This window comes from Pseudoliparis swirei, chromosome 23 (genome assembly GCF_029220125.1).
Source record: "Pseudoliparis swirei isolate HS2019 ecotype Mariana Trench chromosome 23, NWPU_hadal_v1, whole genome shotgun sequence".
Classification (NCBI taxonomy): domain Eukaryota; kingdom Metazoa; phylum Chordata; class Actinopteri; order Perciformes; family Liparidae; genus Pseudoliparis; species Pseudoliparis swirei.
This window is the reverse complement of record NC_079410.1, coordinates 10,329,737-10,618,094: the sequence shown is the minus strand read 5'-3', so window position 1 is coordinate 10,618,094 and position 288,358 is coordinate 10,329,737. Positions and strand designations below refer to the sequence as shown.

The window sequence follows — 288,358 nt, the reverse complement described above, 5'->3', positions numbered from 1 at the left end:
TATTGTTACAGCTGGCCGATTTATAAAGGCTCTGCCGGCGAGAGGTTGACTTCACGTTGCAGTTCTGGTATCGGGTGAGGTTTACGAGTACAGGGGCACAGTATCGGACCGGATGCTGGTATCGGTGTTGTGCATCCCTCGTACTGAGGCAACAGATTAAGCAAGAAGTAGGTTTCTTTTCTCATGTACAATCAAACTTATTTTTGCAACTAGAGGAGCCACCCTACTGGGCCTCTGATTGGCTATTCTTACATAGGCCAATAACACTTCAAACCCAACCAAAGCAGACAGATTAAGCAGAGAGATCCGAGACAGTCTGTGAGAATGGAGTTGCAGTTTGCAGCCTGATGGCATTTCGACAATAATGACCCAAAAAAAAAACTGAATCTGTATTTATATTGGCTGATGGTGCACATTCCCATCAATGTTAAACCAAAGGTGAGCGCTAACCTACAAGTTAACCAAAACAACAACAAATATGCTAGAACTCATCTGTTGCACAGGCTTCAATTGAAGTAAATGGGAGGCGGCCAGCTTGACCATGCGCAGAGTCTGCCGTAAATGGTCCAAATTTATTATTTTTTAGGAAACAAACTTCTGTTTTGGTCAGAAAATAATGGGCCACCTCTCCATGTTGGGGCCCCTGCATATTTTACCACCCTCATTGTGCTCGATTAGCCTCCAGTGAGCTTTGTGCTCACAGTGATCAAAATACTCCTCTCACCATGTCTCGGTCCAAATGAGAGGAAATGAGGACCGTGTCTGTCTGCACATCTTCAGCGTGATGACACTGTCTTTAGGGGGGGGGGGGGGTGCTGCTGTTTTAGAAGCCTCTGAACTGTAGTGGGCGGCATACAACAGCTGAGTCTTCTGCTGCTGCTGGAGGCTTGTACAGCACCCACTCGCATTGCAGAGCCACTGGAGCTCAGCTGATGTGTTCGGTCCAAACTTGCATAAAAAACAAGAGAGACAAACCTACGGGAATATTGTATCGTTTGAACCTCAGGGCTAAATGATTAATCTAGTGTAATTTGCAACCCTCAAGCAAAATGAGTAAGTGGGCAGCGATTGAAATGTTTCCACCCCAACAGACAATGGAAGTAATATCTGCTTCAATTATTTTAACAAGTGGGCCACTTGCAGGGAATGAGTTTTAGGCTCAGAATGAACACTCAAGTGCACATGTAATAATCACAATCTTCTAAACATGGTCATGTTTCCATGTGCAGTTCGGATGTTTTTGTCATCTCCCAATCGTAGCACACGGTGAACTGAACTGCCGACTCTGCAAATAGACAATATTGGCTGGGGCTGGTTTTAGGACACTGTGTGCCCTTGTACTTTGAAAAGAGATACCTAAAATAACACAATTTAATATTCTACAACTTTATCTATTCTAGACATCCGAACAATCTACAGTAGCATTGAGCACCAATCCAATTTACTTATGTCTTTTTTGTGCATTTTGTAAGTGTTATTGTTTCTGATATGCCGTCACAAATATCTAACTACAACCAGCTTAAAGAGTTTCTTTGAGTTTTGAGCTAAATTAATACTCTTGGACTGACACCACCAGTAATGTAGCTCTCTAATACTCAGTGGAAATATAAATGTTTGTTTATTATCAGAGAAGGGATAATGAAAAGCATTTAGGTTCATACACATATTCTGCTGTGAGGGGAAATGCATCTGGTGTGGCGAATATTCATAATCAATGACGAAAAATGGTAAAAATGCATTTCGGCATATTTTAAGAAACCGCTACCTTGAAAAGAGAAACGGTGTGGCATTTTTCTATCACAATGATCACCTTGTGAAGTTAAGCAACAGCAGGCACATTTTTTTTCTCTTCATTCGGCCGCTCACTGCATACATTAAAACCCATATCAAAGTAAAATCTGGCTGATGCTAAATTGGAATAGTACTCGTTAGTAGTTTATTCATAGTTTACTCTTAAAATGAACGTTAACTGGCCAATGACCTCGGAGGTAAAACGCAGCCTTGAGCTTTGACACTTTCTAGTAAACATACATCCTCTTAAAAAAACAGTGGCGGCGCGTCACATCCAAACCCAACGGTGTGTTTCCATGCACAAGTCTCACGGTCTGTTTACTTCTAAAAACAAAAAAGCTTTGATCGAACCAGCAGTCAGCTTTTATTGACGCTAACTGCCCGGGAGAACATGTCTGTTTCTCCACGCTCTGAGCACAAAGACGACTCTTTGGACTATTGAGGTCCAAAGAGGGCATGTTGAGAAGCACTGAGCCCCTGTGACAAGACAACAACACAGCTGGGTCAGCTGATCACCAGGGGCTCCTACTTCAGAACAAATTCAAGCAATTCACTAGTCAGTGTAACGGCTTGGACAAAACAGCAATCAGCTCATGATAAACAATTCAACTGAGATAAGTCACAAACACAGCTAGAAATGTCTCTCTTAATCCCATTTCGTGTCATGTCACCTGTGGCAGTGGACTTGCACAAAAGACTGTTTCACAGAGCCCCAAAGAGAAACTGTTAAATTATGTAATATGCCATCTTAAAAGATGTGACAGGCAAAAATAAGAACCACTGTTGCAAGAAATGTGAAATAATTAGGCAACATGCAGAGGGAATGAAAGCTAATCTTTCGCTGAATTTTGTAAACCTTTTTCAAAATATGTTTGTTGTTATGTCTACCCGTTTACCTATTGTGAACACACTGCATTGTGAGGCAATGTGTCAAGGCAAGCAATGTAAAGATACAAAATGGTGCAACGCTCAAAGAAAGAAGTTTAAACATATATTTCATGGCAGGCCACTGCAAAATAAACACAATTTAGAAAGAAGCCCTCATTTAACATTTATAAATCACTATATAATCATTAAATACTTGTTTATTTCCACTTGCAACATGTTTTAGCTTGTTTAATGTTCTATTATATTGTAATGACAAGATTAAATGTACTTTGAAAATTAGTTTATTTTGCCCGTTGGGTCAATAATTTTGATGCTAATTTGTTGCCAAAATGTGAAGTATAAATAAACTTGCCTCGACTTACATCTACATTATATTGAAATCATAAATAATTAATGTACTATTCATTTGATGATGTGGTTAAAGAAGTGGTACCACAAAAGCTAACCACAATTGTGTGTGACGGCACACTCACCCCATAAAGATATAAAGTCTTTAAACACTCAAAGTCTGTCACCAATAACTGAATTGCTAGTTATGTGCAGCAGTAAAGTGACAATCAGTTATTTTAAAACGTTGACTAGATAATCTAAATAGACTAATAAAACAAATGTGCTCCTCACGCAAAACCAATAACCTTAGGCCCAAGATGAAAATGTACACACACTTTCCTTTAAAAGCAAACTAACTGCCTCTCTAGACCAAATTAAATGACATAATATTGACTTGATTAAAAACCTGTATAACTATCAGAATATAATCCAAAACAGAGGCTGGTACATTCTTAGTTAAAATGATGAAAAAAGGGTGTGATCGAGTTGTAGTCCATTTCCTACGTGTCTCATAAAACCATAAAAGAGAAGTTAGATCACAATCATCAGAGGGCCATGAAAGAAATGTGGTCCCGCTGAGAGGAAGTGAGAATAGTGACAACGAGGTGGAAGTCGGTTTGAAACCCTCTACGACACCCACACCCAGCATTTTATATGGAGCTACTTTTTAAACGCAGGTAGTGAGAAATAACCCACGACACTTTGGCTGTAGAATACTAACTTTAGACGGGAACTCACCAATACAAGCAAATGAGATGGTGGCTGAATTGTATTTGTATCCTATTGTTACTACTTTTTTGTACAGATGGCGCACTCTGTAGAGCCAATACAGCCTGTTGGTGGATGATGGACCCTCCCTGACCCAGTTACTAAGCTGTCATCCTGCCGAGGGGACAAAGAGGAGCAGCTGTCTATCAATAGCCCCAAATGTGTTCTCGGGACTGACACAAATAAAGCGAGGACTGGAGCACGCGCTTCTGTCCAAAATCAGCAGGGAAGCCACAAATGAGCACCTGCCGTGGATCCTCAAGTGAGCGCTGATTGGATTGATCACATGGAGGTCACTTCAAATGTCAAGTCACCAGAGCGGAATAACTTTTAGTGCTCAAATGATAAGCTGCTGAATCAATTAGTCAGTTGATAGAAAGAAAGGCTGCAACTAATGATTAATCTGTTGCTTTTTTCCATGAATCAACTATTAGTCTATGACAGTCAAATCCCAACTCAAGGTTTTAAAACTCTAAATTGTTTGGCAACATGAAAGATAGAAAAACAGCTAATCCTCCATCGAAGCAGCTATTACAAGCAAGAGTTTGGCATTTTAGGCTTGATGAATTCATTAGTGATTCAATCACTTATCTGCAGTGAATTTCCTGATACTTGGATTAATCAAAATTTCAGCAAAAGGTCAAACCTTCTCTGGTTTCATCTGCTTTACCTTTTTTTAAACATCATTGCTAATGTAATATGTTTTGCTTACACTGGTGATTAAAATACAACACCAAGAAACCCTGATGGTCTTTTTCACTACTTTCTAACCTTTTTATGGACTAAAGATGGATTTATTTTAGCGAGAGCAAATAAGAATATGCTGCTGGCCTCAAAGCAACAGAGGCCAGTGGTGCTGATCAATCAGGTATGATATTGTACGTGTTGCTCTTATTTGTTTCGAGTATGCACAGAACAAACTGCTGTGGAGGACAAAAGATGCTGCTGCAGATGAAACACTCACAATGGAGCACATCTTTGTTGCGGAGACTATCTGATGGCCACTGGCAAAACAAACAAAAAAACCTTAAAACATGACAGTAGTTCTGAATCGTGGGCTGCTTAGTTTACCTGCTGATTCGCCAGTGTTGATCCAGTCTGGGTTTGCAATGCTGGCTATTGCAAAGATATCTGCAGCCAGAAACAGGCACCCTGAAATTATCGTGAGTTTATCCATCCCGCCGGCTGATGAAGCGGCGGCAGGATTTGGGGAAATGTGGCGGTCGTCGTCCAAAGTGTGACCCCGACCGTGGCAAAGACGCAGGGCGGGCTGGTATCAGTCGAACCTCGCCCCCTTCAACAGGAGCCCGTTGTTGTGGTTCTGCTGTGCATGTTGCAGCGACGTTAGCTCCTCCGCGTCAAGCAAGCGAGAGCCTCCAGCTCCAAACGACTCAAACACGAAGCGCAAAAGCATCGCATCTCAAACGCCCGCCGCCGCCCCTCCCCACCCCACCGCCCGCCACCCCCAGTCGTAGTCCGGCGAGGTAAACCAACAGCTCACTCGGCACCGGCGCCCCTGAACCGCTCGTGTCGTCTTTCGGGTCCGTGTTCAGCAGCAGCGGCATCGGGCACAGCTGCGGCTAGCGGACGGCTAGCCAGCTAGTTCCCAGATTCGGGCTCGGTGTGCCGAGCTGCGGCCCAGAGGCTGCTCGACGGCCGAGACCGCAACATGTCAGACGCCAATGTCACACAATGCGGGGGCGGAGGAGAGGAAGCCGAGCCAGCTCCCCCTCGCTTCGTGGTTTCCGTGCTTTCTAAGAGGAGGTCTAACGTGAGCCCATCACTGTTCTCCCTCTGCTAGAATAGCATCTGGTACTTTCTGTCCGTTAGCTTCACCTCGTCTTCGTCTGCTTCTTCTTCGGACGAACGTTATTTAAATCCCACAGAGACGTCACAAGTCCCGATGTCCGGGAGAGCCGTAACGTTATTGTTGTGCTTACACCCGTTAGCTCAGCCTCCCTTTCTGCCAAATGACATCAGGCGAACACCCCCACGCAGAGAGTCTCTCACACACACACACGTGCACACACACACTGAGCTCAGTATCTTCACGTTCAGGAAGGGGGCTCCCGTCCTCTTCTCGCGATATTATGCAAAAATAGGGGTTCACGTTGTCTCGAGTCGCCCTATTTCCTTGGGGGTCGCTGATAGCCGCAGACTGTGATAACGTAATCAGTGGTCCAGGAGAATTTGAACCCACAATATGACTTATATGACTTAAAATATGTCTTGTGTCGAAATATAATTAAAACATTTTTTTAGACGCGTGTGCTCATGAAACATTGTCTTATATAAAGCGGTTTAATCAGCCAGAGCTAAAATAGTTAGGGCATACAAACTATTTTAATAACCAGTTCAAGACATGTATCAAGCAAACTATCGCCAGTTCCAGCTATAAGAAAGTAAGTATACAACAAAGGAAAATAAAGGATCTTGAAATTAAACGAGCTCTCATTTTTGTATTAGCTTACTTTTAGGGTACACCTTAATCAAAAACTGTGTGTAAGTACAACCTGGGGTACGTGTTTTCCTTACATGTTATACTTATTTAAGTAACGCACTTCTATTTTGATTGTTTGAATACATTTAGCTCGTATTGCCTCTTTTACTTCAGTCAATTGTACTCCTTATTCACAACTGTTCTGCACCAGCAAAAACAGTAGAACATTCAACATTGGCCACTTTCAATCCTGCATGTTTGTTTTTAGGTCCCCCTACTGGTCATTGAGTAAAACAACATCTCTTGATTCCTAAAAATAGCTACTGCCTGAACAGCTCTTTAAACTCTGCAAACTCATGAGGGTATACAACATCCACGTTGTTTAATGAATAGTTAGGGCATACAATATGCCCTAAATAATAATCGATTTTCATCGATTCGTTGTTGCAGCCCTAACACAAATATGCAAAATAGGCTGTGTATATAGCCTATTTTGCATGTTTGTTTTTATTTTATTTATAATTTTTATTTTATCTTAAATTATTTATGTATAATTATTAAATAATAATAATTAAATAATAAATAATATTTATAAGTCAAAAATAGGCTGTATATTGTTCCTTAATATTTTTCATCTCTGTCCGACATGAACATCTTAAAAATGTTGCCTCTTGAATAAAGACTTTAAAACAGGAAGAGGACCAATGGCTGATCAGCTCAAAGAGGACCAATGGCTGAGCAGCTTAAGGAGGACCAATGGCTGAGCAGCTTGAAGAGGACCAATGGTTGAGCAGTTTAAGGAGGACCAATGGTTGATCAGATTAAGGAGGACCAATGGCTGATCAGCTTGAAGAGGAATGAATAAACTGAGCCATCAGCAGGAGGAATGAGTGAACTGTTGTGCAATATGCATGATACTTATTTTAGCTGAATAGTTCAAAAGCCACACAATACAAAAGAACAAGGTATTTAAAAAAAAGGATCAACTAATTTTAGGTTACAAGGCCAGAATATCCAGTAATATAGATGTGTATATATATAATACAAAAACAATATTAATCCCCCCCCCCTACCCCAAAACAAGAACTCTTCGGATATACACGATTCACGTGGTTGACCTATTTTTATATAAAAACGGCGAATTTCATGAAAGGTGACACGTCTGCAGGTATGTTTAAACCACTAGAAGACCCTCATACTCTTTATTCAGCGATGAATGATGAGTATATCTGGATTTATGCCTAATTACAAATCCAAGCAACAACGAGCAGTTATTATGGTCTTTAATTTACATAGATATACAGTTAAATTTACAAAAACAAAACAAAAGAGAAATTGCATTATGATCGCCTGGCTCTCCGTTGGTGCTTACAGGACAGACTACAAATGATTGGTGACATCAAATGAATAGTTGCAGGAAACTGGCTTTGCGGTATCTTTCCTCTGCAAGCAGCCAGGCACAGCATGACCAAGTTCAAAATCATCTGTTCTTCGACTTTATCTTCATACTTCATCCACAAATGGTGCATTCGCCAGTTGTCCACTAGCAGCCATGGTCTTCTTGCCATCAACAAATGATTTTGCAGCCTGTAAATAGAGAAGAGAGTTTTAAAATGTACTGCTTAGTTAGTTCTTATGTACAGTACATAACACAGTACACAACTCCATATACTGTCATTAAAAGTAGTATCTATATGTATGTTTGAACACACACATACATCTGCATTCTTACAATTAATAAACTTAACATTTTTGGAACTACATGTTTTTGTATTTATCTCGAGTTATTTCTGTATTCCACACAGTTACATTGGTCAAAAAGTTTAGCACAGTCTTTGGCTAAAAGTGAAATAAAAGATACATTATCACCATATAAAGGTGTTATCATGAACAGGTTAGCAACAGTTGCCTCTTTACTCATTCAGCAGATATGAAGCAACATTGACATGTCGACCCATGATTGAAAGCTGTGTCGGGGCTCCACCAACTCCTCAGAGAAATACCTGTTTCTTTAGCTGATTAATGCTCCACTATGTTCACCAGCTACTCGATTAATGCATCTATGTGATTTGGTCTAGGACAGGTAGCGTATAGGGCATGAAAAAAAGAAGAAGAAAGAAGACACTTACCATGATCACATCGTCATGGGTAACGGCATCTACAGCCTGGAGAACAGCTTCAGGGAGCTGGTACGCTGCGGTGTTCAGAGCCTGAGCTCCGATCTCCTCCAGCAGACTGTCAGAGCTTTCTAATGACATCAGGTACTCTGATTTCACCTGGTTCCTAGGCAGAAACACACACACGTTAATATGTTGGTACACAGCTGCTTCACCTCCATGTCCAGCGTTACCAAGTGAACTCACTTTGCTCTGGTGAGGTCCGCCTCCGATACATTTCCCTCAGCCACGCCTCTCACTTGAGCAACGGCAGCTTTGATCACCTACACAGACGACGGCAACAAGCAACACATTTTAGATGCAGTTACATTTGTTTTGTTTGTCTTCAAGAGAAGTGAAATTTAAAAAAATCACCTCTCCTGCGGAGCCAGCTTGTGCAATGGTGTAGACGCCGAACAAGCCGGAGTCAGAGTATGAGGCGTTGAAGGCTGTGGCCTGAAAGACATCCGACATTAGGAGACAAACTCTGCATCTATAACTAATGTAATACACTCTCCTTCAAAAAACCAACAATGCCTTACTACTTAATTTGTTTGTACTTACATCAAAGGGCTGTGTGGTAGCTTTGGCAATACCCTGGCTCAGTTTGCTGGTGCTGTTTGAGCCCCTCTTTACATGTGGCCCAGCTCCCAAGATCCTTTGCAGCACGCTGAAGACATTAGCCTCCGCGCTGCCAGTCACACCACCCTCACTGGTTATGAGTGCGTGCACCAGGTCGTCATTGTTTTGCACACGCAGCTCCCCTACACGCAAAGACAGATGCACAATAGCGTCAGGACGATAGATCTCAAAAGATGTGATGTCACTAAGTTCTGAAGTTAAAAATGTTACCTCCACGGTACACAGCCTTAGCTACAGGCCCTCCAGCCCCACTGCGGACACTCAGGAGCCCCTCCCCCAACTGCCTCAAGACGGAGTGCTTCACACCTGAATGCACAGATCAGACAAAACATACAACTGAAGTGGAACACAGAGCACCTTCGCGAACTCAAACACACCACACAAATAGAAACATCCAGAGGAGCATGAAGTGCACACCTGTCTGCTTACCGACAGAGTCGGCATTAGAACATGTTTAGAATCCCACATTATCACTGCTTGCCTCTGTAGATCCTACTAACTCTATGCCTGATGACATTTCAGAGGAGCGAGGACACACAGACACAGTTTACTTACATCAACATGATTTCAGAATGCCGACTAAACATTCATTGAAAAAAAAAAAAAAAAAAAAAAAAAAAAAGAGCAGTGAGAACCAAAACCTGATGAGTTTGGGAAGCAGCAGCGACAAATCGATGCAGTGCGACAAGACACTCACCAAGTCCCACAAGAGCCATTCTGCCACTGGTGAAATTGTCCTCCACAAATGAGTGCAGCTGCAAGAAGGCGACAAGGAGAGTTGTGTTAAGGTGTAAGAGCTGCATACACACCAACGAAGAACGAAAGGCTCCGTTATGAAAGATCCATACCTGTGTGGAGGAGACACGACCGACCATGTGGTCTGGGCAGTAAAGAGAGTTGGACAGGGCGTTTTTGTACGCTGCTTCATGCAATTTCTCAATTAAACCTGAGAAAGAAAATAGAAAAGGCCCCAAATTACACAAAGCAAGTCACCTGTAAAGTCACAGTAAACAACAGCTGGAGTGTCTTTAGTTTCAGCAACGAGACCTCTCTTCATCTCTCCATGGTTAGGGTTAAATTAATGAATTACACCTCCATTATTACACTTAAATAATTTTCGACCCATGTAACAAGAGAACAAACTATTTGAAGTCTGAACATTTGTTACTGTGTATTTAAGCATTATTGTTAGCATGATTATTAACAACCCACTAAGCACCATTTCTGTTCCCTCCGAAATTAAGAGGCCAAATTAGAAACTGCCAGTAAATAATGGACATGCGTTGGTCAGATCGCTACACATTTGATCCAATTGAACTTGACAAAGATGTGCTGATATGCTAGCAGGAAAAACCTCAATACAACAATATTTTGTTGAAGTTTGTTCGGAGCTGAACTGTTTACCGTTACTGACCTATCTGAGGACACTGCTGAGCCAGAGCCTTGTCGATCTTCACCCTGGACGTCAGGTCGTTCACCTCCCATGGCCGGAAGTCCTGAGCTGCAGTCACGTTGACCAAAAACTCAAATAATGAATCTCTGCGCACACATACAGATGAAGTAAAATTAACGCATACTGAGGCATCAACACAGGAGTAAAACAACATTATGGACTTGACATAAGGACTCACAGGTGATCTCTCAGGCAGTCTGCCGTGTAGACGGTGGTCTCCCTTGATGTTGTCACGCTGGAGATAAACAGATGACAACACAGTTGATTCAATGAGGTGGGCTACGTCACACTGGTATCTATTTATAGCAGGAAATGCATGGGCATTCAGTGTGTGCATGGTTCACTGACCTCAGGCTGCCCCCCAGTGCTTCTACACCGCGACAGATCTTGAAGGCAGACGCACCCCGAGTAGTCTACAAAACAACAAAAAGTTGTTGTGTAACCAGATCTAAAATCAGGTTGTGGGCTTGGGAAACTTGTCTTAGGATTTGCACTGCAAAAGTTAAATTAGAGCAAACTGTCCCCCACAATAAGCCGCGAAGAGAAGACAAAATTACCAGGTTTGCTGCCAGACGCAGCACATGAGAGACACCCTGATTTTCCACTGTCTCGTATCGGCTCCCGGCTTTTACGAACACGCCGACGCTGGACAGGGGAGAATTGTTCTCCAGCGATGCAACCACCAGACCCATTGGAAGCTTGGACACCTGAAGAAGCAAATAAGAACATGTTACTGAAAACTTGGAATCAAACTGTTAAGATAAATACACACATGTTCAGTTTGATACGCAACCGCTGCATAGTCGAGGGCGGCACCTACCTGGACATCTTGGGGAGAGAGAGGTGCCGATGATGTCGACGCGCGGCCTGCGAGGGGTTCAGTCAGAGCTTCGCTCCTCCTGGCTGCGGCATAGCAACGTTTCTGTGGGAAGGGGTGACACCTAATTCAAGTGGCGCCCAGTGCCCTCAACTCAACTCAGTGTTTCTGGGAGAAAGTGTTGCAGCGTCAATTATTGCAAAACATTTGGGTCCAGTTCAATAGCGGACTGGAAGAGGATTTACTTTCTTGCAAGCACTCCACTCGAGCGGGGTCACATTAGATCCCTAAAGAGTAACTGGACATCTAACGTTTCAGAGCAGCAGCTGTTGGCTACCTAACTCTGTTGTAAGGACACAAAGCGCTTGAGAGATTCCAGTGGTATCCTTTCCCCAACACCTCCTCCAAGGAATAATATTACACCTGAGGGGTCACCAGATAACCAACAGGAAATGAAAGCATTCAGTTGTTCAGTTTGCCAATACAATGTGTTTTTTTAAACATTATGTTCCTTTTATCTTTACGAATACTTGATAAATTCACCCCATGTTGCCTCTGAAGGTTATACAGATAAGATAAGGACCATAATAAATAAATCACTTTCCGATTGACCTGGTTATAACCAATGCTCAATATGTAACTATAGAAGGGAGAAAAGAGTCTATGAAACCGATTATGTTTGATAGTTTTACTATCAGATTCAGTTTAAACGCCTGCACACACACACACACACACACACACACACACACACACACACACACACACACACACACACACACACACACACACACACACACACACACACACACACACACACACACACACACACACACACACACACACACACACACACACACACACACACACACACTTGGCTGCGTCAGTGTAGTGCGACCCAACATGACCTGCGCAGCTTGAGACACTTTACACGAAGACGTGCACGTATGTGTGTCCTGTCAACAAAGCTGTCAGTTAAAATACCCGGATGTCACTAAACTAAAGAGGGTTGTTTACCTCGAAATTTCACGATCAAAACAAGTGATTCGTGAAGTTCAGAGATGACCTTCAGGTTGCATCCAGCTGAACCACAGAAGAAGCGACAGAGCTGAACAGAGCCAACAGACTACCGTACAGCACGCGCACCTCGCACTGAAACCCGTAACGTTGTCGCGGAACGAGTGTGGGATGTTTGACTCTACGCAAACCTGACGTTAGACAACTAGCTAGCTGGCTAGTTAGCTAGACAGCTCGGGAGCTAACTAGCCAGCAGGCTAACTGGAGCTAAACGCTCCTCGTGAGCAGGACGAGAGGAAAAAGCGGGCACCGGTCAGCCTCCAGAGGCCACACAACTCGGATGAAATGGAGGAAACTACGAAACTCACGGGGAGGATGTTAAGAGAGCGTATTCCTCTCATGGCTTCAGACTTTCTCCTTCAACCAGTACAGGAAAACAGATATGGCTGCTGACTGACGTATTACCCACAACCCACCGCTTCTCGCAGACAAGATGAACTCTCACGGCAAGTTGAGTTGGTAACACGCAATTTGACAAGCTATCGGATATGGAGGACAGAATGAATTAAGTATAACTAAATGCAAAAAAAGCATTTATATATTCCTGTATTTATTCATGCATTCATTTATACTTTATTCATTTTCGGTCCACCATAATCTGATTCTGTGTGAGCGCAGCTACCATACACTATTTAAAAACAGGTTTGCAAACAGTTTTACAGACAAAGTAATGATACTTTCATTTCGGTTAGATTTAGGTAGGCCCATTACTACCGAGAAAATAAAAACTATTACTTACAATTTGTTTTACTGCCCAAAATGAATGTCGGCGCGTGAGACATTGACTGTAGGGACTATGGAGTGTTTAAAAAAAACACCTAAAATATGTACATTTAATTTCAGGTATCTTCATCTACATGTTGAATGCAATGGCGATTTACAACCTGTATGTTTACAATTCATTTTTACTTCACGTCTTTGTTAGTTACATTACTACAATCGTAGCTCTTACATTTAGAACAGTGCAATAGTCTGAAACCATTAGTGTGGCTTTTTCCCCAGAGATGTCCACTGATTTTAAATATTCAGTGTTTAAAGAAACTAGTCTGTCCAGGTTAAAACAATTAAAATTAACAAAACAGGGCTCTTGGATTACAGTAAATGACACCAAACGGTTATTTGAAGAAAAAACTCACTATTAATTTAAAAGTCTTTATTAGAGTCCACATTTAAAGTTAGTAAAATATATGACGCACATGACATTACAAAAATACTCAATTACAAGAGGCAAGAAAATAATTCTTACAAAGTTTAATTACAAAAACACTGGTCACGTTTAAACAACTTTTTCACAGTTGACCTTTGAAAATATTCACAAGTAGATTCTTTGACAAATTTGGCATCTTTTGACAGCGCAAAATATTTACCGTTTTTAGGTCTTCGTCACAGGTAGTAAATAAATACGCCACAATATAATACAAAAATAAACTTTGTTGGCTGAGAAAGTGCTGACATTAAAACATTGAGCGAGTTCAGACTGCTTACAGAGTTGTCAATCAGTTACTTGAGCTCGACGACAATTCTTCCTTCTTCACCGTGCCAAAAGAGGGTTATTCCACAAGCAGTCGGAGTAAAAAAAAAAAAAGTTGTCACCATTGGTCCTTCCTCAGCTGGAGGGACACGCAGCTGAGCCAGCTGCGACTGGCGTGCAGCTCCCCGATGATCTCCCACGTGTCCGTCTCGTCACAGTACCTCTCGTTAGTCTCGAAATATCTGTGTGCAACAGGTGATTAGCATTAGAGAATATATATATTTTTTCTTTCTTTTTTTATGCACAGGAATTACATCAGCACCCTTTGCACTGCAATTAAACTGCACCAAGAAGATTAGATAAATTAGTCAGACTTCTAAACAGTTCTTTATATTTCTTGTTGTATAACTTTGATGTTTGAATGGATGCACAGAGGTAAAGTCAGTAAGTAAAATGGTTCTTGGGCTCTTGCACAAGTTCCTGCTGGCATTAGAGGAGCATTAGATTAACAAGCACTTTTTTTGTACATTTCCCAAATTGGCCCCTCACCTGTCCCAGCTTTGTGTTCCTCCCAGGACGTAGATCTTTCCATCTACCACGTCAGCAACAGGCCGGTAGCGTCGCTCCTTCATGGGGGCGCACATGGTCCACTGATCGGTCTTAGGACTGTAACACTCCACCTTATCGCTGTTCTCCGTCGAGGCGTGCCATCCACCTGGGAGAACCAGAGATTTACTTTGATTTCATGAAAGTTGTTGCTGCGTTATTGTTGTTGTTTAGCGGAATAAAGTGCATCACAGACCTATCGCGTAAATCTTTCCTTTGAGCATACATGCAACTGAACCAGAGCGAGCGATCTGCATGGGAGCAACCTCGGTCCATACAGAGGTTTTAGGGTTGTACACTTGGGTGAAGTCTGTGCCGTCACCATCCTCTAGAACCGCAACACCTAGCAGGACAGGAAAAACCAAATGTGTAAATCCTATGAATAAAAAGACAAACTCGAGAAAAATGTGCATGTGTGTCGACTGCGTTTCCTGCCAGTGACATAGAGAAGTCCATCCATGGCCACCACAGCGGGACTCGTGACGGCCATCTTGACAGACTTGGTGAACTGCCAGGAGTCGGTGTGAGGGTTGTAGCACTCCACCGAGTCCAGGCGAGAGCATCCCTCCCAGCCTCCCACTGCATACACAAAGCCGTCCAGCATCACCAGGCCTGAGCGTGAGGAACATTAAGGTCCAGTCACTGATAACACCATTTTACATAAAGGATCAGCGAATGCTCAGTTTCTTGGAATAGATTAGAGACTATTTACAGTTAATTTAAGACTGAAAATTATTTACATTAAACGAGTGGAAATAAGGTCGGAACTTGCAATTAATCATAAAAGGTCATTTTTGGCAAAGAAAGTTTGATGTGTAGTTCAGAAGTAGTGGCTGTCGTACGATGACTGCCTTACCCAACTCAGAACGAGCGACATTCATGGGAGCTATCTCCATCCAGGAGTCGACGCAGGAGTCGTAGCGCCACGCCTCGCGGCTGGCTGAGCCGTCAGGAAACTCTCCTCCCGCCAAATACAGGGTGGAGTCTCCAGAGACGCAGAGGACGGAAAGAAGAGCGTCATCGTCTGAGCTTCACTGATGCTCATTTCAGAGATCCCAATATGGATCTTTATTCACTCACTCATTAACATTTTCTTGAATTTAACTGAACCTCTCGTTTCCTCACCTGACACGGCGAGCCCGTGTCTGCTCACAGCGAAGGGCGGGCAGGACAGACTATTCCACCGATTAGTCACGAGATCAAAGCTCCCGACGCTGCGCAGCACCACCATGTCATCCTCCCGGTCAACTGTCAATATCACTTTAGCCTTCCCTGTCGTCATGGCAAGAGGAACAAAAAGGAGTGAGCCAAGGTATGCCGACTTTAGACATATAAATTGTCCCTCTGGGATACAAGACGCTTGTGTGTCGGGCGGCAACTAATGATTATTAATTTAGTCTTGTAGATTTTGTAAATGAAATAAAATTGTAAAAAACTTGTGTATTACTTTATATAGACAGGAAACAAAACAGGTCTAATTTATGTAGCCTAGATCTCATTTACACCAGACAATAAAATCCAGATCGTAGTTATTAAAACATTACATTTACACTCTGGAGGATCCATCCTAAATGCATTTTCTGTCTGGTCAAGCTCTATCAGATCGCAATAGTATCACCCAAAACACATTACAATGTAAGGTGCGAAGGGGGTCCAAGATCTGAAACTAGAAAGTACATATTTTTCAGGCTAAGCAAACATAAATGCATGATCTACAGATGGACAGAGATGCAGCCTCTACCCATAATGAAAACACATGGGATGAGCTTGTAAACACCTCTGGACCTGCGTAGCCTCACTCCAGGGAAGTAGAGCTCTCCACGGCGGTCCTTCAGCAGCATGTAGTCCTTCGCCTCAGAGATGAGCTTCTGGCACGCCTGGTTCTCCTTCACCACATCCAGAGACTCGATCACATCATGGAGGTAGTATGGGCTGATGAGCGGCAGCCGGATACATTCGAGCACCTTTGAGGAATGGGATAGAGATCTGATGACACCGACTGGTATCATTTCTAGTTGGAAAGTCACGGGGCTAAGTCAAAAGTATGTTGTCCATTATAAGGGATCCTCCTCTGTTGCTCTCCTGAAGGTTTCTTCCCTTTTTTTCCCCCTGAAGGGTTATTTGGGAGTTTTTCCTGGTCCGATGTGAGGTTTTGGGGCAGGGATGTCTATGTGTACAGATTGTAAAGCACTCCGAGACAAATTTGTAATTTGTGAAATTGGGCTATACAAATAAACTGAATTGAAACTGAATTGAATGAAATGGATGCACCCGAGCTGGTGTGAACTGACCTTTTCAAAGCTCTGTTTGCGAGTGGTACATGTATTCAACCACGACATGGCGGCCTCAAACACCATCTCCTCTTGAGGCACATTTAGAAAATCACTAGCAATGATTTCTGCGAGTTTGTCCACACAGAGAGACAGGAACTCGTCCTGGTGGAATAAAGGCACGAGAAGAAAATTATTATAATAATAATGCATTTCATTTTTTTCCGCACTCTTCCTTCAAAGAATCTCAGAGTGCCACACATATAGCAAAAACAAATAAAACCGATTAAAACATAGTTAAAGCAACCCATAAAAATAACAAAAATAAGAATGTAATAGCTGACAATTAATTAACTCAAGGTAAAAAATGCCTTCCTGAATAAAAAGGTTTTTAGGCCAGTCTTAAAAGAGTTCAGTGTCTGAGTTACCCTCAGGTGGTATAATTATAATGAATTGACAAACCAGTTAATTGACTAATCACTGAAATATATGTTCGTGTATACTTTTTTTCTTTTCTTTTTAAATCACCGGTCCAGAGAATGTAGAATTAATAATTAATACCGGCCAAGCTATAAGGAATTATCCATATCCCTCAGTCAGCATCTCACCTGCTGAGAAACAGCGCTGAAGTGCTCATGAATGTAGTCCATGCTTTGTTTCTCCAGAACCTTACAGGAATGGGCCTCAGCGAAGCAGTGGATGCCCACACAGTTAATCTCATCCATCTGACGCTCCATGAAACGACAGCAGGCTTCCTGCACGGCCATCACGTCCAGCAGGTTAGCCGCTGCCAGCAGCGCCTGGACCGAAAGAACACATCTTCTGCAAACACTCTTCAGGAACAGGGACAGTCACACAACAACAACAAAGGAGGATAAGGGCAGAGACTTTACCTGCACGTTTGCATTAGAAATGTAGACCTCTGACGTGTAGGCGTAGCTCACCAGCATGCCAAACATCTGAGGCTCAACTCCATTGATGGCAACACGCTCCTGCTTGGACTCAATCAGGTTAGTGGAAAACATGGCCTGGGGAGAAGAGAAAGACTCAATTTAGAGAGGTTTGTGTGTTGTAGTTTTATTTTAAACGAGTCAACATCCGGGGTTTACCTGGAAGTAGGAGCTGAAGGAGGCCAGCACGATGCGATGGCAGGGGAACTCCTGCCCCCCGCAGCACAGGGTCACGTCACAGAAGGCGTTGTTGAGCCGCAGGCTGTTCAGGCCCTGCAGCACCGTGTTGGGGTGACAGGCCTCCACGAATAGGTAGTCCTCGCTGCTCAGATGGAACAAGCCGGCGGCGGAGTCCTCCTCCTGCAACACCGTGGAGGGCGAGGGCGACCCGGCGCTGACGGCGATTATTTCAGACATGTCTCCCTTTGCGAGCCAAGCCTGCGAGCTGAGTGGAGGCAGACGAGACATGACAGTTACGGACGGCCACTTCAGGAGAAACCAACGGCTTGGATGTTAGTTGGCGAGGTAGTTAGTGCTCAGCAAGTTAGCGCTGTTTTAAGAGGGATGGACAGTCGCGAGAGAAGCAGAGAGAATATCCGAGATTGTTTATTTGCTCACGAATGAAGTTTAGCGGCGCACACGGGAGCCTCGTTACCTCTCAAGTTAAAGTAATCCGTCGGTTGAGCGAAACACACATCGGGTGCAGACAGGTGAGACCAGCTGTCACAGTGACGCGTATTATCTGTTGGGCATAATCGTGACCGCTACAGCGCGAGCACACTCTCCGTAGACTGTTGAGTGCGACCGGAACGACTAAGATTTAAAGTGTCTCGCCGGAAGTCCCTCCCACAGGTCAAGAGAACTTACCTCGGAGTACTTCCGGCTTTGCTTCAGCTCCTGCGCGTTCATTTAATTGAGACCTTTTATTGAGTGATAATTCGCAGTTCTGTTTCTTTCTCTGTTGAAGTTATTATTAAGGTTCCAAATCTGGTCACCACATGTATTTGTGCTGTGCATGTGATGTCAAATAGTGGAATTGTCTTTATTTATCTTGCAGTAAGGACCAGCATGTTCTCCCCAAATGGTCACAATGTGACTGTGTGACCAAACTGAAGTCCCCCTCAACGTAATGAAAACTATAGGACACAGACGCATCGTATTAACTGGGAGACAAAACCATTTTAATGTTTAATTTATTTGACATCATGTTGTCAACTGCAAACATGATCAGTAGGCCTACACATCTGCCACTGACACTGTTACCTCATTTATGATCAAAAACAGTCACACATTATGGACCAAAACATGTTTACAATGATAATGTGGCTTTAAGATCAAGTTGTTGGAGGTCATGCTGTTTGCAAATTGAATTTAACATGGATAATACTCAATTAACAGATTATTGCTAAAATAATATGGATTACAAGTTTTATACTTTTTGCAGTAGACATAGTTTTTAGAGGAACAGTTTGTTTTATACAGAAAATTAAACTCTTGGCTCTATTTACAACAAGTACAGATTCATTTTAGAATTCAAACTGGATTACAAATCACTGATAAAGTGTTTTAGATCACAGGGAGCTGTCCTTTATGATGCCAGGAGTCTCCAATGTGTTCTTTCTGCGGGAAACAGCTTCCAGGATCTTCTTCCTGGGTCCCAGCTGGATGCGAATGCCTTTCAGGTCTTCATCAGAGCAAAGCATCAGCGCCTCCAGGTCTAGGTGTTCTCTGCTGAATGCAAGAGCAAACTCTGGCAAGGAGATGGCAGACAAGAATACATCCAAAGGAGAGGTTTCCTCATCCTCCTCATCATCCAGTCCCAGATCTTCCTGATCCCAGGGCAGATCAGCATCCCCATTCCCCTCAAAGCCAGCGCCGTCTTCCTCTCCCTCTAACAACTCATTCTGAACAAGGTAGCCGAGGCTTTCGTTGTTCTCGCTCGTGATGTCCTCTGACTCCAGCCCTATTTTCTTCATGAAAATCAGACCTCCAAGACCGGGCCGATTGAAGATGGACTGTTTGACTTGGCCTGGCTCGTCGTTGTCATAGTCGTAGCTTGTCATTCCGTTTTCGTCTAACATGCTCTCATCCTGCTCATTAAAGACTTCCAGAAACTCTGGCTGCTCGGACGCTCCACTCTCCGGTTTGAGGAAAATAACGTTTCCATCCCCTCCCAACTGCTGCAGCGTGCCTTTATCTTTCTTCCCAAGCTTCTTCTGGAGGGTGCCCTTAACCCTGGCTGCAAGGGAGCCCGATTTGTCTGCAGCAATCATTTTGGAGAACTGCTCATTGACACTGGACATGGTACCACCGTCTGAGAATGCTGATGCCATGCTGGCCTCTGAGAGGGACCCAGTATCGCCCGCTCCACGTTGCATTTTATCCATCTTGCTCTGGTGTTTCTTCTTCACCTTCTCACACAGCTTTACACGCTTCTCCGCCTCCTTGATGGCCTCCTTCTTTAGATTGGCGACCTTCTTGGGGTTTTGGTTGGTCTGCTGTGAGGCGGCGGCGTCTAGAAAGCGCACGCAGTCCATGCGGTCACGAGACGCAGCAACGTCCATGGCCGTGTGGGATTCATTGTCCAGGGCAAAAAGGTTGGCACCAAAGTTGACCAGGAAGCTGAGGATGTGCATGTGGCCGTTCGCAGCAGCGTGGTGCAACGGGGTGTTTCCCCAGATGTCACTCCGGTTGGGGTCTCCTCTGTATGACAAAAAAGATATCTATTTTAAGTCAACAAAGGTAAATTTGTGCCACTCTCTATTGTATAAATATATATAATATATTAATGATTCCTCCTCTAGCCAGTTCATAAGCATCACAAAAACAAAATGTTTGATTTGATTTTTTTATATTTGATTTGATATACAAAATACACTTATTAAACACAATTATAAAGTGGGAATATGTATTCATAACATCCTGAAAGCTAAAGTACCTCAGATCAAGCTCAAGAATACACCCAAATACAACAAAATAGTTCAAATAAATGCATTTCCCAAAATGTCTAATTATTCCTTTAAATGTAAGGAAATCATTTTACATTAAGTATTTCATACACAAAATATACTCGCAACATAATAACTAAATCATATCAAACAGATAGCCTGATAAGTAAACTATTTCGATGTAAAGTCCTCCTGTGCCGTGCCTCAATGTCACAGCCATAAAAGTCCTGAGTTATGTTTTTGCAGCTTGTCATAAATCCCAGTGACCATAGCGGAAAAAGCTTCAGTCAATTTTGCCACGTAGGTTATGCGTGTGTTACACCCGACACACATCTTTTCTTAACCTAATTCTTCAGTAAGAATGTTGTTCAAGATGTAAGCCCGTCTTTTGTTGTTTTGAATGAAGGCAGGAGGTTGGCTGGGGTAGTGGGCAAAGATAAAGGGCTCTTTTGTTTCAGGTTTTCTTTGGCTGATTAAACATTTGGCTCAGCTCATTGGGGGGAAAGTGGAATTAAGTTTTAGCTCATTATTTTATGATGAAAAATGTGTTGAAAACCCCAGATGAAGTCATAAACAACTGTTTAGTGGTCATACAAATTTAAAAAGCATCAAACACGTCACTTTTTAGCCATTATATTCAATTGATTTTAGTTTAGTTTTGGAGCATCATACATACAATAGGAGAATTTGAAATAAAATGTATATATTTCTATGTCTTAGTGTAACAATACGGCCACAATTGCAAATATTTCAATTAGCATTAGAGAACTGAGGTGATAATCAAGGAGATACAGTTTATTTAGTTGTGAAATGAAGCCCAGGAAGTAAAGAGGAGTGTAACATGCTTACTCTCTGCTACATATGAGCTGAAGCGCATCGACATGTCCGTGGAAAGCAGCGAATAAGGTGGGAGTCATGCCATCTTCATCCGCAGTGTTCAGGTCCTTCCTCGTGGCCTCTTTTAAGAGGTCCAAGTATCCATCAATTGCTGCCTTATGGTACCGAGACATCTCTTCACAAAAGCAGAAAAAGTCCAAACAAATCTGTCAATTTCTTTCACTTTTTTCTCTCACACTCGAAACAGATTCACAGAATGACTCGACCGCAGATCTGCGAGCAAACAAAGTGGTCACTGGGCGTCAACGGATCAGCAGCTCAGAGCCATAAAACAAAAGCAAAGTCCAGTTCACTGCTGTCAGCTGCACAATAGATACATTCATATATATATATATATATATATATATATAAATATAAAAATGCACAACATATCCAAAGAATAGAATAGAATAATATTAAATTAACTAACAAAACAATAGTGCAAAGATGTAACCAAACAAACAAGTGCAACGGTGTTATAGTTGTGTGTGATTGATTTGGCCAGAGTTGATTTATTATAAAGTCGAATTGCAGTTGTGGAGGAATAATCTACATCTGTTATTGTGACACAAGCTAGATGAGTCTCTTGGAAACCAAAGTGCTCCGCTGTCCCTGCAATATAGGGGTGGACAGGGTGGTCCGGGTTAGCCAATATACTATTCGGAGAGTTGAACTACTTCCTATTAGTTATTTAAAGCTTAATTATTAAGTGTGGTCAGAGCAAGATTTCCAGGTGTTCTAGTACAATTCTGAGATACCTTTACAACATTTCTTTTGATTCTACTATATTTGTGTTACTACACATATATAGTTAGTATTTACTTCACAGATTAAGATACAATAATTTTATAAAATATGACACTTTATTAGATATTAAAGTGCAAAACAGTACACACATAGTAAGAGATACTTTCTCAACTGGGGTGATTTATAATATTAAATAGTTTGACTAGTTGAATAGTTAAATAGTTAGAAAAAGTAATATATACGTTTTATATGGAACTACAAATTCCTCCGTCACTGCACTAAACTTTTCTTTTTAATTAATAAATGAAAAAATAAACTATCCATTTATTTATTTTAAAATTATTATAGAATATTTGTGTTCTTTTTATTATTTATTTTTAATCCACGTCTACAGCTCCGTCGGCAGGTGGCTCTAATGAATGTTAACGGCATGCTAAACGCCATTAAAATACGAAGAAGAAGAAGAAGACGTGGGAGAACCGACGAAGAAGAAGCTGTCAACCCGGTCCGACCGTTCTCAGCCAATGTATGGGACTGAGAGGAAACATTGTTGACACTTTTCTTTCTAAATTGCGTTTTGTTTTAAGTCGCATTTCCGTTTTTAAAACACCATGGAGTTTGAGCTGTGACTGTTTCCGTAACTTCCGTGAACGCAGCGAGTTAAGAAACACACCGAGAACTAGCTTCCACTCTTCGGCTCGCTGCGCGGTTACTTCCCGGTGTTTGGCTCTGTGCGCGGTGGTCTGACCGGGAGAGACAGGCAGAGATGTCCGGCAGCGGGGGATTGGCTGACGGCCTTCTATCCTACGAGACGCTGGTTCACGCTGTGGCAGGTGCAATGGTGAGCAGGGAGACCAGTGCAGTACACACAGATGTATAAGAAGTGAAGAAAACAACCGTTTTTACTTGACTGAGACATTTATTTAGTTTGATTACAATGGGTTGTGTGTGTTTTCTAGGGGAGTGTGACGGCGATGACGGTCTTCTTTCCTCTGGACACAGCCAAAAGCAGACTGCAGGGTGAGCTGGAGGTGTTCATGAGTTTAGTGTGAAGTTCCTCTTCCTTATGGAGCAACTATACTGTGCTGCACTACTAGAACAAGATGACCTGACTTTTAGTGTAACTTTTATTTATTTATGATTGTGTATACAGCTTTACTTTTGATTATCTGTGTGACTTTATGCTCTTGAAAGGTGCTCTGTAAATATATATATTTACTTACTCGCCTGATGAACCCCTTTTGTTGACTTTTGGTTTGTTACTCTTAGTTTTTTTTTCTGTACATTTTGAAGTCTTACACTCGAGTCAAGATAACCCTGAAGGCATCGCCTGGGGTATTTACTTCTGAGAAAGGACTTAAAATGACTTAAGTATAAATGAATAAATAAATGAATGCATGAATAAATACAAGAATAAATAAATAAATGCTTAAATAAATGTATAAATAAATACAAGAATAAATGTATAAATACAGAAATAAATACAGGAATGACTAAATATAAGTTGTAACTCAACAGGACATCATTAAATAAATGTATTTCTACATGTCTGTATTTCTTCATTTATTTATAGCTCTATTTATGTGTCCACACGTATTTCTTCATTTATTTATGTGTGACATTTATGTGTCCGTATATTCAAATGAGCTGGGGCGCGCTGTGTGGCCGCCGAGAGCAGCCTGATCTCGACAGGACTTTTTGAAATGCTCCGCTGGCTCTGACGTCTCCGTAGCGGCTAAACATGAGATATAATTAGGTTTTGGAGGATCTAAAGAGCACAAAGAGTTTATTATTTATTAAAAGATAACGTTACGTCAATTTGACTGAGGGTTAGATTCATAACTTCATATTGTAGCGACCCTGGGTCAGGAAAGCTACGAGACGTTGTATAGTTATTACCGTTTATTCGTAGCCTACGCCAAACAACAGTGAACACCGCAACACATTCTACTCCACTGTAAAGTATTTTACAGTGAATAATTGGAGTCAATTCATGAGCAAGAACAGTTGATGTGGTGACGTCACAAGACCAGAAAGACCGTCCTGCGTCCTCGAGAGTCCGGACTCCCAAGACCAGACTCCAAAAGAACACGAGTCTGTACTCAGTGTACTTGGAATTGATAAACGGCTGAAGTAAAAAAGCTGTCTCGGCTAACTTCTGCTAACGGTGAGCTGAGCGAGTCAACTTCAGCTTCATGTGCGAGGCAGAAATAGTAGAGCATAACACAACACACCAGGTGCATCACACTCCTGTGACCAATCATGCTTTAGACAGAGGTTCGGACCGCCCCAGCTCATTTGAAAATACGGACACGTAAATGTCACACATGAATAAATGAAGAAATACGTGTGGACACGTAAATAGAGAAATAAATAAATGAAGAAATACAGAAATGTAGAGATATATTTATGTAATGATGTCCTGTTGATTTATAACGTATATTTATTAATTCCTATATTTATTTATTTATTTATACATATATTTAAGCATTTATTTATTTATATATACATTTATTTAAGCATTTATTTATTTATGCATTTATTTATTTATTCCTATATTTATTCATGCATTTATTTATTGATACTTAAGTCATTTTGAGTCCTCCATACTCCAAAGACACAGAAAATGTTCTCCAACCATTGAGGTTGAGTAGAACTCCTCGTGTCCCGTAATCCTGGTAGAGCTGCCTGTTGTCTGACTTATCCCACCATTGTGTTGTTTTTTTCAGTGGATGAGAAGAGAAAGTCTAGCTCCACCCACGTCATCCTGGCTGAGATAGCAAAAGAAGAAGGCCTGTGAGTAAAGTTCAGGGTTAAATTGATTTTGAATTCTGGCTGTTTTAATTGTCTTATCTAGAGTTGAAACAGTTGATCATTCAGTTAGTATTTAGTTGATCATCAAGTAGATTATTATTAATCATTGTTAATTATTGATCATTTTAAAAATAAGAAATGCCAAAATATTCTCTGGATTTCTTTTCTCCAGTGTGAATACGTGCCTAGTTTTCTAACTCTGACTCTCCATCTTTTCTCCCAGTCAGTCCCTGTACAGAGGCTGGTTACCGGTCATCTCCAGCCTCTGCTGCTCCAACTTTGTTTACTTCTACACCTTCAACACCCTGAAGAAGCTGGCGGCGTCGAATGCAGGGAAGTCCAGACCCGGCAAAGACTTGCTCATGGGGGTCGTATCAGGTCAGAACTAATAATTATTCAACACCTGACTCGAGGGTTTTGACTGAAGGACTTAAAGGAGCCGTGTGGCGTTTTGATTGACAATCAACACATCTTTTATAGAAATATAATTTATTTTCTGTTGATTGAATCATTTAAATCCATGTTTCCTAGCTGGCAGTCTCCCTCCCTACTTTAGTTGGTAATGCCACCTGTTGATCCGTGGAACACTGTGAACGTGTATCACTGCTGGAGGTCAACAACTCCACGCGGTACCTTTTTAGGAACGATTTGAGAAAGCTAACGATTAGTTGTTCCTTCAGGGATGGTGAATGTGATCCTGACCACTCCCATGTGGGTGGTCAACACTCGACTGAAGCTGCAGGGAGCAAAGTTCAGGGACGAAGACATCCAGCAAACCCAGTATAGGGGCATCTTTGGTGTGTGAGATATATCCGTCTTACTGTTCAGTTTTTTTTCTTCTTCTTCTTGCTGCACAGTTGTAAAACCCTGCTTGTCCACTCAGATGCTTTCTCCCAGATCATAGCCAATGAGGGTGTGGCAATGCTGTGGAACGGCACTTTGCCCTCTCTTATCCTCGTCCTCAACCCGGCCGTGCAGTTCATGTTTTATGAGGCCATGAAGAGGAAGGCTGGCGAGGGAGGGAAGAAGGTGAGAGGACGCGGACGTTGTTGTGTAGAATACTACGTTATCCAAGCTAATCTATGAGCTCCACCTCCTGTTTGAGGCGGTTGACTTTTGTTCAAATGTAGTCAAGGGAGTCAAAGAAAACAACATCAAACTCTAAAAAACAAGCATCCTGAGTTTGACCTCTTCGTGGACTGTCTGTATGAAATGTAACGGCAATCCATTGACAGACGGACATCTCTGAAGCCATCGTGTGGCTATAGGGTCCGTTTGTTTGGCTGTGACCCGTTTGCCATTTTATGTTTTGATCATACGATAGATCTAATAGTTCTATAAATGTTCAAGCAGCAACACTGGATATGATTGGATTCAATCTCTGTCTCCGACCACAGATTTCCTCAGCAGAGATCTTTCTCATCGGAGCCGTTGCCAAGGCCGTTGCTACCACGGCAACATATCCTCTTCAGACAGTTCAGGCCATCCTGAGGGTAAATATTAACCTATATTGACCGCAACCTTTTTGTTTACTTTTTCAAGATATCTCACACATTATGTGAGAGGATATTCTCTATATATTTTGTTCTTTTATCGATATTGTCACATGTGGTGGCAAGACAAGAATAAAGCAGCATTCAAACTTAATTAGAAAAAAAACCCCAGAAAGATATATAGAAAATCTATGTATAAAAGTTCAACATCTTTCTATGAGTTTGACAAGCTCTATTTAATGTTTCACAGCTACTGTATATAGCCATTCCTCTTGTATATACTTTAAGTCACTTTCAAAACTTCTTAGACCGTTGCACTGTTTGTTCTGTACTGCACTGTTTTGTTTTATTTGTTCTGTTTTGTATTGTGTTGTAATGTATATTTTGTGTAAGCACTGAGAGACACTTTACCAAGTCAAATTCCTTGTTTGTGCAAACTACTTGGCCAATAAAACTGATTCTGATTCTGATTCTGATTAAGCGCTTTGTAATCGCTTTATATGACGGGCCGTGCAGATTTGATTGGTGTAGATTATCTTTGAGATCTCCAGTCGCTCATCTAATTGAAAAAAATCAAGCTAACCTGCCGAACGCTCTTTCCTCAGTTCGGCCAGTACAAAGGTGATGGTAGGGGCGGCCTGATTGGAGGCCTCTCAAACATCTTCTCCCTGCTCATGGACCGAATCAAGTGAGTGCAGCCACGAACATAAACGCTTCCACTGACCCAGAGAGCCCACTGGTGAGGCTGCTGCCTTCAGCTCCTCCTTCAGACACGTCTTCCTCTCGCTCACAGGAGGTACGGTGTTCTTGGTTTGTACAAAGGCCTGGAGGCCAAGCTGCTGCAGACGGTACTGACGGCCGCCCTCATGTTCGTGGTCTACGAGAAGATCACTGCTGCTACCTTCAAAGTCATGCGCCTGAACCAGAAACTGAAGCGGTGAACAAACGCCTACTTGAATGCAGCAGTGCGTTGGTACATGTTTGTTTTTTTAACAATGCCTACCGATCATATGTTGAAGCCAGGAATTGATTCATTCATGTAAACGTTGCAACAAGAGGTGGGATTGGTGCCCAAAACAAAGACCATGAGCAGAGCCGGGGGCGATACTTCTAATACCCTCTTTTTTTAACCTCTAACTAGTTTCATGTGTGCAAACTGTTCTTGATTTGATCTCTGTTGAAATGGTGACCTTACCAGCTGAGATTTTTTATTTTCTCAGTATTTTCTCACAATACTACTTAAAGGGAAAGTGGAAATCATTTGGGGAAATCACTAAACCCCTATTTGCTTTCTTCCAGAGAGATTGAGAGAAGATGGACCAAACATTAAATAGGACTCCTGGGAATTTCTGATCCTGAACAAGTAATAGTTTGCCCCGTAAAATGGGGTTTTGAAGGTTTTAAACTACAACCGGTGAATAAGTGATCTTTAGGGGTGCTGGTTGGTTTTGTTAACCAGCTAGCTCAGCTGTCTTTGTGCTACGCTAAGTTATATAACTGCTGCAGCTTAACTTCAACCGCTTCAAACTCGAGAGTGGTAGCAATCTTTTCATCGACATCTCAAATTTATTGAAATAAAAGCTTATTTCCCCAAATGAAAAAATGTTCCTTAAACTTTAGGGACTTGCTACAAATGATGATAGCAATAAGATAAGCTCCCACTTCCAGTAGGTGTTGCCTTCATTCCTCACACTTGTCTTGTGTTTTAACTGTGAATTTAACTGAGTTTATAGAATCTTCATGGAATTCCTGCTAGATGGCTGTTTGTTTTTCTTCTTCTTTGCTTCTTTGTTATGATGTCATTATTGCACACAGATCAGCAGTATCCACAATATGCTTAAAAGGGAGAGAAGCTCCCATATGTATAAACTCCATGTGTAAAATCTGCTCTGAAAGGTCTGAATTTAAACAATTATAATATATTAAGTAAACATGAATGAGTACCTAACAATACAGTGTGAAACTTACATGTTTACAAATACTACAGTAGGGGCGAAGCGCCTCTAAATATATCTTAAACTGTGATGACTGTTGACGATTTACACAAATCCATGATGGACTCAACTGCTTACAGTCGACCCGATTGTATTGATCTGTATGAACTTTTAGTCTTATCTGTGTCCTTTATGCAGTGTTGGGTATTCAATATTTCAGTAAATGAAAGTATGTTTTGCCACGGTGCTTCTTCTCTGATTTGGGGAAATTCTGCTGCCTTTCACCTTGAAACCGTTTCACTGGTTGTTCAATTTGTTAACTTGAGTTTGAATCATTACAAGATCCGCTGCTCTCAATATTAGCTTAACATCACATTTAGTTCCAGTTGTGTCGCAGAGTAGCGCAGAGTAAGAATATGTCAATATACCAAAAAACAGGCGTCACAAACTATATACCTGCAACTAAATGAGTAATTTGTGTCCCCTTTTAAAATTCATATGATCAAAACATCCCATTTTATTTCAAGATTGAGAAAACAAAAATGATGCAGCTTTCATATAAAAGCGAGGCACGGTAGACCATTTTAATTCGCTCTAAACAAAGAAACTGTCACTAAGTCGGGAGGCAGAAGGACGACATTAGCTTTATTCGATAGTAAGAAGGAAGCCAAAGAATGTGAATGTGTCACTATTCATTATAAAACAACGGCAATGATTACAAGAATACACCATGCATATTAATTACGGTCTTCACAAATGAAATGTTTCTTCTGAACACTTAACATGAAAAAACCTTGTAACAGCAGATGCAATACTAACTTAATCCATTACTTTTTTTTCACAGTATTTTCTAATTTTGTTTCAATTAACATTGAACAATTAACCACTGTTCTGAAGATCGTCATAATAAAATCTGAGAACCCTCCATTGGAGGTCTGAATTTACATTAACAGTTGACCCCGTCAGGGCTGATGGTGCTCGTCTTAACGACCGGTCATCACCTCCACATACCAGTGTGGCAGGAAGGAGTACTGGGAGTCCCTGTGGACGGAGAACGTCACATCTCTGCGGGGCTCCCAGGAGAACAGGTACACCACGCTGGAAGGGAGATAATAAGGATTTTTATGAAAGCCTGAAACAAAAAGACGTCAACAACATAGTCTGTCATTGTAACTTACCTTGGATTGTCTTCAGTTGCGATTTGCTTCACAAAAGACAGGAAATCACAACAGAAGTTCATACAGACTGTTGGCTTCCAGCAGTTGTGTTCATTCTGTCCAGAAAAAAAATACAGAAGACAAACAAAGTAGAAATATTTTAGTTAATCGTTTATTAACTCGTGTCCAATAACATTTTATCGGGGGAAAAAAGATCTGAATAGATTTCTCAATGTTCAGATAAGCTTTATCGATGCAAGCGACTTCACTGTACCTTGATCAGCTGTGAAATCTTAGAGATGGGAAAAGTGTCCACAGTGACGACCACTCCTTCCTCATCCTTAAAACCTGCCACGACACGGGGGACTCCAGGGAGAAAAGACTGGGCCCACCACTTCAGCAGTTTGAACCTGAGGACCACCACAAGGATGCTTACGACAGCGTTGAGTGGGTAACAGCCAACAAACAGCATGACATGAAAAGGAGAATCATGTGATGCTTTACCGTTTCATCATCTACCTGTGAAAGTTGCTGCGCTGCTTCGGGGTGCAGATCTCCGCAGAGGTCTTTAGCTCGACGTAGCATGCAGGAGCAGCTGGAGCGTTGGGGTCTTTATCCCGGCAGTCAACCTCACCGGAGAACAGCAGTCTGTGGTCTGCCAGCCGAGTTTGCACCACAGTGCAGAATCCCTCGTTCGTGTTTACCACTCCGCTTGGGTCGGGTAAACTGTGGACGGTATCTACAGGGATGGACAAAGGTGAGGCGTTATCTTTTAAACGTGTGCTTAAAACACTATCGTCTTTAATAAATAGAGGATGTGTGAGTCAAATGTAATAAAATGAGATCGGAATGTATGGAAGTTACATCAAAAATAATTTGATATAAAGCTTTCATAATCATTTCTAAATCAGAGTACTTCGGTAAAAAATGTGAGACGGTCACAAATTACTTTAAAACTTTAAAAACTTTGACTTATGTCAATATTAAGTCAGTTTAGATTTTATAGTTTCATAGATATGGGATAATAAGTTGTAACCAAGTCCATCATCGTCTTTGATGTCAATTCAAACCAGATATCCTTTTAGTTTATTAGAGGGTATGATATACATATTGTTTTATATTTATTCTCATTATAAACCTGAGAGATTACTCTTTGCCAGTGGAATAAGTCATCAATTTGAGACAGTAAGTCAAACTGTTAAGATAAAACATCTTTTTTTGTTTATTATTTATACTAAGAGATGATAAAATGATGACTCAGTATCTTAGAATTCTGACATAACATTTAGTTAAATTATTTAAGATTATCATTATTTACTTGAATTGTGTCATTAAGAACATGTCGCTTACTATGACTAAATATGATGACTCAATATAAAAATAATAATTATGTGATGCACGTGAATATCACAGGTGAGCTAAGGCCGTGAATCAATCAAGGTTTCAAAGAAAACAAAGTAACCCGCATTTAATATCACACTGTATTGTATTAACCTACATACCTGCACAAGTGTATTGCTCAAACTTGTATCCCCAGTACATCATCTCCTCGTGTTTCTCTGTGCGGTTCTCTCGTTCCCGTTGGGCAACTTCTGTTTCCACTTCGCTGATGTAAAGCGTGCCTCTGAACCTGGTGACTGCCAGCAACCAGCCCTCCCGTGTCTCATAAGGAGTGGTCAGCAGCTTAGTCAGATGACCACGCCATGTCACAAAGTCGGAATCTAAAGCACTGGAAAGAGCAGAGGTAGAACCAATAAGACGTGCCCAACAGGAAAGTTGTGGTGAGAGTAGCAACAATAGATCCCAGGGGAGTATCTCTCTGGCCTGGAAACTTACCATGATGAGGCTGCGGTCGCCTTTGAGTTGAGCTTTGATTTATTGGCCAAGATCCATCGCAGGATGTGGTCCAGCTTCTCTTTCTTAGTTACATCTTTCTTTATGTAGCGGTCCTTGTATCCATCCTTCAGGTCAAAATTAGGATTTTTGCCAGGTTCCACATAGTATCTCATCTGCCTGCTGTCATTGACGAATCTACCGTCAGAGTCGAGGGAAAAACATCCTACTTCGACAGGCTGTTTGTACACTGGAAAGTCTCTTTCATACAACTCCCTTCTGGTGCTCAAATCCTGAGAGCTGTGTGGGTTTTGATCTGGTGTCGGCCCAGACTGATACTGGTTTGGTCTGAAGCGTTTATTCTCACAGGGATTTCTTTCACTGGTATCTTTATGTCGTCTGCATGCGGACTGGGGGTTCTGGTAGGTGGAGTTTGGATTGTGGGGTCTGTGCTGGTCCATTGCTACCTAGTGGGGAAAAGAGCAATGATTTATGAAACTTGTGTTGTCACTAAAAAGAAGTGTGAATCTTTTTTAATACTGCTGACACAAGACAACCCACTGTTTGTGTATCATGTACATCTAACTTTTTTATTTTTTATAATTTATATTGAACATAAACGATACTAGATACTAGTTTCTAAGAATATTTATCGATTCTATTATTGCATGGGAACCACAACGTTTATATCATGGAACTATATATGCACCCCCAATTGAGCACATCCCATCGTGATCTGTGGAGATAACGGTATATGCTGTCAGTATTATTTGCATGCACACATAATGTAAAGACGCAGATGTGTGTATTACATGTCGTTGCTTTGCATGCCTGTTGTATGTTAGGTTAATGAAGGTTTCAAAAATAGCTACTTTTTGTGTCTTGATTTCGCCATGTGCGTGACTACTCAACATAAAAACGACTTTATCACTACTACTAATTCCACGGTTATTAAATGAAAACCTAACGTACCCGTAGTCAGCATGCACAACAAAAGCAGCTAACGTTAAGCTAATGTTACCTTTCTGTCAATGCCACGTCAGACACAATAACTAGCAGGACTTTGTGGAAAAACGATTATCATATGTTGTAGCGTCTTTTCTAATTTAAAAAGTAAAGAAAGAAAACACAACGTGTTTTCGTCTCGCTGGCCGGGAAGCTAATAGCGCCACGAGCTAACAACAACTCTCTCCAAACTCAATGCTACTTCCGGATGCAGTTTCCCCTCCAATCCGCGTGGTGGCAGTCGCGTCACTTCCGGTAAAAATGCAGCATAAATACAACTTTTTGATAAATGTTTCTAATAAACCAGATAACATATCATTTGACATTTCCAGAAATTCATAATTGAGAGAGACAGACTGAAGAGGAAGCTTGAAGTAGAGTAAATACAATTAGAAGATGCACTTAGTTCCACATCCAATACGGTAGGTGGCGGTAATGCGCCTTTTGTGGGACGCCATGAAGCCTAAAAAGAAGAAGAAGAAGACTTTTTCAGCTGTCCGTTAGAGCTGTGGTGACAAATGTGTCCAAAGCGATGTGAATACCAAGTTAATGCTCTTAGTTGCGATTAGGTAAGTTGTAACTAACTTAGTTCAACAGGTCAAATGTTGGCTCATGTCTTCAGTGTACGCACAAAGTAATGTTAGCTCAGTGAGCTAGCGTTAGCTGCAGTCGTGGATGTATAAAGAGAATGGATGCAATTGCTTGGCTAATAGAGGCACACCTCAGAAAGTTAATGCAGTTTTCCTTTAGCAGAGATACACTGTACCATTTCTACTTCTACTTAAGTGCTCTGTTTCCTTTTTAAATGTAGTGGCGGAGGACTTCAGAGTGTTAACCGGTGGGTCGATTGATCTTGAGTAGCGTTATCTCGTTTGGGTTAACAACATAACCTAGTTAGCTGCCAGAGATATAACTGACGTTAACTAACTACTTTTTCTATGTCAATTGAACTGTTTCTTTCAGCCAACGCGCAGGGATGTCACTTGTAGTCGACTTTTTTTCTCTGATGCGTCAAATAATACATATATCTGTAGAGAGTGAAAAGCAGTTGTCTTGATAAACAGGTTTATTCTGCAAGTCACGGTTTGTCTGCCCATGTTTCCCTTCAGGTATGAACCGGAAACGGGCTTTGATTTCAGACACTTTCAAGGTGAAGAAAAGAAGAAATGAAACACAGAAGTTTGGTGCAGTCGATGATGGAGATGGTAGGTGGAGCTGCTAAAAAACAACTAATCACATATATGTGTAATCTTATTTAATATGAAAATGTATGGTTTGACTTTAAAGGACCGACTGACGTCAGATCCACCCTTGAGTATCTCATGACGCTGTTCCCCAGAAAGCTCTTCAACGACCGCTTGCCTCAGATTGTCATGAAGCACCAACTCTACAGCATCCACAGTGACAAGACGTTGGTGGACAAGGAGCTGGTAAGATGACTCCATGTCAGGAAGGTCATGCATGTGTGTATCTATCCAAATGGGGAAACCCACCGCCCTCCTTGTGGCCCACAGAATAAAATGAGGGAACGAGGAGAACTGCTGATGTTCCAGCTCGGGTTTGATGCGGATGCTTTCGGGCTGGTTTTTGCTTCCGATTACAAGACTAAAGTGCTGGCAGGGGAGGAAGGCAGGCCTACACGGGCGACAGTGGAGAGGTTCTTGGAGAAGTTGCTGTGTCCTTGCACAGAACTGAGCTTCAGCAAAGACAAGATGTTCAAGGAGTTTCTCTTCACGGACTCTGAGATAACGTATGAAAGACTCATTTACCACCTGACGTGGCTTTAATGTGGGTCTTCTCCTGTGTTTGGAACTTCTTTATCCATCTTCGGTGTGTGAAAATACATTTAGAAAGATCAACACATATATTTTCTCACCCTCTAGGCATCTGGTTAAGTCGGGGGTTCTGACTGTGAGGGATGCAGGCAGCTGGTGGCTTTCCATTCCCAACTCGGGAAAATTCACCAAGTACTTTTTACAAGGTGGGTGTTATTAAAAAAAACATGGTCTCAACACTACTTTGACGTTTCATGTACATTTCTAATTCAACAATGTTTTGACGGCGCCTTGCTAATTGGAGGACGATTTGTTTTCTAACCATCTTACCGCTCTTCCCGTTAGGTCGTAAAGCAGTGCTGGGAATGGTGAAGAAGTCCAAATATCGTGAAGTGTTGAAGGCAGAGCTGGAGGCGCGGCGAACCACTTCACATGTGAAATTCCACATGAAGTACCACGTCCATGACATTGTTGGTGCAGAGCTGGTAGAAAGGTGACAGTTGCTTGTCATCAAGTTGCATGCTATCGATTCTGAAAAAGGGTGATTTCTTTTTTTGGGGGTAGTTTTTGCAGTAGGTCAGTTTACCCATCTGTCATATGAAAAGGACAGGTACTTCAGGTGGTCACTCATTTAGGATCCTTGTGGTTCAGTAATAAAGGATTTTTTTGTTACTCGCTTGAACAACCCGTAGGTCATATAGTGGCTCTCGGGTGTTAAAACGTGTGGTTGTCAAACCTTCAAAAACCGTAGTTCGAAAATGTGATTGATTTAAAAAAAAAGATTAACTCAAGGCGGCTGTTTTTTTTATTCCATCCACCGATGACTCATTTTTATAACTCATCTTGGACTGTTTGTTTATTGATTCTTCATTTTATAAATCAAGACTGTTTTCTTCCTAGAATACCTACAACTTCAGGGGCATTGTTGAGATGCGTCGAGTCCTGAACCGCAGCAACACGATTATAAACCGGTGCTTGGTCGAAGCTGACGATTGGAAGATTAAGATTGTAGAAAGTCTTTGTATTATGACTGATGGTAAATTAACCAAGTTTGATTTTGTGCCAAAAGCATTATAAAAACCTTGTGGATTTATAAATTGTCAATTATGTTGATCATGTCAGGTTTTCATTTATCTTGGAATAAATGTTTTCTTTGCCTCAAACACTTGAGCCTCTTGATACTACCGTCTGATGTTTGAACTTCGACTTCTCAGAGATCTGTTTCTAGAACCGACTGACGACGAGGCTCAACATGTTAATCTGAGTCCCTGGCCGCTTTAGTATCAAATGCAACCCATGTGGCAAGATTACAATGCTAAATTGTTGGCGTTCAACAGTTTTTATTACTGGGGTCTGTTAGTGATGACGCACTGGATTATGTTGAAATGTTTAATATTCTTCCATCAAAAGTAGAACTGCTTTAATGTGGTCCACTGTTCCACACGGCAACCTCTGTCGAATTAATACCAGTTATTCAAATAGTTTAGCGTTTTGCAAACCTAGAATTTGTCAGAATTGTCATTTGTCAGTCAACAGATACATTTTACAGAATAAAATCAGTTTAGCTATACTTTATCAAGTGTTTGCATCAAGGAACATCGGTGGCTGCACTGCAAAGTGGGAGAAGTCGGTTTTACTTAAATTTATTGGCTTTTTCAAAAAGTGACAATAGCTTTTATCCATAAGACTAGTCACAACATTGGCTTGAATTAAAGCACAGCTTGATGTCTGAATACAATACAGATGAGCAACATGTACTTAACCCCTGATCTAGTAGTTCAAATACATTTTGTAAATAGGCAAAAAATATAACTGTTGCAATTCTAATCTTAGTTTTCAGTATATGTTGCACATACATGCCATCAGCATTAATTACAAAAAGCTAGGCGTGTAGGGAGATTAAGGTAGCGTTAACTGTAGAGGTAATAAACAAAAGGATATTCATAGTGTTAGTTAAACAATACAGTGAGTGAAGTGTAACCTCTGAAGAAAGATACAAAACAGTCAAATCACATGATTAGAACAAAAAGATGAGTACGCTGTACACTACACCATAACCGACAGCAGCTTTGTTCCCGCTCTTAGCCGGCATAAACGCTCTTAGTGACATTGCTTAGCCAGTAGTGATGCTATTAGGAATCAAATGTGCTGCACAACATGTTTCTGATAAATGCCCACAGAGCATTGAAGGCGCTCTTGTTCCCCGCCACCAAAACAGCTCTAATCCAATATCTAATAAGGTTTTCAGCTTTGCTCTCCTGGGCAGCTACACAGTTGAGACATCTAGGGAAATATTGCAAAGAGGATTGCAAGAAGAAAAAAAAGAAATACCATGAGTGACTGGTCCAATAGGAGCCAAACACATAAAATACTGGGTCATTTAGATTCGTCAGGGGTTGATAGCACGGTTGGCGTCAGAAGATCTGTTCCCGGTCGGAGTTTTCAGTACGTCTTCGGCATCATTCAATCCACGAGACTGAATGACCATGAACCATGCGCTCGGACTGAAAACCAACCGGTGAAGAGATTCACGGTGAACAAACGGCAACTTGAAGCAAGAACAACTTCCCAGACGGTTTGATTCAAGTTCCTTGTTGACTGTGCGATGACACGTGAACGCCCTCGCGAAAGGGAAATGAATAAAATGCCATCAATTATGGAGCTGAACAAACAGCAGCACTCAACAGCAAACCGCAAGCTGTATTTGGAAGGTTTAAAAGGTGTGAGACAAGAGAACAAAGGAGTTATTTTCTGTTAAAATACAGCACGTTTGCAGGATGTATTTGGCAATATCTCTTCCATTTAAAACAAACAACTAAGACTGTAAACCCCAAAAAAAGGTGGACAACCAGTGGAAAAGCAAATTGAAAACATTCCACGGTCCATTTTTACAAAACATCCAATCCACTTTAGAAGGCCTCAAGAATTTCATCGTGTTGTCTATACAGTATATGTTGTTGGGAAAGAGCTAGGGTCTATCGTCTTCCAAGCCCTTCTCATTAATCTCATGTCAAATTTGTCATGGAAACAGTTGGTAGATCTGCTGAAGCTACACTTATGGAAGGAAAGAATCTGAAGTACAATGTTTTTGTGTGTATACTGGTGTGTTTCTCCTGTGTCTCTCGCCACCCCTCACCACTCGCGGCCACGCTCCCCTGTAACCGCTCCAGTGGAGGAAGTCTTAGAGGAGAGAGCACTTCCTCCTCTTCTTCTTGACGGGTGGAGGGCAGAGGACGGCCCGGATGGCCTCGTCGAACACAGTTTTAAGGCCGCGTTGAGTCAAGGCTGAGCACTCCAGGTACTTGACGGAACCTGAGGACACCACACAAATGGGTTTTCTTTTAGTATTTCAGTCAAATCTGCAAACAAAGTCAGCGATAACTCCATAAAGAGGATGCGTGTCATTACCGATTTCTTTGGCCATCGCCAGTCCTTGGGGATATGTAATTGGAGAGAGTTTCTTCTCCTTCAGCTTCTCTATGGTGTCCTTGTCATCTCTCAGATCCAGCTTGGTCCCCACCAGGATGATGGGAGTGTTGGGACAATGGTGTCTCACCTCAGGGTACCACTGCACAGAGACCACGCCGTTGAGAAGTTAGGGGCATAACTTTCAAAACTGCTCTACGTTAACTTGAACATGCAATTTATAGAATGACTAAGGACTATATTCAAACCACAATCTGTTATTTGATGTGCCACCAAAAACAAGAATGAAGGGAGAATCACATACTATTAGTCATGTGATTCATTTACAGTATTAAAACTACCGGTTTGTGAAGTTGACAAGAATTGCACTTTTTTGTAATCCCAGCTATGCTGTAAATTCTCATGGAGACATTTGAAACACACAAGACAATATTAACAATAATATAATACAGTATATAATATATAGTTTGACAATACAAAATTGTTCTCAATCAAACTTGCATGTTGACAAAGAGTGGAGATTATTAAATATGGTCTACAATTACATGTCCTAGTCCGAAAGGAAAAAATTCAGTGCAATGAACCTGCGGCTGGGAAAACAATCAGTTTCTAGTGCGGTCAACCGTAAAGGTTTTCAACCTATTTAACCCAATGGTGTAACAATGGTTTCTTATAGCGTTTACATTGTTCTCATGAGGAGCTTTATTAACTCTGTCCATATTGTTCTGAATGAGGACATAAGATGGTATCTGGGTCAAAATATATCTTTACAAATCTATTAGTCATCCTGAAAAAAAAAACCCTGGTGCCTCTTATCATGCCATAAAACAAATCTATGACGACACCTTTACAGGCTTCAGTCTTTACAATACCGGCACAGCATCGACTTACCTTGGCACGGACGTTTTCAAAAGAGGCAGGACTCACAAGCGAGAAGCAGATGAGAAAAACATCCTGGTGAGAAAGAGCAAGCAATACAATCAGAGCCCATAAACATAATTTCCTGCTAAAAACAGTAAGTACTGCTGTTCCTGTGCTCATGCAGCACAGCAGTGTGCTGCTTTTCTTTCCCTCACTTCCTTATTCCTTCTTTATCCCCAAACGTTCCAAAAGTATTATGCAAGACAGCCACCGTCATAAAAAATAGACTTCCAAGGCAAACACCAGACACTTCAAAGAGAACAACAATAGGTCACATATAAAGAATTGTCGGACTGTTTTCTTTTTTATTATTACCGTTTGTGGATAGGAAAGTGGGCGGAGTCTGTCGTAATCTTCTTGCCCTGCTGTATCCCAGAGACCCAGGTTCACCGGCTTCCCATCAACCATAACATTGGCGGAATAGTTGTCGAACCTGACAGAATATGATACAAATTAGTTAAGCCATCAGGATGACTATAAACTGATGAATTATCAATTACATAAATAATGAAAGGAACAAAAATGTAACTTAAGCATTTAAATGGTAACAGGCTCTTAATTACTGTGTGTTGTCCTTTTACTGAGCCAGTCCATGCCACACTGACAGTGACGGAGAGCAACAACGTCTCCATAGCAGGTCTAGAATCAGACTTTCACCGTATAAACAAAGGCAACTCAAGAATGAGAAGCCTTAATTGTGCATTGTAAAGGACATAATAGGTGGCAACAATAGATGACTGCCAGTGTTGATCAACTTCTAGCCTTGCATTAAGTAAATAAACACGGTCTGTAGCCTCAGATACTCACACTGTGGGGATATACTCTCCAGGAAAGGCATTGGTGGTGTAGCTGATGAGCAGGCAGGTCTTACCCACCGCCCTGGAGAGAGGAACAGGAAAATTACTCGTTTTTCTTGATGTATCACCCCGCCCCCCCAACAAAAAAACCAGCATGAAAAATGCCATTTAGGGTATACATTTATGTGATTTCCTGCATTGTACTTACGATACATATTGTTGTGCGTGTCCGAGCTATGGTGCAAATCCTAAATATATTCAATCACACTTGAGAAGCTGCAACTCTATTTCTGCAGATGAATTGACCAACCATGTCATTGAACCCTGACTGTGGGAGAACAGACGTGGCGTAAAAAAGTGTATTTATTTAAAATATACGAGAGTACCATATGGGTCCATTCGCGAATATGAAAGCTCACAAGCATGAAACTTAGTGACGAATGAACCTTTTTACTGCGAGCTTCCCCCTTCGTCAAAAGCGAAAACAATAAAGTAGTCGCAGGGCCATCAATGACTCCGCTGCTGCGGTATCCACCACACCCTGAACAAGAAGTAGGAGGTGCACCTCACATATTGTTAACATATGGAAGTCGTCCACGGGCTCATTCATTAATCGGTCACCAATCTGTACTTGTTGCATACAGAGTCTACAAAATGTAAGTTACGTATGCGAAGCTGGGAAATACGCCGCTTGTGTGACACCTAACGACGCAACTAAAACCAACAAACATAGGTCACATCGCGGCTAACGCTTCACATTTCCCAATATATAAAGGAATTGTTGCCAAACTCCGACTCAGGTGAGGAGGGACGTGTGAACTGTGACGTGACTCACCCGGGAGTAATTTAAATCCAGGGATTAGCCAATCACTTACATACTAGTAATCATGTAACGTAAGTAGTAGTTAACTAGGTTAGTCGGCTATTTCAAAAACCCTCCTTATGAAGATAACTGCGAATAACTCATACATCGTAGGAGTATAGTTAACTTAGCTAGCTGATAAAACCCACGAAGCACGCACAGGTAGTTAAAGTTAGTTAGCTCCTAACTAACTTTCGCCGTCCAGAAATCGGATATAACGTTAGCTCGTCCGATGACAGCATCGTACACTTCGTTATTATGGTTAACCATCAAAACCAACTCACAGTCAGCTCGATTACGTTAACTTACCCGTCTCCAACAACGACACACTTTATGGCCTGCATCGCGCCGCAGCGGGAGGAATGCCGAGTGATCCCGGTGAGCTAACGTTAGCTCACACGTCTCTTTTCCTTTGTCCGGTGGAAAGTCCCGACGGCTCTTCGCTTACGGTTGTTCGATAGTGCAGCCGAGCTCCTGTGACGTGGAACAGCGCGTGGCGGGGAGAACTTTAAGTAACTTATCGGACACTTTTAACACAAGTTTCGATAGAAAATCCCTCGCAACATTCCCATGCTTTCGTGGGCTGATCTGGAAGCTATGAAGCAAAACAGCGGCCACCACCCCTTAGGAGGAGAAAAAAACCGAAGTTAGCCACAGATGGTGCTTCCGGTGTGAGCAGGAGATACGCCCACAGACATTTTAACGATCTGTAATTTCCTCAAAAAAAGCAGCTGACTAGCCACCGTTTTTAGTTTTTTTTATGAAATCAGAAAATATCATCAAAAAGTGTCGGGTGTTTGTCTTTTAAAAAAATAAAATTTGAACTAGTGTAGCGGTAAAGGTGATATCGCTACACTAAAACAACCGATGAATAAGACGGACGATTCAGAGTGTGACACGGATTGAGGAAGTTAATAATAGTGCTACTTCCCTGAACGATGCTTTCCAGGCACTTTCTCCAACAAACAATTGGGACCCAAACACATAAAAATAAAATGTCCTACGTGCCACTTACTGGAACGACCACATTTCCATATATACATGTTGTAAGTGTCAAGTTGCGTACAACCAGTTGCTACTATGGGAGTAACTTGACACAATAGCAACTGGTTGTGCGCAAATAATTCCCCTTTCATTGATTAATTGATTAGTTGAGTGAGAAAAAGTAAACAGTTTATTGTTATTTCTGATACAAAACCCGTACGCATTATTTGGTGCTCATGTGCAAAGATTTGTAGCTTTTCTCTATTTCCTTCATTGTAGGCTCTGGACTGTTGATGGGGTAAAACACACAATTTTAAGACATCACCCTGGATGCTGGGAAATAACGGTGGGTAAATTAACAATTATCTGTCATTGTACAGTCTATAAATAACTACTTGATTCATCAATAAAATAGACAATGAAAAGCTTGAGCGATAGGCAGCATTGATCAATGAAAGTACAAGCCCTAAAACACGTTTTAAATCTATTTCTCTGTATAGTTCTTCTTTTATTAATGAAGATAATTCACCATCAATAAAAAGAAATGACTGACTCCAGACTTATATCAACTTTTTGAGAATAACAATTTGAATATGGCAACACTATTCAATTAAAAAACTTTTTTTTAAAACGTACACCCGATACATTGTTTTTGTTTTAATTAATGTTGTTGTATTTCCTTAAAAGGAATATTCCTGGTATCAGGACGATGTGCCTTCAGACACAAATCAGGGCAAACAAATTCCAAATACACTTTCAACTTCCGTGTATGTGTCACATCGTTACGGGTCCTCCCGTTAACCATAATAGGAATAGATAGAGAAGCCGTTGGGGTGGAGCAGCTCTGCCAACACAAACCAATGCACACAACAAATGGAGCTCGGAGTCAGTCAGCGATAGAAACATGAACAGTCACTCATCACTCAGCACTGTGCTGCTCTCTAACTGACACAGTTACCCTCGCAGACGGCCTGTATGGCGGGTCTGTCCTATCTCGTGCTCCGGTTTTCGGGCTCCGCTGGTCGGACTTACGGAGTGTTTTCTAAAGGCTTGACGAGGACTTTGTTGATATTTTTTGATCTCGCATGGCGACTGCGAATCAGATTCCCTTATATCTACCTGGTCGCTTCGATGATGTTTAATGTCAGGTTACAGGTAATTATTTAACACGCACTCCCCCACAAGCGCAACGGATGTGAGATGAAGTTTAAACCGTTTGTCCTCTTCAGATTTATATTCGATTAATTTAAACTCAATTTAAAAGCAATTTCCTGTTTAGTAAGCAGCAAGTATTACTCTTTGAGTTAATTCAGGCCAGACATAATCCTGTGTTTAGAGAGATGTTACGGCCAGTTTGGTGGCTGCAGTATGTGGTGCTTCTATCTTTCCTGTAGTTCGGCATTTATAATATTGCGCTATTATTTTAGCGCATTTGGGGTTCAAGTATCTTGTGAATTAAAGGATTAATACTTTGTCTAAAACTGAATATCCATTGTAGGCAGCCACTCTGTATTTTTTAGGCAGATGCTGCAAGGATACTGATTTGAGAGTTTACTTTTCTTTTCTTTTTTTTACAAATTGTGACCAAGACACATAAGGGAGGACGATCACACCGTACTCCCAATTTAACATTTCCGGACTGCAATTTCCTATGACTGCAATAAAAGATAATCCAATTAGGCACATTTCAGATACACACAGACACTTCAAATGGGAACTGATATGTGATCAGCTGTCAATGCATACATACTGCTGACACTTCAACTATCTCATTGCTTCAGCTTCAGTTTAAATTTAATTTTCTAGTATTGTTTACACTGACACGTCAACTACTTTTAGAGCCTCCAACATTGTGGACCCCAGGAAGTTTAGCGGTCGCTAAGGCGTCAGCTAATGGGGATCCAATAAATAAACAATAAACATGAACCTAATAATTGATGAGCAGGCAGCTGATATTTCCATGCATGTCTGGATAGATAACTGTTGCCTGACAGTCTCCTCATCTCTTCACAGGTCCACATTGAAATCCACTGAATCTTCAATGCCCGTATTTGGACTTTAATCCATACATTGTGGTGCCATGTTTCTGCCCTCTGAAAGAAACTGTCTGGCACTGCACAGCGACGTAGAGGAGGAGGACGCTTAATTCTGTGAGACGATGCAACAAAGTGACACGGCTGGTTGTCGCCCAGTGCCTTCGCAGGGGAAGGACAACAGTGAAGACTGCAAACAATAAGCGAGAGTGAGCGGTGATGTGTGAGGGTGGAGGAGGAACCGAGGCCTCACCTAAACCCTCTTAGCTCGCCACCTGAGATCCAGGAGCCGCCCTCCCTGTCCGTGGAGATCGCGTCAGTTGAATCGTGGATTGTGACACTGCCTTTTTTCTCTGGATATTGAGGATTTTGGCGTGGACTTGTTACTGTTGATACCGATGATTGTTGCTGTGGTACTTTGTGGCCACTCTTTATTGTTTCACATGTTTAATATGTGCTCAGTGTCAACATCTCACTTTAATTTAAAACATAAATACCTACTTCGCATGACACAAACGAGCATGTTTTTTTTGTCATATTGACACTTCATATGGAGGTTTGCAGCAGAGCAGTACAGCTGCACCTACGGGAAACCTACAGTCTGTCATTAAGTGCAGTCTCAATGGGAGTCACTGCATGTCGTCTCACTCATTGTGTTGCTTTCTGCATATCCCTGGAAAGACGCTGGTGAAAAAAAAATTCCCCGCAAAGTTACTTTTTTTTGCTGCATTTGTTTTTATTTCTGTGAAAAGTTTGGGCGGGCAAGGGTGGGGGGGGCGGTTAATTCTTAGAACTGAGACTAAGGACAACTGATTTGGGGAGTAATAAATGAATGAAATCACAAGTTTCCGCCTTTCTGTCCTAATAACCAATCATTCATTTCTAGGTTTGCTGAAGTGCCTTTTAAAGTGTTAAACTATGTTTGGGCATGTATTTGTGGGTGTTTTGAAATACCTTGTTTCTTATTACTGTTTATAAATGCAGCCCAATATTCTGTTACATGTCTTCCACTTCCTTCTTTTTCTTTCTTATCTTCTGTCACAGATCATTTAATCTCAAATAGAACAACATGGCATACATTTACACAGAAGCAAAGAGAAGAGAATAATGATGAATCATTACATTTCATGCATGAGAGGTTGGTCGAATGGTTTTCCAAGTTTAAGCTTCAAACTGAATTACTTTTATTCTAATCCCATACAAACTCTATACACCAGAGCCTGTTTTCAACCAGAGATATTCTTTAAGGATCAAGGTGAGTTCATTTACATTGCTGGTAATCTACGTCAACATTCAAAGCATGAAACTAAAAAAAACACCTGCAAAAATATGTATTATTATTTATTATATATTAAGATCATAATACCAGTGTAACACACCCGGACCAACTTCCTTGAGATTCAGTACATCAGAACAAATATTGAAGCAGTTATACTGTAACACAAGCTCTCCTCCAAACTTCAGTCAACATGTCTTGTCACAAATCCAACTTCCAGGTTGCAAGCTGATGAAAAGAAAATGTGTTTAATGTTACTAAATGTACCCCCTTGACCTGGAGGGGCTTCTTGTCCCCTCCAATGCCAATAAGACATTTATTTTAGGATGTATAGAACGACTGCAGTACCATATCTGTCCACAAGGGGGAAGCATCCTGGAGAAGAGGAGAATAATTAAGCTGTAATAAAACATATATAATAAGAATACATCCGTCAGCACATCAGTGAAAGCTGATTTTGTTCCTGTTGTGCTGATGATGGTCATGATTCATAATATCTGTTTTATTGTTCCACAAAATACGTCATCCATGAGTCTACTTCTGGAGAAAACATGTGAACTCAGCTTCCATCTCATCTGATCTCCATCAATTACAAATACATCTGTAATCTCTCAATGTAAAGAAACCCACTTGTAATAAATGGATCTGAACCAGCGGACCCATTTGGCAACACCCTTAAAAACGCACTTCTTTTAAGTAGATTTATCCGACAGCTGACACCCTCGTCAAATATCCCCAGGAAACTTACTAACCAGTAACTCTGATACCAGGCTGCGGAGTAAAACCATCATGGGTTGCCAAGGCAACTGTATTCGTCCATGTGACAGACAACCCACCGAACCCCCGCCCCCTCCCCCACTCACTCTCTCTGAAAAAAAGAGGATTTATTTCTCAGGGATTTGCCAGAGGAACATATTTTAATAGGGTTATCATAGAGGAAAGAGAGGGAGAAATCTGTAGATGAAAGATAAGTCAGGTTATCTTTACTCTGTTTTTCCAAACCACCATTTGTACCCTTTAGAAAAAGAAGAACACAATGAGGTTGTGGAATAAAGATTAGAGAGTTTCAGCCTTTGTCATCTGCAGCTCATGTGTTTTATTTGATTGAGTGTAAAGAGTAATAATACTGCAACACGAAATGGCTGTGATTCAATTAAAGCTGCAATGCAGTATTATTTAAGTCCATACACATTATTCATGAACTTTAATTCATTTGTGTCTAAAGTTTCTATATGAAACGTAGCGTGTTAAGTTTATCCAAATTCGAACTCAAACTAGTTTTGCATGTGTTTTTAAAAAACTTTTTTAAGCAGATGTGTTCTTTACGTTTTAATCTTGTCCATGAGAGAGCCAAGAGAAGTTTCCTCTCTATTATTATAGATGTAAAAACTGAGTCTGGTAGTTGAGTCCCTTTCCCAAAGCCTCTCAGACTCTGGAGTCCAGTTTTTAAAGAATTGGACTGTGATCCACTTGTCTTTTTCAATAATTCAGGTATTTTTCTGCCAGTACTTGCTAACTGACTGAAATACAGCTTGCTTGGTTCTGGGTAAGAAAAATCTGCATTATAAAAAAATGACACTTTGGCTGTGATTAGTGAACTTTGGAGGCCTGGAGGTGGACTTTGTTATGACAGAGCGAGGTGAGCTCTTTTCACCTGTTGATGCTAAGCTGCATATTCTACAGACCTGAATGTGGTATTCTCATCATTCTCAAAATGTCCAAACCAGCCTCCGCTATCATCTCCATCAGGTGACACCCTGACGAGCAGCTTTAGTTTGAGTCCTGAACCAATCCTGACTTGATCCTCATGACGAAGAAACAAACAGTTTCTCAACAAACCCACTGTTTCATTCATTTATCTTAACAATAATCGTTTTAGTTAATTTTCCGATTCTCCCTGTGAAGTTGAACCAATCAGAAAGAATCTCTCCGGACCACATAGCTGAGTCTTTAGATCATGGCTCTGTTACACTTGTGTTAAACTCCAAAGTGTTTGTTTGCCTTCAACTTTTGCTTCACAACCAAACAGGAAATAAGGCCAACGTTTTACAAAGTCGGAGCCGCTTAATGTCACGCCTGCATTTTTCAAACAATACACCCAAATGAAGAATTAAACACCAATCAAACTCCACATCCTTGCAAAGTTACTTGTGAGTCAAATACCGATGTTTATTTGCTTCACAAACAACATTTATATTGTGATGTGATCCATCAGCCAGTTTATAAATAGCATACATTAACACACCATGCCCCTGCTTCGAGAATGGATTAATGGACTAATGCTGATTCCCCTCTCCCTCAGTTTGAGGTTGTGGCTCTACTTTGTGTCACGTCCTCTTTGCAGTCCACTTAAATAGAGCGTTTATTTGAATGCTGTGGACCGGAGGACAAGAGGCGTATGCAAAGCGTCTAAAAAGGAAGAGATCAGGTGCGGAGATGAGCTGCAAGCTGACCTCGAAACTGAATCAAAGGAGTGAGAGCGAGTGGGGGAGGAGACGAGGGGGAAGCCAAATAAAGAGAGGGAAATGTGGAGGAGGGAGACTTGTGTATGTGCTGCAGTCATTTTGTGGGAACGAAATGGGTCACAAAGTGCGTTCCAATACCCACTTACTTTTTTGAGGTGTTGATGTGACTCTTTTTGTTTGTTTGTTTTTCCAACGTTTGCCTTCTTGCACTATGTGTTGGAGTGCAGCTTCATAGTGTGCAGGCCATCAACAATCTGTACAAAACATCAACTTATTTGAATTATTCGTATGTATTTTAGTGAATGAAAACACTGAGAGGCTTTTTTGCTGGACAATCACAACAACTGCAGATATGACCCATATTCATGGTTTTCTTAGCAGCATCAATATCAATTCTGTGTAAACTGGCGGCTTCATGACAGCTTAATGAGGACCATGATTGTATCTCATGCTATTGTTAGATACAGCATGTTGCACAGCGTTGTGCTGCTATCCTGCCTCCTCATCACACACTCTCTCCAATGGTAATGGCTGAAATGTAACTTGTGTGTGTTTGTGCATGTGATAACGGAGTGTATCGCCTTTTGCAGAGCTCAGTAGGGAAAGACTTAGGAGTAATAACCTTTCCAGCGTGTTATGTAACCACTGCAGGTCCAGGAGGGATCGTACATTAAATGTAGCGATACACACACACACACACACTCACACACACATATACACACCTACAAGTTCTCGGGCATACAGTGCTGCCTTTGTGCCCAGCAGACAGACCCAAATAAAGACTCTACTCATATGTGTCCTCGGGTGCGCTGAATCAAGTCGACTTTGCCTTTCGATCAGTCGGTGGTCAAGATGCAGAGCGGGATATAAAAACCAAAGAGAAGGAAGGGAGGAAATCCTGCTGCCCTCTGCTTCCTGTGACCCCTCTGTCGAACATGCCGTCACCCAAATATGAACCCTTACACCTTCCACGACCGGAAGGAGGTGTGAAACCATGTCCCTGATTTCTGAAAGTCTGTATCCATTTGTTTTGGGGGATGAACGCCATGAGGAGGAAGATGCGTCACTAAACAACTCTAAACACCGGCTACACCTCACTGCTCCTGTTCACAGTGTATTTAGGGGGGAGATGATTAGATTATGATGGGAGTGATTTGGGGGGTTGGCGGTAGAGAAAAGCGGGCTGCGCGCGTGTCTGTGTGTGTGTGTGTATAATTATGGGTTGGGCCATGTTAAAGGGAGGAGGTGCACACCCTCTGGGCATCGCCGTGGTGACTGAAGCATATGAAGTTGTACGACTGCTCAATCAGGTCACGGGAAGTCGGTCAGGAGAACCACAGACGTCTCCCATGATGGTCGGCCTAATCTGCCAGACGTGCATCTCCCTGAGGGAATGTAATGTGACCTCAGTGGCACGAGACGCAGACCGCCGACAAGAAAACCTCCACACATGTTCACTTCAAGCTGCAGACTTCTACAGACTTACTGGGAGGACTTTGTGGCCTCCGTCTTGAGTTTGTCGAACACACATTTGAAAATGACTGAGCTGCAATTTTGTTGATTTTTAAAGCTTTAAATTCATCACCAAAGATATGCGGGCCACACCGAGAGGTTTCTCTCATGACTCATAAACACATTAGCATGGCGTTTATGTGGAGTAGAGCGCACTGAGTGTGTGTGTGTGTGTGTGTGCCAGAGAGACAGAATCAGCAATCTAATTGCTTTGAATGGAACTTACTACTTCACCGAAGATGCTCTGCTTGACCGGATCCAGCACGGACATAAAACAGACATTAACACCGTATTTGTTTAACCATTTCCCCAAAGCTAGCGCAGCGATTATGCACATGACCTATTTCCCACTTGTAGCACAGAAAACATTCAAATCAGGGCTTGCTGTGCGTGAAAGCTGCTTTGCATCAATCCACGAGTATGTAAAACCTCATAACTGAGAAAGTGAGAGATTTCCTTTTCTTAAACGCTTCCTTTTGCCCTGTTTTCCTTTGTCCCCCACCCCCCCCCACTCTACTAAGTGGTGCACATCCCAAGGAATTTGGTTTCCTTTAAAACACACAGCTTATTCTTCAGTGTGTTTAACATAGTGCAAACGGAGTGCAAAGAAAATGCCTAAGATATTCACAGCAACCCTTCTTCACCTTCTGTGTGAGCAGAGCGTTTATCTGCAGGTGTAAATTCAGGATCTCCAATTTCTCTTGCGCTTGTCATTTGGCACCAGACTGCACTCGACTGGCTTGTGCCGGATTGAGGGGGTTCAGTGGATTGTGTAATCTTGCTGATGGGAATTTTTAGAAAATGACTCATTTGAGCCTCTTTGTTTCTGCTGGTCCCCTATTACTATTACACTTTTTGGAAGATGGTGAAGCAACTTAGTTTGTTAATATGCTATCAGTAAATCACGCCATGAAAGTGATGATTTAATTCAGTTTTACAAATGTTCAGAATTTAAGTGAATATGAAAAGGGAGGTAAATGCTACTTCTTCTACTTTAACAAATATAATAAAGTTATAGCCTGATGCTCACGACTATCAGAGATGGAGAGACTGTTTGTGTTATGTCTGGAGAATGTCACTTTGTTTAGGACAGAGTGCTGAGAGCGAAACATTTGTCCAAAAGAGACACCTATGAATAAACAAATGAATGAATACGTTAAAACATCTGTTCATGCTTGACCATTGGAGTAATGCACACAGGAAGTGAGACCCCCTCCTTCTCTGCGGAGGCAGGAATGCTATAATTGAAACCACGTGTGTTGTAGAAACAAGCTCTCTCGCTCTCTTTTGCTGTGTGTGTGTGTGTGTGTGCGCGCGCGCGTGCATGTGTTTACCTCATCCCACTGTTTCTAACCTGATCGCTCTCCCTGCTTATGTAAGAGTCTCGTCCATAATTCCTCATGGTGATCTTAAATACATTTTGTGTATTGTTTTTGGTATTACTACATAGTAGATGCTATCTTATCGCATTGGAGAAGTTGTGTAGCTCTAGATTAATTTGCTATATTATTTTTTGACTTATGTTGGAGGGAGGCAGCTGTTGCACGCAGACCACAGACCTTTCAATCTTATACATGTGTTGCTTTGCAACACTCTCCCAGTGCTATACAGGCTTGCTGACCACAGGGCTGTTGCACCGATGAAACATTCAGAGAAAACATTGGATCAATGTTGAATAAATAGTCCTCTGTGTATGAAATTATGTTCATCTGCATCTTAATATAGTTGATAGTGGTATTTGCTTTCAGTCATCTGAATCGGGCGGGAAAAATAATTGTGCAAGCTAAACCTAAAATATTCTTGTAAAATATGCCAGTATTTACAATTGGCTGCACATTGATAATGTACAACATGAAGTAACAAGTAATATGACGTATCATTGAAAATATCTAAAAATAGTGTTTTTAAGTGATCTTTTAATCTATTCAGGTATATTTGAAATTGAATTGATCTTAATTATTGAGGGATATAACAAAATGCGACAGCATAATAAAACCGTGACATATAATCGATAACATGTTTTCTTTTTTGTAGGTCTATTTTGTTGGCTATAATCTCATTATTGCCTGGAGTCACGTGGGCGCTGATCGGTGCTGAACGATGACGCGCAGCACCGGGCTGTGTAGCGGAGCTGAGATGGATCAACAACCAGTGTCAAGTTACACAGAATATCACAAAGACTTTCTGTGTGTAGTTACAAAATAAAAATAAACTCGCCGTTAAAACCTCAGCTTGACTCTTACTTTGAAGGCATAATTGCTAGCACTTCCGGCATGCTTCCGGCGTCGTCTCGGCCAACTTGACGCAGCCGTGTCAACTACTCTCCCGATACTAGTGGAGTGAAGGCGTATGTGGAGGGGTAACGACAACGCGCTCCACCACTGTGGCAAAAAGACACCTTTGCTGCCGGTGCCACCGGAACTAGACACTCGCCGCGCGCTGACCGGAGGGACTGCCTCGCCACCGTGAGGCGTAAATGGCCACAACATTCTGCTCAAAGAAAGACGCCAGAGAGACAACCTGTGTAGCGGAGAGCGTCCTGGAAATTAGGGCGCGTGTTTGCTGTAGCGGTTACCGGGAGCCCCCTTCCGCACAAGGGAAGTTTCTGTGAGCGAAGATATCTTTGATTTATAGGCTGCAAACATGGACGAGGACAACCAAGGTATGTTTTCATTCAATGCAATGCAGAATGATAAAGTGTAGCGGTGTCGGTACCAGCGGCGAGGAGACATGCGTCTCTGTAGCCTGCTTATATTCATAACATTAATCACATTATGGATACAAACGGTGGCCTATATTTTTAGTGATTGTCGTTTTTGTGACTTTGTTGCCATGCACACACATGCAGCAACATTGATCTCGTCTGTCTCATTACTGACTTGAAGTCGCCTCCTAAAAGAGCAACCCCCCTCCCTCACTCACGTTGTGTTGTGATGGTTTCAAGAGCATGCCTTATGTGCGAGATGTGGGAAGGTAGAAAGAATGACCTCATTTCTGGGGGATGCAAAAGAACTCCATCAGGCTCCAATGGGTCAGCATAATGACCGCTTCAGTGTCGTCTGGGTGCTGTGGCCAGGAGACTTGTGTTTATCTAAAGGCTTTGTCAGCCGAGGGCTGGTGCCACTCTGGCCCAACAGGTCCTCTTCCCAGTCAACCCAGTACAGCCATGAGACACACATTAACTTATTGACTCATGACTAAAGTGTTGGCACAGATGTGCAACAGGAGTCTGCATCCACTGCACTGTGGGCACAGTGAGAAACTTCAGAGGGAACACTGTGTTCAGCTCTGGTTATTTATGAGTAATGCTACATTAACAGTAGCATTATTTATTCAGTGAATAAATACATTTGTCGAATATGAGCTTGTATCAACTCTTAGCTGATATTTGTAACTCCGAACACAGCCATGGACAGATTATGATACAACAGGCCCCTGGACACAGATATTTAAAAAGGTCTCGAAGTAACACTCCCAGAATAAATCTCTGCGGTCGTTTAGCATCTGTTTTCGACTCTTTGTGGTTGATTTTTTGTTTAGTTTTTGTCTCTTTGTGGTCGTTTTGTGACTAATGGTGGTTGATTGACTTTATAACAAGACATGAGTGAGTGTCTCCTCATGCAGAGGCTCTGGTGGAGGGGTGACTGGTCCTCAGTAATCCATCCATAATACTAACAAGCCACCTACGTATCATCTTCTGACTCTAGGGGTTTGTGGGTGGAGTTGAGAGCAGCTTAGCCTGTAATCATGAACTGAATCTTGCAGGTGAGAAACCATCAGTCATGTTGTCTCACCTGTGTAAATCAGTGGTATTCAGTCCCACATGCTCGCTGCTCCAGCGTCGCCAGGCGGGCATAAAGCTGTCATTGTGCTGTTTGCGGCTGCCCCGGCCTCCAGTGGTGGCACACGTCAGACAGACATATGGTGCTGCTCGATGCCGACTAGGGATAGCTGATAGTAGCCGGGAGCATAAACACATCCACACACGCACATACACACACACACACACACACACACACACACACACACACACACACACATACACACACTCTCGCTATATTCATGGCTGCACCCTGACACACTGACGCTCGCACAAATTACATTTCTCTTTTTCCCTTCTGGCACTGTTTGGAGTGAAGATAGATTGATGGATCAATGATGTAGAATTATAAGTGTGTGTGTGTGTGTATTTATGCCACAGTTTGTCCTCTCATCTGGAATAAATAGTGTCCTGGATGCTGCAGGATGGAGAGGCTGCAGAGCTTCTGCTTTTTTTGTTCTGCTGTCTAGTTTTGTGTTCAACAGTTGAGAACAATATCCGCAAATTGTTGCTTTTTCTCTCTCAAACAACTCAACACCCACACATGAGCCCACAGCAGAGCGGGGCTCTCCGCGGGGTAGAGTGAGGGTTGCAAACTCAGCGTGAGGTGACGGGCAGGTGGCACGTTGGTTGACAACGTTCAAGTATGTCATTCCTCAAAAAGGAGACTCACAAGAGGAGGAGCTTGAGTTGGTGTGTGTGTGTGTGTGTATGTTTACCTTCGCATTGAAAATGCCGGAAGGTTATGTTTTGATCGCCGTGTATTTATTTATTTATTTGTATGCGTGTTATTCGCAAAACTCAAAAAGTATTGAACCGAATCGCATAAAATTTGGTGGGATGATTGTTTATTATCCGGGGACCAGTTGATTAGATTTTGGGATCGATCGGGTCAAAGGTCAAGGTCAAAGGTCATGAACAGGTCAAATCTTCTTGAATCACATGGAATTTGGTGGGATGATTGGTTATTATCCGGGGACCATTTGATTAGATTTTGGGATCAATCGGGTCAAAGGTCAAGGTCAAGGTCATGGAAAGGTCAACATCTTTTTTTTTACCATAGCACGATACATTTTTGTCCAATTGGCATGCAACTAATGCCAAAATGTTCATAATTCAATGCCCAATCTTGTGATATGCGAAGGTATGCGCTCTACCGAGTGCCCGTTCTAGTTGTTTGTGTGTGTAAGACTGCAACGGATTGTGTTGGTGGAGTAGGTAGATCTAACTGAATATTTCTCCAGGGTGTTACAGGAGTTTCTCTCAATGAAAGTTCTTCTTTTCTGTAATAATGAACTCTCTCACTCCTCCGTCAAAGCAGGTCATACCTATGATGGGGATTCAGTTTCAATTTCTTTTCCATCTTCTCTACGTTTTTCTTTCTGGTTTCATCTGCTTGAAGTCCTCTCTGTTGGAAGAAGAGTACCAATACTTTACAAATTAATTGTTTCACTATGATGGATGCTAATGTCGGTTGGTTGGTTGGCCCGCTGCTTTGTTTCAGAATGAAATATCTCAACAACTACTTTCGTCCTGCTGCAACATCAAATCAACATTTGACTTTGTCCATCACTTTGATGGATGACCTCATGTTGTTATTAACATGATATGTGTGAGTGTGTTAGCGTGTTGCCGCGAGCATTGAGCTCTCAGCGTTGCCGTCCTTGAGTGCAGCTTCACAGAGCTGGGAGCATTGTTTCTTCCCTTTTCTCCTCTTTACATCTTTATTTCCCTGCATCTGTTGTTATATTTTCCTCATAACAGTTACTTTTCTGCAACCGCAGTCGGGGCCGTACTGCACAACAAGGCCGAGGGGAAACGGCTCCATACTAATCCATGCGATGCGCATGGCATTCAACAATACAATGCCTTCTGCAGCTGCTCAATGGACAATGGGCCGACAAGAGCCCACAAAGCGTTGCTACTGTGAAGCCCGTCTGACTGAGCGTAGCCTACTGGAACACATTCTGGTTCTGCATGGCTGACTTTGAGAGACCGTCAAACGTACACCGACAGCGCCTCTGCCTCCTGGGCTTTGGTGTGAGCGTTGTGCGCCTCATCGATGGAGGCTTCGTGACTGATGTCCACACGGCGTGAATCAGAGCCGTTACCTGAGGCTGTGGCCAGTTGGGCTGCAGACCTCTCTATTTACACTCTGTGAGAACCAGCGGTTTAATATCGGCAGTTCAGTGCGTCAGTGTGTGGTCCGTGGGGTTACGGCACGCTGCAGCCCAACTCGGGCGGGGAGAGACACACACGACGAGCCGGGCTTTGATCAATTCATCGGTCGGCCTCGGGACGGTACCGTCGGCCTCCTGCTACGTTCAGGGTCTGTGGTTTAGTCTTTCGAGTCGATTTACAGCTGCGGTCTTTTCCTCGCAGCCCACATGCTGTCGGGAGCCCGAGAGAGGAGCGTCCTGAAGTCTTCGGTTGTGAGAGGACTCCTCATATTTTGACTCCTCACTCGGACGGGTCACCTGTACTGCAGATGTTTACTTCAAGCTCGACCGGGCTCGGGCCGGCAGGAGGAACGTGCACGCAGCCGGTGTGGCGGCGGAGGACCTGAGGGGCCTGCAGGTTGTTGGGGAGCACCAGAGGGAGGCAGAGGCCCTGCTGTACATGTTACCCCCACACAAAGAGTTTGGTAACTTCCAGTGGAGGGTCCATGAAAAATGTATTTTGTGAAACACGAGGCTACTGCAGGGAAATAAAAGCATGTATACCTGCGCCCGGTGAGCGTGCTCCAGTTCCCTGACCTTCACTCTCAGGTTGACGGATCCCACACAGCCTAACCTGCAGAAACTCAGAGATATAATAACATGTAGTGTGCCTCTTAAAGGAATAGTTCAATGTTGGAGTCGACAGGTTGATGTCCGTACTTCCCATAAAACCACAACTTGTTATTTCTACTCTTAGTTTGATCTTTTTACAGCTTAAACAAACGAGACGTAACGTGTGCTAGCAGGTGGATTTATTTTCCAGTCTTTGTGCTGAACGGAGCGACCTGGCTGTGGCTTCATGTTCAGCGTGGAGACGAGAGGTCAAATCTTTTCATCTAACTCCCGGCAGGACAGCGGATAAACTTCATTCCTCAAAATGTTGAAGTATTCTTTTAAGATGCAACCTACGTGTATCTGCATAGTTTGTTTTATCTGACCCGTGAAGAGTGTGTTTTCTATGCTTTGACCGCCGTGCGCTCACTGCTCCCTCACGCGGTCACGCACCAGCAGTCCAGCGCACACGGCTCAGTAACCTCTTTGAGAGGATGATGGGAGATAAAAAAGACTTTTGGCTTCTGTGTGTGGCTCGACGTTACTGTATAGACTAAAGTCTGCGCGTGTAACACAAAGGTCAGTGAACACAGAGAGCCCTTGTTGAGTTTGCCCTCCTTGAATATCAGATAGCACAATAGATTTATCTGTGGCGTCCCCTGCGTGGTTTAAGTTGGACTCTCCAGACATTAAGTCAGACGGACCCTATATGGAAGTCAACATCCCGGAGTTTAAAGTGAACATGAGGCGTGCATGCAAATCCTCTTGGACCTCTACTTTGTTTTCTCTGCCTCCCTTTAAAAAAAAAGTGTTTAAAGTACTTTTATAAGTGCCTATGACGCTGATGGCAGACTTAATTTTTTTCTGGGGCAGAGAAGGAAAAGGTCACACAGGGGTTTTTCAAGAAAGTATCCAGTTTACCCTTCATCTAACAGACAGCGCTGAGCAGTAAAGGTCTGCCGCTCAACAGAGTCACAGACTGGGGTGTGTCTTTGTCGCACTGGGACCATCAAGAGGCTCCAGGAGGGAAATAGAGCCATTTTACTCTTCTTTGGAAAGAGAAAGTAGAGTATCTTGAACGGTCCCAGGAGTTTCAAATTTAGTGCCGAAGTGAATTTCAGGCAAAGAAAATGTCCTGCTCCACTTGGGCCTTTTGTGGGAGTTCATGAAGAGGAGGAGGAGGAGGAGGAGGAGGAGAAGGAACGTTGTGGCTGGTGAGTGGATTGTATTTAAAACAAGTGCACTCACCCGTCGTTGCTGCGCCCTCAGCGCTGCTGATCTGATGTGAAATGCAGGCCAAGATCCCATCTTCATCGGAATGAATATCCAGAAGCCTTTTAGACCTTGTGGTTTTAAACCTGATGTTTGAGTTGAGGGTCCTCGGGGTGAAATGTAGAAATGAGCTGATGTAGCTCTGGGTATCTGAGGAGAAATAAAAGAGAGTTGAAAAAAAAAGAATGCAAAGAATTGGATCAAAAGAAGAGATGAGACTAGAGGAGGTGAATAGAGAGCTGGATGGACCAGAATTTTGTGTGTGTGTGTGTGTGTGTGTGTGTGTGTGTGTGTGTGTGTGTGTGTGTGTGTGTGTGTGTGTGTGTGTGTGTGTGTGTGTGTGTGTGTGTGTGTGTGTGTGTGTGTGTGTGTGTGTGTGTGTGTGTGTGTGTGTGTGTGTGTGTGTGTGTGTGTGTGATGAAGACATGCAGCAGTGGAACAGATTCAAAGAGAGGCTGATGGGGAAGCAGATGCTGCATTCGGATTCTCAAAGTAGGTTAGTGGTGCAATGCTCAGCCCAGCTGTGTATACCTCATGCCTCTCTACTTCCACCATTTCACTTGTGGAGACGTGTGTGTATATATATATATATATATGAGGATTAGTGTGGGCTGCGAGCCCTCTCCATGCGTAGACAAATGGAGGAGATCAAGTGAGGAGGGATATGGATAACAGTTAGTGGATTAACTGTCAGGGACTCACTGTCACTTCCCTACTAGGGTCACACATACAGACCCTGACACACACACACACTCTCTCCCACTCAGCGTATATAAACAGGATTCAATCATGACAGAAAAGCTGCCCTAAACGGAAAAGAAGAGCACAACAAAAGAGATTTCCTCTGCTGTGTTTTCTTTTCCTGACACTGTCAAGTGATTTAAAGTCTGGTGGGTCACCAGGATTTTCTTCTCATCAACCCTCAGTATTTTTTGTCTCTTGTCCTTTGCCCTAGACGCATTGAATTGTGAAATTGTTTTCAGAGACGGGACAGCTTTTGTTGCTGCGGAGGACTGTGAGGACTGTGAAATACCAAATGAATGGCCTCGATGGCCCTCAAGGGCATCTATAACAAGGTCTGTTTCTACAGGGACAATGGCAGCTTCTTGAGGTGTCGTCCTCCGCCCCCTATTACGATGAACACACACACATACACACACTTTCTCTCCTTGTCCCATAATTCATGATGCATCAATGCCAGTGCTCCCACAGATGAAGATTGTGTATGATTGATAACCTGGCATGGCTTTGAGGGGGTCATGACCACTGTGACGCACACAGACGGTGGCCTGAGGGGGTCTCGGAGGGCGAGGCATTTACAGTGGCTCTCAGACTCGGGTTCCTTTGCACATGTATTTGATCTCTTTGTTGACCTCTGTCGTGATGAATGTCTGTCATGCAGTAAGTACATGCACGACAGCTAACCTTGGAGAAAAGGAAGCGCTCGGTTTTCTCTTGATGATGTATGTTGGCCAGAGGAGCACGATTCAAATGCTTTAACATTAATCTCCTGATATTAAAAACACCAGCAGAAGCTTCCAGGAGATCTGTGGATGTCATACATGTCGGCAAGCTGTCAGGAGGCCACGCGTGTGCTTCGTTTCACGGTAAAGCGTTGTGTTTCCAGCAGGTTTCACTCCCTGGAGTTTAAAAGGAAGTGGAAACCAGTCGACTTCTGTTGGGTCAGATGAGGACAGTCGATATGTTTTGTAATTGTTTGTGACGAAGAAGTACAAGATACTTGACCATGTTTTCAGGATATTTTCTGTTTTTCCTCAAGTGTTCCCCCTGTATTACTCCTCACAGTGGGATTCTGAGAAAAATATAACATAACAGTTAAGGAAATAACAAGAACGGTTAACGGGTTTCGAAATACACTCTCAAGAAAGCCTCATTTGAACAATGCACAAGTAGCTTTTTCTGATTATGTTCCTTTATTTAGACTCCTGAAAAAATAGGGTAATAGTAAAGTAAGAATTTCCCGAAAATGTGCGTCGAATAAACGCAATGCTGTTTCCCTCCAAGCAGGGTGGTGCACTCAACACATGCTATGCACCCTACATTATCTAGTAAATCTTTCTGGCTCATTGCAACTGTTATTTATTCTTGTACCGGGTGAAATATTCTCCGTATGAAGTTTTAAAATGTTTGCTCATCTTCCACCCAAATTATGAATTGTTATTTTGCTAAAAACTTATTGATTAAACTTTATTAATGAGCGACTTATCATTCATTTGGTACATTGTTATTATTAAAAAAATACTGATTATAGCTGCTTTAAGGGGGGCCGACATTGCATTATTCTGCTGATTATGCAATATCGATCTCAAGCCGCCGTCTGACTTCCATTGCTCCTAAAGTAGTGTTATTATGGTACGGATGGCCAGTTTTGCACTCAGCGGTTCACTCCATCAAAGTCTTGGAAAGAGAGGGGGAGGGGTCATCACACCCATAGATGCCACCAAGTCTTCCCCAGTGCTCCTTTAATGTCGGGGGAGATCGTTTGAGCTGGATTTTCATCTTTTCCTAAACTTAAGCAGATTGTTTTTGGATGCAGGACATAAAGCTCCATGTCTGGTGTCTCAGTCCTGTGCTTTGTATTCCCACCATGAACACTTCCCTGCAACAGCAGTACTTTTTTTTTTTTTACAAGACAAGGTTGAATGCATTTGACTATTAATGCCACAAAGTCTTTGCCAACAAGGTTATCGTCCCCGATGTTTTTATCTGACTTTCATCTTCTTATGTGGGAACAAGTAAAGTTTGCTCCTCTGTGGAGATGATGCAAGAATTGCAGTTGCTGTTTATTTCTAGGCTGTGCTCAATTTATGAGACTTAAGCAGAAGAAAAAAGAGTGCAGAGGCTCTTAATCTGGAAAACCCCCTTACACAGAACCTGGGAACGAGTGATGGTTTGACCTAAATCGCCCACATATTGTGCTTTATAAAGAATCCTGGCTCAGGTTTTAAACTCTATTAGGAACTCTCTCACACTCCTCCTCCTTATCCGCCTCCTCTCCTTCCTGCTGTCTTTGAATCACAAAAGCAGACGTGGATCCTATTTGGCAGCTGGATTGTCTCTTCATCGCTCTGCCGTCCTCCCTCTCCGTCTGCGGTGTATCTGTGCTGTACTCTCTCCCACATTTAATGCCTGACCCTAACGTAAACAGCCTTTGCTGCTCCCTCCGCCGTCGTGTTTTCTTCTCTGTCTGCAAGCTGTTTGTCTGCTCAGGGCTTCCATACCAGACTGTCGTCAGGCGAGACGCTACAGTTGTTTCCTGAGTGAGTCACAGGACTGTGGGGCCCTTACCAAAGCCCCGCTAAGAGTTTCTTGAGGACTTGTGTGTCCTGACAGAGAATACAACCTCACAACCTGCGTTTCCTGGTTCACTACACATTCGATTTTATTAAAATTAGAGACTACAACTCAAACTATCAGTGGTTGAAGAAGCACTCTGATCTGACACTGATACTGCAGTAAAAGTTGCAAAACCAAAGAAATACTGTAGAAATACATTGTTACACGTAGAAGTCCTGCAATTCAAATCGTACAAGAGTAAAGGTACCGTTCATAGCTGCTATCAGGAGGTGACATTGCATTATTCTGCTAATTACTGATGAAATTGTCCAAGAGTAAAGGTACAAAAGCGTTAGTATCAAAGTGAGAGTGCCCTTTTATGCATTACATTACATGACATTACATGTCATTTAGCAGACGCTTTTATCCAAAGCGACTTCCAATAAGTGCATTTCAACCTAGAGTATATGCAGAATGGCTCATTTCAGATGAGTGACAATAAAGTGAGTTGTGCATGCCGGTAGGGAAAGGTGACTTTGTTCTGAGTCCTGACATTATAAAAAAACAATAGGGTTAGTATTAATGTCAACAGATCTGACAGAAGATTCTTCAGGGCTTAGTATGACGTCACACAGGAAGGTGCAGTGTTGTCAAACAGCTGGTCAATGAATAAATATCTTGTCTAGACAGAGTGCGAGGCGATAAGGACATGATCTACAAGATTGAGAGACAAAACAAAGAAGCATAAAGATTAATGTCATGACGCGTATCTTTACTCCAACTGTCGACCAACAGATTGTGTGTTGGTCGAATGACTGTCAAGATCACCATCTTCTTTCCTAAATGTCTTTGCTCTTTGAAAAACGATTGAGCAGGAGCTCGACTGGGTGATGAGATAAGAAACAGTCTCAGTTTCTTCAGTCAACAACAAAACATATGCATTTAGTGAAAGTAATCCACTACTTTGAGGAGGAGGAAATGACGCATGAGCTAAGATCAACTACCCTAATGTAAGAGTCGCAGTCAAGCTCGTAATTGAGCAAAGCTAAAGAACAAGGGACCCTGCTGTCAAAACCACTCTACTAATTGGTTTGAGGATCATGACTCAGGATGGCCCACAAATAAACAAATCGGAAGCTGCTTTTTAAATCCAAAGGGAAGAGGAAGCGTTTCTTTCAGAGTGAAAGTTGGCAAACGCAGTGCTCGCTCATGAATAAGTGACTGTGGATAGTGGGATCTGTGAAGAGACTGTCTTACTTCAAGGGATTGTGTTTAGGGTGTTTGAGGCTTTGAAGAATCAAACGGCCGTGTTGCGTTTGATGGAACCTTGGAATTTTCGTTGTAATCTAATTTTTATAAAGGGAATGTTGTGGATGTCTCTTCCTAGACGAGAGCTGACAACAAGCTGCAGACTTGGAAAACATTCAGTAACTTCTTAAAGGCTAAAGCAGGGGCACGTGGGGGGTTTTCTTTGGACATTTCCTGATCTTTCTGGGAGAAAAGTTCAAATATAATATGATTACTTCAATATACATATGACAACAACTCATCAAGAACACGGTATTGTTGTGTTGTGCACTGCAGGTATAATCAGATATTGTACAAGTGTTGCATTCAAGGACATCAGTTTGGTTTTCACGTTTGTTTAAATGGCTGAAAGACTGCAGCTTTAGTCCGTCTTGAAGAAACACTTTGTTGTTTTTATTTCTGCAGATTATGCCTTTTTTGTTTTAAGCAATGCTAAGTGTTGGTGTCTCGACCACTTTGGTACGTACTGCATTATGTCATTAACTATTGGACAGATTGCTATGAAATGTGGTGGAGTTCTCCGTTGCTCCCAGATGATGAAGCTTCGTGGCTGTGGTGGTTCTTTAACTTTTCCTTTAGTGCCTCCAGCAGTTCAACGTTTTGACACAAATAACTGAAAAACCAATCGCGTTCCCATCAGCCTCAGCTGAAGTTTGTGTTTATGCTGCAATCCATTGCAGCTCAACTCTTTTATTAATGTTTCCCAGCCATTACTACCTCTCTGAATTATAACAGTGCACGTCACCTGACCTCAGTGGTAGATGAATAGCTTGTCTGAAGGAGAAAACAAAGCGATAACTGAAACATGCTGTTGCTTGGTTGGGTTGGTCAGGAAATTCGATTGTGGACATTTGATTTACGGACGAAAGAAAGACGGAATTCACAACTTCTTATGTGTGTGACAAACATAAACTCGCCCAACACTGTCAGTCTTCCTTAATTTAAAGGAAGAACTTCTTAGAGGATAGTGGCTGTAATGGATACGATCTGTGGAGCAGAAAACACATCAAATAAATGTTATAGGGTTGGAGCAATTATTATAATTTCTGTTATACATGTGTAATCTCGTACTCCAGCATGTACATGACCATGTAATTTGATGCAATGTTTTAGTGGTCAATTCTGAGTCGTAACATTTAAAGATACCTAAAGGGCACAATCACAAATGCAAATGTAACGTTTGTCATAATAAGGAATGAAGATGAAACCTCAGAATAGTGACTGTGTAGAGTGTACAGTAACCTCAACACTGGGGACTGGAGTGGCTGCTCGCCTCAAAAACGTTGTGGCTGGTGAGTGGATTGTATTTAAAACGAGTGCAGTCACCCGTCGTTGCTGCGCCCTCAGCGCTGCTGATCTGATGTGAAATGCAGGCCAAGATCCCATCATCATCGGAATGAATATCCAGAAGCCTTTTAGACCTTGTGGTTTTAAACCTGATGTTAGAGTTGAGGGTCCTCCGGGTGAAATATAGAAACGAGCTGATGTAGCTCTGGGTATCTGAGGAGAAATAAAAGAGAGTTGAAACGGAGAAGTTGAAAAAAATGCAAAGAATTGGATAACAAGAAGAGATGAGACTAGAGGAGGTGAATAGAGACCTGGATGGACCAGAATGGTGGGTTGCAGTAGGAGGAATGTGGGCTATTTCATAAGGTGTGTGTGTGTGTGTGTGCATGTGTGTGTGTGTTCGCGTGAGAGCTGTGAGTAGGTGTAATGCAGAAGGGGAAAAAAATGACTACACACCTACCAGCCACAATCTCACAGGTACGAAACAAGCTGCTAAAAGCTCAGCCAGCAGTTCAGCAGCTGCAGTACTGACACTTTCAGTACTGACCTTCAAAAGGACACAGACACCTCGTCTCATGGCATGTCAGTCATCATGGGAACGAGACAGAGGAAAAGCCGATGTCGTATGTATTTTATTCAGGAAATTAATACGTTGTTTTTTATCTCTGGAAGGTGGTTATGTTAAGTTGAGTTATTTTTACCTGCTGCAGTGAGTTACGTGGACAGAGTTCATAAATGAGCGTGAGCCCTTTGGAGTTTGTTTGCCCGTGTGTCTCTGACTCACCCGGATTCCTTACATCACTCTGAACTCAGCTGGGTTGCCCATACATGCAGCAACCATGCCACAAGCTAGTGTTGTGTAAGTGCTCTCTAATTAGCTTGTGGTGGGAACGGCCTCTGCCCTCCTCGCGTTTACGGCATTGCCGTTGTTAACGGAAAGACCAGCCCAGCGGTCCTAATCACAGCAGAAGTTCCCGGTCGTGGAATTCCTGCCACCAACTACGCCACTGCCCTGTTGAGACTCCGCCCACTCCTCCTCCCCACCGCCATCTGCCTGATGGATCGTGGAGGTCTCCATCGTGGAATATGCCTACTATGAACTATTCATACACTCTGTCATATTCATTGAATGTATTTTAACTCTAAATCTGTCCTTCTGTACACATTACATCTATTGCATCTGTCCATCCTGGAGAGGGATCCTCCTCTGTTGCTCTCCTGAAGGTTTCTTCCCTTTTTTTCCCCTTGAAGGGTTATTTGGGAGTTTTTCCTGGACCGATGTGAGGTTTTGGGGCAGGGATGTCTATGTGTACAGATTGTAAAGCACTCCGAGACAAATTTGTAATTTGTGAAATTGGGCTATACAAATAAACTGAATTGAATTGAATTGAATAGCACAAAATCGAGAAAGTTGTCACTTGTTGTTGCGTTAAGGTTTTCGGCAAGTTAGTTTTACTGTGGTTCAGGGTGAAAAGACTTCTGGTGGTTTTATAACTTTTAGCTTGTTAACAACAGATCCTGAATTAAACAATCTGGATATTGGCCAGACGAGTCTTTTTCCCACGTTGTGACTGCTGCAGGCTTGACGGAGACGTAACGAACATTGACCCAAAACAGATATTTCATGCTATTAGAATGTAAAACCCAGCGCTCCACTGACCTTGATGCGCAGGATATTGAAAAGGCCTGACTGTCAAAGGCGTTTAGTCATTTGACTTTGCGATCTGAGATAAAGGCCTATCTCTCACGTGAATCCGATCCTAATCCCTCCAGTATCTCCAGAAGCATTAGACAGTAAACTGCATCAGGACTGAGGTCTCATTCCTATCTGGACTGTGGACTGGACGGAGAAGTGATGTGTATTATTCAAGACCCCAAGTAGGTTCACATGTTGTTTGGGGTCGAAAGCTCCATCCACAGATCAGGCAGAATGAATCAAGTATAGTTCTGCTTATTGACTTTAACTGAAGCCGTGATGATCAGTGACTCCAACAAACAGCGTCATTGAGCTCAAACATCGCTTCTGTTATCACTGGATGGGATTATTTAATTTCATGTTTTCCTTTTTTATAACCCCTGTGACGGTCTAAAGCAGCATTTACAGTGTTTATGGAGTCACGAGATTTGACCACCAATTATGTACCAACTGAAACCTGAACTGACAATGACCTGAATACTTTAAGACACACAGAGCGATTTGATCAAGTTTTCCTACGTACATTTCACGATAATTAGCATTTCTATCCTCGTGCAGTGAGCAACTGCAATCAGACCTCATGCTGCACATTAAAAGGAGTTGTGCATCTTGATGACCTGTTGAAGCTCAAGTCAATTTGAATATGACCGACGCATTAGCACGACTACACATCATGACTCTGCCACTAACTAATGAAAACTACTCGGACGGTCACCATCGTTACATCGTCGGTGTCCTACTCAATTTAATTCTGATCCCTTGGATGATAAACTCTCTCATTGAATATGGTCATTTAATCCTACCATGACCGTAACGTTGCATTGACCCGGGCTGAACTTTGCTCGTGACCTTTCCAATGACTCCCTGAAAGGGGTGTTGACCCGGCTGGTTACGGTTGACCAAGGGAAGAGAGCTGAAAGGGAATGTTTCATTGAAAAGAGGAAGAGTTTCAAACCCAATGACCTTTACTTAGAAAAAAAACTGGACCGCGTGGCTGTCAGGGAAAACTTGAGCACAGTGGCACTTACTCGTTGATTCATGCTTTAAGAGTGATGGGGTGGGAAAGGTTAAGCATACAAGTTTGAACTATTGTGCTTATGTATTGATTGCTGCTGGAACAGTAGACCCCTACGTCATAATATGAAAAGGCTGAGTGGTAATCTATGTGGCTGGGGTTAAGCATGGAGGCTTTGTATATAACCTAATATGGATTTCTTTTATGTGGAGTGCTGCTCTCTATTGGAATCTGCTCACAAAAACACACGCTCATTTCGAGACTCTCATGCGTAATTCATGAGGTGGCCAGTCTCAGCTGTACAGCAGTAGATGTCCTCGCAATGATATCAGATTACTCTTGCATTTTCCTCATGCTCCGAAGCACACGCAGCGGGGGAATTGTTCCCCGAAACAGATTCCGTCTCCTCAGACAATCCGTCCCATTCTCTGGTCCAGACCAGCTCTTTCAGCCAGAGCAGGAGGCATGGAGGAGTTGTTTTTGCAGACGTAGGTTGCCTGCAGGGGCTCTGCGCTCCACAATTACTGCTTTTATGTGTCCGTTTAACTGAAGCCAAGGAAAGAGAGCAAAGGAGGCCGAGAGTGTGAAGATGTCTGGTATCTGTTTCTTCATCACTCTTGAGTCTTTCTCTTTCTTTGCTGTTTGGCATTGAGATATCGCCTCTTTGCAACTTTTCTCTTTTTTTGTATCCTCTTCAGCCCCACAGACCCTTCACTTATAGTCCATACAAACTCATGTTGCATAGACCATGAGAAACCAACGGAAATTAATTATTGTGAAGAGTTAAGTCTCCCAAAGAGTCACAAGTATGTAGGAATGCTTTCCAGGAAGATGTGTGTAAAATGATGGACGCACATGAGGGTCGTGTGATATGACCAGAAGCTTTGTGCAAAAGCGGTTTATTCAGAAGAAAAGGGAAGCAAATGTTGGTGTAGGTACCCGTCTGGTTCTGGTACTTTGCTTGCCATCGATATTTTAAAAAAAGAAGGGAAAAAAGGAAAACAAAACCTTTTGCAGACTTCCAGTTCATCCACCCACACAGCCCCAGCAACCTCTCTCCCACTTCTATTGCCATTTAAAATCAACGTTTTTTTCACATTATAATTTTTGTTCCTTGCAGTCAAGCCAGTAAAATAACCTTTTTTTTGTAATATCTTGACAAATTAAGGGTGAGTCATCAATCAATTGCACAATACTTGGTGGACATGGTGTGTATACCCCATATTTTGAATAATTAGCTCTGTTTCCATCTCGTCAGCCTTCCTAGTTTAGTTTCATCTCGTCGACGTTGGTAGCTGCTGTGTGAGCATCATGTGAGAAGGAGAAATGATCACACGGCCATCTGGACCCCTGCTCTCTTGACTGGCTCCGTTGTGATAACGTGAGCTCAAAGCCCTCCCTACGTAATAATCTAATAGTCCATGCTGCTTCTGTCACTTTGTCTTACAGACCAAGACTGAGTAGAAGGGAGGATTGAACACGTGTGTGTGAGACAGAGAGAAAAAGAAAGAAAGAGAGAGAGATTCAGCAGATAGATAAAGAGGAGATAAAATAACTTTACTTCTCTTTTTCCATTATTTACATTCAGAGGGGAAACAACTGGGTGAAAAAAACGCCTGGATAGCAAAGCTGCTTAGCGGTATGATTCAGTTGGAGGATTTGAATCTCACCCCCACTTCAAGCACTAGGGTGGAGGCGGGCAAAGCGAGAGTGTGTCTATGTGTGTGTGTGTGTGTGTGTGTGTGTGTGAGTGAGACAGCGTAGGAGAAGCACAATCTGGTATAGCTCCATGTGAAAGTGACCTACTTCATGTCAGCTCGCTCTCAAATGGATTGCTCTTTTCTGATGTGTTGGGGAAGGTCCTGCAGGGGGGGGGGGAAGCCACAATGGAGAATACAATGTTGTGTGTGTTGAGGTGTACATTCTGTATGCATAGCGTGTATATTGTGTACTCACCTGTGTATGCTGTGTGTGTGTGTGCTCATGCAGTAAAACATGCATGTTGCATGAAGTCTCTCTCTCTGCAGTGTTAATTACCCCAGATGAGGCCCGATGACAGTCGACTATCAGAAAGCCAATATTTGAGAGGGCAGGCCGCACCAGATGCCCAGTGGTCGGTGTGTTATTTACAAGATGTTATTTATGGAAGTGATCTCCTTTCCAGTAGGGAAGTTTCTCTGGTTTGGAAAAAAATTCTCATGAGAAAGTTCTTCCCCATATGTTGCTTTTGTGTAATCTACATCTGACACCTGCTCTATAAGTGCATACCACCGTATATACTGTAACGAAGCGATGTATAAAGGTGGGAAACAAACATGAGATTCAAAGAAATACAGAATACAAATGAAGACAAGAACATGGTTACATGTACAAACTGGACATAGACATGTACACATATGCATATCCAGACATTTCATGTACTTGAAGCAGCTACATCAATATATTATAATGACAATGTGACGGTGGGAAAGGGGTGACTCGTAGTGATAACTAGAGAGACTCCTCGCCTGATTCTGAAGCTCCTCTCTGCCTTACAGAGCTTTATTGTGAGTTTCAGCTCATCTGTCGTGGTCCAGTTCACAACGTTACAGTGTTGGTTCCCGCTCACCGCTCTCATTGCGTTGTTTTCAATAAAAACATGCTATTTGGTCTGGTGAACATCGCAGGGCTGCACAATTAATTAAATGGCAATCACGATTTTGCCGTTCATGATTAAATGAACATGATCAACTGCATATTGAAGTTTAAAATGCTTGCTCGCATAACAGTCCGCTTACCAGTCAGCAATCCAGATGTTTCAGCTTCACTTTTGGGAAGCTGTTACGCCGCTGCATCTGCAATCCGCCGCGGCAGCCGGTTGAAAACCTTCCTGGATGTTGCGGGTGCAGTCCAGAGTCCTGTCCCGATGCAAATAATGTGGAAGCAGCGCATTGTTGTAGTAATAATGTTGTCCCTAAAATCAATACATAATTTGTGATAAATAATCATGATTTCAATACTGATTACAATAACTGAGATTCTAATCTTGGACTTAATGGTGCAGCCCATGATTGTAGTGGAACATTTAGCAGCTGAAGAGACATTTCCCTCAGGAGTCGGTGGAGACCAAAGCAGAGCTGAAAGGAGAGACTGGACATGCATGTATTGCTATTGGACTTGATTGACCAGGTTGACGGAACCATGACTCCAAATGAATGATATTGTTGCTCTTTAACTAAATGGAAAGGAACGTACTGGATTCACCTTTTACAAAGAAATGTCTGTTTGTGTATCAATTGAAGTCATGCGTAATGTCTTTGGGAAGCATCCATTGACTACTGCCAGGTCTAATAATCCCCGTGACTCTGACTGGCTGGTCGGAAGGTGAATTAGTTTAATCCATCCTCATAACTCTGTCCCTCCCCCTCTCTCTCGCTCACACATGCTCTTTAATTTTCCCTTCTCTCTATATTTTCCAGAACCTGAGGACCTGTCTTTGGAGGAAAGAGATGAGCTGTCAAATATACGGCGTAGGAAAAAGGAGCTTCTGGATGATATTGAAGTGAGTGTTGCAGCATGAATGATGTGTTCTATTTGCTCCAGCAGCAGACAGTCCCGTCAGCGGGGATAGGGATGTGAACCTATTAGAAAATGAGTTATAGAAGTGTTTTACATCTGAAGGCTCATCCGATGTGACGCTGATCAAAGTTCCATATTGGCATTGAACATTGTATTGACGTTTCCTAACACCTCCAACCTGTCCACTGTCTAATAAAAGAAGCATTGTCCTGTTAAAATGATAATGTTTTGGTTGTGTAATAATGATTTGAACTTCATCCCCATCTCTAACAATAAGGGAACTTAAGGAAATGTCTGAGAGTCGATTTGCTGTTTTCTTTTCTGCAGCGGCTGAAGTTTGAGATCGCAGAAGTGATGACTGAGATTGAGCAGCTAACCTGTGTGGGGGAGAGGTGAGTCTTTATTTTACTATTAATTATGGGGTACAAATAATCAGTATTTTGATCATTGATTAACTGACCCATTGTTTTCTTGATTAATCGATTAGTTTTGTTTGTAACATGTCAGGGAAAAATCACAGTTTTCCAGAGCCCAACATCCAAATATGTTAGAACTATATCTAATCGGGTCAAGCAGAGAAAACTAACATTTAGGAAGCTGGTATCAACAAATGTTTTCCATTTTTGCTTGAAAAGTTTGACTAATCAACCAATTGTTGCAGCTCTAAATAGCTTATTCTGTCAAATGTTAGAAAAAAGTGTAACACATTTGTTCTATTTGCCAAATCTGCTCTTCAAAGCCGTTGAGCCATGTTGTTGCTTCCGCTATGAACCTCACACCTGTCGTTGTTTGTGTGCATGTGTGTGTGTGTGTGTGAGTGTGAGTGAGTGAGTTAATCCCCTTTTGTTTGATGAGTGACAGTTTCCTGACTAAACATTAGCCAAACAGTCTCATTCACAAGCTTTTATTCGATTGGTTGATGAGGTGTGTGTGTGTGTGTGTGTCTTAGGTGCAGCTGGCAAAGGGGCGTGGGCTATTTTGGGCACACAGGAAGTGTAGGGAGCATGCACAGACCATGGCACAGACACACAAAGGTTGAGATTCCCCTGTGGTGCGCATGTATAATGTGTTAAGCAGCCACGTTTGAGCCCACTTCCAGCTTTCTCAGGTTAAACCCCCTGTACACTCAGTCTTCAGTTGATGGAGTAGTAAATACACAAACTGGATGAACCGATCCCAAACTGACTTACAGCTGCGTGGGGACAACACCACTCAACTGTGACGTGATGGATGTTTTTGTGTCTTTTTAAATTCAGCAAAACCACGCAAAGAAACAAACAGATTGCTATGGGGAGGAAAAAGTTCAACATGGACCCTAAAAAGGTCAGGTCTTGCCTTAAACTAACTATTTGTGAGAATCAATAACACTTACTGTTTTAAAAGTGTACGAATATCTCCCAGCCATGCATCAGGTCTGTTAAAAATGACCAAAAGAGGTAACTGAAGTGTAAGTGCGCACTTTTTTTTCTTCTAAACAGGGGATCCTGTTTCTTCTGGAGAACGATCTTCTGCAGAACACCCCAGAGGACATCTCACAGTTCCTCTTCAAAGGCGAAGGGCTCAACAAAACAGTCATTGGGGACTACTTAGGGGAACGGTGAGCTCTACAGTTTCCCCTCTGTTTTCCCTCTCCCCATCTCTCTGTCAGATCTGCGCTGCATGTGCTCAGACGATGGCATAAAGCCTCAGGAAATTGGTGGTCTGAATTTATGGAGCAGAGCAGCGACGGGAGACCGGCCAGTAAAATAGCGAAGCAGACATGTGGTTCTTATCGAAGGGAAATCAATGGGGATAGGAGTGTCATAACAACAGAGTTTTCATGCGGCCTGCGTTCACAGTGGCTTTCTCTTTGAAAGACACACGTGCTACGACATGAAAGCATTTACTTTTCTCCCATGACCCCACAAGACGAATGTATTAACGTCTATAACGTATTAACAGTCTGGCGTCTGTTTTTTTCTGATTCTGTTTGAGTGGAATTGAACAGTTAAACATGTGTGACTTGTGACCTTCCTCTCCTCCAGGGATGACTTCAACATCAAGGTGCTGCATGCGTTTGTGGAGCTTCACGAGTTTGCAGACCTCAACCTCGTACAAGCCTTAAGGTGAGTCAGCGGCCAAATGCAGCACTGCGGAAAAGAAAAGGATCAGTGTTGGTGTGGGGTGTCTTCCTAAATGTGAAATATGTTCCAGGAAGTCCGGTTTGAGTGAGACATTCATTAGTTTAATTAGTTGTTTTTAATACTGTGAGGATTTGACTACAAAAGTTATTTTTGTATCAAACATTGTATGAGGTTAACAGTAGAATTATCGTTTTTTGTTCACACCGTTTGGTCATCAAAGGGATTATGCTGCATTCACAGATCATGTTGGCAACTTAATTGTTGGCGCATTGATGGGAATTCATCAGGTCACACATATTCATCTTCCAATAAGAATGATCATGGTATAATTTGACCCGCCCCAACAGGTTCACTGGCTAACAAGAGGACAGATATCACTAAGTTAGTCTGTACACGACCACACAGTCCTGAGAGGATGTCTACATTAAAGTAAACGTGGCAGTGCTCATCAGGATTCGGTTCTGTTTAAAAGAGTTTGTTTTAGCCAAATCATTTAAGTAAAAGTGTTTATTCATGATGTTCTTTTAGACACTCCCTCTCTTGATGTTAGTAATGTAGTTTACAGTGAACATCTTCATCCTGTATTATACATTTGCATCAATATGTAAGAAATTGTCGTCATTCCCTTTTATTTCCCTGTTCCTGCTGCTGTAGGCAGTTTCTGTGGAGCTTCAGACTTCCTGGTGAAGCCCAGAAGATTGATCGTATGATGGAGGCGTTCGCCGCCAGGTACTGCCAGTGCAATCTTGGCGTCTTCCAGTCCACAGGTACACACACACGCACACACACACACACACACACACACACACACACACACACACACACACAAACACAGTGCACCAGACATACAGGATGAGTCACACTTTGCTAGACAGTCCAGGACAGATAGTATGGGCCAGCCAGACCACCTCAGCCTGAGATCAATGTTTCTGAGAGTCTGTTTTCCCCGAGTAGACATCTGGACCTGATTGGGCTTTATAAATCTTTAAAATGTGACCACAACCCGAGAGATTTTTATAAAAACTCAAGACAATTTGAGCAAATTAAATTTGTTTATTAAGTATAGCAAGAAATCATACATTTGCCTCGGAGGGCTTTACAATCTGTACACAATCTGAGCACTTTCCAACTGACTACATACTCTAGATATCTGCTTTCAGAAATCATAAATTGACCAACAGTCCGTTTGTAACTTCATCACTGATCACAGAGAGATCGCTATTTGTGTCTCCAGCAGTGAAGATTAAATCGATCACAGGTCAATGGTGGTCATTAGCGCTCCCTCGGCCCCTCGCACTACGTCTGCTGCTCCTGTGTTAACCGAGCGAGCGTTGAGGAGGACGCAGGTGACAGCTCGGGTCATGAATATTGATGTGGTGCAGTGGTGACACACCCAGACTTAGTTATTGGTCATCTCTCAGGACCGGTGTGCTCAGGGTCGTAAATTACAGTGCAGGGCATGTTGACTGGGGCAGCTAGTGTGTGGATGGATGAGGGGGAGGTTAGCTGGAGTTATGATGCCGACTCACAAGATCGGTGGGTTTGTATGTGGCCTTGGAGAGCTCCACGAGGCTGTGTTTCCCAGAATACGGTGCTCTTTGTTGATTAAACTCCTTTTTATTAGACAGACCTACATTTTTGTGTTGAGAAAATCAGTTTAATGGATTGCTGTCTAGATTATCACAAATATGTGCTGTCCTCTTCATACCATTTGTATAACTCCCCTGTACAGCGTACCGATACACTTGTTGGTTTCACATTTTAATTAAAATGTTTTCAATTTAAATATAACCAAGTGCATGTTCCCTTTTTTATATTTATACTGTTATTTGTAAATGACATGTATGTACGAGGAGAGCGTACGTTTGACCAGAGTCAATGTCCATGTATGTGCACACGTACATGGCCAATAAAGCTGATTCTGATTCTATATTCAATATAGTCTTTATTCTATTATAATAATATGTGACAAAAGATCAATAGTTAAAATAATGTTCACACTAATCCATAAATGCCAGGCAAGAAAACGTGTACTAATAAACACAGTGGTGGGTTAGTGCTGTCTCCAAGTGACTGTATAATTACCTCCACAGACACCTGCTATGTGCTATCATTTGCCATCATTATGCTGAACACAAGCCTGCACAATCCCAACGTCAGAGACAAGCCCCCCGTTGAGCGCTTCATCTCCATGAACAGAGGGATCAATGAGGGGGGAGACCTCCCGGAGGAGCTACTCAGGGTGAGAGCGTTGGTTTTATTTGTTCGTTAGGTATGATAAATGTATCCAGTGTGGCGCACACTGAGAAAGAAACCTGTACAGGAAGTTCTCCATCGTGCTTAGCAGAGAGTCACGCTTCTCTAATTGAGATGTTGCAGCTCAGCAGAATTAGACCTACTCTCCAGATACTGATGCTAATGATCTTTCACCATCTCTCAAAGTAAAACCCATAAAAGCAAGTTTTTCTCCCCACACAGTGTAGGCTGACGTCTTTACCAAAGGGCCCCATGGCTTCTTTTAAGTAGAAAAAGACACTTTTTAAAGCTCCCAGAGTCAATGAGGTATGAATCATTGTCTCTCGTTGTCTAACGCACCGTTAATCTGAAAGCTGGGTTGAATGTTTTGAGGTGTATGGAATTGGTTTCATAATGTTCCTCTGTTTTTGTTTTCTTTCTCCGTCCAGAATCTTTTCGACAGCATCAAAAGCGAACCGTTTAAGATCCCAGAGGACGATGGGAATGACCTGACGCACACGTTCTTTAACCCAGACAGAGAGGGCTGGCTGCTTAAATTAGGTTAGTGCGAGACATCCCGGATGACTTTGTTTGGTTACTCCCGCCCTTATCCTCACTACAACTGTGGCCTTATTCTCACAGCCGAGTGAGAACAAGAGGTGAGGGTTAATACCAGTGTTGCTCTCTCGCTTGACACAGTGAACTGGAACAGATCATTCCACCTTCTTGAAATATTTATACATTTATCTGACTTAAAATTAATGTGTTGGAACAAATGCTTAATGCTTATTAAACTAAAATCCAGATGCAAAAAACTCATTTTAGTTATGAACTCGCATAAAGCCAGACATGGTTTGGTGTTTTACTGAAACTCTAGCCAGAACACTACCCACCAATAAAACAGGGTTACACACATTTTATATCCAATTCAATGTATACAACATCATATGTTGCGTCTAAAGTACGCTGAAAGTGTGCACATTCCCACGGCACAATAAGTTTTACAGTGTGTGAAAATAGTAAAAGGCACGTTCTTTTGTTTAGAAACACACACTGTAGTTATTTCTTCTGTTTCCTGTTTGTGTGCTCGGGACTGGATGCGGTTGCATGTTTTCTCGGTGAGGTAATAGTTGTTGGTCTTATGTCTACTACATTTGTCCACCATTCGTTCCTGTTTGTTTACACATGTTTTTGATTTGGACTCCGCTCCATTGCTCTGCAGTTTACAACACATTAAATACATTAACATTGAGGTTTTTTTTTAACACTTTTAATCGTCGTAAGAGGTTGATTTATTATTGAACATAAAATGTTTTATGGCTTGGATACTGTTTGTCAAAGGTTAAAGGGCAAATGCACTGCAGGTGATCCAGTTTTATTGCTGTATACACACAGACACACAGAGACACACACACACACACACACACACACACACACACACCTGGCTCTGACCTGCACATTCCTCATACTCTGTGTAACGTCTCTTCAGTCTCTTCAAACTAGTGACTATGAATGTAAATAGCCCCATTGTGGCTCACAGGCCTAACATGATTACATTCTAGCACGGTTCCTCCCTGGAGCCATTCACCGCACCACTTCTCGCTGTAATATTTCTAATTTAACTCTCTAAAAATAAACCCCAGAGGATGAGAAGGAATAAATGCCTTTTTTAGCAAATCTCTCTTTGCTGAATGGAAATTTCGCCGTGCTAATTCAATAGTCAGAGTCTATTGAAATGTAAGGAAACCCGGAGCTTTTATAATTATGTGTGGCCCATAAAGATTCATGTGAAAACAGGAAGGAAACGCTGCAGTGAAAAGCGTTGTGACCGTAAGGGATGTTGGTATTGAGAGGAACTAATCGGGAATGTTGGGTCAAAGCACGCTCACAGGAAATGATCAGAGAGTTCATGTACTCTTCATGTCTTCCTGGCGCGTGTTTGCGTGTGTGTGTGTGTGTGTGTGTGTGTGTGTGTGCGCTTAGGTTTGCATTTGTCTCTCCTAGCCCGCATGCACTCAACAAGAGCTTCTTCAGTGTCAGCAAGTGGTGTTTCCTCCAACACTGCAGTCAGAATTCTACCTTCAAACTAACGTGCAGGACGTTTGCATTTGCTCTCTTTGGTTCTTTTGGATGTAGTTTGTGAAGTTAACGCGTGAGGTGGTGAATTTGCTCCGGACGCTGTGGTGTCTCTGTGTTTTTGTGCATCGACGTCTACATGTATGTTTCTTCAGGGCTGCAGGTGCCACGTCAGGTTCATATCCACTGCTGTTTGTTCCCGTCTCCTGAGAGCCGGTGTGGTTTCATCCTGTTGCCTTTAAAGAAATAAACATGCAAAGTCAGCCATATTTAATTAGTGGTGTGAGACATCGTTTATCTTTATCTTAAGCTGAGGAGACACAGTGGTGCTCCATTGAAATCACATACTACTCGGATACTATTCTTATAACTGGCTTGCTTGCATGTTTCAGAAAGTGAGTTTTCTCGTTCTTGCAGGTTTACATTTGAACATCCACCGGCTATTAACTTGAAACACTTTTTGAAACATAGAGAGAAATATATATTTAACAAACGTATATAAACAAAAGAAGAATACATACAAAAAGCATCATTTGAATATCAAACCTTCCTTAATGTGCAGGGTTGACCATGTAATAGACAACCACTGTCGAAACACTTTCGGCCAGACAAACATACTAACTGACCGTAAATGAAGTATGAATGTGTGTCTAATATCCACATGACATGATCATGTGATGACAAGAAGCCTTTTTCATACAGGAAATTGAATTACGTCAATGAACTATTGCACAAACATGTAAACACATTCATTTAACCCTTGTGTTTGCTTTCCGTGTCAACCGATTCAATTTCTTTCACCTCACCTTTTCTTCCCGTCTCCTATGACCCGATTCAATTCAATCCCCCCCTCCTGTTACCTTTATATTTAATAACATATTTAACCTTTGAGGTCAATATGACAGCAAAAAAAATCCAGAAAATTATTAGAATTAATATTTTTCCAAGTTTAAGTGTGAGGTACTTTTTGTTTTGTTGTTGACTCGAAAGAAGAACGACGACATTAATTTGAATCAAATCAATTTGAAGGCGAGGCGGAGAGAGAGTAAATATATTGGGTCGTCAAAATGACCCGAAGGCAACACAAGGGTTAAAATGCATTGTTGTCTTTTGTCCTGATTTGAGAGCAGGCCTGACAGGATGAGATGAGGTAGCAGCATACAATGCTATTTCATAATTGTGATGTAATTTATTCACAGTTGTACCGAAGAATAAGAAAACGTAATGCATGTTTGTCGGCTTCATTAATGAATGTCACGTCCCGCCTCTTTGTCCCAAAGGAGGTCAGCCGGTCTGTCACTGTGGCCTTTGTGTGACTTCCTGTTCCTCTTCCTGTCAGGAGGCCGAGTGAAAACCTGGAAGAGAAGGTGGTTCATCTTGACTGACAACTGCCTCTACTACTTTGAATACACAACAGTGAGTGTCACACTTGTTCAGTAAAGTGCCTCTTTGCAAGCATGTGTGTGTCTGTCTGTCTGTGTCTGAGAGAATAACAAATATGGCTGTATGTTTCACTCTGTGACAATAAGTTTAAATGTGTGTCGTTGAAGATTTTTATCATTGCCTCTGTGTCCCTGCTGGCTGCTGCATCAGCACTGTTCTCTCTCTAGCTTAGTATTATCCTTCAGGACACTCTCATTATGTCCCGTCCTCTGGTCTGACTCCTCCACACACACATTATCCGCTCCGTTAAAGCGGTGAGGGCGAGATGACGGGTTCATTTCAATGCTGGCGAAACATATCCCGGAGGATTTATCCTCTTCTCCCGACCTCTCACCTCTGATCCTCTGTCCTTTTTCTGTCTGTCAGTTTATCCCCTTCTCGTCTTCTTTTTATATGACTCACCGCTCTCTTCCTCTGGCCTCTTCGCTGGTTTTCTCGTTGATATATTTTCATGTATCTCGCTTTGCTGCCGATCTCTCTTTGCAATTAATTGGTTGTTTTTCTCCCTCCTCTCATGTTTCTCCTTCAGGACAAGGAGCCTCGTGGGATCATCCCGCTGGAGAATCTCAGCATCAGGGAGGTGGAGGAGCCAAGGAAACCTGTGAGTGTTGCCCTACTAGAGATCTCACCCCTAGATCATGTGTCAAGTACATTTCTTGGTCAGGTGTGCAGTCAAAATCTCACAGTAGCACACCATTAATGCCCTAATCTCTCTCTCCGTTACCCCAGAACTGTTTTGAGCTCTATAAACCTAATCACAAGGGTCAGGTGATCAAAGCCTGCAAGACGGAGGCAGATGGGCGTGTTGTCGAGGGCAACCATGTGGTGTACAGGATATCAGCTCCCACGCCAGAAGAGAAAGAGGAGTGGATTAAATCTATCAAGTAAGACTCTTCACAAGGACACTTAAGGCTCCATGTGTTGCTTGGCAACCATGCAGTAAAGCCATGATCTGTTCACTATTGTACGAATTAAACAAGAAAGATATAGTGCGTTAATAAGTGAGCAGATTTAGTTCCAGTCCATATGCTAAACTAACCTCAGCTAACCTGCTGAGACTGCACAGACAATCAAGTTTTTCATCTAATGTTTAGTAAAGGAGCAAAACACACATGTTTTTCCGAAAAGTCCAACAACTCCTTTTTAATGAACGTCCTAGCCTAAATGAGGGTGATGGTTGTTTACCATCCAATAATGGTTACCATACTAAATATATTAGCTATTGACATAAACCTGTAGAAAATGTTGATCTGGACTAAAAAAGACCCAGGACATATACGGACGTGAGTTATAAAAATACCTCTTTCCATACTGAGGCCCTCATTATAATATTTGACTCAAATCGTAAAACCTCCAGCAAAACAGTGGCTTCTGTCAGTCAGATAGGATACACACTGTTGCTTTCAGTGATAATAACCTTGCTGCCTGTCAGTTCTCTAAATGCTCTCTAATCACCTGCGTAGAAGATGGCACAATGTCAAAGAGAGTTGCTCAGCAGAACGCTTGTATACTGTAATAGAGTGCAATCCCCCCTCCTCCCCTCTTCCCTATCTCCACACTCAAAGAGTATCCACTGGGAAAATGATGGGGGATTAGTCACTGCTTAGCATACCCAGTAAACCTATCCAGGAGAGGGAGCTCCAAACTGGGTTGACGAACTCGCAGCCACGGAGGGTAACGAGCTTGTGCTTCACCAGAGGGGTCCAAGAGGACTCTGAGTAGGGCCGGATAAAAGGAGTTTTTTATGGAAATGGTGTTTCCCTCCGAAGTCGAGATGATCACAGTCTGCTTATATGGAGTCACAAACACAAATACCTAGATAATGGTGGTGCAACTGGGTCGATAGAGAAAGCAGACGGAATGTTTTTTAATGTTTTAAATTAGATATATCAATTTCTACATATTGTTAAGGACAGAAATGGAGGAAATGTTATTTTGCATTAGCCCCAGCAGCCTTGCCTGGATTTGCTCACCCTACAGTGGAGCTTTTGTTTCATGAAATTGGTTTGTGCAAATGACAATGAGCAGTAAAAAAGAGCAGGATAGTCATCGCATACAGATTCATTCTTCAGCGCGTGGCATTGCAAAGGGAATCGAAGATATCCGCAGTGGGGGGTTGAGCCTCTTCTTGCTTTGTGCTGCTACTAACAGGATTTAGCAGCCGTGAAACGGGGCTCTTCTGTAGAGCCTGAATGGCTTCCTGCTTCACTCGCTCTCATTCTGCGCTCTTTAAAAAAAGAAGGGGGATTGAATGCCGAAGAGTCAATAATCTTGATCACATTTGTTCGCCATCCTTCAGACCTTTCAACCTGCAGAATAGCAAGAAGTAAAGTTTGTGATTGTGTATTTCACTACGAGTTCTGGAGGTTCCAACTAATCAGAAAAAACTTGGGCGAAGGGTTCTTCCTCTTCAGAAACCATGGAAACCAAACTAGGTCACTGCACAAACTTTTTTTTAAATCTAGTTACGGCCGGGGTTTGTATAGATGTGCCGACATTTCCATATCAAAGATGCTCGAGAGCCTCCTCTCATGTGGCCTTATTATTTATTTCATCACTGTCCTTTGATTGGCTTCTCCTGCAGGGCCAGCATTAGCAGAGACCCCTTCTACGACATGCTGGCCACCAGGAAGAGACGCATCGCCAACAAGAAGTGAAGAGAGTCTTCTCACCCCTCCAGCTCCTCCATCTTTCTCTCCTTCCGTTCATAAACACATAAACTGCACACACTTGGGAGCTGCTTCAACACAGGAAAGGCTGATAAACCCCCGAAAAGACTTTGACCCCGAATACGAACTTTGATTTCTCTCCTGTCCACAAGTCATTTGCACTTGACATCACACACTGCTGAGGGGACAGATCTGTGGCTGATTGTTTCCCCTCCATTTCACTAACACCTCTCCCTCTTATGGTCATGACATGTTTCTTCATCTCCCTGAAGCACAACTGCCATGTTTCGTGTGTGTGTGTGTGTGTGCGTGTATGTGTGTGTGTGTGTGTGTGTGTGTGTGTGTGAGTAGATCAGTGCAGCATAAGCTCATCTGGACCGTGTCGTCATCTCACTGGTGCTGAATTCTTCTCTGGGTGCCATGGCTGAAGTAACCTCAGAAAACAGTGCTGGCTTACATTGAGGTTCCTAACTACTCGTTACAGTCTGCCGTCAGCTGGGCTGATTTCACTCATTTGTGTGGAGCAGAGAATTTTTTTAATGTGCATACTTTTTTATTTTAGTTGCATAGAAAAGGAGCTTTTGCCGAGGCTTGAGATGTTACTTGCTTATTGGACTTTAAGTTGTAATCCTTAAGATATCAGTACTTGTTGATTTGGTGACACAACCTAATTAAAGATGGCAATAGTAAGTGTGGTTTAATACTACACAACAAACAGTCCTTTGGAAGCCAGTTTGCAACAAAAGAGCAATTCATGTGTCGGTTTACAGTGCAGCCAACAACTCACATTGTTTTAATGAAGAAGACAATAACTGTAATCTGATTGTTTTTCGTCTGCAGCTAACTATTCACTGACTGTTTCTTCTTGTTCCCTTGTCAAATTTAAAAAAGATCAGAGGCGAGTGAACAGTAAACAATATGGCTAATATCCATGGGATAAAGTTCAATAATACTAGATCACATGCATACATGTTTTCCCGTAAACACCTAGTGAATGTGGATAAAGCAGGGGAATGACAGACCCCGCCACTATCAATGAAAAGTAATAATAAGAGAGATATTTCCAGAATGTGGAGATATATTTAATGAAATCTTAGGGATTTCAACTTTAAAAAGTCTACTGAGTAGGTTATATTTATGGCTGTGCAATGGCCCAATGGGGTACCAGTCCAATTAAGCTTTTTTCTCTTGTCTATGGCCTATGTCAGTGAAGGCCGATGTATTGTTGTGATCCCGTTTGCATTTGATTCGTATTCCTAAAGAATCCTTGCTTGCTTTTTTGTTCCTCTTTAAAGAAAAGAAAAAACATATAAATAATAACCAACTATAATTTTTCTATTTATTTTCAATTGCGATATGGTGTAATACTCCCTGTAAATGATAAACAACATATGCTTAAGTTATGTATGTGTGTATATATATAATGTATAGGTTTTCTGGTCTCTTTGTTGTAGTATGCACACTCTGTGTAACATGTTTGAGCCGACAGGCAGACGTTTGCATCAGCTGAAGTTTGGGGTCTTTACAAAATCCTGAAACATAATCATAAGAACACATGATGAGGATGGTGTTGATGATATTGGTCCATAACGAGGAGGATGCTCTTCAAAAAGCCAAGACTGACGGGTGAGAAAGATGGTTTTATTTATGATGAAGGAAAAGATTATAGTTTAAATGACGTTTGATGATGATGATGATAATAATACTATCCATAATGATGATGATGTCAAAAACTATAAACAACAGTAGTTTTCTATGTGATTGTAAAATAAAATAAAAGCCTTGTGGTCAGGCCAGATTATTATCTTCTACTGCCCTGTGTGGGCTTATAGTTACATTAACTTTTATATTCTCTGTAAAAGCTATTGGTCACGTTGTACATTATGTGTATCTATATAAAATATACATCAAACTTACAGCAGATGTGTGGTGTATTTATTATTAATGCTTGTCCTACTTATTTGCATGATATTTTAGCCATCAACATGAATGACTTATACAGATATTTCTCGAGAGGTGACGAGATCTCTGAATGTATAATGTTTGTCTACAGCGAGAATGTGTGTTTGTGTTTACGGCAATCTGCTGGTGCTCCCTATGCAGCTCGACAGAAGAGCACAGTGTGACGTCAGAGTATCTTAAAGATGCTCCCTATGCAATTTGACAGAAGAGCAAAGTGTGACGTCAGAGTATCTTATAGATGCCGTTTCGTAGGTTCATCTTTCGCTTACGGCCATACCACCCTGAACACGCCCGATCTCGTCTGATCTCGGAAGCTAAGCAGGGTCGGGCCTGGTCAGTACTTGGATGGGAGACCGCCTGGGAATACCAGGTGCTGTAAGCATTTTTTCCTCCTCTTTAATAAAAGCACAGGCTTATTTTTCACACATCCTTCATCAAGCAGAACAACAGCTTCGGATTCAACCCGGTAGAATGAACGGAAGATTCCTGTAATATGAGCGGTGAAGGAAAACATGTTGAGTCCCGAGATCAATCTGACCGGGAGGGGATATGTGGACTATGACTGTGCAGAGAGCGCCCTCTACTGGTTACTTTCTTCATTTACATTTGTAGACAAGTCATAGTCAATAATTAGGATACTAATACGAGAAGACATACACATATGATTACAAGTCACATACATGTTATCATAAAGGAGTAAAGAAAGCCTTGGAGAATTAGTTTTCTCAATTGCTTAAGCACAACAACTCATTTTTCCTGCATCACTCCATCAACAATACATAATAACAATACACTGTCCACGTTATTTTGTACACATTTACAACCTTATGCGATCTAATACAACCGCTGTTCCACACCTTGAACCTTTACGTTTTTTTAACAGTATCAGACACAAGAAGAACAATAGTTGGACTGCTGAAGCATTCCAACTAATTACTTTCTCTCACTTGACCTCCATTGTTGTGCCCACCAAAGAGCAAACTTGAATCCTGTTCAAGCTCTGATGAACCGTTCTAATTAGTTTCAGGTGTTTTCACAGGTGCATTCTGGGTACAAGTGATTGACGAGCTGCAGAATTTCAATGGCGGTCTTTACAAGCTTTTAGATGTTAATGTGTCTAATGTCAATAACCGCATGTATTTATTTGCAAAAAGTGTGTTTTAGAATATCAAACTTAGTGTAAAGCAGACAAGTTGCTTTTAATTCAGCATAATGGTTCAATAACTGCCACAGATATATCCAGGTATGTCAATTATACAAAAACACTTCATTCACAGACGAGTAACGTTTACATCTTTTTTTTATTCATACAACGAGGATTTGCAATGTCTGAGATTATACATGTTTAAACAAATAAGCAGTGTAATACATCTTGACCACCAACTCAACGCATCACTGAATCAACTGAAGATACAAAAGTACTTTTGAATAATTACATTTGACTTCTGTGTGACAGTAAATACTTTGGAGAATCTCACAAAGTGGAAACAAACTGACTCCTGAAGATAAAACGTCCCTCCAGACAACAATATATACACACTGCCCCCCAGTGGATACATGTAGCACCACTGTGTGAAGACGTTTTATTTGACAGATCTTTATATATAAGCTGGATGCTTGTTGACCTGCTATCTGGTTACAGTGGCGATGCAGTGTCCTGTCATTGCATCCCATTAGACAGTCTTTGCCTTCAGGAGAAACAGTTAGGTCGACCTAATGTTTGTTTTGGGGTATATATCTTTTTTCTGTGTGACATGATGCATAAATACTGCCACATGACATACATGTCCTAAAGCAAAAAGTAGCATTTATTTATTGCAAAATGAGGAAGCAGATATATATAAAACAGCTATGTAGGGTACAACTCATATATATTGTTTATTTTACTCTTTAAGATTAAGTTCAAAAGTTAATCTTGACCCAGATTTAAACTTTTTTAAACCCTGTTTTGTTTTCCTTATTAAAACCTGCCGGGAGAAAAACCTGTAGATGCTGATACCACAACAAACTCCCAATGCGTATATTATAGCATAGTATAACTAGAATGGGCACTTGGTAGAGCGCATACCTTCGCATATCACAAGATTGGGCATTAAATTATGAACATTTTGGCATTAGTTGCATGCCAATTGGATAGAAATTGACCGTGCTATGGTAAAAAGAAGATGTTGACCTTTCCATGACCTTGACCTTAACCTTTGACCCGATTGATCCCAAAATCTAATCAAATGGTCCCCGGATAATAACCAACCATCCCACCAAATTTCATGCGATTCGGTTAAAAACTTTTTCTATTATGCGAATAACACGCATACAAATAAATAAATAATTAAATACACAGCGATCAAAACATTACCTTCCGCATTTTCAATGCGAAGGTAAACAGCCACAAGCGGCTCGGCTGCGGATTGGTCCAAAGTCCTTCCATTACACGTGTCTTCTCAAACTCAGTTAAATATCCAAGTATCTTCTCCTTGGAAGGAAGCGAGGCCTTGTGACCCTATTACATCCAGAGAACCCTCTCGTCACCCTTAGGTGGCCCCTGCGGCGGCGAGCGGCTCCTCAGCAGGGCGAGGAGGACACGTGGTCGTATGCGGGGCATTTGAGGACAGCGGGGTAGCTGGCGCTCATCTGGAGCGAAGCTTCACTCGAGATGTCGGAGGGACTTCGCCCACGTGACCACACCTCGGGGTGGAGGAACTGGCTCGAGTGGTTGGAGGAGCAGTTGCTGACCCGAGGGCGGTAGAAGCTCTGGTGGCGAGGCTGGTAGATCTCCTCCGCTGAGTTGCGCTTCATGAACAGGTAGACGGACATGACGCCTGCGCTCTGCGCACGCGCAAAACAGTCAAAATATATGAAAAAGGATGAGGGCAGAATGAAGTGCTTTCATATTGACTAAAAACAATTCACACACAAAAAAAAGTCTCCACAGCTAACTGTTATTAACATAGCTTGCTTTTAGTTTTGTTCATTTAAAAAGTTATTACCCAAAGTGTTATACTTTATATACCCGATTCCACTTTAATTATAGTACTACGAATATACATCCTACGTGAGTTTTGTGTTGTTGCAGTTTTCCTCTGCGACCACTGGAGGGCAGTAAATCCTCTTATAAACCTGCCTGCAAGGTCAGACGTGTTCTTACTTCTCTATACTTGATACTAAGAGTGAAGGCAGATACAATACTATATTAAGACTTCATTTGTAATTAACAGTTCTATTGATTTAATTTGACCGTACAGGCATACCATATAAAACGGACACAAGTTAAAGGTTATTTGTGGGGATTAAATGCTCGTTTACACCTAAACCTGTGAGAAAACTTCTCAGAAGCTTCTTCTACAAAGTTCAGGACATGAGCACATTGTTTGGATGCAGAGAGAAAATATCAGAAGCAACTTGTTTTAGTTCTCCTTTTAGTTACACTACAGAATGACCTGATTTTTGTCATATTTTGGTGTGTATATATATATATATACACTACCGTTCAAAAGTTTGGGGTCACTTAGAAATGTCTTTATTTTTCAAAGAAAAGCACTGTTTTTTCAATAAAGATAACATTAATCAAAAATGCACACTATACATTGTTAATGTGGTAAATGACTATTCTAGGTGGAAACGTCTGGTTTCTAATGAAATATCTCCAGAGGTGTATAGAGGCCCTTTTCCATTAACTATCACTCCAGTGTTCTAATGGTACATTGTGTTTGCTAATCGCCTTAGAAGACTAATGTCTGATTAGAAATCCCTTGTGCAATTATGTTAGCACAGCTGAAAACAGTTATGCTGGTGATATAAACTATACAACTGGCCTTCCTTTGAGCTTGAAGTTTGAAGAACAAAATGAATACTTCAAATATTAATCATTATTTCTAACCTTGTCAATGTCTTGACTATATTTTCTATTCAATTTTCAATTCATTTGATAAATAAAAGTGAGTTTTCATGCAAGACACGAAATTGTCTGGATGATATATATATTATAATTTAGGATTTGACTGTCCAATTTCTTGCTGCATGTTTTGTGTCTTTTAACATCTCTGGATAATGGTGCAAATAAGTGTCCTGACTTTATTAATGTCAAACCTTTGATTCATGCATTTGTTTTGTATCTCATGCCATGATCACATCAGCGCTGCACAAGCCGGTTGTTCAGTCGCTCACCTCGGTGAGCAGGAAAGAGATGGCGGCGAATGCAAAGGACCAGCCGTACTTGTAGGTGAAAAAGGCCTCACTGCTCTTAGTCCTGTTCAGCATTTCATCGTTTATACTGGAGATGTACAGCACCAGACCCACCACCAGAGCCAGACCTGGGAGACAAAGAAACTCAGGTTGGGATCAAATCAAGAAGAGGAGAGGACATAAACATGATGAGAGAGGAGAGAACATCAGTGAACCTGAGAGGATGAAGAAGATCCCGGATACAAACGCCAGCATGGAGCGGTGAGGCCGGACGTGGCCGATGTTGTTGAGGACGAAGCCGATGAACATGAAGAAGAGGCTGACCAGGGGGAACGGAGTGGCGGAGCGGATCATCTCTGAGGAGGGGACACACGCTGACGTTTGAACCCCAAACCGATGGGAGAACACTTCAGGGTAAAAAACGACGGAAAGACGCGGATAGGCAGAGAAACCTGAGAGTATAAACGTGAAATGAGGGGCTGTTCTGTTGGGAGGAGGGAGCCACAATCTATCTTGAAATGAAGATGAAATGAAGACGTTTAATTAGCAGTTGCCCTTTTTGACAGATTTTTACAATATCCATTATTACACCGACTGGCTGGAGCGGATTAATCCTTCGCTAAAGGTTTCACACTGAAGGACTTGTGAGGTGAGTTGTCTGTGAAAAGGTCAAACGTATTCTGGAGAGGAGCAACCGCACGAGGGTTGGGAACTTGGGATGGGTCACACTCGTCTGTCTGGCTGCATGCGAGTGATTTAGAAGCACGATCTTATGACACAGGTTTCTGCCGTGAGAACTCCCCCGCCTCTGGAGGTGAACTATCTCAAGGAGTTACCGAGCCGGAAGCTACTCACTGAGCACGTTGGCCGTGGACTCTGACGTCAACTGGACGTTCATGGGCATGACGTAGGCCACGGTGAAGCAGCGACCAGACTCGTCACCTGAGAAGGAAGGACACAAAATCCTGAAGACGAGTTTGTGGCGAAGATGAGGACATGTGAAGGTATTGACGAGGTACGGCCATCGCTCCTTTTTAAATGCGTTGCTAATGGTTAAAACTAAGAAAAAAATAAGTAATTCCAAAAACTAGCAAAATAGGCCGGTTATTTTTTCCCGAATATATTTAAATTCTATTTATTTATTTAACCCTTGTGTTGCCTTCGGGTCAATTTGACCCGATTCAATGTTTCACCCTCCTGTCGCCTTCGGGTCAATATGACCCGATTCAATGTTTAACCCTCCTGTTACCTTTATATTTACTAACATATTTTACCCTTGAGGTCAATATGACCCCAGCTATTAAAATCTCCAGAAAATTATTAGAATTAATATTGTTTTCCAAGTTTAAGTGTGAGGTACTTTATGTTTGTTTGTTGACTCCCGAAAGAACACCGACATTAAACATTGAATCGGGTCAAATTGACCCGAAGGCGACAGGAGGGTTAAATATTGAATCGGGTCAAAATGACCCGAAGGCAACACAAGGGTTAAACATATCCGTAATGTGATTAGAGAGACCGATGCAGTGTTACACTTAGTTTGAGCTTTTAGTTTAATAGACCTTTATCATAGCATACGTAATCCCTTGAGTGACAGGCAAATAGAAATAATCAGTTCCAGTTACTGAGAGGGATGAATATAGAAAAACGATATATACGATCAGGAAGCACACTAAAGTAGCATCGTACTATATGATCACATAAATGGGGCTTTGCGGGAGATCAAGGTTTAGCCATCGTTAATCTGAGATTAAGAAACCAGGAGGTGAAGCATCTATCCACAAAGGTGTGTGATTATTTGTATCTGCCTGTCACTCCATGGATCCTGATGACCCAAAGCTCAACATGCATCGATGTGTGGGTATCTCTTTTAGCCGTTTCGACTTTTTTTTATACCTCCAGCACCTTAGTTGAGATCAAGCCTTGTGGAGAAGTGGCATCATTAACACTTCCCTGATGTAATAGGTGTTTCCTGTATTTCAAAAAGACAGTTTGGGGGATAGACTTCTCGCCTGTAAACCTGAAGTTCCTGTTTTCCTCTGATAGTTACATCACATCCTGCAAAGACGGCTACAGTCATTATTATCACTTCAGCATCGTCACCGACAGAAACCAGCTGGAGTTATCCACCAGCTAATTAATGATGTGACACGACGAGATGACATCTGTCTCTGAACACTTCTAGGTGTGTGTGTGTGTGTGTGTCGGTCTGTGTGTGTGTACGCATAATGTTGCAGGACCAATTTGACACTGAATGCACCTCGTTTGACAGTGTGTGATTAAAAAGGATAGAAATAGAAACACAAACACACTTTCTATCTGTTGCTCTTCTCTCTCACTTTGCCACCTGTCGTCCACACTTACTCTTTCTCACACACACACACACAAACACACACACACAGTAATTGTGGATGTGGTTGTGTGTGAATGTCGAAGCTGGCGGATGTGTGAGTGTGGATCATCTCACTGCCGCTGCCACATTTAGACGCTGCACAGTACAAATAATTCCCTGAGTAAAGATCATTCCGCGCTGAACGGCATTACACGGCTCTCTAACACACAGTTATCTGTCACAGGAGCACGGAGAACCACAAGCCCGTCCCTCACCTGCCAGGAAGCAGACCCTCCAGAGGCCGGAGTGCAGCGAGGTCTTAATGGCGATGCTCTGGTTCAGAGGCATGACGACGCCCTCCTCCAGGTACAGCCAGTAGTCGGTGCTGACCGCCGCTCCCAGCAGCCCCAGGCCGCTGATTGCAAAGACACTGCTCAGCAAGGTCAGGGCCTTCCTGCTGCACGCGCTCATGGTGACGGCAGCGGGGGGTTCAAATCCAAGAAAAGTCCAAGAAGCAATCTGGTGGAAGAAAAAGAGACGGATCGCAGGGAGGAATGGAGAGAACGTTTGATGCCGAGACCTGCTGTGTGTTTGTAATCGAAAAGACATTATGAAATAAATTGAAAAAAATACAGATGTAATAAATGGATTCAATACGGCATGTTGAAATAATAAAATACTTTTCCAAAACTTATTATAAATTGTTAGAATGAGAGAGTTTATTGCAGGTTAGTTTTATTTTTTACAGTTTTCCTTTCTCTTAAGTTGTATTTCAATATTAATTTTACTGTTTCAATTTCATAACGGCAACAATGTCAATATCTCAATCAAGATGGTTATGTGATGGTCCGTTGCCTGAAGGAGCAGAAAAACAATCACAAACTGGATTGGATTTGATGAAAAGTGGCATTATGAAATGAGACAGTTGATCATAAAAAAAGTTTATTGTGTAAAATAAAAACAGACTGGAGGGACGTTTGTAAATACGAAAAGATAATTTAAAAAATAGTTTAACATTGCTGCGAAGAAGAAGTCTAAAACAAACAAATCCAACACATTTAATGTGTAATATGCAACGTGAGTACAGCATATCAGACGGACTCCTCTGCCCCGGATTTCACTAACAGTTGGTCACCTGGTCCGGCCTCGGTCAGACAGAGAGGATGAGGAGGGAGAAGCTTCATCTCTTTCTCTGACAAAAGCTGTAGAGATTTAGGAAATCAAATCTGCTCGTCATGATGAGAATCTTTTGAAATATCAAAGCAGCTGTTTTACTGGAACGATCAATAACATCTGTGTGTGGTTGGTGTGCAGGTAGATTTCAATTTAAATCAATCACAAAATGCTAAAATTTCAGTTGCACTTAGACTTGTTGTCTTTTAAATCTTTGACCCACCCACTTTCTTCATGCCATTACACAATGGATTATAATTCAGTCCATGTCACTGCGAGCCACGGAAGAACAACAAAGGGTGAGTCAATGATAAACATGTTGGATCCTCCAGACGGAGGGATGGTCAACGTGTTGCAGGCCCACGACTCTGAATACGAATGCTCACGTCTGAAACCCAAGATGTGGTTTTGACAATTTGACAACAATGAGTCAGAGCACCATCCCTCTAAAAGCCTGGACATTCATAAAAGCATTCATAAGTCAGGAAGACTAATCACATAGCAAGGCATCACCTGCAGTGACACAGGGACGATGTGATTTACATTCAGGGCACATGAATGCTCTTTGGTCAGAGATGGAGGCACGACTCCGCTCGAGGACATACCGCCAGGGAGAGGGGAATTTTAATGGTTGTCTGAATTATGATAATAAGTTTTGGGACCCAACACACTCGTACTTGAAGTCTATCTCTTCGGTTTTTACAACAACTGCCAATGAAGCCGCTAAAAGAAACCCCTTCACTTGCTTTTGGAGGTCGGATATTATTCACATACATACTCCAGACTTCTCTTACTTTGAAGAAGCCTCTCATTCTTGTTTTCATATTCACTTCCCTCCCTATTATCAGTTATTATGTGCGGTATTATTCTTTAATGTTTCCCTTTTTTTTTTGAAGAGACAGTTGAGAGCTGGCTGGACTCAAACATGTGACTTTGTGATCAGCTGATTAGATTCCCACACCTCAGGGCCACCAGGATGCTCTTCAGCTGTATTATTCCCACTAAATATATTTGCTTTATTAATGTCCACAGTTGAGAAAAGGCCGTTTGGCAGAATAATAATAATATTAATAATACATTACATTTCTATAGCGCTTTTCAAAATACTCAAAGACGCTTAAATAGACGAATAGACGAATAGTTCATTATAATGATAATTATTTAATTTGATATAATCCTTGAATTGTGCTTCAGTTTATTTATTTTTTTAAAGCCATCAAACGATTTATGATGTCATTATTAATGTGCAAACACAGTGAGACTTGCAGTGGAAGAGCTGAGCCGCCACATGCCTGTAAAAATAGTCGTCACGACAACAGAGCCGTGTCACACGCAGATAACCTCATTACATCTTCCAGTTATTCCTCTGAATCAAAACATGTAGGCTTTTTTCTTCAGTAACATGTATGACAATGTGATCAGGCTTCTATATTCTGTAGAAAATGTCCTTTCAATAAGTAAAAAGATAAATATAAAAGAACAGAGACACTCAGACTTATTGTCCTTTATTCATATAGTTTTCACAAGTCAATCCTATATTACCAGGATACCGAAAGAGACTAACAATGCATCCATGCGGATTGTACCACGTCTTGTCTCCAATATTCTTGAGTTATAGCCAAATATTCCAATAAAATACTACAACTGAAAGAAATATTAACTGTAGCTTGATTTTAATTCTAACAACCGTAATAAAACTCACAACAACCGTCAGACTTACCAACGAATCTGTGAAACACATCGTTCAGTCCAATGAATTAGATGCAGGAGTTAGAGGAAGTAAACACAATGAAACTCCGACATACAAACACTTGTTCTCACCTGTTTTGTTTTCTTTGTCTCAGCGTGGTGCGTCTTGCACTTGAAGCAACAATGGTCTGCTCTCTCATCGGCAACTTGGTGGAAAATTATGCGGTTCTTCGATAAATTGGTTGCATAGCCCTTCAGAAAACTGACAAGTGAAGCCGCAATAATCTTTGAGGAGCAAGATGAGGCAGAGAGAGAGAGGCTCCACTGGCTGGATAAAAATAGTGAGGGAGGGAGAGAGAGAGAGAGAGAGAGAGGATATGCGTGAAGTATTTCAGGACCACGGACAGCTCCAATCAGCTCTGATAGGAAGTGTAAGGAAGTATGCTGAGAAAATAAAACACAGTACCTGTAGGCCAGACATTCAAACTGACAACTTGTATTATAGATCTGTAATAGGTCAATATTATGGGCACCTTGTAGTATGGCTTGGCTGTCAAAAAAAAGTCTCAGGAGACAATTTATTTGGTACACCTATGCACTCCAGAACAAAGATTGTAATTGAAATTGTAGTAGTTTGCATTATATTGGTTTGGTATACCTATTAAAGCGGGCAGTGTGTTTGTCTCGTGTTTATTCTTCTTCTATGTGGATTTGTTTTGCTTCTGACAGAGTGATCCTTTCCTCCCGGGCCAAAGCTCATGTTGAACGTTTAAGTCATGAAATTGAACCCTGACCCCGTTCCAAAATAAAAGAGATGATTGATATTTTTCATACTTTATTCATACACAGTATCCATCCTACCACACAGAGCAGAGGAGCAAGAAGAATCAGGTTAACAAAAGCAGGGGCAGTGAAAGGAGACACATCAAACATCCCTGTGGCTCTAACTGTAGTGGTGCTGTACCCTGACTGGCCTGACATGTAATTATCTCTGTCATGGGTCCAAAGTGTTTAGTTTTTTTCTCTCTTCCTCTCCTCGGAGAAAGATTCTCAATGTGAGACATGTAAACATTCAGTTTTCTCTTGACCTTAGAAATCTCATTTTGGTCCAGCTGTGACATCAGTCTACGTGTAAAGTAACTAATTCGGGGAATAAGAGTCAATTTGGCAGTTTTATGAAACATCCTTGTTGTAGCATCGTGTGCCCCAGTATATAGCCGCTCCAAAAAATACTTAAAATTGGCACCAGTGAACAAAAAAAGCCCACAGAAGCATGTTACAGATTGTTATCTTGTATATAATTCAGCTTTGTAGCCAAACATGTCGGGCTACATGAGGACACGACGAGTAGAAAAGCGCCCGATGCCCGTTTGTCTCGTCCTGTGTGAACTCCATTCTCCCTGATCTCTGTCTCATGCAGGGGGTCTTTTGCATGCTTGGATCAGGCCTCGCCTCAAGCATGCACACGATATACGCAGGAAAGAAAAGACATTGTTCAGCCACGTGGGCTGAAAGAATCTTACCATCTGTACCGTTACTGGGTTTTGAATTTGTTACAGAAGGAGTCGGCCCTGAGATGACCAAGGCAAGAGGGCGTTCAACCATTTAACGCACAGTAGGTGCTGCATATTCGCCATGACACTGAGTAGTAGAAAATAATGGAGAGTGGAAATACATATAACAAGGTTTGCTGATACCACAGCTACCAAATATTCAGCCAAATGTTATATATATATATATATATACACGTATATATATATATATGTATATAAACATATATGTATATACACATATATATATATACATATACATGTATACATATTCATATGTATATATATATATATACGTGGATATATACATACATATATATATATATATATATATATATATATATATATATGGATATACTGTCGTCAGGGGCAATCTAAACATATAAAGATTCAAACTGTCTACGGTAGTAAAAGCACATTCAGTTCTCGTTGTATAAAATCTGCAAGTAACTTCTCTTTTTGCAACATCTCTTTGAAACATATTTACAAAAGAAAAGGTTGACATATATTAGTGGGGTCTCTCTGGAAAAGTTAAGTTGAGTTAAGCGGAACATAAAACAGGAACAAAACTTTTTTTTTCCTGAAACAATTAAAAACGTTTTCTTTCGAATAACACTTTTCAAAACATACAACAAATATATATTAACATAGTTTATATTGTAATACTAAACTGTACAATAATACCAGACGTGTACTGCATCCTAGAGTCTACTGCTCATACAGTCAGAAAAAGAAGCATGCAACAGAGATCTGCTTTGTGCATATGGAAATAGCATGTTTGTACTTAAAAACACCGTCTCTTTGATCCACAGTTTTCTGACCCTATAAACTGAACTCCACTGCGTTGAAAAGACCTCAACAGCTTGTAACCGGGAGCTTAGTGTGCTTCTGTTTCTCTGCGTTGAGTTAGATCAACCGTAGCTCCACATCCTACAAAACAACACGTAAACGGCCCCAGGTCAGGGTTCTAGTGTCTTGGGAAGGCCAGAGGCGGGAAAATCATGACATAGACTTTAAGAAAAAACTTTTCTTCTTCTACTTTGGCACTCATGTGACAGTATACTACCTCTTTTTTTAGTATATAAATATAAAATACACGTGTAGCGGGTCAGAAGTAGATGAAGCCGGGACAGAGCAGAAAAACACGTTCCGTTCTTGTCGTGCATTGCAGCTTGTTGCGTAGAAACATGAGGATGAAGAAGATGTTACATCTTTAATACCTAATATCAAGTAACCGATAGACTCGTTCATACACAACAAGAAGAAGGCTGCAGGTTTGGATCAACACAGATACAGGAATAAAGAATATGAGATGTTGAGGGGGAACTTATGCAAAAATATCAGTGCCATGTCCTTTTTCTTGAACACTGCTTCCCTAACGTCTGTCACAGAGGAGATCTGAGTCTTTTGAATGCGGGATCATTTGTTGGAATTTGGAAGGATCCTGTAATCATCGCCGTGTGTTCATCCACTCATACAACACTGTGCAGGGATGGATGGATGAACTGAGGGTTCAGGAAGGAGAAGCCTGCGAACTCGCTCTGGTCGATGTTGGCGATGACGAGCTGGTCGGGAGGGGTCAGCACGGGCTGCGTACGCGTGAAGAACTTGTCGAAGTTTTCTGCTCCTTTGCCGCACTGAAAAAGATGAAGAGATGTTGTCAGATGTGGAAAAGATCGACCTTTTATTTGGATCTCTAGACAGTGAAATACATTCAAAAAGGCACCAGATGAGTTGTGGACTCATGATTAAAAGACATTTCCTCATGAGTCTTTTAGTAGAAAGCTTCCCAGAGGGAGACGGTGCAGGAAAATGTCCAAGCCCAATGTGTAGCCGAGCAGAGTTTGAATTAGATTAGGAGCTAACACGAAGCATCCACAGTGGAGGTCATCAGCATCCGCTCGAGGCTGTCATGTGTCTTTTGCTGAATATATATATATATATATATATATATATATGCATATAGCTGTGTGTTATGCACAGTTTCAGCAGTCACGACACTTTTCCAAGGAAGCGAGACAGAATCCTTCAGATTGAGTCACGCACAGCAAAAGCAAATCCGTGGTTTACGGTGGATTTCAGCGCCTGCTGTTCGTAGCACATTTTCTTCGGAGACGGATCAGCATATTTTATGTAATATCACAGAAGCCATAAAGCCTAAGTGGGACATTTTGTTTGCCAGTCCCTTCAGGACAATTAATGACATTGTTTATGAGCTCACAACTGCCATATGCCACAGAAAGCCCGCCTGAATGGATGGATCCACTTTGAGCAATAAACTTAGAATATAAAAATATAGGACATGTAAACCACTGAGGTACCCCTGAAATGAATCTGACAGATTCACTTTCCCATTAAAATATAACAGAATAAATGAAGATTCTCCTCATTCATCTCTTTTATTGCCATATGTACTGTTTATGTGTGTATTCATGAGAAATGCCTCAATGAAATGATGTAAATTTAGGTCGGAATTTCCCTTTGTTTTCTCTGAGCAATCACAGTATAGATTTCAACAAATGAATCAGATGATGCAAAGACACTTTAGGGATATACCGAGGTAGAAATGCTAAAGGGTGATGTTTATCATGTCAGAGCCTTCTCATTCTTGTTATCAAAGCACAGCGGATGAAAGGACCTGACAGATATGTGATGCCAGATTTAATTAATGAAAGCGATGCCATACCCAGTTGAAAGCAACAAAGAAATGCCATGAATTAACATGAACGTGTGCTCTTTTGATCAAACAATCTTGCTGTCCACACAAATCGTGTTGCCTCCTCAGAAAATGTGCATAAACTAATGAAAACCACAGGGATTTGTCAAAAATGTCAACTTGACATGCTCACATGTGCACTGAAATAGATGTTGTGTTTGATGTCTTCATTCCTTCGTTTTGCACTGGCCCTGAAGATAAGTCAAATTATATTAATGGAGGGGAAGTGATTATAAAGCTTTATTCACATGGGAAAGGTATCATCTAGCAGGACTTTTTATGGCAATATTAGATTTGTCTATGATTTTTGCACCAAGCTGGATCGATCTATAACGTGATTTAGGACGACGGACTCACACACACTCATGGCCTCACTCACCACTTTGGGTTTAAATGGCGGCTGGATCTCTCTGTTGGCCAGGCGCTCCCAGTCGATGCGTCTGAAGAAGGCCTGCTCCCTGATGTCCCTCTCCCCCTCGGAGCCACAGCTGAGGCGCTTTGACGGGTGCTTGGTCATCAGCTGGTAAAGAGGAAGAGAAGATGGAGAGGAAGAGGAGGAATTAGAGGATGTGAAAGAGGCAGTTTGCTGCTCAGGAGAAGAAAAGGTAGAGAAAGTGTGTATCTCTGAAGCTGGGAATACATTTGACTGATTTTACTCATCCAGCTTCAACATAATGGCAGGAAGTTGCATCACCTTTTCAAAGCTCGATTCCTAATTCCTTAACAGCCTATTTTAATTTTGACCATGAATTAAAAAAAATTGCAAATGAGATGTGAGCTAATACAGATGAGGATCATCTCTTTTGTCACCGGCCCTGAGATGATGAATGACATATTCATGCAGCGACAATCGTTATCAATGAAGGCGAGGTCGGGACGAAATGAATCTCTTCCAGATTTGAGAGGAAATCAGAGCTTTTAACCCTAACCCAACCCATTTAAGGGAAAGCAGTTGCTGCCTGTAAAGTAAACATCTCTGATTTGATATGTTTACTTTATGAATACAGTAGAGCACAAACGGGACTTACTCCCTTGCAGATGGACACAGCTTCTTTCGACATGGACTTGGGGTAGGACACGTTGTGCTCCATGATGGACTGGAAGAGCTCATCTTCATCTTCTCCATCAAACGGGGGCTGAGGAGACAAACAAACACAGTGTCACTGTGAGGGTTGTTGTTGTTGCTGTGTGAAGATACGGGGGTGATAAGAGCAGCATGTGAAGGTGCCACAGGTGTATGTGACCTCACTGGCTTGTACTCATCGTGGTCCCGTGCTGTTCATGGTGCTATAGATGTCGTTGGTCATTTTGACGACACAAATAAAGTCAAAACAATATCTCGTTGTAGGTTTTACATGTGCAGCTCCATGTGTGATTACAACATGTACTCTGTTGTGAAGCAGTCCTGTTCCCCAAAATCCTGTTGCAACTCTTATCTGTGAGAGAGTTTCTGTGTGTGATTCATCTTCTGCCATAAAAAAAAAAAAGTCCTTCTAAACTGTTGCCTGGAAACTGGAAATCTTAAGTGAGGGATGATACAAAAAAAAATGATGCAGTAAAAAAGAAAAACATATTACCTGTCCTGCCAGCATCTCATACAGAAGAACTCCATAAGCCCACCAGTCCACTGATTTTGCATAAGGCTGGTATGCTATAATCTGAAAGAGACAACAATTAAAAATATGAATAACTTTGAATAATCAAATATATGCACACAAGACCCCATCAGACACGTGAGGCAATGAACAGGCTCAGTGCTGGAAGGTGGTGGCTTTATTTCTGCTGCCAAGTGTCACATCCAACCCCAGAGAGAAATGGCAAAAATATCAAGAGAGACTGAACAGCGTAACAGAAACAGTAAAGAAGCATTTCTCTCACCATAGAGTCGACTATTCTGAGCTGCCATAACAAAGACGCTTTCTGCAACCATCCAATTTGCCTTCCTACACCTCCCTCCCACACACAGTTTACACACGGACACAGTCACACGATAATAACCAAGCAGACGCAAAGGCGAAGAGCTAAATCACAGCTGCACTCGCCTTTAACAGAGACAGAAAATAAATTGAACCATACAATATATACGTTATATCTTTATGTCTCTCTCCTGTTAATCAGGAAACACTGCCATGGGTTTGTAACCTTTATTTATTTATAAGTTTATTTCTTGGTTATACGTCGCCCGGAAAGATATTTGAAAACAACTCTACAGATTTTGTAGAAAAAAAACAAATAATTCTTATGGCTTTTGTGCAATAATGTATTGAGTTTGCTCATGAAGTCATTAAAAACTCATTCTGATGGAGTTGAATCAGGAGTGAGGGCTTCCCTCGGCCCTTGCCTGTGCTCATGAGTCAGAGCAGTCAGATGGGAGGGGGTAGATACACATAAATACATACATACACATATTACCAGACAAACAAACATCTTCTTACTCTGAATAAACCATGCTTTTTTATTTTGTGTAAATAATTGCTGTCATTAATTAATGTTGAGAATGCACTATTACTGAGAATACTATATACTGTAAAGTTACCATCTATTAAGATACAGTTTATTAAGTGCTAAATAAACTGTGGTGAAAATACATGATCGATTGATATATCCTGGGAGCTTTATTCTTTTTATTTGACTACTTTTCTCTTATTTGTCCACTAGGGAACCGCGTACCTCTTCATTCTTCCTTTACTTCTACAAAGTGCCCGGTTAGCCGCTTCAAGTAAAGTAAAGAGACCTCACTAAGTGATGGTTTCCAACACAAAGAGGATATGATTGACACACCTGACGTGCGTTACTGCACTACCGCTGGATTCTCTCTGTTTGAGGGAGGGGCTTAGCAAATGGTCAGTGATTTACAATTTAAATCCATAATATAGTGGATAAGAAAGTCAAAAATGAAGAAACAGTGCTCTCCTCTCATTCTCACCTCTGGGGCGATGTAGTCTGGCGTCCCGCAGAAAGTGCGCGTGGACATGCCTTCATACATGTTCTCCTTACACATGCCAAAGTCAGCAATTTTGATGTGTCCCTCAGAGTCCAGCATCACGTTGTCGAGCTTCAGATCCCTGCAGCGGAGACAGGTAGTGAGCATTTGTTGACATGCATCTGGACCACGTTGACTCTTGTTGTGTGTCGGAGCACATGCACATGCTGCTCTGCACCAGTTTATATTTCTGCAGCACAAATAATCATTTATTGACCTGAAATCATTTCTTCCCTCCGTGCTTTATTGTTTGTCTGTGTTTCATCATGTCTCGGTTTTTTAGTTTTCTTCGCCTCCTCATTCATCACTTCTGGCAGCTCTATCTGTCACAAATATTGTCAGCATGCCAAACACATGCTGGATGGATGCGAGTCCTTCGCTGACGCACTGAAGAGGAGCTGGGTAACCTTCTGTCTGGCCTTTCTAGTGTTGCTTGTTTTGCATCAGGGTTCCTAAGGTATTTTCTTAATTTCTCTTCTTGTCTAAAGTCCTCGTCTAAACTTCTTTATCATGTCTTACTTCAATTCTCCGTATCTTCAGCTTGTCTATCACGGTTTCCTCCCCTTATATCATCTCAAAATAGTTTCCTGTGTTCTGCTTCACTTTTTGGTTTCCGTCTTTAATGACTCTCAACTCTGATCCTTTCAACACCAAGACAGTCTTGAAAAAAAAAATCCTGAATCTTTTCCTCTAATGTCAAATATAAAAACCCTGGAAGTGTTTTTCTTCTCCACGCATCTATGAATGAATTTGAGGTGCGTGTGGTGCGTCATCACATTGAACTGCTTTCTCTCTGACTCACCCACCTGTAGATGATTCCCTTTCGGTGCAAGAAAAACAAACCGACAGCGATCTCCGCCGCATAAAACCTGCAAAGTTTAAAACAAGAAAATTAGTACAGAAAAGTAATTAGTGAGAAAAGTGATTCTAAATACAATAAAGCAATGAACAAGAATCCATTGCCCGTAGGAATAAATATAAATACATATTGGTACGGCATGGTGGTCTGAACATGACACCGACTATGAACTGTAACATTGTCCTTCCTCATCTCTCGACTCCAACAAAAGCATGAACAAAACATATTTTTACACAAAATACCTGAAGTTTAGCACTTAGATGACTAGAAATAGCACTTACTCAAGGTGGGTGTAATCCACTTATCTTTATTATTGTAAAGACGGGTGCTTGTGAATAAACTTTAGAGTGTTCTTACACTGCCTGTGGCTCCTTGAATTTGCCCATACGTTGGATATGATACATCAGGTCTCCCCCGTTGATGTACTCCATAACAAAGTACAGCCGATCCTAGAGAAAAAAGAATGGATGTTATGTCCAAAGAGCAGATTTGAATGGATGTTTCACAAAGAGAAGTATAGTACGTGCACACTGAAACCAGCCCTGCATGCCACAGAATGTGTCGAAAGAAAACCTGTATGTGTCCTCTAGATAAATCAATGGCTGCCATGATCTATTCTTTCATGAGCGAGGCTGCAGTCTCCTCATATACCTGTATAAGAAGTCAACAAGCTTTGTTCTGTAAATGTGTGTTTTTATTAAAGACCCCTTGAGTCACCCTGTCTACGCACAAAGTTGACGTCAATACGGAGACGCGTATTCAAAGGCCTCAGCTCAGTATTAATTTTCTCTGCAGGGGCACCGGTAAGAGAGTGGATAAATGTAAGAAGGAAAGGAAATTCAGTTGTACATAAATGTTCAGATGAAACTGTCACAGAGAGACGGCTGTGGGAGGACTGATGAGGGGATGCAGTGCAGGAAGTACTGATTCAGAATAATAAAAGAAGTAAACCAAAGTTTTCACACACCACAGTCTGGAAGCAGGAGTGCAGCTGCGTGAGGAAGGGCGGCTTGTCTCTCTGGGCCAAGACCCTCTTCTCCACCATCGCACATTCAACGTCGTCATCCTGGATCACAACGTCTTTCTTCAGGATCTTGATGGCGTAGAGCTCCTCTGTCGACTTCATCTCCGCCAGCATCACCTTCAGTTGATAAAGACACCACAGGTCAAAGGTCCCGCTGAGACTAAGAGATCACGGCCTTTGAAGCAGCAAACAAATGCAGACTATCGGGCCTTCTTCCGTCATATTTAAAGCGCTGTCATGGTAATTTAGCTTTCATTATACATCACGCAGTCTCGGCTCTCACCTTGCCAAAGCTGCCCTTCCCCAGCAGGGCCAGGAAGTTAAAGTCGTTCAGTCGGATCCGGTCCATGTTACTCGAGGGCAGGCTGAACCGCCGGTGGTCTGACGGCGTGATCACTTTCTTACCGTGGCCCAGCTTGGCTTTCTGTGGTGTGCAAAGTTACAACTGCTATTAAAGTAAACAGTATATTCAATATCTATATGTGATTGCATCTACATAGTTTAATTAGCATTTACAAATAAAGCAAATGTTAATGAAGATAATTAGTAGTGGACATGGAGCGCTTAGTCAGCTGTCATGCTGGTGTCTAACAGCTGGTCTGGAGCCAGATGTTCACATCTGGCTTTTACAGACTCCCACGTAAAGCTGGACTCAATGTACGGTTGCTTCATTTTTCTCAGTCGAAAGGAAGTGTGCTCGTCAGCTATTGATCACAGAAGCGATTTGTTCTGCTGCTTTACTCGAGATTATACAAACTACAAATACATTAACAAACGATAACGAAATATACACAAAAGAATTTTTAAATGTCTATAGTCAACAGATCTTTCTAAAAGGATTGAAAATGCAAGAACCCAACAATGAGGAAGTATAACAAAAAAATAGTTATTGCATCATCAATTGGAAAGGGATGCGACTTATCGATTCTTGACGTTTACGTGATCTTTTATATTTGCAATCCCATTCAAGATATTTTCACACATTTTTCGAAATGACTTTTAATTACAATACACGATGACATCTTTCACTTGTTGAGCAGTTATTGTGTTATGTTGTCATTTGCTCCAAGTTGTCATGATGGATGAAAACTGGCATTTTACATTATATTCAAGTCAGAATCAAATCAAGCATCTCTCCTCTTTTTCTATTTTTATGTTGAAAGAACGAAGCGATCTATTTTTGGCCCCACTGACTTGCCAGACTCACAGATATTCAGCAGGAGGGGCGTAAAAGCAGGGGGAGCAGCGTGGCAAAGGCTCCCTGTTGATATAACGACTGGTCTGCCGAGCGTCTTTGAACAAAAAGGGCAATTAGGACCGAGCTCCCATCACGTTGTCTGTTTCTGTCAGATAGAGAAAACAGGCGACCGATGGGGCACCGGGAAGCGGTTGCCACGTCAACCATTTCTCGACTCTTAACTCAATGTGGCAAATGTGTTCAAAATAACAATTATCACACATTTTTGAATGAGGTTAAGTGGCTCTACATGTACACCAGGTTAGGTCAGTCAAGAACAAGATCATGGAAACATTAATAATGAGGGGGTTGTCACTTGACCCGTCCGGCTTTCAGGTGCAGGAATGCATCGCAGGTCATGAATTTTTCCTGGCAATGCAGGTGTGACTGAGTCCCGGAGGAGGCACCGGTACATAAAACAGGCAGAACTTATGCGCCTGACAGGTTTGCAGCTTTCTTTCTAAAGGTACAATTGTACAACAGATAAATAGATGTACATGGTGTCAACATAATGGCACCGTGATGGGGACACAAATATGACTTAACGACTATTTTCAAATGTTAATTGATAGTATGTTGAGGCTTTCTTCATCATGGCTATGGTTTATGATATAAACTGGTCGTTCCTAACCTAGCCCCCCAAATTCATCTAATTATTTTGATCCTCTTCAAGGCCTTGAAACCCTTTAGTTCTCTGGATTTAACCCATCCAATGTTTAGTTATTAAGGTGTTCTTTCGTAGTCAACAAACAAACATAAAGTGCCTCACACTTAAACTTGGAAAACAATATTAATTCTAATAATTTTCTGGAGGTTTTAATTGCTGGCGTCAAATTGAACCCAAAGGGTAAAATATGTTAGTAAATATAAAGGTAACAGGAGGGTGAAACATTGAATCGTCAAAATGACCCAAATTCATCTAATTATTGATTTTGATCAAAATGACCCTAAGGCCCAAACCCCTTTAAAGGAAAATACATTGTTTTACTGCTTAAAACGCATGTCTGCATTTTTACAGATCACAACCCCAAAGAATCGGTTAACTACTGACATTAACACTACTTAAAGCTGGAAGAGGTCAACCAATATTGTTATGCATATCAACAATTCACAGGAAAGATTGCTACATATCTAGGACACATTTGAATCATATGATATGATATGATATACCTTTATTCGTCCCACAGTGGGGAAATTTCAAAGATCATGGTATGATCCTTTGCTTAATTTATGTGACTTGCAATAGTTTTTCTCACCACTCTTCCCACAGAACAGAACATTTAGATACACTGAACAGATCATTTCACATCATAAACAACTCGTGAAAAAACAACACATCAACACGTTTGAATAGTTGTGTCAGAGTGCAGCCACACAAAGTTGTATCAAACAAAGAGTGCAGCCACACACAGTCTTATAATATCAAATATAACGCTGACGCCGTGTGGGGGGATTGGAAATGCACACAAAGAACAGCAAGAAGCTGCCTGTGTGTGTATTCATTCACACAACTACAGTGCACTAGTGTCCATCCATGCTTCCTGCCTTCTATAGTCCAGACCATCGGCGGACTAGTAGAGGGAGGACCTCTCACACTCTCAGCCAATGAGGAGCGGCTGTGAAGCTCTCTTGGCCAATCACAGCACACGGAAAGTGGTAAAGATGATGGTGTCACCATGAGGCCTGAGTGAAGCACACGTTTACTAACAACAATGCTGTGTGGTGTTTGTGTGGAGAGTAGGGAGCATGTATGTAAATGCTGTTATATACAGCACTTTCATTGAAATGCTTTATTATTACTAATAGTGAAGCCGTTGCTGGTTTATTTTGAGCTAGAGGAACACCAGCTGCGTTCCTGCTGCAACTGCTGCAAATCAGACGTTGCGTATGCTGACCAAGCAGCAGGTGCTTTAAAATCACCTAAATAATTGAATGAATGGTTTCTTTGTAGTGAAATGATACGCAGCCCCCTTTAATTTTATGTTTCGATGTGTTATGGAGCATGAAATAAAAAGGAGGAGAGAGTTAGTGTATAAACGTGTGAGAGGAGTTAGAGCAATGTGTGTGTAACAGCAATCTGGTTCAACGTTATGCCATTGAGAGCTTTTGTTAGTAAATCAGATTAATTTGTGGAAACCCGAAAGAGATCCACAAACAATCCCAAGACGGTAAGTAAAGTGAGCGTGATGCAGAAATAGAGACGGAGCAGGCAGAAGAGCTACCTTGAGATAGTGGATATTAAACTGGCAGGCCTAGAAGAAAGAAGAAACTCACTTATTAGTGCAGTCAGACGTTAGCTTGTTGTTAGCATGTGCTGGGAAGAGAATATAAATGTGGACAGTTATGACGAGTCCATTTTTCCATGAACATGATCCCAGCCATCACTAGAAGACAGAGAGCATCCTTTTCTGTCACATCTGGCTGCATGTCTGCATCTCGACCCAGTTTCCACGGCAACTGCACAGTTGTGTGAAGACGCTACAGCCCCGGATGAATGTCACGGTCAGTGTCTCACATTTAGGAGAAAAACGGAACATCAAACACAAGGCGATGAAATGTTCACCCAGTATTAAAACACCTGTACGCACACACAGAGCTGGACTTATACAACTGTCCTGGATCAGTTGAAACCCATTTGTCTTTGCACTTGTTTCTATTCTAATGAGTAATTTATATCAGCCAGCTCCTACCTGCATGTTAGTGACGAGGTGATGAAGAGGTTCAGAGTTTTATTTAAATCACAGTTGTTTTAAAGTGTTGCTGTTAAAGAAACTTCTCTGTAGTGCACAGAACGGCCACTAGAGAGCAGGAGTTAGCTTCCTGATATTTGGAGACATTAGACCTTAAATTATAATTATTATTTACTTCACTTAACTACAATCATTGACACAATGGTGTCACACATTTTCTTTTTAAGTTTCAAAAGTATTTTTACAGGCAGTTTTTGATGTGAAACAACAACAAAGTTGCAAAACTTGTTTGAAAGAAAATTGTATGACATGAAACATCGTTTCATGTCAAACGACAATATAAGACCAAACTGTTACAAATAATAATACCAAATTTGACATATTAGAAAGCGGGAAAACACTTTCCAGGTGTTTTTCTGGTTAAATAGAAATCTTTTTCTACCTCGTGTTATTATAACATCTTCTTTTAGACCGTCTACATGATTTTCCCTTCTGTATTACTTCCCAGACTAAGTCACGTTCCGCTATAAACAGATTAGTTAATGTTTCCACTGTATTATGAATTATTTACGCAGCTGTACCTTCCCTTCTCACAGACGGCTCTCAAGAACTCTCACTGATAATGCATTCTAAAGAAGGAGCATTCGCTTTATTAATGCAAGGAGAACGTGATCTCCCTCTCTGACAGTGAAGAACAGTTCCAGGTTACCATGGTGACGGAAAGGAAGAAGTGAGTGGGACAACAACAAAAAAGACTTCTGGTTTTATTGAATTTTACGATTTCAGTTGACCTCACCTCAAACTTCTGCCTGAGCTCCAGGTTGGCGTCGTCCATCTCAGGGATCGGGACATTGTAATACTCTCCCTCCTCCTGGTTCAGCAGCTTGTACCTGATAGAGACAACAACATAGATGGAGGAGATTTAATCTATATTTCATTTACTTTACATTGAACACACCATCCACGCATCTCTCCAGTGGACCACCCACTCAGCGACAGAACTCAACATCTCTGCACCACTTCAATCATGATTCTCCTCCGCCGAGTGTGTGCGGGTCTGCTCTCCTCCAGCAGAGCCAACTAGACTCCTTCTTTAATGTGCACATCCTCTGGCCACTAGTCTAATGACCTGGAATAGAAAGCAGACAAACACACACAGTGGGGGAGCTACATTGTTATGCACAGGTATTTCCTGAAGCTCTGGAACTGCACAAAGCAGCAGTCGATCAGGCTCGCTTTGGGCTCGGCGGCGGCCGGTATGCTAACACGGCCGTGGAGTGCGAGCGTGTGTTTATCATTGTGAGGCAAAGCAGGCAGACGGAGACAGAGAGACGAGGAAATGACGCCGGCAGGTGCTTGACGGAGTCAGCGTCATTAATGTCCGTGCGCAGCGTGACGCCGGTTGGTTGTTGGTCGGCGGCCAGTGTAGTATCACGTTAACACCATGGCAGACTGCAGGAACCACGTCTACCGACTGCTATGTCCTTCCTGCTTCGCACCGGAAAAAATATTTGTGAACAAATACATATTTTGAAAGTTTAATGGATTAATAGCTGTGTAAAAAAAGCTCCGTTACTGAGCTGTGTTTATAATATGATAATAAGTGCTCACACAGCCAGGTCTGGAATGACTGCTCGTAGTTTAGATTTCACAATGCAATGCATCCGCAGTACTTGTGTTCATTCTCTCTCTCTCTCTCTCTCTCTCTCTCTCTCTCTCTCTCTCTCTCTCTCTCTCTCTCTCTCTCTCTCTCTCTCTCTCTCTCTCTCTCTCTCTCTCTCTCTCTCTCTCTCTCTCTCTCTCTCTCTCTCTCTCTCTCTCTCTCTCTCTCTCTCTGGTCAATGCCTGGAGCGCTCCCACCTGAACGGTGGAGCTGGATATCAACCCCCAGAACCGGGGCTGTCCCCTACTTGGCCTTTGAGCTGTGTGTTGGTTTGTTCGTGAGCTTAGGCCGACTCCGGAAACTGTTTTTGAATAGCTCCTTGAAACGGCTCTGTTCAAGTCGTCCTTTGTCCTGGATGGTTGAGCGAAATGTTTTGTTTGACCAGGCAGGGTCATTTATTTTGTTTAGTTTTTCTGTGTTTCTGTAGATCAGTTGAACTTATGTTCTAGTAGCTTGTTGGGTTTTTTGTTTATTTTTGCCTTATTTTAGCTTAATTTCTGTTCTGCCTCTTTCTGTCTACATATGTTCTTCAGCTTTCTCTTTGAATTTAGGTTTTGAGTGAACTTGTTACTCCCTGTGTTCTCCATAACACTTATGAGGGTGAATATTCATCAAAACATCAGCTATGATTAAGAAGGTTCCAGTAAAGACATTAGTACAACATTACAGACTGCTTCATACAGTCACATACAACACGTTTTATACTTGTAATGATCACAATTACAGACGAGTGGATTATTAACAACATATAGTGCATTACTTCTCATAGCTATGAACGGTGTAAACATCCTATGGCCTACATAATGAAAGGGACTGAAAAGACAACCTACCATCCGCAGTTGGGAGATTTGATGAGCTCAGACACTCCAAACGACATGGAGCCCATGAAGTCGTTACGGGTGGTTCGGTCCCAATCCCACGCCTCAATGGACAGACGGCGGTCCTTATCTGATGATTTGAGCTTACTGAATAACATACAGGAGGAAAAATAAACATGCAAGGACAAGAGACGGAAAGGATAAAAAGTCTTCCTTAGATTTACTTTAATTTTGTAACCTTATACCGTGAAGTGATCGTTAACTCACAAGCTGAAGGACTCGTTCCAGCAGGGGTTGAGAGAGGAACGGATGGTTCTGGTCTTCTGTTTGGTCTCGTTCTTTGGGTCGGGGATGAGCTTGAGCTTAATGTAAGGATCTGATAGGCCATTTGGATCCATAGGAATCAGGTTCCTGGCTTCACCCACTAGAAGATGGAAGAGAAGACGGGGAGAGAAAGTGTAACTGTGTGTTTGAGCCACCAGCCAAAATCTGAGACTTCATGACTCCACACTGATTCAGGGGTTAAGATGCACAGAGACGGGGCGGTAGGTCACTGCAGGTCACTCCAAGGCCAGACAGCAAACACTTATATGAGTTTCAGTCCAAGCAGAATGATCTCTCTGTGCGTGTGTGGACTCCTGTGGGACCAAGTCATTGTTTTGTGAGTCACAAACAAGTCTCAAGTCTTTAACTTTTAGTAGTGAGACATTAGTTCTGTTTGCATTTGCCTGTAATTTTTGTATCCCCCCTAACTCATTTTTATATATATTCTTATTTTTTGGGGGCCTCTGCTTACATTTTGTACATGAATCAGAATTATTTGTGGTACCAATTATTTCAACTTTCATTCAATAACATAGCATTTGTTTGTCATGGTTCTCGACTTGGTTGGAAGCTGTTAGATTTGTTAAAATGATTTGAGGCCTTTTTGAAATAACAAACTTCATACATTTTGGGCTTGGAGGTATGGTATCAAGTTTTCGCAATTCAAAAAAAAGTAAAGATTTGAGTGAAGTTGAAAATCTTAAACATTTGCCATTTGAACCCAAGTCATGTGACTTGAGTTCACACCTCTGATAGTCAGTCACGATGCAGGGAACAGGTACAGAATCCAAATGCAGAGGGTTGTAATGCCTCAGTCTAGTTTGGGCCTGTCCCCTGAGCTGATCTGATTGACTGAATGAGACTCAGGTGAGGAGGTGGGCGGGGCCAGGCAGAGCTGATTAGGTAAGTGGGAACAGCTGTATGCAGTTGGGCGTAACCAGGACTGGCAAGAGAGTATGAGGCCATCTAGTGGATGGTTTGAGAGTGGCAGGTCTGGGTGAGCGAGAGTAGCGCGTGTGACCTGAGGGAAGTAAGCAGGCCCTAGAGGCAGGGCCGGGAAAAACAACCCATCGACCAGAAAGTCCTGTAACACACACAGAGCTCAGTGTTTCCGTCCCCAGTGAATCAGCACATGGCTCAGACACCACAAAGGCAGACAGCAGGTGCTGTGAAGCAAAACATACTGTTGAAATGCACTTGTGAAACTGCACCAACTGGTTTATAACGCTGGGGGATGTTATTGCAAAATAAAAAAATAATATTTGCACCCAAATATTGTCTCACACCCACGCTGTTGTTGTGTAGTAATACAGGTGATGATTAAAACTACACTCTTCTTCCTCATATTAGTCTCTCTATTTTATGGTCAGCAATAAGTGAGCAGATAATGTGAGGGACAAGTGATGTTTCTCTGTGTGGTGACTGCCAAATGGAAAAAAAGGAGTGTTGTTACATAGCAACAGGAGGAGGAGGAGGAGGGACGGGGTGGCACGAGCATCTCATTTTCACCATGGCGACAGCATCTACTGTAAGTGACCAATGGGCCGACTCCAGTGCTGCCCCACTTAGCAACATCACATGAACACACATTAAATGTCATTATTGAAACGACGACTGAAGAGAAAAGAAAGAACGTGAAAACAAGACAACTATAATGGCCGGAGAGCAGAAGCCAGATAACGATAAATTCTCTAGAAATGTGTTTATCAGTTGCAGCCCTATCCCCCTCTGCATATTTTAAAACTATGGAGTCAGATCAGTCTCTAAAATTGCAAATGCACACAGAGACTCACAAATGCAAACACAAGAAATTCACAAATGCGCACAGAACAATTCACAAATATATTCACACAAAAGTATTTAGAAATAAATTAGACTCTCAAATGCATTTCGATGTGGATTTATATGTATTTGTTTGTGGATCGCACTGTATTTGTTTGTGGTTTGCTACACATTTGTGCAGTGGCTTGATTTGCAAATGCTCTTTTTTTCAACACCTATCTGTAGCCAATCAGAAGCCGCCCTCCTTTTCAACCAATCACATGAACGCATCTCCTCCCTCCCGTCCCCTCAAACACCCAATGAACCCGAACACGAGGGCATTTGATTTTCTGACATGTGTGGGATGTCCACAACAGGGATAAAGCAGAAATAGTGGTCATTTATTCCATGGTGGAAGGTGGAAATGATACCTGTTTCCACAGAGTAAAGCCACAGAGATAAGCCTCGCCCCTCTAAGGCAAGAATGAAGTGAATTACGCTCATGTGATTGGTTGAAAAATGAGGGCAACATCTGATTGGCTACAGGTCTATGTTGAAAAAAACGCATTTGCGAATTGAGCCATTTCAGGAGAGTCTCAAAAACCCACGAACAAATGTGCGATTCACAAACAAATCAAGTGTGATCGACAGAAATATAAATCCAAATACATTTGTGATTCTAATTTATTAGTAAATCCTTCTGTGTGCATTTGTTAATCGAATATATTTGTGAATTGTTCTGTGCGCATTTGTGAATCTTTGTGTTTGTATTTGTGAGTCTCTGCGTGCATTTGCAATTATTGAGATCTGACCCCGTATAAATCAATCACATAGAGGACAAAGGAAAAAGAAAAAGCTGTAATCTGAATGTTTCAGGGAGTCAATGTGAACTTTCACACGAGGACTCGTTCGCTGAGATTCTTCATTCATATATTTCCGCTCCAAACCATAAATATCCCACGACTGAATAAAGCAACCATATCAAGTGTAATATGCATCTTATTTAGTTCTGTGTTCGTGAGATTTAATCTGATTTTGATATTTAACTGATGCGTGAGAGTAAGGTTAGTAAGAAAATGGTTTTAAGGGAAAACATTTATGAATTCTGAAAATAACTCGCGAGCAGAATGAAAACAATGATGGACAACAAAAGAGACAAAGATGAAAAATGCCCGAAATCTACTTTTCCACGTTTGTACAAGTGTTTGCTGTTTTTTCCGTTTTTCAGTGATTTTGTTTTTAGTTTTAGACTTTATTTGTTATGTTCCTTTTCTGTCATTTGACAGACCAAAAGGTTTATTAAATCCAGCAGCATTGTAAATAATCATTAATTGCTGTCCTACACATGCGTTTTCTATTGTGGGTGCATGTTTTTAGTTTGGTTGGAATTACTTTATCAAACACTCTCCCCCCAAAAAAAATGCCCAGAAATAAACTCTACATCTTTAACTTCATCCATGAGTGAAGAGAGAAGCTATAACGAGATAAAAGAGAAACATGAATTTTGCTTTAAATTTAAATATAACATTTTTTAAACACAGAAATCTCTTATCGAAATAATTTCCTATTTAGTTCATGTCATATTCAAAACACGAAGGACAATGAAGTTTATATTGTAATATGTATTCATGTTGTCATGCTCCTCCCCACCAGTAGAGGGCAGTGCAGGTCTCTCACTCACTGAGTCGTGCATATGACAGAAGAAGCTGGAGTCAGACGTGTTTACCTTGTTTCTGAATGTGCAGCTTCAACCTCATAGTTCACTCCTCATCCAACACAATATCTCAGCTACAGTAAACTCTATCTCTCTCGCCCACAAGCCTACACACACGCCCCCACACACGCACACACAAACACACACACAATAAAGTTAAAAGCAGAACAAAAATCTCAGCATCCTACATTCTCATCTAAATCCTCCCCTCCGCTGGCTGTGGCAGCGTATACGGCATCAGTCGTTTCCCTGGCAACGCTGGCGCCATACAATGCTAAAGCAATATCAACACGCCTGTAAACACACTAATGAGGCAAACACACACAGATAAACAAACATGACGATGGATAGTGTGTGTGCAAGTTATAGACACAGTTCATCTTTGTGTGCTTCTCTCTCTCTCTCAAACACAGACACACACACACACACACACACACACAGACATATGCACACAATGAAACATCATCATCAGTGATCAAGAACCATCTTTACTGTCTGCGGTTGCTTAGATACAACAAGAGCTGCGTTCCCTCTGTATCCTCCTCTTGCTCCTTATGGTGGCGTTACCAATGAGATGGTTGTGCGTGAGGAGTTTTGTCTCTTTTGATGTGCAACACACCTGACAGAAGCAGACGTATATCATGTGTGAACTCGAGACTTCACCGATCCACTCCCACTGAAACAAGCCGCATGTTTTCATCACGAAAAAAGCAAAACTACCAGCATGCATCTACTCTGCTGCTGTCGTGCACTGAGGGACACAGGAGTGAAATGGACTGCCTTTTTACACTAAAACACAATAAGAAAGTGCACTGGCACTTAGATGAGACTTCAAGAGCCTGGATCCTGTGTTGTTTGAAAATAATGAATGACATTGTTCAAGTTCTTTCTTCTCCAAAATGATTATTTATTGTCTTATATCTCAGATAATTTCTCTAAAGTGACAAGTGTTATTTCCCTGCACTTAATGCTTCCAGAATAATTGAAGACAACAAGACGCACAAAGACAGTTAACCATTCCCTGTGATTTATTTGTCATGATATTCCTTGGAAACCAAGAAAGAAGAGAAAACACACATCCGTGCTCACAGTATCTCCTGTATCTGAGTGAACGTTTGCTTAATAATAAAATATGCCACGGCTAAAAGTGACATATCATTTGGATCCCGGGGCGGGTGTGTGCAGGGGCTGCAGTGGGCCGACAGAGTAATTTTCCAAAAAAGGCTTTGAAATTCAAATGTGTTGTTGCATAACAATGCCATGTGCAACCAATGAATGCCTAAAAATGTGAAGGGGAAAGCTGCACGGCCAAGCGGGAGCTGGATGGATCCCTGCAGTGCTGTCAGGAATCCATCACACATCACACACACACCACACACACACTGGAGACAATTATATTAAGATTTATATTTGTGATAGTGGTCGCCTGAAGAAAGTGCAATCAGGAAATTCAACAAAGGCCAGGCTTAAGAGGGAAATGTTCACTGATACCAAGCGAGACATGAGTGGTGCTTTATTACTTTGTACATTCCCGCCCACACTCCCTTCAGTCAAGATTCATTGAGCACATTTTAATGTGAATTATTGAAAGGCATGAAGGATAATGACCATACAAACACAATTGCTGTTTTATAAATGTATTTCCCCCATAATCCTCCTCCAAACAAAGAATTACATAAATAACATAGTAAACACTTAATTCAATGTAGAATAAATATCATATAAATAGAGACATATAATCACTGCATGACATTGTTTTGTATTATTCAATATCTGTTCATAATAATAGTTTTGGGAAAAATAAATAAATAATAATAATTGTACCGAGAAAGTAAGTGTGGTCCTATTTGACATATTTATATATTATCTAAATATATAATTAGGCCTTTATGTGTAAATGGTGTAATCAGTTGTTGTCAGTCGAGGAGAAAAATAAAAAAGTTATTGTTCAACTGGGCTTCAAATCTGAGGCGGTTATGTCAGCAGTGGGAAATCTCACCCTGAGTCAACCGCTGTGTGCTCCCTTTGTCCCGACCCTCAGATGCCCTGTGTGTGTGTGTGTGTGTGTGTGTGCATGTGGGCCGATTATGGAGGGTCGTTTGCGCGTGTGTCTTTTCTTAAAGCTCCAGAATAAACCTCCTCTCCTGCCCGCAGGTTGTTTATGTCACTTTTGCTAAAAGAGACGTTGATCGGGAATTACATTTCACACATTAAGAAATGATGGTATGGATATTGTCTGTCTTGTACCCATCCCCACTGCACAGCTTCCTGTTGTACGTTCTGTGGAATCGACACAGTGGCATGCTGCCGGGTGTGTTGGTGTGTGTACGTGTGGAAATCAAGGACAACATAGCACACATCAATCTAACATCCTCCGTTAGATTGATTAACATTCAGCTGTGTCTATTCAGCCTAATCTGAAAGGCCTGCTAGGTAACCATGTCAACGAGACCGCCGCCGTCATATTCTGCCTCGTTTCCATCCTTCTTTGTAACTAAAAAGAAAACAGTAACATAAAAGCAGAGTGAACAAATGCTGTAAGCTGACTGTGATATTCCTAAACACATTGTTTATGAAAGCAATATATTTCCAAGTCAGTCACATCTGCTATTGTAACCCTGCTGTCGCCGGAGGTTATTCCTGTTTGATCCCCGCTGATTTAAAAACACTTTATTGGCCTCAGCACTCATATTGCTCCCTGACCGCCACTGTCTCGCCATGCCTGTGTTTGTGTGTGAGACAGAGAAGTGACCCTCCCCACCAAAGGGTTTTTTTATGCCGGGGAGTTGTCCACTCCAAGAGCTGCTGTTGACTGACAGGATAATTTGGAGGTGTTGAAAATACGCACACACGTAGGTTATGAAGGCGGCGATGACTTCCATTTTCTCATGTTGATGCAAGCTATATTGTTTTTAAAGGTTCTCTGGAGGTTTTTTATGTTCTAGTGAAGTTACAGTTTGATTTCAGCCTTAAGTTGTTAAGTTATGAAGTAGAAATTAAGTTAGATTCACTGTGGTTTCAGGTGAAAACGGCTGGAACCATAATTCCCTTAAAAAAACATTAAAATAGTTGCTTCTGTGATCGTACGGTTATAAGAGCAATAAAGTCGAGGCGGAGGAGGGCGGTGGTGGGGGTGGTCACAGTCCTCACCCCTCAGTCCTGCCAAAACCAAAAATCACTCACAGCCAAAAAAAAAACATTTGGTGCAGTTTAATTCAATTGACAGAAAAGTTCCTCAGCCTCCTCTCAGTGTCCCTGAGTGACTGAGCGAGCGACCACTTAGAGCCAGAGTCTGGCCACAGCGTAAACACAGTTCATGAACACAAGTCTTTGTAACCCCAAAGTTATAAATATTACAACAGAGATTTCTTTCAGTGGTCTGAAAATCAAGCACGCACACACACACACACACACACACACACACATGAGGGAACCTCTTGCTCACATCACTCTGAGAGTGAGCCGAAGCTGAGCTAAAGTACCGCAGGACACAACACTACTGCTGGTAAAGAAAGAGACCGACCTGCGACGTGTAGCCGGTCCAAGCTGACCTCGATCTTGAGGAAGAGGCGACCCCGACGCTCGGTGTGGTCCGTCCCACACAGGCTTGGCACGTTGACCACACACTGGTTGTGCACGTTCATGTCGCAGGCTGGAAACCGACAGAAAGGAGAGGTGAGTCGAGTTCATCTGGAGGGGAAAGCACCTCTCTCTATTACTCGTTTTATTACTCCATGCATTTGAGGGGGAATCGTGTCAATAAAAAGGTTGGATACACAGAAGTGAGTGTTAGATTGCACATTACGCTGCATTTAAACTTTTGAAATGTAATTTTGTGAAGCACTTTTTACATGGAGAAATCTGCTTTTGGTAGAAAATGTGCAAAAGTAGTTGGTGTTGAATGAATCTGGAGGGAAATGAAACTTGAATTAATTGTATTATTCAACAAAGATTTCAATGACAGAAGACAAAGAGTGAACACAAGACAGCACTTTACAAAGAGCTTTGCCTTGAATTACAAAAAAAGAATGAATACAAAATTGAAAACATATTCTTTCATATATTTGAAAACACTCAGCAAACTTGAACCTAATGATTCTTGAAATAAAGTAGTTTTTTTATCTGCATACACCTGGGCCGTATTCATTGGACTACTTTATAATTTCACTTTAAACTTGGGAGTAAAGAGGTTTAGAGCGCCTGCCATGTGATCACATGATTAATTATACCTAGATAGCCAATCAGATGCCAGGATTCATTATCTAAAAACTAACAAAAAAGAATCTTTCATTTTAATTTTGATATCCAATTCTGCAAACATTTTATCTTCTTTAAAGATTAATTTTCTTTAGTATCTCTAAAATCAATTAACATAACAGTTCTAATATATAGATGAGGATGTCTGTAATGGAAACCAAAAGAAAACCAAACTGCAGCCAGGAGGAAGTTTGCTGCTGAGGAGAGATGTGAGAGAAACAGAAGACAAGAGGGATGCAGATGACGATGGTGATTGCGAACAAAATCAAATACAGATTTATTCTTGTCGTTTTCAGCCTTGAGGAATACAGAAACAAAACAAGTGTGGGTTTTGCGGCTGCACAAATATATATATTACCCATATTGCTTCAGGTAACTTATTATTCATCATGAGTAGTTTAAAGCAGGCGTCTGCTGACCTCGGTTTCTGTGCTGCAGCAATTTAGGATCTTTTAATCTTGAGTTTCGTGACTATAGCAGTATCATATTTTAACTTCTAAAATGTCACATTTAGCAGTTTGAACATTTAAACTTTTTAAAGCACTGGGACTGATTCTGTTTATCAGTCTCAGTGTTTGTTGTTCACTTTAGTTGATTTGATAAGGGACAGTGCACATTAATAAAAACATTTCTGTAAATGTGCCAGTTATAGCCAAGAAGCTATTTTTCATCTGTAGTCCCGAGAGACAGATGTCATAAAACAAACCTAAAAACAGAAGATTACACTTACAATGTTTGTACAATATTTATGTTTCCAATGGGTGCACAAACAAATAATAGTGAGAATAGTGAATATACTCTTAGACATTGTCAAGTACTAACATGACATGCAACAAGTAGACTCACAAATTCACAAAAGGCTGCAGACCGATTACAGCCAACGGGTTGTTTTGGAGATGTTTCAGTGAACAATTGGAATGAGTGAAAGCAGTAAATAAAAGAGACGCTGCTTTTCCTTAAAGAAGACCGCAACAAGTAATCACCACATGAACATATAAATGATATAATCACTGAAAGCAGATGAGATCATCACCATTCAGTGGACTTGCAGCTTCCATTAACACACACACACACACACACACACAATTGGACAAAGCCGAACAGATGAGGGACCAGAGAGGAGAGAGACCAAGCATTAGTTCTCCTCTTCCTCTCATTCCCTCCGAACTTTTTCTCAACCTCCTGATTTCCATTCTCTCACTAGATTCTGACTTCCTCCTCTCTCTACATTCTGACTTGCCCCCCCTACTTCCTGCCCTCTTTCATCCAACCATCCATTTCTCCTGCTCTCTCCCCCTTTTTCCGTTGCCAGGCGGACGTGCTGGAGACAAGGACAGACGAGGGATGGGGAAGCAGCTCGTAATTGCGATGGCCTCCTCGCATCAATTTGCTCTGGTGTGCTCCCATTACTATCTGCAACGAGGTCGCAACCAGAGACCCACAGATGGATGGACAGAGTAAGAGCAGGAGAGAGGGAGGGTGATGGATGGAGATAACGTGGAGTCAGGAGGGGAAGCAATATAAATGTGGAGGGACTAAATGTAAAAGGAAATATAAACACTGTAAGGAGAACGGATGTGAGGGGCAACAGAGAAAAAAAATGGTGAAATGAAAAATAAGAAATGTGGGGTTTAAAATAAGTGCGGGTGGAAAGAATGGGAGCGCAGAGAGGACTCGGCATGGCAGGACAGGGAATTCTGCTTGGGCTGCAGATGTGGCTGAGAGGAGTTCAGCACCAGTCTATTCCCATCTGTTCTCATTAGGGCCGATCAGTGCAGCACATTTGACACAGGTGCACACACACACACATACACAGACATACACAGACACACACACACACACACACACACACATACACAGACATACAGACATACACACACACGCACATATGCACATAGACAGGGTGTGTGTGTACTCACTGTCACATTTCATCCCTTGGTGGATGAGTCCGTACAGCAGTGAACCACAGTGGTCACAGAAGGTGGGGCTGCCGTATGTGTGGATCTTGAACTTGTGCTTGCTTCTGGGGTCCTAAGGAACAAATAGAGAGATGGGGAAATAAAATAGTATTAAATGATGATATTTTTAAAGGAGGGAACCATCAGGGCCCCAAAGAGACCTTAAGAACCTAAGATATTCAGAATTATAACATATAAAAACGCCATTAGCTCTCAAAAGAAAATCTCCGAGGAAATGCCTATTCCGTTTGCGTTGAACAATGAACACTTGAACATCAGCGGGATAAGAAGTACCTCAACTCACAGAAACTTTCTTGTGTAGTATTATGTGTATCAAGTTTGTATTTGAGGTGAGTTCTCAGTAAAAATACGTTTTCCTACTGTGCTTCTTTTTTCTTAAAACACAACATAGCATTGGGTTTCTCTTAACAACACAAAGTCTAAGGAATTCTTCTTCTCGAGGCCACAGAGCCCTCAGATAAATATTCAGAAGGTCTGACTGTAATGTTTTAGAAAAAGAAAAGGACGCTAAATTGCAACATTTCTATCTGGTGAATACAAATGTACCGTTCTTACAACATCTGTTGATCACTCGACTTAGAAATGTCTCGGTCAGAAATGATTGGAATAAATGATTGCAAATCGGTTCCAAAGATCCAGATTGTTTTGCCTCATTAAGACACATAACATTATTTCAATTTCATTTCTCAGTATGTTTTAGCTGCATGACGCATCATATCCATGATGTCATAGACTTTCGCAAAGAGAAACAGAAAGAAATATCAGAGTTATCAGAGTTCACTGATCTTAGGGTTTTATGCTTAGACCTCAATGTTCTATCTCAGGATTCTCTGATCTCAGGGTTCTATGCTCTGACCCCAAGTTTATATGCTCTGATCTCTGGGTTCAATACCCTCAGGACATACAGCATTTTCAAGTATTATTAAGGCACAAAAACACACCATATAGTGATTGTACAGCACCAGAAACTTTTTATCTCGGCCTGAACATCTGGGCAAAGTAAATGAGCAAATGGGGATTGATGCTCCAAGAAACAGAAACGGGAAAGGAATGTCACAAGTATAATCTGTTCTTTACCACAATGTCATTCAAGTTTAATTAGTTTAAAATCGATTAATATATTCTCCAGTCAATATTGTGATAATGGAGGTTAGCTAATATATGCAATCACCACAAAACAAGCATTGCAGTCGTAATTAAAGCCCAACAAATGACGGTGGATAAACCCCCATCAGAGTCGCCTCCATCACAATGAAATGTGTCAGAATGGCTGCATGTGTAATTATACAGGCCACTGACTAAGTAAGTGGGCACATGTCATTGAAAAGTGCCCTTTTTCCCTGAGCACATACGTGACGACAGAAGAAGACGGAGAAAGAGACGCAGAGAGAATGTCTGTGTATGAGAGAGAAGGGAGATGTTGGGTGGTGTGATTGGCAGTGAAATGAGTGAGAGGACCCCTGAAAAGATTAATTAATATGTACTTAGCTCGCCTATTTTTACTCCTTTCCTACGGCCTTTCCTGGAGGATTTTCTTCAGAAAAACAAAACAAAACAAATGGCTCAGTCGTCTCTCTCTTGGGTTTCCCTCCCAAACATGTTCGCCTCCTGGCTGCATTCTTTTCAACTGTGGGAAGTTTGAATGTATCCTAAAAAAGACCAGGGACTCAGAGGATCTCCCTGATCTCTATTGTTTCTCTCTATTAGCCCTCTTATTGACTCCCTTCCCCTTCAAGTCTCTGGATATTGAACTCTGGATGTTTGTCACTTCATGCCAAACCCTTTTTTCTCTCTTTCTCTCTCTTCTCTCTCTCTATTTCTCTCTCTCTCTGTGTGTGTGTGTGGAAGCATCCTCAGAGGTCTCCGTCTATATGTTTTCTTCCTTCTTCTCTGCGTCATTGTGTCTCTGTCTGTGCTCTCCTCCTCATGGGTGAAATTGAAATAGCAGCGTGTGTTTGCCCGTATGCGTGCATTTCTTCCATCCTTCCGGCAATCTCAGAAGGGTACATGCATATGCACACAAACTGAACAATTGCTCACACACACACACACACACAAACGGTCCAAAAATGATCTCTCTCCTTGCCCTCAAAGTCCAGAGAGATTATGATATACTAAGACAACCCAAATAATAACCTCCAAAATAACAATTCAGTTGAACCAAAAGCTCTCTCTGCAAAAGCGTCTCTTTCCTGCAGCATTATCTGCAATTAAAAAGCCTCATTATTTTTACGAGGCCCAAAACGCTTCAGGCTCTGCCAAAAGAAGAAGAAGAAAAAACATGTGAGTGCTCCTCTCTCGTTATACTCTGTTTGAATTCAATGGACTTTTGTCCACAAGTCCTTTCTTTGTTTTGATTGCGTATCAACCAGAAAACGAATATGCATAATATTTAAATGTGCAAACACTTGAAGAGGAGCACTCTTGGCCGCTTTCATCGAGGCCCACGCTGCCACAATGAAATACGGTGAGTACACAGTTCTAGACGCTTTTGATTTCTTCCAGCAGAGAAGAAATCTGATAATTTCTTTGTCACCATGGAAATCATGTTGCATGGTTTCATTATGTACAGTGGCCCTTTTTACAACAAATACATGTTCATAACAGTTTCACCACACAGAGGTTGTGGATCGGGGCCCTCTGGCCCCTGGTTACGGTAACATCATTCAGTAATCCCTTCATGGGTAACATGTCTGTGAGTTGTCGTCTCTGCCAGTTCACTGAGATGCTCACTACAGTGCTTTCCCTCTAGGTTTGTTTATCCGATGTCTTTACTGTTGTTGGCACTACGCGTGTTTCCAGAACAATGAACACATGACTCACCAATCACCACCAGACAGGGAATCGTGTACAATCCACAACAGGTTAGTAATGGAGATGAACTCATCAATTATGTAGTGCCGACTTGCTCAGTCATCGTTTCAGCCTGTATCCATCAAATATCCTCTCAGCCATTTAAAAGCTGGACGCCATGCTGTGCTGGGGAAAGATGCTGGCGGACAATCCGCCGACACTAACGGACACAGAGCTGCCGAGGAGAATCCAGGAGGGAGGTCGGTTCCAGCGAGGCGAGATGATGACGATGCTGCCAAATTCCTCAGAGCGTAACGAGGGCCATATCAAGCAGACGAAGAGGAAGAGGTCGGTGATGAGAGCCGAGTGACAATGAGTCAAATGGAGTTCAGAGGCATTGACAGATGCATTGCTGTTAGAGGCATTACCTCATTACTTATTGGACATGATCGCCATGAGAAGTGATGGTGAGGAGCAAAGAGGCTGATGTGACTCATGTTTGGGGTTAATTGGTTAAAAGGCTCCAAATCTTCCTTCATGTCTGCTTCATACACATTTGGTTGGTGGCTACATAGACAAAGTGTCATGTACTCATACAATGCTTCATAGGCAAAAGCATGTTTCAGTCTGTATGAGGTTGAGAGACCTTATTGTCAAGCGTCCTGCCCACTGGAGGGTCCCCAAGCAGCACACTGCATTTATCTGGAGCCACTGGAAAATTAAAAGGAAGAAGACTTTGCTTACAGTACAATGTGCTTTTACCATCTGCATGGAAGGGGCCCTGTGGAGTTTTCTTCTAAACAAAGAGACGTAACGTTCACGCCCAGCGTTTCTCACCGGATGCATTCTGGGTATCCTTGAGATGTCCTGAATGTGTTTCCTTCCTCAAAAAACCTTTGCTGGCACAACGCTCTTTCTGCCAATCGATGTAATAGCTTGAAACCAGCAGCAAGAAGGTGTATTACGTCACTTGAGCATAATATAAACAAAAAATACAATTTACACTGGATGATAGTCAATGGTCTCCAGACATCACTGTGAGGAATTACACCATTCATAAAATATGAACAAACAGAAGAAAACCCCAAAAAATACAATTAGATTAAAAGACTGCATCATACTGTGTGCGTGCGTGTGTGTGCACGTGATAATTTGTGTGTGTGTGTGTGTGATGAGGTGCTCGGGGCAAACAAAGTGAACACCTACTGTTGCTATGGTGATAATAGGTTAGAGAAAATTACGTGACAGATTGAAAGTCATCAGAGAGAGAAAACAATCAATGGAGAGGTGGAGAAGAACCCGTAGAGAGTAAATCACTCTGCGGCTTAATGCAATTCAGTGTGTGCACGTTCTCCATGAAACGCAAACGAAGTGCAACAACCGAGGAGAAGACAACTAATGGAGAGATGAACACTGGAGCAATCTCCATGCGGATGATGATGAAATGTTTCCTTTCCTTCGGGCCGAAGCTCAGCGGCCTGGCTGAACGAGAAGAGCATGCGGGGATGTTTATAGCCAAGAGGATCCCCGGTTATTCTCTCCGACTGTAGTAGTGTGACCGCACAACAACTACACAATAACTACACAACAACTAGTGTTGTCAGGCTTGTCCAAACACCCACTGCCTACAGCCTGCTCAGTGCGCCCTGCCGTGGTGAAGGGCAAACACTGCCTATTGCCTCAATGGATGCTTTAAAAGAGTGTGCTCGCATCAGTGTGTGTGTGTGTGTGTGTGTGTGTAGGTGTGTGCGTGTGTGTGTCAGTATGAGGTAGGGAAAGGCACAGAGAGATCTATTTAGTGTTTGTAAGCAGGTGAACATGATGTGAAAATAGACTAGAATCGGAAAGAAAGATTGAGAACAGACAGAACAGAATGAGAGATGAGGCTCATCAACGTGTGTGTGTGTGTGTGTGTGTGCGTGTGTGTGTGTGTGTGTGTGTCTGTGTATGATCATGTCCACCAACTGTCCTTTAGAGAGGACAGCTTCACCTGCCACAACCTGCTGGCATCGATGTAAACATCCCATTGGGTGTTTATTCCCTATCTTTAACAACTTCAAAGGAAAACTATTACAGTTAAGAACTGTGTGACGAACCCCGAGATGGATTCAAGGAACTGAATACCGGACTCGAAGATGGCGCCCACTCACAAATTGCTCATGGAGCGCACAGGTTCAGAACATTTCCAAGCCTCCAGGTTTCTTCCACGTTGTGCAGCCCACTGTGCATTAGTGGGATAATATTACACACCAAAGGTTTCACAACTATCTAATCTTTATGGATTAAAGATGAACAATACAGTCCCACCGAGCCCGAGTGAAACATCGGAGCCAGAAGACCCGCCTGTTTCTTCAACAGCGAGCGAGAGAGACGACTCGTGTTGATTATTCGTCGTTATCACCCAGATATGACGGTCATCAACCTCCTCAGGCACGTGCACAGACATTTTGGGGGGCAGGTGCTCAAACCAAAAAAAGGGCACCCAATGCTAAAAAAAAATTCTGACAGAGTTGAAGCATAAGCAGCATTACACTGATGAAGCTGTCCTCGACCTGCGTCTCCTCTGACAGCATCAGACCACTAGCTTACATTTTCTTTATGAATAAAGATGAATTATTATATAGCAACAACAGTACAAGTGTTCTGATTGGCTAATGGGTCGTCATGCCAGCCACGTATTGCCCTCCTGGTCTGACACGGATCCGTATTGCCCTCTGACGTCATTTTCAAAATGAGCGATATTGATAGACATCAGCAGTAGTGGGGTCGGATGCATGTGTAATTTTTCTCAGTCATTTCAAATTGGTGTTAAAGTTTGGTTCGAGTGACAACTTTGATTAGATTAACCAAATTTAACAAAGTATGGATTCAGAATTAAAAGGAAAAATATTACATGGACACAAGCGAAATTATGCTTTTTGCTCCTCACTCTTCTATTCTTGAACTTTCTATGTATTGATTTAGGATCAGGTGTCTCAACTTTTATCAATCAATCAATCAATCAATCAAATTTTCACAAAATAACTTTATATCTGGCATTCAAAAATGAACAGAGGACCATAGTGATAACTATAATTTACTTCCTAAATGAATGAATACATAAATGCATGGTTTTCTCATTCGAAGAAGATCAACATCATTTCCTCATTTGATTCACTGAGTTTACTGCAACTTCTTTCAGCCTTTGAGAGGTTTGTGGAACTTCATTCTTGATGTCTTTCCAGTTTTGAAGCAGATCCAGATTTCTGCAGTTGCATTCAAAGCCTTGATATGATGGAAATTACCAGCCAAGAGCAGTGGTCCTCAAACTAAGGCCCGCGGGCCGGATACGGCCGCCTCCACATTTGGCCCGGCCCTCTGAACAAGAGAGGCCTTATGATTTGTTTTTCAGTCTGGCCATGCAAATCCTAGACTAGCCCGTTAAATAGAACTGAATAAGAATTCTCTCTCTCTTTTCTCTCTCCTCTCCTCTCTTCTCTCTCCCTCTCTCTCTCTTTTCTCTCTCTCTCTTCTTCTCTCTCTCCCTCTCTCTATTCTCTAAACATAACTAACGTCAGTAAACAGCTGGACGAGGCTTTGAAATCACAGTTTAAAAACCTTTTTTTTTAGGAAACGTCGGACCAGTTGTGACGTCATGTTTTCAGCAGCGCTAATGTTGTGGTTGATCACAAAACAACGTCAGGGGACAAACACCGGCGTCATGACCTGTGTGTCTGGTGCTGCGGGTCAGAGGAAAAGGAGGTGCAGCCGTTTGGTGGCGGGAGGAGACCTGCGCGGAGGAGGAAGTGGAGGAGCGCGGCGGGGGGAGGGAGAGGAGGGGGGGCTCGTGAGCGCCGCGGAGCGGGTCGGGGCGAAATTCTCACAAGAACTCAAATAAATGCCCCGCCGGATGATAAAACACATTTGGGGGGGACTTGATGACAGAGAGAGTAACTTTTATTCTTAAATACGGATGAATAAAAAAAAATGTTTCTCCAGCAAAAAGGGCACTTTACTCATCCAGGGCAAAGGGGCTGGTGCTTGAGCACCACTTGGGCTCTATCTGTGCACGTGCCTGAACCTCCTTATCCCCGCTGCCTTAAAGCAAAATCATGACCTGAAGATTGGCTTCACCATATCCATCTCATCACTTGTTGGGACTAATCTGTCTTCTGACGCTGATACAAACACTAATGAAGCTGTGGCTCAGTGGGAAAGAAAAGAAGACAGAGGGCAGAGGAGCTGACATGAGATTCATCAACAGACAGAAAACAGACACGATGAATGTGAGGGCAAGACGAACAGAAAAAAGCTTGACAAAGGACACAGAGAGAATGAAAAGAGTTAATTAATCCTCATCTCCTCTCCGGCACACCAGAGGAGATGTAACATGACAACTCTAACTGGAAGTGCTGTCTCGAGGTCCGTCTCTGTCTTCACAACTGTGGCTGTAAAGAGAGAATCGGGCACCGGTATTGATTATCCATCACTGATTGAATTAGTGGAAGGACGTCTCTCTGTGTTTAATGGCCATCGTGCTCAGACACACTGTGGCCTCTTTATGTGCACGACGATCGAGAGCCGGTAAACCCCGACGGTAAACTGATGCTGGGTCTAAGTTCACAGACGTTATGTAGTGTGAGTGTGTGTGTGTGTGTGTGTGTGTGTGTGTGCGTGCGTGTGCGTGGATGCGTGTGCGCGTGTGTATGTGTGTCTGCGTGTGTGTGCGTGTCTGTGTGTGTATGCGTGTTTGTATTTGTGTGTGTGTGTTTGTGTCTGTGTGTGTGTGTGTCTGTTTGTGTAAGTGTGTCTGTGTGTATGGTGTGTATCTGTGTCTGTACGTGTGTGCCGGTTCTCTTGGCAGTAAATGATAGATCGATACTTTATTCATCCCCAATATATACAATACAATAATATAAAATAGCATATATATATGTATATATATATACATATATATACATATATATATGTATATATATACATATACATACACATATATATACATATATATATATATTTATTTATATATATATATACATATACATATATATACACATATATATACATATATATATATGTATATACATATATATACATATATATATATATACATATATACATATATATATATATACATATGTATAGAAGTGAGTATAAAGTATATAAAGTGAAAAGCGGTGCGAGGGTTATTGATGTTGATTCTATTTGAGGAGGATCTGTCCAGAGGTGATTTATTATAAAGTCTAATAGCAGTTAGTATCAAATGGATCAATCTTATGAATCAGCTATTTGTTGTGCCTCCTATGGTTGTAAGTCTTGTGAGAGAATAAAACATCAAGAGGCAAAAGGATATAAAATACGGCACTACATGCATATATGCACACACACAAACACTGACACACACATGCAGAAACACACGCAGACACACAGGATATGTATGAGCCCCATTAGTGAGAGATGGTACAGAGAGCAATGTCAGCGTCTCCTAATGAGCCCACTGGATTAAGGGATGCAGTGATTTTGATGATGAGATGTGGAGTTATTGATGGAGATGATGCCGTGTGCACCAGTTATCTGAGATACTGCTGCACCAGAGAGTATTATGCAACAGTTACCATCAAGCTTTAGTATCATTGAGCCAGCGGTGGAAGAAGTACTGAGATGTATAACTTAAGAAAAATACACCAATTATAATTAAAAGCCTTTTAAAATCATACTTAAGTCCTGCTTACTTATCATCAGCAGAATATATAGTCACAGCAGTTAAAGTGCTCAAAACTAGAGATGCACCGATTGCAGTTTTCAACCAGAAAAATCATCAGGCGCCAAGAAACACGAATAAGAAACTTAATATGAAATAAAGAAATTATAATGAAAAAGGATGACATTTTGATTGTGTTTGCACCCAAATGACTCGTATACGAAAGCACTGCTCCGCAACAATGCCATGGCGGCTGTATTGCTCGGGAACCAAAGGGATCGCAGCGTGGAGTTCTTCGGATGAGCAGCAACACAGGAGACCAAACAGCCATGTTGTCGGCGGTCACTGCACTAGGATTTCTTTTCTGGGATAAATGTAGCTGCTTTCCACCTCTGACACACACATAGCAGACACAGGTGTTGGCCCGTTAATCCATCGCTGTCACACTCTGATTAATAGCAGAGGAGAGATCGCGTGTTCTGACGCGTTCACACAGAACGCCACGCGACCCTTTCATCGCGGCCCAACGTTCATCATCAAACACAGCATGTAATTAGACTGACTAGGATATGAGGCCCGCTTGAATATGCACGTTGTGTGTGAATGTGTGTGCGGGCTTCCTCTCTCTGACGTGTGCAGCGTCTAAGCCTTTGTTGCTGTGTTCACACTGAGGCCAAGCGGAGCTTTCAACCTGCGACAGCACCATCTCTTCCTGGGTGCCCCGCCATGTGACTGGAGGTCTCTGTGGCTGCAGTCGTCAGGCTCCATTAGGAGACACCGCCGGCACAGAGCTTCATCTCCACTCGCTGATAATTGAGCTAAATGGCTGCGAGAGAGGCTGACCTGTTCAGAGGATAGTTGACTTTGTCAAGAGGGAGTGGAGAATCTCACTTAGTGGAAGAGGAATCCAGGCCCGCCACCGTGCCGATACTATGAATAAAGTTAAAACGACTGGATACAGCAAACACATGCAGCGTTTACGCCTGCCTGCCTGATACATACACACATACACGCATACAAACATACACACATACACGCATACACACATACACGCATACAAACATACACGCATACAAACATACACACATACACGCATACAGACATACACACATACACGCATACACACATACACGCATACAAACATACACACATACACGCATACACACATACACGCATACACGCATACATACACGCACACATACATACACACATACATACCTGATACATAGATAGATATACATATACACATACACACATACACACATACATACCTGATACACACGTACACACGTACATACATACCTGATACATAGATACATACATACATATACACATACACACATACACACTCAAAGAAATGACTCATTGGATGAACTCAATTAAATTGTTGGCAGGTTTTCCATCCAATAATTATATGCAACTCCAACTCAAATTTAGCACATCAGTGCAATACAATGTAATTAAGTTAGTCCAACTCATTTGTATCAAATACATCTCAAATAAAATAACGATATTCATTAAATTAAATTAATTTGTGTTTGTCCAACTCAAAATATAAACTAACTAAGTAAGAAAATATGCAAACTCCACACAGAAGGAACGCCCCGACTGGGAATTGAACCCACGACCCTCTGGCTGTGAGGTGACAGTGCTAGCCACTACACCACCATACAGCCATGAAAGTGTCTTCACCTTGTAAACAACTGATTTTCAGCTGGCGCATGCGCAAAGGGTAGTCCTCAATGAAACACATTTATTTTGAGTTGATATGCACACCATCTAACCTAAATAAATCTAATAAATGAAAGAATTCATACATTTTGTGTTCCACCCATTAAATATAAATATCTATTTTTGTAATTGATTTATTTAAATGTATCAAACAATATTTAAATGTGTCACCTCGAAGAAGGGCTTGAATCGTTTTTGTGAGTGTAACCTAAATAAATCTAATAAATGAAAGTATTCATACATTTTGTGTTACACCCATTCAAAATAAATATCTTCGTTTTGTAATTGATGTATTTAAATGTATCAAACAATATTTAAATGTGTCACCTCTAAGAAGGGCTTGAATCGTTTTTTTGAGTGCACACATACATACCTGATACACAGATACACACGTACATACATACCTGATACATACATGCATACATAACTGATATACATACATATCTGATACATACATACCTGATACAAACATACACACGTACATACATTCATACGTTACCTGATACATACATACATGATACATACACACATACATACATGATACATACATCCATACATACTGTACAGAAGTGCAAGCAGACTTTAAGCTTCTAAAAAGGGAGCAGGTGTCAGTTTGGACAGTTTTGAATCCCTTGGTGTTTTGCTGTTCATTAGACAGGCGTTCTGCTCTTTGTGCTTGTTTATCAATTAAAAGTTCAACATTGAGTGCATTACATGATACTGAACTGTGACTTTACTTTACTTTAGTATATTTGCTGCAGATGAACAGACAGCGGGACATATTTCAAATGACTGCGTTCCTGTGAAAACAATGTACCTCCAACGTTTAAGCTGTGTGGCAACACTTTCTTTTAATAGTTGTTCTAGACGACTGCGTCTGCAGACTTTGTGGCTCCGAAAGAAATATCATCAGCAGACATGAGTCATGATTCATATGGCCACGAGAGGACTTTGTCACCGGTAAAAGTAATTTGAGAGCATATGCTGAGATGTCAGATACTTGTATTTCAGTCCATTTTCATTGGAAAGTGAGGAAATCCAATATGTACATTGCAAATCCTGTTTTCATTACAGTCGGCAGTACGCGGGGCTGCACTGGCCTCGCGACTTGTGACCAGAAGGTCACCAGATCCATCTGGACTGGCAGGGAACGGGAAAGCTGAAGAGCACCCTCATATGGTGCCTTCGAGCCAGGCGCTTAATAACTCCATCACCCCACAACCCCAACCTGCTGGAGCGGCTCAGTGGCCGTGTGCATAGACTGGTCGTACTGGGAACAAGAGAATGTTGCTATTCTATCACCAATTGATAACAAATGTGTCTTAATGTCTCAGCAAATTTCTAAGAGCCTAAACACATGATACAACAATATAAACTAAATTAGAAAATGATTTTGCACCACAAAAACTCAGACGACCTTTATCTCGCAGGTCGAACTTAAAATAAGGCGGAAAGAAGCCGTCATGCAGAGACTAATCGCTGGCTAAGAATACCCAGAAAGCTTGTTCCTGCTGCCGACACCTCCATTTAATTTCACCAGTGAATAACAACGTGTTTTTTCACTGAACTTACACAATCTGATTCTCACGTGGGGCAGTTTTCCAAGGTCGCAAGCCGACTATTACCATACTGTCATAAAAGTTTAAGAAACAGGGAAAACGGCTGAACTTTCCTGGTCATCTATCACACGGCTTCAGTACCCACAATGCTTTGCAGCAGTCCCCATTTTACCTCCAGTTCCCCCGGTGTGTTTATTAAAGCTTTGAGAGAACCGGACTCCTGTCTGGTAACATACCTGTGCGTTAATCACTGCGACATCACCACGGAAACCAAGGAGGACAGGCCCCAGGTGGCCAGCTCTTTCTCTCTCTCTCACACACACACACACACACACACACACACACACACACACACACACACACACACGCACATGCACACAGGGAAACTATATTTAACCAATCTATGGTATAAAGACTAAAGTCAAGCAGGTGTACTTGCAAAACAAGAGCCGTAACACAACTATTTTCCAAAGAGCGAAAAGGAAGCTAAACCAAGAAGGTCACTCTACTCTGTATGTCACTTAAAGGTCATGTGACCTGTTGAACTTTGACCAGCGCTCGGAGCAGCGTTATACACTCTGCTTTGGCCAAACTACTGCGGACACACTCTTGAAAAGCATTCAACCTCGACACTGAAAGCTTCATTCAGCTCCTGATACTTTACACGTCCCTGAAATGACACGATCAGCGCCCACAGGATTCGATAACAATCATCTCTTTGATGAATCCTCCATCTTCTGAGTTGATGAGCACAGCTTTGCACGAGTGCTTATGGAAAGTGTAACGTCAACAAGAAAATAAAGCCAGGATTTTGCCGGCTGCACATCGTATGGAGCGCATACGGGAAGAGAAACGAAGCCCGTCGCAGGATGAGATGTAATGACACACAACGTAATCCTCAGCCGCCGTCTGTCACAGCGATGTGTGTGAAGGGCAAAGTGTGTGTTATGCTGTTGGATTCATTACATTTCGTTGATCGTTATCATACAGCATTAGGGATAGACTCATTGTATTTAAAATGCCAGCTTATAGTATATCATATAGTATTAGGATAGAATGGCAATGAGATGTTACAGAGAAGTAAAAATTTACTTTTTTTATTTTAATTAGTTTTCTGCCATTCTGTGATCTCCAGTAACTCCCAATAACTGTGGGTTGGCTATTTATATTTAGTTCTTTACCATAACTAGACCCATAAAGAGTGACAGCTAATACTGGATCCCGTTTAATAGAGAGCCAAAGTCCTGGACAGCCGCAGATTTACTCGCCTGTGACTAACTCGACTCTCATTAAGCATTTCTTTCATTTCACTTTTTGAAAACAATGAATGTGCTCCTGGGGCTTTACATACAACCTTTTAGTTGTAATCCCTGCTGTTTAAAACCCCTTCAGCTCATGGACTCGCCACGTCTATCGATCTGTGACCCGTGTTCCCCCTGCAGTTGTTGCTTTTTAACTCTCAGCACACTGAATTTAACATATAACGACTATTGGGTGCATGGTATTTACTTTAAAGTACTTTTTAAAATAGAAACAGAAAACAATGATGTTTTAAATTTGAATGATAGAATAAAGAGATAAGGCAAAAGGACAAAAGGTAGGACTTGTAGCTTTGGGATCTGCGGGTGCCACAGTTGGTAAGAATAAGGTTAAAGGACACTATAAAGTATTGAATGAGAAAGCTGTGCTCCATGGGTGATTTTATAGATTTCACATTAGTACACATACCAGTGGGATTTTGTTCCTCCTTCTGTTTCACTTTGACTCTCAGTCATGTGGGAAGAGCACAACACTGAGCGTGTGGGAGCGGCCGATTAACTCGGTTGGGTTTTGACAGAACATGAACGAAGGTCGTGTTATTCAGAATATCAACGTCACAGTGCGACGGTTCCTCCCAAATGTGGAATGCTGTGAAGAGACAGACGTCCGAAATCCTTAACGGTTCATAACCGACGCTGCCGGGCTTGATCCACGTTGGCCGGGCCACGTATGACGTGCCCCGGCTATAGCAGCGCACCCCGTCTCCTAGCAACTATGAATTTTCCTCAGAGATCAAAAACAAAGTCATTATCATGATGATTATTAAGCATTTTCCTGTCATGAGGTACAGGAAGTACTTCCACTTTCTTAAACACCGCACGCCATTGTCAGTCTTCAACAAATCGTCTTTCATGCCACAAATTATCAGTGTTGGAAGAAGACATTCAGGCCTACCTATACCTTTGGTAAATTACCTGCATACACAATATATTTTTAAATAGATTTTGATATTCTAAAAAACTCAAAGTGAATCAATCGAACAAGAAGATAATAATAAAAAATATAATGTGTGCTATTATGGTATGGATGTAGATATTTTTGTAATACTTGCTTTTATTTGAGAATATACAGTGGTATATTATAATATATATTATGCTGAAGGGAACACCTTTTTCTGCTCAAAATGACATATATAAGCTGTACTTACATTAACTAAACATCAGTTCATGCAATGACACTAAAGATGCTAATCACCATCTAGCGTGCACTATGATAATATAATTGATTTGCCACTATAATGCAGCCATGACCTTTTATCTTAATATATATTAAAAGAGACTAAAATCCAGTACAATTTTTCCAATATATTATCTAACAGTCTCATTTGATTGCACAACGCTTCAATGAGATACAGGAGTTGATAACCTGTGGTGACATTTAGATGATAGAAAATAATGAGGACATAAGAATGTGGTACTATATGGCACACGAGGCCGATAATCAACCCACCCGTGAGACGTCCTATTACACAGCCCCCCCGTGTCAATGCATGAATATTTCACACAGTTTTAGCTCATCGATCATCTGTTAAGGAGCCTGCACGGTCTCGATTGCGTTCAAGACATTTAGAGAATATTAGAGGTTTGGGGGTTTGGGTCTGATCTATTTTTGTCAGGCAGGGTGTCTCAGACAGAGCTGACTAACGATCCGACGGACCCGGCCACGGCAGGAGGGATCAGTGACGGCTTAATGAGGCCACAGGGCTTCTGTGCTTACAGAGGCAGAGGGAGAGGGCGGTGTGCTGGGAAACACAGAGAGGTAAAGGGAGCCGAAAAGAGAGAAACCACGCGAGAGGAAAGGGTGTACGACTTGAAAGGGAAAGAACGGGAAAAGCATAAGGACCAAAAAAGAAGATAGATAAAATAGATAGTAGGGAGCACGTGTTCCAAGGCCCGTGTGATGTCCCACTGATGTCCTCCCACTCCTGACACGCCTGGGATTCACTGTGCGTGTGCGTGTGTGTAGTGTGTGTGTCCTTGTGGAGCATCCCTAACATGCTCGGTGTGTTTAAATATCAAAAAGTGAGTAAGAATGAGTCACTCCATTAATGTTGAGCCATCGTTGCTGAAGAGGGGAGCATTACCCGGCTCGGGGTATAGTGAGCACCTTCACAATATCAACATCAGCTCGTTCACCCCAGGCCGGGCGCCAACGGAACAAGAGGGGCCGGGATTGAAAGAGAGGGAGAATGAAACATTAATGGATCATTTTTCAAATTGTTTTAACTGCTGACTGTCCTCTATTAAACAGTGGTTCCCAAAACAGGGCTCGGGTAATGAACATAAACATTATCATATCTGCCAAGCATCAGCATGGTAGCATTGTGATGATGAGCATATTAGCATCAGATGATGACAATGAGCGGGGCCACATCATCGTCCCACGGAGCTGCAGAGCTGTCACCTCTTCGTATTTCACTGTAAACCATCTCATATATTATATGTGGGTTTGTGAAGCCGTTTCTTATTCCATCGATACTGTGTCATTTTAATTTGCAAAAAAGGAAAAGGGATCGTTGTTGTATGACAAAACAAATACAGTTTATTTTGATGGATTACCAAGTCTTTAAGAACTGTAGATACATGAATTGCTAACAAGAGGCTGTCTGAAGAAAGTCTAAGTTGGTATTTCACTCTGGGAAATAATCAGATATTAATCAGAAGACAAATAGAGAGAAGTACCGGGTCCTCTTTTGTCTTCTTTTCCTATTTATTTTAACATTTTTGCTGCAGAGCGGATGCCACAGTCCTTAATTTCTGTAAAGGAAAAAAGGAACACAGTAGAAAAGTACAGGTCATGTAATTGTGGTTGTCTAAGTTATTTCTTTATCTAAAATGGTGCAAGTAATTGATATTGCACATGGCCGATGTGTCACTATGCTCTACCTGAGACGACAGAGTAGGACACACGTTGTGGCTCAGGGGAGACAGTCTGGAGTCATACAACACCCCCAAACCTCAGAGTTCATTCAACATAATTAAGGTACAAGCAGAGGGGAACACGCACACAAGCACAAACACACACACACACACACACACACACACACACACACACCGGAAACCATTAATGCACACACACACACACACACACACACCGGAAAACATTAATGCACACACAGACACACACAAACACACACCGGAAACCATTAATGCACACACAGACACACACAGTAACACCGGAAACCATTAATTATCTCTCTATCTCTCTCTCTCCCTCTCTCTCTCCCCCCCTACCTAAACAAACCCAGGGCCTGGTGACATTTGTTTTTTAAAATAGAGAATTACGTAAGTGCTTGATGAGCCAGGCGGGGAGGACAGGTGGGGGGGGGTGGGGGAGGGGAAGAGGGAAGGAAGACAGGAGGGGAGGGAGGGTGAGGAAGGAAGACAGGGGGGTGGGGGGGGTGTGAAGGGGAGGAGGAAGACAGGAGGGGAGGATAGAGGTGGCTGACATCCCCAGTGGAGCAGCACAAACTGGCTTTGCTCGAGAGACAGAGGCCGACAGAAACCTCAGCATGGCTCCTCACTCCTGGCGCCTCAGGGAAACAATGAATTGCCATCACCTGCAGGTTTGGCTGAGAAACGTTGCTTTTCTATTTCTTGGTGATACACTGAGACTGTCCTCACATGAAAAATTGCCGTTGTCAATGCTTAAAAGTGCCTGTGTTTACATTTGCCGGATGAGGTTAAGATCTTTAGTCTCTCAAGAGCAATAGCAGTCGTACTGCCAAGTGGTTAAAGCATAAACACCTCGAGGGGAAGAGGTCAAGATGGGCTGAGATACATGCAACGTCAACTCTGCAGAGCTGTGGGTTCATCTCCTTTCTTTCCAACAGTAAATATAGGATGTTTTACGTTAAAGCTGCTCATAAGCAGATTGACTTCGCTTTAGTGTTGCACGAAATAATTAAACCAGAAAGGTCAACATATACAATTAAAAACGATACCATATCCCTTTGAATTAGTACCGTCATAACTTTACTGCTCGTGGGTCTTTTAGTGAGCACGAACCAGAAGGATGGAGTCGAGAAATTGAGTTAAAAAAGAAGATTAAAGCAGGTCATGAACGGCTCTGCCATGCTGTCTGTATCAGCAGAACATAACAATGCAACTGTGACCAAATGTACCGATAGAATTAAATTAGTCATCTTTTATGGGTCTGTGGTAGCATGTTGCTGTTATTTATCAAACACACAATCCACCTGTTTAACAAAAACAAAGTTGTATCTGGTTACATATCAAAGAAATCACACACACTCAAGTATAGGGACATCAGAATACTGCATACAATGCATTTATTAATCAAAACATTTTAACATATTAATGAATGTTGTGCTGCGGTGAGAGAAGAAGAAACTCATCTGCTGTCTCTCTATATCTTTGCGGTTTTGGTCACATTTCACACATCGCTGCGAGACATCTGGACGCCTCTCATCTATTTATGAGTGGAAACAAGCGAACGCTGGGAAGAGTCGTTCAAGGTGAGCGATGCCTCGATGAGCCGAAGCCCGAGCAAACGAGTCAACAGGTGGTGACTCACCTTCACCGGAGCGAAAGCTGCTACGTGACACCTCTTAGCCATTTTTACTTTTGAATATCATCATTCACAAGGGGGAAGGAGCTTGTGTTTTTTGGACTGAAATGGAGCAAAAAACCTGCTTCACACCTCCCCTCGTCCCTCGCGGTGCCTCCCTGGTGATGACATTAATCACGAGCTACCTTCTCCTCCAGTCGGAGGAATAGGTCATCTCCCTGGCTGCCGCCTGCCCACCGGCACACACTGTTTACCAGCCTGACTGAGACGACACACACTTACACACAAGCACACATAAGCACACATTTACTCACACACACCTGGTGTACTTTACCGTAGGGCTTTACATTATTCATAAACTCTCAACTGATTATTCCAGTGTTATTATTTGATTTGTTTGAAGCGTTTTTTTATTCCTTATTTTTGGTCTTTCAATCCATATCTCATTTTATTTTCAAGTTCAATCAATTCTTGTAGCTGCTTTTCTTCTTCCCTTTCAATTGTTTACAGTTAAAGTGCACAACTCTGAAAAAAGCCTTTTGGTATTTTGTAGGACGAAATTTAATCAATTAATCTGTTTATAATTTGTTCCATGCATCAGTTCATCCACACTGTAATGTGCCACATGTTTGTAAAAATGTCACAATTTTCAATCATTCAAGTTTTTTTAATATATCTTCTTTTGTCTGACCAACAGTCCAAAATGCAAACATAGCCAGATGACATGATATATGACAAAGAAAAAACAGCGAATGAGTGACTCTTGTCACATCACATGCCATCATTTTCGACAAGTAATAATGTCAAAAGTATTGATATGAGAAGTTTTACATTTCTCTCTTCTCAACGTTGGACAGACACAAATGTTCAGATGTGTCGACTGGAAGAGAACGAAAACTCCTCTTTTTCGTTTTTTGCAGCAGCTGCTGACCTAATACCCCCCCCCCCACACACACACACACACACACACACACACACACATACACACACATGCACACACACTACCGACAAAAGGCGGAGAAAGATTAAGACAGGACACTTTGTGTCTATTATCAAGAGCTCTGTTCATGAGAACAAAGCAGGTCTTGCATCCCCCCGTCAGTCTTTGTCGTTGTTGCGTAATGGATGTGATGACGGGACAACATATGAAAGCAATCTGCAGAAGTTGCCGGGAAAAAGGATTCTGAATGAGGTCAAAGTGAAGAAAAAAAAGGAGAGAGGCCGAAACGATGTAATTACATAATTTCATAATTACAGATAGTTGACCTATTGATGCAGCACAGAGTCTGTTTTCATTCCTAGTTAATAAACCCAAAATCCACATTTAATCTTCCCATTAATTCGTGAGTCAGGAAACAATATGAACCTTGATATCAATTTTGGGATTTGTTAAATACCAAAAGGCAAAAGAGACGTGGTGACATTTAAATAAGAATTGAATACATGATACATCTGGATCCACCCCTGTTATACATAATCTGCATGCACTCAAGGCATTGTTATGCACATTAATCACTGATGACAAAACCCAATTTGAGCTTTATGAAATAACACTCAGCCGTGAGGTATTGCAGCCATTAAGTTCATAAATCAGGTTATGCTCTGTGGAGCGCTTCCTTACCTCAAACTCTTACCAACAGGACGCTGGAAGTCTTTCACCTGCTGAGAGTGCAAGTTTTATGACTCTTGGTCCCCTCAGGGAGCAGGATCTAGCACCATCATTAGTCTGTCTGCACTTAATGAGCCTTTATTCATTCAGCAATCACATCAAGCCACAAGTGCTCCTGTCTCTGGAATGATTAAAGACAAAATAAGATTCTGTTGGTTTGAACTGGATAAGGATTGCGCAATTCAACGCCTTCCATTCAGGTGAGTGGGCTCATTTATCCGGCGAAAGGAGTCCAGACTGGCTAGGTTCCCGGATGTCATCAATAATTAATTAATAATGGAAACGCTCCAATCGGTGACAGCCACTTAAATGTTTCCAAAAGGCTTGATCCAAAGAAACGGGAGGTCAAAAGAGGAAGTTCAATTTAAAAGTGATCAAAGTAGGATAGTGTGAGGGGTACAGTGGGTAACAAGAGTGTCGGCCTGGGACACCAAGACATGTCAGGGAGGCTGAACTCTTCTATTGAAGCGTTCTCTCTTCAGTAAAACTGCAGACACAAACACCGGCTCCGACCGACGTTTCTGCGGCAGCTATCTGTTGTGGAAGCGGAGGCACCTGAAAACACATCACGAGATTCTGACTCAACTTGAAAAGGTCAATCATTCTTTCCCAAGTTAAGATACTCTAATAAAGTTGTGCCATACATTTAACAAATGTCCAGTTCCAGGTCAGGTTGAACGCAGGTATGATCTTACATTAACTTTTAGTCATTCCGCCTATGTTTGATTTATTATTAGTTATGACACAAGCTATGAAACTATGAATAGAAGTCCGGCCACAATGAAGCCTCTTTGATGTCTGATTCTGCACCAGAGAAGCGAAGAACTAAGGGAGGACCAAATGTTGTTCAGAAGCACCAAATACTAAAACAAAAAACAACAACACACACACGCGCATACACACCCACCATACGGCCCAGCAGGAGGTAAAAACACATGCAGAACTTGGAGAACGCACCAACACTGTCCAATTCCATTAAATAAAATATATTTGTTCGGCCTAATACCTTCAACTGCAGGAAGAAACCAGGAGCAACAGCAATTCAACTCACACGAGGAGACCAGGGTGATCGTGCACTGTAACCATGACATCACATGTGTGTATCAGGCAGCAACCTCTGAAGAGTGAAGCCAATGCTGAAGTGCCTGAAACGTGGATTATTTATTTTGCCCATAAAAGTCAGATTGTATAGAAGTCTATGAGAACATGACTCTCCTTCGTACTCAGTCAACATTGTGAACCTGAGTTTAGGGTCTTAATCGTACAGATTTCTTCAATATAGCATGACAGCTGGTACATTATGGTCAAATGTACAGGAAAATAGACCATAAACTTAGGAATGCTTTAGGGCGTGGCTACCTCGTGATTGACAGGTTAACAAGATCGTTGTTTTTATTCTTACAATTTAAACCCTTTCAAGATGTGTTTTCAGCTCAGGATACTTAACTGTAACCATTCTGGTCGCCTAAAAAACATATTTTACCCTCGGGGTCAATTTGACCCCAGCAATTAAAACCTCCAGAAAATTATTAGAATTAATATTGTTTCCCAAGTTTAAGTGTGAGGTACTTTATGTTTGTTTGTTGACTACCTAAATAGCCCTTTAAATATATAAAAAAGTTGATATTTCCTATATGTTTGACACAGTGAAAAACAGCCTGGGGTCAAATTGACCCGAAAGAACACCGACATTAAACATTGAATGGGGTCAAATTGACCCGAAAGGTAACAGGAGGGTTAAGCGGTCGGTTGTCTTTAGCTCCACCCTGTCTAGTGTCACTTCTGGTTGGAAAAAAATAAGATGGCGAGCACCCAAATGCCAAGTCATGGCTTCAAAACAGCAATCCACAAGCCAATGGGGACACAGAGGCTAATCGCACATCTTATTTACAGTCTGCGTACATACGTGGCTGTGTGTTGACTTCAAGGCCAATCGGTGTGTTCGTGAGGCTCATCTCGCAGGCTAAGCTAACTATGCTCACAGGGATCGGCCTTTTGACACACACAACAAACCACACTGTCCTCCTCTTCTCTCCTCAGGCTGAAAGCCCTCCAGCTCCCAGACTTCCTTTCCTTGCTCTACTTTTCCAATCCTCCAAGCTATAGCAGACAAGATGATCCCACCTTTGCTTGACCTTCATGTGTTAGTTCTATACTTCAAAAGACCTCCTTGAATATTCCTTCTCCTCCGTCTCGTTTCTGTCTTCCTTCTCCTTCGACTTGTTGTGCTTCTTTTAGACACCAGGACCTCCGCTGTGGCGGCTCTTTGTTATTTTCTGCCCTAAAGAAGATTCACTAAATGACGTTTAATTTAGTACAACTTTGACGGGAGCTCAACGCCCACATTCGCATTCGCATCCTGCCTCAGGCTTGATGTCTCAATTTCACATTGCTAAGTCACTTCCACTTCCCCTTATTAAAAGGAGAACATGTATTATCCTCCACACTCAACCTACTCACAGTCATTTACATGGTTATGAGGAAGCTAGACAAAAAGGTCCGGAGGGGTATGTTTATGAACAAGACGAATGGCTGTAACTGTGTCAAAATGGTATCTATGTTAATCTTTGAAATCAAGCCTTAATCAGCATACATAATAAACACATTGGTCACACTAGGTTGAAAACCTCTAAGGCTAATATGAAGTCCAACTGCGCTGAGGAGGTATTTCTCCATTAGCTCTTTAACCGAAACAAGATTTGAAACCAAGCGTCCCTTGTCTAACATATCGGCTGTGTGGGCTAAAACGAGCCCGCGGCTTTAATTATCACAATGTCTACTGATATTATGCTGCTTTATGCTCACCATTTCTGAACTTTATTAACGCCGCAACAGTGCAAATCTTCTCTGTCTTCTTAATTGCTTCACACTCGTTCCCCACTGTTCCCGTCGAGGTCTTTGGGGTTTATTTAAGAAGAAGGTCTCTGTCTTTGTCAGCCCGCGAGTGGATTTTAATGAGCCGCTCCGCTAATAAGCAAAAGGAATATCCTCCCGCATGCTGTGCAGCAATATACAGAAGATAAGAACAGACACACGACGTTATTACATAATCACACGACGAAAACAAGCTCTCTTCAGGAAAGCACACGGAGGAGAGTGGAGGAGACAGTTGGTGCTGTTTTATGGAGCTGTTGGAGACAAAGTCCTGAAGTATGTTGGCACAGAGAAAACTAAAGTTAGAATTGATTAACAGAGTTGTTTCAGTGATTTAATCATAACCCATCTCAAAGCAAATGCTGGAAGAAAAAGAGTCAAATTAGACAGAAGCTTGAATACTACATTAATCACAATATGGAAACATTGTTCTCAAAGGTCACTGTAAACTGAATTTCTTTTTTTGTTTTTTTGAGAATCTGATGTCTGGAGTTATTACGGTGGACATTTTTCAATACTTCCTAACATTTTATAGACTCAACAAATACTTGATTAATCAAAAATGTAACCCACCGATTCATCTATAATGAAAATGAGCGTTGGTCGCAGCCCTTCCAGCACTTCCATTATAAAGAAAAAGACACATTGCTGGCTCATACCTTTTATATTGTGCTGCTGCGCTGCAGCAGCATGCCCCACATGTGCGTTTATTGGGTATACAGTCATCTTCAGACACAAGCAGAGCCGGGTGACAGAAAGTAAAAGCAAAGAGACCTGAGGCGACGACGAGCAGAGTGTGAGTGAAAGCCGACTCAGCGTTTTTCCTTCTCCGGGCCACGCGGCCTGGGGAAAGTCACGCTAACAGTGTTCTTCACACTCCGGCATTTCGACGTGCTGCATTTAGGCAACGTGCAATGTTTTCATTTGCACACCATATCAATAGCACCAAGAAGACAGCGTCTGACACACCAGTGTATTACGTCTCCGTGCGCAGGAAGAGGTGTAAACATGGTGGGGATAACAATAATAAGATGTATTTTCTGTAGGAGATGAGTGTGGCGCGTGTCCTGTGTGTGTGTGTGTGTGTGCAACTTGGCCTATACACTCCAGTCAAACCGACCACACAATATCCACTAAGGACCACTTTGCCACTGGGCGTCTTGGTGTGTCACACTACTCTTCCTCTCAGGTTCCCCATTATTGTCTCCTGCCTTGAGACAGCAGGTGGAGACCACAGCGTCCCCAACATTCATTACCACACTGGCTTATCTAGCCAGGCATGGGACCAATAACTGCAGATTGCAAAGTGGTATCTGTAATTAAATCAGCAGTTTATGTATTTGCTCATATTTTCCACCTGTTCAGACATCTGATACTTCACGGCTTATTGATTTTTGATGATTAAAGTATGTTTGTTCATGCTCTGCATATCTTTGATGATGTGTTTATTACCAACTCCAAAATAAAAAATAAAGTAAACCCAATACTATTTAAGTATAGATGGTATTTTCCTTTTTTTAATCTAAAAAGTAAAATCTCTCTAATCTCAAACCTTTAGACACATTAACACTCTAAACTAGGAGTGTCAAATTGTGATGAAATCATATATCGCGATATCGTGACACACAATTACGTCATCTAAATATATGTACAACGTTTCTCTTCAGTCTTACGTGAGCCTGTTCATTTTACTTTACATTCTTAGTTAAATAAGAAAATATCCAGTACTTTTTCATTTGTCAAGTATTTAATTGACACAGGAACTAACAAAAATACATGAAAAATGTGCTTACCTCGTGGTTATTTCATACAGACTATTTAATGCTTGAGCGACCAGACACTTTGCTTTATTGGAATACATCGTTATCGAGATCTGAAATGACCAATGGTAGAACATTTTGGCCATATCGCCAAGTCCTACTCTAAACCCGTCTATTATCTCACATAAAACACATGTTTGTGTCTGTTGGGCCTTTTGATTGGTTACCAGGACAAGTTACTTAACTTTAGATGAGGAGCGGCAAAATACCGACAGACCTTTAAAGGATTGTGATCCTCAAACAAAGAGTTTAGAGTAGTGACTGACTTCTCTCTTGGGGAATGTGGGGATTTTAACATTATCTGTGCTGGTCAGTGATTTTAACCCTTTCCAGAGCGTAGGCGTAATACTGACATCCATATAAATGAATACTCATTATTACTTTTAAAAAAAAGCATGATCCTGACAGCAGTCAAACCAATAGAAGTGACATTTAAAATGTTTTTATAAGTATGTGCGTGTCATCTCTCTTGCTGACAGCGATCTGTGTGAAATGACCCGAGGCTGCGTCAGTCTGGGACATCTGCTCAGCCTCAAGAAATGTTGCTTACTACTTAACAGTCAGAAAGATTGTGATCTGTGACTGAACAGCAGCCGTATGTTCACAGCCCCGCGCTCTCGCGGCATTGCATAATCACAACGTCTGCAATCTAAAGACCGGCCTGTTCCTCCGGGTCAACGGCCCGCGGACAAACGGTCGTCTTTTTCTACCCGCCCTCTCTGACGTACATATTGTCCAGAGTTAGATCATCCTGTCCGCTCTTGTGGCCGAGCGAGGCTGGACTCTAAGCCGTAATCTGCTCTCTGTGCTATAACATGTGGAGAGGTTTGACATTGGCTCAGCTGCCGTAGCAGACGTGTTGGCTCGCTCTCCCAGCTGTTGCCGAGCTGCTGAGAGCGTAATGGCTTGAGACTGGCAGGCTAATGGTGCGAGACGCAGCTCAATTGTCGGCTACCAGGTGAGGTAAATGCTACCGAGGCACTTTGATAAGTCACAGGCATTGATATCTGAGCGCGGGAACTGAGTTTGAAAGTGGAGTGGACGTTGTATCGTCAAGCAAAGACAAATGTAGGTGGTCGAATGAATTCAATTCAGTTTATTTGTATAGCCCATTTTCACAAATTACACATTTGTCTCGGAGTGCTTTACAATCTGTACACATAGACATCCCTGTCCCAGAACCTCACATCGGATCAGGAAAAACTCCCAAATAACCCTTCATGGGGAAAAAAGTGAAAAAACCTTCAGGAGAGCAACAGAGGAGGATCCCTCTCCAGGATGGACAGGTGCAATAGATGCCATGTGTACAGAAGGAATCATTACACACAACTTAAAACACAGTAACAACATAATCAATGAATATGAGAGAGTGTATGAATAGTTCGTAGTAGGCATATTCCACGATCGAGACCTCCATGATCCATCAGGCAGATAGAGAGGAGGAGTGGGCGGAGTCTCAATGAGAGAGAGAGAGAAATAAGAGGACAAATGTCCTCCAAACTGCACTGATGCCCAGTGACTGGACAGAGGCTGAAAGCTTTGAAGGCGCAAACTATACAAAGGAGACTTCAGCTCCCACATCTGCCTTCAGCAGCAGCATGCCATGTTTCAGCACACCGTATGCAGGTGGATAGGTTGACGGGTACCAATGGTGGAACATTAACAATATGACCTCCTCTGGGATTTTAGGCACTCGGCGACTGAGTTTGTGCTCATATTCATGTGATGAAGACACACTTTATTTTCAGGTGTCAATGAGTCAGAATACAATTCTGTGAGAAAACGTCACGAGAACTAAAGTGCACATGAAAGATGAATCATCTCATCAATAAGACCTCATATATAAAAATAAAAAAGGCTCCCTACTGTGTATGTTTAAAGAAAAACAGAAACTACACTTTTGCAAAGATAAGAATAAATATTTTTGCTGATCTACAAAGAGTTTTTTATGTGTAAACGTGTGTGTTGCCGCCAGCGTCGGGCTCCACCTGCAGCTACCGGAGGACCTCTGATTGGCTGTGTCGCTGTGTGCCTAATATGTGCAGACCTCTCTTACACAGTCTGGCCAAAAGTGAACCATCTTAACTTCCTCAAAAGTTGTTTTTATTGCAGAGTTGCATCAGACTGCACAGGTGTTTGTGGTAAATCTTTTTCCACCCCCCACTGTCACTGTCCTTTAGGCACGACAACGTCATATGTGCTGCTGGCTTAGCAGCTGAAATCACCCGCACACTACACAATTTACCTCTCACACACACACACAATTTTAGCTCATGCACAGGCCACTCGGTTGTGGGAGGACCACTATTCACATTTTTTACATTTCATAGTCACAGCTTCTCAGACCTGAACGGTGCCTCCGGTGAGCTCACTGACAAACTGCAGCTGCATTACAGATTACCTCATTTGGAGACAGCTGAAAGTTAACTAATGAGCTGGAAACAGTTGAGTCTGTTGTTTTTTTTGCAGACAGTTTATTAAAAAAACAAAAGACTTCTGTGTTGAAATGAAGCTGACCCCAAAGCTGGGTTTGTAATCTAAAATTAGTCCAAAAATATAGAAGGAGCATCTTTGTAAGTACACATTGTGTTTACAGTAGGAGCAAGATATCATTGTACCATATATCCTTCATTTGATGGAATAAATGTAGTAATTTAAGGGCATACTTTCATATTTTTAGGCGAGGAATTTTAATTTGAGAGTGAATAAAAAATGTAAATTAATGTGTCAGTAATTAACACCTCCTGTACATAGATAGGAATATGTTCAAGAAAATGTAATATCTAAGAAATAGTTTTTTCAGGTGAAGGATAACTCAATAATCTGCTTTTAGTGGAAAGTTTTACTCATTTAAGTGTGGTAACTTTTAAATAATCCATTTCTTGCAAACCAGTGCTCACTTTCCCTTCCCTTCTCCTTCTCTCAGCGATATCCTCATTTCCAGGAGGCTGCGTCTAATGATGCCTCTCGCTCTGCTCGTCACACCAATTAAGTCAACAGTGTAGGTTTCAGTGGAGTCAACAGGCCTGATGGCTGCAGTAATGAGGGTGGAGGGTGGAGGGTGGCTGGACACTTGATGTAGATGCTGGCCAAGGGCTTTGTGTGGTTCTTAGTTAGATGATGTCTGGGCAGAATAAATGGAAAAGAGGGGACCACGAACATTAGATTGAGAAGCTAGACGTGTTCCTACACATTCCTAATGTGCAGCCAGTCAAATCAGAGTTCATTCTTTATGACTTGTATTTACTTTCCTCCAAAGCATTCTAGCTTCTCTGTTTTAAGAATAAGAATATACACTTTTATTAATCCCCAAGGGGAAATTAGTTCTCTGCATTTAACCCATCCTTAGTTATTAAGGAGCAGTGGGCTGCGGTGAAGCGCCCGGGAAGCAACTGGGGGTTCAGTGCCTTGCTCAAGGACACTTCGACTTGCAACTAATGGGGAGAGCGGGGATCGAACCCACGACCCTGCGGTTGCAGGACGGCCCTCTTACCCCACTGAGCTAAAGCCGCCCAAACTTCACTTTGCCACACATATATTTTTTTAATCCACTTTTTTTTTACGACAATTAATTGATTCATTGATTAGTTGTTCCACAGAAAATTCATCGGCAACTATTTTATTGATTTTTCTGCTAAACATATGTTGGTCGACAAAACACACATTTTAATATGAGTTTAAGAAAAAAACAAAAAAATCTCTGGATCAAAAGAGTCAAGCATTAATTGAGGAAATAATTGTCAGAGTATTTGATAATCACTGAGGTTGATAATCTAACCTTTTCGGATGCTGTTTTTTCCCTCCACATATTTAATTGGCTGCTTCGACAGGCGTAGATGTGCTGAGTAGTTTATGTACCATTGAAGACACTTTGATATTGTGTGCATGGTCAAGCCAGCCTTGGGTCAGATTTGTATTTTTGCCAAAACTGAGTCTTGAAATTTAAACAAATGGGGAAAAGATTAATCAAATATCCCACAATCAGCTGAAGCTTCATCTCCCTGATCCCAATGACCACATCTGTCACTAGGAAATAAGTAATGTCACAAAAACAGGCACAACAACAAGACTTGATCTGGTCAAACATCTAGGCTTATTATGCTCATGTAATCTGGTTGTGAAAACCACATTGTTTCTCTATGGGTGAGTCAGCTTCATTCACTGGCTCCAGAATGCTCCTTGACTGATAATAGAGCACTATTTACCACCTACGCCTCACAATGTGCTGAATGAAAAACCCAGAGCAGAGAGAGGGCACTTTTCACTCAAATGCTAATGTAAACATCTCTGTCTCTCTCCTCTTCGAGTGGATCAAATTGTGTGTGTGTGTGTGTGTGTGTGTGTGTGTGTGTGTGTGTGTGTGTGTGGCAGAGTAGGACAGCAAGTGTCCGAGCTCCAGGCCAAATTCATGAGAGGATGGATGGATGGCTGTTGGTGAGTCATGCCCTTCTCTCTGAGGCCGAACCGGAAATCAACAAGTGTCACTCCAAAGCAGATGAACGGCGTCCTCATCATCGGGTATTCTGTCGATCATCATCTCAATTCATCTAGTCAACAAAACCTCAGAAAACTGTGGACATTCCCATTAAACTGCTACTAACCAAATTTAAAACAATGCATAATAAATAATAAATATTATCTATGTAGGAAAGATAGAACATTACCAGCCTTGACCTATTTCTAATTTTCTCCTCTTAGATAATATAATGACAACTGCCGACAATCAGTGTGTAATGCTGCACATGCTATGGAGTTAGCAGGGAGCACCAGCACACAGTGTCCACTGGGACTCCAGGAGGATTGTGGGTCACGTGGCGGCATCGTGGTCAAGTTGACTGTTTGTTCTGCGGTCAGAACTATGCCACGTGGGTACTGTTTCAATTGGGAAAAGGGTCAAAAACATACAAGATTAAAGAGGAATAAGTGCTTTGTTTTTGTATGAGCGAGTCCAGTACTGTATCGTCATCTAAAGGGCTCTCTATTCGCTCAGCACCAAAGCCAGTCGGGGGATAATTGCACCAAAACAGGCAGAGCACAATTCACAGTGGCCACTTGAATGCAGGTGTGTGTGTGTGTGTGTGTGTTTGAGAGAGAGAGAGAGAAGAGAGAAATTGTTAGGTCAGAAGATAGAGAGACAGCAGAGAAGATGCATGGTTAAAAGAGAGACAAGACAAATGAGCTTTAAGAAAGAGGAGGAGCCTATGCCGAGCGATTGCTTCGATAGAAGGTGATCGAATACAAAGTATAAAAAAGGGCATTCTTCATTGCCTTTAATGAAACAGCTTCACAAAACGGCATTGACTTTTATTTTTCAAACACTTGAATTGCATCTGGTGTTATTTAATGAGGACCTAAGGATCACGGCGAGGAGGTACTGAACAAACCGTGCAGGTAATGAAATGTCTCGTTGCTACATGGTTCTTGCTCGTGTAAACATGACAGCGTACTGGTGTGGGTGTGCGTCTTAATTGGCAAAGCGAACATTCATTAGCAGGTCTTCATTCTGCTGAGGCTGAAGCTCGAGGAGCATCTAATTGTTTTTTGTTTGTATTCAGTTGTACAGTAGAGATTAATAAAGTAGGGTAAAAATACCTGTAGAAAGTATTGCATTCACACTCTTACCTAAGTAAGTATTAATATCAACAATTACTTCAGAATAATATATATATATATATAGTATTACTGGATTAATGAGGCAGTAGTGTTGTTGCTCTATACAACAATATTTACAATATATTTAAAATATAAATATATTATATTCATATTATTGTATTGATAAGAGGAGCTCATAGTTGTACTAAAATTAAAAGAATTTCGTACCTGAAGGCCACCTAGTTCCCAAACAGGCTTGGAAAGGGAGGGGTGGGCCGAGGGGTGTTTAGCTGTTTGCAATCTGCAACACACCACTAGATGACACTAAGTCTTACACACTGGGCCTTTAGCTCGTCACTAAAGTTGTAAAATAAATTGTCTATAAACCATAAAAACGTAGCAAAAAGAACAGTTTAAGTAAGTACCTCAGGTATAGTACTTGAGTAAACGTACAAACTGTACGTGCATATGGGGTGTTGGCTTGTTGCGTGTAAACACACAGGCATCAGTGCCTGCTGCTGCTGCTCCTGGGCTTGACCTCCACTCTTATCTAACGCAGGACGGATCACATTCCTGGCTGGAGGGAAGAGGAGCCTGAGGCTCAGCGGCTACAGCGGGGCTGCACTCCCACCCGAGCAGAGGGACCACAGAGGTCAGGCTCCAACCCTGATACAACACCACCACTCTGCCCCGACAGCGTCAGATACGCTTCGGGGCAAAGCGAGGAGGCTAATGAGGTGCGATGTTATCACACCTGATGTGTGAAGCACGCAGCCAAGAGGGGCTCCATGTGCTCTGTTCTGCAATAGAGGGTTGACATTCACAGGCCGATTTTAAAAAATCAATAAGATGATATATTGCAATCCTCTCATAATATAGTATCGATACGCTGGTCTGTGTGTTGTTGTTTTTTAAATGGTCAGTTTGACTGGATTTTCTTTCATTGAGTCTGACGAGATGGTGGAGAGAGTGGAACCAAAGGAGCCTTTAAGTTTAACGACAAATCTAGATGATAGGACAACAAGTCAATAGACGACTTCTTTCCTCCCTACATTATGACACCTTTGAGAATCCAGCTTCCTTCACACCAAACATTAAATCTTCATCGGAAACGTTTTGAGCTCATAGCTGTGCACCGGCACTTACAAGGGAGGAGAGTTTTGGTTTTCTGGTGAACTTAATTACCTCTGAGGCTCCGCTGCCCTATCAGAGGAGCATCAATGTTTCATTAGACATTTAAACTCTCTTTAACTTAAAGGAGGTTTTACAGAACATAGTTCGGGAGGGGAGACCACGCCCCTCATTCAGCCAATCATTCGAGCCGACGGTACTTAAACACGTCACACCTATTCACGCCCTCTTCGTCTCAGCGGCGACATTCCAACCAGCTACCAGGACACTGGTAACCCGCCAACCTTCTCCCTCTCTCTCACCCATCTAACCCCTCTACCGTCATCCCGTCCCCCTCGACCCCATCCCTACATCCCCACATCCCTTCCCCTCGACCCCTTTTCCTTTTCTCTCTTTCGCTAGAAGAGGCTTCGTCTCAGCGCCGACATTCCCACCAGCGACTGGGACACCGGCGGGACACCGGCAACCCGCCGTCTCACCCCGCCGACCTTCTGCCGTCTAACCCCTCTACCTCCTTACTTACCCCTCGACCGTCATCCCGTTCCCCTCGACCCCATCCCTACAGCCCTCACCCCCACATCCCTTCCCCTCGACCCCTTTCCTTTTCTCTTTCGCTAGAAGAGGCTTCGTCTCAGCGCCGACATACGGCGCTCTTCCAACCGGTCGAGATCCAGCCGCTCGAACGCGGGCCGTGATCGACCTCCACGCCGACGCTCCGCCGAGCGCTTTACTTCCCACCCCCCGGGTGGACAGTACGTAAAGCCGAAAGACGCACTCGCCCAGCGCAACATTCCATGTAAACAAACCTGACAGGAAAACCAGACTATCAACGCCTGACGGACCGCCGGCGGAACACCACGGCACTTCCGGGTTCCCGGCGTCGCAACGACAGCAACGCCAAGGACGTCACTACTTCACTATTAACCCCTGCACATGCTTCCTTCCGCCTTCCCCTCCCCTCCCTCATCCACAACATGTATGTAATGATAACCATAATACCCTGCATGCAACCCTTCCTTCCACAGGTAGAGACACGTCGCGCATCGGACTAGCACAATCCTAAACTACTGGCCTGAAACAAACGGTCCTCCTTAACCCGACACGGACGAGCAGCTGCGTTCTGAAGCTTCGTAATCTCCTCCTTCACTTCCCACGCTTCGTCGCCAGCATCATCGGCTGCTTCGGCCATCCACGATCCCCGCGCCACAATTCATCCCGCCGGAGCTCCCGACTTCGGCGCCCGCCACGCCCCCCACCACCTCATCTCACCATTCCATCGGCGTCTACAAATCCCTCTACGCGAGCGCACAGTCCCCCAACCGAAGACCGCAACCATCGAACCCAAAATCATCAGTCTAAGGAAAAAACAAAACTTTTCCAATACGTTTACGGACCGGCAAAGCCAACTCTCGATCTCCAGCGGAGCACTTCCGGGTATCCCTCCGCCGCGTCAGTCGCAGCTGCGATGACGTCACGACGCATCAGGGTGGAGAAACCCAGCCATCTTCACCAGGTCGTATCCCACCCCATTTCAAGCTGCCTCTGTACCAGAGACATTTCACCTCGCAATTTCTTGGCCAAACTTCACCGCCAACACATCCACACTGATCCCGTCACCACCAATGCTGACGCAGCCCTCGCAACCATTAATAATAATAATATCACATTTCATTTGGAGGCGCCTTTTAAGTCACCCAAGGTCACCTTACAATACAATAATACAGAATAAAAGACAAAAGCAGATCGAAACAAAATTAAAACAGAACAAAACAAAAACAAAACAACAACAACAAAACAAGTCCAACAGCGGAGGAAGCGCAGCAGCAACTTGCCAGCGGACCTTCCTCCTCAGGAAAAAAGTATATCTTACTTCCAGCCATGTCTTTCGCGTTTACGTTCACCGAATTGACGAGACTCTTTACTCTGGATATGTCTCCGTTACGACAGGCCTCGAACAGCTCCCTGAACGCCCCGCCGACGCCGCTGCTCCCGTCCGCTCCCGAACCAGGCTTGAGACGCTGCAGCTGCCGCCGCCACCAGAGGAGGAGGTCGTCGTAGTGAAGTTCGCGCTGATCGCAAGGACCATGGCGGATAGGTCCGGGGAGGCTTCGGCCACCTCGATTCCCCCCCCCCCCCCCGCTGCATTCCCCCCTCACTCTCTGGAGGTACGGGGGCCGAGGTCAGCACAGCCATCGGTGGAGACACCAGAGGAGCTCCCGAAATAGAGTCGTTTCTCGTCGGAGACCGCAACGCGCCTTGCGTTGTTGCTGCTCCTGCAGCCGGTCAGACATGACCGCCCACTGCTCGGGCCCCTCTCGCTCCAAATGTTCCAACTTTCAGCACGCCGGAGCCATTCCGAGGCATACACGAACGGTCCAGCACCGTCGCAATCTATTCAGACACAGCTTCAAAACTTGACCAGTGACTCACTTTCGGTTCCTCGTGCAGGAAGACCAACTCATACGCACCAGCCTCCGACTCCCAACCGGACAGCCATCGCGGCTCCTCTACCTTCATGCCTCGACCACCACCCCTTACCCTACATCTCCTCCATCCTTCGACCCCGTCTCTTAATGTCTCGATCCCTCTGCCCTTCATCCCTTCACCCCGACCCTAATCCCTACATCCCTTCCCCCTCGACCCTCTTTCTGTCCTCGTTGCTTCCTCGTTTTCTTGTACCGCGGTTCCATCAGAACCCTGATCCCACTGGTCATCCTCTCCCAGTCGTACTCAAAATCGCGAGTAACTTCCTCCTTCCTCGCACCCCTCACTCTCTGGAGAGTGCAGGGGCCGAGTCAGCACAGCCATCGGCGGATACGCCAGAGGAGCGCCTGAAATAGAGTTGTTTCTCGTCGGAGACCGCAAGGCGCTTGGCGTTGTCGCTGCTCCTGCAGCCGGTCAGACATGGCCGCCCACCGCTCGGGCCTCCTCTCTCGCTCCAATGTTCCACCTGTCGGCACGCCGGAGCCATTCCGAGGCATACACGAACGGTCCAGCACCGTTGCAATCTATTCAAAAAATAGCGTCGACATAACATCCGAGCCTTCCGTCCAAGGGGTCAAAACCTGACCACTGACTCCCTTTCGGTTCCTCGTGCAGGAAGACCAACTCATACGCACCAGCCTCCGACTCCCGACCAGACAGCCATCGCGGCTCTTCTACCATCATGCCTCGACCACCACCCCATCCATTCACCCCTACCCGAATCTCTACATCCCTTCCCCCTCGACCCTAATCCTCACATCCTCTCATCCCTTTACCCCTACCCTAATCCCTACATCCCCCTACCCTAATCCCGACTACCTCTACCCTAATCCCCACATCCTTTTCAACCCTTCACCCTCTACCCTCTATCCTTCCATCACACCACCCGCACCCCATATCCCACCTGCATAAACTAATGTACACTACTAACCTCTCCTGATCCTGTCCTCGTTGCTTCGTTCGTTTCACAGGTTTCCTCGGACTGCGGTTGCACCCGAACCCTGACCCCACGGTCATCCTCTCCCGGTCGTACTCAAATCACGGTAACTTCCTCCTTCCTCGCACCCCTCCTTCCTATCCCAGTTGAGCGGCGAGGATAACGTCTTCCTTCCTCAACCCGCACACCAACTACTAACCTCGCCGATTCTGTCTTCGTACTTTCTCGCTCCACAGGTTTCATGGATCGCAAATACACCCGCTACCTACACTTCAGCCTTATCGCTTTCATAAGTGCACCCTACTAACCTTGCCTGAACCCGTCGCCTGTTCGCCACACAGGTCTTCAAGGATCCTGCTCACACCCGTACCGTGATCCTGCCATCCACCACTACCTTCACTAGCCGTCGAATCGCTACTACAAAGGCCTCTACCTTCCTCACCCCACTACCATTATTCTACCATCCGACCCTGCGCTATCAGTAGTCTTATCGTCATCAGTCTCTGACTGTCCCAATAACAGGAATGTTTTCATCATACGCATCTAACGCATAGTAATCTCGTCGCGTCGTAGAAAGAGACATCCACTCTTTTGGGGCTCTGCATCAGCCTCAACCCACAAACACATAGCCACGCAGCAGCGGGCTCCATAAAGACGAACCAACTGCACACGAAACAGTCTGCCTCCCACTTCAGTTCCCAACACAGCCACACTGCAGCTCAGGCTAGCGCTTGCTGCACAGCCAAGTATTAGATTCGATCGTCTCCTGGCTTCCGGCCTCCCGCATCCTCCAGTTTACCGCTTCGACCACGCCCGACATCTCCGTCACGCCGACACATCATCCATAACCCTAAACTCTGCAAGAGCAACAACTTTGTCTGCCTCAACTCAGATGCTTGGCCACGGTCCTCCCTCACTGTCCTCTCCGATACCCGCTCCTATCTAACACTCGTAACGGGCATGCACGCTTTCCATTAAGCCATCTTTTGGGGACTCTGCACCGCCAGAGCTTCAGAAGAGACAACCCCCACCCACGAGTCTCCACCCCCGCCGTTCCCTCTAACCACCAGACGTCAGCAGTCTCCAATAGCACCCCTCCAACCCGCTCTTCACGACCCTTCTCGTTCCAGACATAATCAACCCTTCATTCATTTATTTCACAATAAACTAACTGTAAACATGTATCACTGCTGGCGTGGTTTTCCTTAGTGAAAGGAGGTTTTACAGAACATAGTTCGGGAGGAGACCACGCCCTCATTCAGCCAATCATTCGAGCCGACGGTACTTAAACACGTCACACCTATTCACGCCCTCTTCGTCTCAGCGGCGACATCCCTCCCTCCCGACCCCGTTCTTGTCTTCCCATTTCTCTACTACAGGACTACGGGAACAACGGGGGACTCTGCACCGCCAGAGCTTCAGAAGAGACAACCCCCACCCACGAGTCTCCACCCCCGCCGTTCCCTCTAACCACCAGACGTCAGCAGTCTCCAATAGCACCCCTCCAACCCGCTCTTCACGACCCTTCTCGTTCCAGACATAATCAACCCTTCATTCATTTATTTCACAATAAACTAACTGTAAACATGTATCACTGCTGGCGTGGTTTTCCTTAGTGAACGGTCTTTAAAATGTAGTTCATAAATAATGTTAATCCCAGCTTTTTGGAAACATATTAAGAATTGTTTCTCTTCTCCTAGAGCATGCCGTACTGTCTTGTATAGCAAATACAACCCAAACGTTGTTGTTGGCTGTGTTACGTTTATTTAAAGAGAAAGCAAAAACTCACGTCCGTGTCGGGACCCTTGTCGGCTCCAGGACAGGAAAATGTGACGAACTCATGGCACCGTTTGTGGACCACAAAACAGCACACTGGGAGAAAAAGAGAGAGAGGACAGTTTTACAGAATGGATTTATGACAAAACAACACGCAAAAAAACATGCAAAAAAATAAAGTGCATTCCACCACCAAATGTCTCTCAAGGGAATAAAATGTAAACACACAAGAGGTATGATATTCTGATTTTATGTGGCGTTTTGTTGTCTGACAAATACTATAGAAAATAGAATAGAAAGCAAAAGGCAGTAAGCGAGAGGCCGTGCATGTAAATCAACGCCACTCGACCTCAAAGTGAGTTTGACACGCCTCTTTTGTATGGACACACAAACAAATGCAGACAGACAAACAGTCCGCGCATGCATGCGCGCTCCCACACTCACACCCACACGAGATGGCACCATATCCAGCCTGAACAGTCTTCCATCAACCGAACATTCTTCACAGTCTGATTGGCTGATGCCGATTGCATCATCGTCTCCCACCGCACTGGGATCCGCCTCGACCAAAAGGATCCCTCGGCGTGACGCGGCCGACATGACACCTGACTCTCACGTCAGTGACGATTGGACATTGGCGCAGACCAGGAGGGAGAAGCAAAAGCGTGAACATCGGTGACAAGCTGCCTCCCTCTCCAACCCTCACTCTGTGTACCCAACCAGGGGCGGCTTTTCCTACAGGCGGTAGGGCAGTTTTTTTTTGCGCCCCCATCTATATCTCCAACCAATATTTTTACATTTAAAAAATAAATCTAACATTAGGGTAAAATGAGCCAAAAATCGAAAACGGAAGGGGTACGTACCTCCTTGGTGTTATCAGAACATGCAAGCACAGTGAGGCGTTTGGTTAGAGTGTGTGTGTTCAAGAACTTTGAAGAACGAAATAATGAAGAGGCAAAAGCCATCCGGGGCGGAATTTAAGAAGAAAAGAAAGGAAGAAGAAGAGAAATGCGTGAATTGCCCCGGGCACTTTAGTGGAATTAAGAAGAAAAGATGTACCTTATCATTGAAAGTTGTCCTACCCCCTGTCACATCGTTCTTTAAGGATTTTACAGAGGCGGTTATATAAATTATATATATATTTATTTCGTGCAAAATCGTTTTTTGGGGGGGGGGCGCCACGAGTGAAGCTCGCCTAGAGCTCCAAATGTGCTAGGGCCGCCCTTGTACCCAACTGTATTTTATCCCTCGCCATTGTTCCAAATACCTCAATCTCTCTTTTTCTTTTTCATTCTCACACAATCTGTCTGCTTCGCTCATTGTCAAGCCACCCGCTTGTTGGTGTGCACTTTTGTGCTCTCCCACCATTGTATCTGTGTGTTTTTTGTCTCCAACTCTGCCAGCTACGTCACAGTTGCCAGACAATCTGACGGCCATCAGTCGAACAAAGGGAATGTGTGAAGGAACAGCAGGGGTTTCGACCGTCCATGCTGTACTGTATCTGGATGAATAGATACTTTTTAGATGGATAGATAAATCCTCATTAATTTGAGGGCATATTTTCACCACGATGATTGTTTCTTTCCTCCTAATCATAATCCAACCATTACACTCATTACAGCATTTCTCCCTGTATATGTGTGTCGGAGGTGGATACTCCCTTTCCACTGGTGTGGTGCTGAGCCAGTGGCAGCGTACTGGATGAATTCATCTCTCGCAGTAATAAGGAAACAAAGCAGATAGGGAGAGGAGGGATGAAAAGCTCAGCAAAATAGCAACCCAGAGTGATTTATCTCTACTCTCTGCTCTGAAGTGATCATATGTGCCATTTCTCATTTCTATAATACACAGAACGGCAAAAAATAGGTATGTTTTACTCAGGTCTAAAGGTGATGAAGGGAATTTCTAGGAACTCGGCAGTAGAGAATGTTCAGCACGGGGGGGTTAGTTGACCCTCCTGGATAACAATGTTGCTCAGTCCAATTAGATTCAGACTGAAAAACCTCAAAAGTTATTCCATGGATTGTCATGAAATGTTGTACACCCCTGAAGATGTCTCAGATCCTACTGACTTGGGGGAATCATCTTTGATCATCCTGAATAATAAAATCCTGTGTTTAAATCACTCGATTTCCTTCCAAAATCATCTTTTTTCATCTGTCACCGGTAAATAAACGGTTGTTGTGGTATTGACCTCAGAAAATTTGATTCCCGCTCCACATCCACCTCCGACTCGCCCCACAGTCAAACTTTCAATCCTCCCGGCCCACATCCTGCCCACTCTGCTCTCAACACAATGAAATAGCAACGGTTTCTTACGCATGAAATCGCCGGCGTTTATTTTCATCTTCCTGGTTTCAGTTTAACTCAACAGGATCAACTCTGAGTGCAACCATTGGGTTTCTCTTTTTCTCCCCAGCCTACTTAGAATTTGTGAATCGCGGGTGTACTGACATCTTCTATTAGCACCCTCAGCAGCTACACACCCACTCGTCCATCGCCGCCTGTGTTTAGAGCTGATCTCAGACCAGCTCGAGTGTCTGCTGGTGCTGCAGTGTGGAGCTGAGCAGACTGACATGTCACTGATCTCAGTCACAGGTGAAGAAGTGCCATTAAGCTGTGTATAGTGAAAGTGTGTGTGTGTGTGTGTGTGTGTGTGTGTGTGTGTGTGTGTGTGTGTGTGTGTGTGCGTATGTGTGTGTGCGCGCATGTGTGTGCATGCATGTGTGTGACAGGCAGGCTAACCTAGTTATCACAAGACAGAGAGATTGTTTCTCTGACTATAATCCCTTGTGTCAACTTTCAAACACAACCACACACACAAACACACACACACAAACAAACACAGTGATACAAACATTAATTTAAAGCTTTCTTCACAGTCTCTGACGATTAAAGACAACAAGGGGAAGAGACACATGCAAAGAGACCTGGAAGAGTACTTAATTGTGTTTGGAGGGTTTTATATGTGTGATTTTAAAGCCACTATAATTCATCTTCAGTATGACTCAGGCACAAGAATCTGTCAAGGGAACTGGTGCTAAGAGGTGTTTCCAAGTCCTCTCACAGAGAGCGCTGTGAAGCAGCAGGAGCAGAGTTGACACTGTGGCATACTGTATCGTCAGGGATATTATGATGAATTACTATGGGCTTTGTTTCACCAGCCTAATTACATAAGCACAGAGATAATAGGCTTTGGTATTACAAAGCAGCTTACACAACACAAACCCTTTCTTGTGAGGGTGTGTGTGCGGACAGCAAAGAGAGCATTATACTCTACGTGTGTCTCTCTCCGTGGGCATTTGGTGGCATGTTCTCCCCCTGCCATACGCACCATGGTGGCATTTCTCCACCTCTCCTTCCACATCCCTATCTCTCAACCACTGATCCTTTAAAGTGGGGATTTAGCCCCGGCTCATCTGGTGAAATTGGGAATCAACCGAGCCACTGTTAATAAAATGATGCTCTGCTGTTGTCAAGAGGAAAAGCTTGTCAAGACCTTCCAGACACACTGAATGGATCCAGACCCCCAGAGGGTACCGCAACACAAAGAGAGCTGAGCTTTGATCCGAGACCCACAGGAGAAAGTGTGTGACGATTGATTAAGTTGAAAGGGAGGCAAGACATCCACAAGGGGTTTGGTGTTCCTATGAAGACATTGGTGTTGCACGGTATACCGATACTAGAAAACCATCGCAATCCCCTGCTGTTAAAAATGGAACAATACCCCCATTTTATTATTACCAATCCCATCAATTTAACAAGAGTGCGAACGCGGGGTGCACAGTGGCGCTCTACTTCCACTCGCTGCAGGTAGCAGGCGAGCCGACCACTCACGACCAGTGGACAAAACAGACAAAATATGGCACAGAAGTACTGTAGCTGAGAGTTATGAGTCACAAACTCTAATAAATAAATATGGATGAACTAAGACTCTTCATTCCTCCCACCATGTCAATGCCAGCGGTGGCAGCATTTGAACTTTATTTTGTTTGTTAGTATAAATATATTTTTTCAATTCTTTACCATCATGGAAACTACGCACACATTATTCATTGCGCCGCTCTTCTTGCTGTGCACTTAGAACCAGGCTGCTCGTTGTGTTGAACGCTCTGTTTCCCCCCTTGTTATGGCTCTGCGGTCTTTCTGTAAATTGTTTGTCATTCCAGGCAAGAAAAACGACAGAGAACGAAAGAAGAGGAGAGGATTGAGAGGGTGAGGGAGGTGTATTTTCTTCTTAGTTATTTTTAGGTTTGATTCCGGCCAGGGCTGGAACAGTGTGTACTGAACCCCACGGTGCTGGAGGATATTTCCTCGACACAGCTCTACACCTGGTCGATGGACACTATAAATATACCGATCAAAAACAATCTCAGATCTCAGGGAAACATGCATGTGAGCACGAATGATGAGTGAACAGCTCTTCCTGTATCAGTGCTGAATGAGAGAGAACCATACAATGGGCCAAGAGAAGTACTGCATGCTAGACACCAGAGAGCAGTACACCGGCCCGTGTCAAGTTCTTCTCGAATTTTGATGGACATAAAAGAGAAACTATTCTTGTTGTTTACCGCTCTGGTCACATGGATGATTGAATCTGGACTTGGAGCTAAAAAGCAAATAGAAAGAGCAAATTTCACCTCTATTCGTGTCTGTTTATGTCCATAATAGTGCTATTCATTTCATGTTTCCTCACCAATAACATCCAGCTGCAATAATAATAACAGGTTAAATAATTTACCACAAGCTGCAGTGTATCCCTTAACTCCCCTCGTCCGTACTGTGCGTCTAAAAATGTATCTCTCAACACAATCCATGTCGGTATCACCGTCGAAGAATAACCAGGACTTCATCCATGTCTGATATCTCTCCCGGAGGTCTCTGAACTGCTGCCATTGTGGTGAGTGTCAGATCTGAGATTGCCTGAGCAGCGGGTCCCATGACACACGACCACCAGCTCTCTCTTGAGAGCGGTGGACATCGATGGCCACGTCTGAAGTGACTCTGTGACAGTTTGGCCAGTCAGAGAGTAGAAACAGTCGTATGTTACAGATGCATACCAAATATGCCTTTAGTGGGGACCGGTATGGAGCGAGCTCTGCAGAGTCTGACTTTCTTACAGACTCTTCCTGTTTGGGTTGTTTTGATTCTGACAACGTTTCTGCACAGGGTGCCCTTCTGAAGTAAAACAACGGTTTGGGCTCTAATTACCACATGCAAGCAACATAAACGAACAGAGCTGCCACGACAACAAAGGCCTGGAAACTCAATTTCAGCACATACATTCAATTATGCATGCTATAGACACAGAGAGGACAAAGACATGCAGTGGGGACACCGACACAGGCATAACAGTGAATATGTGACCTTGAAAGTAACAATAAAGCTGGACACAAAGAGCACGGATAGACTACGTTACAAGAAAAGAGAAGCAGAGAAGTCAATGGGGGAATGGATAGAGCAGCCATGAACAGATAGGAAGAGATCGATGAGAACAGAAAGCAACAGGACGTAATCTACCTGCTCATGTCTCATTAAGGGCACACAGAATTAGCAAAACTTCTCTAGAGCTCTGTTTGTATCTCACAATTATCTCCATCACCACAATACCCTGATGTATGTCATGTCTCCTGACAGTTATCACCTTGGCTCCTTGTCTCCTGAGATCTGGGTTTGACTATGCATGTCTAGAAAGCAGACACAGACAGTTGAGACGCATGTTTTTTTCCAGCATGTTTGTATTTCTCACTTGTCATACAGTAAAAACATTAAACAGACGTATACAATGCCTCTAAGAACTGTAAGGCACATCCAGTTTGTGCTAAAGTCCCGCCCCACTATTCTGTTCTCTGCTAATATTAGCTCACACAGATGTTCAACCTCTCCGGGTATCAACGGTTAACCATGACTAGCTAATGCCATTCCGACCCCCCTGTGCACGAACACTTTGTGTTCGGTGCTAATAATACAATGTTAGCATGTCAACAAGCTAAATGGAGATGGTAAACATAGCAAACATCTGCATTTTGTGAGCTTGTAAGCATGCTGGTGTTAGCATTTAGCTCAAAGCCCCAGACTTGCTAGCTTGGCTGCGGACTCATCATTGTTGTTTCAATAATAACTCATTATTGTCCACCTCATTAGCTGCCTTACACCCCTGAAATTAATTATGCAGACAAATAGGCACGCTAGTTAGACATACAAATAGATACATGCATCAGGCATGACGCACACAGACACACACGTACACACACAGCCCCACCGTCTTTGCAGTAGCCGACTAATAGTGTTTGTTTTAAGAAATGTCCACAGGGGGACTGGATCGATTATTCCGAGCCACATGTGGGAGTGTTTGGCTTCCAAATATCTCTGAGTCACACGGGGGAAATGATGATACTGCCTCATGAATTAAATATGTCTCCGAACACAGACGCCGACACACACAGATGCTCAGGTATACACATTCACATGCAATATGCATACACATTTATGCTTTTGCACATAAATGCACACAAACACTAATTTTACACACAAAAACACGTTCATTCACTATTTATGTCCGACAAGACGAACACACCAGCAGCAGGTACACGTTCAGTGTACACTGTCTGGTTCCCTTGTCTCCTCATCTTCTCACACACACTCACACACATACACACACATACACACACTCATACACTCACACGTCCAGTCAGTGATGTATCACCTGCAGTGGTCTGGCTCAGAGCCCCCTGTGCCTGTGTATCAGGTGTCACTGTGGTAGTAATGTAATGAGTCTTGTTAGCTGTGGTCCAGACAGAGGCTCTCAGGCTGACACTGCTGCAAACAGACAGGACCAAATTAGACTGTACAATAGACCGCCTATCAGCAGGATGTAATAGCAAAGGCTGAGATATATACTGTATATATATATTTATATATATATATCATATATTATATATAATATATGATATATATATATATAATATATCTATATATATATATTATATATATACTGTATATGTATTTATATATATTTATATAATATATATATATAATATATATAAATGTAATATATATATATATATATATATACACACATGTGCACAGACTACATGCACAAAGGGCAGGCAAAAGGCAAAATGCAAAAGTCACAGCCAAGTCCCAGTCTGATGCCTGGGGACAAGCTGATATCGCTCATCACCATCAGAGCATCTTCCTCTCCTGCGGCACTGTATGTCCTAGACTAATTTGTTTGGGGAAGTTGAGGCTAAATTTGTCTCAAGACATTTTTAAACATAAATAACACAGTCCTTGTTTTTGCTAATTTGTACCACTTTGCTAATGTTTCTCGTCTTTTTTTCGTTCATGTTAAAACACAGAGACAGAAGAAAAAAAAATTCTATTGTGCCACTATTCAGTGAGTGAGCAGATTTACAAATGCTATACAAACTTTGTCTCCGCTACAGCAGGTCTTAAATGTTGTTTTAGTCGGATCTCTACCTGTGTTACTTTGTTGATGAGGATCTCATAAACATTTTTATGGTTTTATCATAAAATAAGAGGCATATCACACCAGGAGACCAACCATGAGACCATGAGACACAGACAGAAATATCTCTGATGGCAGATAATGGTCTTTATTTTAGAAGCAATGCTCAGAGACTAATGTTTTTACAGGATCCAATGCTCATTGTGGCTGACTGATGTTTTTAAAATGGCCTTCAAAGTTTCTGTCAACATAATTGACCCGACCCAAAAACCTATGAAAAAAGCACCAGCAACATTTCAAAAGTCTTGAAAGAGCTAACTTTATACTAAAGGGTCCCCTCACATGTCACTTTCCAAGAGCGGGTGTGTATGTGCATAGAAAGATACTCATACAAGAACTCCCTTTAGCTGGGAATAAAATAATAATTAATTTATTCTCAACCTGAACAGGAATATTATACCTGGTAGTTTGTGGTGTTTTCACTAAATATATCGACGATCCTCTGCTGATCAGAGACGACCGCATCAGATGTACAAACAGGAAGTCTGAATCTAATACATTTTGCAAGCAGCTAAAAGGCCCAAAGACCTCACCTTTAAAAACTACACCTGACATTTTTCTTTCAGCAATTTAGTGGAGCTGAATCACAGTGAAATAATGTAGTAGTAGTGAATCATGTTGCTTCCCCTGTGTGGGGAGACTTACACATCCTCCTGCAGTGAGATGAGCGAAAACAATACCGAAATTAAGATGAATCATCAAAGAGTTTTTCAAGCATAAGCATCGCTTGGTAATTTGCGAATAACAACAGATGATAAACGCAGGTAGCCGAGTCAGAGATACAAGTTCTTTATTCGGTGTTAACAGGCAGAACAAACGGAAGATGGAGAAAAGGACAAATACAAAATTGAAAGAAATTATAAAAGGTGGTAAGGGGAAATTAAGTAGATTTTGATGAACTGAACTTGAATTTGTGTTTTCTGATTTTGAGTCAGAAGAGCTGATCCAGGGTCAGCTCAGGCCAAGTTTACTGCACCAAGTAGACAAGAGCAGACTGGACAACTCTCACCAAGAGGCGCACACATGTACAGCACACATGCACATACTGCCCTCATCCAGATGCACACATAATGTACAGATGTTGGCGAGAACTCACGGATTGGACACTTACACATGCAGACACGGCCTCTTCAAGAATGCAGACTTGAAAACACACTCTCACACACTGGCTCAACCGCTCATTCTCTGCCCTTTTCTTAAGCCATCCAGAAAATGTATTTTCGTAGCATGAAAACAACAGAGCCCCAGAGAAACACCGTCAAGCTGTATTGAGGTCAAGAGGATTGAGCCAGAAAACATGAGCATTGTACGTAGTAAAGCAGTCAGTACACTGTAGTGTAGCTTCAGCCCCTTTATTGCTGATTAATGGCACTCGGCTGAGAAGGGGGGCGTGACTCTTCTCATCACTAGGCGTCTCAGTGCCTGGCTAATTGGCCTAGTTGATCCACGCGCCTTCATCCAAGCCTGTGTGGAGCGATTAGTCAGCCTGTCGAGTGGATGACTCGTACCATTTGGAGCTGAATAAGCCCAGGAAAAAGAAAAAAAATGCGGCAGCTGTGTCGAAGTGTCATTCTGTGCTTTCTGCAAGATGGTTTCAATTAGCACCTGCTGTCTCCCACGCCACCCGGTGCGTTCTTATTTGTATTTTGTTTATTCTTTGTCTTTTTATCCTGGTCAGTTTCAACAACAATGATCTGACTGTTGCAGCCATGCGAGTGAAAGGGCTTTAATTAAGCACAGCAGGGTCAGCGAGCTGGTCAGACAGTTCAAACCACATAAGTCTTACCGGAAGTGTTTCAAAATAATAATAATCTGCACATACACAATGACCCAGCTACACACAATTGACTTTCACAGAACTGGGGGGACAGTGAGGAAGATGCGATGGCATCTCGCTTTGTGGTGGCAGATAGCGACCAGCTGAACGCCCCTCCGCTTACTCCTCCCTTTCATAGAATGGGGTAACATGACCCGACGAGTGGAAAGCTGTTGTAAGTCTATTGGCCTCACTCAGAGGTCATCCTGATTACAATAACTACACTTCAGGAGCAACTGAAGTCAGTCGCCGGCTCGCGGTACCACAGTGTTGCACTCTGCAGCTCATGTTACGGCAGTTTTCACACGCGTGAAAACATAGTTACCTTCGCATTGAAAATGCCGGAAGGTTATGTTTTGATCGCCGTGTATTTATTTATTTATTTATTTATTTATTTATTTGTATGCGTGTTATTCGCAAATCTCAAAAAGTATTGAACCGAATCGCATGAAATTTGGTGGGATGATTGTTTATTATCCGGGGACCAGTTGATTAGATTTTGGGATCGATCGGGTCAAAGGTCATGAACAGGTCAAAATCTTTCGCAGAACTCAAAAAGTATTGAACCGAATCGCATGAAATTTGGTGGGATGATTGTTTATTATCTGGGGACCAGTTGATTAGATTTTGGGATCGATCGGGTCAAAGGTCAAAGGTCATGAACAGGTCAAAATCTTTCGCAGAACTCAAAAAGTATTGAACCGAATCGCATGAAATTTGGTGGGATGATTGTTTATTATCCGGGGACCAGTTGACTAGATTTTGGGATCGATCGGGTCAAAGGTCAAGGTCAAAGGTCATGAACAGGTCAACATTTTCTTGAATCGCATGAAATTTGGTGGGATGATTGGTTATTTTCCGGGGACCATTTGATTAGATTTTGGGATCAATCGGGTCAAAGGTCAAGGTCAAGGTCATGGAAAGGTCAAACTCTTTTTTTACCATAGCACGATACATTTTTGTCCAATTGGCATGCAACTAATGCCAAAATGTTCATAATTCAATGCCCAATCTTGTGATATGCGAAGGTATGCGCTCTACCGAGTGCCCATTCTAGTTATGTATATTATGTTCCCTATGATAGATCCCTTAAATGCTACACACTGTCTCTTTAGAGCTGGAATAATCTGTAAAATACCGACGTATCAAACGACAGCCTGACAACGTGAAAGGGCTCGTCGAGAGGAACCAGCAGAAAAGCATCACCTGAATCTGCAGCTCCGATCGTCTTTAGGGAGCTGTCTTGGGGAGCATGTTCACAACCAAAAAATATGTTTTGCAAAATCTTTTACTGACTGATTAGTGATGTGTTTCTGAAGAACAACAAGAAGAAAAACAGGTGAATAGGAAGGAGATAAAGCAATATATACTTGCTACTCTAACAACACTGTCTTTAGTCTTTGGTGCACTAAATAACTCATGACTTTTTACTGTGCCGACAGGACTACATGATGGTGGAACTGGAAATGCATGAGGTTATACCATTTAAACCCACAGCCATCTTCTTATTTGGAAAAAAATGACCAAGAAGGCCACCGAGCTGCATCCCTCTTATCTTGCGTGATTTAGTAGATTCTGACTTCTGTCTGCTTTTTTCTGATGAACACTAGCAGGGAAATAAAATGCCTCCATACATTCGGTCATGGTGTTAAAGACCGAATAATAAACATGATATTGTGGGAGCAATTAAAAACAAATCAAAGCTTGACAGCAAAACAATTATTGTATTTGAGTGATTTTTGCAGAAGTGGTTTTCAAGAACATTGCAACAATGGAAGGCGAATGCCAGATTCATGCTCCTGCGGCTGAGCGCCGATGTGTTCTGTGCAAGGCGGCCATACATAGAACTGCAGCGGATTGTGCGCAGTTGTATATTTTATCTCTGCGATATACACAAACCAACTCTCCACAAGCTTTTCCACAGAAGTCTAAATTAGTCTATTTATGTTTACCATCTTGGTTCAGCACGTTAGCATGCTAACATGAGCTAATCAGCAGGAAAGTACTCGTCGGGCTTGTGGGCTGATATTTACTACTGCACGTTTTTGGTCATTAACCAAAGTGTTGGACGACTTTTAATTTCGGTCTGATGAATTTGGGGCACTGGAGTAATTAGTCTGGATGAAAACATCAATTATTGTATTCAGTTTAATTGCTTTTAGAGATATGTCGCTTGATAAGTGAACATTTGAACCTGCTGGTGGTGCCATTGGATAATTCAGCAGGGATTATCCTCTGGGGACCATACATGTCGGAACCAAACATAATGCTAATCCGTCAAACAGCTGTTATTTCAGTCTGGACCGTGTGGAGAGAAAAAGAGAGAAAAAAGCTTGAATTGGTTTTGCTGCTCGCATCCGTCTTTTCATTTTCAAGTGCTCTCGCCACAAGAGGTGATGTCGGCCAATGAATGTGTGTGTGGTTCACCACACTTTCAGATATGGTTACGCCCTCCACTCTCACTCCTCTCTCTCTGCCACTGTGTTTCTCACCAGCCCTCTCTGGCTCCATGCGAGGAGCTCCTCTTACAGATGGAGGCCCAATTTTTCCCTCAACAGTTTCCACTGCCCCACTGTTGTGTGAAATCTGCTCCGTCCTTGGATCAAAGAGCTGTTGACTGCCTTGTCATGGCTACTGTGTCTGTCTGACATTCAGTTTGCACTACAGAGCCTGCAAGGGTGTCGCATTGATGATGTGCTTTTGTTACGATCTGCTCGATGGAGCCGGGCTGCAGCGTGTTCAGGATGTACAGTGTGTGAGTTAGTGTGAGCAATCCTGCTGCGTGTTGCTGATGTATGGCTTACTCGTGCTGCTCTGCAGAGAGATATGGTCGCCCCTATGGAGGACTCAAAATGACTTAAGTATAAATAAATAAATAAATGAATGCATGAATAAATATAGGAATAAATAAATAAATGCTTAAATAAATGTATAAATAAATAAATTCTTAAATAAATGTATAAATAAATAAATAAATATAGGAATTAATAAATATAAGTTATAAATCAACAGGACATCATTAAATAAATATATCTCTACATTTCTGTATTTCTTCATTTATTTATTTATCTATTTACGTGTCCACACGTATTTCTTCATTTATTTATGTGTGACATTTACGTGTCCGTATATTCAAATGATCTGGGGCGGTCCGAACCTCTGTCTAAAGCATGATTGGTCACAGGAGTGTGATGCACCTGGTGTGTTGTGCTCTACTACTTCTGCCTGGCACATGAAGCTGAAGTTGGCTCGCTCAGCTAACCGCTAGCAGAAGTTAGCCGAGACAGCTTTTTGACTTCAGCCCTTTATCAATTCCAAGTGCACTGAGTACAGACTCGTGTTTTCTTGGAATCTGGTCTTGGGAGTCCAGACTCGAGGACGCAGGACGGTCTTTCTGGTCTTGTGACGTCACCACATCAACTGTTCTTGCTCATGAATTTACTCCAATTATTCACTGTAAAATACTTTACAGTGGAGTAGAATGTGTTGCGGTGTTCACTGTTGTTTGGCGTAGGTTACGAATAAACGGTAATAACTATACAACGTCTCGTAGCTTTCCTGACCCAGGGTCGCTACAATATGAAGTTATTAATCTTAACCCTCAGTCAAATTGACGTAACGTTATCTTTTAATAAATAATAAACTCTTTGTGCTCTTTAGATCCTACAAAACCTAATTATATCTCATGTTTAGCCGCTACGGAGACGTCAGAGCCAGCGGAGCATTTCAAAAAGTCCTGCCGAGATCAGGCTTCTCTCGGCGGCCGCACAGCGCTGAGCGCCCGGAGCTCAGAGGTCCCGCGAGCAGGACCTCAAATCTCCGTCGCATATCCTTATTAGGCTGAATCTCGATAAACCGACCACATATTTGATGCTTAAACTACTAACTTCTCGGCTGAAAACATCCTTAAATTACATTCCGTGACTCAATAACAGTAGTATTTAGAATGTACAGACAAGAATGCATAATAAACACTGTTCGTCTACAGGTCCAAGTGCTAGGGATCGATTGCTTCTGTCTTGCTCCCTGACTTGACCAATCCTGTTCAACAATGAGGTTCGGACCCGTAGCTCATTTGAATATACGGACACGTAAATGTCACACATAAATAAATGAAGAAATACGTGTGGACACATAAATAGAGATATAAATAAATGAAGAAATACAGAAATGTAGAAATACATTTATTTAATGATGTCCTGTTGAGTTATAACTTATATTTATACATTTCTGTATTTATTTCTGTATTTATACATTTATTCTTGTATTTATTTATTTATTTATACATTTATTTAAGCATTTATTTATTTATTGCTGTATTTATTTATTTATACATTTATTTAAGTATTTATTTATTCTTGTATTTATTCATGCATTTATTTATTTATACTTAAGTCATTTTAAGTCCTCCATACGCCCCAGCACCAGCTGCAGAATATGTTAATACTAAAATGTTAATATGGAAAATATTAAAGGAGACTATTGCATTTTTGTGCTAGCTTGTGTTGTAGGATGGCGATTACAGAACCGTGGTCGTAGTTTAATTTCTACCTGGGTTGCTGGCCCAAGCATGACCTGCAAAGATAATCGATCTTGCAATGAGCTTATGTTTTGTATGCAGAAGAATAACGCATTGTCAAAAAGTCAAATGTAGGTAAAAGCGGACTGATTAAAGGTCAACAAGCAGTAAACTTATCTTCATCCTCTCTTTCAGCCATTTAGCGGGCAGCAGCCCTCATGAGCCGTAAGGACTCACATCAACGGAGCGCTTTGACTTCAGCATTAGCATTTCCTCCATCTGGCTTGAATACTGAACTACCAAGGAGATTTGGGGGGCAGTCCCTTCATCATTTTGCAAATCCATCGTGTTTACATTTCCTATTTGTAGATATGGATAGAGAGATAGTTCGACAAATAAAATCATGTTAAAGTCACTGGAGGACAGAAATTTGAAATGAGTTCTTCATAGTCAAAATGAGAATTGGCGCCCTATTGGGTTTCTCTAACTGTGGTATGAGTTGATGGAGAAACACTTTCTCATTAAGGACATAGAAGTCAAAGAGGAAAAGTTGCAAACTGGCACACAAACAACAAACAGCGCAGAATCTAACAAATACTCTCCCTTGTTATTTCATCTGTGGGACCCCGGAGACAATAAACACAGATCAAAAGATTAAATTCCTTCCGTTCCACTTTTCACGATGCCAAAGAAAACACGGTAGCCAAGCCCATGATTCCCCCTTGTGGTGCTCGTTGCTATATTTGCTGGGGAGGCTGGGAAAGGCGAGGAAACACGACCGCGACACCTTTAACTAGAGACTCGGACCTGACAGCCTCCGTCTCCTGTCCTCCCTCACCTCTTCCTCCACAAGAGAGCACAGGGGCAGAATGCAGATGGAGCACCGGTAAATGTGTATGAACGCAAGAGAAACCAGCAGTAAAGACACAAGTTGTGCATGTACAGTGTAGCTGTGTCTGCAAAATCGCCCCCGTTTCCATACGAGCTTTTAACAATGTGTGAGAGAGAGTTCACGCTAACCAGCAGTTCACCTTTAAAGCAGCTTGCAGCACATTAACAGCCAGAAATACGAGCATCTGAAATCACAGATAATGACGTGTGAGAGAGTACTTCTCTGGAAGTAGTTTGAATTTCCTTTACAGTTTTTTTCAATCGCTAACAAGCGCTTACCCATACTTCAGATACTTTTTCTAAACTCTTAACACAGACTCACACCTACAAAGCACAATTGGCCAAATGTATAATTTTCTTGACAAAAGCACATTTTGTTAAATATATACGAACTCTTCATTTCAGAATAGAACACATCTTTTTCTGCAGACACTAACTTTACCAAAACACTGGAAATCTGACTCAAAATGAAATTATTCTGTCAAAGAATAACTCTTGTTTTCACTTCATAAGGTCCTTCCAGTCAGTCAAAGTACACCAGGTTGCAAAACACTGGCTATTGCTGACATTACAAAAACTGCATAGACTTTTATGTTTCAGTTTTTCAGGTATTTGCATGCAAAACATGTAATCCATTGTTTTTAAACTACATTTCTTGGTTGGGAACTGTATGTCCACATGTAATGTTCACATTCAAAAGCATTCCAGTAAAAACCAAATCAGTTTTTTTCTCTTTACTGTTTACTACAGGAAGTACAGTATAAATACTGTTTACAGTATGATGGAACAGAAAACGTTTTACAGTATTGCTTACAGTGAACAAAATATCCAAGAAACACACAAGAGCATTCTGAACAAAAAACCAACGGCAACAAGTCCAGATAAAAAGGGGGGGGGGGAACTATTGTTCCTTTAAAAAAGTTCAATCCAAACTGTTTATTTTTTTATTTTTACAAATAAACTATGTTTTGGGACAACGGCTGCAATAGAACAACATTCGGTGAGTCAATGTAGGCGGTGTCTGTGTGAACAACATCTCAACCTGTCATCAAAACTTAAATTCTAATCCAAAACTTGCTAAAACATATTTCTCAAAAACATTCCAAACTTACCTACCATCAGGAGGAGATGGGGAATCAATTGTTTGTTTATTATCAGCTGAGATATATTGTTTTATAACTGATATCATTGCAGAACAGGTTTTGAGACTGTATCTAAGGTTTGGAATATTGTGTTTGCCATTGTGGGATGTTGTGTGTTAACATTCGTAAATAATACAAAAACAATCCATAATTTTGTTTAGAGGTGTAGCTTGTCTGTAAAGAAAATGTAAGCATTGTGAAAATGTGTTCACTGACTGCATTTTGTTTAAAAACGACATGAAATGTGTGAATGGTATGGCCACAAAACACTAATTGTGTTTAGAGTTTTGAAAATGTGACCACTGATTGGACAAACGCTTGGTAGCGCCTGAAAAAAACTGTAATGTCTGGAGTCTTTTCTGGAAATATGAACAGCGGAACATCTTGATCACATTACATCATCAGCTTGCAGATTCCCATGGCCATGATGCCTGATGGGATTTGTTGTTTTGCACAGATATTTAAAAAACATGCTTACGCTTCCATTAATATGAAACTGCTATACAGTAGATGTGGTCGTACCAATTAGAACTAATCTAAGTCTACAAGTTACAAGACATCCTTGCCATCGCTATACCATACAAAATCAAAACAGTGTCTAAATATGTTCCTCATATTATCTTAACTTAAAATAGAAAATATTAGGCTACAACAAAGAAATGTGTCAGTTGTTGAGCTAATTACAGCTCAAGCGAGACAGCGAGTGGAACCCTAACTGACGGGGGATCTTACATCATAGAGAAGAAAAACAAAAAGATAGACTACAGTGGCACAGACAGGAAACTAGCAGAGCTTATCAGAGTAGCAGATAGCAGTAACTGCGCTCTCTGTAGCCTCCGACTCCCCTGTAATGTATGTGATTTTATGAGGTTAAGCTTTAAATCACTTTTCTTTTTTTGCTTGAAGATGTGTTTTCCCTTTAGATCGTCCAACAGAATCAGCATAAAAAGGCATGGAATTCGTCAAATAAAATCATGTTAAAGTCACTGGAGGACAGAAATTTGAAATGAGTTCTTCATAGTCAAAATGAGAATTGGCGCCCTATTGGGTTTCTCTAACTGTGGTATGAGTTGATGGAGAAACACTTTCTCATTAAGGACATAGAAGTCAAAGAGGAAAAGTTGCAAACTGGCACACAAACAACAAACAGCGCAGAATCTAACAAATACTCTCCCTTGTTATTTCATCTGTGGGACCCCGGAGACAATAAACACAGATCAAAAGATTAAATTCCTTCCGTTCCACTTTTCACGATGCCAAAGAAAACACGGTAGCCAAGCCCATGATTCCCCCTTGTGGTGCTCGTTGCTATATTTGCTGGGGAGGCTGGGAAAGGCGAGGAAACACGACCGCGACACCTTTAACTAGAGACTCGGACCTGACAGCCTCCGTCTCCTGTCCTCCCTCACCTCTTCCTCCACAAGAGAGCACAGGGGCAGAATGCAGATGGAGCACCGGTAAATGTGTATGAACGCAAGAGAAACCAGCAGTAAAGACACAAGTTGTGCATGTACAGTGTAGCTGTGTCTGCAAAATCGCCCCCGTTTCCATACGAGCTTTTAACAATGTGTGAGAGAGAGTTCACGCTAACCAGCAGTTCACCTTTAAAGCAGCTTGCAGCACATTAACAGCCAGAAATACGAGCATCTGAAATCACAGATAATGACGTGTGAGAGAGTACTTCTCTGGAAGTAGTTTGAATTTCCTTTACAGTTTTTTTCAATCGCTAACAAGCGCTTACCCATACTTCAGATACTTTTTCTAAACTCTTAACACAGACTCACACCTACAAAGCACAATTGGCCAAATGTATAATTTTCTTGTCAAAAGCACATTTTGTTGAATATATACTAACTCTTCATTTCAGAATAGAACACATCTTTTTCTGCAGACACTAACTTTACCAAAACACTGGAAATCTGACTCAAAATGAAATTATTCTGTCAAAGAATAACTCTTGTTTTCACTTCACAAGCTCCTTCCAGTCAGTCAAAGTACACCAGGTTTCAAAACACTGGCTATTGCTGACATTACAAAAACTGCATAGACTTTTATGTTTCAGTTTTTCAGGTATTTGCATGCAAAACATGTAATCCATTGTTTTTAAACTACATTTCTTGGTTGGGAACTGTATGTCCACATGTAATGTTCACATTCAAAAGCATTCCAGTAAAAACCAAATCAGTTTTTTTCTCTTTACTGTTTACTACAGGAAGTACAGTATAAATACTGTTTACAGTATGATGGAACAGAAAACATTTTACAGTATTGCTTACAGTGAACAAAATATCCAAGAAACACACAAGAGCATTCTGAACAAAAAAACAACGGCAACAAGCCCAGATAAAAAGGGAGGAACTATTGTTCCTTTAAAAAAGTTCAATCCAAACTGTTTATTTTTTTATCTTTTTATTTTTACAAATAAACTATGTTTTGGGGCAACGGCTGCAATAGAACAACATTCGGTTAGTCAATGTAGGCGGTGTCTGTGTGAACAACATCTCAACCTGTCATCAAAACTTTAATTCTAATCCAAAACTTGCTAAAACATATTTCTCAAAAACATTCCAAACTTACCTACCATCAGGAGGAGATGGGGAATCAATTGTTTGTTTATTATCAGCTGAGATATATTGTTTTAGAACTGATATCATTGCAGAACAGATGTTGATCTGATGGCGCCGCGAAAGGTCGCCTCGGTGTGTTGGTGCGCGATGTTTTTTATTGTTTTCGTTTTAAATACTGTTTTCTGCTGGGATTCCCAGAGCTCTTTCACCAGAGAAGAGCTCTTGAACATCAGGGGAACAACTCCAGCGGATTTACTTCCAACGTTTTTAACTTCTGTGGAGTTACTGGACATTTTTGTAAAAGGTGTGCTCACCTTCGCCCACGTGGTGAAACGCCGGCGGAGAGGAAAGCGTTCGGAGGCGCTTATGCCACGGAAGCGGGATCTCGTACAGCGCTGCGGGCATATTTCTCTCAACGTCCGCTCACTGTGCAACAAACTGGGCGAACTCCAGCTGCTGGTGGGAGAGACAGAGACTTCTCCTCATCCTCCGTTCTGTGTTTCACGGAATCATGGCTTAGTGGCTCGATACCAGACTCTGCGCTCCAGCTCGCTGGCTTCCAGCTGTTCGAGCGGACGAGACACGGAGCTCTCCGGTAAAAAAAGGGTGGAGGAATCTGCTTTTACCTCAACAACGGCTGGTGCAACGACGTAACGGTGATTCTACAGCACTGTTCGCGGACCTGGAATCTTTATCATTCACTGCAAACCCTTCTACTCCCACGTGAGTTCGCTTCATTCATCCTGGCGGAGTTTACATGCCGCCGAGGGAACGTGCACGAGGCACAACAGACACTCGCTGAACAGATACGGCGTGTGGAGCGGACCTTCCGGACTCTTTAGTTATTGTACTCGGGATTTTAACAAAGGAAACCTCAGCCACGAACTCCTAAATATAGACAGTTAATTAAATGCCCTACCAGAGAAGAGCATTCTGGACCACTGCTACACAACAATCAGCAGGGCCTATCACGCCGTCCCTCGAGCTGCACTGGGAAACTCTGACCACGTCATGGTTCATCTGATTCCTCATACAGGCAGAGACTAAAGCTCTGCAAACCTGTGGTGAGGAAGTTCAAGAAGTGGACCAGTGAGGCTCTGGAGGATCTACGGGCGTGCTTTGACTGTACTGACTGGGATGTCTTCAGGACTGCTACCAACAGCCTGGATGAGTACACAGAGGCTGTAACTTCCTACATCAGCTTCTGTGAGGACAGCTGTATTCCATCCAGCTCCAGGGTGAGTTATAACAACGACAAACCCTGGTTCACAGCGGAGCTCAGGAAGCTAAGACTGCAGAAGGACCAGGCATTCAGGAGTGGGGACAAGGACCTGTACACAGAGTCCAAATACAGGTTTAGCAAGGCGGTGAGAGATGCTAACGACTGTACTCTGAGAAACTGCAACAGCAGCTCTCAGCAAACGACTCTGCTTCTGTCTGGAGAGGGCTCAGGCAGATCACCAACCAAGCCCAAATCACCCCACTCCATGAACAATGTGCTTCTGGCAGACGAGCTAAATGAGTTCTACTGCCGCTTTGAAAGACAATGGAGCAGTCCTGAGACCATCCCCCACAGCCCCACCAACAAGCCACAGACCATCAGCCCACCCTCCCCCAGCCCATCAGGGGCTCACACCTCTGGAGCACCCTCCATCAACTCAGCGACGCCCCTCGTCATCCTGGAGAGAGCAGTCAACAGGCTGTTTAACAAGCAGAACCCCATAAAGCAGCGGGCCGGACTCCGTCTCCCCTCCACCCTGAAGCACTGTGCGGACCAGCTGTCTCGGTGTTCACCGACATCTTCAACACCTCCCTGGAGACATGCACGTTCCAGCCTGCTTCAAGGCCTCCACCATCATCCCGTCCCAAAAACCCAAGATCACAGGACTCAATGACTACAGGCCTGTCGCCCTGACCTCTGTGGTCATGAAGTCCTTGAACGCTGGTCCTGTCACACCTCAAGACCATCACCGACCCACTCCTGGACCCCTGCAGTTCGCCTACAGAGCCAACAGGTCTGCAGGCGATGCAGTCAACATGGCCCTTCACTACATCCTCCAGCATCTGGACTCCCGAGGAACTCACGCCAGGATCCTGTTTGTGGACTTCAGCTCTGCCTTCAATTCCATCATCCCGTCCCTGTTGCAGGACAAGCTCTCCCAGCTGCACGTGCCCGACTCCACCTGCAGGTGGATCACAGACTTCCTGACCGACAGGAAGCAGCACGTGAGGCTGGGGAAACACGTCTCAGGCTCCCGGACCACCAGCACGGGTTCCCCAAGGCTGTGTTCTCTCCCCTCTGCTGTTCTCCTGTACACCAACAGCTGCACCTCCAGTCACCAGTCCGTCAAGCTCCTAAAGTTCGCGGATGACACCACCCTCATTGGACTCATCTCTGGCGGGACGAGACCGCCTACAGGTGGGAGACTGACCACCTGGTGACCTGGTGCAGCCAGAACAACCTGGAGCTCAACGCTCTGAAGACAGTGGAGATGGTTGTGGATTTCAGGAGGAATGCAGCCCCACCCGCCCTCTCATCCTGTGTGACTCCCCGTCGCTGTGGAGTCCTACCGCTTCCTGGGCTCCATCATCTCCCAGGACCTCAAGTGGGAGCTGAACATCGGCTCCATCTCCAAGAAGGCCCAGCAGAGGATGTTCTTCCTGAGGCAGCTGAGGAAATTCAACCTGCCAGGGAAGATGATGGTACAGTTCTACGGCCATCGTTGAGTCCATCATCTGCTCCTCCATCACCGTCTGGCACCCTGCAGCCACAGCCAAAGACAAGCGCAGGCTGCAGAGCATCATCCGCTCGGCCGAGAGGGTTATCGGCTGCAATCTGCCTTCCCTCCAGGTCCTGTTCACTTCCAGGTCACTGAAGCGGGCCAGAAAGATTGTCGCCGACCCTCCCACCCTGGTCACTCCTGTTCGAGTCCCTCCTCGGGAGGAGGCTGCGTCCATCATGACCACGACCTCCGCCACACCAATAGCTTTTTCCGGCGGTCGGGCTCATCAATGGACCCGGGACTGACTGACTGTCACCCCCAGGACTACCACCTCTTCTTCCACCTTCCTCTCTCCTCCTTCTTCCCGCTCCTTCCTCTTCCTCCTCCTCCCTCTTCCTCCCACTCCTCCTCCCTCCTTGCGTTGATTGTTGTTTGTCATGTCCAAATGTTGCACCTTCCACCAAAAAAAATTCCTCGTTTGTTTGTGAAAACATTCATTCTTTGGCAATAAACCTGTTTCTGATTCTGATTCTGATTCTGATTTGAGACTGTATCTAAGGTTTGGAATATTGTGTTTGCCATTGTGGGATGTTGTGTGTTAACATTCGTAAATAATACAAAAACAATCCATAATTTTGTTTAGAGGTGTAGCTTGTCTGTAAAGAAAATGTAAGCATTGTGAAAATGTGTTCACTGACTGCATATTGTTTAAAAACGACATGAAATGTGTGAATGGTATGGCCACAAAACACTAATTGTGTTTAGAGTTTTGAAAATGTGACCACTGATTGGACAAACGCTTGGTAGCGCCTGAAAAAAACTGTAATGTCTGGAGTCTTTTCTGGAAATATGAACAGCGGAACATCTTAATCACATTACATCATCAGCTTGCAGATTCCCATGGCCATGATGGGATTTATTGTTCTGCACAGATATTTAAAAAACATGCTTACGCTTCCATTAATATGAAACTGCTTTTCAGTAGATGTGGTCGTACCAATTAGAACTAATCTAAGTCTACAAGTTACAAGACATCCTTGCCATCGCTATACCATACAAAATCAAAACAGTGTCTAAATATGTTCCTCATATTATCTTAACTTAAAATCGAGAATATTAGGCTACAACAAAGAAATGTGTCAGTTGTTGAGCTAATTACAGCTCAAGCGAGACAGCGAGTGGAACCCTAACTGACGGGGGATCTTACATCATAGAGAAGAAAAACAAAAAGATAGACTACAGTGGCACAGACAGGAAACTAGCAGAGCTTATCAGAGTAGCTGATAGCAGTAACTGCGCTCTCTGTCGCCTCCGACTCCCCTGTAATGTATGTGATTTTATGAGGTTAAGCTTTAAATCACTTTTCTTTTTTTTGCTTGAAGATGTGTTTTCCCTTTAGATCGTCCAACAGAATCAGCATAAAAAGGCATGGAATTAAGGTTTTACCATTTCTTCTTTTGTGCAGCTCGGCTTAGAGCCTTCAAACGTCAGCACACTACACTCATCAACGTTTCTAAACACTCTCTGCTTCGTGTTTACTATAACCGTGTGTATAAGTACACATTTGAATATTTTAATTTGTGTACAGGGGATCTGTTTCTGGTGGTAAATGCGTTGACAGATGGACTGTCAGGTACAACAACAAAAAAAGAGCGAGGTGTGAGAATGACTAAGAGCTGCAGTCTCTTACTGGGTGACCCTCAAACTGCGCAACACACACACACACACACACACACACCGCACCACAGGAGCAGGAAGAAGGAACACACGCTTCAGAAAACTGGCACACACATTTCCTAACCCTCTGCCTCTCGCTCACTCTCCTTGTCTCCTGCGTCTTTGTCCTTGCACAGAAATAGCTTGAATATGAGGAAGGGAAAGTCCCGCTTTTTCCATCTCAGCCAAACACTGCCTGCTTTTTATATGCATTTTTTGACTTACGTTATCAACACTGACTTGAAACAACTAAAACAGGAAAATAAAGATGCATATATATATATAATTCCTGCTCCTGACTGCGCCACTGTCCTGTTGAGACTCCGCCCACTGTTGAGACTCCGCCCACTCCTCCTCCCCACCGCCATCTGCCTGATGGATCGTGGAGGTCTCCATCGTGGAATATGCCTACTATGAACTATTCATACACTCTGTCACATTCATTGAATGTATTTTAACTCTAAAATCTGTCCTTCTGTACACATTACATCTATTGCATCTGTCCATCCTGGAGAGGGATCCTCCTCTGTTGCTCTCCTGCAGGTTTCTTCCCTTTTCCCCTGAAGGGTTATTTGGGAGTTTTTCCTGGTCCGATGTGAGGTTTTGGGGCAGGGATGTCTATGTGTACAGATTGTAAAGCACTCCGAGACAAATTTGTAATTTGTGAAATTGGGCTATACAAATAAACTGAATTGAATTGAATTGAATATATATACTCAATTCATCAATTTGTCGACCAACAGAAAAGAAAAAAAAGGTTGGCTACTGATGTGATCATGGTTTTAGATATTTTTGAGGATAAAAAAAGCCACATATCACCTTCTCACATGTGCTAATATTCTGCTTTTCTTATATCTGATAATGAACTGAAAACTGAATATCTTTTGAACCGTTACTTTATCCAAACGCTACCTTTATTTACCGTAATTTTTCACAATTATTTTGACATTTTATCGAATTGGAATTGATGAATTCCCCTTAAAAAACAACAGATTAATAGATCCGACAAGACTATGAAATCAATGACAATAATAATATCAAACTATATGATTTTTGGCTTGCCACAAATAAACGCTGAAAATGAAAACAAATGCGAAAGAGGTGGCATGACATTACGATTAATGATTTTCTTCCCAGCATGAACTTCCCCTGGATCGACAACACAAATTATGTGCGTATGAAATCTCGAAGGAGCACCAAATAAAAACCGCACTCACCATCTTAGTTTGGGCCTTTTTCCTTTGCTTTTGCATCATATCTGAGAACACGCCACTCTCCATCACACACTATAAGAGGCACACCCAGCAAGCTCTGAATCCTCCTACACATGGTGCTCACCCTGTGTTGGTCAAGACTGATACCTCTGAATTAACCATTCCCATAGCTGTGGGTGTAATCAACGCAGAATTCATCAAGCACAGCTGGAGAGGTGAGACTCGTATGTAGAGGTGAGCTCCCCTAATCGAAGTTCCCTCGGGGTGAGTCTTTCCATCCGCAAAAGACAGCTGAGCGTTGCACTCACAAACACACACTTGCATCATCATCATCATTATCACCATCGTCATCATTCGTCACTGATCCATTCACCTTGAGTCTGAGACTAAGTAACCCGAAACATATTATATGTTTTCATGGCAACAGATGATAGCTACGAGTAATACACCAATAATGGGGTTGAATGGCTGTTTTGTGCTGATGTTGTCTTTAATATGAATCATTGGTGCACCATCTATTATGCATATAAAGTTCAACATGCTTCCATCTTTCACCCCGTAGAGCACTGCAAGCTGTATTCATTCAGCATTTGTAACCATACCGACAAAAATGTATGCGCTATAATTTGTAGCTATATCACAAAATCAACATAAACAATGGACCCAGGAGAAAATCAGAAGTCAATGTTGAGTTTTTGGACCCATAACTTCCATACTGAAGCAACGCCACTTCTGTAATTATTCTAACAAAAATGTCAATCTTTTCCTAAACCTAACCCACTGTTTCCTGTGAAGAAGGAAGTTTATTTTGAAAAGACTGCATGCAACATGGAAAATGACACATGTTGTTGGACTTTTCGTGGGAGAACACAATTTATTTTATTTTATTCTCATTAGCATAAACCAACGTTTTGTAACAGACGGTCCAACTGTGTGGTAGAAAGTTATCAGCATGTTCGTGGTAACACTAATCTAGCTGCTACGTCTCTTCTGTCATCACTCAGATTAAATCCCAGCTCCCTTCGCTCTCTATTGTCGTTAATGCACCCACACACACACTTTTTTGAGGATCCAGCATCGTCATGGTTCAACTGCTCTTTTGCCTTTGTTTGTTCAAACAGAGATTAAGAGGGAACAGCATGTGTCATCTTATTACTCAGCATTGCGTCTGAGCAAAAACACCCAGGCAGCTCCCTGGCAATTAACTACCCACTCTCAGCTGTGTAATGCTGCCAAGCCTCCAAAAAGACCCTTTTTAATGTCACTAGATGACATTGTGTTATGCAAGCAAAACATCGTGACATGATCTGCCGAGACAGTCATGTTGAAATAAAAATATTGCACTCCTGGCGGTCGCTGCTGCACTGAAGATGGGGGCAGAGTTTGTCAAGAATCGGCTCTGCGATGGTCTCCTCCCTGTTGTCGTGCTGCCGTGTGCGTTCACAAAGGGCTGCTGTTTTGAGATCATTCATATTTGGATTTACACAAGATCTCAAGCGTTTTACCCGGCTCACAAATGCATCGCCACAGCTAATGAGGCCCATTTATTCTTATGAATGGAAGCTAATGCCAATCTCCCGTTTTGGCTGATGGGTTGTTATGGGAAGTGCTTCCCTAGGTTGAAAGACATTGTGTGCCACTGGCACTGTTACCATGGTAAACTGAGCAAGATGGAGTGTATTGTAAAATATTGTATTGCAGTGTGTTTGCTGTAAAGAATCCTCCCCCAGTCTCTGGTAGGCCCCACAGGCAGACGGGGACTTTCCAAATGCATAATAAGAAAAGAACCATGCGTCGATTATAATAACAGCGCACACATGTTAAGGCAATATTAACACGTTAAAAACTAAACCGTTGCTGTTTAAAGTATTTGCTGCTTCACATTAAAAGCGCTCCACTGGCCAAACATGAACAAGGGGGCTTTTATTGTGATGCAGTCACAGGAAATGCAACGTGTTCATCACAGCAAACCTTCATCAAAAATGGTGTCCACAGGAGAATCCTACTGGACTGGAAGTCACCTCGCCCTCCCAGTTCCTCCTTGTGGCTCAAGGATCTAGTGTTCTACTTAAAATTGGAGAAAATCAAGTTCTCGTTGCGGCGACAGCCGGAGAAATTTCAATCTACTTAGGGTCCGATTATCCAATACTTTAATAAATTGAAGACTCTCTCATTAGACTCATAAATCATTTCTGTTATCTTTGATGTTTCTTTCAAAAAAAAAAATATTTACAAAAAGGGGGGAGGGGAAGCTATTTAAGTTGTCTTGAAGCTGTTGTAGGAACTTATAATTAGCAATAATTTACAATGTCTCAAACTCATTTCTGGTTTCAGTTTGACTGTATTGCCTCCTACACTATTTACACTTCTGTGTAATACTTGAACAATTCAAGCAGTGCGATTTGTTCGATTTGTTCTGTGTTGGGATGGGGGGGGAAATGAAAAATGACGAGTTCAATGTATAACTGTATACTCTGCTTTTGAGAATAAACACAATTTACAACAAAAAAAATGGTGTCCACGAAACTTTTTTTGGGGGGGGGGGGGCGAGTATTAGGCACAAGCTACAAATACCTCTGAACAAAAGATTGTAAAACATATCCTCTCATTTCATTTCCCACGAGCGTCATTCCCCAATCCTACCCTCCTCATCCTCACCCCCTCTTCCCAGTGAGTTTCAAAGGAGAGCTCTGTGTCGAGCAGCCAGGCGGTGGCAACCCCCTTGTGTTGCCACGGAGGAAGGCCCCGCGCGGCTCTGTCTTCGGGCGCTGCTAACTGGCACACAGATCAAAAACCCTTTTGGCCACAGACTGTTAAGATTCTTCAATTCAATTTGACGAGCCACCAAGGCCGACATAGAAGAGCGAGCCTTCCTGACGGTGTGTCACTATGGTGGCGTTTTGAAACACACAAGCAGGGCCGACAACTGCTGCAATAGAAAATACACATATTTAAACCCATACGCTATATACCGGAAATAATGTGTGTCTGTGATTTCAATCACTATTGGGATATGATGCACGGGAACTAACGAGTTACATTTACTCTGTTATGAGTACATTTTTGAGTAAATTGTGCTTTTACCCCATTACTTCTGGATACATTCATCGCATTTCTCTTATGTACTCATTCTTTCCTGCAGGCAGGTGGGCAGCTGACAGCACCGTGGTGGTCTGGCTGCTAGAGAGGAGCTGGTCCCAGGCCTGCTGGCGCCTTGTTATCCTACCGCAGCCACGCCTCCACATCCGTCTGTTTAAGGCTGCCGTTCTCCACGTGTTTTTAGATAAGCCATGTGAACGCCACCAAATGTTAACGCGAGCAGCGCTGGGTAAGTCTGAAGTCACCGAACAAAGACACGTCGTATAGCATCCTTCAGAACTACTACTACTCCTGCTTTCTGCTGTCATTTAAATATTAAAATGTGGTTATTTGTGTGTTTGTTCACTTCTTTACTTTTCCCCGAGGAAGTGGTTGAAATAATTGCAGTAATATCCACATTAAATAAAAGACTGGGGGAGAGGGGTGAAAGACAGCAATGCGCTAGTTACTCGTGAATCAAGTATTTTTTAAAGTTAATACTTAAGTACTCTTTTACTTCTACTTGAGTACTTGCTAATGCAAAGTAGCTATTTTTACTGGAGTACAGTTTTTGGCGACTCTCCGCCCCTCGGCTGGTAACATAAAAGACCCATCAGAGGAGCGTTTAAAGAAACAGAAAGGAAACGGCACACGATGTCGCTTCAGTGTCGGGTGAGGAGTGGAGAGAAAGGGAAAGGAGACAGAGGAGAGGAGGGGGGGAACACCCGGGAGTAAAAATGGACGTTTTGAAAGTGGAGCAGAGACAAGCACAGGCAGAATTACACATAATTATCGTGGCAAGCTAAGCTTCCACTCTTGGTGTAATTAATGCCGTTCAGCTGGGAGAGGGCTTAAAATCGCTGATGTATAAAAGAATGTCACCGCGATGTGTTCTCCACATTCAACAAGATGATATTAATGAGCCCCGAGCAGGAGATACTTCTTCGCCCCGATGATAAACTTGGGAGCTTTCAAGAGAAATCAAAATGAGGTTTGAAGTGAAGCGTTGGACGTCAGTCACGCAGATGAAAAATATTTTATATATTTCAGTTACCAACTAGTTTTGAAGCGAGAACTCTAAGATGTTTCGCTCAGTCTGCTCTGCATCTAATCCAAAATACATGACCGGATTCATCAGTTGAGAATATGTCAAGATCGACTTTCTCATTCTTTCTTCCAGGAGCTCATGATTACTCTCGCTGGGAAATCTAATTTGCTTTTGGATCAACAATTAAACTACTGTTCTGATTGGTGAAGGTGCCAAATGTAACTTATATTTCTAGCACTGATGATTTTTATAATAAACAAACTTCCCTTACTTTAAGTGACTAAATAAAGAAATAATGAACTACGCTTTTTAGTTAATGGATTCTCGAACTCGTGTTCATGCTGTTTCCTACAAAAGAGTGAAGTCCACACACAATGTTGATATTAGAATTTTTTTTTTTTTTTTCTCAATCCATAGTATAGCAACAGGGCTTGGATCTGTTTTGGAAGATCGAATGAAAGACACGAATAGCATCTTAACACACAAAGCAGAGTGGAGCAGGAGGGCCCTTCACAAGGCACCGGCGTTGTGTAAGATGTTTAGTGTCTAGGAGGGTCTCCCTTGAGGAGATGCAGAGCTCTCGCTCTCGTGTTCCAACACCCCCACTCTGCTGCTCCTTGATTGGTCAATGAGGGCCAGCGCTCCATTCTGAGCAGCGGAAGTGATCGGCTCTACACCTACGCTGCCTTTAGGGCTCAGCGACGGTCTATTTGGAGGTGTGTGTGTCAGCCCTCGTCATGCTAACTGACACGTATGTGATGTCGCCCACTGGGGGTAACAAACGTCCCAGAGAGTGAATGGAGCTGCCTGCACCCAACGCCCTCATCTGTGCGTGCGGTAAAGATGATGATACAGATCTCATCGTTATCACTCGAGGAGAAGTAAATAGTCCCTGGGTTGGAAATGAGAGGAGGCAATGTTGGCTGCAATTGGTATGCAAATGTAATTCGAACACAACAACAAATTATAGGCTGGCTACAGTTATAAAAAAGGTCACCACGGAAGCAAAGGGCAGACTGAAGAAGAACCGAAAACAACATGGAGAGGGTTCACGACTTCACGGCCACAGCGTCGCGAGCAAACATCATGCACGTTTTCTACAAAAGGACTAAAACATAATATTTTGTTTTTTTATGTACTGCCAATGACTTTAGATTCATTTGTCTTTACACTGACCTCATTTAAAACACAGTGAAATAAAATAAATATTTTTTTTATTTTCAACTTTTATTCTCCCTGTGTTAATTTTTCCATGTATCTGTTGGTTGATTTAAAAAAAAGTTTGTTCATCAATTAAAAGTTATTAATTTTCATATAAAAATCTGTACCTTTTCTGAAAACCTGAAAACATCTGATTACTCATCTAATACTATAGGCTTAAAAGGGTCTTGGGGCGTATTATAATTTAGTTTACATTCCCAAACACAGCTAGTTTTTCTCTAATTGGCTCATTTTACCCTCATTGTTTTCCTGCAGGAGGCGACAGTCGTCTGCAGCACTGGTTCTCAAATGGGGGTATGTGTACCTCTGGAAGTACGTGACGGCACTCCAGGGGGTAAACGTGAGATTTAAAAAATATTATTTATTAATTATTAATATTATTTCATAAGTATTCAATAAATTATATGTGTAAATTGAGAAACTGAAATTTGTATATTATATATTAAATCAGACACTGGTGACACACGGCTGTGTATTAAATCTTTTTTTTGTCCACATGGGGGGGTCACTGAAAAAAGGTTGAGAACCAGACCCAATCAAATCTGATAATCTGATTCAAATCACTAACATATTCTGTTTCACTCAGAAAGACAACTGGCAATATTCAAAGAAAAATCTCTAAAAATCCACCATCCACTGCTCAGCACCAACAAGCAGACAGACACAGTTATGAACTCGCTGGTTAATCTAGTGCAGTGTTTAGCAGCAAAAGACACACAAATTTCCCTTAGCAGTCCCAAAAACAGAGCTAAAAGAGAGAGACTATTGGACTTGTATTCATCAGGTGGGCAGAAACTCCACATGAATGATCCATATCGACTTGTGTCAATACTCTGTCCCCAATTGAATATAGAATATACACTTTTATTAATCCCCAAGGGGAAATTAGTTCTCTGCATTTAACCCATCCTTAGTTATTAAGGAGCAGTGTGGCTGTGCGCCGGAAGCAACTGGGGGGGGTTCAGTCAGTGCCACTGACACTTGACTTGCAACTAATGGGAGAGGGGGATCGAACCACAACCAACATGCAAGTTGCAGACAGCCTCTTACCCCACTGAACAAAGAAAAAATAAGTTATTTCTGACTTAAGTCAATCTGATATTCAGCAATCTGTGATCTTACTTCTCAGATGTAACTTGGCCTCAGTTCTCAACCTTTTTGTTTTCATCTCTTGAACATAATACTGTACATACACTGTTTTCACTCTGCTCTCTTTCATCTGCTCTTGAGTATTCACACTATTTGCATTGTCTTTGCCAAAACTCCACAGCATGAAGCCAGGATGTGCTAAAGGCATCTTTGACTTCATTATCTCTCGCACCCTCACGCTTCCACCCATGCACTTGCAAATCCTCCTGTGTTTCTTAAGTCTTCTACATTTGCGTTCAACTTTGCCTCCTTCTCAGCTTCTTTCCACTCTACATTGTTACATCCTCTTCCTCTTCTTCTTCTCCTTCCAACCGCCTCTCCCTCCTCCTCTCGCCTTCCTCATGTCCAGACGTAGACTCTCCTCCCAGTGATGGCTTCTCAACTCTCCAGATGGCCCAATCATTTCCACAGACGCTCAGCTCGATAAGGCAAGGAGGAGGGGGGGGGGGGGGGGGGCATCCACCATGGTGACAAGTGATCTAATGCTGAAACTCTCTCTCACAACACTTTTTCCTGTGGGAATTCATAATTATTAAATCAGACCTGAAATGTAATTACATCATAATTTGTCTTTCATATTTTTGTCATATTTTGATATGATTCAACCTTTGTTCATATGTCATACTTTCTCAAGTCAAAAACTTAAAAATACAACTTGCAATGTTGACACATGGAGCTGCAAGTGTTGAGCGCCTATCCATCTGTCAGCGCTGCGTAAAAGCAACATAACAGCCAATAATTTATCTCTGCATCATTTGATGTCAATGAATACATTCATCAAATCACTCTGGGGATTCCTAACAAGAAGGTGGGTTTCTGGTCAGGTGAGTAATTCCCATATTTGCCATTTGGTAAATAGAAATCAAAACCTCTTTTAACTTTTTAATATTCCAATATGCTGCTAATCATCTGAATCTGATTTAGCGGGTGCATATATTATTAATAGGTTTCTGTATAGCAGCCTCTCTACATCAAAGTGAAATGTGATTTTAAAATGTTCCGATGCTGGATGTTGTGGTTAATGATGTTTAATATATGGTTTTAAATATTCTATTATTAACTAAATAGTAAAATATTATCAACACTCAACAGACTTTGCTCACTAGAAATGTAATGTTCAGATTTCAATATTCAGGTGTTTTGACTCAATACAGCATGCATACAAAACACAGCACAATGAAAGTCAGTGGGAATTAGAAAAAAAATTACAGGATGCACAGCGTGAGGAAGCAGAGGGAGGGCTTATGACGTGCAAGTTGAGTGTATCATTGATGTATAGGATCAATCATATTTTATATTTAGTATATTGTAGTGAGTCACATCTTAGTCCCTACAATAACTTGAATGAAAGTAGGTCAAAGTGAATGCACAACAGTTTCAAGAAAATAGCAGTAAATGGGAGGCTGCTGCACATCAATCCATTATGATGTTGGTTATTAAGTGTTCCATTCATGATAATGTAATTGTGTGACATGCGTTCTACATCCCCAACCACGCCGAACCACACATCCCCATTGTTACCTTTCACAATAAAGAGGGTAAACCATCACCAACCTGGGAGCAGCAGGGACTCTGTCCTCCACCCACACAGATGCTTTGGATGGCACTCTGCTGCTCGCTGTTGTATGGTGAAGGTGTGTGATCACGGGAGAATAAACCAAAAAGCTGCTATCTGGCTTTTCAATGCAGGGCAGGAAGCTCTAGACAGCCCTTAATCTGCCCACGACAACATGTAAGAAACAATAAACTGATGCCAGCAATGCAGGGAAATGAATACATGAAAGATCACGTAAGCCAGGCTTTATCATCTTTCTGATAGCTTTTAGGAGCCCAAATATTGTGCTGATGAGCTGCACCTCAAAACATGCAAAAGTGTCACCTTTAGCAACATTAATGTACGTCATGCGGATGCGAATGCCTATATATCCGTAGTGTTACCAACGATTACAAAAGACGTTAAACATTCGAGAAATCTGCATAGCACAGCACACTGAAAGCACAAACACAACCCGGTCCTTTTCCCACATAAAAGACACACGTGTCCATGGGGTCGACACAGAGCGTTAATTAAAGCCACAGATCTTCTCACTGCATCATCACTTTGTAACATGACCCTGCAGAATGACACCAGTTGGCATGAGAACAACACACATGCCAGGACGTTTGGTCGTGAGTCTATCATCACGTAGTGCAGTCAGCAGCAAGATACATCAGTTTGCTTCTTCTCATTCCACTCAGTGTTTCGTAAGATTACCACCGTCTAAATGCACAGCACCTCCAGACTGGCCCCTCCTGAACGGATGAGCAGTTATGTTTCAATGTCTGGTAGTTTATACTTTAAGCTTAAAGCAGTAATCTTTGTTGCATACATTCATTTAATGTTCTTGCACAAATGCAATAAAAAAGAGGGAGAACAAGCAGAATTGTACAGGTCTACTTTAATTAGAGATATACATCATATCATTTCCATTAACTTAATATTTCATCTTTTATTTTACATTATATTGTGTTTCCATATACTGGTGATTTGACCTTAATGTGACCCCCTCTCTAACTCTTCCTCCTGCCTCCCTCCTTCTTTACACTTTCCTTTGCCTTTGACTGCCACAGTATCAGATGTCTGGAGGTAAACGTTACTTTAGCAAAGATAGTAGCATCGGGGTGTTGATTTTGGGTCATATGTTCTTAGTTTGTACTCTAGGTTGAATGCACTTATTGTAAGTCGCTTTGGATAGAAGCGTCTGCTAAATGATATGTAATGTAATGTAATGTAATATGTGGCACCCTGACTCCACGTAAAAGCATGAAGTGAAAGTCTAGCCTTTCGACTGCTTTGTGCAAAATGCAACATCAAATCTAAAAAAGGTGTTCCGTGTTCTTCTAACAAGCAAAATTAGAAAGAGGACTTTCAAGACAGTGGTTTGTGTCGTCCGGCTGCCACACCTGTTAACGATTTGGCCGCTAATTGCTGTCTGAGCAGCTGTTGCTAATGAGCTTCGTTTAGTCGGACCAGTATAAGAAGGAGACACATATGGTCTCTAACAAAGCACAGGTTACCCTCCAGCCTAGTACTGCCCAGTCAGCTGCACGTCTCAAACCTTAGCATCTGGAAAGGAGAGGGTGCTGCTTTTCAGTTAATAGCCATGGCTCTTGGACTACTTCTGTGGTATGTATTATTGATGTTGAGCATTTCTTTGCATTTAATTTTCTTCAGTTTCCATTAAATATTTTTAATTGAATGTCTGTTCCTTACTGTCTTCCTACAGGATTTCCCTGACTTGTTTTTTGCTGTGTGACTGCAGTGTTGGATTACCAGCTGAAAAAGGTACAGATGTTTTTTATCTTTATCACATAAGGCCATGGCAACATCTCATGTTTTGACTTTGTTTTTAAAGAACATGGAGATCGCAACAATGATGATAAACAAGCTGAAGCTTTGGATTCTGGAATCGTTGATCGCCGCAACTGGAAGGCTTCAGCCAACCAGCTGCTTGTCCCTGATCACACGAGCTACAACAAGCCTTCAGCTGCACAATGGCCAAGTCTGACCCCATCTCTTGAAAACCTGCTCGACACCCAGAGTGTTGAGGTGGAAAGGCTTGTTAATGGTCGGCCAAGAGACTGGAGCCAGGACGACCCTGCAAAAGAGCTTTTGTTTCCTTTAAGCTCCAGCCACCTGCAAGAAGATGACACGCCAGCACAGCCTCAGCCAGGCACTGTCCATACTCTATATCCATATATGAATACTGGGCATTTTTCAAATGCTGCAGTTCCATATAGCAATGGTAATTATGTGAGCGAAGGATCCTCACCTTCCTCCAAATGGGGCCCATTCCCCAGTAAACCAATTAATGTGGTAGCCCGGCCATTCTATCTATCTAGGTGGGAAAGCCCCTCTTCTGGGCTCAATGGAGGAGAGAACTCTAACTTTAGGCAGATCAACTACCGGCCACAAACGGCAGTTGTCAGCACCCCAAAAATGTTCAAGGCCCACAGAGTGAGGGAACCGATCCGTCAAAGCTATATTGTCCAGTCCAGAAAGGGCTTCCAGCGAGCCAGTTATCTCCAACGCAACTCCAGGTACTCTCCAGCAGTTCCCAAGAGGGTTTAGGGTTAACTGCTGCTCCTCGTAGTGTAAAGACCACTGCAAGGTATGTCCACAACTAATGTTTCTTTAAATGCTTATTTGACAACTGTTTCAGGATAGTAAATATGGTTACTGCTTTTCAATTTAATGTTAACCCTCTGCTTTCTTGTTTGCAGAATGATATGCCCTCTGAAGAAACTAAATAAACACTTTTTGAATATATATATTGTTCTATGTCCAAGTGTCACTAGATCTGCAACCTCTGTAAACCATTTCCTCACGGAACCACTTATTGCTAATGCCAAAATAGAGGTTTTTGCGTGAATACTGTTAAAAAGAACCATTGTTTGCATGAGATGGCAAACAGGCCAAGCATGCTCAAATATGTATGCTTTTCAATGGCTGCATCAATTTATTCCTGTGGAGCTAGAGGTCTAACTTTGGCCAAACAGACGCTGTCTATGTTGTGCTACTCTCGTGACTGATATTAATGACCGCACCAACACACATGCAAGTAGTTTACCTTGGCATTGAAATCCTTGTTTCCCAAATCCCCTGCAAAACAAATTGCACAATTAGGCTGGATACAATTTTCAAAAACTAATTTAAACTTTCAGTATCTAGGACTGGGGTCTGAACTTGTTTATCTATCTTGCACTGATTAAAGCTACAGAAATGACCTCAAATGTGTTCTCTGTAGCCTATACTTAAACAATTAGGCTTTCAATGTGAACATATTAAACTTACACAATCAGACAATATTTAACATATCCGTGAAGGAAACTGCTGCATCAAAAGTGAGACTTCTGCATTAAACGCACTGGGGAAGCTTACCATATGAAGTCTGTACAGTGGCTGCAGAACGTCGGCTGCTTGAAAAATCTCGCAGTAAATTTGTGGTTCTTCACTTCATGCACATTTTTCTGCCGCAAAGCCCCTTTGCGGGCGAATCGGTTCCTAACCCCAGCTGAGTCGTTATAGTATAAAAGATGGTCCGCCATAATGGGGACGAACCGACCTACACCACCACAACTTGGTGTTGTCCCGATGCGATTTCTGTGAGCTCCTCGTCTCTGTCACAGCTCTGACGAGGTGGGGTCTCGGCTGGAGGAGCTCCTGACAGACCGCACGCCTCCCCTCTGCCCCGACCACATCTGAGCGCTTCTTTTTCATCCAAAGTGACGTCGGCGAAGTCCGCCTTCACGTGCTGTGGGAATATCTCGCTTCAATTGCAGCGCACAATTAACCTGGTAGAGTTCACAAGTTTTGCGGTTGACCAAAAACCTCATGCACGTCCTCTAATCTTCTCTGTGCAATAGATAAGGGTGTTTTGTTGGTGTTAGATTGCCTGTACAAACATATATTTGTAGGCTATATTTAATTAGAACCAAGACGGCATGTCCCTCTATCTGTTACTGACCACCCCACCAACCAAAGATGTGGTGCACCATCGTGTGGACTTAAAGTACATTGCAGTTGACTAAACTGAGATTCATTTTACACCAGGCAGCAATCTCAGATACTCCATTTTACTTGACTCTATTCCATGTTGCTGAGGATTTGGTATTTTATAGTTTGAACCATATACACAATCAATAATTAAAACGGGGCTTTATATAATGTCAATGTCGTGCTGGCAGTAGTAAAACGTATAGGCAATATTCTAATTGGATATGTTTCCTTAAAGAAAACTGGGAAGCTAATATATAACTTGGAAAAGTAGCCAGGCGGCATCAAAAAAGGGAAATTGTACAAAAGTATGTCGAGTTTCTATGGCAACAGGGAGACGCTCCACGGAAACCGGATGTGTCGTAAAGTCAGGATGCTAAAGTTTTGAACCGTTTTGAGCGGCCAAATCCGGGCTACAAGTAAGTTGCTTTTCACAGGTTAATTTACATTTACATCCAAAGTAAACTCCTCTTAGCGTGTTCATCTGTTTATTTGAGGAAGTCTGTAAAATAATAAAAACACCCCGCCAGCGTTTTCCAGGTCGGATTTAGCTCGCGTGCTAATGCTTCAATTGCGCTCCAGGCTCACTCCTGAAGTATTGTACCCATCGCTGGTTAGTTAACTCTGTTAGCTAGCTAGTGTGTGAACAGTGCAGTTATTACACTGGTTGTCATGTCACGTGCTGACATTACACGATGTTAAGTCTTTCTCGACGTCCACTTTTGAAACTGAGTGAACAAAGTCGGATTCAAACTCTCAAAACTCGCTAACGGTATCTGACTTATTATTCACGGTTGAGTCTATGTGTTCATATCCCAGGGAAACCATGAGCAAACACGAGGACTCGTGTGACAGGCTGGATACTGAGTTTGACCATTTCCTGTTGGACATGAAGCCATATGTTCTTAAACACCACAACAAGACAGGTGAGACATGTCCTCTCTGGCTTAACAATACTTTAGTCCCTGGCTCTGGTTTCTTATACTATTACAAGCAAGTGAATGCCACCAGAAAGTCACTGACAAGATGATACATGTATCTATTGTTTTCCCTCCATCCCTCTCTCTTCCACTGACTCCAGAGCGCCAGCGATGTGCAATATGGATAAAGAAGCTGTGTGATCCGACTGCATGTGGTTCGGGTGTGACGGGTCGTAAGAACCGCAACATGCATGCCCGCTTGCTCCTTTACATGCTTCAAAGAGGAGTCTTGGAGAGGCCTTTCACCAGCAAACCAGATCCTGGCAGCCTCAAGACACTCCCGACCTACATGGTAAGAATGACTGCTTCATTGAATCGGGAACATTTATATTGCCATGTAGGAGTGACTGTGTGCCTCTGTACTTCAGAGTTAATGAACATAGTGACATGGTGTCAGATACTAGTCTTAAAAAACAGATTTAATGAGCATCGCAATGTTTTGCAAATACTGAAACGGACTTGACTAACCACATTGTTATCTCCTTTCTGCGAACTTTTCATTTTCAGTCCATCTACTTCGATGAGCCACTGAGTGGTCGACCTGTGGAGCAGAGCGATGCAGGTCTGCCTGACTGGGTGACGGGAGAGCTGGGTCGCTACAGTGATGACAGTTTGGCTGCCAGTCTGCTTCAGGACCCAGCCAGTTCCACACCTATTGCAGCTCACCACAGGTACTATTCCATTGCACATTACCCCACTTAAATATAAACTTAGGTTGGTGCATAGTGCTGACGAAGAGCCAGAATCTATGGTCTAATGGCTTGATGTGTATGTGGGTCTGCAAATTGGAAATCTCCAATCCGTCACTCATTTATCACACATATATTATTTCGCATAGAGTTCTTGAAAAGTAATTTTTCTCTGACTTCTAACATCAGCGAGGCCTTTTATTTAAATGTTCACACCGCGCGTCCATTTAGACCGACTTGGTGACACGGAGAAAGAGCATGACAGAAGTCAGACATTTACCTTGTGATTCAGGTTTAACAGCGAAGTGAATGAACTCCACTGCCGACTGAAGTCCCTTCTAACAGCGAGAAGCAGAGTGACAGCAGACTCACATGAATGGGCCCATGATATTATCTGTCAGTTATACCGTTGTATTAGCAATATATAACTTTCCTAAGCGGAACATATTCTCATTTATTCCTTGGCTGGTCTGAATCGCAGTGAGGGGTCCTGGCTCCCTTCTCTTTCGAAATGCAACACATTATACAGACAAAAGTCAAATATTGGCATTCAACTATAGTTGTGTGGCAGCACAAATAGACGTTTAACAACGTAAAGTCCTTTATTTAGATATATATAGAATAGAATATACTAGTTCTCTGCATTTAACCCATCCTTAGTTATTAAGGAGCTGCAGGACACTTCGACTTGCAACTAATGGGAGCGGGATCGCTCTTACCCCACTGAGCTAAAGCCGCCCAAATGTGTGTGAGGGAGAGGATGCTAGATAACTCAGAAGATAAGCAGGCTGTGTTGAAGATATTTTATCAGACTCAAATTGAACTTGGCTGCTGGATACACAGCTTTCGTGAGATTGTCCATCGTATTTGCTCAGCAGCACTAGTTCTTGCATCAGTCTGCATATATGTCTGGATAAGCTTGGTAGCTCATAAGCTTGTTTCTTAAACTGTTGGATTCCTATTCTTGTATGAGCATCGGCTAAAGGCCCAACACATACATTTATGTATTTCAGATTTATAAATGTGCCACTTGATTATAACTAGTTGTCTGAAAGCTCATGTGCTACTTCGGTACGCCTGCAAAACAATCAAATGAATGCATTTAATCGCGTTAACACACCTGTGTGAACTCTTTCAGCGCGCCTCCCTAAATCATCCGTCCTCCCAGTTTGCTCCTTGGTATTTCCTCTGACTACAGGCAGTTCAGGCGCTTGACAAAGTGGTGTTAGTAATGACTCACGATCTTTCATTCCAATTAACAAGGAAAGGAAAATCGGAGCCCAGTGGCTTGATATGCTCATTAGCATAATAACAAGAGAGCACTGTAAGTGCAGCAAAGAGCTTAATATCCACCAGGGCACTGTGTAAGGGAGCACAAGCCCTCTGCTGCCATATGTAATTCATATTTTACTGTTGGGGTTTGTAGAATATTTGATTCTTAGAAACATTATTACAATATTTGTCACGCATATTATCTTGCCCGTGTCCGTGTCCCACCAGCAGAACATATGTTAATTATGTCTTATGAGTTTGTACCTTAACACTGGATTATGGTGAAATAAAGTCCATTTAAAATGCCAGCATACTTGATCACTTGCTCCTTGAGTGTGATGTTAATGGTCACAATTATGCTGCAGTGCTTTTGTTTGTCTTATTCATGAAGTTTGTTCTTTAAGTGTTTGGATACTTTATTGTCGGATTAATTACCTTCGCATTGAAAATGCGGAAGGTTATGTTTTGATCGCCATTTATTTATTTATTTGTGCTATGTTATTCCAGAAACTCAAAAAGTATTGAACCGAATCGCATGAAATTTGGTGGGATGATTGGTTATTATCCGGGGACCATTTGATTAGATTTTGGGATCAATCAGGTCAAAGGTCAAGGTCAAGGTCATGGAAAGGTCAACTTTTTTTACCATAGCACGATACATTTTTGTCCAATTGGCATGCAACTAATGCCAAAATGTTCATAATTTAATGCCCAATCTTGTGATATGCGAAGGTATGCGCTCTACCGAGTGCCCATTCTAGTTAATAATTGTGGTTCTCCTAAATCTGTGTGCATCGATTCATTATTATCAACATAGGATCTGTTTATATGACTTGATCGCTCGTGCTGAGGTATTTTCATTGACCTGTTTGTATGAGTTATTTGCATAGTAGAAGCTGTAGCTTACATTACAAGTGGTACGACAGCCGTTTCTTCTGATTGTGATAACACCACGAAACACTCAGATCACAGGCCGACGTCCTGATGGAGCAAATTAGCCGGACCAAGAGTCCTTTTATGTGTCTCTCTCATTTAGATAAGATTAAATTGAAGGAACTTGTCTGACTCCCTATGATGTGGCAACGTTTGATCTCTGTCTCACTCGCCATTAGTGATGGGCAGGGCTTCTTTTAGCTTGTGAAACGGTCCAAGTTTCAAGATCTGAAAGCAAAGTCGGTACTTCTGATTACTGTTTGTGTGTGTATGTGTGCGCTTGTGTGTGTGTTTTAACAGATACATCATCTACTACAGTAACCTCATTAGTCCAAAATGCCCTGAGTAAATACCGCCACACGTTCAACGATGTCCTTGCTGTTCCTCATGCAGCCACAAGATGGAGCCACTGATTTGTCCGTAGCACTGATTCAGACAGAGGAATGCTGTCAGTGAGGTTAAAGAGATCATACAAAACAGCTTTGGTGATTACCCAACATGTCTTGTCCATCTTCTTCTGTCACGTTGTGTTGAAAGGAGACGGAGCATGATAAAGACACACGGGAGAAAATGCTGGATGTGTGTTGATTTTCGACACGTTGACTTTTTCATCTGCTCTCCTGTTGTCAGGTGTTCAAGTTTAGTACAGTTCATCTCTTTGTATTACTCGACGCACCATTGTCAATATCCTCTCTTTTAGGCTTTAAAAAAAAAAAAAAAGTAATCTTCTTGTTTTTCTCTTGTCTCTCCCTCGGACTTCTGCATTCCATGTGTGTGCTTTTCATCCACATATGAAATCTTAACCCCCCCCCCCCCATCACCCCACCACCCTCTTTCCACTCTCCCCTTTATTCTGGGTGAGTACGACAATAACACTGTCCTTGCAGTGGCAGTCGTCAGCCATTGATGCCGGTATGAACGCCTCGCGTCTTTATCGCTCACAGGCCATAGTGTCTTCACTGATATTGCCTCCAGGCGGTTTTGTGTTCTGGTGGAGGGAGTGCAGGGGCTGAGAGATGTTTGTGTCCCTCCAAGGTCAGACGGCCTTCCTCAGGGTGCCCGAGGCTGAGACCCGGGCCCAGTGGCTCTACACCTGGAGGTCAGGGTGGGGTATGGATGTCAGGCTGCTTTAATCAGCCGAGCTGCAGCTTCTGAGGCTCTACATGGTGTTCTCATTTTCTTCTGTGAGTGTGTGTGCTTGTGTGTGTGTGTGTGTGTGTGTGTGCAGAGCTCTGGCCTGACTTGCCACTGCTTTGATCTCTGGGCCTCAGACTCCAGACACATCTGATTCAATTATCCTCATCCACCTGTTGACTTAGAGGCCCAAGATTGCAAAGCTTGGCCCGCTTATCCAAGTTTCATGGCTGCATGTGCATGTGCATGCAGGTGTGTGTGTGTGTGTGTGCGTATGTGACTGAAGTCCCTAACAGTGTTATTGCAAAGGTATTGTATTGGTCTTTGATCGTGATCTTTTTTAATTTGAGTTATTGGAGCACATCTGTCTCAGAGCCACTGCTCGTGTACCTCAGTTATTGCTGCCGTCCCATTGTAACTAGGCATCAGCACTTTGATGGTTCTCGGGTCAGTTTGTGCATTTATAACACATTAATTACAACGCATGTCACAGAGACTTCCAGGTGTGTAAATAGACATCACGCCGCCCAATGACATCAACTGTACAATGTAATTATTACATATTAGTAAAGGGCTCCAGAACTGTACATTATTCAGGCCACTGCACACTCTTAAATGAATTAATCATGAAAAACCAACCAAGAATCCTGTAAGTGTTCCCCTGAGCATTTACAAACTGGTGTTTCTCTAAGCGTAATATCCAGAGGCCGACCTGTAATCCTTATTTATGTCCTCATAACTGTCCAATCTATATACTTAGAATCTTATTTACTCGTACCTTATTTACCACCAATTGCTTTGACGTGGTCTCTGACAGTAAATATGTTATAACGTGACAAAAAAAGTTTAGTTTTTCTATCTTTCTAAGGTTCATCATTTAGATCACGAGAGCCCTGAGAACAAAATACATATTCGTATTACGCCAAGTAATTTAATGCAACATATTATAACACATTGTAATATCCATAGAGTTAAATATAGCTATACACGTTAAATAGTGCGTGTGCGTGAGCGTCTGTGTGTGTGCGTGTGTTAAAATGAGGAGCGCGTGCATTTGTGTGCCCACGAATATAATCCGTTTCCCTGTAAAGCTCCTTGTTTAAGGCGTGATGGACCAGGACATGATGAGACAATGATTGAGGTGTATGATTATAAAAGGATGGTACACGCCGTAGACTGGTGCCCTGTGGGCTGTCCGTGGAAACAAAGCGATGTATAGTGGAGACGTTTATTGTTCAGATGGGATGAAATACAGACCACAAACCATGCAACAAATGCCAGATGTTTATCTGTGTAAATAGCGAGGCAGGCTGCCTACGCAAGCACATTCATACGCAAACAAAGGGACAAAAGCAGACACACACACACATTGTACGACAGGGTAACTTCTTTTCTTTTCTCTTCCAGGAGAAGACTGTATGAGGAAAAGCCTCCATCACGGCCGATGTCCTCCAGTCCACTTAAACATGATGCCAGGATGGTTAGTGCAACATGTTTCAGACGGTCGACCACTCCTCTGGACTTCCCTGCCATGCTTGTCTTAAAGGGACAGTTCACCTCAAAATGAGAAATGCATATGTTTCCTCTCACCACGAGTGCTTTTTATCAGTATCTCCCAACACCCGGCTAGTTTTTTGGGGGAACTGTTCCTTTAAGATTCAACAAGTTGTTGTGTTTTCAGATTTATAGGTAGCTGTGATGACACATTGCAATTTTACCAGCATACCCGCCGGTGCCAATACAAATAATGGCCATTATGTTTTGCTTTCTTCTTTAATGTCGAGCAATTTGGGAATTCTTGAACTCATTTCCCCATGAAGCCAAAGGAATTTCCCCAAACTCATACGTTGTTGGTTCAGGCAGCGAAAATGGATCTAATAGTCGTGATCACAATACATTTACTACTAACATACTGCCAATTTATGAGGGGCACCTCGCTGAAATCTACCTCGAGGAAGGTTTTAATGTTCAGTTTGTGTTTAAACTGTATTAGAGAAGTGATGATACAACTTTAATTCTGTTTCTGTTCTTCCTCTTTGTTCACGTTGATATGATATGATATATACCTTTATTCGTCCCACAGTTGGGACATTTCTAAAATCACAGCAGCGGTGCACATCAGAGCATTAATAAAAATAATTATAAAACACAAAACTAAATACTAAAAAACTAAATACTAATACTAATACTAAATATACAAGGGGAAAACAAAGTAAAGTGTTGAGTTTGCCAGGATCTCCAGCAATCTACTGCAGTTTGTTGTGCAGCCTGACAGCAGCAGGAAGGAAGGACTTATTGAATTAAGTTGGATGGCAAAGCCGGTTTAGAAATATATTTTCAGGGCCTTTTCATTCTGTCATCAAACCACCATAAATCTCCCAACATGTTCATGGTCTGAGACGATGTTTGCACAACTGTGAGTACATCGGTGGCCAAAAGCATTTGAGGCCATTCATACTTATCAGTGTTGAACACAATGCGTTGAATTCCTGGTTCGATGCAGAGACTGTGCCACGCTGCTTTGAACAGCCACATACTCTGCATTCCTAGATATTGAAATTAAACGTTTACTCTGTTTGTCGAGGGTGAGGCTCCGGGACCGTAATGCCTTTTTAATCAGAAGGGGCATTTAATCCCGAGCTATTCATTCAGCCATCTCTCTGTCAGTGCAGTTCTGTTGAGGTACAACCAAGGTCCACACTCCACCAGATCCCAATCAAATTAAACAACATCTCTCCTTTCCCTATCGCTCGCTCAACTTTATTAGATACTTCCCCCCATTTCAACCTCGCTGCCCAACTTGGACTTGAGTAAACTGATCTTGTATCAACAGAACCCCCTGGAAGCATTCGAATTATACTGTATAAAACAAATCCGGAGGCCCGTTGCAACAAAAGGCTGGGGAAAACAAGGACGACAGGCAGTGAAGCTGCGTATGCCCCTCTTGTGGAATTTACTGCATGACGGAAATGATGTGGGACTGCCAAACATCTGGAGTGCTGTATGCGAGAGGGAGGAGAGCGAGGGAGCAACGGGTGGAGGAGATGGAGATAACGAGGGAGTAGAAAGCTGTTAGTGCAGGAGGAGAACACATGTGGGTGTACTGGATGTCTCTAAACTTGGAAGAAAGGGAGAAGAAATGGTGTTGTTGCCAAGAGAGGACTTGCATTGTGTCAACAAATAATAACCTCCATCACAATCCCAACGTTTGCTTCCTAAGGCCAAATTCCCTCCTAATTTATATAGCTTAATTTCCATTTAGTTTCTGCTATTTACACACTCCAACACGCACGCTTTTTACATTTGTTTAATCCTCAGGTGGATGTGAGGCTGAAGGCAGATATGTCTCCGGATGACAGTGACCTGGAGGCTCGTCTCAACAGCTGGAACCTGGGGGTGAGTCCAGGGGCGCGCCTTGAGCTTCTTGGTTACATGTCACGCTGCGGCTCATCCACAGTTCCAGTGAACCGGAGCGCTCGAGCTCACGAGTTCACCGAAATTAAGAGGGCGATGGTGCTGAGCTGTATCGCCTACACACGGCTAAACAAAGGGAGTGGAGACCCTTTCACCTATGTCCTCTTTAAACCACTTCCTTTAGGCAGCTCTTTGCTATTGTAGGGTGTGAGGGTGGGATGAGATGAAGGGGTTGTGTAAACTGAGTATCTGAAGATGTGTGTGTGCGCCTCTCTTATCTGCTCTGGCTGGAGTGCACCAGGCCAGGGCTTGATAAGCACTCTGCCCTCATGTTCTTTTATTCCCTTATTTATTCCCTATCTCCTCACCAGCATGACCTTGCGTCGCTCTTTTCTTCTTCTCCTTGTTGCCTCTGTCCTCTCCCCCGCGTTACTCACACGGTCGTCTTCGACAGCACAGCCGCTCACACTTCTTCTGCTCTTTCTCCGAACTCTTCCCGGCCACTCTCTTTCGCTCTCTGACCCTTCTGTCCGTCCGTCCACCTCTCTCCGACTCTCTCCGTGTTACTCTCCCTCTCTCTCTCTTTCCATCCGAGGGTAATCTGAGGTATCCATCAGCGGACGTGAAGCCGTGCACTGCCCCGCTCGGCTCTCGTCTGTGTTGAGACGCTGATAAGAGGCATTGCCTGGCAACGCTCCCTCAAGCCTGCATCTTCCAAATCAACAGATGTTCTTACACACACACACACACACACACACACTCACACACACACGCCGACCCACTTCAAGTTTACAGAAGTTTTATAGATGCACTGCTTCAAAGCGCCCAGCTCCAACGAAATCTGAGCCCGACCAACGTCACTGTATCAAGAACATCTTTTAGCTTTGCTTTAGATCTTCTGAAGCGGTCCGTATCGTTTTGTGCACTTCAGCCCTAATGTCGTAAAGTCTGTGTAGCCGGCATGGCGGCCATGCTGGACAGAAGACAGCAGATTGCTTCAGACTCCGACAGGACCTGCAGCCGCTCTGTGGCTTGTCAGAGTTGCATCTCTAATGGGACTTGGCTTACTTTTCCATACAGAATTCAACGGCAGTGCCGGCCTCTTGGGCGTCCATTGTCTGCGGTTCAATGGGCGCGCTGACGGCCTGCTCAACGCTCGTCCGAAAACGAGGAAGCCATCAATCACCCGGTGTTTGTTTGGCCGGAGATGCCAGGCCTTGTGATGTGGAGTGTTCCTCTTCTGCATCCGTCCACGTCGGGTTCCAATGACACAGGACGCCGTGCCAGCTGCGAGGCTGGACAAACATGCGCACACAGGCGCATGTGTGTGGGCGCGCAGGCAAAAAAACGTGTGCGTCAAATCCAAGTTTAGTATCGCGACGCCGTGCCAGCGTCGCACCGCACGCAGCATTTAGTCTCCATGTCTTCTTCGCCCTGTGGGCCGTGCTCAATCGAATCTGATGACTGATGCATTTTCTTTTTTTACCCGCAGACAGACGTTCTCGTCCTCTGCCTGGGCACTCGTTTAGAGGCATATTGATTGATTCACCTCTTGGTAAATATGTATATCTTTTTTTGAGTTTGCCAGTGCCGAGATGAAGTCGCAATTCGTCATACATGGTGGCACACGCCATTGATGCATCGCGTGGTCTGGTCTGGTCCGCGTGTCAAGTCGGATGTCTCCTTTTGTTGAGAGCTTATAGTATGTCAGCTAACAAGATGTCTGACCTGTTTTCACCTGCATCACGATTAAGTCGGGAGGCACAGCTGCTTTCATCTATTTTCCGCTGTCACCGGCTCAGCCGGAAGCTACAGATTGAGACTTTATTCTCGTACAGTAGCTGTAACTATTTTAGTGCCTCGCTTTGAGGTTGTTTTAGGTTCTGTTCGCTCATCGTCGTTCTGGATCGGCTCTGTGTGGGTCGCGCCACCTCGCAACATCACATATTTTTCATTTAACTGCAGCTGAATGAGTCCCGCGCATCCCTCCTCTTCGTCCTCCTTCATCCTCATGTTAAAGAAGCTTTGCAACAGAGCTGTTTACTGTGCGCCGTCAGTGCTGTCATCTCCAAATGTTGCCGCTAGTTAGCAGCCCCTGTAGACAGCCTCAGTGCTTGGGAGGGAAACACCGAATGGTAGTGTGAGTTCACAGGGAAATAATGGGGTCATAAACAAATGTCAAATAGTGGTTGGAAAATCGCAAGTTGTCAAGACTGCGATGCTTTTGTAGTTTGTTTCACAGTCAGTGATCTGTATTGATGTAACGCTGCAGAGTCATTTGGAGTGTGACCCTTTTGTGTTCAGGTTAGCAGCTCACGCTTTTTTTTTCTTCTTCCTTCTCCTTTTTCCATCTCTTGTGTTTCATATTATAATCAAAGGACATGCCGTGTCGGTGTTTGGCAAGAATGTATACACATTTGTCTCCATGTGACGATAAACGTAGCGGGGATAGCTTACAGATTAGTGGTCCTGAGTGTTGACAAAAGGGCCGTGTCGGGACATCAAAGACGGGCCGAGAGCGGAAACCCGGCGGGCCACACACACGACGCCTTGAAGTCGCCCGGCGCATTCTGTCTTCCTAAACAGACGAGAGTTGACGGAAGAGACTGCACCAAGCTTTTGATGTGTTCCCCGCATTGTTTATGACAAACTAAGGGCGGAGGTTAGATTCTGGCCCTGGCGGTAAGGCTTTGTGAGGAGAAGAAGAAGAGGAAGAAGAGAGGTCTAAAGTTCTTCTGTTTACTCTTTCAGATTGAAAACCCGAGGTATTTGCGAGAAAACCCCGTTTCCTTCTCTCCAGTAAGTGTTCTCTCTTTTGGTCTCTCGTGCTTGTTTTTATTGTTACGTGTACAAAAGTGCTGTCTTTGAACTCCTCATCGCCTAATCTCTTTATCTCTGTAGACTTTCAAGCCGGGTTTTGGGAGGAACAGCACCCTAGCAGAGGATCAGGGCCCACAGCCTGCACACAGCAAGGGGGTGTACAGCACAGTAAGCACCCTGAGCCAACCCCAAACTGCTTATGTGTGCGATGAATGTCAGAATTATTTCATGATTGCGCTTTGTTTGCTTTCTTTAGCGAGCACATGATATTTAAAACGATGTTCATTCCAATACTCCTAAACTCTTACGACTCCAAGTTCAGTGTTTGTATAGAAGCCAGTGTTGAACACGCGCATAAATCAAAGCTCTCCTCACTGCTTCATGGCCCCTGACGGTCGTTTACATCCAGTTGTGTGCATAGTTTGTATTGTTGAAATGGCCACGGCGAGCGTTGCTCTTAGAAGACAGAAATAATGCCGGCTCCCAGTGATGACAGTTTTTTTTCTTATGTGGATTTAAGCTGAAAATCCCATTCTGAAAGCATGCTTTGAAGTCCATGCCCCTCCCCAGCTCTCCCCTCCCTTCTACCCCCACCGACCATCGGCCTTTACCCGCACTGTTGAATATAAAAGCGAGCATGACTCGGCTGTAATAACCGTGGCGTTTCATGTCTGCTTGGGGAAAGCGCTCCAGTCAGTGAGATGGGCGTCACTGGAAGAGGGCAGAGAATGGAGGGAGAAAGGATATAAGACATGATGGACAACTCATTGACCTCTCATAACAAAGTTGTGTTTGTCATTCACACACACACACACACACACGTACACACACTCCTCCATGCACATCCAGCCAGTCCTCCTGTCTATCTGTGGGTTTATATTGTGTAGCAGCACCAACACAAAAACTTTAAAGCCATGTCCCATGCTGTTTGATCCTGCCTCCGACTAGCTGACCTGCTTCATAGCTGTGTGTGGTGGGAATATGAATGTATCACATTTCAGAAGACCACACCAACTTTACTTTGACTTAGTCGAATGTTGTCGATTCAACTCCACGGTCATTTCTGTGGCTGGAGTTCATGATCTTTTCCTCTTCGGTAATCGAGAATAGTTAGTCCGTCTCTTGTATATGAGTAGTATGTATGGTAGACTAAATACCATTTGGTTTCAGTCTGTATGGATGTGAATTATAGCAGTGGAGACGTTTTAGGAGAGCGGAAAGTGAACTGGCCTGTCATTTCCACTGAGGCCAGAATGCTCTCAACATGGGAACCAGTTCAGGAAAGTCACACAGAAACATTGGGAGGGACACATTGGGAAATTAGAGGAAATGGTGCAGAGCTGGAGTATTTTCCCCACGGTGCTGAGGTTTGTGCAATTTGCCTTCTGTCAATCTATTGCATTTCTGATAAATTATGTCATGTACAGAAGTTAGTTTATTAGAGTTATAATAAAGCTGTAGGTAGTAACATACGAGTGAAAAAGAAGATGTGCCCAAGCATTTAAAGAGAGAAGAAAAAGGTGTGTTAATGATTCACAGATGATGTATTCTGATGATTTCGGTGGTCCGCTGACTTTGCCACCACGAGGTTGGCGTTTGTATTTTTGGGTAAAGTGTATTATACCCAGTTGGATGGGTTGCCATGAAATTAGCTAATCTCATGCACTTCCCCCCCGTGTAATCTCCATGGTGATCCTTCAACTTTTCATCTCGCCACCATCTGGTCAAAATGTTGAAGTTGTCCAACACTTTTAGTTTACGACCTGCAAATCTAATATCTAATGGCATTCCCATCAGCCATATGCAGAACCTTCTCTTGAACTCTGCTGCATTGTGTCAGCGCATCTCCGATTCCCATTGTGAGGTCCCGGGAATTCCCTTTTGACTACACCCTCTGCCCTGTAAAAGAAGAATTATAATAGGCCTGTGGTTTATGACATGCGATTGTAAAGCCCCTTTTTCTTCTGTTTTTTATCGTTTAAGATGGCCCCACTGATCAAGTGTCTGATGTCACCTTCAGCAATTAAGAGAGTGAGGTGGGGTTCCAGGAACTCTGAACCTCACCGGATACAGCTGTTACCACACACGCGGGATTTTTCTTGAGAAGTCACTCGAGTCACCTATCCCACCGCAGCCATATCATCCTCAAAAGCCACATTAAGCTTTCCTCATGAAGCCTTGAGGCCTTGTCCAACACTGCCATTGCGTGGCTGTCTAGGCCCGGTCTAGGAAATCGCAGTGACATCACTTCCCCTTAATCCTGAGAGCCGAGTTGAAAATGTACCCAGGTTTAAAGCGTTACACACGCCACATGTCATTAAGCCGGCGGCGGCTTAACGAACATCTCAGCTTTCACACCAAACTCATCAGCTACGCACTGCATTGATAGGAATGCTGACTGCTCTTTTCCTATGGAACAATGAGTGGCAGCTGAGAAGCTTCACCGCGCGCATTGCTGATACAGTGCGTTTGCTCATGGGCGAGTTGTGGAAAATTAAATGTCTGGCAGGAGCAACGAAGTCACGCTAATCCTTCAGCGCGCCCTAGAAAGCCATAGCATTATGGGGACTGGATCTTTATTTGGACATTAAATAATTCGGCCATCCGACCGAGATGTGTGATTACAGAAGAAGATTCTGCTGATTAAAGCGCCCCATCTTTCTTTTAAAGTTGGCATATGATTGCGTGGGTGCTGTCTTCAAACCGACCCCTTGGTACTTGACCTGAGGGATTGCCGGCACCAGGCACGGCACATGAGACGAGTGTCTTCGTGTCAAGCAGCCGCACTCGAATGGTCCCAAGCCCCCGACTGGGGATCAGCCCCCTTTTGCTTTCTGTTGCTGTAATGATGCAGTCTCTCTAATCTATGGATCCTCTGGGATGGAGCTCTCAGCCCGTGATTTAAAGGGCCGCGGCCTTTCTTATCGGAACGTTTTTCAAAGCTAAAAAAAAAAAGGATCACGCTTGTGAGCCTTAGTAGTTTAAAGGGGACCAGTTCTTCAGACTGATTCAGGCTCAGAGACACCGGAGACCAACCATGTTCTGTCATGATAACGTCACTATTTAAAGCCACGCTGCCCTCTGTACTTGGTTCCTATGCAGTTGATGTATTTATAGCAGCAATTGTGAGAAGTAATCTGTTTACTTACTCTGTACCCTTCTTTGGAACGACTAACGGTAGATTTGTCTTTACTCGTCAGATATTCAAATTTTTTTTTTTATCCCACCGTCCTATCTGGACCGACTGCAGTAAATTAACTTCTTGTCAGAGTGGAAATGACATCTCGCTGCTCTTCAGTAGATAGCAGAACGCGGCGTGGCGACTATCCTCGAGCATCTGTTTACGGAGGATGAAAGAGGAGGATGCATTGTGCATATCCGGCGAGACGAAGGAGGTGCACAAACGCAACCTTGCTTTGTGGAGCCCGGAACGGTTGGCAGACGATTTGTGGACACATCCATCCCTCTGAGGAAAGAAGGCCTTGACCCTCGCGCCGGTTTTGAGAGCAGAAAAGGCAGCTGTTTCCGTCTTCTCCTTGCATTGCGTCTCTCGTATGCCCGCCCCTCCCCCATCATCCTTTCATGAGCGGAGTGTCAAAAAACATGGCATCTTACAGCGCTCGCGACAACTCTGAAAGAGAGAAAATGGGAAAAAAAATCTGTAACCATCCAGTCGGGCTGATTGAAGGCATCTCAGACGCCTTAGGTGTACGACATTCCTCCTCCTTCCCTCACTGACGACTTTATGAACAAGTTTCAAACGGCCCTGATCTAGTTTGACAAACTTTCTCCAAAGAGCTTTTGAAGAGAGGATGAGAAAGTGACACCCCCACATGTGCTTTTTTTTGGGGGGGGGGTGCCAGCAGAATCAGGTCCCCACTTACTCGTCTGCTTTTCAATCACTGCCATCGCTCTCTCTCTCTCTCTCTCTCTCGTTTGCTTTGACAGGTCTCCTGTGGTCCCCTCAATTGCACACGAAATGGTGGTAAACCAAGAAAAAAGATAAGGTATAAAGAGGGAACACTTAGCAGAGCTTTGTCGAAGATAAAGAGTCGACATGTAGCTAAAGTGCAATAATGTGGCATCTAGAAGGCAATTGTATGCGTCTTAGATGGACTTTTATTTATTTGTACTGTAGGATGATCCTCCAACATAAAGTGCTGACACCATAACAACATCCAACTCTCTGGTTTTATCGATGCCGCCAAAGCACGGATACACTATCTTTTCTCAAACAATCCAGAATGCTGTTGACGTCTGTCCTGTATTGTAATGTATCAATATTTATACACTTAACCACACAATAATTGAATATTATTTTTAATCAGGCCATCATCACAGCTGTTCTCCTTTTGATTTTTACCCAGTGAAGGTCTAATGTGGGTCGACTGTGCCAAGCAATGTCATGGGAATTTTCTACTTAATTGTTTTGATGACTAGAACAAACGAGAGCTGGCCCCGGGATATTATTAACCACTGACATGTTCACACACACACACAGACACACACACTTTGAAAGGAAGAACATTGTCACCCTGCTCCAGGGTTGATTAACACGCCAGAACAGGCAGTGACTAAACACGAGTCGTGACTTCAAAGTGATCGCTCAGCCATATTTCTGTCTACGGTTCTCTCCGTCGTGCCATGTGTTGTGTGTTTGTGAGGGAGACGCGTTGTGTGTAATTCGGAGCAAAACCGACTCGAAAGAGTTGCGAGAGCAATTCTGAGGAAAGCTAATTGTTTTAAGAAGCGTATGGGATTTACACAAGACATGATGATATCAAAATAAGCTGCTTTTATTTTGACATGAAAACATGGCGCTTTTCTCTGGCACACCCTCAGGCAAAGTTGTCCTTCTTAGCCCCACTAGCCGTAAGGTCCTGTCTCAAGTGGAACATGGAATTAGCGCTTCACCATCGATGTCCTCGGCTCACCATCGGGATGTTTGTGACGCGGTGACTCACATGGTCTCGCCACAGATGTGATCATTATTTCCAGTCGTGATGAATAACTAATCATTTTAAAAAACCATAGAATAATAGGTGATTTCTTCTCTTCATTTGAGTAAAACCCGTCTAGGCGTCTAGCTTTAACCCTTGTGTTGCCTTCGGGTCATTTTGACCCGATTCAATATTTAACCCTCCTGTCGCCTTCGGGTCAATTTGACCCGATTCAATGTTTAATGTCGGTGTTCTTTCGGGAGTCAACAAACAAACATAAAGTACCTCACACTTAAACTTGGAAAACAATATTAATTCTAATAATTTTCTGGAGATTTTAATAGCTGGGGTCATATTGACCTCAAGGGTAAAATATGTTAGTAAATATAAAGGTAACAGGAGGGTGAAACATTGAATCGGGTCAAATTGACCCGAAGGCAACACAAGGGTTAAGAGATCTGCTCCGACATGACAATGCTAAAGTTAAAATCCTCTGAAAACACTTTGATGAGACAGCCTCTCTTCATAATCAACTGCTATGTGTACTTCATGTGCACACATGCTGTCACTTTGTTGTGCTTACTCTGGACTGTCATGTACACACACACACACACACACACACAAAGAATACATCTGTGCTCCACGCTGTTTTTTTGAAGCTCTGCTTACAGATAAATGTTTTAAAATGTTAATGTGGTTTGTTTCATCATCAGCTGCGCTGGTGTGCAAGACGGGACACACACTCTTCTTTCATCCAGATTCATGTTATCTCTTTTATCCTGTCACACTGTATGATGGTTTTCCCCCCAATTTTTTCCAATTTTCCAACTAAAATAGAAAGTTCTTAATGTTTAACTTCCTAGAACAACATTTGTTGCTTGTGTTTCATCCCCCAAACAGATGTTTTCTTTTGCTCAGCAACTCCCTTTCATATGTGGAAATAACAACGGATTCACACAAAGTGTCACAAACATGACATCCGCTTTTCCATTTGTTTCCAGAATGAGATGAAGATCAAAGTTCTGGAGTCCAAGCACCAGGAGGAGAAGCTGAAGATGCAACAGAGACACGATGCAGATGTTGAGAAAGTAAGAATAGAAACCGCGTAAATGCTCGCCCATCTCTGGCTGTAGTTTGGAGCGTATGAGAAAAAGCTTATTGACTGAACTAGTTTCAGGATTTCTGATCGCTCGTTAGGGCAACGATACGCTGCAGCATCAGAGGTCACGCCACAATGTGTCTGTTGGGGAATAACAGAAAGACATAAACTACGTATGAAATTATAAGCACTTTGATATTCATTAGTTGATGCAAAGTGAACCAGCAGGCCGTGTCTGATATCGATTCAATAGTCGACTGCAGATGCTGCACAGTCAACGTCCTCCACCTTTACACTGTCGTCTTTTATGGCAAGATATTCAATTATTTATAGTTTGACTGTATTTGCAAATAATTTTCTTCCGCAGTAAGAAGCCTAGTTGGCCTGAAAGGGAAGAGCGTAGTGTGGCCATGGCTGGATCCCATTCTTGGAAGCTTTTCTTCTGCTTTTCTTTGGTTTGCGATTGGCATGACATAATGAACTCATTTTTAGTGACTACATCTCATCAGGCATCTGTGATTTCAAGTGTATGAACTGAGCCAGTACTTGTACTTGTAGAATAGCCACTATATTGCTTATCCTCATAGTTTTACTTTTATTGATAGATAACACACAAAGAGTTTAAAATGACTGGATAAGTTCATCCTGGGTCCAGGCTGGTCTGTTCACTTGAGTGTTCATAGAAACGGGTTAACCCGCGTGACAATGGGCATCGTTGTCACTTGATTCCATTATGTTGGCTAATGAAAAGGAAAAGAACGAGTCCCTCCTCTTCTCATCGGCCCATAACGCAAATAATCAGCTCCTCAAAGTTCACTGTCAGCGCGTGTCACGGCAGTAAAGCTGGTTTATTTCACACTCGGTGCCCATCACTTGGGCTGCAGATGAAGCACCTGGGATCTGTCACGTCGCCCGTATGACTCGCCTTTACTGCCACAGAAGCTTTTAATAAAAGGGGGAAAAAACACTCCCATTTTCTCTCCACTTAAAGATGCCCATTTGCTTCTTTGTGTTTGACAAGAGACAGGATGACAGCTCGCGCTCTCCCCCTCGCTCCCTCTCTTTAATTACATACAGATTGCAAGTTATGTCCGATTTAATTTCCTCAGAATTGTACCCAGTAGTCCCTCTAAAGGCTTCAAAGGGGAGTGATTCAGGGGTGCCCTCTGAAGCGCCTGATGGAAGGTGGGCAAGCTAAGTTTAGTTTTTAATTAGTCTCTTTACTGTATGAATAATGTATATGTTGCCGAAAGGCTCCTGGTCATTATGGAGAGGGTAATGAGAGAACAGTGGGCTGTTTAGTCCTAAAGTATTCACCTCAGGTGAAGAAGTACATCTTCATGTTCTTTTTATGATCGTGCTAATGATCCGAGACCACAGTGTTCACCAGAAGACATTAGAGGGTAGTCAATAATATGGGTTCAATGACATCTATGTGTATGTTGAGACTTTTGTTTCCGTGTCTGTGTTCACACAGAGAGTACACTCGTCTTGTCACTGCAGGTATTTTAGGTCTGTTTCTTTTGTCTCCAGTTCACTGGTGATATTTGTTCAAGTCATAGACAGACAGCTGGATTCTGACCTGCATTAGGATGTCTTTGTAAAAGCCTGAAATGAGCACGCTAAAAGCTGTCATTTCCCACGTTCCAGTGCACTCTCCCTGGACCTGACCTCGGTCGACCCCTAAAAACCCAACAGTCTCTGGGCTGGAGAAATTGAAAAAATTTTGTCTCCCTAAATGTTTGGTGAACTTTGCTCCAATTGTCCCATCCTCCTTTCATCTCGCCCATCCCATTCACACGGAGAGGAGGACAGGCGTGGCAGCTAAGTGCACATGGATAGAACAAAATGCTCGAAATATAAAGTTGCGTGGGCTTTGGGACGGTCAATAACAAGCATAACCACTGCCATTGCAGCCCGAAATCTAGAGCACTATCTGTTGTTGGAGAAGTCTGATTTATTATCTTACATTTTTTTTTATCTGAAGGTTATTATTATCTCTTGTTATTTGGATGGGTAATACCAATGCCGTTATGAATTCAAATTTTTATTTTATTTATTTTTTACTTTGGAAGAGTTTATACCGGTAAGTTTTATGCATATTCAGAATACCTACAGGGAGCAATTTTACAGGAAATTGTGGGCAGAAAACGACCGTGGTTCCCCCACCCGGCAGGAGACACTCCCTCAGACCAACTGCATGATGTGCATTACGCAGCTGTGACATCTTCTTCCTCAGTATGGAGCTTGCTAGACTGTCCTTTTTTATCCTGGAGCTCCATCTCCGTGGCCTTATTTACCTAATGGCTCGCAGATGGCAGCAGCAAGCAGATGCAGTTTCCTCATCACACCTCGGCACAGGTGGTCCACTCAGATGGCATCTCACTCCGGTAGCCCGTAGCCTCCTTAGGATTAGACGGGCATGTGGAGGATGAGGTCATACGGTGAATTATGTAGACAAACTGTTCCATGTTCTTTTGAATAACATCCGATATCTCAACATTTGTGATCACTTGCTAGCAGACTCCTTGGCGTGAAACACTCGCCTGTAGATTGGTTTAAAAATAATTTGAAACCATTGCCATGAATTCCCCAGCATGAATATGCATCTGTAACACAGAGCAACAACATTGCTCCAGAGGGCTCCCAGTGGTCAGAAACTCCACAGAGTGTAAAGGGGATGTGCCGGTTCCAATGCTGTTTGTCACTTTAGGCGGCTGTGTTCCATTCTATTTATATTTGTTCCACAAGTCCACTTATAACTTTTAAAAGCGACCGCTGAAAGTACAAAAAGAACTTCAGCAAAGGTGCTCTAACAAGAACATCCGTCATGTATGCAGCTTGGCACAAAAACAACAACTGAATATTCTCCAGGTTTGTGTTTCTAAAAACAATCTCCCTCTTTCTCCTGAGATTCTGGACAGAAAGAACGGCGAGATCGAGGAGACGAAGAGCATTCACCGGGCCAAGCAGAAGGAGTCGGAGGAGATGATCCGTAAGCTGGAGAGGAGAGGTGAGAGGTCACAGGATTGCAGGCTAAACTGGAAGGATGTTTATACTGGTGTCTCTGAACACTCGGTGTAAAAAGCCCGAAAAGATGCAATTCCACAAGAGACGTCGCTGGTGTCGAGTGACGCTCTCCAGCTGTGCTGCTTGATCAAAAATTGAATCGCACAACGTCTGCCTTTTTTAATCTTCATTTCCTCTCGTACGCTCCTCTGCTCTGTTTCGTGTCTCTCAAAGCATTTGATGAGTAACGTATAAGCTCGGCACAGGGCAGCGCTAGCGGCCATTTGATTGAAGCAATATCTTCATTGACATTGATTTACTGACAGCGCATCAATGGGCATGACTGTACGTCTGCGCCTGCGTGTCCATCCGTGCACATACCCCGAGGCAGGGCCTGACTGCTCTCGGTGTGTTTGTGCACACGCTGTTCCCACAGTTCAAAGTGCGCTGCGGGAATCCCAGGTCATCTGCGAGAGCAAAGAGAAGCAGATCGCCGAGCTGAAGAAGATGTCGGATCAGAGCACCGACTCCATGAAAAACGAGTGGGAGAAGAAGGTATGAGGGAAAAGTTGAAGGGTTTGGTTATTCTACAGCCCAAACCCCCCCCCCCCCCCCCTGAAGCAGCCCCAAGCCAGAGGAAGGCCGTTTGATTGCTTGAGACGGGCAGAGGAGCTCTGCTGCACTGTTAAAAAATATATATTTATTCTTTCATCCTGTGCTTAAGTAAGTGTTTTATTTCCTTTTTCGGAGCTGAAAAATTAATGCTCTCAGCCCTGGGTAAACTGTGTTTTTCACTCCTGATAGTTCTAGTTTACCAAGCTCAATTAGATCCTAATGCAGTATCCACTCATCTCTTCAGGGTCACGTAGCATGTGATGAGCTCCAATTCTTCTTAGATGTAATAATCTTCTTTTCTTTTTTTTTAATCGACTCCGCTGAACATAAATGTGGTTTATTCCCCATGAATAAGCAAGACAGATGCGTCAATAAATAGATAATAAACGAGATGGTGGCAAAGAAGTGGAGCTTGGTCACGATGGGAATACAGGGAGACAGATCTGTGGCTGAGGAGTTGTTCTCTGCCCCTGCAGCTGCATGCCGCTGTGACCGAGACAGAGCAGGAGAAGTTTGCACTGCAGAAGAAACACACGGAGAGCATCCAGGAGCTGCTGGAGGACACCAACCTCCGGCTGGCGAAGATGGAGGCCGAGTATAACGCTCGGTCACAGGCAACTGTGAGTGCAGGAGCGGGGGTTGGTGTGTTTAATTAGCATTGTGTTATTTACCACCGCTTCATGCATGTGTGAACATTTGAGAACACGTATCCCAGACCCAGACCTCTAATCCACGTTGAATCATGTTATATGAGGATATAACATGATTCAACGTGGATTAAAATCCGCATGTTTACTCCAGCCGCCTGTCAAGCATTCTGCCGCGGGACATTCAAGTGTTCAGACACTTCATGTGGGCAGATTATTTTATACACCAAACACCAGACTTCCACTGGAACAAACGGGATTCTGGGTAAAGAGATGGGTATATCTTGGCATGAAATTCCTCGCCTTGTTTTGCTCGAAGGAAAGTATGCATGTGTACTTCCTGTAACCTTTGGGCGAGATTGACAAACATATCTTACCTCTGTCATCTTTAGAAAGGTCTTTGATCTTTGTATGTAGTAAATCTTCCGTATGCAGACGCACACACACACACACACACACACACACGTACACACTCTTCTCAAAGCTGCCGTTTCTTTGATGTCATATGAAAGGATTTGGGTTTTAAGTGGGTTCGTCAACACCAGAGGCCAGTCGGAATAAATAGTATTGTTATTATTATCATTGTTGGTGGGCTCGCTGGCATATGACACACACACTCATATTGCTTGTGGCCGTAATCTGTCAGCAGGACAATATTTAAAAGGCATCAAACACTGGACAGTGCAGCGCTGGTGGTGAGGCCCCTCTTTTAATAATTAAGGACAGACGAGGCCCGAGAGGATGAAAAGAGCCGCTGTCACTGGAAATGAGCTGCTCTCCTGCTGTGACTTTTGCGCACACACATACACACACACTCACACTCACACACAGGAAGTTCAAAGGCAACTTTATCTCAGGTGAGTTATTACAGCACACTTGTTTTGTGGTTAATGTGTCAAACCCTAAATCTTTAGAATGAATGTTTTTTCTTGTGTACATTTTTGTGTGTGAATTGGTTCATTTTGCTCCGTTGGTTTGTCACTGTTAGTTCTACTTGTGACAAATATTATATTATATCAGTCAGAAGATCTGAGTTCATCCAATAAGCAGATATATATGTGCTTTGGCCCAGGAGCTTCGAGCGTGTGCTTCGTACAGGTAATGACACTACATGAAGATTTGGTTCCAGGCTGCTCCGCCTCCTCTGTCAGGGGGAGCTGCCAATAAAAAGTTCATACCAAGAACACAATGTGAAAAGTTCACCGTGTTCACAGGTGAAGTGTGCGCGCCAAGACAAACACAGATTGACGATTCACTTTCATGTTAAATAACAGTGAAAGGAAGACTGTTTAGATTTCTATCCACGCAGATCAAAGATCTCGCAAAGGGCTTACCGGTATGTCAGACGTTGTTCTTTTTGGACGCTACCTATGCACAGAGCAGAGCCGATAGAGTGACTGAGGAGGTGTTTGAAGAGAAAGACAAGCCGGTATCTGCCGAGGTATTACGCCATTCAAACTCTCGACTGTCGTCCGTGCATGTCCAGAATCAAATGGCTGATAATGGAGATGTGATTTAATACGGCGCTCCTTGTACGGCTGATATTTAGCTAACTGTTGAGCTAGTGTTTAGTCTTTTTTATGTTAGTCCTGTGTGTAACACCGCTGTTTGTTTTTGTGTATAAACCGTCAATAGTGTCTTAAAGTGGTATCGGCCTGAGCGGACCGTATCTGTGCGTCCCCAGTAACACTGCACACGCTGCAGTGTGAGTATTTTGGTGACACCTGTCCCACACTGGGACACCTGTCCTCTACTATTTCCTGCGTCTTCCCGCCTCATGTCGTCCGTCAGATGCTCTCGTCCATTTGCTGCTCCCCCTCTCCACACAGCGTTGATGCATACACACGGCCTTGCAGGAGACGAGTGATGCAGGCTGTCTTCCAGATACAAAAACTGTAAAAGACCATCTACCACTCTTTATGACTTTTCAGTTACACAAATACATGTTTTTTTTTCTCCCCCAACATCAAAAACTTGTGTCTCTTCTAAATCTCAGACGGGCAGCGGAGCTCATAAGGTACCGCATGTAGTCTGCTCTTCACACCTTGTAATTCCCCTTCTGAAACACCTAATTAGGGGACGTAATGCGCTCCCTCTGAGTGTGTCCAGGTGTGCCCGGTCCAGCCTCGGCTCTCTGGCAGCAGATGAGAAGAAGCGCCTCTCCACACTAAGTGTCAGCACGCGTCCCAGTCCAACACAGGGCCCTTGTTCCTTCCCTCAGCGCCGTACGCCGCCAACACAAATATCTCTCAGCGGCCTCGCCGGGCCGCCGCTCTCGCTCTCTGTTCAAACACACGCGGCTCTCTCCCTTTTTTTTCCGCCGTCATTCCGCCGCCTGTCGTCGCCCGCCTCTGTCATCGTCTAAATTGACTAGCACGCTCCATCTTTAATCAGCGCCCCGTCATCGCCTTTATCAGCTTGCCCACGCCGCATTCCACGCCGTAACAATCGCACACACACAGAGACTCGCATGACTCGCAGGCAGTGTGCAAAGGGGGTGGGGTCTCTTTTCATGTAGTCGGTGGCGGAAGAAGGCGTCTGCGTCAGCTGGGCTTTGATCGTTGTCTTTAGGGGAAATCTGAATCCTGAATGAGCTTTTTAACATTTTCCAATGAACTAATTCAAGAGTGTTTGTGTCATCTAATCTCAGCATAACACATGTGATTAGACTGACAGTGAGGTTTCTCTTTACATTAAAAGTGTTTCTATTGGCAGAGAAGCTCACTCTGGTCGTGTGTATTTTTCCATATTTCCATATTTCCAGAGCACGAGAGGCAAACGACACAGCCGATCAAAATATGTATCCACAGCTCCACATGTGGCCGTGTACACAGTGCACAGAGACTTCAATAATCCAGTTGCAGATTTGAATAACATGATAACTATACACCATGCTTTACAGCTCGAGACGCTTTTCAAAGGCACAGCGGTCGACTTTGTGGGCTGGATGAACTATGTTCACTTGGTAAGATCTCCGCTTGCCACTGAAAGGGTTTATTCTGGTTGGAGCTCGGGGGCAGTTTGTAAAGAGAAGATGTTTTTGTTTTTGATGACTCGCAGTGCAAAACACTCTATTTTAAGTTCAACCTCAGCTTTAGACTTGATCATATTTACAAATCCTAACAAGCCGGAGCTATCTAGAATGTGTTTATCTTATTTGAAATATTTTACAAAAGTGTGTTCACAGAATTAAGGATGAAGTCCGAGCTACATTGTTAGCCACATTCTTCCATGTTCGCAACCAGATTTCTGTGCCTCACTTCACTTCCAGGAGCACGTGATCCTCTGACCCACGACATGTCCTCAGGCTCATGCCCTTCCCGCTTCAAGCTGCGTGTCTGAGTGATGTCTGCGTGTGCTTGTGGTCCAGGAGCAAACGGTGCGTGAGCTGGAGCTGCGGGTGAAGCAGCAGTCTGTGGAGGTGGAGAAGGGCAACGCGCTGCGCCAGAGGGTGACCCAGGAGAAAGCCCAGTTGGAGATTCACATCGCATCCATCGGCGCCGAACTGCACGAGGCCAACAGACGGTCGGTGAAATAGGAAGCGATAAAGGGGGGGGAGTTTAAACTTTGCATTTGTCAACGATAACTAGGTTGTCCCAATGTTCTTTTTATTATACAATATCGTCACCTTCCTAAGAATAATGGGCCCAAGTCAGATTTGACCAAAAATATTTGTTTGCCTAAATCATCTCATGATACCGGCCACCTCGCTGACATCCTCAGTTGAACACATCATGTGATTCTGATCAATGTGTGGTCAAGTTTTTTGTGTTTTCTGAAAAACCTGTAAAAATGACGATACCGAGGTCTTAAGTCACGTGTTACCGTCAGGATGCCTTTTAAGGCGCCAAGAAATCCTTTAAACCTGCTGAGACAACCACAGCAACGGGGAGGTGAAGTGACCGGTGTGATTTATTTGATTGGTGAACGGGAACAGGTCAGCGTGTGTGTGTGTGTGTGTGTGTGTGTGTGTGTGTTAACCACCCTGTCGTGCTCTTTGACGCTCCTCAGAAATGTGACCGTGCAGAAGGAGAAGGAGCAGCAGAGTGAGCGCCACGAGCAGACTCTGCTGAAGCTCCAAGCCAAGCATGAGACTGACCTGAGCCACTTGCATCAGGAACACGATCTGTCCGCTGCTAAGGTCCTCGTCACCGCGACAACGCTCGCCCTCCCAGCCTGACAAACTGAATTAGATGTGTGGTTGTTGACAAGTTCCTCTCTGTGTGTTTCTGTTGCAGTCCTCCGAGGTGATGGAGGACTTGGAGAAAACTGTGGCGCTACTCAAACAGCAGCTCCTGGACAGTCAACTCCGAAGACACCAACAAGTCAGGGTAGGGATGTTTTTAATTTGTTTGGGTGTGCACGCCTGAACGTAAACGGCATGCATCTTTTCTGTTTGTCCTTGGGGGCATCACCACATATGAAGATGCTCGGGTTTAGAACGGGCTTGTCTTTGTGTGATGTGTCGCAGCATCGCCGCCGCCTAACGGTCATCGTTTACATCATGTCAACTCTGCTTCCTCCCAGGATCAAGAGATGAAGTTTCACCTGGAAAAAGATGAAGTGCGGATCAACTGTGAGAAAAAGGTACGGTGTGCTTCAGAAGAACTGATCCCCTGAGCTCCAGAGCTCCTGTCGTTGCATTCAAACAGTCCTGGACACAGTCATTACGGTCACGTCGAGATCAAAGCCTGGAGTCACATGTTCTTTTTTCGTTCCCCTTACTTTTATGTCTGGTCTCGTAAAATCAGGACCGTGATTAATAAGTAGATGAAGGACTGGGCAGAGAAGAACAAGAGAAGCATGGTAAATGTAGGATTTAGCATAAAAGGTATAAAGCAGCAAAGAAAGTTGAGTGGGAGTTATAAGAAGATCTGAATAAACTTAGCACATTATAGGATGCATTGTCAGTGTACCCGGGCCTACACTTAATTGCCTTTACTTTTGATGGACCCTCTTCAAAGCCAGAGAGCAGCTGTGAACCATAGAGGGAAGAGAGCAATCTTAACAATCTGAGCTGGACCAGACCGGGCCAAGCCAGACTTCTTAGGCGAAAGTTTGGTTTTTAAAGACCTGCTGCACCTGGGTCATCTTCAAAGTGCCATATTTATAATATGTGTGCTCGTGGCAGGCTGGCATACCCAGAGACGGGGCCCCTCTGGCTGAGACACCTGCAAGAACTTAGCAGGCCTTTGTGCACTTTACTCCGGGTCACGGAGAATTTCAATTAAGCTTCTTGAAAAGAAAGTCAGTAGTTTGTGTGTGTGTGTGGGAGGGGGGGGGGGGTCGTGGTGTGTGTGTGAGAGATCCTGCCCTTGTAATAAGTCTTTTATTTATTTTTCCTCCTTCTAGTCGGTGAGAGGAGATTTAAACTTTGAAAGAGGAGTCAGCATTTCATTTTCCGTTTTTCTTTTCCCGTGAAATATTCCTCTTTCCACTCCTCAGGAGTGGTAAGTGAGACACGTGATGGGGGCCAGAGTGCGGTATCTGGACGTAACAGGGGCCCATATGGCTGCCACAGATCCAGAGGGAGAGGCCCTCTCTGCAGGCAAATAGGCTCAGATGTTACTTTTGATGGGGTGATAGAGAAAAGAGACGAGACCAGATGCACAAGGTCACAGACAGGAGAGTTGTGTTGAGTGATGTTTGATGGTGTCTGCTTGTGCACTCAATTCCACCTCTCTATCTCTCTCTCCCTCTCTCTCTCTCTCTCTCTCCCCCTCTCTCAGGTTTTGGCAATCCACAGTGAAGCAGAGAACGAGAGAACAGAAGCTAAGAGGAAGATGGCCAAACTAGAAGATGCACTCAGGTACAGTGAGAAACACCGATCTATAAGTGGTAATTGTTGAAAAAATAAATAAACAGTGGCCGTTTTTGCCATTGAAAAATGTATGTTTTTAAATTCTGTATTTCCTGTGGCTCAATGTTCATCCTGCATTAATTGATGAGACAAACGAAGCATCAACATTGTGGATAGTCCACTCAACAGCAGTGTGTGTGCGTGTGCGTGTGCACGTGCGCTGTAGATATAATATAATGGAATACAGTTTGTGTGCATACGTAATACTGCACAAACTTGATCACAATCTAAGAATATGTTTAAAAAGCAGCGTTGGCGTCTCGTGTTCTGCTCTGTTACCGTTTCTAACTCTAACGGAGCATTTATTTTACAATCATTAGTATCACACATTTGAGCCTCGACTTTGCAGCTTTAAACTTTATTAGTGAGTTAGTTAGTCTTCTGACTTGAGTCTTTGATCATACTAACAGTCTGGATGAATTATGATTTAAGGTGGAGTTTGGCTTTTAAAAAAAAACCTTCTCTTTGATCTTTTGTATTTTTATTTTACTCTGCCGGTAGAGTCGAGAGCCTGGTAACTGGAGAGAAGTCAGCCAATCAGAGCTTCACATGTGAGAAGCATTTCTGTTGTCTAGAAGAAAACTAGCAAACTCCACCCTGCCGTATAAAACACAAATAACCATAATAAGAATACATAATAAGAACATCATAACTTATTTTTTTAAATGATGTTAATCTTGTGCATGAGGTCAAATGTGTCCGCGTAACATGGAAGGGGTTCCTCTTCTTATTGAACATTGCACCCCAACTCTGCAGTTCTCCTCAGCTATACCATCCGTCTTCGCGCCTATCAGCACTTTGTTTTGAATGTGTGGCCCACAACTTACTCTCATCGCTCCCATCCATCTTGTGTTGAGCGTCCGCAGGCATCCGTGGGGACTCCTAGTAGCTATTACAGTGTTCGCGCTCAGTCTTGTGGGATTACGTATCGCCAGAGCAACGACGTCATGGCAGTCAGAACATTCCCCCGGGTTTCCCAGACAGGACCACAGCACTGGGTCTCAAGCAGATTACAGCTTCCTTGGCAAAAACTAGAATGTGTTCTGCACAATTAAACACACAGCGCCCGCTCAGCGACCTTCGCTCCCGCTCCAGCCGTACGCAGCCAACGCCAGTCGCGGTGCCGCCACCCCCCACCCCCCCCTCCTCGAGAAGTCTTCAAACTCGCAATAGAATAGCGGCCCAGAGGCAGTGGGTTAAAAATAACGGGTTGAGTGTGGGTGTATTTGAAGTTTTCTTCCTTGGGTCCTTATAAATAGCCCATTGCACTTTGCGTCTCAGCCAAAGACTTTTTAAGTGGCTTCTAATAAAAAAACAAAGATGGATCCCTCTCGCGAATGAGAAATTGCATGAAGCTGTCGGCCGTGGTTATTATTGCAGTTCCTTTGGGTTTCTGTCGGTGTGAAACAACATAAAAACTCATTTTGCAGTTTTGTGGCATTTAGTATTACATTACATTACATGTCATTTAGCAGACGCTTTTATCCAAAGCGACTTACAATAAGTGCATTTCAACCTAGAGTACAAACTAAGAACAACAAGAATACAGGAAGTAACATTTCCTCAACATAGTCGAACTACAAAAGTACCACAAGTAAGTGCTATTTAAGTGCCTATTCAGCATAGCGATCTCAAAGGGACATTGATGGTTGTGCCCGCTTATTGTTTGCGTTGGTCTTTGTCAGCTCGGCAACAGAGGACACGCTTAAACACAGCAGACGGATCCGTCTGTGCATAAATTATCCCTTGTTGTTAGTATCAGTAACGAGCCAGTCATCCCCTCGTTTAGTGTTAAACACTGAGAAACTGCAAGTGGCCCATCGGGCTTTGAGCTAATTAAGTACTCAGACTCCAAACACACACACACACACACAGACAGACACACGCACACAAGAAACAGTCTGATGTCTACCTGCCTGCTGTCGTGGCAACACTGATGGCCTTTAAAGACGATCCAGGAGAACTTCAAAGACATACCGAGTGCGTGTGCGTGCGTGTGTGTGTGTGTGTGTGTGTGTGTTTTTGAAGATAGGTAATGAAATTAAACAAGTTGAACTGCTCAAAATGTCCTCCAGATACGCTGTGGTATGTGCGCTGTGTTATGAGTGTTGATCCACAAACCCTCTTGATGAATGGATATATACATATTTCTAACATGTTATGTGTGTTGTGATGGCCAAGGACGGATCTGTTGGTAGTTTAGATTACGGTTGTTTATATCCAGCTGTATATAGCTGTTATCCACACCCCTTTCTTTCCATGGTTTACACCCACTCCGTCTTGCCATGCAAATAAGCATTGCTGTGTCAATTTGAGTCCCAGGTCTGTGTTGCTATAGCAACAACAACAAGAAAGCATTACAAAGCTGTGCAGAGAACAAGTTTCTCTCCTCCTCTTTCATCCCAACGTGCCTCAGATCATTACAGAGCATTAGCATAGAGATGGAGAGATGCACCACAGAGGGGGGGGGGGGGGAGGCGGAGCTCATCTGGGGAACAGCTTGCCTGCGTTTGCAACGGTGACCTCCAAATTAAAAATGTAAAACGTCGGAAAATCACCTGAATGTTTAAAGTAGAGAGGTGGAACAGCTGGTTCATTTCTACAGTCCTGTCTCTACACATGAAGAAGGGGTGTATGTATATTTATATATATATATATATGTATAGATATGTCACCCTCTCCCTCACTTCCTGCAGCTTGAAACCCAAAACTGTCTTCATCCAAACCATGTGCCTGCAAAGGTGCGCTGCAGGGCAGCAGCAGCTCTGACTGCTTGACGGTTTGCAGTTTGGAATGGCAGAGGCAGCTGCAGGGAAACGTGCTCGCCTTCATGGAGGCTACGCGCTCACTCTGCCACGGATGGGATGTGTCACGGCGTGTCGAATTCACACCAACTCTTTCCTTCAGTCATAATCCTGTTCTATTCTAATTTCAAATTTTTTTTTTGTACGGTGCCCACAACCGAGGTACTGTTTGATTTAGTAACGAGCTCTTCTACGCCTCTTTCTGTCAGTTATTAATGGCGTGTGTGTGTGTGTGTGTGTGTGTGTGTGTGTGTGTGTGTGTGTGTGTGTGTGTGTGTGTGTGTGTGTGTGTGTGTGTGTGTGTGTGTGTGTGTGTGTGTGTGTGTGTGTGTGTGTGTGTGTGTGTGTGTGTGTGTGTGTGTTCTTCTTGGCGGGGTGTTGTTGTTTCTTTCTCAGTGATGGTGCGCGCCTGCCCACGTGCTTGCATGAGATAGTGCCACCTCTGCTCTTAAAGGTGTGGGATGCATCCATCATGGTCTTTCATGTTATTTTGTGTGTGCACATGCAAACGCTACATCTGTCTGTGTGTGTGTGCGTGTGTGCGTGTGCGTGTGTTTGAAGTGGTCTTATCTCTCTCAGCATTCCTCTCCCATGACAGGATAGAGGAAAGCAGGGGTGGTGGGTGTCTGGAGAGGGACCCGAGAGGAGGCTGTGCAGCCTGCCAGCCCAGTTAGTGTTGAGGTGCAGGTGGAGGTATGGATCCTGAATATTGAAAAGCTTCACCAGGGCTCAATATTTACTCCCATGGCAACTGCAGTGAAGGTGGAGGATGGAGATGAGTTGAGCGCCAGTTCTATACTACAGTCAAAATGAAAGACTGTGAAAAGCTCTTTAACTGGGACCTATAGACGAGGTTGGTGGAGTTTAACGACGGTTACATCCTTGGATGCTCTTGCAGAATTTACAAGAATAGTTAAAGTTGATGAATTTGAAATTCAGAGCATTGATGGCAAACAGCTGTTTTGAGTGTAAAGATATGGCGGAGTAATGGCTTCCTGGCGTGAGAATGGACTCCGTCTCCCGCTCTGTGTGGGCTGTAATCTGTGTGTTGCTGTGCTTTGTTGCAGGCTGTTCTCATCCAGCATACGTAGATATATCTACGCCGTGAATCATAGATATCCCACCAAATAAAATGATCCACGTATTCATGACCGTTGAACTAAAAAGACAGAGTGGGCGGGTCCAAGGAAGTGCACCGCTGTTCGGTCCCGATGTGAAACGTTGGCTGATTCATTCGTCACGTAGATGCGTACTTCCTAAACTTACTATGTAGTTCTGTTGCCTAAAGCTAAGTAAAGTTTCCCTGAAACAGGATTTTATTTGGAAAAGACTGCGTGTATGTAAAAGGGTGAATTGGCTTTTAGAGGAAAACGTATGAAAACCGAGGAGTGACTTTTTACAGGACATATGACGCGTAGTGTGAGGATGCGTTGTGTGTTTCCACAACCAGGCCGGCCAGGGGTCCATGTTACTGTGAGAGTTTCTCTCGGTTTGGCCCTCACTGGCTGGCGATCACCAACGCTCCAAATCCTCCACACTGCACCTTTAATGGAGGTGAAGGGCTGAGCTCACCATCTGCCATCGCTGCATTCATATCTCATGGGAGCAGTATTTCTCTGGCCTTCGTTAATATTCAATTAAATTGACAGATAATGAGGCAGATAACAACTTTCTACCCTGGAAAATAAGTTGATAGCTACCCCAGCATTTAGTTATTCAGCTATAATGTGTCGTATCTGTTCATCGCAGTGCCTCGCCTCACTTAATGTGCTCGCCTGATGGATTTTGTCTCGTTTACATATCACGATGTGACGACATTAAATACCTCGCCATGCCCACCTGATTGTCACACATAACCGGATTTTAAATGTTTTCTTTAAACTAGCTTACTCACAAATATGCACCGACAGTATTATTACAGTTAATTCATGCAGTGAAACAACTCAATCTGGTTAGATTGTCTTTGGGGCTTTCATTGTCTCATTAGAAAGCTTTCTAATTTCATTTCCTATTGTACAATGTTTGGGATATGTAAATACAGTACGTTTACTTTAGGGACTCGTGCCGAGTTGATTTAGCATTATTATCCTGCACTCTGCATAATTCATGAAGTCAAATAGCATCTAAATGCACAGCGAAGGGAAGAAAAGCCCCGCTCCAAACCATGAGTCAGATCTCTACTCCACTGGTAAAAGATGGGTTGTTTAGAAATATGAAATACCTCACTGAATATTTATTGGTTCACCCACATGTTTCTCCACTGACGTAGTGCTTCTGCCGGCCTGGTCGACACTAGATATGCGCTAACCGACGAGAGGGAAAGTCACTCTTTCATCTTCAACAGTGTCCAGTGATCCAAGATTTACTGTACTCGACCTTTCTTTGAAATGAATCTGACATTTTTTGATCCTTGATTGATCATTTGGTCCAAAAATAGTGAAAAATGTCCATCTCAGTTACTCAGAGATCAAAGGCAATGGTTTTTGCCTGACTAATAGTTTTAAAAATCTCTATAGATTTCACTCTCACAGATGACCAGAAGATATTCACTTTTGTAACCAGGATTGAGGTTTTTAAGATCAAAATAGTTTCAGATACATTTTTTGTTGATTGACTAGTTAAGCATTTCATATCTATATGACCGGTATGAATAGTTTTACAGGAAGGTTATTTAAGAATTAGCAATTGTGTAATGCTGATTTATTTTGAGAGAGGCTGGTACCTGGATGAGTGGTGGGCCCCGATGCCACTGGGAGACGGATCATAAAAGAGACGCCTCTTTCTTTCTACTTAAGTGGCCATTTTTATCTCATATCTCAATATGAAATCCTGTTTATATACAAGCCATATTTATCGGCTGTTATTCAGCCATCAAGCTCAATGCTTCTCTCATTCTCTCTCTGTCTTTAATACGTCCTTGCCCTAACCCTAACCCTTATTTGTGGTCCTGTCTCTTATTCTGCGTCTGTCTTTTTTATTTTCTCTTTTCTTACTCCTCTTTTCTCTTTCTCTGGGGATGAAAACCAAGCCTGTTATATTTTCTTCTTCAGAGGACGCTGAATATTTCAGTTTTGCATTTTCTCTCTTTTTTTGTGCTCTCTCTCGCTTTCTTTTTTTCCCAGGCCTCTTTGATGTGTCTGTGGATTCGTTATCATTCCGTTTGGATGAGCTCACAGAAGCAGATGCGCGGGCTCTCTCGCGCGCACACACACACGCACCATGTGTGCACACACACACACTCACTCACACACACACACTCTTTTTATACTGGAGACCAGAGGCATCCGCATGCAAAGCGTGCATTCTAGTCTGTTTGTCAGTCTTTTCCATGCGCTGCTCTCCCCTCATCACAGCCCGTACAATTCCTAAATACTCTACTTCCATGAAAAGAATATTTGCATTGGCAGTTAGAGTTGCCTCTGTGTGCATTGACTTTTTAATGTGTACTCTTGTATTGACTGAGTGTAGGCAAATGTTTATGTACAGTCTGTTCCTTGTCTCTTTATAGCCGGCACTTGGTGCACACAGGCAGCACGTGGCATTGTGTGGTTAGGACAGTCCGAAAAACGCCGGCATCCCCGCACCCCTCCTGTCTGCCAGGCGGCGGGATGGCGGAAGCACTTTCACCCTTTTCTAGCACAAATACTCCTCTCTCCTCGCCTCCTCCTCTTCCTCCCCTTTAAACAGCCGTTTAGGATTGAGGGATGAGAGGACTTCCTCTTGAGAAAAGGCACATCTTTAATTTGAGCCTCCTCTCCTTCCACTTTTCTGACCAGAGATCCATTTAAAGCCAGCGGGCCGCCCTGGGAGCTGGCACCCCTGTGCTTCCTTACCCTCTCAGCTTCTCCCTGCCAGGCCTCCCTGACTCCTTCGTCTCAGTCCTCTCATCTCATCGTCAGTGCTCTGTTATTGATGGTGACACGCTGTCTACCTCTCGAGTGACCACACCCACACAGGGAAACACACACACACAGTTATTCTCAGAGGATTCTCTGAAGGTGCCATGTGTTCACCTGCTCTCTTCAGCTTTAGAATGTGTTTCAATGTGTCACATTCTCCAAGTTTCCTGCAGTGAGTCTTTCTCCGTATCCTCAGAGGTATAGGCGCAGCTCCAACTTAGTCATAGTGCATTCCTTGAGTAGAGTTGTCAGTCACACACAGAGTTTGTGACGGTGGCTCGTGAACAAAGGCACACAGACATGCATGCGCACACACGGGCTTCGTCGTCGTCTCTTAAGCGACATACACACACACACACACACACACACACACACACACACACACACAATTCATTTCTGCTCTGCCTTGGAAGTTTCCAAAAAAACGTGCTATTTCTGTGACATCCTCTTTTCCATCTCTTCCTCTCTTTCTGTCTTTTTCCATCTTAAGACTCCTAGTTTTCCTTTTGTGTCTGTCTGAGCCCGGAAGGCAGTCATGCAACAAGACTGATTAATAATTACAGAGTACACAAAATTGGGAGAGAGAGAGAAAACAATTTCTTTGTCGTTTGATGTCCGACATGAGAGAGACCAAAATTACAAAGAGACAGAACACTATAAAGGGGAGAGAAAGCTTGCACATTCATTTTGCTTCTGTTATTTTCCTTTTTTTCATTTTGCTGTTTACCTCACTCTGACTTTCTCTGTTTCATTTTTGTTATGTTTTATTTAGTGTTATATCTTTATAAAGTTGTTACTTTGATTATAGGGAGTGATTAATCACTTAACAAGAATGCAGACTGTGAAGAATGTGTGTGTGTGTGTGTGTGTGCTTTCATCACTGCGTTAATGAACCATGCCCCTATTATGAATTGTAAAACATACACACGCCCACACACACTTGTCAGTCCTGCATTGTGAAATATAGATACATTCGTGGAGAGTGTGTGTGTGTGTGTGTGTGTGTGTCTGTCCTCGTCCTCCACCCTCCGTGTGTCTGTTGACATTTTGTCTTCTAATTGGTTTAAAGTCTCACCCACTGGTCAAAAATGAATTCTTCCTCCTCGTCTCTCCATGGGGAATAATCAAACACACAATGAGTGTTCATTTACAAGGGAGCAAGAGACAAGCACCAAGACACACACACCACACACAGTCATATTCTCTCCCCAAACATTGTCATGTTTGCGCACTAATCACAAGAAAGTTCTTGGAAGATTTCACGAACTGTTGCAGAGGCATCTCTGCAGCCCAGAAAGAATGTCTTCACTTTGAGCTGAAGTTTCAACGAGGTTCACCCGGAACACGATCACCATAAAGCACACATGAATAGCCGGGACGGGGTGCTGGAAGTGCAGCTTCTTCTCTGGGATTTCTGTCTGATTTTGTGGCTGTTTGACTTGTTTTTGTCAAATCTCCGCAGTTTCATAAAGTTATCCTCAATGTTGCTCCCAGTGAGGCATTTTTAATAACCTTTAATCATGAATCACAAGACATCCATTGTATCTGATTGTGTGGGTTGGATGCTAGTCTGTGCTCTTGGCGAGAACGTACAAATATGTATATAATATACTTATCTCCATACTATATGTGTCGGCACACGCCTATCACAAGTAGATTAATATAAATAAGCATTTGATAATGTTCTGAGTTGTTACGGCATATATTATTTGTAAATATATATTTTTTAAATTTAATAACATGTTCTCTTCAAGAGTGGTCCTTTAATGGATTTAAAATCCAAATCCAATATTCATATCATATGACAAACATGATGAAACCAGTCAGATGTGAGCGCATGTTGACATGATAAAAAACCAAATTGCGTGTCATTACGACAGCTGAGCTTCCTCATCAACCGTGAAGAGGAGCCCTTGCATGTATTTGTAGTTTGAGTCCGCTAAAAGTAAAAGTTACTAAATAAGGGATGAGCCTCTGATCTTTATGTATTTCTGCTATTTCGCAAATCTCTCTTGGTAAGCGTAGGTTAAAGTCGTGGATATGTGATCTCGGTCTGATTTATATATTTCAAACATGTACATGTACATTCACAACGCCCTCCCGCGACCCCTTCACTTCTAGCGTTGTCGTTCTTGCGCCCCTTTCTCCACCCACCCCTCCCCCACTCCCTTCGTGCTAGACAGCTGCTCGGTGTTGTGTCTGAAGTCGTGGGTCTTTCGGCTGGCCGCTGTCGGCTCTCACGATGAGGCCGTCGTCAATCCGTTCAGCTTTCAACTCCGTGACCTCACGTTTTCCGGCAACGGCAGCAGCGTACCTGCTTGGGAGACGCGCGGCGTTGGACTCGTCTCTCTGTTCCTTCCGTTGAAGCCGCTGCGATGGGTTCACACCGGTTGCGATATCAAATGCACATTTTGATGTCGACTACACACGCCTGCACATTTTCTTGATCGCATGTGGCACGGACGGTTGTGACATCACGATGGTGCAATCTGTCCACAGACGGAAATATATATATATATATATATACGGTAAACGTCAGGCTCAAATCTCTTCTGCTGTGGTCACTGCAGGAGTAGACGTCACCAGGACCACCTTTTGCCATGATGGTACATGTCGGAGGAAAATCCTAAATCATTGTTTTCTCATGTTAGATATACCATTTGTGTACATGTGGCAGAAGAACCGGGACACCGATGATGACCAGGCACATCCTGGGGTTATCTTTATGGACTTAAGCTAAAAAATAATCAATTTGAGATTACCTTGTCCTATCATTACGCTCCGCTTGATAAGATCAGCCGAGTAGGTTGAACACGGATGTTCTACTGGGCTTCTGTCAACGTATAAAATACAGGAAACTTTGACGAAACGACAGCAGTATTTTCTCACGGTCAATGGCTTGTTTGTACTTGGCTAATGGTTGAATGTTTGTGAACTTGTTCCTGTAATAAAGTGTTGTGAGACAACCGTTTTTAAACTACTTTTGATTTCTCACGGTCACGGAACATTAATTTCCACCACAACACACACAGACTCAGACTCACAAGGTGAAAACAATACGAGCTACACACCGTGGCGGCTCGTAATCCACGGTTATGAAACTACGACTTAACTATTCTACGAGACGTACGTTTCTACGTCCATCCATCTTTCCTTCCTCCTCGAAAGCACTTTTTAACTCCTGTTTTGAGAAGTTCTCTCAGAAAAAACGGTCCCTTGCTTTCTTGACGAAGCATTTCTGGATTTCGTGATGTATACCTTTTGTTGTTGTTGTGTGTGTTTGGTTTGAAGGGAGATGGAGAGCCAGCTGGACCGAGCCAGAGAGAGCCAGAGGCAGCAGATCCAGCAGGCCGATTCGGCCCTGGAGCAGTTCAAGAAGCAGGTGGAGCTCAGCGCCGAGAAGACCTACGCCGAGGTCAAGCTCCAGGTCGGATACACACGTATAACGCGCACACACACGCGGGCACATCAGCTAACACGAAGCGGCATCCTCGCGCACACACACACACACACACCTGTTTTCATTCATATGTGTGCGTGCTGTACATCGGTGTGTGATGTGAATGTGCATCAGCGCATGTTTTGTTATCAGTTGTGTGCCAGATACAGATGCACTCTTACCCTCTTTCATGTTTGCGTCACCACAAAGGGTACATTTAAACGCTGTTTGACAAGCAGTAACCAAGACAATGCACACACACACACACATTGTTGTGGTTGCAGAGACACAGCCTGACCACAGATGCAACAGGGCGCCACGCTGGCTGCACTTGAATTCCTCCGTATGTCTGTCTCCCGCCTCTCTCCTTCATCTGCTCCTCCACTGAGAAGCACACGCGAAAAATTATCGGGAGAGCTCTCCAATCGATGCATACGGCGCCGTAAACGTCTGATGCAGTCTTACGAGATAGTTTGGCTCTGGGCCTTTTTTTTAATAGCCTTTTTTTGTCTTTCATTGCTGCGGTGTGCGTGTGTGCGTGCGTGCGTGCGTGTGTGTGTTGTTTAGCGCTCCGTGTTGTGGAGATTATCAAGTTTTTTGTCACTGATTAGCGAAGTTGTTCGGCAGATCGGTACGTCGGAGTGTCAGAAAAGGTTTTGTGGGAGTCGACGATGACGCTTTATTCCCCCAGAGTGAATTAAAAATGTTTGTCGTATCGACAGGAGAAGCAAATGTGCCTCTCGCATCTGAACCCTCAAGACGGCAGAGAAGACGCTTGAGGAAACTCTGATGTCCTCCGTCATTAACGTGAAACGAGCACACAAACTAAACGGTGCCATTGACAGGCTTTCCTCGTTGTTTCTGCTTCTAGAATTCACGTTTTATTTTTTACACAAATTATATCATCTTCTCTCGATGCTTGGAAAATATCTGTTGCGCCTCGTCGTTCTCCTCTTTCCTCATGTTCTCATGTTTACATCTCATGCTCGTTCCCTCTTTTCCCATCATGCCCCTGGCATCCCAATCTCCAATCTGACTTTATCCTCGGCCCACATCAAAGCCCGGAGAGCAGCCGTCTCCTCTGCATCCCCGTCATCCTCCCACCCTTCTTCGCCCAGTTCCATTTTCCCAAGCAAAGGCTTTAATTGTCAGGTTCTTGTGACGGGGTGAGGCTCAGGCGCAGAGAGACAGGCTGGACGCAATATAAATAAAATAAAAAAGCACTCTTTAATGAGGCAAAACAGTTTACAAAAAAACAAGGTCCAAAAGGGGCAGGCAGAGGATCGTCAGTCAGGGCAGGCAGGGTCAACAGGCAGAATCAGATACGACAGACAGGACGACGGGAAAAGGACACGGAACTAGAGATGACAATCCGACAGCAGACAAGGGAAAGACTGACACAATATATAGGGGGGGAAACAGGTGTACGACATCAGACTAACGAGACAAGAGTGGCTGAGGGCAGGTGAGGGGAATTAAACAATTAACCCTTGTGTTGCCTTAGGGTCATTTTGACCCGAATCCCTCCCCATCCATTTGACCCATTTTTGACGATTCACCCCCCATCCCCCTTTTAGATTTTTTTTTTTTTATTTTATTTTTGTTTTTTTTGACGCCAGCAATTAAAAAATCCAGAAAATAATAAGAATTATTATTGTTTTTCAGTTTTGTGTGTGACTTTTTTTTGTGTTTTGTTGACTACCCGAAGAACAACGACATTAAACATTTTTGGGTCAAAAATAAATCCTAAGGCGTGTAATATTTGATCGGGTCAGAGAAGACACAGAGGAGACAGAGAAGACACAGAGGAGACACGGAACCGGGTGTTACATTAATGTCGTAGAAGTTTCTTTGCTTTCTCTCTTTTCATTCTTCCGTCTTTCCTCTCATCATCCTATCCCTCTCTATTTAAATGTGTTATCTGTATCTCTCTCCTCCTCTCTCGCTCTTTCTCTCATTTTTTAAATCTGTATCCCACTTGAAGACTTGCTCTTAAAGGATAAATCTGCCTCGTTTTGAAGAAGCGGCACACGGAGTGAGATCTCCGCTGCGTGGCTTAGTTCAAACGAGGTTTTATTATTTTAAATGGATTAATTAAAACACATTTAGCATTTAGAGCGCGACGCACGGCAAAGCCCAGATACAAAGGCGTTTCAGTAAATTACATTTCCGACTGTTTGGATTCTCGTCACCTGAATACAACATATGGAAGTGGTATTCTGCGAGCAAGAGGAGTTAAGATGAAGAGCATAATATTGTCCTCGGAGGCAGAAGCTTGTTACTTTACGCGAGCCTTTGAGTTGCATCTGTGAATATTTCTATTTTAACTTCTGTATTACATATTTAATGTTAATTATAATATCCTACTTTGATAAATAGCTCATAACTTTGATGTGCTGTTATCACAAAACCATTACGATAAGAACACACGTTAAACATTTTTTATTTCTTACTGATGGTGGTTCAATAAGATCATATTGAAAGAAAATGATTACGGCGCCATCACTCAGATGACGGCGTTTTGCAGGTTCTGCACATATTTATTATTGTGCTGTGATTATGAGTGTCAACTGTAACTAATGAAAACATATTGAGCAGAATTCTGAACACAACGGTATATTCCATCTCCCGAAATCTGAGATTGTAAGTTGCATATCGTGTGGGCTTCATAGCGAAGTGAATGTGCTTCAGATGGTGAACCCAGCCTTAATGTATGTGTTTTTTTAAACCTTGGCAATAAGTCTCACACAACTTCACTGTGTGTAAAGTTTAATTATTTTAATGCGTTCTTTTTTCCCCCCTCTCATGCCTCCAGATGGATAAGGTAGAGGAGGACCTGATCCGCTCCAAGTTCCTCAGGGAGAACCAGGCCAAAGAGTTCTCGCAGCAACTTGAAGCCCTCAGACAGAAATACGAGCAGCAGGTCTGTCCGAGTCGCGGTGTTCCCGTCCATCTGTCCACAGCGTGTTTGACAACCTGCGCGTGGGAAAGGTTTTCATGCTTCTCGCGTCGTGATGAAGCCAGGGGAAATAATCCTCCTCTTGCTTCTCTCATCGTCACATTGTTATCTTTCCTCTATAATCGCTGAGCGCTCGGGCAGCTGAAGCCAACCGAGGGGATCGACATTCATTTTGTTATTCCTTCCACATCTGTCCCTCCTGATTAATTTCTCATGATAAGGGACACGCTTTAGATCAAGCTTGGATTGCAGCTCAATAAATATCTTAAACGTTGCCAATTGAAAACGAATGCAATCTGCATGGCAGACACTCGGCTCCCTTATCATCGCATCGCTGTGACTCTTCTTCGATTAGCAGTCTAGAAACCTTTTTCACTCCTCATTGAAATCCAGCTCGCTGATAGGAGGACATTTCTCATATAGCAACGGATTCAATTAATCCACAGCAACGGATATTATCGGAGGCAGTCTCATTGTAGGCGGCATGTTGCAAAGCTTATATTTCTATTACTTACATTTCACTTTTCACCTCAGCGGGCAGCAAGTCGGATTTTTATCTCTGACTACACTTTAACCATGTCATTGATATTTTAGCCAAAAAGAACGTGCACTCTAACCTATAATCTAATCTTCCATTTTAAGGCAGTGTTTAGAAAGTATTATCCTCGGTTATTTCTTTATGTGACTACTATATGTAAACTATATTGTAATAAAGTAACGTAAAGTATAATAAAGTATTCATTTCACAATGTACATAATATACAAAACAATCTGGTGTACTTCAATAGAGAGTTCAACAATAGGCAAAATAATCAAGATTGTTATTGTTGTTCAGGCATAATCATTCATCCCTGCATAGTAACACATAAGTGCAATATTGTATAAGACATTAATTTATCCCTAGATTGCCGTCAAATAATAAATCATTTAAGTTCTTCAATAATTTCTTTGAATAAAGAAGATTTAAGAGACTACAGCACTAACTCACGTCTATTTCCCGACACGATACGTTTCCAGCCCTCCGCCTGTCCGTTAATACGCGTGCTGACACTCATCTCCAGGCCACAGGAAGTTTACACCGTGTGTAATGTGCTGCAGATTTGCCCGGCGCTATTGCCAAGGAGTCGAGAAACGGTTGCACGTTATCGATTTGCTCCGTGACCGAACAATTGTGTTTGTAATTATAATGAAGTATATGGGTAAAAAAATAATCACACTTTCAAAAAGATTCAAATAGGATTTTTTTTTATCCGGCAAAAACGCATTTGACTGTGGAAAGTGGGAAATGCCTCTTTTTAATTATTTCTCCAAGCGTAAAGTTATAGGAATCAGACGATGCCGCTTAAACCTTTAAACAGATTGTGTGTGTGTATATATATATATATATATATATATATCCATAAGACATTTGTATGTCTCTACAGAGATCCAGTAGCTGACAATGTCTCTGTGTTTTGAGTGCCATCTTAAGTATATTGCTCTGAGGTATTGTGAATTCCATCTCATGTGAAAAACAGGTAAGTAATCAAAGCGTCTCAGGAAGAATAGAAGCGACTATTATCATCAGTGTGGGGGGTGCAGTTGACAGTTGATGCCAGTTACACAGGGCGAGCGGCTCGTCGGGAAGTTCTTTTGTCTTGAAGATGAAAAAACATATGAAGATGAAAGGCCCGCCTTTGTGATGATGTTGATGTGAGTGCTGGTGACATTACCTCCACAGTTAGAAGGGTGGAGAAAGAAAGCGGAAATTCTTCTCTACACACATGAAGACGTGCGATTATTCATAAGTTACTGCCAGCACAACGGTTGTTAATGTTCTGTGTGTGTGTGTGTGTGTGTGTGCATTCTTTCCCTGTGTTTCTGCACACACAGAAGCGTGGCCATGGGTACTCTGTGTGTAACCCATGCCTGCATGTGTCTGTGCATTGTGTCTCCGCTGCAGGGAGATTGGTGTCACACGATTGCGGGGGGTCAAGTTTGTCCATTCAGATGCTCACAAAAGAACATTCCCTCAAGGCCAACTTCAATGGGCCCTTGAGAAAAAGGGAACTCTTTATGAAGGAGTTGTTTTCCAGCCGACCCCGTTTGCCGCTGGACGTCATGGCGTCCTCACAGAGCTCTGCCTCATGACGTCGGAGTGATGTAGCGAGGTCAAATGGCTGGTTTGGAGTCGTGCCCTTGAGAGTTAAAGGAAAACTCAACGGTCCTCTTCAGATGTTAAATTGGGGGAGTGGAATAAAGGAATCTTTAGTTTATAGACACTCTAGTGTGTGTGGACGAACTGCCCAGAGATGAATACTTAAATCCAGCGGCGCTCGCTGGCCATCTTCAGATGAAACCCTCCAGTGAGGAGGGAGAGGCTTGTCTTTCTGCCATCGCTCCCATCCTTCCCACAAGCCCACCCCAGCCACCCCTGCTGAGACCAGACAGGGCTTCTGTTCAACTCCTCCTTCCCAAACATTTCACATTCACCCCCCAGGGGCTGAGCGAAGCCCCGTTGCCTCACTGTCCTGTCTCGCACACACAACCACGGCCGGCCCTCCTGACAGGAGTCGTGCTGTGCGGTCACACCCGGCCCACTCTGCGTCTGCGGCACCAAGCTGTGCCCTAACCCACTCGGTCTTCCCTCGTAAAACGCCATGCCGGTCCCTTTAAGAACCGCAGCACCCAGCATCCTCCGCTGCACGCTGGCGCTACGTGATGTCACAACCAGGCTCCTGGCTGGGTCCGCTCTCTGTCGTCTCTTCTCCGTCTTTTTCTTTTTTAGCTGTTTTTTTCTCACAATGGATCTATCTCGCCCATTTCTCCATCATCATCGTTTCACCTCAGACCCCCACCCTCTCCCCCATGACCCGAGACCCGACCAGTAAGCTGCGATGTCCTGCTGGGGAGATCTCAAAGCTGTAGCTTGTGCTGCTGTATCAGTCCGACTGTATTCCGGATGTGGATCTCATTTGTGTCCGTCTATTGTGGGAAAAGGAAGTCTGTGGAGTGCACCGGAGGCAGCATCAGCATCGCCAGTGGCAGCGAGTGGGTGATGTTGCCCAAAGCCTCCATAGTGTGTGTTTAATGGAGCTCTGTGGTGCTCTATTATGAAGTGGAGGCAATTGGAACGCGTGAGGTGCTTAGAGGGTCTCTTTAATGCCATTAACTGAGCCGCGAAGATAGAAATCCATTTTTATCCAGTTCTAATTCTTCCCATTGCTGTTTTTTAGAGGGCAGAGCTCTCTCAAAACCCGAGGGGTAAATTCTTGTCTGCCAGAATGAAGTTTCTATTGTGGCCTTCTCCTCAGTGCTGGGGGACGGGATCCGGCTTCCTGTAGATAGCCACTCATTCATCACCTGCTCTGAATAGCACGCAACGTCCGAAGATAGGTCCGTGGGTCGAGCAGGCAGCGGGTATCGAGGCGGTGGATCGCCGCTCCTCTGGCAGGCCAGGTCGGGTGCCGTCGAGCACAATGTGCGGGGGATTAGCTTCAAAGCAGGGAAGCGAATGGGCCCCAGGCCCCTGCTGTCCTTTCAAGACTCAGGCTGGGGCTGCACGACGGGATGGTGTGGGGGTCACTGGTCCCCCCGCCATGGGGGAGTGGGAAGGGAACAGAGCCTGGGAACGGCTCCGGGGCTTGGTGCTGCCCAGGCTCACCTCTCAGCAGGTGACTCCGCTCACTGTCGCGCTGCAATACAGACTCGCTTCAGCTGCCAGGACCATTACGCCCTGACAAATGTGGGCTTTGTGTCCCAGTAGAAGTGTTATGTGTTCCTCTACTGTATTGTGTGTGTGTGTGTGTAGCTGGTTGTAACTCCAGTCTGTGTTTATGTCGTGAGCCTTCTTGTTGACTGGCGCATAAAGCTCCTTGCTATACTCTTACTTCATATTTCCTCATCAGCAGCATGAACCCCGATGACAGCAGCCCGGTAATTGTCGCTTGAGTATAATCCCATTTATGGAAAACAGATATTGATTCATTAATGGCATGACTGTTTTTTTTTTATTGGTTAAATCAAGCCTGATATTATAATTGTGAGTAAAAGCGGTATTTTAGCATCTTCTCGGTTCTCCCCAAAGTTTCGCCTCGCCCTGCCTCCCGCTTCAGTTTTTTTCTTCCCGATTTGGTTTTATAATGATCATCATAGTCATCGCCTAAGCCGATTTGCGCATGCTGTCAGCCGCATAGCATGGGGGCATCGGGTAGCTGCTGCAGCCAGATGGCTAACCCCTGCCAGCTTGCATGCGTAGCCCAAACGAGCTGCTCTTTTATATGCCGATGGCAGAATAGGGGCGAGGGGGGACAGATTTGAAGAGAGAGAGAGGAGTGGGACATTGAGGGCCGGTGTGTACAATTGGCAGGAGAGGTGGGAGGGCGGGGGATCACGCCAGATGTAAACACATCGCTTCATGTCTGGCAATGCGAGGAATCGTAGAAAAACTTTTCCCGCTTTTTTTTTCTTCCCACCACCTAACGACACAATTTCGCCCCAAATTGTTCGGGTGTTCTCGCCGGAGGTTCAATCAGGAATCGGACGAAAGAAAAGGATGAATGGATCGGTGGATGGACAAGTTGTCATGACGACAGGATTGCTCCGAGTGTGTGTTGGCTGATGAAGTCTCTCTTTGCCTGCTTGTCCAATCAGATGGCTGAGCAGCGCACGCTGCACGAGCAGGAGAGGACGCGGCTACAGCAGCAGCACAGCGCGGAAAAGGACAGCCTGGTCCAGGAGCGCCAGTGGGAGGCGAGCAGCCTGGAGAGGCAGGCCAGGGCAGCCCTGCAACAGCACCAACAGCACACCCAGGAGTGGAGGAAGCGCGATGCCCAGGTAGGGGGTCTCCACCGATCCACGTTCGCACACACACACACATACATGCCGACCCGCCGCTCTCCCGTGGACAACCATTTTGTCTTTTGCCCATTGACGTTTTCCCGGGTTTTCAAAAGCACAGCGGGTTAAGACACGTCGGATATGAATCATTTTACAGATGGCTTTGTGTCCGGCGGAAGATTTTTAGAAATTTCGGTTTGAATAAAATGTCATTATATTTGTGTAAAAACAACATTGCGCTCAAGAGAAAACTTTTTTTTAATTCAAGAAGCGAAAACTCAAATATTCCGCAGTCCCAACTTCCACTGTTGTGCGAGTGTTTATTGTTATTTTAATTTTTTGGTGTATGGACTTGAAATCTAAAAACCACAGGTAGTCGGATGACGGAGAATAAATCTGTTCTGTCGAGCAGCGATCTTTTATGAGAAACCCTGGGTCGAATCTCTCTTTTGATTCCGCTGTACGATTGTGGACCAGCGACAAGCTAACGAAGTGTATCCCAGCATGGCATTCTGCTCTCACAGCAGGTGGCCATCTCCATCTTCTCTTATTTCAGCGGCCACAGTGATGGTGTGACATTATGGTCTGTATTAATGGACAACCCTGGCACTCTGCAGCCTGGGCTAGCTTGGAGCTCTGTCGGGAGCCATTCGACTAACCGGCCCCCAACAGGGGATGTGTTGGACTCTTCTTTGTCAGCGTGAAGAGAATTTTGTTTATTAGCCGTTAAGTGGAGATGGGGATCCGGCCACAGTCGCACAAAATGACATGCGAAGAAATCCAACCTTACGTTTAAAAAAAGAATTGGATTCCGTCATCAAAAAGTGTATACATATATATATATATATACAGGACTGTCTCAGAAAATTAGAATATTGTGATAAAGTTCTTTATTTTCTGTAATGCAATTAAAAAATTATTAAAAGAATAAAAGGCTTGCAATATTTCAGTTGATTTGTAATGAATCCAGAATGCATGACATTTTTGTTTTTTTAATTGCATTACAGAAAATAAAGAACTTTATCACAATATTCTAATTTTCTGAGACAGTCCTGTATATATATGGCAAAGGGACATTTAAGAGAGCAATTAGGTTTACCATTAAATAACAACATTTGAGTTTTTTCTTTAAAAAGATGTTTATCAACACTGTATCGAAAGTCAAATGCAGCAATATTTGAAGACCTACGAGTCTCCCCAAGTTGGATATTTTAATATTTTTTTCTCAAATGTCATTTTTTTTGTCAATAGAGGGGATACTCCCACTAAGAGTGAAAATAACCCCCTGTTGCGAGCTGAAATATCCAAATATCGTGTCCTTCGGTCGTCTGCTCTGTTCCTCATTGCTAGTCAAGTTCTCGTCTTCCGCCACGCTGCTGTACTGGCTGGTGTCACAGGAGTCTAAAATGTCCTTAAAAAGCAAGGAACTGTGCGACATGACAGAACAGTCGTGTTTTTTTTAACTTTTCATTCCCACTCGGATGTCTAATATGTTGGGGAAATGTCTTTCACAGCGCTGATGACACCAGCTAGTGTGTTATTTGGGTTTCTGGAAATGCCATTTCTGCTGATGGCATGCTGTCCCGCTCGTGTCAAAGTGACGCGTTGTTTGACAAATCTTAGGATCTCAGGAGGTAACAGAAAGCAAACTTCCCCAGTGCTCATCTCAAATTCTCAGTTCCTGTTTGCTGGTGCAGCTCAGAGATCAGACGCCTGCATAATGTCAGATGCTAAAGCGGCAGGAATCCAGATTTCCACCTCGGCCTTGGACGGGATTGAGAGGTTTCTGAAAGCAGTGGGGATGTGAGCTGGTTTGACTTCCTGTGTGAGCGTTGATGAGCTGTTAAAATGACAAGCAGCTGACACTCCGGCAGCAGATATGTATTAAAGATGAGGGGTTTCTTTGGGGGGGGGGGGGGTTATATACTGAGTAAATCCACTTATTATTAAACACTTTTGCATTACCAAAGTTGTTTACCTCTTCAGAACTGATAGCGAGACAGAGTGGCCCCTTTCTAAACCATCACACAGGGCTGTGGAAGTTGTGAAAATATGAACGGAATTTCTTTTTTTTTTTACATTTGCAGAAAACAGAGAGCACTTCCTGCAAAGCAAATGCAGCGGCTTCTTTTCTTCTTTCTTCTTTCATTTTGTGAGCCTCTGGCCTTTTCAAACACGCTCCAACCACAAGGGTCAGAGGGACAAAAATACTCTCACCAAGTGACGTGTCAGCAAGACACAACCCCAATGCCCGCCGTGGCCATTGAACCCAGGCGTCATGATTTCTGCCCATATCCGCTTTCTCTCAGTCTTCCTGGAATGGGTGCAAGTAGTTGCCGCTCGGGAAGTTGGCTCAGTGAACAGCAAAAGTCAGTCACATGCTCGAAGGATGAGTCATCCCTTTGATGTGGTGGGGCCCTAATATATCGCATTCCTGACTCACGAGGAGGAGATTCAATGAAGAAAAGAAAAGAACGTGGACAGGTTGCACTCATTCCACAAGAGTGTGTTACCCAAAGTACTTTGGCTCCATCGAGCGACTACACATTATTCAGGCTATTTGCCGTTTGTGCTTTATATGTTATACACGTTATGAAAGAATCAGAGTTAAGCCTCCGGATTGTGTGATTGGCATCCCACCGACTCGGGGGATTAGCTGTGAATTCCCAGCCCGGTGGACCTGCATGTTCTCCTAAAAGAATAAATATTTGTGAAACTGTTTTTTTTTTTTTAAATAGCAGTATCTGTCCAGGATGATGAAATGTCTTGTTGCTGGTTCAACACGTGTCGGCTTGCAGCCAGTGTTGTCAGCTGATCAATGCCCCCCGGAGGACGAGGGACTTTTGTTTGGGGGATCCGTCACTGGTTCTCTCTCGAACACGCCCCACTCCTGATGTCGTGGCCTTTCCTTTTCGCCTCCCAACGACACACACTGTGATGAACTCCTCCAGCCATGGAGTGTTATGAATATATTTATCATGGGCCGCTTTCCTTGAAACTATTGTAGGACTTATTTCATCTTCTCTATGCACTCAGGCAATTTTGGAGAATGTAAATATTCATTGTATTATATGATCATACAATTCAACGTATTTAACTTTTTTCTCAATATACTCTATTTTGTGTATAATATATAACAAACTAGGACAAGCACTAGTCCTTGGTTGTTTTTTTAAACAATTGTTTTTTCAATGCAAAACCCATCATTCATATTTTTATCCCACCGGCTTCTCCTCAAAACTAGGTATTATTTTCCCGACTAACTATTTATTTCTCTCAAGGAGCGTACACGCCATCTGGACTTCAAACGACACGGGGGAGAGCGGCAGTCTTGTGAGGTCTTTCTTCTGGGCCACGATGGACTAAATAATGATGCTGTCAATTTTTCAAAGCCTTTCAATCCCAAGTACGTGATTAAGATGCGTCAAATGAAGAGGGTGATGACAGACCGAGCTCAGAGGGAGTCACGTGACGCAAACAAGGCCGACAGCTCCACCGGCGTGCGCATTGTCTCTGCGCTTGTGTTTCGCCATTTACCAAATGATTGGTCCCTGAGATCTGGTCTCGTCAAGTGGATCCTGTCTTGTTACTCAATGATTTCCTGTAGCGGGTCTTACTGCCACGGGGTTTGTGATTCTTTGAGTTATTTCATCATCATAATCATCATCTTCCCACGTGCTGTGCTGAGTATTTATGTGAGAAAAAGTTGTTCTTTTGTCTTCAGAACGATGAATCATCAGCAAAGTCATCGGGGACTGTTGACGCCCTGTGAAGAGTTGGGTGTCGCAGCGTGTTGTCGTTGTACCATGAAGCCATCCAGTACGTGCATACTTCTCAGACAGATGCATTTATATCCGGCTGACGACATTAAACACTCATTGTGACACTCTTACCTATGTTTTCATATATATTTGATTTTCAATATTTATACATTATATACCTGTGAAGATTTAAATTGTCAGGCTTTTTAATTGGTTATTATTTGCCAGTTATATTTGTAACACAATATCAGTTCATTGTGCACATGACATTAATACATACTGTGCGTTAGGATTTCCTTATATATTTATTTTGTGAACAGATAATGAAGAATACATCTGTTAAAGGAATAATCTAACATTATGGGGGACGTACTTATTTTTTTTTCTCGCCATAAAATGGATTGGAAGATTCCACTCTGAACTCGCGAGGCATTCACTGTGCAGCTAGTTGCAGGAGTCGATTAGCTTAGCTTAGCATCAAGACTGGAAGCCGGTAGAAACGACTGTCCCTGCTCTCTCCCGAGCTCCGAAATATGCCTTCCAGCGCCTCTTAACGCTCACCGGATCATTTATTAAATATTGTTTGTTGAATGCACGCACAAACTGAGCGCCATAGTTACTGCACAGACATGCGAGTGGTATCATCTAACCATCAATAAAAGGTAAATCATGGTGTATCCCAAAATCACAAAAAGAAGTCCAGACTTAAGTTGGGTTTCTAGCGCAGGTCGACCAAGCTCAGGCTGAAGGTTTTCCACCTGTCACACGAATGCCAACTTTTCTCACATCACTCATGAGAGTTGTCATAGCGGGAGCGGCACATGTGCAACTACTGTACTAAGATGAACGAGTATTTAATGAACCATGTCGGTAAGCCAACGTGCACAATGCCAGGGCCTGGCACTGACATGCCACGATGGAGTAAAGCCATTATAAATGTTATTAGTTGCGCCGCTGTTTGCCAAGTCATCATATCCACTGTGGGAACTGTTTTGCCTGTTCAGTTATAGAAAATTGAGGTCATGCTTTTTTATTATTATGGGAAAACACATCACTTTACTCTAATGTTATTACATCCTTAATGTTTGACGATAATTAAACAACTTTTTCTCCCCAATTAGCGTACCGGCAGAATTAATAGTCCATTGGTAATTGATTTTTAGTCCATTAAGAATAATGTTAAAAATGATGGAACTTTATCCATTTGGTCAGAGGTGACTCCAACGGGGGGAAGGAAGTCCTTCTTTTCATTCTCAGCACCCTTTCATAAAGGGTGATGCTGAAGCCATTGCCATAATACAGAGAGCAAGGGGAGTTAAATGTCACGCCAGCATGTCGCATTAGAAACGACACGGAGTTAATGTGTGTCAAAGAGTTCTGTCTCTCACAGTATTTCTGCCTGGAAGATCTACAGCAGAGGATGAAGTCTCCTCCACATTTGACTCTGCGTCCCTTTCCTCCGGTTCCAAACACAGACGCTCTGTTAGCCGGCGCTCTGTCCTCCCGGCCTTTTCATCTGACACCATTCGACCCGCTGTGTTTCATTTGACGGTCCTATTGTCGCGGAGCGCCGCCGCATCGCAAAGCTCGTCAGCCGCATGCGCTAAGGAGGCGCGCTCTTTTGGCCTCTTCAGTGTCCCAAGTGTCATCGCCAGTGCCTCTGTTAGGAGATTACACTCTTAACTTTATTCAAAGAGTTTTCTGGAAGGCGGATCATCCACATTTGTGAAAGAGAGCATTATGTATTAAAGATTCTCCGGCGCTCAGATCTTATTTCGGCAGCGTGGAGACGGGTAATGCTGAGAGACAGCAGAGTGGGACTTCGGGAAACGGGATTGCATGTGTTTGTTTTTCTTTTGCCTCATATTCTCTCTGAATCTGCTGCATGCCATTGTGTGTGTGTGTGTGTGTGTGTGACAGCTCGAGCATGTGTGGCCGTTAGTGGTGTGTGTGTGTGTGCGCGCACAAGTGGATTTGGCTGTGTTATGCTCTCGCCAAAACTGGCACACACAGAGCCACGGCATCTGCCTGTTTTTGTGACACTCCTTTGAAGTCTCTTTGATTCTCCCTAGTGCCCGCTAAAAAAGACTTCGGGCACTTTTTTTGGGTTTGCCTTAACACGGCGGTGTCCTTGTATGCCCAGGCTTTTAAAGGGAGGGGCAGGAGGCAGAGCACATAAGTAAGAAATAAACCAAGTAAACCAAGGCGAGTAATGAGGATGTGCAAGAGCTGGGGAATATGTGCAATGTAGGTAGGGAAGGGTGAAACACAGCCACGGCAACGCACCTTAGAGCCACCTGCACTTCACTCTGATGGTGTATTGATTATTGCTTTTAGTTGAGACTGATCTTATTATACATGTCAAACGTGTGGTTATGTATCACAATGTGGCTGTTTGAAGACGGTGATATCCAATTACACTATACTATAGTGTGTCCTCATACTGAAGTTTAAAATAATGTGGAATTTGTATTTTTTTTAAAGAGCTTCGTTCAGTTTTTGAAGTTGCAACCGATCTTCATCATCCCAGCTAAGTGATGCAGTTTTGTTATAACTGTAAGCTTATCTTTTTTTTGCCTTTTTTTCAAAACTTTTGAGATTTCTGCTGTTTCTGAGGCTGTGGGGTTGGGCTTATTAGCATTCATAGTGTGTGATGTTGACGCTCACTGGCAGCACTATTTTAAAAAAGGCTCATCGGGTAAAGTCAAGGCTGAGAAGTTGAACAAGAGAGAGGTCACGCCACCGCAGCAACCCCTACACACACACACACACAGAGGAAAACAGAATGTTTGTGAAACTTTGCTGCCCTTAGTGAAGCTGCACACGTTGATGCTGTGTCTCTGCAGCATCACTTTACCATCAATGCACAGTATGATTCAGGGCATCGCCTCATTGGGTTATCATTATATAGGTTTGTTTCTATATTTTCACCCTACAGGACACACAGTTTATACTTAGGGTTATTTCCAGGCCTGGAAAACTCCTGGTTAAAAAAAAAAATCCCCAAAGTTTTGGAAAAGTCATGGAATTTAGTTATATTCATATGTGCATTTACGCTGAGTTTTAAATAATGAATATGCTTCTTTTTTCTTTTTTTTATGACGCTCAAAATATTAGCCAGCATACGCTCTCATACTCGCACATTTTTTGCGCTGCAAGTGAACGCACCTTAACTGAAAAGACATAAATGTTTATTCTTGTCATCAAACTATTGTTCCTCATTCATTTGTGTCATTTAAGGTTATATACTGTATGCTTGGGAAGTATCATTGTTCGTTTAATACTACATTTTCTCACTTTTTCATGTTTGCACCGAGATTTCACAAAACGTTTGGTCCTGGAAATCCACCGGTCAAAATGTGTCTGAACCCTGTATACTTCTGTTTCTCTTGATTCCTCACATATTATTATATATCAGCCAGAATATTGACGAGACATGTGTCAGTGCCAGAAATGCATGAGTAAAGAGTATAACTGGATGTTCTAATAACTTGTTTTTATTGTAATTTTAAATAAACATATTTGGACATAAATGCATCTGGAGGGATACATGATAAACACAAATAGATCTTAAGTACAGTTCACTTTGGCCAAAATGATCCAGGTAGCTTACATCTTCCTCCAAGTATAAAACAAACACATTTCTATGTGCCAATAAAGACAGTTTCTCATTTCTCAACTGGAATATGAAATCTTAACCCAGGAGCATCTCAGAGCCGCTTGATATCTGCAGGACATCGGTTCACATCGCTTACCTAAATTCCCTGTGCATCTCTTTTCAGGCGATTTCCGATCTGGGAGCCCAGTGTTCCGGTCTCCGCGATGAACTCCAAGGAGCCCATGCGCAGCACAAGCAGCAACTGGCGGAGATGGCGTTACTCTCGGAGGAGGAAAAACGAATGTCGTTCCTGGACAAAGAGGCGTCCCTGGACCGACTCCGCTCCGACATGGAGCGCATCCGCGGCGACCTTGAGGAGAGCCACCAGCAGGAGAAGAAAGCGGCTCAAGAGAAGGTGGGCGAAGGGAAAAGACGGGATGCAGTCAGTTTCCAATCGGATGCTGTCTGCGTAAATCACGTCACATCACTCTCTGTTGCCTGTACGGATGGATGGATGTGAACAAATGTACATGGAAAACTACACCGTCACTCAGAGAGGCTTTATTACCTCATGCACATGGGGATGCTGCTGGTAGAGGCGTGGCTAACATTCACCTCGTAGATCTAGATGGTGTTTTGTTGTATTGTTTGATGCTTAAACAAAGGTTGAGTGAGGTAATGGTGCTGTTTGCATCAACACTACATCTACGTGTGCTTTTGTTGAAGCTAAATCTTTTGGTTGACCCTCTTACCGTCGTTGGATATCCCGCTTTGACATGTACACGCTAGTTAGTGGATTAGACTTGAGGGTCGGTCACATCCAGCTTCGCCTTTTACTATCTTAGTGAACCAGGAAGTACTTTAATTAGAACTTCTGAGGTTTCCTCCCTGTCTTGCTCTCATTCCGTCTCATATTCGCTCCCCTCGCCACGACAGAAACTGGACACACGGCTGAGAAATCACCCATAATCTTGTGCTGGTCTAGCAGGAAGCTGACCTAAGGTGGTTGATCAGACCCTAATCCCTCAGCAGGTCCCATCAAAGAGAGCATTTTTCATTCGACACCATCCCACGCCAGCTGCGCAGTATTAGTCCCGGAATGCAGGGACCTCCAAAGCACCCAGTCGGCCATTATGGCTCCATATGGCGCATAGAACCAGGGTTACTGAAGGGAGAGGGCTTATTACAGGCTAATCCGCATCTGAAGAAATCACGCTATTTCCTATCAGCCCCGTTTTTTGGGGAGGGGGCAAGGGGATATGTGAAGGCTGTTTTGCAGCTAAAAGTTATTTGGTTTTTTGGGCTCCCTTTTAAGTCCTCTCTCTCTCTTCCCTTTTTTTCTACTCAAGGGATAAAAGGACCCACAGTTGTCGGGGAATCTGGAGTGGATTCAAAGCAGTGATGCCGAATGTTGTTGAACTTAGACTGATAACACTATAAGCAACGTGCTGGTTTCACTTTTTATGAAAGAGATTAATGATTTCTCCAGGCTTTTCTGTCAGCTGAAAGTTCACGCTTCTAAAAAAAAAAAAAAACTCAACAAAGGTTGAACGTCTTGCTTTCACCCCTTTTTTCTGCTTTCTAATCTGTCTCCAAGTTTGACTTTCGGAGTGGGCACGGAAAAGTTTCACTACTTTGCAGCGTACCGGGTTTTTTTCTCGATGGATTGAAGTCGGCCAGCTCTCAGATCCATATTGACTCGTTCGCCCTTTTTTTTAAGCTGAAAATGTTTCATTCTTTTGATGCAGAAAGAAATGCTGTCCTCTGCAGTCCACCATCTTCTTGGTGGACGCAGAGCCTGAGCAGGCCAGCCCGCCACCCCCCTCCCCTCCTTCTTCTTTTTTCAACACATCTCCCAGATCCTGGAAAAAAGGCCGGAGAAATCCATTAAATCCATGAATGGATGCCCATCAAAGACGCATGCGTTTAAGGGAGAGACAGAGAGGGAGAGAGGGACACAGGGGGATGGGATGTGTTTTGGGAGTCGACAGCCGAAGCTGTTGGAATGAAATAATGAGAAACAGAATATCAGAGGAGATCAGACGCTCAGATAGTTCCATGCATTTGAGCTGCACCAAAAAAAGAAAGGAGACGAGAAGGAAAAGTGATGGAGGTAGGCTGAGTAGAAGGTGTGGGGGGGTTTTACTCCGGTTGATATTGAAGTTTATCTTTTTGTGGGCGTGTGTGTGTGTGTGTTGGTGGGTGTGGGTATGGGCGTTTTCATGGAGGAGAGTGAACGCACACAACCCCAGACCTCCCAATCTCCGTGCTCCACTGTGGGGTGTGTGAAGCTGCCCATGTGCCTGATAAAGACGCTTCAACTCTGGGCGACAGTGAGCACGGATCCTGCCTCTCACCTCCACCGCCTCCTTATCTCACACTCCTTTTTTACTCCACCTGTCTGTCTCTCCCTGTCTTCCCCCACAAGTTGTGGCACAGAACATTAGGACCTTCTTTGAAGAGTTACCAGGTGTGTGTGTGTGTGTGTGTGTGTGTGTATGAGAGAGAGAGAATTGTCACCCATATTCTGCATCCTCTATCAGTCCTCTCATTTGTGTGTGTGTGTGCGTGTGTGTGATGATAAAACACAGGTCATATTAGCAAATAGTGCTCACTAGGCAGTACTTATATGAGCTTACAGTTTGAAAGGAGAACCGCTCTTTGTGTTGGACCTCGTCACTCCACACGGCTGTATCGTACTCCCTGCTTGTCAATACTGGAGATCTGAGATACTGTGAGACAAAAGTTCAAAAGGCCTTAGGTTTGATAGGAGATGAATAACGTCTGGAACTTTTCATATTTTCTCTGAGTCTGGAGAGCTTTTTGAACTGGTTGTGGAGATTAGATGGGCAAATATTTTTGTCTGAGTGTGCGCGTGTGTGCACACACTCTTGTGACTTTTTAATTACTGGTGTAAAGTAGAAGAATAAGAAAGCATGGGTGTGTATTTGCACTCCTCTCGTGTGTGTGTGTGTGTGTGTGTGTGTACACGTACACTTTCACTCCAGATCAAAGGACGGGGCATTTCATCAAACACTAACCAGGTGTGACAAAACCACCTGGAGGCAAACATCAGCCAATGAGGAGGCAGCTTTTTGGCATGCAGGAGCCAATTCCTGCTCCCAGTGTCACAACAACAGTGTCCCTCTGGCCATGGCCCATGTGACACCCAAGTGCTCACCCTTTCTTTGACACGCACACACAAACAGGTTGAGAATTAGAAAGATGAAGTGTGAAGGCCTCCGTTTTGAAATGAGTCTCTTTTTTTTTTTTTCCACGGGTAATTCACTTCAGGGAGGCCGGATATAAACATCCAAGAACTTAAGAGGTTCTTCCTCCAAAAGTTAAGTTGGCTTCCTCGATGTGTGAATCGGTATAAGTCCCCCAGCTGGTGCTGGAGCTTTCTTGTGATGCTGCAGCTGCATATCGCCTTCAGATTGCACGGCGAGTTTGACAGCCAGTGACACTGCGGTGCCGATGCTCTTCCGTATCATTTGGCTGCCAACTGTTTCTACGAAGTAGAAATACACTCGGTTCATACTTCAAAGCAACTAGTTGCCTGCCATCAAATGATGTAATGTGTGTTTCGGTGGGATCGACTCGTTGGCTGTTGTTTGGTGAGCGTCGCTGACCTTCTCCTGATCGAACAGTTTGGATCCAGACGTTCCCTTCGCATCTAAATTCAGCCGCGGTGGATAATATGTTATTTCGTCTGTGGGAAAACGCACAGACAGAACTAGTTTGTGGTGCAGCTGGAGAAGAGGAATGCAGTGGCAATCCGTTACCTCAGCAAAGGCTCAGACTTCAACCCTCATTAAAGGTCTTTGGCAAGGGGGAAATCATCTGTGTGTAACCGTTGTTTGTTGTTCTATGCACAAAGCTGACTCGGCAATCTTTTTATGTGGCCGTAGATCCATCTGCTCTCCCAGAATTGGACCTGACCATATCTACATGTGGTTTGACTGATTGGATCTCAATGTGTCTGCAATGTGTCCGTGTGGCTTTCACATCCATATTTGGAACCGTGCATTTGTGATCCGACCACACACGATGTGCTTTAGTGCAGAACATGCACTCTCCTGATGTTCAGAATGTCCATCGAGTCACTTTGTGGATCTTGTTCGTGTGGATCTCTGCTCTTTATCGGGAAACACCAGCATTCCCTCTGTCTCTGCTCACCTTTAGGTTTGTTCTCATCGTTGAAAAGGGGAGAGAAACAGTCATTCTTGAAACTGCACATCCAAATAATGAAGTCAAAATGCAGACAGTTGAACCAGGGGTTTAACACAATGTTCCAGCGCACTCGTTAACATTTTCTGAAACCATCCATATGCCGCCATTCCCGCTCGCTTTGATCCTTTGTACTTTCAGCCTCGGTGAGTGAAACGTTCTCCCTCTCAGCCAGAAGATGGTGGTGCGAGGTTGTTGTCGTCGTCGTCATCGCCACGTCGCTCCTCTCTCGGGGCCCACTGTCGCTGCTGAGTTATTAGGTTGGTTCGCTGCCATTTGGAGAGACACCAAATCACATTATTCAGTCGGTCATGGATTAAACGGGGAGAAGAGAAACTTAGACGGAGGGATGATCAAAGAGGGTCTGCATTCAACTCACACGAGCAGACTAAATGGGAGACGATGAGTGGGGGGCAGCGCGAGGGATCTGATTTTACGGGAGAAAGATGTAACCTTTGGGATGTTTCGTGCAGGGCGTTCAGATTATTGGTTCTATGCGTCGGCGGTTGGTATACATTTACATCATAGCCACAAACACACATTAAAGCATTTGTGTATGAGCATACGTTGTTTGTTTGTGTGCGCAGACGTATCTGAGCTCCTCAGTGCACCATCAGAGAGAGAGAGAGAGAGAGAGAGAGAGAGCTTTGCCATCCCAAAAGAAACATCACACAGTTCCCTTGCTCACTTTTTGAAGTCATCCAAGAGGAGGGAAGCGACACACTTTCTCAATCGCATTAAAACATGGCGTCAGGCAGCTCCCATCTTGTTGCACGCTATAGATTACACTTTGGTTTGAAGTGAGAGTTTTAAGTGGGACACCATGATATCGGGCTCTGTTTTTTTGGGTGACGTTCCTAATTCACCTATAATTCGTCCCACATCTGGCAAGACTTATTGATCAAAGCAGGGATGGAGGCATGAATAGATCGGAAGTGAGGTCTACCTATGCAGAGAGACAGAATGTCATCACCGGGCCATCAAAGTTAAATGGCCAATTTAAAAAGAAAAGTTCAAGCTCCTCTTAACAGTCCTCTGAAGTACCTTTTGACGAGAAACATTTTTATAAAAATCTCGAATGAAACACTTTTTCTGTGGTTTGAAACAACGAAAGGATGTCTGTGATTCAGACCATTAAGCGTCCGCAGCCTCAAACCACCTTCTCTTCCTGACCTTCCCATGTGGGGGAGATGTTAAGCCCACTCACACTGATGATAATGGGTGTAATTGCCGTTCTGATACCAAGAATTGGCTGCTGAGTGAGTTATCTCTGAACATTCGGTGTGCTGCGGGTCTGATGTATGTTTATCCGCGAATACCGGCTTCTGCGTGATGCATTATTTCTGTGCTGTTGACAGTGAGCAGCCGGGATTAAGAGAATCACGACTGACAGCCACTGATGGCAAACTGCGAAATGGAAATAAAGTCTCTTGTCATTACAGCAGCAACTCTCTGTGTCTCACACGTAGACACACAAGGAAGCACAGCGGCAATGATTACAGACAAACGAGCAAATAACATCTCCCAGCTCGGCCTCGCTGGCAGATTGAACTCAAATTGTTATGAGAGACATGCACGGTGACCAGAAGAGCGTTTGAACGCTTACAAATACTGCTGCCACTAAAAATAAGAGACGCGTTTAGAAATCATGTTGTTGTTATTTTGTTTCGTTTTTCGGAGAAGCGAACCCCACAAATCAGTTGCCGAGTGTGCGATATACGACAAGTTGACGGCCGTCAACCATTAAAAGAGCACGTTCTCTTTAAAAACATCCCGTTACCTAATCGCCTGTTCATCGGTTGTCACATTGCGTCCGTTTCATGTGTTGGGTGACATCATCCTTGTGTTGCGTCAGTCTTATATAGCATGTGAGATGATTGGAAACATATCGGAGAAAGAAATGCCATATGGAGGCAATATCCTGTCCGGGACTTTTGACTGAACTGAACATATTCTGAAAGTACTGGAAACCGGCACAGTGACGTTAACACAGACGGTATCGTGAAAGCAATGCAGGAGTTTCTCAATGTTTCTCGTCGCCAGCAGGGGGCGACTCCTTTGGTAAAAATGAGTTCTTGTGCCAAGGTTAGGTTGGGTTGAACCCACTTGCTGGGCTCAAAGCCATGTGCTCATGCACAGAATGTAAAAAAAAAAAATTTATGGGGCGGCTGTAGCTCAGTGGGGTAAGAGGGCCGTCCCTCAACTGCAAGGTTGTGGGTTCGATCCCCGCTCTCCCCATTAGCTGCAAGTCGAAGTGTCCTTGAGCAAGGCACTGAACCCCCAGTTGCTTCCCGGGCGCTTCACCGCAGCCCACTGCTCCTTAATAACTAAGGATGGGTTAAATGCAGAGAACTAATTTCCCCTTGGGGATTAATAAAAGTGTATATTTTTTATTTTTTTAAATTTTAGTATGGGCGTCGATGAGAAAATGTCTCTACTTCTCACTTGATTTATCACCTCAGTCATCGTTGTACATCTGAGTTTCTGACTGACGGTTTGCTGCCTCCTTGTTGTCCGTTCTGGGCGTTGTTCTTGTTTTCCTCTTCCAACTTTAACCCGTTCACGTTGTCTGGAAGGTAATTGTAGCGTGTCGGCCGCCTGAAACCGTCTAATTCCGCGTTCGGTCGCGCTTCTCCCTCTCGAGTCACTTCTGGTTGCAAAATAGATTTTTGCAGAAATAAGAAGGTGACGGACCAAACGACTAACTAGAGGCTTCGAGAACGTCTGTCCACAAACCGACGGGTGCCATCACTTCTTCTAGTGAGAAGCGTGTTTACTTTAGTTTCTTCCTCCTTTATCAACAACCCAGTGGTCCATTCCAGACAATGGGCCTCACCGCACACCTTGAGCAAATCTCCCTTCCAAACCGCCACAGATCAAACGCTAGATGTGTGTTTGGCCTTCATGTGTCCGGTTTGGCCATTGTTTGTGTTTGAATAAGTGTGTGTGTGTGTGGGGCCTGGTTCCCAGTGCAGATTATTAATTAGGTTCTGGTAAGCGGTGCATGCCTTGCCTTCAGATCCACTTCCACTCTCGTAACGCACACACAAGTAGCCTTGCACGCACACAAACACACACACACACACACACTTCAAAGCAGCCGCACTCCACACAGCTCGGATTAAGAGGCGATTGAAGAGCCTGATACAGCCTCAAAGTGCCTTCAGCACAGAAATGCCTTTGGCAGGGCACAGGTAGTCTCTTTGAAAGTGCTTACACACACACACATATGGCTTTTAATTTTGATCAGATTTTCCCTTTGTATTTGTCACAGTCCTATTGGGTTATTTTTCTTGCATGTACTCTCCATATCTTCATCTATTTCCAGCCATTTGTAATGTGTGTTTAGATGGTTGAGCTGTATGATGTTGTGTCATGCTTCCTGCTCCAATCCCCTGAGTGACTGTAGGTAAAAGGAGTAGGCTCGTAGCAAGCTCTTTATGTTTGTATGAAACATCTGAGCCTGTTTGCACGTCAATACGGCCATATGTTCCCATGGATATACTCACATGTGTCATATACAGAGAGTCCCACACACCTCATTACCTCACAGCCAATTACAAAGATGATGCTGATGTATAACTTTGATGGCAACATTTCCCCTTCTGAGACACATTTAAGTCTCATATCCTTCTTTATCATCTTTTAATGAAATCATATCTTTGGTGTTTGTGACGTGTTTTTTTTCCCATCAAATGTAGTCTGAATGAGAGTTATGGTGAAGATCAATGGTAATACGACCTACCACAGTGCCACTTCAACTCAGCTGGAGTCAAGATGGAGCCGGCTGGCAGAATTAAAGGGGGGAAAAAGAGAAGATAAAAAATAAAAAAGGAAACGTGGAAGGACTCCATTTGCACCCAACTCCCAAACACAATTCTCTCTCTCGCCTTTCCTATATCCTTCTTTGTCTCCCGCTCTCTCATCGGCTGCCGCAGGGCCTCAAGGGACGAGCAAACTGCCACTCAGAGAGTCCTGGCGCAGGAAGACAGGCCCGTATCCTTGGTGACGGCTCTGTGTTTCCGTGGTGACAGGTGTGTCCGCTCTGAGCCGGGCGGCGTGTGTTTGTCAGGAAGCGTTTGGATGGGTTGCAGAGTCCAAACGCAGCTCAGGTGTTGATGGCTGCGAGCGCTGCGTTCAACGAGACGTGTTTGTTAGCGAGTTGTCCGTCTGTCAGTGGCTGTCGGGACGAGAGGTTCAAGCGGGCGTGTGTGTGTGTGTGTGTGTGTGTGTCTCACAGGCTGTGTGAAAGTGTGTTTTTAATGTATGAATTCAGCATTTTTTTCAAACTTTTCAAAATGAGTTTCTGCGTCGCCACTGTTTTTTAATATATCTATGTTTGTTGAACAGGAAGTTTTCTAGAATTTAAAACAATCGGCGTGCTCTACTACTTATCGCTGACTCATCAATGGCATCGCAAGACACTCACTAGAGTATAGAGAGCAGGCTTTCAGGGTTTAAGTTGATCCGCGTCCGCTGAAAAGACTCGCCCCGCCTTTCAAATAATGACCGAGCACCCCCCCCCCCCCCCCCCGTACACTCGGGCCGAGGTCTCGCCCTGCGGTTCTTGTATAGACGGCGTCGCCGTACGAACAGGCAGCCATTGACATCCCCATCGAATTCCGTCACTTCGCACCTAATTATCTCGCTCCGCTGTTCAGCCTTTCACTGGAACTCTGGCAGCACAACACAGCCGGCTGAACGCAGGCAGATCTTGTGTGAGACGCTCGCGGGCTCCGCTTCCAGCTGGCGAGCTTCCCATCGAGAAAAACGGCGTGAAACAAAAGAGACGAGCGCCGCTCGACAAACTGCGAACAACCGTCTTCATTCACTCCCCTTCTGTCTCGGCCGCGTCTCCCGGCTTCTCCCGTTCGCATCGCGCTTTCTTTCTTTTTGTGTCTTTCTTTTTTTTCTTCTCCCGAGCTAATTGGCAGCAACGGTTTAATTCCCCCGCCGGCCCCCCTTCTTGTTAAGTGATGAATTGTTGGCCGGGGATCAAGGGGGAGTGGCGCCCACTGTGCACCATGCCCGTCACTACCTGCTGGCACACATGAGCGTGGGGACTGGCCCCGGGCCAAGGGGGCCACAGGCCTTCACCACGGGCACCCACTGCCAAGAGGCAGAGGTCAACAGGACTGTGTGCGTGTGCGTGTGTGTGTGTGTCACAACTCTCCCCCTCTTTGTGTCTATCTGTCCGGCTGCATATCTCGTTCTCACACTCCCCCCTCTCCCTTCTCGTTGCAGACCAACAGCCGGCTGAAGCAGATTGAGAAAGAGTTCAGTCAGAAGCTCGCCAAGTCGGCCCAGGTAATCAGTTCTCTCTTCTACCCTTCGCCCCCTGCCCACCCCCCTTCCCCCCGCTTTCATTTTATGTTCCTCTTTTTCCACTGAACTGCTTTAAAGATTGGTCAAATGCACTGATGGGAGAGGTGAGGAAGCACAAACAAACACACACACACACACACACACATACACACGTTCTTGACAGCAAGCCACCCTACCCGTAAACCAGTACACACACACACACACACGTCCCATATCTGGCATGAGGTTTGTGCAGAGCTCAGATAAATACATCTCCACATAGAGAGAGATAATGTGACATAAATAATATCTGCCTTTTCTCTTTACTCTTCGGTCTTATGTCTCCGTGTCCGGAGGTGTGAGAGGTGAAAAACTCTCCTCTGCAGCTCCAACGGAATTTTTGTGACGCCTGGACGATTTGTCGGGGTCTCATAACCTGATTGATATGTTGGATGCTTTGATGCAGATGTTTGACCTTGCACTCATCAATAGTTTATTTAACAGTGAATTGAATACCTACATGTGATGTGCAAGGGATCACTAGGGAGCCAGAAGGAGTGTAACTACTAGACAGAAATGGGAGGTACCAAGTCTGCAACATCTTGAAGTATAAATCAACTTTAAATGATTTGTTTAAGTCCCTAATTATATTTCACACTTCCCCTGTTGCACGTGTCCCCCCCCTCTTCCTCTCTCCTGTGTCTCTGAAACTTCTCCACTCCGTACCTGGGTCTCTTCCTCGTGCCGCGCTACCGTCTGTCCACACTTCCAACTGAGGGTCTGGTGTTTCACGTGACTGCTCGTCTCCTCAGACGGAGCCCGTTTAAAGCTGAGCTCATTCTCCTGTCCAACCAGGAATACAACTTGTCAGGACACTCCGTCATTCAGCGAAAAGTCTCAGAGAGTTCAGACGGCTTTTACTTCGCCAGTTTAAAAGATCCAAAACGCCCTAAGTAGTGTTTACATTACAAAAGAAAAGAGTTTTCCTCTTGATTATGTAGCAGGGTAGAATATCACAATCATTTGGCCCGTAATTGCACCTCGTTACCCGAAGAAGAGATTCAAGGAGGGGAGGGGGGCGGGGGCGTGTTTTTCTTTCTTTCTTCTCCTCTCTCCCCCCTCCCTTTTTTTCCCTGGGGTTGGCTGGCAAAGGCACAGAGTTGAAAGCGGGGTTGACAAGCAGATGTTGTGAGAAAACGGTAGCTTATTAGGTTACGCAATGCCTCGACTTCAAAAGAAGTCGGATGCTGTGCGAAAGTTCAGCCTTGTTTGGCCGCTTTGGCGGAGCCGCCCGCCGCCGCCGCCGCCGCAGACAAAGCAACAAGTGATTAATCCTCTGTTTTGGGGACACAACGCTGGCACAGTTTCAACAAACAACACTCTCTCTCTCTCTCTCTCTCTGACATTAAAGGAAAAGTCTCTGTGTGCAGAACTCCACACCTTTGTGTCCGTGTGTTGTTCTGCAGAGGCTGGTGCTGAAGATGAGGGTTTGTGTGCAAACATATATTAATGTGCGTGATTAATGCAGGCTATTTGTCGCCCGGGCTTTGTTTTTAGAAGTTAAAGGTGAAACGGGGGAGGATGGCAGAGGAGGGGGGTCGTTGCCTACTCCCCCCCCCATGGGGGCAACTCTGTCAAATGTAAACAAGAGGCCTATGAACCTCAAATGCTCACCCGGGTAGTTAACCCCTCACTGCCTGACAGGGGGCATCGCTCTTGAGCTCAACTGCATGGCTAATAACCCAATTAAAAACATACCGCGCCATACATTATGCTGTGGGGAGTGGGGACGTCAGGGTATATGTTCACACACACACACACACACACACACATTCCTTCCTCTCGCACATCACGTCTTTGCTTTTTGTCTCTTAATCTCTGTATTTCTCATTCACACACATACAGCGACTCCTAATTAGTGTCTCTCCGATCCCCGTGTGCTGAGCATCTCGCTGTGAGTGGTCCTCCTGGCTGACCTGTGCACTGAACAGGGCTGTGCTCTCTCTCTCTCCCCCCCCCCCTTCATGATCAGGCTGCAGTGGGTGGGAGCTGTGGTGCTGGTGGGAGATCATTACTTTATCCCTGACCGTCTCACGGTGGGAGTTGGTAGGAGGTGGAGGGAAGTTGCCTTGGGAGGAGCACAGTGCAGGAGATGCATCTCGTTCTGGAGGTGGAGGTTCACTCCATATGCAAATAGACCTCGTTTATTTCAGCACTCTACTGGTTGTTGAGTCCCAAAAACCGTGCTCACATGTGACCTCGTCGGCATACATTAGTCAAATAGGATATGTGACAGTATTTATTCCAACGTAGGGATGATCCCGCCGAGAGTCATCACCTGACTGCGGCGCTCCTCAGGGAGTGTTACTGTTGATCAGCAGCGCCTTGTTTTGGTTTTACAGCCCACAGATTGAGCGTGTTGGTTCAGTCACGCCGCTCATCAGCGTTGACGTAGCAGGACATGTTTTCAATGAAAAAGCCACCGGCCTAAAACCCCAAAGTTAACAAACCAGCTGGTGAACATAGTTCAGCGTTTAGCGGCTCAGGAGCGAGACACTCCCTCACGAGATGTTGGAGACCACAACAAAGCTTATTGAAGAGTGAGTCTTGGACTAAATGAGTTCTCCTGTTGCTCCACCTTTAAAAGGTGACGCTAAGTCAGTGTTGTGTTTGCAGCTTGTGACTCCAAAAATCTGTTGATGCAGGTTTAAGTCAAAGTTCATCGCTGTGTTGTTTTTGACTGACGCTATGAAGTCACCAAAACCATCCCATCATTTTACCTTGTTGATGGCTGGAAATACGTGATTAAGACTGTGATTTTATCAATTAATTAGCTAATTTATTTCTTGAATAATCAATTAAAAATAGTTTTGTTTTTTTAAAGCAAATCAAAATATCTTTAGAATTGTTACAGATTAGTTTTCTGTTGATTACCTTATAAGAGATTACCGTCCAGATATCTCTTATTTATTATTATCCATATCACTTAAATCAGCAGCGTGTGCAGAAATTAGGTGGTCTGGAACCAGGCGACACTATTTCACAGCGGCAAGTGTTTTCTGTTCACGAAACATTGCATAACATCCCCTTTTCTGTGATGGCCATCATTGCATCGTAGTTATAGTTATTCACCTTCTTGTTGACAAACAGTTGAATAAGCCCCCGGCCGGCTCCTTCCTGTGCCCTTGTTTGTTGTGTTCCTCTGGTTCATGGAGAGGTAAGCCTGCCTTCAGCCCTGACCGGTCTCACCAGACCAATTACAGACTTAAAAGGTCTGGCTGGCAATCAGACGCAGGAATACCAGACAGACAGCGGAGTTCACTAGTTTAGAGTACTGCCACCGCCTGGGGTTAAAATGCAGGGAATCCATATTAATTATTACGTGCAGAAAAGATGTTCCCATAATCATGTGCCATTTGTTACTTTCATGTGGCTTTCCCACTGACAAAATAAGCCTAATCTCCCTCTCATCTCCTCTCCCTCTCCCTCTCTCTCTCTCTGGTCGACCCACACTACTCTAACTCTCATACTCCGACACAAAGTGCAGATTACAGCAGGGTTGGTCCTCCAGAGTTTGAACACGGTAAACAATTATCTGTCTAGCCCAAAGCTAGTAGCAGCACTGCCCCCATCCCCCCCACACACACACACACACACCACACCGCCACCTCTGTCTCCTTTCCCCCTTCTCCCCCTTTCTCTCTCTTTGACTTCCCCTCATCTTTCCTTTGCCTTTCCCTGACAGTGGCTTAAATAGAATGTTAATTTGGACTGGAGGATTTCAAAGCCGAGGCCGTTCCTTTTCATCTTGGCGTGCACCGCAAGTTCACCAGCACAAAGTCACTGCGCTCCTCAAAAAGGAAGTTGTTTTTTTGTTCCTGTCTGTTTTTTTTCTTTTTTTCTCTCTCTCGTCTCAAAAAAGACACAAGTCATGAGAACATCCAATTCCATGACTAATGTGTAAAGCCTTTTTTTCCGGTGAAATAAAGCAACGCTGCATTTTGTTTTCTCTGCGCTTTGATTGTTTTACTCAATCACTTGTTTTTAAACTTTATCTATTCTGCGAGGCGATTATCTGATTTATTCTCAGTTGTTATATATAGTCACACATTGTTAAATATGAACACACATGCACTAATAGTAAGGGGTCCAGTGCCTTGCTCAAGGACACCTCTGCAGCTCTCCCGGTTACCAGTCCACACACTACCTGGTCCATGCAGGGACTTGAACTGGCAACCTTCTGGTTCCAAGCCGAGTCTCGCAGATTACGCTACTGTGTGGTCATCTATCCAGCTGCTTATTTACTGTCAATCTGCGACAAATTAAGAATTACAATCAAACATACCTTATTTATTTTGTTCCTGTCTCTTCTAGCTAATTGCGGAGCTTCAGACATCTGTGTGTGACTGGAAGGAGGAGGCCGTCAGTCTGCACCAGGCGATGGAGAAGCAGTTGAAGGAATCCAATGTTCTATGGGACGAGGAGAGGAGGACGATAATTCAACACACCGATCGGGCCAACAAGGTCAGTGTCGGGCACTTCAGAGACCCCCCCCCCCCGCCCCAAATCACACTTAATCATGTATCTACATTGAGAGACAAGACGACTCTCCGAAGATGTAAAGTCCAGAGCAATGTTACTGCATTATCCGAGTTTGCCCGAAATACAGACCACCTCTAAGGATAGAAGAACTAATTACACTTTTAGGAAACTCGTATTCATTTTAGCTTTCAGGGTGGGTAGCGCCTCAGTAGCTGAACAGTTCCAGTCCAAAGTCCTTTATGATGTCACAACCAACTCGCTCTCATGTCTCCAGTCTGCCGCTACACTTTTATCTGTCCAATTAAGAGCCAAAAAAAAGGCCCCAAAGTGATCTTAAAGAAGAAAAGGAAAAAACCTTCAGGGCAAAAGGAGCAATGGTGTTCAACAGTAGCACTGAGGAAGGATGCTGATTTAATAAGAGAGGCATCTAGTAGCTTGATTTCTCATTAGCCATGTTGTTTCAGAGTCTGGCTGATTCTTCTCTACAACTGATGGATTACAACCTATGCAGGAATAAATGGGGAGCTTACTTGCTTGTCTGACTTTTTATAATTTCTTCAAAACACGAAATCATTCACAATAAAGTGAAATGCGTGAGTTTAAAAAGAGAAAAATTCCGTCTGAGTCTGCCTGGTTGTCGCCGGAGTCTGAGGAGTCACGAGTGAACCTGCAGGGCTTTGACAACAAAGATAAACGACATCCTCAACAAAGCCTTGTCTGGATTTGACTTTTATGGAGTAGACACAGGTCGCTCGTCTTTTGTTGAGGCACGGTCAGAGTTTGTGTGCATGCGCTCCGTCATTTTTATGGCTCACTGCAAACTCCACGGTGTCTTTGAGTGTCTCGTCTGGCTGAACCTCTTAAAGCCGCACTTCTTTAGTCAGAGCCTCTCTCTATCATTACTGCTTTTCTCTTTCTCAGTTCAACTGCTTTTGTTCAGCATTAACCTTTTAACCCAATTAAACTTCACATCTGGGACAATATCAGTGGATTAAATTTAGGAATGAGAGGGGAAATGTACCTTTGTCGAAGTTAAAGTGCCCCCCCCCCATCCCCCCCTCGTCCGTGCTGATTTCTCTTTTGGGCTCACTGGATCTTTTATCCCGCCTCCTGCCCAGCTGGGACACGGTGGCAGTTGATTGGGTGTGGCCCACTAGATAAAGAGCTGATGTGTCTGGAATCAGGCCCTGTTTCCAAACACAACCTTGTCTGTTTGTGGTTTGCAGCTGCCTCGTATAGTAAGGAGGCCGATCTGTGAGCCTCCCTTTAGATCTAGCCCAGCCCCCCCCCCCCCGCTCAGAGTTGTCCCCTAAAGGGCCCAGTTTGCTCCGAATGTCTTGCCCCGGCCCTCATGTGTGCTGCTGCTCAGCTGTGATTGGCCGTAGAGCCTGGCGGTGTTTCTGTGGTCCTAATCTTTGATCTGTTCTCGACCCCTGTCCCACTCATTTATATACACACACCCATTGTGACACTGTGTTCAGATCAGGATCAAAAGGCTTCAGGAAGTCACTTTGTGCGGGACTAAACACACACACACATGATGACTGCTGACCTCTTTCGTACTTGATACACAGTGAAATGTCCTATTAATATTAAGGTGTTTTATTCCTGTTTCATTGAAGAGAGTAGTTTTCCATTCACAATCTTTTCTTGCCGTCTTAATGAAGGAAATAAAATACCGAGGCTTTCTGTGTGTAGCCGAACCGAGACCACCTGACTAGTTTGTCTCCTGCTTCCAAGTGGACTCTGATGCAATAACGTTTGTGGTGTGGAAGCAAACAAATTGAGCGCAGGATTTTATGAGAGCAGATATGTGATTTCAGTATGATTTCATAAGCTTAAACTCCCGAGAAATCTGTCTGTTGATCGTGAAATCTGTTAATGGCGCGATCGTATCTCTGTGTTTATGATCGTGGATATGAACAGTCGTCGTGGTATTTTCTCAGATTAATAGGTGAAAAGCTGAATGAACACATCAGTAGCATCTGAGAGCTGAATAAACATGTCAGTCACCTCAATGTACTCCTCTTCAGTCAGCGTAAACGGGCTCAGTAAGAACCCAACTACATGTGCATCACTTCATGAATTGTTTCTCATTATGTTATTAAATTAAATTCAGTTTATTTTGTATAGCCCAATATTACGAATTAGCCTCAGAAGGCTTTACACTCTGTACCTATACGACATCCCTGTCTCGGGTTATGTTATGGTTTGTCATGAAGACTTGAGTCACTTTAAGGGGGAGACCCTATCTCTCATTTCACTTGCTCATATTGTAGCTCTGTTGCATATATTATAACTGCACCATGACACACACACACTCACACTGCCTCCCCCGGCTGTGTTACAACACACAGGCCTTGTGTCGGGAGCAGACAAAGGCTTTCTGTCTCCACTATCTGTGTCCTCGTGATTACGATCCCCCTGTATTAGCCACCTACCAATGAGACTCCAATTAATGGTTGAATTGCTTATTGAGAGCCAGAGATGAGGAAGAAGAGAATCAAAAAGGGAGAGGAAGGTGAGATTGGTCAAACGGCAGAAAAAGAATACATGAAATGAATAGTTGGTGTAAACTTGAAAGAAGAGGGAAAGGAGAAAGTACACAAATGGACGGGGAGGAAAGGAGGAGAGAGGGAGAACCGACAAAAGGATGGAGGAAGTGTGAGGGTCGAGACGGCAAGCAGAAGGACAAGAGATGGAAAAAAGGGTGAGGGAGGAAAAAAAGAAAGAGAGAAATGGCGGAGAGCTGTCAGCGGGCCATCGAGGGAGTGTGTCGCCTGCTGACATTGTTTCCATGCTGCTCACTTCAAAGGCCTCGGATTATGAAGAGAGCGAGGGGCTTCAGACAATGGCAGGGGAAGAAAATAACATCAAAGTTAGCCGCGCATTTGAATTGAGATCATCCCAAAACAGTTGTTCTGACTGCATGCTGCACCGGATCAGATGTCCCTTCTTCTTTTTTTTACCCCCTCGCAAGCCCCATTCTGTCACTTCTTGCCCAGATTTAGCTCCCTCGGTGGCTCCACTGTACTCGTGACTTCTTAAAAGTGGGTGTTAACTGCAGAGACCTTTGCATCTTGTAAACCCCTGTTTTAGAACAACGGTTGTACCGTTAAGTGTGCTCATTATCTTGTTTTTTATGTATAAGTGATGGTTAGGTGGAGTGTGTGTGTGTGTGTGCGTGTGTGTCAAGCTCAATTAGAGATAACAAAATATATATATGTGTGTATATATATATCTATATACAGTGTATAGATATATATATATACTATATGTATATAATACATATATATATATATACACTACCGTTCAAAAGTTTGGGGTCACTTAGAAATGTCTTTATTTTTCAAAGAAAAGCACTGTTTTTTCAATAAAGATAACATTAATCAAAAATACACACTATACATTGTTAATGTGGTAAATGACTATTCAAGGTGGAAACGTCTGGTTTCTAATGAAATATCTCCAGAGGTGTATAGAGGCCCATTTCCATCAACTATCACTCCAGTGTTCTGATGGTACATTGTGTTTGCTAATCGCCTTAGAAGACTAATATCTGATTAGAAAACCCTTGTGCAATTATGTTAGCACAACTGAAAACAGTTATGCTGGTGATATAAGCGATACAACTGGCCTTCCTTTGAGCTTGAAGTTTGAAGAACAAAATTAATACTTCAAATATTAATCATTATTTCTAACCTTGTCAATGTCTTGACTATATTTTCTATTCAATTTTCAATTCATTTGATAAATAAAAGTGAGTTTTCATGGAAGACACGAAATTGTCTGGATGACCCCAAACTTTTGAACGGTAGTGTATATATACATATATATATATATGTATATTAAATTGCTCATCCTTGAGGTGAAAGATCTTCTGGTACTGTTGAACCCTATTCCTTAGGTCTTAGCCACGTTCAGCTCAATGTTTTGGTGTTCTGGTTCATACGTAGATTGAACGGTTGTGACATGAACACAGGAACAGGAAGCTGCAGTGTCACACGTTGGGTACTAAGTAAAGAGAAGCTGAGGGTTCACCTTCCTGTCTGCCCTTGTTACCTAGGAGTGATCCCTCATATGGAGTTGTAGTCGGTTATATATAGGTTACCAATTACCTCATAATGAGCAAGGCGGGAGTGGGCAGTTGTAATGCTCTGGAACCAGGCCGGTGTCAAAGGACTGTGGAAGGTGAAAGCTAGATGAAAGCGTCGTATTTGCTTTCATGTGTCCAGTGTGTTCACATCGGGCACTGGGAACGAATATAGAGGAAGCCGGCGTAGCTCATTGGGACGCAGCCAACGTTTGGGTGAGAGGATTATTCACTTCCTGATGTCATCTGTTTCCCTACGTGTGGCATCCCGGTAATGCATCGCCATTCGTGGATTCTTTCTCTCTTTTTTTTTTTTACTTTGATGAGATGAGACGAGGGGGGCTGGAGGTGAATGTGAAGTTTAATAGTGAGGTTATCGGGATTACTTTAGTACATTACGTGTGCTCGTGTGGGGCTGTGTGCACAGGCAGTGTGTGTGCCTGAAATGTGCAGCTGCCAAATCTGAAAGAACTCCAGCCCACATTAGCCTGCCAAGAGAAAGGTACACACACACACACACACACACACACACACACACAGGCCGTGTCTCTTCTTTTTCTCTCACTTTCTCTTACACACCTTAACTTTCCAACTCTGTATCTTCAAACTCTTTATGTCTGTCTCCACACACACACACGCACACATGCTCACCTCGCCCTGCCAAAAGGGAGAGGTGGCTGGTGAATAAACAATGGAACTCCGCCCATAGTGTCACCCGCCTGGGCTTTGATCAGCACCACTGTTCCTGCTCCCCACAGCAGTGCTTCCTGTCTTGCTGCCTGCTGAATTGTGCTATGCCCGCGCACAAGCTTGCACACACACACACACACACGAACACTAAGTTATGTGTGCGTGTGTGTCTCATTCTTATACATGGGCTTACATATCGTATATTTTTCTATTTTCTCCCCTCTAAGTCTTTATCTGTGTCTTTCTCGGCACACAAACAAGGCTTTGAGTTAGTGCCCTTGTGTGGACATCTTTCAATAGTGTTGCATTCTCTAACATACACCCACATATGCTCTGTGCTCACACACACACACACAGACACACACAGGATTACACACTTTGATCCAGCAGTAACTTCTAGGCCCTGCTGTAGTGTCCTCTGGTGAAGTGACAGCAGACACATTACATAATGCAACAGTGACCGTTGTCTCACTCTGTTTGAAGATGAGAAGGCATGTCGGAGGCGGTGTGTGGTGTACATTTCTTTGGCAAATTTCGAGATTTTGTTTTGTTTTCTGCTTTTAAGAATGCCTCCCCGTAATGAGGGATATGGTTCCTGTGCGTACACACACACACACACACACACAGTGTCGCACAACATGCACACATTCAAGGGGGCTCGTTGTAGCAGCTGCAGTCTGTCTGTAGAACAGTCGTTATATATGCATTAGTTTCTGGGAGGGTTGAAAGGATGACTTTGCCTGTGGGGAGGAATGGCAGCAGTGGATCAAGAACAGGTGTGCTGGGCACCCTCTGTTGCAGAGGCAACGCACTGCTTCAGTCGTTGTGTGTATTGTGTGTTGTTTCCTCCTCTCTGTTTGTGTGTCTGTCCGTGTCCTTCAGCACATGTCCATATTCTTCATGTCAACCTTGGATTGTGCATCGAAGTTTAAAATCATCTGTGATTCCGCCACTTTCTTTTGTTCCTGTGTGCGTGGGCGTGAATAATACTTCAGAGTTAATTAGACTGAGTTACTGTGGGGAAATGGTTATGAAACGGATGCCTCTATTTGACCAACGTAAGTAAACAAGCCATCAAGGAGACGATGGGCTTTTTTTCGATGTAGTTCTTGTTAATGCTTGTCATTGGTGCCGCCGGGTCAGGTTCACCAGAGATTCCGTGACACCCCTAAAGGGCCTCCAGCCGGGCTCGATCCGGCCTTCCACCTTCGGAGCTTCGTCTTCGTGCCCTGCTGGGAGCCGACACCGACACCATGCTGCTGGAGATCCAGGCCGGTTTTCTGGGCGGGTCGAACCAGAACCAGAACCAGGACTGAGTCGGACCCTTCTGCAGAAAAATGAGAGGTTTTCAAAAGGGGACTCTGGTGCTCCCGCCTTTGTCCACAAGGACTGCCAAAATCAACTTGAAATGTCAAGTTCCTCAAATTAGCTTCAAAGGTGTTTTCATAAATGTTTCCAGTATTAACTTTACATCTAATTACTCCACGTTTTATGGGAATGTATCACTTCTTGTGTCCCTGAGAATCCACACCTCAGTCTGCAGCCCTGTGCAGGCTTTTCAAACCTTTAGACACATATGTGACTGGCCTGTCACATGAACCCATACAGCCTCTCTGCTCATTGAGTTTCGGGCAACTGCTCCCAACAAAGCAAAAATAATGCTAAAAACCATCAAATGCTAGCAAGGCAAAGAGATTAGCACGTCGTCTTTAACTCAGTAATTAGCTGACTAATCGGGGTTAAAAGGTGACGAGTTGACGAGAAAGACGATTCCACTCACCGCTATTGCTCTTTTTATGCTAACGTTGTAAATGCTCATTAAAAATATTAGTCTCTGCATCATGTGAAGCCAACGATCCTTCTCTTGCTCTCTCTCTCTCTCTCGCTCACCTTCTGACCCTCTTTATGTATCTCTGAAAGCATCCATCTGCCTTCATGTGCATGTATATGTTTGTGTGTGTGTGTATCTGTATGCGTGTGTGTGTGTGTGTGTGTGCCTGGTGTTGGCTGATTGATGACTTTTCCGGCTGTGGGCAGATTCCAAGCAGTGTTTGATCCACATATCTGACGAGGTGGAAGTAGGAGAGAGATAACATTCCAGGATGCAACTGGGGAACGTGGGAAGTGGAACAGCTCAAAGAGACCGTACTCCGGTCCCAACCAAACAAACGGAAATTACTCATTAAACCGAAGGCCTAATGCGAAGTACAAAGAAACCACGACGCCTCACGTCTCGCTCTTCCCCCGCGTCAAGAATCCCAAATAGAGAGGATTCCGGGCCGACGGCAGACGGAGCCGCCGTTATTGCGGCGGAACCTCATTTGCAGTGACGCTGTAATTTATGCAAAGGATTTCACTCCTCAAGCGCTCAGTCTGAGAAATCTGTCCAGCAAATCCAGTGATATGTTAAACATGTTGTCAGCAAATGGCATCAAATGAAAGGGGTTAATGTACGGAACTTAAAACTTTTAATTGAGTCCAGTTTGAACAGATGGATTGGCGTCTTTTCTGTGCTGCTGTCAGCTGCTCCAACAACCACAAGACGCTGCACCATGACACACACACACACACTAACACAGGAAATTGTTTTTAAGGTACATTTAGCTACAGTGGAATTAGGCACTAAATGCAAATATCTGATACATGCATAAACCCATGGGTTTCTAATCCGACCACGTCAGTATATTAATTGGTGGTATTAATAATTATATGGGCAAAAGAACAACATCACATGTGCTGTGGTGTCCTGTGTGTCGCTGATCCTGGAGTGACGGTCGACTTTGCCGCTTAACCAGATGACTCTTTTTTTCTGATTCGGCAGAGCAGGGACTTAACCCTCCTGTTACCTTAGGGTCAATTTGACCCCATTCAATGTTTAATGTCGGTGTTCTTTCGGGTCAATTTGAACCCAGGCTGTTTTCCACTGTGTCAAACATATAAGAACTAGAACGGGCACTCGGTAGAGCGCATACCTTCGCATATCACAAGATTGGGCATTGAATTATGAACATTTTGGCATTAGTTGCATGCCAATTGGACAAAAATGTATCGTGCTATGGTAAAAAAAAAGATGTTGACCTTTCCATGACCTTGACCTTTGACCCGATTGATCCCAAAATCTAATCAAATGGTCCCCGGATAATAACCAATCATCCCACCAAATTCCATGTGATTCAAGAAGATTTGACCTGTTCATGACCCTTGACCTTTGACCCGATCGATCTCAAAATCTAATCAACTGGTCCCGGATAATAAACAATCATCCCACCAAATTTCATACGATTCGGTTCAATACTTTTTGAGTTTTGCGAATAACACGCATACAAATAAATAAATACACGGCGATCAAAACATAACCTTCCGGCATTTTCAATGCGAAGGTAAATATCAACTTTTTTATATATTTAAAGGGCTATTTATGTAGTCAACAAACAAACATAAAGTACCTCACACTTAAACTTGGAAAACAATATTAATTCAAATAATTTTCTGGAGGTTTTAATTGCTGGGGTCAAATTGACCCTGAGGGTATAATATGTCAGTAAATATAAAGGTAACAGGAGGGTTAAACATTGAATGGGGTCAAATTGACCCTAAGGTAACAGGAGGGTTAAATAAATAAAAAATATTTTCATGTACTTTTTACGTTGAGGCCTAATTGAGGGCGTGGCCGCGTTGAGTGACAGGTGGGTGCTTCACCAGGCGCTTCTGCCTCAGCTCCACTGAGGATCCGCCTCCTTTGCCCGTCGTTGAGGAGCAGGGAGCGGGGCCGCGTCTTCACCGTGAGCTCCTCGTCGGCCCCTCAGAAACCTCTGGGTGACGTCACGGAGACGACTGTTTTACAGTCTCCGGTTTAAATACCTGCCCAGCAGGCAGCAGTCGACAGGTTAGAAGACGGCCTTCAGCTAACTTAGTAAAATACTCTCGGCCAGAAACGTGTTGTTGCCTGCTAATATCTGAAGCGTCTTGTTTGACATTAACTATTACTTTTCTGGGAAGAACCTGAAGAGTTCATCTTGAAATAAAAGCCCCCCATCTGTTTTTTATTATTTGAGACAAGAGTTTTTAGGCTGTAACTGTATTTCTTAGTTTTGTTCAACTTTGCATCCATTAAATGATGCACCACTTGATAAACATAATATGTGTGTGTGTGAGCCCCCCCACACACAGACACACACACAGGGCATGTGGTGCATATTTCAGAGTTGTTTCCTATTCTCTTTTTACTGTAGCTCACAGCAGCTGAAAGAGACGGCGATGGGAAGGGAGAGAGAACAGTGTGTTTCCCCTGTGGGCATAGCTCGGTTGCAACATGTCTTCATTACCGCGGCAATTGTCTTACTGTTTTCATCAGATCCGAGGAAGGCGCCTCCATAGCTGTGGCGACGTGTGTGCATATTGCAAGAGACGGGATAACCGTTCCGTTTGCTGCTGCCGCCATCGTCGTGTCTTCACACTTCAATTTGAAATCAACTCGGGGGGGGAGTGTGCTGGAAAGCATCAACGCCCTGAAAGCAAGTGAATTCACACCAACGTCAGTGATGTGTTTCAGAGGGGCGGTCCTGCAGGTCGACTTGTCAAAGCACATCTTTTTATTCCTACACACAGACAGCAAAGCAAAAGTTTCACTTCTCTAACACCTCAGGAGGGAGACCGCTCTCCCTCTCCTCCTCCTCCTCCTCCTCCTCCTACTACAGCTTCTCTCTTACACTCACTTCTGTACCTTTCCCACAATGCTTTGATAAAAGTGCAGATAAGAAAGAGCCTGTGCTCATCTCTCTGGCCATCCACCTCTCCTTGAGGTTAGCACCTCCTTTATTATTTACTATTAGATCAGTAGACATGCATTCACACACCGCCTTGTTCTAGTGTGTGTGTGTGTGTGTGTGGTGCACATACTGTGTCTGCCTGTGTGCTACGTGCCCCTTGTGTATGTATCTGTTTTTACCCTTTCGCTTGTGTGTGTGTGTGTGTGTGTGTGTGTGTGTGTGTGTGTGTGTGTGTGTGTGTGTGTGTGTGTGTGTGTGTGTGTGTGTGTGTGTGTGTGTGTGTGTGTGTGTGTGTGTGTGTGTGTGTGTGTGTGTGTGTGTGTGTGTGTGTGTGTGTGTGTCTGGCTGGAGGCGGTGCAGTGTGAGGTTTGCGCTGCTGTCTGAAGTCGTCCAGCCTCAGTGTCATTAGAGGATCTCTTTAATCCAGACTTTGGGAGAAACTTCTGACGGCACGCTGCAAATAGAAGGCCCCGCCGCACATGAAGAGCGGCTCCGCTCCTAACAAAACACCAAGTTTAAAGAGGCCCCTGGACTTTTTCCTCCTCCCACTATTCCCTCCCTTCTTTCTTCTACGCTCCCCCCCCCCCCCCCACCCTTGCCCTCTGTTGCTTTTACTTCACCCTAGGGAAACATGCTTGCCTTATCTGCGCAGGAGGACCACCCAGGAAAGTGTGTGTGCTGGGGGGGGGGGGGGCATTATTATTATTAGAATTATTCAGTTGCTTGATTCTGTGTGTGTGTCTCTCTCTGGAATTGCGCACACTCATTTGAGTGTAGCGCTCACTTCTGTAGACCTGTAGCTGTTAATATTAACGCGTGCCTCTACCTGCATGCGTCGCTCTGAGCGCCGTGTTGGTCGGTGCCTGCGTGCGCGTGCGCCTCGCTAATCCTTTTAGCTTCTTCCTTTTTTTTGCATTTAAAAAAAACTTTTTTCCTCCTGCATGCACCTTTCCGTTTAACTCTCTACCTTCTCTCCCTCCCTCTCTCCATCTCTCCCGAGGGACATCTGATTTCCCCCTCTTCCTGGCCTGTTCACAATGATTCCAGTCTGCATGACTGATAAAGACCGTGTCGCCCTCAACATCTGGAGACACTTTAGCAGGTTCCCCTACACGCGGCCCTTCACGCACTTTCAAACACTAAATACTGTAGAAACTACCAACAGAGTGTGTGTGTGTGTGTGTGTGTGTGTGTGTGTGTCCACGTGTGTGTGCCTGTGTGTGTGTGTTCATTATTATTCGAGATTAGATGAAAGTTCCGCTCTATAGAAACTGCACCAGCAGGGCTGTGCATGTGTTCACAGGTGTCTACATTCTCCACATCATTGTTTAGTCGAGTTGTTTTCTGTTGTCTCCTTTTTTTCCTTGAATTCATATTTGAAGACCACATATTTCCGCGTCCCCCCTTTCTGACTCACAAAGCGCTTTCATCCGTCAGCAGAATCATCCCATACGCTGCCGCTGACGAAGTGACGAGGGCTGAACTTCTCCCCTCCGACTTGTTTTGAAGCACGTCAGATACAGAGCCCACATGAAAGAGACGACCGCGTCACCAGTGAGGCTCAATAAGTCAGCCGTGCTTCCCAGAAGACCTGGTCCACAAAGGCTGTGTCACACTGCGGGGAATCAGGGGGGGGGGGGGGGGGGATTCATCAGGGTCTTCTTTGTCTGTCATACCGCTGCTTTAAAGGATGTCGAGATGAGGTGAGGGTCACAGTGGAGAGGTTATGGAGTAAGAAAGAGGACAATGTCCTTTATCCGCTCATTGCAATAAATACACTTCGTAATCAATTTGATTTATATTGTTCAAACTCTGTGCAACACATTCTGGTACTTTCTATCGTCTGACCGTGTAAATGGTTTAAAACTCCAAACGATTTTTCTGGCGTCGTCTTTTTTTCCGATTCACCAATAAACAAAATGAAATGATGAAACCGACGGCAAGGGGTTTCTCTGGACGGAGACGGGGGCTGCGATGGGATCGTGACTGGCGAAGAAACACCCCGATTAATAAGATCAACGTGCTGCAAAGCCAGCTGCCTTTCATGCTGCCCAGCTAACACTGACCCCAACGTGCTCCTGAATCATAATGGTCGAGTTATGCTCGTGTGTGTGTGTGTCGAGTAATCCATCCACCAGAGGCGTAAATTAGCAACTGCAGAGGAAGGAGGTGCATTACACTCTGTAAAATTATCAAAAGAGAAAATATGAGGTACATTTACAGATCCGTGAGATCTTCTGTAACCATCTGACAACAAAGGGCTCAACTTTCCTTTTTAGTCGGTAGTTCTCGGAGAGTTGCTCCCAAGAAGTTCAACCGGGCCCCGGAGCCTCGCGGTGTTTGTGATTGATGTCGGCGTGGTGGGTTGTAGATCACACCGGTCATGCTTATCACCTGGACTGTGTTTCCATCGGCTCTCACAATCGACAAGGCAACACCTGGCCCGCTCACTCAAATCCGCTGAGGATATTGATGCTAGCCAGTGCTCCCATACACTTGTTGGAGTGTGTGTGTGTGTGTGTGTATATATCACTCTCTCTCTGCTTTTCATGCACGCTAATCAAAGACGAAGTGTCCACATGTGCACTCCAAACATCTGGTTCTGCGTCGCATGCAGGAACTTCACTATTCTTTCAACTGCTATCCCTTACAGGCTGGGAGGGAAGTGCATGACCTACACACACATACACACTTTGTGCGTTTTCTTTCTTACTTGAATCTTAGAAAGAAAAGTAGATTGAACTCTTTATTGGCGCCTACGGGGGAATGTGATCAACTGGGGAGTTTGTATTTGAGAGGTTCTTATCCACTAAATGAAATGATGCATCGCTCGTATTCCTGCCAAAGAATTAATGATCCTTAAAGGAGTGCAACTTTTACAAAAGCACGGGATGTTTGCTAATTCCCTGAGTTAGCAAGTTTCTTTTTCTGTCTGTCCTTGTCTTTCAATGAGTTTAGGCTTAATGAGGCCAGCTTGCCAGTAATTACCGTCATGACTTTATTATTCGCCTCTTGACTGATCACAGGCTGCATCTCTCCTCCGTGTGCTTCCTTCTGTCTACCTTTCTCTGTCCTAAATATTCCCTCCTTGGCTCCTTACGTCTTGATCACTCTTGTCTCCTTCCAGCTCGAACGTGCCTGTAGTATAATGTACGTTACACATTGCACCACGCCGATCTGGGGTTGCATTTCTTTTCCCGCCAGTCAGCCGATGACACTGACGGTCTCTCCCTTCCCCCCCCCCCCCCCCCAGGCTCTGCGGGAAAAGGTGGAAATTCTCCAGAGGCAGCTGCACTGCTCGGAGAAGAAGCTGCTCGGCAAAGAGCTCGAGACCGAGGAGAAGGTAACGCGCTCGCACGCTTTCTTCTCTCTCCGTCTCTTCTTCATGCTCGTCGCCATGACCACTGCATCGGCCTCTGCGTTGAACCCATCGTAGTCTTTGGAGCAGTGGGCAGCCACTAGACGGTTCTTGGGGAGCATTTTGGAGTGATGGTGATAGACCTGTACTTGTAAAGCCCTTTTCTAGTCTTCCGACCACTCAAAGCGGTTTTAACACTACATGACATCATTCACCCATTCATACACTGATGGGAGGGGCTAAGGGCCCACCCTAACATTCACACACCTACGAGAGCAAAAGTGTCTTGCCCAAGGACACGTGGACATAGGCTAGCGGAGCCGGGCATCAGACCGCCGATCCTCGGATTTAACCCTCCTGTTACCTTCACATTTACTAACATATTTTACCCTCGGGGGTCAATTTGACCCCAGCAATTAAAACCTCCAGAAAATTATTAGAATTAATATTGTTTCCCAAGTTTAAGTGTGAGGTACTTTATGTTTGTTTGTTGACTACCTAAATAGCCATTTAAATATATAAAAAAGTTGATATTTCTTATTTGTTTGACACAGTGAAAAACAGCCTGGGGTCAAATTGACCCGAAAGAACACCGACGTTAAACATTGAATGGGGTCAAATTGACCCTAAAGGTAACAGGAGGGTTAAAGGACGACCCTGCTCACCACTGAGTCGCCTTGCTCGAGAGCTTCACGGCCATGCCCAGGAGGCCAACTGGCAACTCTCCGTCGAACCAGTCCAAGCTTGAGCCGGCCGACTCTCGGGTTACCGAGCCAAGTCCCCACGGGCTGCTGCTGGCCCACCTCACGCCTCTCTTTGACTTCGTTATTGATCATATGACCCTTGTTTTCTTTATTGCCCCCTTCAACGCCCACCTTTGCTCCCCCGTCACCTGGTGTCCCTGAGTTGCCGTCCTCTCTCGACCCTCCAGGGGGCCACACAAGACAAAGTCCCTCCTTTCTGCCCACCCCTCATCACTCCGCCATCTCATTCTCCTGTTCAGAGCCACAGATATGCCCCCTCGCACATTTCCCAAATTCCTTGAGATTTGGCTTCAAGAGCGAGCGCCTAGGGCCAGGAATGCCACCGCCGCCTGTGTTCAGAGGGAAGCCTCTGTGTGCGCACACACACTCCCCACTGCTCTCCAGAATGCCCTGTAATCAGGCTCTGCTTTGACCTTGACACACACGGAGAAGAAAGCACTAATGACTCCACTCACACAGGAGGCTCTTCTTTGTACCCTAGGTATGTACACCAAAGGCATTCATCCTCTTGTGTCCCCTGGGATCCGCCCACTGACCCTTGTACACACTTCACACACTCGTCACACACCTCAGTGTCTGGCCGTCATAAATCTGCAGGAAGGGGTCAGTGGTTTTTAGGAGCCGTTGGTCACTGACCTCGTCCCAGACGAAGAGGAGTTGACCCCTGAACCTGCCGGCTGTGATGTCACATCATTTCGTCTGGATACGAGTTTGGGTTACTCTTTTTTTTCTAGTTTGCATTATTGTGTTTTGCTGGCATTATTTACCGGGCGATCCATCAACGAAGACACGATCAATACGCGGATCGGTGAAAATGTTTTCCCGCCGAAAATCCCGTGACTTTTTTTGAAACAGCGGAGCTTAGCGTGAGCTGCAAGACCTGCACCGACTCTCTGGTGATTCTTTCTCAAGGTGAAGAGTAGATCCTTTTACGTCTCTGGCATCCTGTAGCGTGACCTCAGAGACTCGGTGACAGTAGTGGAAGGCGTTGACGTTTACTCCAGGGACACAAGATGCCGACACATATTCCAACTGCCAAGGAGTTCAACTATTTGGAAAACAAAAATATTGTGGACGTCATTTTTATTCATCTACGTTCATTTTCTTACGCCTTATTAATTCAGGTGAACCCCATTTAATCCTTCTGGTCTCCAGAGCTCAGTCTCTTATGGCTGAAGTATTTTGATACTGGCGCCAGTAAGAAACACAGATTTCAGGACTGATACCAAAGATGCATATTTCTTTTCTGTTACGAATCAGCAACATTCTGATTTTTAAATTAGCCAATATGTCAAGCCAAAGAACGGGTAAACAAGACCAAGACTTTTATTAAGCATTTGGTACCAATTGTACGTACGTGACGGCTTTCAATTCTCTTCCACGAACGCGTTGCACTAATCTTCGGCAGATTGTTTCACTGACAGAGTTGGCAGCAAAGGAACAAACAGGAAGTTGGCCGTCGTCGGATTAGAATGAAGGAATCTCTGCACATCGGCCGACTCTGAGCTGAAAGCGATGCTTCGACAGATACGACGGCTGAGGCAGAAACTGGACGGATGAGATCTGAGCCGCGCGGTTACACTGAGGGCTTTTTCATAAGGTGCAGCAACCGATGTCTTCATCAGTGAGAAGAGGCAGTGCCGCCTCCTGCGATGCCTTCGCCCAGATAACAGCCGTCTCTCGTGGGATGGACGGGTTCCTGGCATGTGCCTTCGCTAACGCCGTCTCATGGTGAAATCGACGTCACGCAGACGCAGGAAGTACGGCCTCTGAGCTGAATGTGTGTTTGTGTTGGGCAAAGAGTCCCAGTTCTACTCCCCAGGTGCAGAGAGAGTCTGAATCGTATATATGTGTCCCTGCCTCCGACCTGAGGTCAGGTGTTTGGTGTGTGCGTGTGTGCTGTGTCAACAGGAAAACTGCTCTTCTGCCGTATATTTAGTCCTTGGTTCCCGTGTGACGGTTTGCATTGGTGTTCATCATAAGTGCAGCCTCATTGTTATGTGCTCGTCGGCTCATTGTTTTTCTGTATATGATAATAAAGCTCCCCTCTCTGTCTCCTCACGCCGATTTTGCCCTAGTTTATCTGCCAAGACTTGCCTTTGTAATCCGATCCCTCCCATGCAAAAGCCGCCTTTCTGCCCAGACTTCACACAGATGTTGCTTGCCTCACACTTGCAGGGCCCTCGCAGGCTCCCCCGCTCTAAAATGGCGGATCAGCAGCTCCGTGTGCGCTTCAATTCTCCTTGAAGAGAGGAGCAGAGTGTTGAAGGGTACAGCTCTTTGTATAAATACATAATGATACGCTGGGCACGGTGAGATGTACACGTTTCAGAGTAAGCTCTCCTGCATCGTGGGACCTTTGTAAAATACAATTTTCTATCTTTTCTGTCGTTGTTTTTTAGTGTTGATACCGGCAAAAAAAGAATGCAGAGGAGTTGAACATAAGTTCTCTCGTCTCTGTCGTTTGCCTGTGCGCTGTTTTTGTTGAGGCACATTGCATCAGCAGCGATTAATCCATCCCATAGTTCTAACAACTGCGATAAGATCTGTAGCCACTTCTAATCTCCTCCCTCCTTTTTTTTTTTTTGTGAAGCGGTTTTATTTCCTCCCTCTCACACCAAAGTGTTCTTGAATTCAAATCGCTCCTCGGTGAACTCCGGGTGCCAACTCAGTGGATGTGGAGCGGCAAACTTTGTGAGTTGCGTCATTTTGATGTACCTCCTTGTTCCTGACTAGGTTTTTTGTCACTTTGGAACAAGGGAGGGGGGGGGGATATAAAAAATGTCTTTTCAGCACCCTCCCCCCCCTCCCCCCGCAACCTGTCCCACGCAAGCCTGCACACGCAGACAACCCCGAACTTCATTAGCATACATCAAGCTTCCCAACGATGTGACAAACTTCATTCGAACGTTGAAAGTGTTGAGGGCTTGTTTCTTTGTGCTGGCAGCTGTCAGGAACCACGCCATGTGACGGTACCAAGCGCACGGCAAAGTCAAAACCACAATCTGAAGACTATATATAGATGAAATGTTGTCATTTTAAGATGACTGGGAGGGGAAAACGACTGCCGCTCCTCGCAGTCTTCAAAACGAGAGAATTACGCTTTATCAAGAACAAACAGAATCTCATTTTGAAACGAGCTGTGGGGATGAAACCTGATTTTTTTTTTGTTCTCTCCTGAAAGTCAAAGTCCCTTTTCATTGCTTTTTGGAGATAGCGGCCCACTTCTTTTTCCCTCCTGCATTCCCCTTCCTCTTTTCTCCCCGCTCTCATCTGGAGTCCGTCAGTGACCAAAACCCGGTGGAAGGTTTGATCTGTTCAAAGGCACCCGACATCTGTCCTAATGGTGAGGAGGCGTCTTCTTCTTCTTTTTTACACGCCACATGCCTCCTGCCACCTGTCAGAAAAAACAAACATGCCTTTGCTGTGTAAAAAAAAAAGAAGAAGAAGAAAAGATAAAGAGCTCGAGATGAGAGAGGGGGGGGACCCTGGAAGAGGCGAGAGGATGCAAAGCAGACATCTTTGGGGAGTTTGAGAGACGCTCCTGTTCTTGAGTTTGAGCTCCACGCAGAGATGCACTTGAATCGCTACCATACCCGTCCTCTGCTTCTCTCTGCTAGCTGAGCATACCTTTCCACAACAGAGATGTTGTTCTAAAAAAAGGCTGCTGCCTCCACCCACACATTAGCTTTAGTTAGACGCGCCGTGCCACGATGTGATTGGTCGGCTACTCGTGAAGCGACATCGTACGCCATCGGAGATTCTGTACAGTATGCCGTGTGCGTTGATACAAAACCTATGCTTATTTCACGATGAGAGCGTTGAAGTTTTAGCACATTGTGATAAAGTGAAGTCATTCAGGCGCTATCCGTGCCTTCTAGTCCACCAGGCCGGCGGCGGTACCGACAAAGCGGGCCCCTGTGAGTCCCGGTGAGTTGTCCGCTGTCGCCGTGCCCATTCTAATGTATGGGAAGGAAAATGGAGACGGCGTTGCCACAGAGGAGCTTGTAATTTAGGCCGAGCGGATCTCTCATTGCTGTGGCGACGGCACCATACATGAACCAAGAATGCACAACTAAGGAGCGTGGCTTTTGAAGAATCTAGACTTATATTCCGAGTGGTTGGTAAGGGATGTGTTTATTCAACCATTGTTTATTGCTTTGGTCTGAGGTAGTGGAGTGTGTTTTGTCTTGGCTTGCACTTTTGTTATGACTACAGAAGCGGCTATAGATAGATAGACTTTCTGAAAATCTGCACTCCCATCGCTTCAGCTGAGTCTTCAACTCCCGCACGGTCAAATTAGAGCTTCTGAAGCCCGTTCTCTGACTGCCACTCGTTTGAAAACGGTCCCTCTCAAATTATCCTTGACTTCATTCTCACACAGAGAAGAAAAAGACATGCGTCTGTAAACTTTCAAATGAATAGGGCAGAAGGAGCCTGAAAAGAAACGGGCCCGAGTTGCGGCCGTCTAATCTCCTGCACACTGCGCCGAGACAAAGTGAGCCGCTTCATGCCGGGATCATTTAGACGGGGGGGGGTTTCTTTGAAGTGCTTCCCAAACCCTTTTCAATGTGCAGGGGAAGATTAATTAGCCGAAGCCAGAACAATCCGTTAAATACACAACAGGAAAATTATTTTTAGGAAAGGCAATCTTTTTCCCCTCCCCCTCACCTCATTCACGCTCTCTTCACATGAAAGGCCGGCCTGATGAGAGGGGAGTGCGTCGGATATTCTTAATGTTCGCTGGACGCTCTGTCAAAGAGATTACGGTCTGCTGAAATACTCCGACTCTCTCCCCTGGTTACACCTTGACATGCGTGGGTGAGAACTGTTGCTTCTCACAGCCCCCGTCGAGGCCTCCAGCCCTGCGAAGCTATTCATCAAGCGCCAAATTAATTGATCCTGCAACTCTTCAAAATGCTGTAAATGGCTCTTTTTTTTTTTTTTTTACAGTACTGTAAAAGCTCTGCGCTTGTGCATGTGTGTGTGAGTCCATTCATGTGTGTTTGTGGCTAAAATGTAGGGGGGGGTTGCGTTAACCAAACCCTTTTCAACTTCTATAATCAGACTCTGGTTCGGTGGAGTGTAATTTAGCCCCAGACAGACTTCCTCCAGTCCTCCCCAGTGGAGCGAGCGAGCTGTGGAGCTGCTGCTGCCGCCGCGTTTCATATGCGGTGCCCTCCGCCGCCGCGGCCCGGTCCTCTTCCAGACCCAGCTGTGGCAGCAGGGCCCGTGGATGCATTGTGTCGAGATCTGGCTGTAGGCAGCAGCCGCCAGTAGGGGGTGTCGTGTGCAGAGCGGAGTCCTCCTGCCAGGCTGCGGACCCCCTGTGGAGATGTGAAGGAGCTGTGAAGAGCGAGGGAATACTCTGAGCCATGAATAAAGAGGGGATACCCACTGTGTGTGTGTGTGTGTGTGCGTGTGTGTGTGTCATATTATTGTTATTCAGATGCTTGAATTTGTCTTTATTTGTCTAAACGTTTTTATTTATTTTGTATCGACAAATGATATAAACCCAGCCGACGTTTGTATTTGCGTGTGCGTGGATGACGCGGTACGTTTTCATTGGCCGATTGGATACGTCCGGTGTCACGTGGACGTCTTGACTCATCTGACCAGGTGTTCCCTCTCAGTTGACCGACGGTGTCCGGCCTCCTCTGTCCTCTCAGGTGACGGTGGTGCGTCAGCAGTACGAGGAGAAGATCAAAGGCCTGATGCCAGCGGAGCTGCGGCAGGAACTGGAGGACACCATCACCTCTCTGAAAGCTCAGGTGAGAAGGGACTGTTTGCCAGACGCAGATCCGATACAGGCAGGAACAGAACAAACACGCTGACACATTCAATCCGCTTGGCTTTAGTTTCAGGAATGTTTTTTTTTTTTAAAGAAAAAATGTCCAAGGCGCTCGGGTTCCCATTTTTAACCTATAAGATATCCTCCCGTCTTCTTCTCTTCCGTTCCCCCGTTTAAAGACGGCGTCGGACAGATTGTCAGTTCTTTTAAAAGTTGACCTTTTGTCTTTTTCTTTCCCTTTTCTATTAAATCAATCAAAACGTGATCTCGACGATCCTCTTTATTCACCTGAATATCTGCGTGTCTCCTCATCAGATCACCCTCCTGTCGCCCCGCTGTTCCTCTGAGCCACGTCTCGTACTCATGTCAGGGGGCACATTCTGACACTGAATATCAATAAATAATACAAATTACTTTATTTATATAGCACCTTTAAAAACAAAGTTTACAAAGTGCTCTACGGAGAATCAAGGCAAAACAAATAGAATGGTAAGATACAAATATAAAATGTAAAACAGACAAACTAAATTAGGGAACCAAAGAACTGCATAAAAGGACGACATCACTTAAAAGCTGTTCTCTAAAAATGTGTATTAACAAGTAATTTAAACGAAGGTACTGATTCTGCGAGCCTTATCCTCTACTCATTTCTCAGCTTTTACGTTGTAAAAGAAAAGAGGGATTTCCGTAACGCTGATGAAACCTCGCAGGACAAGTTCTTGGTCCAAGGGGCTCATCACCAACCCCCGCCTTGTTCAAATAGGTTTACACGCATCCCGTTTCAGTACGCAGACCATAGCCCTGTGATCGGATATGTTTATAAGATGTAATTCATGACCGGAGCGGTCTCTCCTCTCATTGACGGCGTCTTAGATTTTGCACATTAAAGTGCATTATTTTTACACGGTGTAAAAGAAGAAGAAGAAAAAAAAGGTGGGGAGAGTTTCTGTGTCTCCCGAGGCATCCGACCACATTCGGTTGGGGTTTTGCATACACTTCACCACTGGGAAGTGCCAAATGAAATGCTAGAACCTTCCTGAGGTCTCCCCCACAGAAAGGAATGTGGCCTCGGCTCCAGTACGGTAGTCCCAGAACAATACGGATTCTTTTGGAGCCGGGATTTTTTTTTCTTCTGCCGGGCTTCGAGATGCCGTGTAAATGTAGACGGGGTTTATTTTCGCGCCGGCCAAAGACACTTCATAAATAAACTCACACTTTGGAGCCAAACAAAAGAATCTCTCGCAGTGCCCTAACCTCAGCTAACCTGGCTCATAATCTTCCCTCTGTCTCCATGTGCCTTAACCCCGCTGCCCTAATCTCCTGACCCCCAACCCCTGCTGTCCTGACCCCTGGACTCAACAACCAAGCCTTTCTTCCACTTGGCTAACCCCCTCCACCCAAAAGCACAATGCCAAAGCCGTCATGCCCCTCCACTTCCAGTTTCCGACGCGCCGGTTTCCTACTTCCCTCGCTCCGATTCAACAACTAATCATGTATGTTTTGTGCAGATTACTATATGTTGCATTGTGTGTCTGTGTTGCAGGTGAACTTCCTTCAGAAGAGGGCCGCCGTGCTGCAGGAAGACCTGGATGCCTGTCGCAGCAGGAGGTAAGCAGGGTTGTTTAGATTGGGTGTGTGCGTGTCTGTCCATAGTTCACGTGGGAGTGTGTACCTCTATACAGAACACAGCATGTGGAGCACGGTGTTGTTTTGACACCGGTGTACTTCAGCTTGTGAGTACAGTGAACATCCAGATTTTGCCATCCGCTGTGTACTTTGTAGCACACTATTAAGCGTGCCGTTGCATTAGCTGAAGCTCTTTGACTGTGACAGCCTCCGGTCCTCGGGGCTTTGATTCGCCTCCCATCCGTCATACTGTAAGAGCCATTTATGTGTTTCATGAGAGGCATCTCATAAATGTAGTGATAAGAGGCCTCGTCAAACCACGCTCACATCTCGGCAAACATCTCTCAGGACTGTCTGTCACACGCGTCGCAGTGAGAGAAAAAAACAGTCATGTGACGATACTCTGCCTCACAACTTCAAGTGACGGAGATGTTGAGGATCTCAAAGGAGCAGTCAATCGAGAGTGGGTTTAAATTCCACGATGGTATTCTTTAACAACGATGCATTATAATGTTGGTTTGACATTAAACCTCTGTGTGTGTGTGTGTGTGTGTAGGTAACCTCGGCAGAACCACAGCCGGACGCCACGCCGGGATATGAAGGACACGACGGCCAATCAGATGTGAGCATTATCGACTGTTCCAAGTATTCACACATCCGTCATGCCACTGGACCCGTCATCTTTTAGTTTAATGTGCTGTTGCCTCTCATATAAACTATTTGTTCATTGTCGGATTTTAGTTTTGCTCTGTCTTGTTGGGGGAAAGAAAGAAATATTTATGTTGACAACTGGTTACATTGTTACATTTTATATATATTTTTACATTGTTACTTGATACCCTTATTATTGATATTTGAGAGACATTTCTTACCGAAATCCGTCAATTTTAATAAAAGACTTTTTCATAATTTCCTTCTTTTGTTTTAATTCTGAGCATGTTTTCCATCTTCTTCAAAGACCTCATTATTAGTCGCTCAATTAGGGGAAGTCATGCCGTCGGCCTCGTTTTGATACGACCACAACGTGCATGTTAACGGAGATTAGCGCCGCAACTTTACACTGAAGTCAAAGACCTTGAATTCCCATCTCCCCCATCACGCCTCAGCGTCGCCTTTCTGCTCGAGCCCCGTCTGAACTGTACCGAGCAGTTGGGGGTTTGTGGTTGGTCGAGATAAAGAGCGCCGCGAGTCGATTGTTTGAACCTCAGGCCAAACGCTACAGTCCTCGGGCCCAGTGTTCCGGCCTCCGCCACCACTTTGTGTTACGAGCGGCTCCACTCAGACGCTCGAGTCCAGCAAACGGCGGCCATGTCTCCTCCGGCGTCTCCGGACTGCGGAGGTTTTATGATGATAATAACATTTGGTGAACCGAGGATGGGCTTCATAATGATCCCCCTTTGTGTTTGTGTGTCTCTGGTAGGTGAGGAATGCATGGGCTTGAATAGTGATCATTTAAAAACAATTTGCAGGCATTCATTTAATTCTAAAATCATATTTGATTTCAAAGAGGCCTCTGCACTTATTTGCATTGGAAGAAATGCTTTCTTTTCACGCCCGCGGTTCACCCTCTTCCATGTGTTGCCATTGTCCGTGATCTGTTCTGCTGTCTCCAAACGAAACACTATACCCCTCTCTGTATTTATTTGATGTGCTTATTCTGCTGCCCAGGCAAAGAGAGAGACGAAAGGCGAGAGGACTGTCTGACCGACATCTGAGAAACAGGAATTTAGTCTTTCAGCACAAAGCCTATGTGGAGTCTGTTGTTTCTGGAAGACGTGCACAGAGGATCGACAACGATTGCAACGCCGCATCTTACGTGCACTTATGTACGCGTGACCTTTTGCGTGTAATGTATGTGCGGTGACCTCCATGTGACCTCTGACTAACACGATAGTGTTTAAAGGCAAACCCCGAGCCTCCTCACGACGGCCTCGTGCTCCAACAAGAGAGTCTCTCACGTGTCTCGGCCGACTCCTACAACAGGACAGGCATGTTAGCTGTTCTATTATATTGAAGGGATCCTCCCAACAATTACGCAGGGATTGGCCCGCTGTGTGTGGAGGAAAGTTGGCACGATTGGACTTCTCTTTACACAAGCTGCTATCGAATGTCATGTACACAAACACACCGCGAAGAGAGAGGGCGCTTCAACGTGCCCTTTTCATCCCTGTGTGTGTGTGTGTGTGTGTGTGTGTGTGTGTGTGTGTGTGCGTGTGCGTGTGCGAGTGCGACGCATCGTGAACACTTCAGCCTCCAGGCGGGACCAGAGTACGTCGTATGGAAGAGATAGTTTCCCCTCATAATGACATCACTGCTGACGGGATTCATCAGAGCTGCTCCCGACGCCACGGCGTAGATCTGGAGGGTGACGCGTACTCGGCCCCTTAATCTGTGTTATTACTCCAACATAGTTTCACTCTAATTGATCGTCTGCCACCAAAATAACCTTCATAATTGTGCTTGTGTAAATACAAGGCTTGAATGTCCTTTCCACACAGCCCACGCGGCCCCATTAAGGATCAAAGCCCCGGCTATCTCCACATCAGGCCGCTGTGTGACGACAGCAAAGGGCAGTCGGGCGGCTCCCGAAGTTTCCACCGCGTTCCCGCTTCGCGCTCGCGCTCCCGGTTGCTGTGTCATTCAAACGGGTGTCGTTCGTTTGATATGTAGCTGCAGGTTTAAATGTTTCATTAGCTAACGACTAGTTGCACAAAGGCCCTTCTTTCTTTTTTAAACATGGCACACAAGATTTTTTTTATTTATATATGTATATAAAAAATTGAAATGCCTCTTGGCACTGAATCTGAAATGTAGAGCGACTGCAAACGTGGTGCAGGGGAAGCAGTTTGGGTTTTGAAGTTGGATATCTTTATTTATTTTTTTGAGGACATGAATTGAAGAAGCAGTCATTTGTAATAAACTGTCTCTAGTTTGGGGTGATTCGCGGTCCTTCGCCGCTCCTCTCCTCCGCCTTTTTACTTCATCTACTACGCATGTGACAGTGAGCGCTGGTGACGGGCCTCTGGGATCGACTGTACATCAGCGTGTGATTGACAAAGTCGTCGTGCGCGTGAGCCGCGTGTCACCGGGGCTTTTTATAGCGCCGTATTCTGAGTCAGACCCTCGGAGGCCTTCTTTGCCTGCTGTACGCCGCTTGCATAAATAAACCTGTTTATCGGCAACACTTCTCACACACACACACTGATGTCTTCCGCCTTTGTCTCTCTCTCCTCGCTCGTATCACTCTCTTTGTTGAGATGGTATTTATGGCAGTGATTTTTTATTCTTTTTTCCTTTTTTCCCCCCCGCCCGTCACTCAAGTGCAACAAGAGCTGTGAGAAGGATATGCAGCTGTGAGATTTGAGAACAAGGGGGTTGGAGGCTACGCAGCCTCTGAGCGAAGAAGGCACAGGAGGTTGTGTTTTTGTGATTGTGGCATGATTTCTCTGTGTGGGTTGAGCAGAAGGACAGAAGACCATGAACTAAAGATGGTGTGGGAGGTTTGTCTGTAGCACTTGCCCTACGTCTCTCTGGATCTCTGGCATCTCTGTCTCGCTCTTTCCATTTATCTCTCCGGGCCTCTTTTATTATTCTGGACGAAATCTTCCACCAGAAGCGGTAATGGTGAAGTAGACTGTGGCCAACGCACATAAAGTTGGAAATGCATGACCCTTCCTCTCATTAAATATCAAAAGACGTTCTTTTAATGTTGTATTACTTTGGAAATAAATAGGGCATGAAGACCGAACAAAAATGTAACTGCTGGACTGTTTTTGCCGTCTTTTGTCTCTGTTTGTCTCTGAGTCATCTGGGATAATTTCTTGATGCATGCAGCCCAGAGAGAAGTTGCATCCGTTCGTGCCAAGTTGTTTCTTTGAAATGTACATTTAAATACACCAACAATCTTATTTTTTATAACACAATGTTACAATTTATTCATAGATTTCACTTTTCGGATGTGTTTTCTTCCAACATTCTGCTCTAAAGGCTGTTTGATGAATTATTTTCCTCTAAAAAAGTCAAACATATAGCTATCTAGTCCACAGAATGTAGATTGAATCCCCAGAAATAGTATTGAGAACATTTTGAATAGCCTCTGTGTGCTCAAAGGTTTCTACTGCCCTAAAAAAATATGGTTTTATAGTAATATCCATGACTGTCACGTTATTTCAAGGATTTGATTGTTTCAGAACGTATTTTTGAAAAGTACCCGCTGGCATAAACAAGCAACACTTTAAGATAGGTGTCAAGCTGCTGACTCAAATTGCTCGTATACAATATTGTATTTGATAATTTAGTCTTTAATGCCAAGCATCTGACATAAAAATTGCCACTTTTCATATATATCTGCATTTGTGAACACTATTAACATCTTGTTCGAGCCGTGTGCCCTCGTCAGAGCACAAATCTGTTGCCATGGCGCTCTCCCTGTTGATGTGTCACACCGCTCTAATGGCGGAACGGGAAGTGGAGGGGGGGAGATAACAAAATCTGGCATCTGTTGAATGGACGAGCAAGTTAATCACCTCACCAGTCTGGGAACCCTCTGTGCTCCGGAATCAGGAAAGAGGAAGATGGGGTTAAAGCGATGGATTAAGGATGAGTGAGGGAGCCTAGGGTTCGATTTAAGACTGATTTGGAGACGGATCGCCGTCCTGTCAAGCGTGGCAGAACAGTGGCGTCCGGCCTGTGAAGTGTCTGCACGCCGCTTCAGTGCGAGCAGCAGAGGAAATGAAAGTCATTACCGTCAGTGTGGAGTGAGCTTCATGGCCCAAACGGGATTAGACAGTGCATCCGACATTGTTTCTATACATTGGTAGACTTAAAAGTCAAGCGCAAAATGGGATTAAAACGAGGGGAAAAGAACCAATAAATAACCTTCAACAACCCCTCTCACTCCCTCCCTCTCTCTCTCTTCATGCCTCCTATTTTATTTCTTCTCTGCCTTCCTTCGCCACCAATTCCCTACCTATTTCATGTCTCATTCTGTCTTCATTCTGTTCTATTTCACCTGTCTCGCTCCCTATTCCGCTCTCTCTGACACATCTCTCTTTCCCTTCTTCCATCCTTCACACACTCCTCGCCGTCATCAAAATGCACAGGTAGGCGCCGACTCCCACACGCACTTTTCTGTTTTGCACCACACAAAAAAAACCACATCCTTCTGGGGCCAATTGGCGCTTGAAATCCAACTTCATTCCCCTCAAACTGAACCCTTTTCACAAAAAAAATAATCCCCCACCTCCCTCTCTCCTCTACCACCCGCACTCTTTTTTTTCCCTTTCCTCCTCTTCCTCTTTCAAAACAGCCCCATAACAAGCCGGTTGAATTGTTGCCCTTCCTTAACTTTTAAGGGTATTATGCACCATGTCCGACTTCAAAGCCTGTCTTAACTCACACTTTAATTGTATCTTCCCCGGCTCTCTGCGTGCCACTCGATTCTGCTGACAACAGCACTTCTCCCTGAATTCACCTCCATCCTATCTCCTCCCGTCCTCCTCTGCCACTCTTTAGTCCTCGATTATGTTGTGTATGTTTGACCCCCGCTGCCACCACGGCTCCTCTCATCAGCTCCTTGCTCCCTTCAGAGGCCATTGTCCCCCTGTTGTCACCTACTTTGAAGATCTAGCCTCCATTTCCTCTCTCGGCAGTCGGTTGTTGCCCGGGGTGTGTACACACCAAACAAACTTGAAACAGTAACCCCCTGTCCTACATTGGCTGTCTCCTGCTCTCTATATCAGCTCCCTCTCCCCCCTCTCTCTCTCTCCCTCTCTGTCTGTGTGAGCTGACTTCCTCCTCATGGCCCTGGTTGATAATTGCCATAAGCTTCCCTCTTGGTTTCATTTTCCATTGTCCTCCCCCAAATTCTTGGCTCTGGTTTGAGATAAAGGGATGAGTACTTCAAAGGGGTCTGCAAAGAGTTTAACCCCAAGCCGAAAGGAACAGCTCACAATACTGTAATTGAGAGCAGTTACTGATCACAGAGCTGCAGCACAGAAAAGGACAGCACCGGTAGACACACACACACTCTCGCTGAGTGTTTACGACTGCAACTGAGGTGGCCAGTAGCAGTTACGACAGGCTGCTCAGGAGACCATATAACACAGTCATAAAACCTTCTCCAGTCCTCTGAAGTTGTTATATAGGAGGTGTTTTCTATCAAATCTGACTCGAGATACCAGAGACAATGACGCTGCTTTGTGTTTGTTGTGCTCATGCAACAAAACCAAAAAAAGAAGCCGTCAATGATGAAGACTTGATTGGACCTTTAAGTGATTTATGTGTGTCCTCCGTCTCTATTTATAGGGCTCTTTGTAGTGAGGCCGAATTTGACCCGTCCCGGTAATAATATCTGCCCAAACAGAGGGACAGTTACACCCCATAACCTGTCCCCCCGAAGCCCTCTTTCAAGGGTCTTTTTATAGGGTCAGGAGCCAAGGACACCCCTGGTCTCAGGCCAGTCTCAGACCTGAGGTCAGCTCCTGAGGGGCAGCAGGGAAGACCCAACCTATAGGGACCTCCCATGAACCAAACAGGGGGCTGACAAGGCAGGACATGAGGGCCCAACTGGCCACTGGTATTGGCAGGGGGTCCACACCATCGTCATGGTGATGGTTTCCTCCCTGGTGTGTTTACTGTCAGAGGTCAGGCTCAACCCTCCAAAGTTAACAAAGGCTGACATTGTCGGGGTCTGTATATTAGCCAGATGACCTGTACACCTACAGAGAGACTCAGACTCTGTCGGCGAGCTTTCATGAGATAAGAAATTGTTTGTGTGGACTTGTTTTTGAGCTTTGAATCATAAGTGTCTCACATCTGGCGCGGTTACAGATGTCAGATATGCTGTACATCAGTGGTCCCCAACCGGGTTGTTGTTCAATGTAGCCGCAGACATTTCTTTTTAAAATGTTACTATGCACGTTGTCTATGGATTTAATAAAATAACAGATCCATTGGAGTTTTAGATTTTGAGTTGGTATTAATAATAATTACACATATTCTTTACCTGAATGGGGGATGTCAAAATGTCTCTTTAAAGAGGTGTCTGACCCCTGATGTTGACGCATTGGGGATGTTGTTGTGCCGGATGTGAGTGTGCAGAGTTTAAAGGCGGTAAAGAGGCCTTTGAATGAGTAATGCCTTCATCAGCGTGACCTCTTCAGGAGCAATTTCCTCCTTTTATTAATCCCCGATGGGAAGCGATGCATTAAGGGAGAAAGTTTCACAGCACCTTTGGCAAACAGCCTGATCAAAGAGTTGTCCGTCTTTGTACTGTACTTTTTGAATGACTGTCCCACTGAGACAACGACGACACACAGACACCTACTGTCTCGCTGTTAAGAATATAGCCAGTCATCTTGTACAAAGGGTCTCCTGTGGTGGCTCATTTGAACACTAAAGACCGATCCAAAAGTAAACTAACACTATTGACTCGGTTCTATAACCACTAACACCACTGCAGCGAGCCCAGTATGGATTCATACAATGTCCAAAAAGGCCACGACTGTCTGCATTCACACAACTCCTCTCAGACAGACCAGAATGTGTAGTGACTTATCTGTCTTTGGGCTTTTCACTTATTGTTGTGTTATCTGCTGCAGCGAAGGAGGATGCACAGAGCAGATACAGCTGCACTGGGAGGGCTGCAGAGAGGAGTAATGATTACGTTGCTTAAATTATATGATAGTATCATTTAGGAAATGTATCCTCCGTGAACAGATGTTTTAATCCGGTGTGCATGCATATATCATGTGCCCTTATTGCCACTGGTAGGAGCTGTGGAGTGATGAGCAGACTGTGATTTGATTTGCTATTGCAACACGTTGTATGTGAAGGACATCTGCGGATTGGGACTCTGATTTCAAATGCATAGATGTAGTCTTTGAGTTCTGCAGGTGGGACATCCCTCTACCTTCCAAATACTCAAGGGGTTTAAAACAACCGGTTTTTTTTATTTATTGTCCTCCCCGAGCTATTGTCTTCTTGTAATGTGACCAACAATTCATAAGAGGATACAAACGTGCCATTTGAGGCACGCCAGCGCATGCATTGTGCTTCCCGCGGGTCTCCAACGGGTTAATTCCAAGACCCACGCGGGTCTCCCGAAAAGAAAAGGATCCCTGCGTCTTTAAAGTTGATGTAGCAACAGAGGCATTGTAGCGATCATGCTATTGAGGCGGCAGATCAGTTACTTCTGCCGCTCCGCAGCCTCGGGGGAGTTGGCTCAAGATCACTTGTCTTTGATAAGGTCCTCGTCGAGCTGCAGCTGCAACTTCGCGATCTGGGGATAAGATTAGTGAAACGTGGCAAAAAAACAGAAAACAACAAAAAAGAAACTCGCGTTTTGGGAAATAAACCGAGCAGTCGTTTAAAATACGTTTCATCCCGAGTGGATAAGACGCATTCGCGCGGCTGCGACGCTGGTTTTCGCGTTTACGTTTTTTTTCGGAGGCGTTCGAGCCGCAATTGTTTTGTATGCAGCTGCCAGGACCTGGCGGTCGGTGCCTCGCTTTGAAGTGCGCTGCTCCAGCCTGTCGGCTCAGTTGGTGTCGGAGTCGCCTACAGGAGAGACCTAACGTGCGGCATGGCAGCCTGAAACCAGAGGGAGGAGAAAAGGAGGAGGAGGAAGAAAAGCGCTGTTTTTTTCTCTTTTTTTCTCTTCCTCTCGAGTGCTTTTTCCCCCTTCTTCTTCTTCTCACCATAAACCGACTCAGACCTGAACGGGACTGTATGTGTGTGGACGCGTCGCAGGGAGACGAGTACTGTGGATTATACGCGTTTTTACCCCCGATGTGGATAAAAAACAACAACAACAACTGGAGTTTTATTTGAGGAGAGAAAAACTCGTGGATCGATGGTAAGTTACACGAGTGAGTGCGTCCTCAAACTGGCCCCCATTGGAGTTCCCTTTGATGTGCTGTTGACTCCCCTTTGAAGTATCGTTGGGGGGGAAATGACCCGCTTTTCTCACGTTTAAAATATACACACGCGAGATATACGTTTCTGTATAATTCGTTTTGTATTTCTTTTCTTTTTCGGCATGCTTTGATTCCGCGTTTTAAAGTTAAAGATAAATTTTTTAAGAAGTCCTCTGATTTTTTTTTTTTTTTTTTGAGGGATTCCTCCCCCACAAGTTGTGAGACTTTGGTGGACTTGGGATTGGACGTTTTTGTAGAGAGCTGTTGTTTCTTCGCCTTAGAGAAACGTCCAAGGACTAAACGTCTGTGTTGACGTGAGTGCGGTTTGTGTGTGATTACATATGACTGTTGAAGAGTTTATAATTATTTATTGTTTGAAGAAGTTGCCGAAAGGCGGTTTGGTAAAAGATCAAAGAGTTGTGGAACAGGTTGGCAACGTGACCGCTTGTCGGCGATACAAAGTGACATCTGACACACTGTAACGGAGAAGACATCCAATGTAACAACGAGCTCATCACCATCATCATCATCATCATCACCATCATCATCATCCTCTCTGCGGTCACTGAGCAAGCAGGCGATATTTGGGTGTTGTTTTTTTTGGATACATATGAGCACATCCAAGCTCCAGAAGTATAATTATCCACAACACATCGGCCAGCTGAGCAGTTATAACTCATTAATAACTACATCGGTCACATCTCTCCCCAGTTTGTTCCCACGTCGGTGTCCTACAGGTATCCCCCAAAACACACACACACACACACAGAGAGAGAAAAGTGGCAGTGGGCTGCGAGAAAGACCATGTGGTCTCATTCTGCCGCCGGCAGCCCGGCTCCATCAGGCGGGATGGGTCCGGGAGCGTCACCGAAGCCGCGTCCCGTTTGGAGGGTCGATGACTTATTAATGGCCATCAGCTCATAGCGCGCGCGCGGTTTACTACTACTAGTGCTGTTACCAGCATAACAGGACGTATATTTCGCCTCGTGCATCGCTCAGGTGGTTTTTCTGCTCGATTATGAAAATGTATGTGTGTGTGTGTGTGTGAGTGAGGGTGTGTGTGAAATTGTTAATGTAACCAATAGCGGCTCGGTAGAACTCACATTCCAGGTTTGAGAGATGAAGAAATGCTGTTTATGTAATGCTGCTGCTGCAGCGGGTTCTCACATTTATTTTCTCTGCAGAAGTCAGTGAGGGTCTGAAGAAGAAAAAAAGACTCGCTGCCCCCCCTGCCCCCCTTTCTGTGTGTGTTTGAAGTTGGGGCGGATCTGGTTGTGATTAGATCAATACTTATTGTGTTTCAGAGAGAAGACGGGCGGCCAGAGAGAAGCTCCCCCGCTGACAGAAGAGAGTGAGGAGATTACAGTAGAAGCTCGGAGGAGGAGCAGGAGGAGGAGGAGGAGGCGAACAGCACACGGGCTCTCCGCCGCCTTCGGAGCCATGAGCCGGGCGCTTGTGGACCACATCGCCAGCAGTTTCCGCGAAGATGCCCCAAGACCCCCGGTGCCGGGGGAGGAGGGCGAGGCGCCCTGCTGCCCCGGCAAACTCGCCGCGATGAAGCCCCTGGAGCCCCCCAAGTCGGTTCCGCTCGGCTCCCCCGGGTCCTCGGCGAGGAGGAACGAGGACGGACTCGGGGAGCCGGAGGGCAGCGCCTCCCCGGACTCCCCGCTCTCCCGCTGGACGAAGTCGTTGCACTCGCTGCTCGGCGACCAGGACGGGGCGCTCCTCTTCAGGACGTTCCTGGAGCGGGAGAAGTGCGTCGACGCGCTAGACTTTTGGTTCGCCTGCAATGGTTTCCGGCAGATGGACGTCAAGGAGACCAAGACGCAGAGAGTCGCCAAAGCCATCCACAAGCGCTACATCGAGAACGACAGCATTGTCGCCAAGCAGCTCAAGCCCGCGACGAAAACCTTCATCCGGGACAACATCAAGCGGCAGCACATCGACTCCGCGATGTTCGACCAGGCGCAGACGGAGATCCAAGCCGACATGGAGGAGCACGCGTACCAGATGTTTCTGACTTCTGACGTTTACATCGAGTACGTGCGGACTGGGGGGGAGAACCCGAATCACGTCCACTCGAGCGGCTTGGTGGACCTGAAAGCCGGATGTGGATACATGCCCACGCTCATCGAGGAGGAGGAGTGGAGTTGTGATTTCAAAGCCAAAGCGCTGCTTGGATTGTCGGCGAAGGCGCAGAGGGCCACCGCGTCCACGCGGGCGGTGGAGGTGATGGAAAGGGGATACAGGTACGAGGGCTGCAGCTCTTCTTCTTTTTTAAGCCCTTCAGCTTAGGCTGCATGCTGTACATGGTGGTGGCTCACATTTCAGGCGACTGCAGCATTTCCCTCATGCAGCACCTCTCAACATCAGTTAGGGTTACTTTAGAGTTTGGAGAAAACTCTGTCTGTCTTTCTCTCCCTGGCTCTCTTGCCCCTCTCACCATCTCCATCTCCAGCAGCAGCAGTCTTCTTCTTCTTCTTCTTCTTCTGCTGCTGCTGCTGGCGCTCTCCTGGATTTCCGGGGCTTTGAAATAGTCCAGCAGAATGAGGGATCGTCTTCCATGAGGGAAAGTTCACAGAGCACGGCTGGCTCTGGCCCCAGCCGGCAAATAATAGATGATGCCATTGCCGTGCTATGCCTCCCCCGTAGTGTCCTCAAGTCTTTTGGCAGAGATGTAAATCTATAGCAGATCTATAGCACTGAGAGCTGGATGCTCTATTGCTTCATTTCGATGTTTCATTATGAGCCTTTGCATATCTGACCGTCCATTTCTAGACGGGGCAGCATCAAAGTAAAACAAAATGCATGCTTCTTCTTTTTTTGAGAGTAGTTTGTACATATATTTAATGTTTGCCGGGGCAGCTTCTCATGTTGCTCTGGGACACTCATTTGCAAATGAACCATTGAGTGTAACAAAGCCGACAGCTACCTGCCCGCTCTGGGCAACGTGGACTGACAGCTTGTGCGTGATGACAGGGGTGGGTGTGTGTGTGGGGGGGGGGGGGGCTTTCCTACAGTGTGATGCTTGTTGCTCAAAGTGAGAGTGCGGTCCTCTTTTGACACAAAGCCCCCCCCCCATTGTCCCCCTTACAGTTTCAAAACATGTGGAACTCATTTCTACCTTTTTCCCCGCGTCCCTCTCCTCCTCACCTCTTTTCATCTGGCTCTAAAAACAAACCCTGAACGGCAGCAGCTACAGTACAGAATCAACACCCACCTCCCCACCAAATCCCTCTCACTCTCTTCTTGTTTTGCGTCAATTCTCCCCCCCCCCCCCCCTCTCTCTTTCTGCTCACCCGCCTTCACTTTTATGTTGTTTTTTTCCTTTCAAAAACTTGGGGATGGGGACTACGAAGCATGCTTTTGGAGCGAAAATGAGGGGATAGAAAGCGTAAAGCGGAAGGACAGAGGATGGGGGGTGAGGGGGGGGGCAGTGCACCTCATGAAAGAAAGGGAGGGAGGAGAAAGGATAAATGAGGGGGTGAGAGAGAGGCAGGGAGGGAAGAATGCAAGGCCAGCTGTGTTAAATACCTGAC

General features: G+C 43.6%; 14 protein-coding genes and 1 non-coding gene across 23 annotated transcripts in view; 7 read left to right on the top strand and 8 right to left on the bottom strand.

Moving 5' to 3' along the window:
* Positions 1–5,215, bottom strand: part of mosmoa (modulator of smoothened a) — a 16,742-nt gene extending 11,527 nt beyond the window's left edge. The window contains exon 1 of the mRNA XM_056408017.1: positions 4,849–5,215. Coding sequence (XP_056263992.1) covers positions 4,849–4,954 — 106 coding nt within the window. The 5' untranslated portion in view covers positions 4,955–5,215. The remainder of the gene's footprint in view (positions 1–4,848) is intronic.
* A 2,271-nt stretch (positions 5,216–7,486) lies between these two features.
* Positions 7,487–12,774, bottom strand: LOC130188913 (cytochrome b-c1 complex subunit 2, mitochondrial). The gene is made up of 14 exons (XM_056407477.1): positions 12,668–12,774; positions 11,289–11,390; positions 11,026–11,175; positions 10,817–10,881; positions 10,647–10,703; positions 10,430–10,554; positions 9,864–9,961; positions 9,713–9,770; positions 9,226–9,321; positions 8,938–9,137; positions 8,749–8,829; positions 8,581–8,657; positions 8,347–8,500; positions 7,487–7,804 (listed from the first exon to the last, which is right to left on the bottom strand). Exons 1-14 carry the CDS (start codon positions 12,698–12,700, stop codon positions 7,721–7,723), a joined length of 1,380 nt encoding a protein of 459 aa, XP_056263452.1. The 5' UTR covers positions 12,701–12,774; the 3' UTR covers positions 7,487–7,720.
* Positions 12,775–13,497: 723 nt separating this feature from the next.
* Positions 13,498–18,478, bottom strand: si:ch211-256e16.3 (kelch-like protein 2). 2 transcript variants are annotated; one of them, XM_056407476.1, is made up of 12 exons: positions 18,312–18,478; positions 17,816–18,101; positions 17,600–17,734; positions 17,315–17,506; positions 16,728–16,871; positions 16,214–16,400; positions 15,562–15,708; positions 15,293–15,421; positions 14,872–15,048; positions 14,633–14,779; positions 14,380–14,545; positions 13,498–14,072 (listed from the first exon to the last, which is right to left on the bottom strand). In XM_056407476.1, the coding sequence occupies exons 2-12, from the start codon at positions 18,071–18,073 to the stop codon at positions 13,949–13,951; spliced, it is 1,806 nt and encodes a 601-aa protein (XP_056263451.1). In that variant the 5' UTR covers positions 18,074–18,101; positions 18,312–18,478; the 3' UTR covers positions 13,498–13,948. The 2 variants fall into 2 exon arrangements, with proteins under 2 accessions (XP_056263451.1, XP_056263450.1); XM_056407475.1 differs by having other exon boundaries at positions 17,816–18,478.
* Positions 18,479–18,815: 337 nt separating this feature from the next.
* Positions 18,816–21,737, bottom strand: anks4b (ankyrin repeat and sterile alpha motif domain containing 4B). 2 transcript variants are annotated; one of them, XM_056407517.1, is made up of 2 exons: positions 21,454–21,737; positions 18,816–20,359 (listed from the first exon to the last, which is right to left on the bottom strand). In XM_056407517.1, exons 1-2 carry the CDS (start codon positions 21,612–21,614, stop codon positions 19,228–19,230), a joined length of 1,293 nt encoding a protein of 430 aa, XP_056263492.1. In that variant the 5' UTR covers positions 21,615–21,737; the 3' UTR covers positions 18,816–19,227. The 2 variants fall into 2 exon arrangements, with proteins under 2 accessions (XP_056263492.1, XP_056263493.1); XM_056407518.1 differs by having other exon boundaries at positions 18,816–20,379; positions 21,454–21,481.
* A 969-nt stretch (positions 21,738–22,706) lies between these two features.
* Positions 22,707–28,710, top strand: slc25a17l (solute carrier family 25 member 17-like). Its single transcript, XM_056407921.1, has 9 exons — positions 22,707–23,068; positions 23,187–23,247; positions 24,957–25,023; positions 25,265–25,419; positions 25,722–25,838; positions 25,925–26,070; positions 26,439–26,534; positions 27,140–27,222; positions 27,328–28,710. Exons 1-9 carry the CDS (start codon positions 22,994–22,996, stop codon positions 27,473–27,475), a joined length of 948 nt encoding a protein of 315 aa, XP_056263896.1. The 5' UTR covers positions 22,707–22,993; the 3' UTR covers positions 27,476–28,710.
* Positions 28,711–29,038: 328 nt separating this feature from the next.
* dxo (decapping exoribonuclease) lies at positions 29,039–32,649 on the bottom strand. 2 transcript variants are annotated; one of them, XM_056407920.1, is made up of 7 exons: positions 32,431–32,649; positions 31,462–31,925; positions 31,128–31,354; positions 30,145–30,364; positions 29,900–30,035; positions 29,647–29,741; positions 29,039–29,566 (listed from the first exon to the last, which is right to left on the bottom strand). In XM_056407920.1, exons 2-7 carry the CDS (start codon positions 31,917–31,919, stop codon positions 29,452–29,454), a joined length of 1,251 nt encoding a protein of 416 aa, XP_056263895.1. In that variant the 5' UTR covers positions 31,920–31,925; positions 32,431–32,649; the 3' UTR covers positions 29,039–29,451. The 2 variants fall into 2 exon arrangements, with proteins under 2 accessions (XP_056263895.1, XP_056263894.1); XM_056407919.1 differs by having other exon boundaries at positions 32,480–32,649.
* A 277-nt stretch (positions 32,650–32,926) lies between these two features.
* Positions 32,927–35,417, top strand: stk19 (serine/threonine kinase 19). The gene is made up of 7 exons (XM_056406587.1): positions 32,927–33,032; positions 33,573–33,668; positions 33,751–33,893; positions 33,978–34,213; positions 34,347–34,444; positions 34,584–34,731; positions 35,139–35,417. Exons 2-7 carry the CDS (start codon positions 33,575–33,577, stop codon positions 35,182–35,184), a joined length of 765 nt encoding a protein of 254 aa, XP_056262562.1. The 5' UTR covers positions 32,927–33,032; positions 33,573–33,574; the 3' UTR covers positions 35,185–35,417.
* A 448-nt stretch (positions 35,418–35,865) lies between these two features.
* On the bottom strand, positions 35,866–40,888 carry rac1b (Rac family small GTPase 1b). The gene is made up of 6 exons (XM_056406588.1): positions 40,554–40,888; positions 39,393–39,464; positions 38,901–39,018; positions 38,556–38,618; positions 37,647–37,806; positions 35,866–37,550 (listed from the first exon to the last, which is right to left on the bottom strand). The coding sequence occupies exons 1-6, from the start codon at positions 40,586–40,588 to the stop codon at positions 37,420–37,422; spliced, it is 579 nt and encodes a 192-aa protein (XP_056262563.1). The 5' UTR covers positions 40,589–40,888; the 3' UTR covers positions 35,866–37,419.
* Positions 40,889–42,085: 1,197 nt separating this feature from the next.
* LOC130188306 (small integral membrane protein 10-like protein 2A) lies at positions 42,086–44,227 on the top strand. Its single transcript, XM_056406589.1, has 2 exons — positions 42,086–42,383; positions 43,242–44,227. The coding sequence occupies exons 1-2, from the start codon at positions 42,204–42,206 to the stop codon at positions 43,260–43,262; spliced, it is 201 nt and encodes a 66-aa protein (XP_056262564.1). The 5' UTR covers positions 42,086–42,203; the 3' UTR covers positions 43,263–44,227.
* Positions 44,228–50,892: 6,665 nt separating this feature from the next.
* cyth3b (cytohesin 3b) lies at positions 50,893–81,000 on the top strand. The gene is made up of 13 exons (XM_056407621.1): positions 50,893–51,176; positions 68,439–68,521; positions 68,866–68,930; positions 69,795–69,861; positions 70,017–70,135; positions 70,563–70,643; positions 71,316–71,428; positions 72,755–72,903; positions 73,346–73,457; positions 76,312–76,388; positions 76,945–77,016; positions 77,145–77,299; positions 79,000–81,000. The coding sequence occupies exons 1-13, from the start codon at positions 51,158–51,160 to the stop codon at positions 79,070–79,072; spliced, it is 1,185 nt and encodes a 394-aa protein (XP_056263596.1). The 5' UTR covers positions 50,893–51,157; the 3' UTR covers positions 79,073–81,000.
* A 309-nt stretch (positions 81,001–81,309) lies between these two features.
* LOC130189413 (5S ribosomal RNA) lies at positions 81,310–81,428 on the top strand. Its single transcript, XR_008830793.1, has one exon. It is a non-coding gene; the product is annotated as a 5S ribosomal RNA (ribosomal RNA).
* Positions 81,429–83,608: 2,180 nt separating this feature from the next.
* cacng5b (calcium channel, voltage-dependent, gamma subunit 5b) lies at positions 83,609–88,031 on the bottom strand. Of its 2 annotated transcripts, none has more exons than XM_056407602.1 (5): positions 87,811–88,031; positions 86,084–86,193; positions 85,444–85,584; positions 85,211–85,356; positions 83,609–83,872 (listed from the first exon to the last, which is right to left on the bottom strand). In XM_056407602.1, exons 1-5 carry the CDS (start codon positions 88,029–88,031, stop codon positions 83,609–83,611), a joined length of 882 nt encoding a protein of 293 aa, XP_056263577.1. The 2 variants fall into 2 exon arrangements, with proteins under 2 accessions (XP_056263577.1, XP_056263578.1); XM_056407603.1 differs by having other exon boundaries at positions 86,084–86,170; positions 87,836–88,031.
* Positions 88,032–92,355: 4,324 nt separating this feature from the next.
* prkcab (protein kinase C, alpha, b) lies at positions 92,356–187,596 on the bottom strand. 2 transcript variants are annotated; one of them, XM_056407526.1, is made up of 18 exons: positions 187,430–187,596; positions 187,119–187,150; positions 151,907–151,989; positions 115,938–116,049; positions 113,285–113,413; positions 106,230–106,386; positions 105,975–106,109; positions 104,278–104,371; positions 103,014–103,043; positions 99,838–99,978; positions 99,498–99,671; positions 98,888–98,979; positions 98,478–98,540; positions 97,615–97,753; positions 96,266–96,346; positions 95,717–95,824; positions 95,068–95,208; positions 92,356–93,609 (listed from the first exon to the last, which is right to left on the bottom strand). In XM_056407526.1, the coding sequence occupies exons 1-18, from the start codon at positions 187,594–187,596 to the stop codon at positions 93,445–93,447; spliced, it is 2,043 nt and encodes a 680-aa protein (XP_056263501.1). In that variant the 3' UTR covers positions 92,356–93,444. The 2 variants fall into 2 exon arrangements, with proteins under 2 accessions (XP_056263501.1, XP_056263503.1); XM_056407528.1 differs by lacking the exon at positions 103,014–103,043.
* An 835-nt stretch (positions 187,597–188,431) lies between these two features.
* cep112 (centrosomal protein 112) lies at positions 188,432–276,814 on the top strand. 3 transcript variants are annotated; one of them, XM_056407412.1, is made up of 27 exons: positions 188,432–188,463; positions 188,864–188,970; positions 189,126–189,316; positions 189,532–189,695; positions 194,460–194,532; positions 196,371–196,448; positions 199,218–199,265; positions 199,368–199,454; positions 205,228–205,314; positions 208,239–208,338; positions 208,771–208,889; positions 209,426–209,569; positions 212,967–213,121; positions 213,608–213,737; positions 213,835–213,927; positions 214,124–214,183; positions 215,326–215,405; positions 225,451–225,586; positions 228,414–228,521; positions 233,190–233,372; positions 240,919–241,149; positions 250,209–250,271; positions 254,643–254,792; positions 267,616–267,705; positions 274,154–274,255; positions 275,819–275,883; positions 276,458–276,814. In XM_056407412.1, the coding sequence occupies exons 2-27, from the start codon at positions 188,871–188,873 to the stop codon at positions 276,459–276,461; spliced, it is 2,841 nt and encodes a 946-aa protein (XP_056263387.1). In that variant the 5' UTR covers positions 188,432–188,463; positions 188,864–188,870; the 3' UTR covers positions 276,462–276,814. The 3 variants fall into 3 exon arrangements, with proteins under 3 accessions (XP_056263387.1, XP_056263388.1, XP_056263390.1); XM_056407413.1 differs by lacking the exon at positions 276,458–276,814 and having other exon boundaries at positions 275,819–275,887; XM_056407415.1 differs by lacking the exons at positions 199,218–199,265; positions 199,368–199,454.
* A 7,460-nt stretch (positions 276,815–284,274) lies between these two features.
* axin2 (axin 2 (conductin, axil)) overlaps positions 284,275–288,358 on the top strand; it is a 16,018-nt gene continuing 11,934 nt past the window's right edge. Inside the window, exons 1-2 of one of the 2 annotated variants that reach the window (XM_056407794.1) lie at positions 284,275–284,758; positions 286,124–287,068. In XM_056407794.1, coding sequence (XP_056263769.1) covers positions 286,260–287,068 — 809 coding nt within the window. In that variant the 5' untranslated portion in view covers positions 284,275–284,758; positions 286,124–286,259. The remainder of the gene's footprint in view (positions 284,759–286,123; positions 287,069–288,358) is intronic. The other variant, XM_056407795.1, reaches the window with a different exon arrangement.

Excerpts from the sequence above, each read along its gene's own strand:
- prkcab (XM_056407526.1), bottom strand. The coding sequence starts at position 187,596 with ATGGCGGACCATCTTTTATACTATAACGACTCAGCTGGGGTTAGGAAC. Across the intron at positions 106,110-106,229 it reads TGGAACGAGTCCTTCAGCTT|TAAGCTCAAATCATCAGATA; the intron begins GTGAGTTAACGA and ends TATGTTATTCAG. Across the intron at positions 96,347-97,614 it reads CAGACTACATCGCCCCAGAG|ATTATAGCATACCAGCCTTA; the intron begins GTGAGAATGAGA and ends TGTCTCTTTCAG.
- LOC130188913 (XM_056407477.1), bottom strand. The coding sequence starts at position 12,700 with ATGAGAGGAATACGCTCTCTTAACATCCTCCCC. Across the intron at positions 11,176-11,288 it reads TCTCTCCCCAAGATGTCCAG|GTGTCCAAGCTTCCAATGGG; the intron begins GTAGGTGCCGCC and ends TTGCTTCTTCAG. Across the intron at positions 9,322-9,712 it reads AATGGCTCTTGTGGGACTTG|GTGTGAAGCACTCCGTCTTG; the intron begins GTGAGTGTCTTG and ends CTGTGCATTCAG.
- stk19 (XM_056406587.1), top strand. The coding sequence starts at position 33,575 with ATGAACCGGAAACGGGCTTTGATTTCAGACACTTTCAAGGTGAAGAAA. Across the intron at positions 34,445-34,583 it reads CACCAAGTACTTTTTACAAG|GTCGTAAAGCAGTGCTGGGA; the intron begins GTGGGTGTTATT and ends TCTTCCCGTTAG. Across the intron at positions 34,732-35,138 it reads GGTGCAGAGCTGGTAGAAAG|AATACCTACAACTTCAGGGG; the intron begins GTGACAGTTGCT and ends TTTTCTTCCTAG.
- slc25a17l (XM_056407921.1), top strand. The coding sequence starts at position 22,994 with ATGTCCGGCAGCGGGGGATTGGCTGACGGCCTTCTATCCTACGAGACG. Across the intron at positions 23,248-24,956 it reads AGCCAAAAGCAGACTGCAGG|TGGATGAGAAGAGAAAGTCT; the intron begins GTGAGCTGGAGG and ends TGTTTTTTTCAG. Across the intron at positions 25,839-25,924 it reads CCAGTATAGGGGCATCTTTG|ATGCTTTCTCCCAGATCATA; the intron begins GTGTGTGAGATA and ends TTGTCCACTCAG.
- cyth3b (XM_056407621.1), top strand. Across the intron at positions 70,644-71,315 it reads AACCTCGTACAAGCCTTAAG|GCAGTTTCTGTGGAGCTTCA; the intron begins GTGAGTCAGCGG and ends CTGCTGCTGTAG. Across the intron at positions 77,300-78,999 it reads GAGTGGATTAAATCTATCAA|GGCCAGCATTAGCAGAGACC; the intron begins GTAAGACTCTTC and ends CTTCTCCTGCAG.
- LOC130188306 (XM_056406589.1), top strand. The coding sequence starts at position 42,204 with ATGGCGGGTCTGTCCTATCTCGTGCTCCGGTTTTCGGGCTCCGCTGGT. Across the intron at positions 42,384-43,241 it reads TGTTTAATGTCAGGTTACAG|GTCCACATTGAAATCCACTG; the intron begins GTAATTATTTAA and ends ATCTCTTCACAG.
- cacng5b (XM_056407602.1), bottom strand. The coding sequence starts at position 88,031 with ATGAGCGCGTGCAGCAGGAAGGCCCTGACCTTGCTGAGCAGTGTCTTT. Across the intron at positions 85,357-85,443 it reads GATCTTCTTCATCCTCTCAG|GTCTGGCTCTGGTGGTGGGT; the intron begins GTTCACTGATGT and ends TTTGTCTCCCAG. Across the intron at positions 83,873-85,210 it reads TCTCTTTCCTGCTCACCGAG|AGCGCAGGCGTCATGTCCGT; the intron begins GTGAGCGACTGA and ends GCGCGTGCGCAG.
- dxo (XM_056407920.1), bottom strand. The coding sequence starts at position 31,919 with ATGGACCAGCACAGACCCCACAATCCAAACTCCACCTACCAGAACCCC. Across the intron at positions 31,355-31,461 it reads GCGACCGCAGCCTCATCATG|TGCTTTAGATTCCGACTTTG; the intron begins GTAAGTTTCCAG and ends TGCTCTTTCCAG. Across the intron at positions 29,742-29,899 it reads AGATTTCACAGCTGATCAAG|AATGAACACAACTGCTGGAA; the intron begins GTACAGTGAAGT and ends TTTTCTGGACAG.
- anks4b (XM_056407517.1), bottom strand. The coding sequence starts at position 21,614 with ATGTCTCGGTACCATAAGGCAGCAATTGATGGATACTTGGACCTCTTA. Across the intron at positions 20,360-21,453 it reads CAGCTCATATGTAGCAGAGA|AGGAGACCCCAACCGGAGTG; the intron begins GTAAGCATGTTA and ends TTTGTCATACAG.
- si:ch211-256e16.3 (XM_056407475.1), bottom strand. The coding sequence starts at position 18,124 with ATGTCTCGTCTGCCTCCACTCAGCTCGCAGGCTTGGCTCGCAAAGGGA. Across the intron at positions 15,709-16,213 it reads GAGGCTACGCAGGTCCAGAG|GGAAGGCTAAAGTGATATTG; the intron begins GTGTTTACAAGC and ends CCATGACGACAG. Across the intron at positions 14,546-14,632 it reads AGGAAAGATTTACGCGATAG|GTGGATGGCACGCCTCGACG; the intron begins GTCTGTGATGCA and ends TGGTTCTCCCAG.
- rac1b (XM_056406588.1), bottom strand. The coding sequence starts at position 40,588 with ATGCAGGCCATAAAGTGTGTCGTTGTTGGAGACGG. Across the intron at positions 39,019-39,392 it reads GGAGAGTATATCCCCACAGT|GTTCGACAACTATTCCGCCA; the intron begins GTGAGTATCTGA and ends ATATTCTGTCAG. Across the intron at positions 37,807-38,555 it reads TTGAAAACGTCCGTGCCAAG|TGGTACCCTGAGGTGAGACA; the intron begins GTAAGTCGATGC and ends GTCTCTGTGCAG.
- cep112 (XM_056407412.1), top strand. The coding sequence starts at position 188,871 with ATGAGCAAACACGAGGACTCGTGTGACAGGCTGGATACTGAGTTTGAC. Across the intron at positions 213,122-213,607 it reads CTGCACGAGGCCAACAGACG|AAATGTGACCGTGCAGAAGG; the intron begins GTCGGTGAAATA and ends GACGCTCCTCAG. Across the intron at positions 241,150-250,208 it reads AGAAAGCGGCTCAAGAGAAG|ACCAACAGCCGGCTGAAGCA; the intron begins GTGGGCGAAGGG and ends TTCTCGTTGCAG.